General features: G+C 43.8%; 1 pseudogene; it reads right to left on the bottom strand.

Moving 5' to 3' along the window:
* Positions 1-7,980: 7,980 nt before the first annotated feature.
* LOC121280473 lies at positions 7,981-8,462 on the bottom strand (annotated as a pseudogene).
* Between the last annotated feature and the right edge of the window lie 279,896 nt (positions 8,463-288,358).

Genomic DNA, 288,358 nt, shown 5'->3' with positions numbered 1-288,358 from the left:
TGAGTGAGTGCGTATGAGGGTGAGTGAGTGTGAGGGTGAATAAGTGAGTGAATGTTTGAGGGTGAGGGGGTGAGTGTGAGGGGTTGAGTGAGTGAATGAGTGAGTGAGGGTGGGTGGTTTACACACAGACAGTGTCCCTGAACCATGCAGTAGGTGGATTGTCTGTTGCAGCGCAACCCAATTTGTCTTGGCAAAACTCGAGTATTGAACCCCTATCCCGGTGGATTACTGATATCATTTTTACTGTAAATATCCAATCGAGATACCTGACTGAGCTAAGGTTTACTGTTATTACCCATCCAAATACAGGACTGACCATTCTTATAATGTTAATTGTAAGGGTGATTGTGTGTGTGTGTGTGTTTGAGAGGTGATTGTGTGTGTGTGTGGGGTGAGTCTGTGCGTGTGCGTGAGGGGTGATTTTGTGTGTGTGTGTGTGTTTATGTGTGTGTGTGTGAGAAGGTTAAGTGTGTGAAGGGTGAGTGTGTGTGTGTGAGGGGTGAGCCTGTGTGTGTGTGTGTGAGGGGTGAGAGTATGAGAAAGAGCGAGATTTGTGTGTGAGAGAGGAATGAGTGTGTGTGTGCGTGAAAGAGAAGGGTAAGAGAGCATGTGTGAGAGAGAGAGGGAGAGGGGTGACTATGTGCGTATATTTGTGTGTGTGTGTGCATGTCAAAGAGAGGTGAGTGTGTGTCTGAGAAAGAGGGCTGAGTGTGTGTTTTTTAAATTCATTCATGGATGTGGGCTTCGCTGGCTGAGCCAGCATTTATTGCCCAAGCCTAATTGCCCTTGAGAAGGTGGCAGTGAGCTGCTATCGTGAACAGATGCAGTCCCTGTGGTGTTGATACACCCACAGTGCTGTTCGGAAGAGAGCTCCAGGATTTTAACCCAGCGACAGTGAAGGAACAGCGATATATTTCCAAGTCAGGATGGTGCGTGACTTGGAGGGGAATTTTCAGGTGGTGGTTTTCCCATCTATCTGCTGTCCTTGTCCTTCTAGATGGTAGTGGCTGTGGGTTTTAAAGACGCTGTTGAAAGAGCCTTGGTGAATTCCGACAGTGCATCTTGTAGATGGTACACACTGCTGCTACTGTGTGCCGGTGGAGCGAGTGAATATTTGTGGATGTGGTGCCAATCAAGTGGGGTGCTTTGTCCTGGATGGTGTCAAGCTTCTTGAGTGTTGTGGGAGCTGGACTCATCCAGAAAAGTGGGGAGTATTCCATCACACCCCTGACTTGTGCCTTGTAGATGGTGGACAGGCTTTGGGGAGTCAGGAGGTGGGTTACTCATTGTACTATTCCTAGCGTCTGACCTGCTCTTGTAGCCACAGTATTTATATGGCTAGTCCAGTTCAGTTTCTGGTCAATGATGACCCCCAGGATGTTGACAGTAATGGTAATGCCATTGAACATCAAGGGGCCAAGGTTGGATTCTCCCTTGTTGGAGGTGGTCATTGCCTGACACTTGTGTGTTGCGAATGTTACTTGGCACTTGTCAGCCCAAGCCTGGATATTGTCCAGGTCTTGCTGCATTTGGACATAGACTGCTTTAGTGTCTGAGGAGTCGCGAATGGTGCTGAACATTGTGCAATCATCAGTGCCATTCCCCACTTCTGACCTTATGATGGAAGGAAGGTTATTGATGAAGCAGCTGAAGATGGTTGGGCCTAGGACACTACCCTGAGGAACTCTTGCAGTGTTGTCCTGGAGCTGAGATGACTGACCTCCAGCAACCACAACCATCTTCCTTTGTGCTTGGTATAACTCCAACCAGCGGAGAGTTTTCCCCTGATTCCCATTGACTCCAGTTTTACTAGGGTTCCTCGATGCCACACTCCGTCAAATGCTGCCTTGATGTTAAGGGCAGTCACTCTCACCTCACCTCAGGAGTTCACCTTTTTTGTCCATGTTTGAACCGTGTATGACAGAGAGGTGTGTGTGTGAGAGAGAGAGAGAGAAGAGTGAATGTGTGTGTGTGTGAGTGAGAGACAGAGACAGGGAGAGAGAAATAGGGGTGAGTGTGTATGTGTGAGAGACAGGGAGTGTGTGTGTGTGTGTGTGTTGTGTGCAAAAGAGAGAGGGGTGTGTGTCTGTGTGTGTATCTGTGTGAGTGTGTGTGTGAGAAGGATGGGAGAGTGTGTGTCTGGCTCACTCCAAGTTTCAGGGTTCTCATTCACCGTCACCACTATCACCCACACACACCATCATGCACCCTCATCCACTCTTACAGCGAGTGAAGGTGAGTGAGCGAGGCGCCTCAGACTGAGAGTGAGCTGGACACACGCACTCTCACCCTTTCACTTTAAGTTCATCTTTATTTATTACTTATATTTTTTAATTATCAATTTATTGTTGTGAATTTTGTTTTTACTCAGCAAGCTTCTTTTCAAATGGCAGTTTTTTAAGAAAAATCATGTTTAATGTTCTGCCAAACCTTATCTTTCCAAAATTTACTCAGCCCCCCAAGTGTGAGAAAAATTGCCATTTAGCTGCTTCCCCCCCACCCCCCACCATGCAAAGAGGCTGGACAAGCCTGAACTACACCATTTATTTCTATTTGTGCCACTTGTTCATTTATCTTATTGTGGATGCTCCATTCATTCAGATAAAGTGGCTTCAATTTTATTTGCTTACTACTATTCCCTGCATAGAAATTACTCCCCGATGCGCTATTACCATTAAACTCTTTGTCCTTTCCTGTCCTAGGTAGCATTTCTTTACCCACAATAATATACTTTTCTATTGCCTCAACTTTTATTGTTGAATTTAAAAATCTCCTTTCACCTGAAGCCTCCTCTCCCTTTGTTGGTTTAAAGACATTTCCCATATTCTGACCATATTTGCTGATGTACTCTTATGTTTGTACAATCTGTCCCTTCCTGCCAAACCCTGGTTATCATTACCCATATTGTTACCCTGCACTATCGTCTTATTGTTTTTCTTTAACATTTCAAATCTCCCCTCAACACCACCTCCCACCCTCCATTATTTAGTTTAATGCCCCCTCGACAGTCCTAGTTATATGACTCGCGGTAACACAATCCCAGCATCGTTCAAGTGAAGACCATCCCGAACAGTACAGCTCCCTTCGTTCCCCAGTACTGGTGCCAGTGCCCTATGAATCAAAACCCATTTCTCCCACATCAGAGTTTGAGCCATGCATTCAACGCTCTGATCTCATTTACCCTAAGCCAACTTACTCATGAGTAATCACAAAATTATTAACTTTGTGGTTCCGTTTTAAATTTAGCCCCTAGCTGCTCATACTGCCTCATCAGTACATCTTTCTTAGTCCTACTATGCCATTGGTGCCCATGTGCACCATGACAACTGGATGCTTCCCCTCCCAATGCAGGTTTGTCTGCAGCCTTGAGGAGCTGTCCTTAACCTTGGCACCAGGCAGGCAATGTGGCCTTTGGGATTCATGTGCTCAGCTGCAAAGAACCATATTTATCCCTTAACTACACTGTCCCCTATTACAACTGCATTCCTTTTTACTCCCTGCATTTGAATGGCTCATTACACCATGGTGCCATGGCTATTTTGATCATCCACTTTGCAGTCCCTGCTTTTGTCCATGCAAACTGCAAGAATCTCAAACCTATGGATCAGTTTCAAGGGCTGAGGCTCCTCCATTGCAGACATCTGGGTCCCCATACCTTCCTCACTCACACCTGTCCCTGACCACAAGCCAAATCAGAAGCACCCTGCCTCCTGGAACAAAGTGGCCAGGTAACTGTCCCCCTCCCCAATGCATTTTTAAAAATTCATTCATGGGATGTGGGCTTCGTTGGCTGAGCCAGCAATTATTATCCATCCCTAGTTGCCCTTGAGAAGGTGGTGGTAAGCTGCCTTCTCGAACCGCTGCTGTCCATGTGGTGTAGGTACACACCCACAGTGCTGTTAGAGTGAGAGTTCTAGGACTTTGACCCAGCGACAGTGAAGAAACGACATTTGGTTCCAAATCAGGATGGTGAGTGACTTGGAGGGGAACTTCCAGGTGGTGGTGTTCCCATCTATCTGCTGCCCTTGTCCTTCTAGATGGTAGTGGTGAGGATTTGTAAGGTGCTGTCGAAGGAGCCTTTGGTGAATTCCTGCAGTGGATGTGCAGGAATTGCAGTGACTGAAGCATGGACTCCAGCTTATCAACTCTGAGCCAAAATTCCTCAAGCTGTACAAGCTTATTGCACTTGTGGTTGCCATGGTTCACTCTGATGTCTACCAGCTCCCACATGTTATAACTGCAGCACCTCACCTGTCCTGACGCCTTTAATATGTTTTATACAGCTAGGTAATTTTCAAGTTTAGAATTACCAGCAACTGTTAGCAGTAGTTATATTAAGTAGCCTTCTTTAGTAGTAAGTATCATAGGAATTCAATCAGCCCCCGAAATTGTTAAAAGTTCTTACGCACGCACAACAGCTGACACTGGAAAAGCAGATAGATCATGCACAAGACCAGGTTTAAAAGCACATTTATTCCATCACACACCTTCCCTAAGGCAAAGTACTCTGGAAATAAACAGTAGGCCCTCATAAATTAAAGCTGCAGCTCTCCTGAAGTTTTCGTACATGTGAAAATTTTTTGTGCAAAGGCTTGGGAGCATTTTTCGTCAAGTGCTATGAACAGATTTGTGAAAAAAACTGTGTCAATACTGATGAAGGCGCATTTATCCATGTGACAGGCAAGATACAGCTATAACTATTCACAAAGTCAGCTCATTTCTAAGTTTTTCTTATTCATTCAAGGGATGTGGGCTTTGCCGGCTGGGTCAGCATTTATTGCCCATCCCTAATTGCCCCTTGAGAAGGTGGTGGTGAGCTGCCTTCTTGAACCGCTGCAGCCCCTGTGGTGTAGGTACACCCACAGTGCTGTTGAGGAGGGAGTTCCAGGATTTTGACCCAAGTTAAGAGAAGGTGTCCTGTAGGAGAGTTTAATGAATGACTATCACAGTCAGCATTCTATTCCCTTCCACAGCCATTAACGCTGGTCCTGATTTTTCCTGGTGGCCCTTTTGCTTTACCTGGGAGCCTTCCTCCTCCAACGCTCTACGGTGATCCCTTTTTGGATGGAGGTGTTGTTCAGCTTTCAGCAGACTATCATAATGCTGAGAAATTGAACATTGATATGCATAATTTAGCGCTGCTGGTTGAAAAATAGCTGAACATTTAGAAAATGGAATTATTTTCTCATCACGTAAGAAGTGGCATTGTATGATGGAGCACATAGAGCTACATGGTGCAATCTATAAACTCTGGGCCTTTGGGATTCCTGCCACACTAAAACTACACAACCCTCCTGTGCTGCTTTTGCTCATCCATGGCGAAAGAAGGTGAAATTACTTGCATGATAAAATGTTCAATGAACAGTTGTTGGCTTATGTTGCTGATGTTTCCCAGTGGTCATTTGAAATGAATCTGAAGCAGTAATGTTTAACGGCAGTTTGAGACCTTGACAGCCACCAGGAGTGGCATGCCTGTGGAGGAATCTGGCTGCAGATCAATTTGGACCAAGCAACATAACTCTCATGGTGGTCATGGTTAATTAATGCTTCCACAGGCATGGCGCCTTCAGCAGCTGGAAGTATGTGTACTTCTGCCTGTGATTCTATTAAGACAGTACCAGTGTAAAAGTGCTGAGGCACCTCTGCTGAACCCAACTCGCCTTGCATCCTTCAATTGGTTCATTTCTTCTTCCAAAAAATGCAAGTAATAGGGAATTTCCAATGAAAAATTCATTTCGCTAAGGTGGTGGTGGTTGAAATATGGGAGACCTTCCGCAATCTTCCCAAAACTCCCAACAATCTAAGTGCAATAGGAGGGAAAGAAAAGGGTACAGGAGTCTTCTCTCAATGCACATACTAACCTTCTAGAGTAACTCTTTACCACTATCTCGGAAAGAAGCTCAGTATCCACTAGACAGCCATCAGTTTGTAGACAAAATAATACTCTGCTGAACATTAAGACTATGGCCATCCATGAACTGGCTGTTTTTTTTTTGGTGCCCTTCAGATCTCATATCCAGAAATTGGGCAAGATGACAAATGAACATCTCAAATTTCATTTGAGAAAATATGAGTGCCTTCTCCAGCATTGCAATCTGGCTTGATTTTTAAAATGGGCCTGCATCCTACCAGTGCCTGCTGGTTGCCATGACCCTTTGTTGTGCGACTAAAATTATGCTGCAACTTTGGATATATGCTTGAAAAGGAAAAGTAAAATGCCAGACTTAGCAGGAAGAACAGGAGAGTGGGACTAATTGGATAATTCTTTCAAAGATCTGGCATAGGCACAACAGGCCAAATGGCCTCCTTCTGGAAGGTACTGTAAGATTCCAAACTGAAAGCCATTCTTCACCTTTTAAGATCATGGTTTTCAATCGATGTACCAATTTCAACTCCTATGATGCTTTGCTGAGAATGGATAAACTTAATGAAGGTTCAAATTCATATTCTTATCTGTTCAGACCATATCCTGATGGCAACAGATTCAAAGACTCCTGTCTTGCTTAATAGATGGCAATTCTGTTTTTCACAGGCTCTTTTTTCACAACTAATTCCAACTACCTTACAGAGTCTTCTAGTTCTCTTGAATTTCAGATTGCTCTTTGGCTTAAACTACATGAACTTTTTTTTAAATCACAGAACAAGCGATACCTAGTTGAATCCAAATGCATTTCATTTACTCCAGGCACATTTTTTCATCAGCTCAGTCTAGCCTCTCCCAAGATTTTATTACTTGGATCTCCAGTCATCTCTGCCACAATTCACAAATTTTGGCATAAATCAAACTGATCACCCTTCATGTTTATTCAGTGACCTTTTTTCTTTTTGAATGCCAATTATGTGGTTAGAGATTGCAATTTCTAATATATCAATATTACAGCTAAATCATCTGGTTTTAATCTCCCAACAACACTGAAGATTTACTAGAAAGCTTTAATCTCTTATGATGCTACATTGTTTGAAACAAGGAACTAGCTTTCATGACATTCGAGAAGCTTGATATAAAGACAACGGAGTACAGTGGACATAAATCTCTTAGCTGATTGCTACATGAATAGGTAACATACAATAAGTAATGATAAGTGTGATAGGTAATGAATAGATATATCAAGGAATTGATGAGAGGTAAGTGTGATGCCAATTCATAAAAATGAGTGCAAGGATAATCTCAGTAAGTATAAATATATGATATCAGTGGCTGGGACAAGAATAGTATGTGGAATAGAAAGAATAGACTCAAGTAAGACATTAGATGATAAAAGTTCATCAGGGTGGTTTTATAGTGTCAAATCTTGCTTGAGAAGTCAATCAGAATTCTTCAATGACATAATAAAATGAATGGACAAGGGAAAGTCAATATATTTAATATGCCTAGATTTTAGCACAAACTTTGATAAAGTAATTCAAGAAATCACTTCACAAAATAGAAATGCATAGAATGGGAGGGAACATTTTGAAGGGGATAACTAATTGATGGAGTCAGGAGAAGCAAATCATAGTTATTAAGGGAGCTATGTCTGCACGGAAAGAAGCAGTAAATAGGGAGGATTGGATCTGAGGCTGTTGTGTTTCAATGTGTATCACTAATTTTGAGTTCAGGATGGTAATAAAGCTCACCAATTTTTTTGATGACAGCAAATTAACAGGGGACATAAACAGTAGGAAATATCCAGGCTAATTGCAGAGAAATCTATACAGATTGACAAAATTAGGCCAGAAAATGGGAGATGTCATTTAATGCCGAGAAAGACAAAGTTATGAAGCTGGCAAAGGGAAACAATTGAGCCTGCTGGAGCAGACATGATATCTGGAGAGGGAGGGGTATGGGGTGGGGGGGTGGCGGCAGGGAGCAGACGGTGGAGGGGGGTGGTGGTGTGGTGTTGGTGATGTGAGCAACCTGTCCCCAATTAAGTTGGGGTGAGAAGGGCCCGATTATATATTTTTTTAGGCATGGTAAATGTATTTAATTTGGTATCAAAATTATGCCATGAACTCACACGGAATTGCTTCTAGCAACTGTGGCTTGTTTGCCTTGGTTTGTATGAAGTTTGCCTGTCTGGGCTCAACAGCAGGCTGGCATTTCAGCTCAGCCCAGGTCCCCTTCTCCTTAGCTGTTCTCTGTGCCTCTTCATTCGCTTTCACACGCTGCAGAAAGCTGCCCCTGCTTTTTGAATGCTTGATGTGCTCAATACGCATATTGATTCTTTTGGCAAGGATCTTGCCCTTGACTTGTTTGTTGATACTTATACCCAAAGCGTGCTGTGTAACATTATGAATTCTTCCAGTCTTGCCGTGGTAACATTTGTGGGGCATACACTTTTGTACAGTGCCTGTGCCCTTAATGTCAGCAATTTTTGCCTTTCTTTTAGATACGGAAACAAGTAGAAAGAGGAACAGGCCCATATTTCCAGGAGGGCCTTGCAAACATATATCAGGTCGCCCCTCCTCTTACCCCCGGTGTTTGTTATCTTGAACCTTTACTGCAAGATGGCTGAGCTCAGCAAAAAGCATGAAAGCTGATGCAGAGAAACCAGTGAAGGCTTTGTCCCTGAATAGTCTCAAACCACCAACCTTTCAGTTAACAGCCAAACACACTGACCAATTGCACCACAGAGCCTGATTATTGAATCCTTTCCACAGCGGGATGTCAATTTGGCTCATTAATGAGTTAATTGACATCAATTATCAAGCTGCCATGGTGGGATTTGAACTCATGGCCCCAGAACATTAGCCTGAGCCTCTGGATCACTAATCCAGTGATAATACCACTATGCCACTGTCTCCCAATTATATTACTAACATGCATCTAATTTCAAAATGGCCTTAATACATGTACATTAAAACCACTATTGAAAAATATATTGCATTTCTTTGCATTCAGGGCCACAGGACATGCAAGGCATTTTACAGCCAATGAAGTACTTTTGAAGAGTAGTCACTTCTGGTGAACATAAAATACCTAACAGGAACTGTACTGATTATAATCTCAGGTGCCAAGCAGAACATTATGGCTGGAAATTTTTATCCTTTTTGCCGTTGGGCATCACGGTGGGCATGAGTGGGCAATATAGCGGGAAGGCCAAAAATAGATTTCACGCCATTGTGAAACTAGTTAGTGATTGTCCGCTCTACCCATCAATGGTGGGCCATCTTTCCCACTGCTGGACATCGTTCTCATTTCAATGCTTCTGCATCTCAATACAAGCCCTACTCACTGGAACCACCCCCCAGCACCCCCCGCACCCCCCCGCACCCCCCCCCCCCCCCCCCCCCCCGCCCCCCTCCCAGGTCAAATTTACCACGCACGCCAGCGGGAAAACACGCTGGCCCAGAACACGTCTTGACAAGTGTGACATGCAGAAGTCAGGACTTACTGTTAGGGCCTTGCTCATGTCGTGGACATCCGAGGAGCAGAAGATGTTAGAGCCCTACAGCTACTGGACCCTGGATAATCATGTGCATAGCATGCTGGATGGATTCTGGTGGACATGGATCTGCTGCGAAGCAGCTCATGGAAGGTGGAAAGTCACCACTAATGTCTGGGGTCTGCATCTGGACATCAGTGTCTTGGCCGTGGTCTGCTATGAATGATCATGGGTGGGGTGCAGATAAAGGTCTAGGTTTTACTGGGAGGGGAAGGTGTACTGGGGTTGGGGGGGGGAAACGGTTTGGAGGAGGGGTGGATCGATAGTGTCGGGAGGGTGGGGTGAGGTTGGGAGCAGGGGTAACGATGGTGTCAGCAGGGTGTGAGGTTAAGAGAGGGGAAATGATGGTGTTGGGGGGCCGAGGTTGAGGGGGGAATGATGGTGTCAGTGGGGGTTGAGGTTAGGCGGGGAGAGAGATTACGGGGAAGGATGGTATAACAGGGGAAAATGCGGCAACAGAAAAGGCAAATGCAATGGGGGAGGAAGGTGTAGGGAAGGAACTTGGAAGGGGGAAGGAGTTCGAGGGGAGTAAGGAGTTCAGAGCGGGAAAGGACTTTGGAGGGAGGAAGGAGTTCGGAGGGCTGCAGGAGTTCAGGGTGAGGAAGGAGTTCAGGGGTAGGAAAGAGCCCGGAGGGAGAAAGCAGTTCAAAGTAGGGAAGGAGTCCAAGGAGAAGAGGGAGCTTGGGGGGAGGAATGGAGTTTGGGAGGAAGAGGGAGCTCAGAGGGGGAAGGTCCAGGTGGAGGAAGGAGTTTGGAGGGGGAAGGATTTCAGGGGGAGGATGGAATCGGGGCGGTGGGAGGAGGAAGGAGTATGGGTGGAGGACAGTGTAAAGGTTAGGGTGGATGAAGGAGTAGGGGTGGAGGAAGGTGTATAGTCGGGGAGTGGGATGTCCAGATGAACATGAAAGGGAGTCTGTGGAGTCGTGGACTCCTGGGGAGTGAAGTGAGGTGGGCGTGATAGGAGGGAATGGTGAGAATTAGAGAAGGCAGAGTGAGCCAGCAGAATGGGAGGGTGAGGGTGCGACAGTAGTCGTAGAAGGAATGGTGAGGGTAGTTCCTGAGGACTTGGAGGCAGACACGGACCCAGGGGTTGGGAGGAAGGTGGTCAGGGACATCAATGTGCATGGGGATTGGATTCAGGAAGATAGGAAACGTGCACATTCACCTGGGCACCCTGGAAAGAAAAGGATTCTGGCTGGTAGGTGACCATGGGGAGCTGGAAGCTGGTGCCGGCGGGGGGGTCAATAGACATGGGGGAAAGGACATGGGTGACTGGGAGAGGAAAACGGAAGGGGGGAGCTGAAAACATACTTTACAACTACTGTGTTTCTGAAATCGAGAGTGAAAGGAGTCTTGTGTTGGGCGAGATCAGGTGCTGCATGGGAGTGTGATCAGTGGGTGGGCGGAGATGCAGGTCAGCTCAGATAGACAACCGAAAGAGAACCCAGCAGTGAGATGAGTGTGATGGATGAAGGCTCCACGTGGGTGAGAGAGTGCTTGCATGAGGCTCCAAAAGGCCCTGCCACAGATACAGTTCTCCCTCCAGAATCATTCTTGGTCCGGCTGCGTGCAGCTGAATAGCGATTGGGGCGGAGGGGAGTGCAGTGGTGGCGGGTGTGCAGGGGGGAGGACTCGTAAAGGCTGCAAATGAAGCTGAAAGACACCATTACAGAAATTGAATACATTTTCAGATTATAAAGTGACAGAATGTGTTCACCCGTGCAACCATTTGCGATCAGAATTTCTTAATGCTTTCAGGCCTACCGCTTCTTGTAGGTGCTGCCCTGACATCCGCAGCAGGCGCAGAGACAGCCTGGGCAATGGTTGGCCCTGTTGCCTCTGATGACTTTGGCATGGTTCCAGGCCTTAAGGGCACTGGCTGGCTTTGGTCATCCTCCTATGGGCCAGCTGCTCCCTTTGTGGTGACAGAGGACGAGGTTGAGGAGTGCCAGAGGCAAAGGGGACTCGGAAGGAGAAGACAGTCACTGAGATTCCTGAGTGGATAGCCTGGGGTGCCCAGCTGCTGCTCTCCCTCCCTTCGGGTGCCTGAGAGCCCCGGCCTGACTCCTTTAGGGGAAGGACCACCAGGAGGGGTGTCGAGGTGCCCTGTTTCACTCCCATGTTGCCACTGCAGGAACTCAGTATGGGTACCGCTATGGACTGCAGGTCTACGTGCATCTCCATGCTCTGCTGGACCAAGGTCTCCATGGTGTTCATTATCCTCCCCATGGAGATCACCATACGTGTACATGTGGGCACCACTTCATCAGAGAGCTGGCTGACGCACTCTTCTGACTCGCGTGTCACTCTGTTGAGAGCTTCCAACAGCTCAGTGTGACATTCCCCTGCCTTCTGCTGACTCTCCATGATGATTTGGAAGGCCAAATCCAGAGGCTCGTCATCTGACTCAGAACTCACAGAAGCTTCTTCTTCAGCAGTCCTCCGAGTGCTGGGGAGCTTGGCTGAACCTACCTCTTCCTGCTGTGGACATGTGTCCATGCGGTGACCACCAGATTGTGACACCAAGCCTGCTCTATATCTATGTCCCACAGAAGTAGGTGTCCCTATGCTGGTGCAGGGTGTGGATACGTATTGTGATGGGTCTTCCAGGCTGTTTATTTCTAGCTCTTCAATGAAGGAGGTATTCTCTTGGCTGGAGGTGAGGACCTGGATGGAATTGAGGGACTGGCCGGCTGAGGGTGTCGGTTGCTTGGCCAAGATCCCTGTGACCCAAAGTAGAGATAATTAGTGCATGGCAGCAAAGTTAAAAGCAGGAGAGAAAGAGAGCACTCACAGTTGCATTGAGAGAGGGATGATGTGGTGCAGGATCCTCACGTGGGTATTCGCTGCCAATCTCACCATCGCTGCAGGCACGGTCCACGTCCTCACCAGTCAGCGTGATGGCATGCTCCTCAAATTGAGTGAGGGATCTAATGTGGGCCACTCCACCCCCAGTCTGAGACCTCTCACTGCTGTTGTGAGCAAGCTTCTCCTGCATGAAAACAGATGGAGAGAGTGTGAGCTGGACACATGGCACTGCCTGGAATGTTTGTATGGTGAGCAGAACCTGATGGAGATGTGAGTGCATGTGTGAGAGTTAGTGGTGTTGCCCTTTGAGGCGTGGATGATCCCTATGGATGTGTGATGGGTTTGTGAGAGTATGAGTTGAGAGTGATGAGAAGAGTGACTACCCTGGTGGAACAGATGAAGCCATTCACCCTCTTCCTGCTCTGGATGGATGTCCTCTTTTGCAGGGCATTGGCACTGACAACCACAGCCATCGCCTCCCATGCTGGATTTGACCTTGTTTGGTGGCCTTTTCCCAGAGCCGGGGTAGAGGACATCATGGCAGGCCTCCACTACATCCATGGTTGCTCGAGAGAGAGGCGTTGCTAAATCTGGGGGCAGCCTGTTTCCTCTCTTTGGCAGCCTTCAGTTACCAGCAGCTTCCTATCCATTGAAGAGTCCTTGCTCTGTGTAAGGGCAGCCTTTAAATTTGGTGCCCTCATAGGGTCAGAGTCATAGAGGTCTACAGCACAGAAAAAGACCTTTAGGCCCAACAAGTCTGCGCCAGTCAAACAAGTACCTAACTATCCTAATCCCATTTTCCAGCACTAGACCCATAGCCTTGAATGCCATGGCAACGCACTTCCAAATACTTCTTAAATGTTATGAGGGGTTCTGCCTCTATCACCCTTTCAGGCAGTGAGTCCCAGATTCCCACCACCCTCTGGGTAAAAAAGTCTTCCTCACATCCCCTCTAAACCTCCTGCCCCTTACCTTAAATCTATGCCCCCTGGCTATTGATCCCTCCACCAAGGGGAAAAGTTCCTTCCTGTCTACCCTATCTATGCCCCTCATAATTTTATACACCTCAATCATGTCCCTCCTCATCAGAGTTGCACAGGAAGGCAGAATTGGAGGAGCTTCAGAGTTCTCAGATGGTTGTAGGGCTGGAGGAGGTCACAGAGTTGGGGAGGAAGAGACCATGAAGGGATTTGAAATTGACAATTTTAAAACAGAGACAATGTAGGGGTGATGGATGAACGCAACTTAGGATACAGGCAACTCAAGATTATGAAAGGCAGGAGAGTGGAGGATTGAGAAAAAAAATGAAAATACAGAGGAAATGAGGCACTTATTTGAATCTCTATTCCTTCAACATCTGCTTTAAACACTATTTTCATGCTTTGTTTATTTTGTTGTTGTTGTCTTATAGTGACTGACAGAGGGAGCCAAAAAGCTGAATACCCACAATGAGCTAACAGTATTGCAGATATGTTTCCTTTAGCCGATACCACAATTCTTTTCAGTCTGCTCACCTGATCACTCATGCCGAATGCTGCTCCCAATATATTGAGTCAAAGATAACTTTCTTGTTTTCAATCAATGCTAGATTGATATATTAGTAGCACGTGCAAAATCATTTGAACAAATTGCATTTTCTGCCCTCTGTGGTATGTGATGCTAGTTATATGCAAGCATTAGAAAGTCTGACTGGCATTCCAACCACTAGGAGAGACAAAAAAAAATCAATTATAGCTCTTCTATTTTTCACTTCCTCATCATTTCAGATAAAGATCTTATGCCATTGACCATTTTCATTTGAATTCCCAGTAAGAACCTAGTGTTATCTTAGTGTAGTGTATTTTTGCTTTTTAATTTGTGTCAGGATAACTTTGAAGATATATTTCTCATCAGTAAAGCTATGTTACCAGAACTGTGCCTCTTTTCTTGGTAAAACAGTACAAATGCTTGGCAGTACTGCATTAATAACTGAGCTTCAATAGGTGTTATCAAAAAAAACATGTCTGAACTTATCTCTGTATGAAGGGCAGACACATTCATTGTGCGCTGCAAGTGAGAAGGTTAGTGATTCCTCACCACATTGTCAATAAAGCACCACTTCCTAACAGATAAAAAGCAATTGCTGAAACCTGAAAGTAACTGAGAATATTTAATCCATTAACTCACACTCTGAAGCTAAAATGACCTCTGTCACTACTGCAATAAAATATGATCATTTTTTCTGTGAGTAGAAAGCTATGTCTATTTTGTTTAATGCAACACTTCCCAGAAGCTTATGGATCATAAACTCCCCTACACGTTGGTCCCGTAATGACTTGTTAAAATATACCTGATGCACCCTGGTGTGTAGCTAGACATACGATGCCTCCAATTGTAGCAATGATATGAAAACCCAAGAATGTTAATATAAACAATCGTTTGCTAGTACAGAACCTGAGTATTGCTAAAAAAAAAAAGGCTTTTTTTGTCATAGCTTTTTGTCTTGGACTCATCAGGACAATTCACAAGAAAATACGAATGTCAGCAGAAACAACATAGTTATACTGTATCTTCTCAAACAGCTTTAATGTGATGTTTCCCCTCACATTGGTCTTTTCTTGCGAATTGTCCTGATGAGTGCAAGATGACAAAAAAAATCTCTGTTTTCAGCAATACTCAATATTAATATAAGAACAGAACTTAACGCAAAGGAAGATGGTTGTGGTTGTTGGAGGTCAATCATCTCAGTTCCAGGACTTCACTGCAGGAGTTCCTCAGGGTTGTGTCCTCGGCCCAACCATCTTCAGCTGCTTCATCAATGACCTTTCTTCCATCATAAGGTCAGAAGCGTGGATGTTCACTGATGATTGCACAATGTTCAGCATCATTCGTGACTCCTCAGATACTGAAGCAGTCCATGTACAAATGCAGCCATACCTGGACAATGTCCAGGCTTGGGCTGACAAATGGCAAGTAATATTCGTGCCACACAAGTGCCAGGCAATGACCATCTCCAACAAGAGAGAATCTAAACATCGCCCCTTGACATTCAATGGCATTACCATCACTGAATTCTCCACTATCAACATCCTGGGGGTTACCATTGACCAGAAACCGAACTAGAATACCCATATAAATACTGTGGTTACAAGAGTAGGTCAGAGGCTAGGAATAGTGCAATGAGTAACTCACCTCCTGACTCCCCAAAGACTGCCCACCATCTACAAGGCACAAGTCAGAAGTGTGATGGAATACTCTCTACTTGCCTGGATGAGTGCAGCTCCAACAACACTCAAGAAGCGTGACACCATCCAGGACAAAGCAACCTGCTTGATTGGCACCCAATCCACAAACATTCACTCCCTCCACCACCACAGTGGCAGCAGTGTATACCATCTCCAAGATGCATTGCAAGAACTCACCAAGGTTCCTTAGACAGCGCCTTCCAAACCCACGACCACTACCAGCTAGAAGGACAAGGGCAGCAGATGCATGGGAACACCAAGGCCTGGAAATTCCTCTCCAAGTCACTCACCATCCTGACTTGGAAATATATCACCGTTCCTTCACTGTTGCTGGCTCAAAATCCTGGAACTCCTTCCCTAACAGCACTATGGGTGTACCTACATCACATGGACTGCAGTAGTTCAAAAAGGCAGCTCACCGCCACCTTCTCAAGGGCAATTAGGGGTGGGAAATAAATGATGGCTTAGCCAGTGACGCCAACATCCCATGAATGAATTAAAAAAGCACGTTCAAAATGAACAGACTCCTGACTGTAAACCTCAAACACCTTTAAGTAGAAAGAAAAAAATTGCTGGAAATACATAGCAGGTCAGCCAGAATATTTACAGAGGAAAAACAGATTATTGATGCATCAGTTGCATAACTGTTCATTAGAATTGGAGAAGGAGAAATAGATTGGCATTTTCGAATCAAAATTGAGACAAAACAAAGGGAAAACAGAAGGCAACAGATACATGAGTTTCAGGAATGGAATAAGTAGGTTGAATGATCTGCAGTAGAACACAGTACAGTGTTATTTTTACCCTCTTTCAGATGTTGACTGTCTTCCTTTGCAGGTACAGCATTCTCTGCCTTAATTTGACACCTTAATCAAATTGTTAAAATTTTTCGTGGGGGCTCTTAATATTGCATAACAACACATCTTTGCATAAATTACTCAGGTTCATATATATTTGGTATCATATAAACAGGATGTATATAAATAGGAAAATCTATGTGGAATATTACAACACAGAACAGGATTGCATCAAGTCTACACCAATATTTTTCCCCTTAGCCACCTAGTCCAATCTTACTTGTACAGGATTAATGGTTATGTTATTAGACAATGATGTTAAGGATGATGCAAGCATGACATCAGGTCAACTGACCAAGAGACCCCAAGGGGATGAGACACAGACCAGTCTGTGCCCAGAGAACAGGTCTTGGATGTTGATAGTTCTAAATAAATAGTTTTGAGAAAACTTAAAAACTGACCATCGCCAAGTCATTCATAGAGTAAGAGCAGCCTCATCAAGCCAGAAGACAATACAAGGAAAGGGCAACAAGCCAAACTGTGGTGACAGCGCAAAGCGTGGAGGTAGCAGAAGAGGTGTATTTATCTTTTCATCCCCTTTTTTTCTTGTGAGAGGTTTTCAGTAAACATTGAGAAAGGATGAATATGTCCAAATTGAATGTGAATTGTAAACACTGCAAATTCTGTAATATACATGTACAAACATTCTCTGGGAATATTTTTGCCTTAAATATTAGAAGGAGTAATTGCAGATTCAGCGATTAAATAGAGAAAAAGAAGAAAGGTGAATAAAATCCACTTACGGTAATTGATGTAAACAGTAATTAAGGGCTTATTGCAATAATGTCTCAGGGGCATTTTTTTTAAAAAAAAACTATGTTTTAATCTACACGTCCAAATCAGCAAGGAAAGGGTTACACATGAAGCAGACAGTACCTGACTGTGGGTGACACTCTGGAATTTTATTGTGTGAAATGCTTTCAGATATCTGCCAGGTCAAAAGAAGATCACAGGGGTGAAAGCCCTGGCCCAGTCCCAAGGAAATCTGAGCCTGAGGAGTTTCAAGTCACTTGGCTGAGCGCCCACAGCTTGGCTTATCACACTGCCAAACAAGTCAATCAGTGCAGGGAGTTTCCACTCCCAAGAAAGGCAGGCAGGAAGGTAGGCCTTTCACTTCTTTCCTCAACTCATTACAGCTTCTATCACACAGGATACTGAAATCAAGAATGTTTTTTCCAGCGAAAAATAAATCATGATTTTCGCAGAAATGATGGCAAGGCCTAGAGTCTCATGAGCAAAGCAATAAAATACATGCAATTAGTGTCTTCCACAGCGTTCTTCCTGTTTCTGAACATCATTGCGCACCTGCCTATTAAATTGTCATCGCTAAATGCAATTTGCTACACAATTAAAAGGTCTCTGTGGTACACTTGAAAAATGAGAAAGAGTTCTGAACCTTTCAATTGTACAGACAGGTGATAGTTATGATTTCCGTCAAGTATTTATACTTTGAATCCTCTCCAAGACTGTTTGCTCTCTTTTACACGTTTGAAGTTTATTTAATCCCTTTAGAAACTTGCCTGTAACAATAAGCAAAGAAACACAGGAAATGTGAGGACAGAATATAATATATAGATATACAGTGTACCACTGACATGATTGGAAATGGCCCCAGTCGTAGAAATAAGGAGATAATGAGCTCTGACTAATAGTCATTCCAATGGCAGGTCAATAGTCAGGTCCATCTGTATGGCATCCATTTTCTTCCACTATTTCTTCGTCAGAATCTCTCTTGTGCTTCACTGCTTTTTATGCTATGATTGGAGATTCAAGGTGTCACCTGAGTGAAGGGGCAGCTCTAAATCACACGCACCTGGCATTGCACAGCGACCTATTGCTGCGACTTTCACCACCAATGGCAATATAGAGTTGCCAACACTAAAAGAATGGTCCTGGATGTTTCATTATAACCTTCCATTGCAAACTGCCTCATCCCCGCATTCCTATAATTGATCGCCTGACGCGTCTACCCTTGCGCACTGCCTCCCCGCACCAGCTGGAAAGTGGACCAATTCTTAGACAACATTCTTGATTGATGCCTTTGTTCCAATCTTTTAATACCAATACTTTTAAAACTAATTAAACATGTGTTCAAAGAAAATAAATGATGTGGAATTTGTTTGAATTCCACTATCATTTTTCTCCTGGATTGTTTGCAGTATTACAGAATCATTACAGCATAGAGGGAGGCCATTCGGCCCATCATGTCTGTGCCAGGCCTCAGAATGAGCAATTCACCTCATGCCGCTCCCCTGCCTTCTCCCCGCTACCCTGTACATTCTTCCTTTTCAGAAGCATCTTAGAGATCAACCTTCAATTTATGCAGATTGCAGTACAACCCTGAAAGGGTTGGCAACTAATGCAGTAATATTTGCATAACATTGAGCCATCATTTTTTATTTTAAATATTATAGGAATCAGTGAAAATCACCAATAAAACTCTCAGACTTTTGATTTTTACTACCTATATTCAGGTGGTTTTCCCAATATAATCTTCCTTTAAAGAAAGTACTTTTACAGGCAGAAGGATAAACAGATTGATGGACTGGCCCTAGATTTAGTGCAAGTCTTTTCAGGTCTTGCTAAAATAATAGTCTAATGTATTATGCACTAAGCTATAGGGTTTAATAGCTATGCCAGTGGATAATTTGATCTCTTAGTTTTCCCCCCTTGTTTTCCAAAAGAGGTGCAATTGCTTTCTGCCTTAACAATGTTTTACTGTATAAAATTTTCCTGCACTGGGTCCCAAGGGTATGAATGTAGAATAAAGTTCATGGCATGCTGTTCAGGAAACTGGCTGACTCCAAATATCCAGTTGAGAGTAAAACTGACTAAAGGCTGTCCAATTCCAGCAAACTGAAGTGACAGTCTCAGTGCCTTGACAGGAGAAGACATGTCCTGTCTCCATGATGAGGCAGAAACATTGGAGGAGAAAGGCCAGGCTGAGGAGAACGGCCTCAATCAGTTAAACAAATTTCATTGGAAACCAAATCATATTATTGTTACAATAAGCAGTTGTAGTATATCTTCTACGGTGTCACTGACATCCTTTTTAAAATCAATAAACTTCGATCCATAGGACAGGATGCCCCAGAGGTTCAGACAGTAAGAGGGAAGACATCAAGAAGTAATAGCTGGGTGACCATCTCGTACTATGTTCAGAACTCTCCTGGTAGTACAAGGATTCATATCCCAGAAATTTTGTAGATGAGGTCAATTTTCAGCTCATAGGATTGTGGATCTTTCAATGGAAGATCATTTTATGGCAAACACAAGATTACAAGATTTGAGCTAAAATAGCACTGATTATAACTTTAGAACTGCTTTATCCTCACTACTGGGTGGGTATATTGATATAGTATTTGGGATCCTTTTTTACTGAGCATACACTACTATGTCCCATTCACTACAGTTCTCCATATATTACGTCTTTAATTAAAGGAAAATGCGTGGAGGGATTACAAGAGCTGCCCATTTTATACTGAGATGCTCTCTGTATTTGAGGTGGGAGTTGCTTAAGTTTAGCCACACACAAATGATGTGGGGGAGGCTCTTTAACCATGCATTTTAACTTTGAATTGCAACACCAAATAACCTGGGTGGAGTTTATGAACAGTGGGGGAATGGAGCAACTGAGTAGAATTGAATGGATTGAATGGGGGCAATTCCATTTTTTTGCTTATTCTTAATTTTATCAGCATGGCCTAAATCTTACCAGTATAAAGCCAACCCTTGAAATCAGCTTCCTTTGCATCATAACTGATACAGATGAGGTATGTTGTATATTAATTGTCTCATACAGATGAAGTATGTTGTATATTAATTGTCTTATAAAGAAAAACTTGCATTTATTTAATGCCTTCCATGACCATAGGATAGCCCAAGTACTTTACAACCAATGAAGTACTTCTCAAGTGTAGTCACTGTTGTAATGTAGAAAACATGACAGCCAATTTATGCACAGGAAACTCCTGTAAACAACAATGTGATATAATGACCAGATAATCTGCTATTGTGATGATGATTGAGCAATAAATATCGACCAGTGTATGAAGGAAAATCCCTCTGCTCTTCTTTGAAATAGTGCCATGGTACCTTTCACTTCCACCTGAAAGGGTAAACAGGGCCCCGGTTGATCATCTCCTCCAAAAGACAGCATCCCCAACAGTGGAGCATTCCTTCAGTATTGCACTGGAGCATCAGTTTTGGCTTTTGTGCAAACGTCCTGGAGTGGGAACTGAACCCAGAACATTCTGACTCAGAGGTAAGAGCGCTAAAAACGGAGTCCTGGCTGATACACAGTGGTTGATAATGGAGCTCATCATACCTGTAAGTGCTTGTGTAACTGAGGATTAAAATCACTGCTGCTTGCCACATTTCCTTTAACTATTGTTTTCTTTCCTCTTTATTTGATAGCTATGCACCATTATTTTAGATACTTAACCATTATAGTCAACGACCATTCAATTAAATATGAATTGCAAATACCAAGACACCATAAAAATGATATACATAGCATTAATTAGGCTGCTGTAAATAAAGTTAATTAAAGATTCAATACAGTCACCAGCTGCAGAACAAATGCAACATAATTTGCTAAAGAATTTAAAGCAGATTGCCTCAGATTACAGAAGTTATTATTATCTGAGCAAGTCCATTTGGAGTTTCTGACTTCTTCAGAAGGCCAAAAGGTCACATTGTCCACATATTCGTCATCACCCAGAAGAGTCACTGCCCTTCACCTTTGTGAGTAAATGAAAGGCCACTGACAGTGATAAGAATTCAGGTGGTGTAACCTAAGTGTCAGCTCAGCTCTTGAAGCCTCAGCTGCACTTCAAAGTAAAAGGGCTGTGCTGATTTGAAAAATGATATGCAGGACATGTTAAGTAGTCAGTGTCCACTGTGGGGAAGGAGTCACATGCATAATGTTCTGCTGATCCATTCTTGTGAGGATACCTCACTCAAAAAACACAGAACAAAAATTAAGATACGGTGTGCTGTAGTAGATTGGGTCCATTTAGCAGCTACGTTACGAGTCAACAGCACTGGATCCTAGTACATCCCAGACTTGACCCTCATTTCTCAGGGCTGTTCGAAAGTTACTGATGAATGTTACATTGCAACTGGCCTAGTGCTGAGTTGCATAAGGCTGACCAAAGCTAAGTGTTACTCTGTTGTATCGGGAAGAGCAGGGGTGCCCTTCTGAGGCCCTCAGTGTCATCTGGGGCACTGCTGCCCCAGGGCCCACACTCTCCATGATTGCAACCACATAGCCTCCCGCAATTTACCTTGCTGGTGGCCAGCCCAGCCTGATATTCACCCATCAATCTAGCAAATTTCATTATGATGCTGGGCTGGCAACCCACAGTGTGCCTTCCAAAGTCACTGCTGGTGAACCATTTAGCTCACTGATTGGTCACCCAAATGACCACCCAATCCCCCCACTCCCCCACAGTTGCATTCTGTTCTTCCTGCAAAATATTAAAGACTAGAATGTCCTGATTCTTAATGGACAATAAGTAAATTCACTGAAATGCAGAACAGAAATAATCTACACATTTATGTTGCTGTATGTAATGGCCAGAAAAATGTTCACTTTGTGGTGAAATAGTAGTTCATTTTGTTAACGGGCTGAATCTCTCTTAGTATTTTTTGAAATCCAAACAATAAGGGGGGTTAAATTGGTTCACCTGTGAAATGGTGCAGTTGCTTGTTTTGTGGCAAGTTTGAAACAGTTAACAGAACATCGCGAGTTTGGTACATCTTTAAACAATATGCTCAGAGGTCGTTCAGTGTGCACTGCGAATGCGGTCACGATTCAGGAGAGATTGCTGTGTAAAACAAATTTGGATTTTAAGGGGGTGCTAGATATAGCACTGGCCATGGAAAGTGCAGCAAGGGATTCAAAGCCATACAGGGAGCGCAAAATTGCGCCATCCTCCATATTGGGAGAGAAGCCCCAGCCGAAAAGGGCGTGAAATGCAAGGCTCTGCCAAGAAGTGGGAAACAACAGCTGCTAGCAGAAGAATAAAATGAATTGACTCAGCAGTGAAAATAAAGAATAATGGCAACAGAGGTGGAAATAAGCAGACTGGTAATAATTGGCAGTTTAAAAAAATCGAATGCTTTTATTGTCATCGAAACGGACACGTAATGAGGCAGAGCAAAGAAAGAATCAGGCAGGCTTTCAAGCAAAAGAGAAAAACCTTGTGAGATTTACAGTGTGGAAGAGCCTGAAGTAACAAATTCAGATATTTATTCATGATTTAATTTGAAGATAGGGAAAACAGAACCAATTTATGTAACAGTAAAAGTGAATGACAGACCTATTCGGATGGAAGTGGACACAGGAGCTTCCACTACGCTAATTGGTGAACACACCTTCAAATACCTGAATTATGGTCAACATAAATTAAATTTGGAAGAAACTAATGTCAAATTAAAAACTTACATGAGTGAAGACATCCAAGTCAAAGGCATAAATAGTTACTGTCCATTACAGGAGCCAATTGGTAAAACTACCAGTGTTGGTATTGAGAGGCAGAGGACCAAGCCTCCTAGGGTGAAACTGGCTGAGGGAAATCAACCTTGATTGGTCACTTAGATTCCAAAAGGAAGCTGAAAACATCCCTGTTTGGCAAAGGAGTGTGTAAAGATTCACCAACCTAAGAAATGGAGGATGTTTTAAGCAAAAGCAAATAGAATTAAGAGAGACCATCCTGAGAGACAGAGTCTGAGTCAAGGTGGCCAACCTCTGAAAAATAATTGAAAACCTGGTGAAAGATCTTCATACACTACCCCTTTTCCCTCCTGTCTAAGTATGGACCTCTGGTAAAGTATGAAGAGAAACTGAAAGAGTGCTGCACTTCTCTTAGTAAAATGAAGGATGAGTTGGCAGGGAAGACACAACAATGTTTAATTTTCCAGGAGGCAGTAAACAAAAGCAAAGAAGAGATGGAAGAGCTGAAGAAGCAGCTACAAGAAGCTAAAGAGGCTTTGGAGACAAATTTTGATGAATTTTTCACGAAGCAGACAAATGAAGAAATTCTGGGAAACTCAACCATTGAGTCCACTCAAGACAAGCCTGCATCTGAGAGTAGCCTGGCCAATGTGGAAGTCAAAAAGAAGGCTGAGAATAAAGTCAGTGTCAGGAGGAAAAAATTACATCGAAAGAAAGCACAGAAACACAAATAATACACTGATCCTGGCAGTATACGAGTATGTTTTTGTACATAGACCTGGAAATCAAATTGCAAATGTGGATACGCTTAGTCACTTGCCTTTACAAGAAAATGTTGAAGATGTCCCAGTTCCTCAAGAACTTGTATTATTGTTAAATTTCTTAGATTCATCACCAATATGTGCTAAACAGATCAGAGACTGGAGAACTAGGGGCCCAATCCTATCTTAAGTTTGAGAACAAATGCTTCTTTGAGAACAAGAACCTTTATCTGATGAAATGAAACTATATTTTAACAGAAGACATGAAATGACCAGCCAGGATGGTATCTTGTTGTGGGGAGCACGAGTGATAGTTCCTCCAAAAGGGAGAAAGCCATTGTGAATTGAGCTACATAGTGCACATCCAGGAAAATCCCAAGTGAAGACCATAGCATGCAGCTATCTATGGTGGCCTGGGATGGATGGAGAAATAAAGGGTTTAGTGAAGAGTTGTGTGCAGTGTCAGCAATTGCAAAAGTTACCTTCAACAGTTCCGTTACACCCTTGAGAGTGGCCAGGAAGACCATGGGTGTGGCTACACATTGACTACGTGGGACCTTTCATGGGAACAATGTTTCTGCTTATTGTTGATGCCCACTCAAAATGGATGGACATATATGAAGTGAAGTCACCAATGTCTTCTGCTACAATAGAGAAGCTACATCAAAGTTTTGCAATTAATGGGCCACCAGAAGTAGTTGTTTCTGATAGCAGCACAGTATTTACGAATGCTGAGTTTCAACGGTTTATCAGCCTCAACGATATCACTCATGTGAAAACCTCGCTATATCACCCTTCTTCAAATAGACTGGCCGAAAGAGCAGTTCAAACGTTCAAGTCTAGCATGAAAAAGTTAACTGGAGATTCCTTAGCAACTAAGCTAGCACACTTTCTTTTTTATTATAAGACCACCCGTCACACAATAACAGGTTTCACACCTGCGGAATTACTAATGAAATGCCATCCCAGGATAAGACTGAGCTTAATAATGCCAAACATAGTAGGGAAGGTGGAAAGGAGTCAAGGAAGGCAGGAAATTGGACATGACTGGCATAGTCATGAGGGGAAATTTACCATGGGAGAGACGGTATATGCAAGGAATTTTGGCTAAGGACCAAAGTGATCACAAGGTGAAATAAGTGCAGCGACTGGATCTCTATCTTATCACATGGAGGTGGAAGGCCAAGTCATATGTGGATCATTTGAGGACAAGAGAGACAAATCATCAAGAAATTATTCCACCAGTGTTCACGACCAAGTCAACGTTTCCTGTTGAGAGAATTCAACCGAGTACAGATGTGTGTGAAAGCCTGTTGTGGAAGTTGGAGTTGAGAAAACAGATCTGCAGGTACCAGCCAAAGAACCTGATGTTCAGGCAACACCAGAAAATGGGGTTCCTAACAAAGCATTGGAAGTGGTAGAGCTGAGACATCCTACACGCCAAAGGAAACCCCAGAAAGACTGAATTTGTAAATTACTTATCAGTGTAAATAATTTGCTATTTGAAAAGATTGCATTTGTAAATGTAAAAATATGTTTCCGGGTAAAGAGGGAAGGAATGCAGTAACTATGGTTTAACCAATGTGCAGTATACCTTTAAGAAGGATGTTATAATAGAAGATCACATGATCTTGTGCAACCAATAGTGGAGTAGCGCGGGCTAACTCAGTAGTTAGTTGGAAGTCAGTAGACTGCAAGTGAGCAGCAGAAGTATGTCGATAGTTTGGTGTAGAAGCACACATGTGTAGCTGCTGAGTACCTTGTAAATAAACAGAGTGTGTTCCACCTAAGAAGTATCTGCAGAGCTAATCTATTTAAAATACCAACTCGGCCACCCCGCAACAAGCGTGCAGTTGGGACTCACAAGTCACAACAGGTCTCAGTTCCATTGTTCTGCCACATATCAATGACCATCTAAGAGAAAAATATTCTCCTCATATCATTCTTAAAAGGGAGACCGCTTATTGTTAAATTGTGTCCCCTAGCTCAAGTCTCCCCCACAGGAGGAAACATCCTCCCAATATCTACCTTATCAAGATCCCTCAGGATCTTATGGCCAGAAGTTTCCCGTCGGTGATTTGGGGGCGGGGCCCGCTCGCCAATGGGAAATGACGTGGGATGACATCTGGAGGAGCCTCCAACATCATCCCTGTCCCTTTAAATTTTCAGGAAGGTGGGCGGACAGCGAAATCAGCTGTCCAACCGCCGACCTGTCAGTGGCCAATTGAGGCCATTGACAGGGTAATTAAAGTAATTAAAGACCCTGCCCGTCCAACCTTAAGGCTGACGGGCAGGCCAGGAGCCCCAGTGGGCTTCTGATAAAACATGAAACCTCATCCACTGGCGGGTTGAGTTTCATGTTCCTTTTTAAAAAGTTTAATAAATGTAATGTGATATTTATGTCCCATCTCGTGTGACATTGTCACATGAGGGGGACATGTTAGTAATATTTTTATTTCTCTTTTTTTTTAACTTTTGTACACTGTCAGTAATCTCCCTGAGACAGCACTTAGTCTCAGGAAGTAGTGCGCATTTTGACTGCTGGAGATTCCCTCCCCCCTGCACAGGAAGCACATAGCACTTCCTGTTGGACAGGCTGCTGGGCGCGCCTTAATTGGCCCGCCCACTCAAAATGGCGGCAGGCCCAAATTCAGTGGTGGGGGTCGGCTTTCCGCCCATCGCCGAGCCAGTGGGGCCCGCCCACCAAGGGCAAAATTCTGCCCTATATGTTTCGATAAGATCACCTCTCCTTCTTCAAAACTCCAATGGGTATAGGCCCAACCTGTTCAATCTTTCCTCATAGGATAAGCCCTTCATGCCAGGAATGAGTTGAGTGAACCTTCTCTGAACTGCTTTTAACACAGTTATATCATTTTTTTCAAATAAGGAGAACAAAACTGTACACAATACTTCAGATGTGATCTCACTAATGCCCTGCAATAAAACCTCCCTGCTTTTATATTCCATTCGACTTGCAACAAATACCACAATTCCATTTGCCTTCCTAATAACTTGCTTTATTGAATACTAACTTTTTGTGATTCATGTACCAGGGCACCCAAGTCCCTCCATATCACCGAGTTCTGCAATCTCTCTCCGTTTAAATACTATACTGCTTTTCCATTCTTCCAGCCAAAGTGGACAAGTTCACATTTCCCCACATTATACTCCATCTGCTAAATTTTTGCCCACTCATTTAACCTGCCTGTGTCCCTTCGCAGACTCTATCTCCTCTTGACAACTTACTTTCCTACCTTTTTTGGTATCATTGACAAATTTAGCTACCGTACATTTGGTCTCTTCATCCAAACCATTGATGTAGGTTGTAAATATTTGAGGCCCTAGCACTGATCCCTGTGGCGCTCCACTAGTTACAACTTGCCAACCCGAAAAAGACCCGTTTATCCCTCCTTTCTGCTTCCTGTTAGCTAACCAATTCTTGTAACCGCATTATATCAGCGATATCGCGAATGGCTCACGCTACCAAAGGATAGCCTGCTTCCTTTAGAGTGGAGGGACACTCTGTGGCTGCAAGAAGCATTGGGAGATTTTTGAGAAGTGAATCTGGGCTGTGATACTTTGAGGAGCGTTGAACCTGCAAGCGAGAGGTTGGGTGGGGCAGGTGGGAGTGGCAGCTGGGATGTGATTGGGGGTGTCTGAGGCAGGGGAGGCTGCTACTGGAGGATCACTTCTGCTTTATTAGGTCTCACAAAGGAATGTTTTAGATTTACCAGAATGGCCCCTACTGTCTTTAGGCCAGATGCAGATCAGCTTCTTTGAGCACGAAAGCCTCAGGTGCTTCCATGCTTGGATCCCCACAGCCTTATTGATGGTGAAGGACCCAGATTTGCTCATTCCCCTGCAAAAGTGTGCAGGTTAGTATTGGCAATGGTTGAAATCTGTCTGCGTAAGTAATCTGCTCATTTTTAATTATCCAACATAGGGGGAAGGGTGGTGGGGTGCAGGGGGAGTTTGTTAAAGTCAACCACTCTAATTCTAAAAGGCAGCTATCCTGATCACTTTTGTTTTAAAAGCAGATCAATGTTCTCTAAGCCCACTGAACAACAGATTGCGTCTTTTGAGAACAATGTGACCCAATGTCTGAACTTTGGAATGTGTTCACTCCTAAGGAAAGTCAAAACACATCATAAAAAGTTGGGTATTAGCCAGAGTGGCAATATTTTCATTGTAACTTAATACTGTGGTATTAATCTATAATAAGTTTCAGAATATAGTCAAATACACTGCTTCTATATGTTTTTACTGAGCGTAATGAAACACTGCATCGACTTTTTACATCCAAAATATGGCCTGTGTTTAACAAATTATGGGTAAAGTAAGAACGGATGACAATATACAGCACAGTACTTAGGGTTTTTTTCCAAGTCATTATTCTCAAATTGATCATGTGATAATTCATCTATGATTAAAATTTCACATCAACAAGAAATCACAGTAAATAAAGAAGACAAAGAAGGTAAAGTATTAAAAAAAAAGACTTACTATATTTTTTATTAATTCACAAGATTTGGGCATCACTGCCTGGGCCAGCATTTATTGCCCATCCCTGATTGCCCTTGAGAAGGTGGTAGTGAGCCGCCTTCTTGAGCTGCTGCAGGCCATGTGGTGTAGGTACACCCACAGTGCTGTTAGGGAGGGGTGCCAGGATTTTGACCCAGTGACAGTGAAGGAACAGCGATATAGTAGCAAGTCAGGATGGTGTGTGGCTTGGAGCAGAACTTGCAGGCGGTGGTGTTCCCATGTGTCTGCTGCCCTTGTTCTTCTAGGTGGTAGAGCTCATGGGTTTGGAAGGTGCTGTTGAAGAAACCTCAGTGAGTTGCTGCAGTGGATGGTGCACACTACTGGCACTCTGTGGCATTGGTGGAGGGAGTGAATACTTAAGGTTACGGATGGGGTACCAATCAAGCGAGCAATTTTGTCCAGGATGGTGTTGAACTTTTTGAGTATTGTTGGAGCTGCACTTGTCCTTGCAAGTGGAGAGTATCCCATCTCACTCCTGGCTTGTACCTTGCAGATGGTGAACAGGCTTTGGGGAGTCGATCAGGAGCTGAGCTACTCACCCCAGAATTGCAAGAAAATAACAGTCTAGGAGTATAAATCCAACATAATTGCATTACAGGCATAAAACAGGGACAGTAACTAATTTAGCGAGACAGTGGTCTGATCTGCAGGGGCTTTGGGTCACTGCTAAATTGACCTGGCCCTTTTTGTAGGCCTGAAAGGAGTGCCGACGTCCAAATTTGCAAATGGGTTCCATCAAGCATTTCTGATCTAGATTCCTAAATTCATTTGCACAAAACAACTGCTGCCTGCTTGTGTTTGTCACCACCCACCCCCTCCCACTGCCCCTCCACCCCCTGCTCCACCCCCAATGATGTTTGAACCATTTGCTGTGGAATCCCATTAATACTGCAGAGAGTACAAATGATAACTGGGAATGCATTACAAGACTTAGGGTTTCAGGGGATAAAAAAGGGCTTAAGCCCTTTTACTCAGTCTGAAAAGCCAGAATTCATGTTTACGTCCTAAACACACGCTAAACTCTGTTTTTTTTCTCAGTTACTGTTGCTAGTTACCATCATTTCTCATCGTATGACTGAAAGAGGGACGTTTAACATGATAGGTTAGTAATTACTGTCGGCAAAATAATCGCATGATTGCTCAATGCATGTGGATCAAATATCTGTTATTTTAACAGGAGTACTATGTCTGAGTGAACACCTTCATTAAAATGCACGTAGACAACAGAACTTGATATAGGTAAATTTAAATGTTCATTGATAATACTGGTGACCGTAATTTATAGTCTTATGACTCGAGATCAGGAATCCAATGGGCTCACCTGCCAAGAATGTTTTTGTTTTTCACAGGCTGTTCTGCGTTCTAGATAAATAATATGTTCAATCAATTTAGAATTGATAATTAAAGAAAGGAACTTGCATTTAAATTACTTTATCACTAATCTCTACAGGCAATTCCATGCAGTGTCAGCTGTGGCTCAGTTGGTAGCATGCTCACCTCTGAGTCTCAAGATTGTGGATTTAATTTTTAATCCAGGACCTGAGCAGGGCCATCTTGGCTGCCACTCCAATGCAGTACTGAGGGAGTGTACTGTCAGGCAAGATGTCTTTCAGATGAAATGTTAAACTAAGGCCCTGCCTGTCTTCTCAGTTTGGACGCAAAGCACCCCATGGTACAATTTCAAAGAAGAGCAGGGGACATATCCCTGGTATACTGGCCAAGATGTATCCCTCAACCAACATCCCAAAGAAAATGGATTATCTGGGCATTATCGCATTGTTGATTGTCGAAACATCTGTGTGCAAATTGGCTGCCGAGTTTCATGCATTTCACCAATGACTACACTTCAAAAGTGTCCCATTGTGCTTTGGGACATCTGGTGTTCATGAAAGGCGCTATATAAATGCAAGTCTTTCTTTTCAGCGTTGCGGGAATGCGACACCATTGGAGGTGCGTCTTTCAGAAGAGATGTTAATCCAAGGCCCTGTCTGCCTTCTCAGGTGAAGTTAAAAGATCCCATGGCATTGTTACAGAGTGGGCTTCTTCCCACTTTCGTGGTCAATATTCATCCCTCAGCTAACAGCACTCAAGCAGATTATCTGGTCATTATCACATTATGGGAGCTTGCTGCACAGATTGGCTGCAGTGTTTCCTACATTACAACAGTGATTACACTGCAAAAGTACCTGTACACTGCTTTACAATATCCTGTGTTTGTAAAAAGTGCTCCATCAATGAAAGTGCTCCTTTCTTTATCATATCTCAGGATGGGTTAAAACTATCCATGTGAAATGAATTACTTTGCCATCCAGTCTTGTTGCATAGACAAATGTTAAATGTTATGAATTACAAACATCCCCGTTGTAAATTTTGTTCTCTGTGAATATAAACTGCAAAATGTAAACACAGGCAAAATTTAAACAGTTGCATCACAAAAATGTCCACTTGTGTTACCATGGGCAGAACCTTTGGCTCGACGAGTGGGTGCGGGGCCAGCTCGCTGAGGCATAAAATGATGTGAGGTGATGTCGGGCGTGTGTCCCTACGTCACCGCGCATCATTCAGATTTTCAGGTTCGGCGGGCTTGCAGCCAAGTTGGCCATGCGTCTGCCGGACTATCAGAGGCCTATTAAGGCCAGTTAGCTATCAATTAAAGCCATAAATTGAGCTGTCTGTCCAACCTTAAGGTTGGTGGCCAGGCGAAGAGCCCAGGCGGCCTTTGCATTTTTCATGGAACTTCATCCACGGGCGGGATGAGGTCTCATGAAGGTTTTTAAAGTCTTGTAAAATTTTTTTAATAGCATTAATAGACATATCCCAGCTCATGTGACAGTTTCACATGAGGGGACATGTCTTAATTTTCTTTTTTTCCCTTTATTAAATTTTTTTGAACGTAAACTAATCTCCCTGAGGCAGCTCTGTGCCTCAGGGAGATTTCTGCACTCTCTTGCGCATGCAGGCCCCGACTCAGGCATTTCCCCCACCCCACCCACCCCTGCTCTGGGAGCGCTCAGCGCTTCCGGACGCGCATCATGCTGGGCTGGCCTTAATTGACCCGCCCATGTAAAATGGCGGCGCCCAGCCGATCGCGGACGGTGATCGACTGCAAGCGTGCCCGCTCCCGCACAACCCCCTCCCACCCCCACCGACGGGGAGAAAATTCTCTCCCATGTTACAATTGCCCTTCCTGAGAAGGACTATGCGGTCCAGAACTAGGGGGCACTGTTTTAAAATTAGGGGTTGCCCTTATAGGACAGAGGTGAGGAAAAACTTTTTCTCTCAGAGGGTTGTGCAGCATTGGAACACTCTGCCTCAGAAGGCAGTAGAGACAGGGTCACTGAATATTTTTAAGGCAGAAGTGGATAGATTCTTACCAGGCAAGGGGGTAGATGGGAACATGGGACTCAAAACATAAACAGATCAGCCATGTGTTTATTGATTGATGGAGCAGACTGGAGGGGCCGAATGACCCACTTTCATATGTTTGTAAATAATTAACTTTTAAAGGGCAATTTTTTTCCAGTGCAAATCAGGGGCATGCATTTAAAAAAATACCTCCCGACTTGCAATTCAGTATGAGGGGGTTAACGTTTTCCCTTTAAAACACAGAGGACTCCTAATATATTTTTAATCCAAGGAGCCAAGTCCAGAAGGCAGGGTAGCACCAAGGTAGGAAAGATAAATCAGGAAATAGTGAGTAGGCAAGAACAAGCTTGAATTGTAGACGTTTGAAGGTAGTAGGAGGAAGGAAAATATTGAAGGATGTCTTCATTTTTGAACTGCTGTGAAAGAATGAGTTAAAGTGCATCGAGTTTTGAATTGCGTCACCGAAGTGGGGTGGATGTATGCACTGTCGCTGAGGATGTGGGTGTGGAATGTTGTGATTCTAAGGCACTTTGATACTAAACTCAGGCATTTTAGCTGAACTCGCCCAGTCATCCTGGTCTCGGCTTGTCTCCCCACCCACCCTTCTCCCAATCTGCCTTTTTCATAGAAACATAGAATGGCTACAGCACAAAATGAGGCCATTTGACACATTGTGTCCATGCCGGCCCTCTACAAGAGCAAATCAGCTAGTCCCCATTTCCCCATCCTTTCCCTGTAGCTCCACAATTTTGTCCTCTTCGGGTACTCATCCAATTTCCTTTCGATTCAATCTGCCTCCACAGCACTCTCAGTAATGTCTCGCTGCATAGTTTTTCTTCTACCAATCACCTTATATTTGTGTCCTCTGCTTCCTCAAAATTTCTGCCAAAGGGAACAGATCCTCCCTCTCTTGATGATCTTGAACACCTCTCTCAAATTTACTTCTCTTCTCTGAGGAGAACCATCCAAACTTCTGCAATCTATCCAAGTAATTTTTATCCCACATCCATGGAACCATTCTTGTAAGTCTTTTCTGCACACTCTCTGTTGTCTTCACGTCCCTCTTACAATGCAATGCCCAGAAATGGACACCATTCTCCAGCTGAGGATGAGCCAGTGTTTTAATAAGATTCATAGAAACATAGAAAACATAGAAACGTAGAAAATAGGAGCAGGATTGGCCATTCAGCCCTTTGAGGCTGCTCCACCATTCATTATGATCATGGCTGATCATCCAACTCAATAGCCTGCTCCTGCTTTGTCCCCGTATCCTTTGATCCCTTTCGCCCCAAGAGCTATATCTAACTCCTTCTTGAAAACATACAATGTTTTGGCCTCAACTACTTTCTGTGGTAGCGAATTCCACAGGCTCACCACTCTCTGGGTGAAGAAATTTCTCCTCATCTCAGTCTTAAATGGTCTACCCCGTATCCTCAGACTGTGACCCCTGGTTCTGGACTCCCCCACCATCGGGAACATCCTCCCTGCATCTAGCCTGTCTAGTCATAATTTGTTGCTTTTGTGCTCTGTGCTGCTATTTATGAACCCCAGGATCTCATAGGCCTTTTTAAATCACTTTATCACTGTCACTTTCTTTGGCCTGTCACCTTCAACAACTTGTGCGCGTTTGGGAGGGATTAAATTCCACCTTTGGGAACTGGTTGGCTAGCGGGAGAGGGACAGTAAAATTTGGAATGAAGGCTGCATACCTGTGGCCTTTCCAATGCTCTGCGATTCACTCAGGGTTGGAGAAGATCGAGGACAGTCACCACCATTCTATCAGTTGGGGTGGAGGGGGAGGCACTAGGCCATGCTGGGAAGCAGCCCAGTAAAATTTAGCAGCCTCCTTGTGGGATCGGGGTGGGGGTACACCCTCCAATCAGATGTTTCCTGCAGGCAGGACTGCGCCCGTGACAACACCGCTCCCTGCCCTCACCAATCATCATGCCTCCCTCGCCAGAGCCTGCCTAATTGACACCAGCCAGCCCAACATATTCAACTTCATTCCAGGGCCTCCTCCGTGGCTGCAGGTCCTAGCTGGTTGCAGTACGACAATGGTCTTCGCCCTGATTGGCTGGCAGCTCTCGGAGGTGAAACCTCTGCCCTTAAAGCCCTGACACCAGACAGTTTATTGCCAGAACTTCCAGAAACAACTGCAGCAGTTGTCCCCACCTTTCTCTCCCGCTGTCAGGGCCACCACCACCACCGCCGTCATCAAATTCTCATAGAGTCATAGTCATAGAGTCATAGAGGTCTACAGCATAAAAAAGGCCCTTCAGCCCATCGAGTCTGTGCCGGTCAAACAAGTACCTAACTGTCCCAATCCCATTTTCCAGCACTAGGCCCATAGTCTTGTATGCCATGGCATCGCAAGTGCACATCCAAATACTTCTTAAATGTTATGAAAGTATCTGCCTCTACCACCCTTTCAGGCAGTGAGTTCCAGATTCCCACCATCCTCTGGGTGAAAAAATTCTTCCTCACATCACCTCTAAACCTCCTGCCCCTTAACTTAAATCTATGTCCCCTGGTTATTGATCCCTCCACCAAAGGGATAAGTTCCTTCCTGTCTACCCTATCTATACCCCTTACAATTTTATGCACCTCAATCATGTCCCCTGTCAATCTCCTCTGTTCCAGGGAAAACTCCAGTCTATCCAATCTCTCCTCATAACTAAAACTCTCTAGCCCAGGCAACATCGTAGTAAATCTCCTCTGCACTCTCTCTAGTGCAATCACATCCTTCCTGTACTGTGGGTTCCAGAACTGCACGCAATACTCTAGCTGTGGCCTAACCAGCATTTTATACAGTTCCAGCATAACCTCCCTGCTCTTATATTCTATGCCTTGGCTAATTAAGACAAGTATCTCATATGCCTTCTTAGCCACCTTATCTACCTGTCCTGCTACCTTAAGGGACCAGTGGACATGCACACCTCTGATCCTTGGTAATTCCCAGGGCCCTACCTACCATTCATCATGTATTCCCATGCCTTGTTTGTCCTGCCCAAGTGCATCACCTCACACTTATCCAGATCAAATTCCATTTGCCCCTGATCAGCCCATCTGACCAGCCCATCTATATCCTGCTGTAAGCTAAGGCTATCCTCCTCATTATTTACCAGCCCACCAATTTTTGTGTCATCCACGAACTTACTGATCAACCTTCCTACATTCAAGTCTAAATTATTTCTATATACCACAAACAGCAAGGGACCCAACACCGATCCCTGTGGAACCCCACTGGATACATACATCCAGTCACAAAAACACCCCTCAACCATCACCCTCTGCTTCCTGCCACTCAGCTAATTCTGGATCCAATTTGCTAAACTGCCTTAGATCTCATGGGATCTCATCTTCATTATCAGTCTCCCATGCGGGACCTTAACAAAAGCTTTGCTGAAGTCCAAGTAGACCACGTCAAATGCATTGCCCTCATTACACACCTGGTCACCTCTTTGAAAAATTCAATCAAATTGGTCAGACATGGCCTCCCCTTAACAAAACCATGCTGACTGTCCTTGATTAATCCCTGCCTCTCCAAGTGTAGATTAATTCTGTCCCTCAGAATTGCTTCTAATAGTTTCCTGAGGTTAGACTGACTGGCCTGTAGTTCCCTGGTTTATCCCTTCCTCCCTCCTTAAATAACAGTACCACATTGGCTGTCCTCTAGTCCTCTGGCACCTTTCTTGTGGCCAAAGAGGTATTGAAAATTATTGCCAGTGCCCCTGCTGTCTCCTCACTTGCCTCACTCAACAGTCTGGGATACATTTCATCTGGGCCTGGAGATTTATCTACTTTTAAGCCTGCCAGACCACTTAGAACCTCCTCCCTTTCTATGCTAATTTCTCTAATTCTCTGTTCCTGCACCCGCTGTAGAATTGCACCTTTTAGTTTATATTGCCTCTCCTCATTCTTCCTCCCAAAATGTATCACTTCACACTTGCAAGCCTTAAATTTCATCCACCACACGTCCACTCGTTCCATCAGCCTATCAATGTCCACTTGGAGTCTATCGCTGACCTCCGCAGTTCACTAGACTTCCAGGGTTTGTGTCAGCTGCAAATTTTAAAACTGTGCCCTGTATGTCCAAGTCTGGGTCATTAATATACATCAAGAAAAGTAATGGCTGCACTGAACCCCTGGGGAACCATACTGTATACTCACCTCCTGCCTGAAATAAACTGTTAATTGCTACTCTCTGCACTTCAGCAACACGGTAACCATTGCTGCCACCGTTTGTTTTATTCTCTGGGCTTCAGCTTTGCTGGCAATCCTATCATGTGGCACTCGGCACTGGCAAAGGAATTGTATTCAGTTTCAGGCCTTAGGCTGATGTGAAATGGGATGTTCTTCCCCCTCACCCCCATCTTGTAAATAACACAACCAGGCTCGTCTCGTAAGATATTAAGAGCCTCACAGATATATTGGTAATGTGGCTTCCCTACTACTTAACAAAAATCTCTCTCCAGAACTTGTTAATCTCAGTTATTTATATTTTAAAATACTTCAAGAAAAATGTTTTTGCCTTACTTTCCATGAAGGATTTGAAATGTTTGCGTGATTATAAAAGGCATTTTTCTCATCCTTTCCTCTTATTGGGGATTTGTTGTCTTTTTGAAAGATGCTGTTAATGCCACACTGTTCCAGGGCCAGGATTTTACAGCCCCTCCTGCCTGGGAGGATATTATGGCCCTGCTGAACTGAATGGAGATTTAACTGGCTTGCCGCATCCACCGTGGGGGAGACACGCCGTGGCAGGGCCGTAAAACCCTGGCCCAGCTTTTTCCCACGATCCAGTCTCCAGCGAAAAGTGTCTTGGGCAGTCTCTCGCCACAGCCTGATGTAAACCAAGGCCTGAGACAGGTCAAAAATCAACAGGAAATGGGACTGAGATTCTGCCAGGGAATCAGAGTCTGGGAGTGGAAAGAGGTGACAGGGGTTAAGGATGGCGATTAGACCGGGGAATGGTAAAGGGATTATTTTTGCCTCCCAATTTGTATGGGCCTGGATCAGATAGGAAGCTAAAATTCAGAAGGAAATTTCAAACCCAACCCCAACCCGCCTTGAATGGTTTTAATGGATGCAGTCGGAAATACAGGCAACCAATCTGCTCTAGGGGTCTGGGCCACTCGTTGGAATATTCTAACCTGGAGGAGCGCATGGGCTTGGGCAAAGGTGACAGTTAAATCCATCCAGGATATGAGCCGTTCATAGCTGGCTCCAGTCCACCAACTTCCATGTTTAACTCAAGCGTTTTAGGCTGGTTGCATAGGACACCACCAGGAGAGTTGGGGATGCCCATTAGCATAGGTTGAAGGATCAATGAGACTGAACAGCACAGTTTCAGCTTTAATGTCGTAGCCATGGGTTTCCCAGGCGTGGTGAAATTTGCCATTGGAAGCAAGGTGAGAACACAGGCCATAATTTTCCTGTTGGCGATTTGGGGGCGGGGCCCACTCGCCGCGGGGAAAATGACGCGGGATGACATTGGGAAGAACCCCCGACGTCATCCTGGTCCATTTATATTTTTAGGTAGGCGGGCAGACAGTGAAATCAGCTGTCCGCCTGCCGACCTGTCAATGGTTAATTAAGGCCATTGACAGAGTATTTAAGATAATTAAAGACCTGCCCGTCCAACCTTAAGGCTGGCGGGCAGGCCAGGAGCCCCAGCGGGCTTCTGAAAAACATGAAACCTCATCCACCAGCGGCATGAGGTTTCATGTCCATTTTTAAAAACTTTAATAAATTTTATGTGATATTTATTAACATGTCCCATCTCGTGTGACATTGTCACATGAGGGGGACACGTTAATAATTTTTTAATTTTTCTATTTTTAAAGTTTTTTAGGCTGTCACTAATCTCCCTGAGACAGCACTTAGTCTCGGGGAGCGGTGCGCACTTTGACAGATGGGGAATCCCTCCCCCACAAACAGGAGGCGCATGGCGCTTCCTGTTGGGAAGGCCGCTGGGCGCGCCTTAATTGGCCCGCCCACTCAAAATGGCAGTAGGCCCCGCTTCGGCAGCGGAGTTCGGCTGCCTGCCCACTGCCGAGCCGGTGGAGCTCGCCTGGCAACCGAGGGCTAAATTCTGCCCACAGACAATCGCAGAAGCTGATCGAAACACATCAATCAATACATACTCAGTAATCACAGTAGCTTGCTTGCCTACTGGTGGGAAAGGGCTTTTCTCAGTACTTCTGCTGAGTGTTTACTTACTACACCACTGGAATTTTCTAAATCACATCGGGATGGAGGTTAACTAGGTTGCCTTAGATTAGATCTCAGTTGAGGAGCTACATGATCAACACCAGCAGCAGCAGCCTGCTGTTCAGAGACCTGCAGCTGAACAGCAGAGGGGTGAGCAGCAGAGAGGTGCAACTTGCAGGAGGTACTACCCATGACACAGAGCGTACGGGCATAGGCTGAATTTCCTCGATATGCTTGAACGGCAGTGCTTCAAGAGTCTCAGGTTGTCACATCAGGTGATGGTGAACATTGGCAGCCTCCTAGAGGCAGACGTGTACACTGCTACACCTGATGGCCAAGTGTTACCAACGGCTGTCAAACCAACTACCGCTATATTTTTGCCTCTGGATAATTCTAGGGCCAGGACTCTTCCCTCATCGGGCGGGCTCGGCAGGCAGGAGCGGTCAGAAAGCTGACCGCTGCCCGCGATCAGGGCCGGACCGCAATTTCATGCTGGTGGGCCAATTAAGGCCTGACCAACGTGAAGCGTGTGCTTCGGTGCTCAGCACTGCCTGTGGAGGGGGGAGGAGGGGGAGAGCACAAGTTCACGCACGTGCGCAAGTGCATGCAGGAAAAGCTCCCTGAGGCACAGAGGGAGATGAAGAGTTCTGAACATTAAAAATAAAGATTTTAAAAATGTTAACAAACATGTCCCCTCGTATGAGCAGGGACATATTAGAAATTAGGATGACATTTTTCATAAATTTTTTAATGGTGATCGAAATCTCACCCCGCCCATGGATAAGGTTTTGCAAAAGATGCAAAGGCCGCTTGGCTTTTTCGTTTGCCCGTCAACCGTAAAGTTGGACAGGCAACAAAAAACTTAATTCAATTACATTGTTAATGGGCGCAACAGAACTTTTAATTGTCAGCGGGTGCACTGCTGACTCCTGTGCTTGCGCGCCGACTGAAATATTGTGTGAGTGCGTGATGACATCAGAATGACATCACTTTACGCTCGAGCGAGTCTGGCGCACGCCCACCTGTTCAGCGAAGATCCTGCCCTGGGGCTGTGTTGGTGACGTACCGAGGATCTACCCGTCAGAGACACACATTTGAATGAGACAGGTGAACTGATAGCTTGTTTGCTAGGGCTGGTAATTATGGGAACTCTGTCTCTGTTCAATGCCAGTCCGAGTGAGTGGGCGCTCAGGCTTCTGTTTCTGATTGGCTTCCAATAGGCGTGTTACTGACGGCGCACATGTGCCAAACTGCGCATCCCAAGATCAACCAGGAATTTTCATGGGGGAGAATTTTCCGCTCGGCAAGCAGGGGCGGGGCCCACTTGCCGAGGCATAAAATGACTTTGGGCATGCGTCATTTAGATTTTCAGTTCGGTGGGCACGCAGCCGACTTGGCTGCGTGCCCGCCAAACTGTCAAAAGCCTGTTAAAGCTATTGATTAACTAATTAACCCTATTGAGAAAGCTCTCGATCCAACCTTAAGGTTAGCGGGCAGGTGAAGGGCCCAGGCGGCCTTCACATTTTTCATGGAACCTCATCCACCGACAGGATGAAGTTTCATGAAGGGTTTATAAGTTAAGTTTCTCAATAAAGTTCATTGACATGTCCCAACTCATGTCACACTGACACACGAGGGGACATGTCTTAAAATTTATTTTTTCTTCATTAAAATTTTTCAAACTTAAAACTTATCTCCCTGAGGCACCTCTGTGCCTCAGGGAGATTTCTGCACTCTTTTGCGCCCGCACAGGGAGCACACAGCGCTTCCGGCTGCGCGTCACACTGGGCGGACCTTAACTGGCCCCCGCCCACATAAAATGGCGGAGCGGACCTGACCCGCCTCCGCCCGCCCCCACACAACCCCCCCACCCCCCCCAACGGGGGGAAAATTCTCCCCATGAACTGCAAGGACTGCCAGCCTATCAGTCACAGAATGCTATTTAAGCAGGGGTGCACAAGGTTCCCAAGGAGCTGCCATTATCCTTTTGTCCAAGCTTCCTGACCTCTTTGGAACTGGAAGAGGTGACTGCTCGGAGACATGTGATATCCACTTCTAACTTGGCTGATATCACTCAAAAGCACTTTCATATGGTCATATGAATCCATATGACCACCAGATATGTGAATCATGGAATAACTGGCCCCACCTGTATATGCAGAGGGATCGGCAACATGGGGCAGCATGTGGATACTGACTGAGTGACGAACAACGAGTGAGGGGTGGAACTGGTTTGATTGGAAATCTCTATTTCCACGTCCCCTTTCACCATTCATCCCTCTCATGGCCCATCCCATTGCCAGCACTCTGCTGGAGAGCAGATCAGTAACACGCTGTCAGGCCAAAATTTTCATCTTATTTAAGGTAACAGTTATCCTGAGTGTGCATTGCTGTGATCAAATTGGGCGTAGACTCAGTGACTGCCGCGGTTAATATTTCATGCATTTGGCCACTCTATCCAAGCAAGAAGAACGTCATCACAGTGCCCTGCGACTTCATCCCACTCATGCTTGAAGTGGACTGTTCCACTTCCTTTGCAACTGTGGTCTGGGTGTGAAGGCATGTCACTACATTGCATGTTCTCTGCTTTAACGCTCTCCTTTACATTGATAGCCTCTGGGATAATAGCATTTGTGTCTGGCTGAGCAGAACTTGCAAAGGGCTGTGCCCCTCTGGTGCAGAATCTCCACTGGTGTCCCTGTCTCCACAATCTGTTGCTGTAAAGTGTGTCACCATGTGAAACCTAACTAGGGGAAGACTGAATATCTGAGCTGCTGCATAGTCTGTGATGGTGACCCTCAGAAGGAACCAGCTCCTTAGATTTGTCATCCGCAAAGTCCATGGGTATCACCTACATGTGAGGGTCCTGGCCAAGAGGGAACATATGAATTAGTCCTGGAAGGATGAGAATGTTGCAACTAGTCATTATGAAAATGATCATACTTCACTCCCTGTTGAAATTAAGTCAACATGACTTGGCCAGCTTGTTGCTCACCCAAGAGCTGCAATTTTCTCCCTGCCACCTCCCCCACCCCCACCTATCATGTCCTGCAGGGCCTGCAATCTTCTCTGCAGTCTCATTGCATGTCTGCCACAGCCCCCATGTCACCTTCTCCATATCTCCCCTATGATCTACTCCACGGGCCGCCAGCAGTCTTCCCCAGTGTCCCCTGATCTCTCCAGGCACACCCTCCCCCCATCCATGAGTTTCACCCCCACCACCTGCACTGCACCCCCCCAACCCCAATCCCTTTCTCCTCTACGCTCTCTAGCTCCGACCTAGTGTGGAAGCCCTTCCTGCCCAACAGGCAGCCAGCCTCTCAATCTGGTTGGTTGGGGCTGGGAAATGAATTCCAACAATGGTAATCAGGTCCTGAGATTAAATTGAGCAGGAACTGAGGGAGTCCCATATTTCGCACCCTGCTCCATTCCCATCTTGCCATAAACATGGGGGCCTCAGGGTGGGAAGAAGCAATGGGGCAGGAGCTGAAGCTGGAAAATCCAAAATTTCCAGCTTGGAGCAGGAGCAGTGAAGTGGGAATGAGGAGAGGTCACTGGGAGCAGGGCTAGGAATTTTGTTCAAGATGAAAAAAAATAAGGTCAGTAATTGAAAAGGATTGCCTGAAGCAGCAAACACTAGAGAGTTGGTCGAATCAAGTGTCTGAAGAGCGGGGCAGGAGTTTGTAAAGGCTGAGAAAGGAGGTAGGTTTTAAGGACAAAAGCAAAAAACTGCGGATGCTGGAAATCCAAAACAAAAACAAAAATAAAAACTCAGCAGGTCTGACAGCATCTGCAGAGAGGAACACAGTTAATGTTTCGAGTCTGTATGACTCTTTAAAGATGGCTAGCTTTAAAGAAGGAGAAGGAGGTGGGAGAGGCTGAGAGTTTTAACGAAAGAATCGAGCCTAAATGGTGAGGAGCTGCAAGCCGGTGTCAGAGGAACAGAGTTCTTGAGGTGGGGTGGTGTGGGAGTGTGGGGGGGTGGGGTGGGTGGAGTGTTGGGGGGCTAGTAAAGCTGAAGGAGGTGGCTCTGATAAGGTCATGCAAGGTTGGTAGGGAGCTGAGGGGGACTTGGTGTGGGACAGTATACAAATACGGTCAGTGACTTAGATGAGCTCAGAATTTTGGACAGTGGTGGCCTTAAGTTTGCAAAGACATGGATGAGATTTTCAGCAGTAGATGGGCTGAGGTGGGCAATCTTACAGGAGTGGGAATAGGCAGTCTTTGTGGAGGAGAGGATCTTTCACTCAGGACGCAATCTGACTCCTGAGTGAAGAGCTGGAGGTAAAAGTTCAGTTTAGGTTGGACTCGTATTGAGTACGAGTGTAATACCAAATGTGGTTCACTAATTTAAGCCTTTGTGGACACTTTTTAAATCCACCTTAAAAATCTGTTCCCACCCTCCCCCTCGACTGACCCCCACCCCAGATCCGTATGCTCTGACAGGAATTGTTGAAGGTTTCCAAGTCTTATAAAAATTATGCACTGCTGAGGATGGAAGGTAATCTTATCAGGGCTTGGCTGTAATTCCAGTTCTTTATATTGTCATTAATTTGCCAGGATAAAGAACAAAGTGCTTGAGCAACAAAGGGAGAGGAAGTGGCAAGAATCATTAGATAAACATTGCAGAAGAAGCAATGACCCAGGACACCGTTGATAGACACCTTAACCAGAAAAGAATCTCGCTCGCACTGCCACCTTGATTCTTGCCTCAGTGGCAAACAATAGCCCATACAAATCGACTCTGACAGCGGGGCTGAGAAGTAGAAGAGTGTAGGTTCCAGGCCACAAAGGAAACAATAGGAAACAGGAGGCGAGAAGTAGCCAGTTAAAACACATTTACAATCAAATAGCCTTTTCATGCTATGGGATGCGTGCAAATCAAACTATGAGTGAAGAAAAATTAACAAGAAATGACAGCAAATGGAGGTGCCTCAAGTGGAATCTGTCAAGCTTAATGTGTTATACAGGAAGCCATGCTGTGCTGTGTTACTCAGTAGAGTGAAGTAAAAGTCCTTGGCCAAACTAAAAGGAAGTAAAAGCATTAACTACTTTACTTGAACAACAACAATAACTTAAGTTTTATTTACAATTTTTCACGAACAAGGAGGAAGAACTAAATTTCAATATTCCCTTTGTAGCGAGTCAGCTATTTTCTTCAAAATAGGAAGCAGAAACATTTTCCTCAGATGAGGATTACTTTACTTTGCCTCATGATTTTCTTCTTGGGTCTCAAGAGGTCCCACAACCATCACCAAGAGCCACAGAGAGTTGTCCATAGGCAGAAAATAAAAGCAGGCTATCAATCATTTGGGATGAGGTAAAAGGTCAGGACTGGCTTTTGCTCCTTTGTGGATTAGGCAAAATGCAAACTCTAGAAGGCAGGGCCTCTTGCAATTCTAAACCTAGCACATAGTATTTTCCTTCTTAAAAATTCCCAGATTCTCTGCTGAAAGTGCTGGCTCTAACTGAGCCATAGTTCTACAGTGCCAAAAGCCTTTCATTGCCTTGCCCAAGTATTCTTTGTGAAAACCGAAATGGTGTGCGCACGGAGGCTGTTGAAATATTGAAGGCCTCACAGTCAAGTTCAATCTTGTTTGCACCTAACATTCGCTCCATGATCTAGGGGACTGAGGCCAATTGTAACATTCCTCTACTCTGCTGGCTGAGACCAGCATCGGTATGAAAGCAATACAGCCAGAAAGCACTTGTTTCCACTCCAGCCCTAGATTATATTCCTTGTCAGTCCAATTGACAATCACAGTGGATGCCAATTTTACCTGGAAATAGAATCATAGAATGATTGCAGCACAGATGGAGATCATTCGCCACATCGTGTCTGTGCTGGTTCTATATAAGTACTACTCGTCTAGTCTCACTCTCCTGTCTTTTCCCTGTAGCCCTTTTCTCTTCAGGTAATTACCCAATTCTTTTTTGAAAGCCATGGTTGAATCTACCTCCACCACACTCTCGGGCAGTGAGTTCCAGATCCTCAGCAGTCACTGCGAAAAAACACTCATATTGCCTCAAATTGGTGAAATGTGATTTGACTTTAACAAACCCGTGCTGGCTTTCCTCAATTAATCCACTTTAAGTAACTTTTAATTTTGTTGCAGTTTATCATTTCTAAAAGCTTTGGCACCAAAGTTAAATAAGACTATACCAAGAAGGGGTGATGATTGGAGCTTTGATCTTTGTTGTGTTTTTTTCTATTTGAGCAAAGTCCCAATGAAGGTTAAGCACATGGTGGATGATGTGCATTGAACCAGCGCTCATTCATTATTCAGAACACATAAGGATTCTAAGGCAAAAACAAAAATACCTGGAAAAACTCAGCAGGTCTGGCAGCATCCGCATGACTCAAAATGTTAACTGTGCTCCCTTCCGCAGATGCTGCCAGGCCTGCTGAGTTTTTCCAGGTATTTTTCTTTTTGTTTTTGATTTCCAGCATCTGCAGTTTTTTGCTTTTATCTAAGAATTCTAAGGAATGGATTTGATCTGTGTGAAAGACCCAGGACCAAACCGTGAAATATATTGGTGGCCAAAAGAAGAGGTGGAAGTGGTGGTAGAGAAGTTTACATTGACCTGCCACTGAGTATTTTGACAAGGGAGTCAGTCTCTTGGCAGGTACAACTAGCTGACAAAGAGAAATTTAAAATAAATAGTTTATATAAAATGTAATGAAACGCTCCTGACTTTGTATAGTGTACAGGGATCCAAGAGGCAAGGAAGTGGAAGTCCCACCCGGTACATTTCTGTCAATAAGGTGGGAGCGCAAGAAATTCAGGTGCCTGTAGCCTGCTGAGAGCACTAACCAGGATCCGTGAATGGGATATCGCTTCTGCTCAGGCACATTAAGTAGGATTTTCCTCTGCGTCAGGGAGATACTCTAAAACAGTCAATGTTGCAGGGAGCACTTAAAATCATAGAGTGGCACGTGAGATGCTCAACACAAAGTGTATTAGAGACATGAGACTTTGGCCATGAAATGGCCTTCTGCAGTAGCATAAAATGGACAATAGTGAATTGCCAGTAATTTTGGGCTAAGCATTCCAACTCAGGAGCTGTGGGTGTCTGTGTGTTTAGGAAGGCTATTCAGTTTAAATCAGTTCCACCCAATAATTCAATATGAAAGAGACAATGGGATTTAGTTCCTGTCCTTAAAACCAACACTACAAGAGCAGCACAGACATTGGAAGACCTCAAATAGTGGTTCAGTTACACATATCAAGGCCGACGCAGCTTTAGTGATAACCAGGATTTTCCAATGCACATGATAGTAGTCTAAAGTTGGGCTGAATTTTCAGGGTCCTCTTAAGAAGGGAACAGAATTGGGAGCCCCAAAAGTACCAGTATGTCAATACCAGGTGGTATGTCAATTTCAAGGCGCTGATCCCAGCACTGGCTAGGGTAGGGGAGAGTGAGACATGAATGCCACTCTCCTCCCATTTGAGGTCAGTTAAATCAGCAAAAAAAGCTCTTTAAGAGCCTGTCAAGAGGTGATCTTTAAATTTCTAAAGCGGCGGACAGGTTACCTACATCTTCAGAAGCTGAACAGCTGAAAGCAGGTTGATATGGGAAGCCAGCCATGGCTGCTTGAGGGCATCAGCCTGGCCCAATAATAGGATCAGCAGGGCAAAGTGGCACAGAGCACATGGTAAGGAGTGCACTTGGCACTACACAGGGGCCAAGGAAAGTGGGCACTCAGCGACCTGGTTTGAAAAGTGGTTAACACCCCTTGGCATTGCTTGGGCAGAAGAATAGAGGACAAGGCCGCCAAGGTCAATTGGGTGATCAACTGCTCGGAAGGAAGATTTCAGCTGGTAATGGGGCCACGACTGTCAGACTTTGGGCCCAATGACAATGAGTGGCAACACTGTCCACAGGAAGGATAGAACCCCAGCTGTCAGGAAGGCATGGGAGAGGAGAAAAGGGTAGGAAGGTAACGAGGGTCAAACCCTGAACACAGGATTGACTGTCAATGATAGAGTACCTGGAGATAATCGAGATGCTTTTTCCCGGCTGGCTTTCAGTACGGTGCCGGGACAAGGGTTCCAGTTCGGGTGAGGCCGTGGATGGGGGGGGGGGGGGGGGGGGGGGGTGGCAGCAAAGATAAAGGAAGTACACAAGCGCATGCCAGGGCGGGGGAGGGGAGAAGTGTGAGGGGAGCAGCCAGGCACTTGGAGAAGCTTGTCAAAAGTGAGCATTTTTCCGCAGTTGAGGCTGTTTAGCAGCTGCTCTATTGACATGCTTGGAGTCGGGCCTCTGAAGCTTTCCTGCCCACTCAAGCAACACAAAAGCCCAAATGTTACAGAACTTTTCACACCTCAGGCACAGACTGCAAATTAATATGTGTTTTAGGGGGCAGCAGAACAATTGGCCAACTGGGCAAGTTGTACAATCCTCTTGCAACAGGTGGCCAAGGCGCAGTCACTGGTGGAGATGCTCACAGCCCCTTGCAATGTCTTTATTAAGATTTGGACCAGCATCCCTCATGGTTCAAGCTAACAGTGCAGCCTTGCTGTGTGGGTTAGGAGAATGCCTGCGCCTGAGCTGAGAGCACAGCGTGCGGTCCAATGGTTGAAGCTGCCACCAATCAGTCAAGTGGAGTGGGGCGGAAGTGGGTGGAGCTTTGGACAGCCATGAAGCGCACATGACTGGCCATCCAAATAGTGGCCAGCACTCTCCATCATGCTTGAAGGGGCCTTCAGGCTTAACCAAGAGAAGTTCTTAGGGCACTTATGCTCACCCACACGTCTCTCTCGTTGATCCTGCAGAAGGAGAACATCAGGATCATGAGCCTGGTGATTTAGTGGTATGCCTCATGGCTTCCAGGGAGCAGAGAAGAAGAAGAAGAGAGCAGCAGAGGCGCTTGGCTCAGTAAAGGGAGGAGCACCTCCCTCAAGATGAAGAGGCGTCAGAACCTGCTGCACACACAGCTGAAGATCCACAAAGAGCTGTCGCTTGTAGGCACCTCGCTGGAACTAGGGTCTATAGACAGTACCTGTCAATCATGCAGATGGCTGAAAACCAGTGTTGCTGAAGGCTGCGCATGTCTAGGGAACTGATTGGTCACATATGCCACCAGTTGTAGAATTTGGCACCATGGGACATGGAGGGCATCCACTGCCAGTAGCTGTAAAAATGACCAAAGCACTCAATTTCTATGCCAGTGGCTCCGCAGGTGACCTCTGTGGGTTCTCGCAAGCCTCCATGCACAAGTGTATCCAGGAAGTCATGGACGCAATCTTCACGAAGACATAGAACTTTTTGCATTGCACCCGGGATCAGGAAAGCCAGGAAGCAAGGCTGCTGGGATTTGGGCAGATCTCTGGTTTACCACAGGTGCAGGCTGCCACTGACTGCACTCACATGGCGCTCAGATCTCCATGACAACAAGCAGTCAACTATGTCAACCCCAAGGGCTTCCAATCGCTGAATGTTTAGCTGTTCTGCATAATTTATGAGGCTGGAAGGGGAAAATATGGCACGTGTATTTGCCACTGCAGCTGGTGGAGATAGTCTTTTTCATGCCCGCTTCTGCATTTAGTGCAAACCTGGGGCGATTCCACCCATTGAATTAAATCTTAGCATGACTCTCCATACAATTAGAATAAAATTGAGTTGGGCAGTCCCTTTGTCCATTTGGAGTTCGGAAAGGGATCACAGGCTTTTCCAGATTTTTATATAGTGCATTAGGACTGGCTCCAGCTGTTAATTATTGTTTGTATTTTTATTTTACAAAAATTCATCTTTGCTTTTTTAAAGGGAAACATTTTGGAAAACATTTCTCTTTTCTCATAACAGCATGCACTGTTTGTCTGGAATCTAAAATAACCAAGTCTTGCCTGCTAATTCCCTGGAATGACAAATATAATTCAAGTATTCAGAAGACTTCAGTGAAATAGGAAGAACTAAGAAAAATGGTTCCATGCAAAAGGAACTAGCGCTGTCAAAACTTTCACAGGAGCTCAGGGAGCATTACCATATATTAGTGAGGAGTCCCTTAGTGGTCAACAGGTCAAGTAAAGTTAATGGTGAGGGTTCATTGTGAGGGATCACAAATACAGTATGTCATTGTTGAAATGGAAAAGAATGAAAGAATCAAGTTGATTAGAAGTCACTGAATCTGGACTGCCCATGCCTTTCCAACATGCCTGTTAGCTATAGCGACAGGCCCTGGTATACCTGCTCAACAATGACAGGGGAAACTAGCTCCACAGACTCCAAGTCAGGACTTAGCAAAGACACCTACCATTGGAAGTCATGTTCACTTCCTTCTTCAGTTATATTGAGAATATCTGCAGTATTCCATCAAAATACCACCGATCCATATACCAAACAGACGATGGATGCATTGGTCAGTGCTTTTTTATGTTATGTGGTGTCCAATGTCACTGCAATGCTGCAAAGTAGTAGTATTGATGGTGGCCATGTTTCATCCTGTAGCACACTCTGTGTGTCAATAAAGCATCATACATAGGAACGTGGGAGCAGGAGTAGACCATTCAGCCCATCGAACCTGCTCCTCCATTCAATATGATCATGGCTGATAATCCACTTCAATGCCTTTTTCCCCACAATACCCCCATATCCCCTTATGTCATTGGTATTTAGAAATCTGTCAATCTCTGCTTTAAGCTTAATCAATGGCTAAGCTTTCACGGCCCTCTGGGGTAGAGAATTCCAAAGATTCACAACCCTCTGAATAAGAATGTTTCTCCTCATTTCGGTCCTAAGAGGCTTTCCCCTTATTCTGAAATTGTGTCCCCTGGTTCTAGAGTCCCCAACCTGGGGAACCATCTCACCTGCATCTGCCCTGTCTATCCCTTTAAGTATTTTGTAGGTTTCAATGAGATCACCTCTCATTCTTCGAAACTCTAGGGAATACGGGCCCAGTTTCCCCTATCTCTCTTCATAGGGCAGTCCTGCTATTTTTAAAAAAATCATTCACAGGATGTGGGCTTCGCTGGCTGGGCTGGCATTTATTGCCCAAAATCCCAGGAACAAGTCTGGTGAACCTTTGTTGCACTCCCTCTATGGCAATAATATCCTTCCTAATGTAAGTGGACCAAAACTGCACACAGTACTCCAGGTGTGGTCTAACCAAGGTTCTATAACAATTGAGCAAGACTTTGCTACTCCTGTACTCAAATCTTCCAATAAAGGCTAACATATCATTATCCTTCCTAATTGCTTGCTGCACCTGCATGTTAGCTTTCAGTGGCTTATTGACAAGGTCACCCAGGTCCCTTTGTACATCTACACTTTCTAATCTCTCACCATTTAAGAAATACTCTACACATCTGTTTCTCCTACCAAGGAGGGTAACCTCACATTGGTTTACATCATACTCCATCTGCCATGTTCTTTTCCACTCACTAAGTCTATCCAAATCCTCTTAAAGCCACTTTGTATCTTCCTCACAACACACAATCCTACCTAGCTCTGTGTCATCTGCAAACCTCAAAATATTACATTTAGTCCCCACATCCAAATCATTGATATATATTGTGGACAGCTGGGGCCAAAGTACTAATCCTTGCAGTAACCCATTAGTCACAGCCTGACAATGCAAAATTACCTGTTTATTACTACTCTATTTTCTGCTTGTTAGCCATCCTTAATCTATGCCAGTATATTACCTCCTATCCTATGTGCTTTAATTTTGCTAACCAACCTCCTGTGGGGGCCTTTATCAAAAGTCTTCTGAAAATCCAAGTATATCATGTCCACTGATACCCTTTTATCAAGTGGTCTGCTTTAGGAGAAACAATATGGAGTGGTTGCATAATCTATAATACACTATTTTAATAGGTAGAATGCAAGAACAAAGGGGTAAATCTTTGATGGTGGCAGAGCAATTGAGAAGATGCCTTAAAAAGCACATGAGATATGTGGCTTTGGAAATAGAGCCATTAAGTACAAAAGCAAGGAAACCATGCTAAACTTTAATGATAAATCTTGCTTAGATTTCAGCAAGGGTATTGTTACAAGCTCAAAGAGGACATTGCTTTTGTACAATGTCTTTATTAGATCTGAATGTAACATGGCTGCACCTAGTCTGTGCCTCATGGCAGAGGCGTGATGACTACACCAAGCCAGGTAGGACCTTTAGTACACGACTGCATTTCAATCCCAAACATCCCCCTTTTCATAACGAACAACAGACAAGACAGTCTCTGCACATGCATTACATACATAGTTGTTAAATTATGTGGATCTCTTAATGATGTGTATACATGTTGTCACTGTTCGTCTGGGTGATGTTCCCTCTCCAAGGGGTGTTGTTCCTATGGCACTTCTTGTTGCATTGGTAACTGTTGTTGTTGTGCCATTTCCATTATTGGAGACTAATGGACCTTTGGGAGTGATGATGCAGCTGGTGAGATACTATCTTCCTGACTGGTCATATCCAGTGAAGGAACAGCTTCTCTAGTTGTTCGTATATGCCTGTGGATTTGCTGGTATATTTGGTTGTTCACTTGGAGTTCAAGGCTTTCAAGATTTCTGCTGTCTGCTTTTCTGTTCTTTGGAAATATTTAGGGTTGAATACAATTTGTAGCAGTCTCTCCCCAATGCTGTTAAAAGTGTTGTTACTTGTATTGGCTTCAGTTTGTTCATTAAATGTGTTGCAACCTTGTAGTTTTGCGTTGCAAGTGGAAAAACTGCCAGTTCTGCCACGTATTGCCTTTCATTTTGACAGGAGGTGGGAGAGAAGAATTAACAGCCATTTTGACTCAAAAACAGAAGATGGTTGAAAAACTCAGCAGGGCTAACAGCATCTGTGAAGAGAAAAAGAACAGGGTTAATGTTTGCTTTTAGCCATTTTGACACAACCAGTTTGTTTGCTTTTCTTTTCAGTGGCTTTTTTTTTAGCAACTTTCTGCAGCTCTGAACATTTCTGTGTTCCTCTTTCAGTGGCTTCTCTCCAGCTCTCTGAAATTCAATTTCAGCTCTACTTCTGACAGCATGGCCAGGATTTTATGGCACCGCCAAGGCATGTCTCCCCACCTCCGATAGATGCGGTGAGCCATTTAAAGCTCCATTCAGTTTGGCAGGGCCATAATATCCCGCCGGGCGGGAGGGGCCATAAAATCCTGAAACTATGTTACAAGCTCAAAGAGTACATTACTTATACTGCAATGTCTTTATTAGAACTGAATGTAACATGGCTTCCCCTGACTCACGGCATAGGTCACATGACTATGGCAAGCCAAGTAGGACCTTTAGTACATGGTTGCATTTCAATCCCAAACAAGTACTGAGTGTAAACCTGGGCTTCACACTTTCAGAGATGCCAAGGCCCTGGAGAGGATACAAATGATGTTTACCAGGCAGGTACAAGTGATTAGAGTTTTCAAATTATAAGGGTATTGGATAGTGTAAATGGTAAGCATAATCAAATTCCTGTCTGACAGCAAAGCTCCAGGAGCTGAAGCTATCCCAGCTGAGGTCTACAAGGCAGGAGGTCAATGCCTGGTCAAGAAGATCACTGAACTCTTTCAGTCTGTGTGGGAGCAAGGAAGCATCCATCAAGAATACAAAGGTGCCTCCACTATCCACCTATACAAGTGAAAAGTAACTCGCTAATCTTGTGACAATCAGAGACAAATCTCACTCCTCTCCCCACACCCGCATAATCTTGACCAACATCCTTCACCAGCACTCTCTCATTCCAGTTTTCTATATTGACAACGAGACACGTGAAAAAATTGCTAAAGCAAGTGAGGTTTTTGGCAGACTTCAAACATCAGTGTGGGAACAAAAAGGAGTAAGTCTGCCTAGCAAACTAAAAGCCCATACAGCAATAGCCCTGCCCACACTGCTCTACCCATGCGAGGCTTGGATTTTGTACAGCATCATGCCAAGAAGCTCAACCAATTCCACTTGAATGGCTTTCAGGGGCTTCTGAAGATCAGATGGCAGGACAAGTAACTGGACAGTGAGTTCCTCACACGAGCTGGCATGCCAAGCAGCCACACTATATTGAGACAGTCACAACTGCATTGGGCTGGTCATGAAACCAGAATGCCTGACAATCGCTAACTAAAATGAATCTTTTATGGATAGCTTGAGCCTGGGGTGCACTTTCATGGCGCCCAAAGGAAGCTTCACTTAGAGTTTTGAAATCGACTTTGAGTCCTGGGAGAAATTCACCCAGGATCGCTGCACTGGAACACCCAAATGGAAAATGGCGCAACCTCCTTTGAAAGAAAACACATATCAGGAGCAGAGAAAAAACATAAGCAGATGAAATTCTGGGTCAGCAACACGTCCAAGACTCAATTAGCTATGGTATCCTGCCCTATTTGCAGCAGAACCTTCCGGACGCAGGTCAGCCTTAGCAGTCATCCACTTACCCACCAGAACCCTTAAACACCACAGATGATGAACATGGTTACCTTCACCTTGAAGGCCGAACAAGTAAAGGAGGGAGAAACTATTTCCTGTGGTAAGTGGTTTGTGTAGAGTAATGGGTTAATAGAATAGTTATGGTAATGAGTAAGGTAGACCATGATGTAACAGTTACATCAGCAGTCATGTGCTACAGACTCTGTACAGCAGATTGAGCAGGCAGCACCCAGGAGAGATGTGCTTACTTAATAGCTCATGTATATAGTGCGTATAGTGTAAATAAACCAGTTTGAAGTAACTACCCAAGTCAGGCTGCAATCTCTCTAGATAAGACAGACCACGTCACCAGTGTATGAAACATGGTAGCAGCAATGCTAACACCAATCTAACCAAACGTTGGTGCCATTGACAAAACCACAACCCACAGCTGGAACAATCCCTGATTGGAACAACAATCTGCAAGTGTACCTAAGAAGGAGGCCAACAGGAAGGTGGTAGAGGTGGCAGCACTCGACAATCAGTCACTGCCCCTACCCTGCCCAGCCGAAGGTCACCAGAGCCCAGATAGAGGCCAACATTGGAAGACGTGGCGAGCAAACCTCTTGAGGTACCGAGCAGCCTCGGGTCTCCTCACCAAAGAGCCGAAGCATCAGGTTAGTACATTCCTCTACACTGTAGGGTCTATCACCAATGATGTCCTTCTCAGATGGGGTAGAAGAGGCTTCCACAGACTTAAAATCTGTTCTCAATGCCTTTGACCCTTCTTTACTCCAAACAGAACCTTGGTCCCGCATTAATGTGTTTAAACCAGAGATCCCACTTACCAAAGGAATTCATTGAATCGCTCCTTACTGACGCATTCAAGTTAGCAACATGTCGCAAACTTGGGCAGTGAAAGACGACCGTACACTCAATTGACCACTGCATGGCATTAGCCAGGCTGAGCCAAGGAAGCGAAATTGGCCCCTCACCTGCCAACACACCGATGCATTGGAAATGTCTACTAACTGTTTAGGGCCAAAGGTGGTAGCCCTGCCCACACAAAAGCCTGCCAATCTGGCCAAAAAGGGCAGGAAACCCTACAGCAGCCTTCTTGAAGTGTGTATGCTATGGGGCAAAGGAGCAGCACCGATGGCAAGATTGCCCAGTTCTGTACATGCATCTGTGGAGAGAGAAACAGAGTTAATGTTTTGAGTTTGTATGACTCTTCATCAGAGAAGTCATACAGACTCGAAACGTTAACTCTATTTCTCTCTCAACAGATGGTGCCAGACCTGCTGAGTTTTTCCAGCATTTTCTGTTTTAATTTCAGATTTCCAGCATCTGCAGTATCTTGCTTATACCTATGCCCTTTACATTGCTGATCAAAACGGGTCTTTTGAAGATGGTGGAGAACGGCTAGAGCCAGAAGTTAAGGTTCATGTAATTGACTTTAAACAAGTGTAGAAGCACAAGACTGTGCACATATAATTGCCTTAAACCTGCAATCATGGCTTTTTAACTGGGTGTCTGTAATCTTGCACAGAAGCAATTACAGCTCTGTTCACACATGTGCTCAGGCCCTACCCTGAAAAACAACAGGATGAACTCGGGAACATCAGCTTCATCATATTGCTATATAACATACCATAAACTGCATAGTTTTAAATTGAGGAAACCACAAAACTTAATAGAAAAACATAAAAATAGCAGTAGTTGGATATCTCACAGACTATTTGCTTCTTTTCCTTGTCGTCTACATAATGATATTAAGTAATTACTTACAAAAGGAATTTGCCTGTGAGATGTACTTGCATTGACATGAATATGGGAAAATCTGTACACGGAACAAACTAAGTGGACCTTGCAATTTGGGAGAGTGACTATGCAACTTCAGTTGTCTGAAACCAATTCAGAAAGATAGGAACCATAGCTATTGAAGAAGTACAGAATGTTCTAAATAAAACAGATGCTGGCTGGATTTTTGGTACTCTCAGTTCTGCTCCCTTATTTACATACCAGTTCACATACTTACATGAAACTCTAAGCCATATGTCAGTCTCCCAGGATGAGGACGAATTAGTCTGAAGTGGCCCTCATACTGCACATGAATAAGCTTGGCTACTATTGAAAATTCCAGAATCTACTTAACACTGTTTGCCAGAAGACAGTTGAATATGCCGTTTATTTTATTGCAAAACATCAGTTGTGTAAAAAAATTAAAATACTTGTTAAAATTAGCAAAATAAATAATGCCCACATGCCTCCTTGTAAGAAAGTGTTCTGTAAACAGTTATTTTATTCTGAGACAAATTAATCAGTAGAATTTCCTCAAAATCTCAAGCAACTGCAGTCACTGTAAGTGCAATTTCCTAAATTGGCACTCTGAATGTGGAGCCTTGCTGAGTGCATAGATTGTGAAATCGCGGGTGCATTTCACACCATTTTCCATCCATGGACTTTCAAATTGGAAAACTGGTTCTTACATTTATTCATTTTTCTTTTAATCATATGTTATTTCCCAAAGTTTCCTCTCCTTTCCTGAAGGAGCTGACTCCTGTCTACAGCTTTATAGGTGCTAGGAACATTCAAGGACATAACAACAGGCTATCCATATGGGTGCACAAGGACAATGAATGCTGACAGGCTATTCCATTTCGAAGCGTGTGACAGCCAAACCCTCATCCAACACCCATACTTTCCAGTAGCACACCTCCCCTTAGCAATGAGGAGCAAAACCTCTAGTTGACACCCATCAACACATCCTCCCCTTCAACCATCCCTAGCCCAGGGGTGTTGAGGGTAATTCTAGCACCTTTGCTGTCATCCTGGGTGAGATTAGAAGATGCGAAATGCTATATTGTCAGGCAGAAAGAAACTGAAAGGCTTGCATTCTATATTTTACTGATTGGAGATTAAAAACAATTTTCAACTCACATTGTTAGCTATTTTGAGGGGGGAAACATCTGGGTGAAAGAAACAATTTGATACCCAATTATTTACTGCTTTAGACTTTATATTCCTTGGAGAGGATTGCACATACAGTAGTAAACCATGATGGTTCTGTAAAGCTCCTTAATAATAGTGTATCCATGGGTGGGCATAATAGGCACAAACCACACATACCATTTTACAACTGCCATCATGTAATGCAAAATATGTTTGTGGGCTACCAGCGATCAGGAAGAAAATTGAGCTCTCTGAGAAAAGCACTTTGTCAGACTGTAGAGCAAAATATATACATATATATCTATGTATAGATATAATTAAATATATGTATACAATATACCATGTATCATTTCACTCATTGATAATTATGGACCTTTATGAATCCCACTTACAAGGCGTTTCCTATGCCGGAGGGAATGATTTTACTTGAGAATGAGATGGACTTGGTAAACAGCAGGCCCAGAATTTCCTCAATTTTTGACACAGCGTTGGTGTAGGCGCCACATTGCACCATTGTACACAATTGGGCCTCTCCAAGGAAATCCAAAAGTAAGTGAATTATGCTGGTTTGTATCACTCCGGCGTTAGGTCTGTCAAAACCCCACTAAGCTTATTAACATAGACCCATACCATGCCATTTTGAATGGGATCAAATTTAATATTTTAGGCACAGCTGGGCTCTAAGTCACTATATCTGGTGTTTTAACAATTTTAAAATGTTTCTCCTAATGGAGATTTACGTTGTATTCTCCAGATACTTTTTTACAGTATTATTTTATTATTGTTATTTTTTACAGTACCTGTCATGTTAAAAAGCTTCATCAATGCATTTTCACTACATTACTAAAGTCCTGACGATCTTAAAGAAGATGTTGAATATTCCACATGCTCCTTGAATCTTGGTTGTTTAAGTTGATTTCCACTCACTTTGAGCTGGTTTTAATATTTAGATATATACAAATGAAATTGTCAGGAAATATTCCGCAAAACTTGCCACCAATAAGATTGTCATAGGACCAGCATAAATCTTGCTGTAATTTCAGCAAAAAATTGAATTCAGGAAATTTCTATCTTAAGAGTTCATTATCAGCTTGAGCTCTGAACTCAACACTACCAATGGACGTGATTTGAACATAAGAACATAAGGAATAGGAGCAGGAGTAGGTCGTTCAGCCCCTTAAGCCTGCCCTGCCATTCAATAGGATCATAGCTAACCTGCTCCAGGCCTCAACTTCTCTTTCGTGCCAGCTCCTCATAACCCTCAACTCCCTGATATTTCAAAAATCTATCTACCTCCTCTTTAAATACTTCCAGTGATCTCGGCTCCACAACTCTCTGGGGTAGAGAATTCCAAACATTCACTACCCTCTGAGAGAAGAAATTCCTTCACATCTCAGTTTTAAATGAGAGCTCCCTTATTCTGTAACTATGTCCCCTAGTTTGAGATTCCCCCAGGAATCTCAATTCAGATTGGATCAGTTGGTTTCATATCAATAAAGACTTGGAGGGTCCATTACCACTCTTTAATACTCTCTCCTTTCTTTCCTGAACCATGATGTGGTATGGTTCTAATTTTTTTAAATTATTCATTCATGGGATGTGGGCGCCGCTGGCTAGGCCAGCATTTGTTGCCTATCCTTAATTGCCTTTGTTCAGGGGGCTTTTAAGAGTCAATCACATTGCTGTGGGCCTGGAGTCACATGTAGGCCAGACCAGGCAAGGGCAGCAGATTTCCTTCCCTAACGGACATTAGTGAACCAGATGGGTTTTTTTTAATGACAATTGGCAATGATTCCACTGTCATCATCAGGCTTTTAATTCCGTATTGGATTCACATTTCACCATCTGCAATGGTGGGATTCAAACCCGGCGCCCCAGAGCATTACCCTGAGTCTCTGGAGTACCACTATGCCACATCTGCCTTCTACTACAACATTCAAACGGTTATTTTTCGTTTGCGAGTCTACAGATTGAGTGTCAGTCGGCTGCTTGATGGAATAGGCTAATGCCATGTCCAGAGCTACAGGAGCCAATCAGTGTAGCCATGTTGTCGCCCTGGTTGAAATCAATTAACTTAGCAAAAACCTGTGGATGGAACCTTGGGCCTTTCACATCTGCATGGCTCAGCTTCAAATTGGGCTGCTGAAGGAGCGAACTGGAACTCTCTTTTAATTACACTATGTAGTTGAAAGCCAAAATGAACACCAATGATATGAGAGCTACAGCATGAGCATCAATTCTTTTCACTCCCAGTTAATCAATGTAAAGTCTGTTTCTCCCAACCACCCGTAATACTGTGTAAATAGGGAAAGCTCCATATAAGCTGCCCTCATAACACTCCCCATGTAAGCCCATGCTCTGCATGAATCTATAAGAGCTGAATTGAATCCTGTTTCTCTTAATAATTCAGCCTGCGCTGGAGTCCTGTATGCTAAAGATTTCTCTATGGTTTACACTTAATGAAGGAAACACACGCAAATGGGGTGAGTAAGCAATAAATTACTTCTTGCCTTGCTCCCAGCCAAGAACGGGTTTAGGAAATGAACCCCAAAAATAAATTTCATTTGAATGAACTGAATATTTAGTCAATTAAATGCATATCCACGTACTTGTAGATCATGTGTGCCACTGTTCACTGTTTGTCGGAGAAGACGTTATTTTATAAGCAAGAGGTGGATGGGAAAGCTATGACTGCAGATAAGATTTGGAGGGCAGCTTGAGAAAAAAAAGACTGACTGACTTACATTTATTTCGTGCCTTTCATGATCTCAGGACATCCCAAAGTGGTTAACGACACTAAAAATAGCTCTTTGACTTCATTCATTAATATGCTTCAATTTTCAACCTGACAGACAGTAGCTGGAATTGTGAAAGTTGAGTAACAGAATTAAGAATGTTACTTCATATTAAATACAATGCACCATGACGTATAAACACTTCAACATATCTACCAATCTGTAAATCAATGTCATGTATCATAAGTAAATATTGTAAAGCTTCTGAGACAGTACTATGTAAATAAAAGCAGCATAACCACATATGGATGTAATTTTATTATAATTCCTGTTTACAATAAATATCTGAAAATTCATAAAGTACCTACAGCTGTATTTTGCCAAACAGCATACAATGTACTTTGATTGCTTGAGGCAAGTGCAGATGGATGAGAATCATGACCTGGTAGAGAACAAGCTTAATTGAGATTATTAAAGACCTGAAAATTATTTTTTGGTGGGGCTGTCCATTGTGGGTAATATCAGATTTTCTTGATTTTAGTTCCTCTGTGTTGGAAATGTTTAATGCTGGATTTTTCATCGCCATTGGATCAAAACTCTGGAACTCCTTACCTAATAGCATTGTGGGTGCACTGTCACCACATACAGTGGTTTATGAAGACAGCTCATTGCCACCTTAAGTGCAATTACATATTGGCAATAATTTCTGGCCTTGCTGGAGATGCCTTTGTCACCAAAATGAATTTTTAAAAATCTTGCACTTGTATAGTACCTTTGATGTGGCAAAATATCCCAAAGTCCTGCACTAGAGTGATGTAAAGTAAAATTTGACACTGAATCACCTAAGAAAATATTAGGGCAGATGACTAAAAGCTTAGTCAAATAGGTAGAAGTGCCTTAAAAGAAAAGCAACAGGTAGAGAGCCAGAGAAGTTTAGGGAGGGAATTCCAGAGCTCAAGGCTCAAGTCGTTGAAGGCAAGGCCATATTGCATCCAGGGGCTGGGAATTGTATAGACCCCTCGGGCTGTACGGCTCACAATGAATGTATGCATTGAATACTAACTGTGTTATAATTGTTTTGAAGCACCTCGGAGTGCAACATGATGTATGTTGATAACTCCAATACCATTGCACTGATTGTCCGTAATGACCATATTGAAATGATTGTAATATTCATTGATTGTATTGAAGCACCTTGTGATCCATGTGTAAAAGTTGAACCTGATTGCACTTTTTGTGATGGTGATTTAGAAATGTTTTGTAATGTTCTTCCAGATATTTTATAAATAAAGTATATTTTTAAAAAAAAATCAATAATGGGATGAAGGAAAAAACAGGGTGAATTAAAACTTCCGTAGCTGTATCTGTTCAGTGCCAATGTAGCAGGTTAAAAATGTGAAGGCGTTTTATTTCAGGTACTTTGTGATTGGTTTGTTTACACTGGCTACAGGAGTAGATTTGGAATGCACAGAAACTGTATCAGCAAAATGGCATGCATCTATCATTTGGTTTTTGGTTTTTATCTTCTCCAGTGTGAGGTAAATTAACCTTTCATTCTGGAAAAAAGGAAGTATGTCAATATAAACCTGATAACAATTTGAAACTTTCTAGAGCAAGTAATCAAACAAAAAAATCTGATGTTGTAAAAACATTTTGTGCACAGCTGACAAGGAATTCTTTTCAGGACATTGCGGCTGCACATTACAGGTTAGCTCATAGTTAATCTGTGCTGTCTCCAGGGCACGTAGTATCGGAATGGCTCCTGGTACCAGTATAGATGACGCGGATGTTTGTCTTTGTGCCTCCTCGATTCAGTTCACACGCTGAGGGCTAGATAATCACCACTCTTGAACAGAATTTTTCTTGACTGCAGAACTAGGAGATTAACGTTTGGGCTTCATGCCATATGGATGCTAAATTTCAATTTAATTCCACAATTACAAAGGGTAGCTTCTTACCCTGATTGAAAATAAGGGATTCTGCAAGGTCTCCGGGGGATAAGATCTTTTAAGGTTTTAGCGTTCTTACATTTTATTGGTCAGAAGTTCTTGACTAAAGAGCTGAGCATTACCTATATGGACCACAAAGAAATTCATTGCTGATGGAGGAACTTGGATACAGGTTCAAGTTTTGGATGGCAGGACCATCAAGTGTGAAAAATGTAGCAGAGAAAATCATGTAACTTCACCCTACTATTATTGTTAATGTAAAAAGGAACCTAATTACCTGCATACAGATGATGTTCAGATATAGATGATCCTGCACCAGCAGGGATTACATTACCCCCAGGTTACATTGATCAGTTGCTAATAGTGGCAAGGAAAACAGATGCATTGACCATCACTAATCCAACTCTCTCTCTCCCATTCACACATACACATATGCACACCTGGCAATCAGCCCTTAAAAGAAGCAAACTTACAAAATGAGAACTGCCACCTTGTAGACCTCATTGATAAGAAGCAAAATACCATATAGTTTTTTTTATTCATCCACGGGATGTGGGCTTTGCTGGCTGGGCCAGCATTTATTGCCCATCCCTAGTTGCCTTTGAGAAGGCGGTGGTGAACTATCTTCTTGAACCACTGTAGTATTTGCACAAATTCAAGGTCCTAACTTTAAAATAGTATCAATACATGGTAAAGATTCGAAAGAGGAGCAGCAAGAATTATTCTGGGAAGAGGCATTACCATCACTGAATCCCCCACTATCAACCTCCTGGGGGTTACCATTGACCAGAAACTGAAATGGGCTAGCCATATAAATACTGTGGCTACAAGAGCAGGTCAGAGGCAAGGAATCCTGTGATGAGTAACTCACCTCCTGCCTCCCCAAAGCTGGTCCACCATCTACAAGGCACAAGTCAGGAGCGTGATGGAATACTCCCTACTTGGCTGGATGAGTGCAGCTCCCATAACACTGAAGAAGCTTGACACTGTCCAGGACAAAGCAGCCTGCTTGATTGGCACCACATCCATAAACATTCACTCCCTCCACCACCAACGCACAGTAACAGCAGTGTGTACCATCTATAAGATGCACTGCAGGAATTCACCAAAGGCTCCTTTGACAGCACCTTCCAAACCCACGACCACTACCATCTAGAAGGACAAGGGCAGTAGATAGATGGGAACACCACCACCTGGAAGTTCCCCTCCAAGTCACTCACCATCCTTACTTGGAAATATATTGCTGTTCCTTCACTGTTGTTGAATCAAAATCCTGGAAATCCCTTCCTAACAGCACTGTGGGTGTACCTACACCACATGGACTGCAGCCGTTCAAGAAGGCAAATCATCACCACCTTCGCAAGCACAACTAAGGATGGGCAATGAATGCTGGCCCAGCCAGCAAAGCCCACATCCCATGAATGAATAAAAAACGTATACCAAGAAGCAATCTGGGATAAACCATCCTACTACTGGAAAAGAGAAAACTGAGGAGCACGATCCAGGATGTTAAAATATTTTCAGTGTGATTATTGCTGGAAGAAATCTCAAGAACCGCAAGAGTGTGACACATTGATAACAGCAGTTGTAGGTAGTTGTTAAAGGAGATTTTGTTCGGTGCATATAGAGGAGATTTTAACCAAAGCATTTGCCATCCCTTATGTAAACAACTTATGGAGCAGCATTTTCAGACAATGTCAGGGAATTAAAATAATTCCATAAACAGAGTCATGTCATGACAGAGTCCTGATTTAGCAAATATCATTACATAATATCTGCTGGTGTCACATAGGTGTGACAAGGCCTTGTCAGCAATAATTTGGTGGAAATGCTAGATAATGATGGCAGTAAAGAGCAATAAAGCATAATAAAACAGATAAAGCACAAATGGGGAAATGCAACAGAATCCATAGCGCATGAAAATTAAAATAAGTGACATGAAACCACTTGTGGAAACAGGCATTTTAAAGAAAAAGACATCTTTTCATTTCCTGTCTCTACCATCTATGTGCCCAGTTTACCACCGCAATAGATCCATCCACATGACTCAAAAAGCTTAGATACTAAATGAATAATTTACAGCGGATGAAACTACTTTAACTGAAAAACATCAATGTGGTTTAAAATAGAAAACATAGTTTTCCTGAGAAAGACATTATTCTATTATCCATTTACTACTAAGTTTACACAGTGTGGGGTAAACCACAAAACATCAGTCTGGCCTCTAGAGTTTAGTAATGAGACTATGATTTCCAGACTTTTACATTATATTTAGCAGTTTGCTCCCCTTTGCAAAGAAAACGAATGGCTGCAAAATTGAGCTGGCAATGCGTAAAATGCAAGATAATCATAGTTAAACAAATTTGGGTTGATTTAGCTAGGCCAAAGTAAGGCAAAAATCTGGGGTAAGATAGCAGAGTCATGTAATGCAGAAAAACAATAGTAAAATAATAGCAGGTAAAACATTGTGGTCATTTAATACTAGGCAAAACAACATCGTTAAATAAAGGCAGACTAAACAGTGCAGACAAATAATCACAGAATCATTAAAACTTATAGCACAGGAGGAGCATCATTGTGTCTATGCTGACTCTTCAAAATTGCAGTTGTGTTTAGTCCTACATCTCATTGTTTGTCTGTAACTGGGTGAGTTTCTCACCTTCAAGTATCGTTCAACTCCTTTTTCAAATTATTTATAGAATTAGCTTCCACCAACATTTCAGGTAGAGCATTCCAGATCTAGGAAACTCTGAGTGAGCAAGAAATTCTCCTCATCTCCCCTCTAGATCTTATGCCAACTATTTTAAAGCTATGACCTCTGGTTATTAACCCGTTTTCCAGAGGGAACAGCCCTTCTCTATCAAAACCCTCTATCACCTCGAAAACCTCTATTAGGTTCCATAATTGCAGGAAAAACAGCATTGGCAAATATTTAAAGGAAGCAAAACACTGGTGTGAAACACTGAAGTCAGACAAAACAGCAGTTTTGAAGAAGTGGAGGCAGAGGAGCAGAGTCAAGCCATTATAATACATAGGAACCTGAGGTATGAAGCCAGTGATGACAACTCTTACAGCTTCTATGGAACTAAAACTGCTGTCATTCATGATCTAACTTGCACCACCTCCTACTGTTTGCTAAATGTGAAGGAAAGCACAGAATGGGTATCCCAACTATTATATCCGTTCTAAAATGTTTTTGTATAGAGCAGCAGGAGCACTGTGGTGCAATGAATGGCAGTGACATTATGGGAGTAGCACATTATGCTCTCCACTCCTTGCATCCATGCTCTCTCATTAACCCTTCAGCCAGTGCCCCTGTTGGTGCCAAAAGACAGCTGGGCCAGACAGCCCCAGCTCCCTCAGACATAGCACCTCAAGCTCACCCAGCTCAGCCATCTCTTGGTGGATGAACAGTAGCTTTCTACCTCCCGTGTTGGAGGCACTGGAGTCACCTTGAGTTTTTGAAATTTTTGATGATAATCTAATAGATTGTGTATTACCACAATTCTTGTCCAAAATAGAGATGATTTGGATAATTCCCATATAGATCACGCCAGGACTCCACTGGGTTAGGATTAACATTTCACAGGTAATTTGTACTATCACATAACTATCCTCCACTAGCTGCATGGAGAAATAATCCTGTTTTTATCAGGAGTCTCTGCTGCAGTTTTGACCATGAGTTCTGCTTGCTGTAGTGAATTGATGCTTTGTTTAAACAGACTCTCTTTGCTGTAAAATAGACTGTTTGCTGGAAGCCCCACCATAATTCCCCCTCCCTTGGGTCTCTTTATCAATGTTACGGTTTTGTATTTGTTCTCAGAATGCGGCCAACATTGGCAAAGCCTCACTTTTACAAAACAAAGGAGAAAAACTTGCATTCATATAGAGCCTTTCGTGACCCAGGACAACCTGGAGTGCTTCACAGCCAATGATTTTTGAAGTGTAAAGTCATAAAGTAGGAAATCACTAGTTGCCCTAAAAAGGCAGCGGTGAGCCTTTTCCTTCAAATATTTGTTTGCACGCTTGAGTAGTTTCCTGGGTCACTTCAGAGAGCAGTAAAAGTTAACCATGCAGACTAGTGTCACCTATAAGCCAGAGGGATAGGATAGCATGTTGTCTTCTCTGAAGAACATCAGTGCACCAACTGGATTTTTCATACAATTCAACAGATTTCATGGCCATTTTTTTCTGGGACTAGTCTGCATATGACCAAAACTATTAAATTTAATTTCACAACTTGCTACAGTGGGATTTGTCAACTGATGACCTCTGAGTTTCTAATCCAGTACTATAACTATTATGAAATCATACATGCCAATTAAAGTTCTAATCTGCAACATGACTTTCAACTGACACCCAGCAATTTCAAGTATCTGCAACAATTCACGTCCTGGCATTAAAAGGACACACATTTATTTTATGCGGTATAATGTTTATCATATTTATAATTCCTCTACCTATGTATCATCACTCTACCCTTCCACAGAATAAAGATAATTACATAATTCAATTAAACAAATGATACAAGGAATAACAAACATGCAGTTGGCAGTTTCAAGCATGAATTAATCTTAAGGTTCCTTTTGTCACAAGCTGTTCTATTAAAGTCACATTCACTTGACCATTACTGCCCCATTCCTTAGAGTACCTGACCAGCAAGCATCCAGTCTTCTGTAAACAAACTATGTTACAAGGTGTGTAGCTAGATCTTACAAACATGATGCACAGTTTGAAACAGATTCAGTATATAGAAAAACAGCGGCTAATTAGCACTGCACTGTAAAGACCGGAGCATGATTGGATAAAGGCAAAATACTGCGGCTGCTGGAAATCTGAAACCAAAACCAAAATGCTGGCAAAACTCAGAAGGCCTGACGGCATCTGTGGAGAGAAAGACAGAGTTAACATTTCGAGTCTGCATGACTCTTCTTCAGAGCATGATTGGAAGTCGAACCAATGTTCTCCTTAAAATGTTGCCACTGTTTTCAATGTATGGCACCTTTAAAATGTTGTGCTGCCGCTGCACATGGGATATTTAACACTGGACAAGGCCTAAGATAAAGGCAAAATACTGCGGATGCTAGAAATCTGAAACAAAAACAAAAAATGCTGGAAAAACGCTGCAGTCAGACAGCATCCGTGGAGAGAAAGACAGAGCTCTGAAGAAGAGTCATACGGACTCGACAGGACAAGGCCTGCCTGCTGCCTCCCAGGCTGCTCTGCATGTAGCTTAGCAGGAACATTGACAGCCACCAAGGGGTCCAATTGGGAATTCAGGAGGAATTTCAGAATCTGGGGAGTGGTTGGGATGTGGAACTTGCTACTGTAAGGAGTAGTTCAGGTGAATAACATAAATGCAGTTAAGGAGAAGCTGGATAAACACGAGAGAGGAATAAATTGGCCATGTTGACAGAGTTACATGAGAAAGGTGGGAGGATGCTCGTGTGAGCATAAACACCAACGCGCACCATTTGGGCTGAATGGCTTATTTCTGTGCGTACACTTTATTTAATTCTATGCGCTATGAAATATAGAGAGTAACATTCATCATGGTGCAGGCCACTGGCTTCTATCCTAGGCAAACACTTTCTGTCTAGTTCATATCTGGCTTCCTATGATCTGTAGAAGTATGAAATATATGTGAACCAAATATTTTGGCAGATTAGTCTAACCTTCTGACGCGAAGAATATAAATGACTAGAATTGGGGTGTTTATGCCATTTGCCACAGCTTATCCAGTTCACACTATAACATTACATCAAATAAGGCATAATCTACATTTCAGAGGTTCTGTACAATATTTACTAAATCAGCTGTAGTTCAGAGAACTGTTGTTTAAAGATAAAATTATTTGAATACAATACTAAACTGTTTTGCTTTTTTTCTGAAAGCAGAATTCTTCCAATTCAGATCTTTCACAGTCTGCTACAGAATTGGATACAATACTTGGAAAATAATTCATTGTAAAATGAACATTAGGTCCTACACAGGATGTTGGTAAACAAAATTAGAGCAAATGGGATTTGGGGCAATATACTACTGTGGATTGAGAATTAGTTAACAGACAGAAAACAGAGAATAGGAATAAACAGATCATTCTCAGGATGGCAGGCTGTTACTAGTGGGTAACTGCAAGGATCAGTGCTTGGGCCACAGCTGTTTACAATCTATATAAATGATTTGGATGTGGGAATGTGAGCTGTGAGGAGGATGCAAGGAGGATTCAAATAGATTTAGACAGGCTAAGTGAATGGCAAGAACATGGTAGATGGAATATTATGTGAATAAGTGTCAAGTTGTCCAATTTGGTAGAAAAATCAGAAAGGCAGAGTATTTCTTAAATGGTGAGAGGTTGGGAATTGTTGATGTTCAAAGAGACCTGGATGTCCATGAGCTACTTGCATGTAATAACTCTTTCGAGTACAAACCCATTTCCATCTGTTTCAGATGAAGTTACATTGTTTCATAGTTTGCCATTGTGAGATTTGAACTCTTGATCTTGGGGTTACAAACCCAGTACCATAACCACTTGGCTATTTAGGCCAAGCCGCTACTTGCATGTAGGTGCAGCAAGCAATCAGGAAGGCAAATGGGATCTCTGAAGAAAAGTCATACAGACTCAAAACATTAACTCTGTTTCTCTCTCCATAGATGCTGCTGAGTTTTTCCAGCATTTCCTGTTTGTATTATTCTAGGCAAATGGTTTGTTGGCTTTCATCGCAAGGGGATTAGAGTACAGGAGTAAAGATGTCTTGCTGCAGTTGTATAGAGCCTTTGTGAGACTGCACCTGGAATATTGTTGTACAGTTTTGGCCTCCTTACCTAAGGAAGGATGTACTTTCCATAGAGGGAGTGCAACAAAGGTTCACCAGACTAATCCCTGGGATGACAGGATTATTTTATGAGGAGAGATTGAGGAAATTGGGCCTGTATTCTCTAGTGTTTCAAAGAATGAGAGGTGATCTCGTCAAAACGTTCAAAATTCTTACAGGCCGTGACAGGGTTGATGTGAATAGGATGTTTGCCCTGGCTGGTGAGTCCAGAACCAGGGGACACAGTCTCAGAATAAGGGGCAGGCCATTTAAGATTGAGATGTGGAGGAACTTCTTCACGCAGAGTGTGGTGAATCTTTGGAATTATCTACTCCTGAGGGCTGTAGAAGCTCAATCATTGAGTATGTTCAAGACAGAAATCGATAGATTTCTGGATACTAATGACAGCAAAGGATATGGGGATGGTGGGGAAACGTAGCCTAGAGGTAATTGATCAGCCGCTCTGTTTGAATGGTGGGGCAGGCTCGACAGGCTGAATGGCCTGCACCAGCTCCTATTTCCTATGCTAATTGCCGGAAGACAGCTCATTCATATATTTTTGGTTCAGGATTTTACTGTAGTAAAGTATTAAGGGTCAGTGAAGTAATCTTTCAGAAGAGACTAAAAGCTCTTCTCAAATGAACATAAGCAATCCCAAGGTGCTCAGCGAGGAGCAGTGAATTCTTCTGGTGTCCTGAACCACATTAATCTCTCAACTTACACCACTAAAACAGATTATCTGGTCATTTATAATGCTGTGTACAAATTGACTGCCACATTTGACTACATTACAACAGTGACTACAATTCAAAATTATTTAATTCCATATGAAATGCTCTGAGATGCTCTGAGGATGTGAAAACCAACACAAATTGCAAGTTCTTCCTTCCTTCCTTGTATCATGATAGCATTATTATGCTGAGCGCTACATCCAATCCAGGATGTTAAAGCTCCTGTCCCTACAGTTGTCCCAAAATGCCCTGCCGCTATTGTTTGCAGCTTTCATGTTAGAAACATTTCCTTTCTAAGCTATGTTAATGTTTAAATTCACACCTGGGAAATACATTTCAGCAAAGCATGATTTAAGTACTAATGCCACTGACCTCCTCTCTTCCTGCCAATCACTACACCAAAATGCCAGGGCAAAGAATGGAAGTCAGTGGTGGAAGTCTAGTTCAGTGATAGAAACTATCATTAAGCTTTAAGTGGATAAATCTTCATGAATGCTGCTAAAATGGCTTTTCTGGTTCCTCGTTAGAATGAGCTGAATGACCTAGCCTGCAATAGATGGAAATAGTGTCTGTAACAATGCTTCATAGGCAGAAGGCCTTTGTGAAGCTTTGCCACTGATATTATCTGTAGATTTTTGGGCTAATACAGTACAGTATGGTATAACTATGGCAGCTTCTGTGTATTTGACATGGGCGTGAAGTGCTGGAAGGCCTTATGCTTCCCCTGTTTGGAATCTTGTAGAGAACCCCACACTCTCACTATAGAAATACTTTTGCATCTGGTTTTAAGTTATCAGAACAGTTGATCTACAATAGTTCTAAGTGAGCATTAGCTCTATTTGGAGAGACTCAGCTGGGTGAAACAATTCCTAACCAAGATGAAGCAGGTAGCATAGCCACTGTGGTCTGACATTTGCTTTGTAGCTATAGTGCACTGTGGCAATTAAAGCTATTAAACAGGAAAATGGCACATGTTGAATTTTGCTGATAGTTATCAAGAAGAAAGCAGAATCGTCAGTCAATGATAGAATTCCAATGACAAAGCTTCACAAGAAGATTTTCCCTTGTGAGGTATTGCACCAGACAGTCTTGTTACCTGTGACATATTATGGCTTTCAGTTCAATTAAAGTTTCAGTGCCGTATACATGTCACAAAAGATGAACTAGGAACTAGAAAGGCTGTTAAAAATCTTCTGAGTATCACTTCCAAAGGAAAATTCATGGTCTCAGTGGGGAGCTTAATAATTATTGCACTCACTCTCCTCCATTGTAGCTGAAAAGATCTTCTCTTCAGAACAACAGTCAAGCATGAGAAAGAAGCCATTCACCCTGCTAAAGTTTGCCCACCTAGCACTTCAATCGCTGCAGGTAGATTCTAACTGTATTTTGAACAGCCTTGAAGAAAGAAAGACTTCTTCTAAAGTGGCTTTAAAGGTGAAATGACAGATTGTAATAATCACATAATGAGTATAGTGTATTCATTTCAATCAAGGTGTTTACACCCTAACTGCTAAATGTTTTACGTTTTTTTCTGGTGCTAATGGATTTGTTGTGAATTTCCAGCATTTATTCAGGTTTACTGTTTATTCAACTTTGTGCCAACTATTTTCCTTTATATTTAGATCTCATGTGAATTTACCATCCTAAATTAACTTGTCACAGTTTATAATAAAGAGTTGTGAAAACAACTTGTATCAGGATCTATTACAGATCAAAATTTATGCATATACATCCAGTATTAAAAATTTGAACCAATATTTGGATTTAAAAGTTCCAGACTGATCATCTGAATACAGTACATTTAGTTGTTGAGCAACACAGATGTAGGTTTTAAACCTTGCTGATCAAGATTAATCAAATCAATGGAGCGAATGATGTGAAGGAAACAGCTTAAAGCCTAGTGGACTGAATTGTATACCACTGCACAATTGCAGTGCATTTTGTTTGTGATTTAAATTAAATTGCATAAAGCCTGTTATTGTTCTTTTTAGCCTAATATTGTAAATTGACTGGTTGGCGTTTAAAAGCAACAACTCAATGTCCAAAGAGAAAAATTACTTGCTCAAGTCCTACCCCAAAATGGTGAGGATGTGCTAAATTTTTGTTAGAAATCAAAATTATCTTTGGGAGGGGAAAACCTCAGACACATCTAGAATATAATTATACCTTCAACACAGTATCCCCTCACAGAAATCTCACCATTGTTAGATGGTTGTTTTTAAAATACAACAAAACAGTCATAATTTGCCTAATAACCTTTTCCATTAGATTGTTTCTCTCCCCTTCCCTTCAGCACAGACTGCACTTCCATTGCTAACTAACAAAGTTGCTTTTTAGGCTTGAAGTATCCTTGTGACAATAGTAAAATAACTTTGCCTTTGTGAAACTCATTTATACCAATTCTAACCTGCAGCAAAATGCGCACTTTTTGATTTAACTGGGACCTAGCTGTTTGCTGTGAGCCTCCATTGTTAATGATCTTAACCAAAATAATATTGGTGCTTAGAGGGTTAAATTTTGAGGCCAGGTTGTACAGACTAGGTTTTTATGGCCTTGAGTATAGAAGAGTAATCAGTGATTTCATTGAGGTGTTTAAGATGTTAAATACATTGATAGCAAAGGTAAAGATAAATTATTTCCACTGGTGGGGGAGTCCAGAAGAACAGGGCATAACCTTTAAAATTAGAACAAGGCCATTCAGGGGTGATGGCAGGAAACACAAAAGGTAGTGGAAATTTGGATCTTTTTTCCTGCCAAAAGCTGTTGAGACTCGGGATTATTTGAACATTTCAAAACTAGATTGATAGATTTTATGTTAATCAAGGCTTTTAAGGTTTATGGGCCGGAATTCTTCCCACCATCCGAAGAGCCAGTGGCGAACACATCCCTGCCAACTCCGAGTGCCCCACAGCCATTTCACGCTCGAATGAGCGTTAGGTGCCTGCAGGCGGGACTTCCGCCTCCCACTCAGGAGGAAATCCCATTTTAGAGAGATTTGCTGGCAGCTCTCCAGTCCCTGCAGTGACAGGAGCTGCAGTGGACAGAAGAGGAAGTGCATGAGGACACCTGAGACTGAGCCCGGTCACCAGAGGCTAAGGTAAGTTTGAAAGGTCTCAGGGTAGGGTGGGAAGGGAAGTTCTGGGGGGCATGAAGGGGGCAATTGGGGTCTCGGGGGAAAGGCCAGTGGTGGGGGGGGGGGGGGGGGGGGGGGGCGGAGGTGGTGGGTTGGGGCCACAGGTCTTAAGGGGGAGGGGCATCTGACTTCAGAAGGGGGCTTCTGATGGAGGTGTGCCCCCTCCTCCCCATTCCCCTCAAGATCTAAGTCCATTGATTTTTGGTCTTCCTTCAAGCAAGGGCAATCCTCCCACCAGCCTAGAAATTGAGGCTGGGTGAGAAATGGCCCTTAAGTGGCCAATTCCACTTAAGGGCCTCAACTGGGGCAAGGGCTGAGGTCTTGAGGACTTGCCTGCCCCGGCATAAAATCCCTGCATGGTCACAGTGGGCAGGAACCCGGAGGGAATCCCGTTCCTTCAATTTCACACTGCCCCTCCCCCCCCACCACCTCCTCCCACCTTGCCTAAAAGGGGGTGTATAAAATTCAGGCCATGGAACCAAGATGGGTAAATGGGATTAAGAAATCCACCATAGTTTAACAGAATGGCTGAATGGCAGAAGGAGTTCAGGGGGCTGAAAGGCCTACTTCTATTCCTATGCAAAAATTGGCTCTTTTACTCATATCTTGTTAACCCAATATTGGATGTCCTGTACAGGAATCAATAGAGCATGACTAAAATGTAAATTCAGAGACCAACAATGCTTTCTACTTTCTTCACTTTCACCTTATTACTAAAATTTATGGGATGGCATAATGGAGAATTTTGCACTGAAGCTTCAATTTGTATAGCCCAGAACAGTAAATATATCTGATTGAACTGATATATCGAAACACAGGGCAGTGTTGTAAATAGATTGGAAAATGAGGAGTTTTACTGATTTTACTGTAGGCTCTCCTGCCATCTTCTCAAGGATAATTAGGGATGGGCAATAAACAATGATGCTCCCAACCCAGAAATGAATAAAAATCAAAGAAAACGTGGATTGCCTCAGATGTGATGGGCAGTGTCGAAATAAGGCTTTTTGTGTGTCAGCCTCGTGTTACATCATTCACTTAGAATGTGTAACCCCAAACCAAAGCTGGCTTGCAGTTATACTGCAGCTACTGCTGGGCCAGAACCAGACACTTTCACTGTGCAGCCCATTTCTACAGAAGTTTGTAGTTACTCCAGCAGCACATCTGAAAAATACAACAGGCCAGTTCCAAACCATTCTGTTTCTCAATATGCAGCACAACATGTCTGTTCCTCATTGATATGTGCTCACTTTTATCTGCTTATAGTGGAGAAATGAGTGGATCAGCATTGTCCAGGGCGCTACCAGAATTCATTAGCAGTGAATGGGGACAGCGCTTCTGCTGCACTGAAACAACCAATTCACTTGTGGCGACAAAGAGGTGTCTCTATTCCAATTCAGACACATTCCAGGATAACCCAGACAGCAATTTCTGCTCAACTATCAAAATAACCTCAGCGGTGGAAGGGGGGAAAAAAATCTCGCCTCAAATAAATTACATAAACACATTAGGAATAAAACCTGAAACGCTAATGGGTTTCAACACGAATTTGAGCTTCACCGAATAGCATTTTTAAAGAACGAGTCCCCAGTCGTGTCCCACAGCCCTCAAACAATAGGTGGAGTTTTTGACTCGGTTTCTTCAGTGGCTGTCCCTCAGCCGAAACTGCTTCGGCACAGCCACCAACTTTGGTTTAAATTAACTCTTGCCAGCTGTGGTGGGAAGTTAAGGACCCTCACGCTCGAAGCTCAGCAGACAATGCCCGCAGTATGTGCCGTGGACCTTTAGCGCATTCCTTGATTAGGCACTCATCTCACATTATGACTGGGCATTAAACTCCCCTTATTTCCAAAACATGCATTTCTAATAGGGTTCATTTGCTTCGCCAGCTGCCCTGAAGAGACCTTCCAGTGTGCATTCCAATGGCTGAAGCTACGGATGAGTACCTGAAGGTTTATCCCCACCGGGTCAAAACCCCCTCTCCCCAAATGCTAATGATAAATTGCCTCTGTGAGCAGTGGCAATTTCACGGTTCACTAAAAGCAACCACTGCCTGCATTTTTTCCTGAGGTAATCAAGCTATTACGGGACAATGAGCACTATACTGTCAGCCTGCTTTTTTCCGCTCTCGCTGTTAAATGAGCAGATACCATATAGCCAAAGGCTGAAGCGTTATTTATGACTTTATTAGATCAAGAGTTCTCCTAATTTGCTGCATTGTGTATATTTCACCCGCCCACATGTTATTCTTGATTACCTTGTCACAATTTGAATTATTAGCGATAAATTTATTAGCATGGATACACATTCTAAGTGGTGAACTAGACAGATAAATGAAGTAAAATTAAGACATGTAAGAGTGAGTGAGAAAAATGCTGTGCTTCCCTTTAGGCTAAAACGAACTGAGTGTCCGATGGAATATATATTCTCAAGTAAAACTCTTCTGGTAATGGGAAATAAAGAAGATGATGGACCGACCCAATGATAGTTGCTTAACTTTCACTGCAGAGTGAAATGTGCCCACACTTGTAAGCTGGTGAAGGGGAAAATAAAATTACATTTTGCATTTCGGTTCTTAGTTGGCTGCTGGGATTCCTGATTGATGAGGGTACCTGATGTAAAACACTCGGGCAGGAGACGGTCGATAAAATGTGGGAATAAAATGGGGTCCGAAGCTTGACTGAGAAGGTGAAAGAAAAATGCTGTGACACAGTTAAGTGATGCTGTCAAAATAATTTATGGCGAGTGATTAAAACAAGGAGGTTAGTGTACTAGTTTAAAATTGCGTTGTAAATAATACCTAAGTGACACGATACTTAATTAATTGTGTGTTTTAAAAAGTCTGTCACATCGTTTTGTCATTTTTACTAATACTGGTATGAAAAGGTACAGCTGGTAACAAGACAGTTAAAATATTCCTTCAAAATGGACCCAAGGGAAAAAAAATAATAAATTGACATACGAGATACCTGTAAAATCAGTTTTTTCCCCCATTGTACGCAGCATTTTAAGATCAGGCGCCAAAAGGTTATGAAGAATACATTTATGGATTTTTATAAATTCCTCCTCCTCGTGTTTCCAACTTTGTTGTCTCCCACAAGGCCTCTTGACTCCTCGTGACCTCCTGAAGGTTAAAGAGCAGCTTTAGGGTGGGCTGGTTCAGGCCAGAAGCAGTTCTGCAACCCCTTGCTTGTGCCACTCCACGATCAGCTTACAGAAATGTCCTTGTAACAAGATGGGCCATGCTAAATATGTAGAATTTCAATTACAGAGAATTGGAATGAATGAAATTTTGGCTGTGGAACTCTACTTATTTATTCTGACAGATTTTGAGGAATCCAAATAGAGACTCTTAATGTTTTAAACATGTGTACAACTAAAAGGCTCAGTAGCTATAATATTTGAGCACTGACGCTCGGGTAGAAGATCCAATGCTGAATCCTGGTATTGATTTATATTTACATTTATGCTTCCATGAGTAATGAGTTCAGAAGCCTCACTTGGGTCATAGGGAAAGCACATGGCTCAGTGGTGGCAAATCGCTTCCAAGTCAAAAGTTGTTGGGTTTAGGCCCCCAGGTTCCCGATAATAAAGAATGGACTTCCAGCGGGATACTTGAGCCCTGTGAATTTGGTGTCGCCTTTTCCCTGCCCCTCATCATATGGACTGGGGGAGTCCAACAAACTCTTAGGGCAGTTAGTCCCATAAGAGCTGATGTAAAGATGGTTACGGTCATAGAAACAGCACTCGTGTTGTGGCTGCTCAGACTGCAAATCCTCCGAGGGGAAAAGAATGAAGATAAGGAAACAAATACTTTGGTCATAAATGCTAGAAAATACTCAGCAGGTCAGGTGGTATCTGTGGAGAGCGAAACAGGGTTGACATTTTAGGTCGATGGTCTGTTGTGACAACTGCATTTACTTTTGTAACAACTTGAATCATATGAAAGAGGTAGACAACACTGATCTGGGAAAACCCCCACCTCACATCATACTTATTTGCCATCACATCATACCGACAGATAATCAGAACATTGTCCTCTAGCTCTCCAGGCAAGTAAGTATAATGCAATTGACTGATTTTACATTGGTAAGTGGAATGAACAGAGTGGAAAAAGTTTCCAGTATGAGCTCAAAAGAAAGGATACATGCACAAACAATTATGTAGCAATCTGGAAAAATGAGAATACTGATGTGGTGAACAAAAGCAGACTTTAGATACCCATGAAATCAAAGGCAATGAAATGATTAAATGCACATTGATCCCAATTAATAGTAATCTGTCTAATAAGCTGCCAAGATCTAAAGTTCCTATTTCACCTTTAATAGCAAGTATCCATTAATAGTGAGGGGTGCTGCTCAAGGGGAGCTGAAATTATTCTATGGGATATTAATGTGTGAATGTTGTGTTCATCTGAAATTCCCCCTTTAAAGGAGAAATTAACCCTGTGCTTGAAGTGAAATAGCAGGGGGAGGGGCGGGGGGGGGGGGGGGGGTGGAGATATCAGATAAGCATGTGGGGGCTGATTTTCATCTTAATTTCACCCCAGTTTAGGGTGCTAGCTGGACAGTAGAGTTCAAAAATTCCTCAGCAACCAGTTTTGCTTGAATCCTATTACTATAAGTTCCCACTCAATGAAATGTCAATGCCTGGAAGGTTCTTCAGATGCACCCCAATCACAGCTTGCCTTCACAGGGTCTTGCATGATAGTAGGCATGACAGAGTGATCAGAATCCAGCATCGCCTGTTTGACTGCGCCTGCTATGATCACACAACTATTTCTGTGGGCTTTCTCAAACCTGCCCAGAAATGATTGTAGCCACCTGCTTTCTTAGGGTCCAGATTAACAACTCAGTAAATGCCAAGCTGTGCCATCTTCTGTAAGGACACCAGAGATTACCATGCAGTCCAGAGATTGCTAATGTACATTTATGGACTGTAATGGTCAACTGTGGCCTGAAACTTAATTTTCATATGCATGCTGAAGTGCTGGACTATGAGTTGGTGAAGTGAAGTGGCACAGACGAAGTACTTGCTGCATCATCATCTCAGTCTCAGTACTCATCAAAGAGGAGGCCAAACACTGAGCTGCACCATCAGTTGTCGGCAGACACAAGGCTCCAGCTACTGGTCTCTTTTGCTTCAGCCTGTCACTTCTTAATCTGTGCTCTTTCAGCCTTGGCAAAAGTTGCTGATGGAATGAAACTTATTACTGCTCAATTTTTTTGCCCCTTCTTTAGGACACTCCCTTTGATTAACCCACCCTTTAAAATTTGATCTACACTTTATATTTCCCTCCCATAACAGGGGTGTCATCTTTAGAGTCACCCAAGTTGCCACTTGGAGTCACAATAGTTATGCGAATAACGTTAGAGTGGATCACTTGGGATTCAGGAGGGTCTTAAAGCAGCGCTAGCTAACAATAGAACAGTTTTGTAACTCTTTCGAGGACAAACACATTTCCATCTGTTTCAGATGAAGTTACGTTGTTTCATAGTTTGTCATTGTGAGATTTGAACTCTTGATCTTAGGGTTACAAACCCAGTACCATAACCACTTGGCTATTTAGGCCAAGCTAGAACAGTTTTGTACCTGAAGAAGAAAGTCATCTCCATTAATTGACTAGTAGCAGAATGAATAGCTAGCAGGCGTCCAGACAGAAAGCAGAAAGTAGGGGCAAAAGGTAGTTATTCAGAAAGTCAGAAGTTAGAAAGTGATGTTCCACAAGGATCAATGCTGGGACCACTGATGTTTGCAATTTATATTAGCAATTTAGACTTTGGAATCAAAAACACAAGTTCTAAATATCTGTGTTTATTTATATCACAAATTTGGTGGGTATGGGGGGAGGGGAGCAGTTCCTGCATGTGCACAGTTGCAATGTTTATTAGTGTCATAGGGTCAGCTGTTTGCATTGAGATGAACAAGTTGGCTTGACAGAGATTGAGGTCGGAATCGTTTTTTGCACAGTGTGGTAGCAGGTGGGAAAAAGCGCATTTTATCCGCTGGCCACAATAGCAGGTTTTCGTGCTGTATCGTCCCATTCCCAGCCTCATTAGCAATGTGTTCACAGGAAACGCATCGGATCACTAGTGGGTCAACTCTGATTTGCCCACATTGCCTTGACCTCAGCGCTTCCTTGCTCTAGGCGACATATTTAAAGCTCACCAGAGCGCATGCTGACTTCATGTCTTCAGACCAGGATTGATCCAGGTAATAAATGGCCCCAAAAGCAAAGAAGATGGCAATCCTCAAATTTAGTGATGCCTCTGTGGGGCACCTGCTAGATGTAGTGGAAGGCTACTGCGATGTCCTCTACTCCTGCTCTGGCTGCAGGAGGTCCATCAGAGTCATCAATCCAGCCTGGGAGACAGTCAGCACCAGTGGAGCACAGTGAATGCCAGCCACCCAGTGCAGGCAGAGGGCAAATGTTCTCATCCGTTCCACCAAGCTAAGTCAACCATCTCATCACTCTCAACTCACACTCACAAACCCATCACACATCCACAGGGATCTCACACTTCAAGGGATAACACCACTAACTCTCACACCCACCCTCACATCACCATCAGGCTCATTTCTGCTGGAGCTCACGTCCCCACACCGCCCATGTTTCTGCTCACCACACAAGCATTCCACGGAGTGCCATGCAAAATGCTCACACACTCTCCATTTATTCTCATGCAGAAGTAGCTGGCTCACAACAGCAGGGAGAGGTCCCAGATCAGGAGTGGAGTGGTCTACATTAGGCCCGTCACTCACTTTGAGGAATGTGCCATCGCAGGCTGGTGAGGACTTGGAGCATGCCTGTGGTGATGGTGAGGTTGGCAGCGAACACCCACATGAGGACCCTGCACCAGATCATCGACCTCTCAACACAACTGTGAGTGTTGTCTCTCATGTTTTTGATTCTGCTGTCATGCACTAATTACCTCTACTTCGGTTCACAGGGAACTCTGCCAAGTAACCAATGCCCTCAGCCAACCAATCCCTCAGCTCCATCCAGGTCCTCACCTCCAGCGAAGAGGACACCTTCTCCATTGAAGAGCTGGAAATAAGCAGCCTGGAAGACCCGTCACAGCGTTTACCCACACCATCCACCAGCTCAGAGACACACAGCTCAATGGGACCTAGATCTAGAGCAGTCTCGGGTTCACAATCTGGTGGTCACTGCATGGACACGTGTCTGCAGCAGGAGGAGGCAGGTTTGGCTGAGCTCCTTGGCACTCAGAGGACCGCTGGGGAAGAGGCACCTGTGAGCTCTGAGTCAGAAGATTTGACCTTCCTACTCATTGTGGAGAGTCAGCAGAAGGTGAGGGAACATCACACAGAGCTTTTGGAAGCCTTCAACAGAGTGGCACATGAGTCAGAGGAGTGCGTCCGCCTGCTCTCTGATGAAGTGGTTCCCACATTTGTGTCTATGAAGGTCTCCATGGGGAGGATGGCAGACATCATGGAGACCCTGATCCAGCAGAATGGGGAGATGGGTGAAGACCTGCACTCCATCAACGTAGTCATGGGTGAGATTCTGCAGTGGCAACATGAGGGGGAAATGGGGCATCTCAACATCCCTCCAGATGTTCCTTCCCCTCCGGGAGTCAGGCCGGGGCTCTTGGGCACCCGAAGGGAGGGGGAGCGGTAGCTGGACACCCCTGGGTCATCCAGTCAGGAATCTCAGAGGCTGTCTTCTCTCTCTCTGAGTCCCCTTTGCATGTGGTCTCCTCAACCTTATCCTCTGTTATCATTGAGGGAGCAGCTAGCTGACAGGAGGACAGCCAAAGCAAGCAGGGAACGCTCAAGGCCTCAGATATCCAGAGGACGCACTTAAAAGTCATCAGAGGCAACAGAGCCAACCATTGCCCTGGCTGTCCCCACCCCTGCTGAGGATGTCAGGGCAGCACCTACAAGAAGCAGTAGGCATAGGAAAGTTAAGAAATTCTGATCACAAATGGTTTCAAGGGTGAACACATTTTGTCACTTTATAATCTGAAAATATATTCACTTTCACTGAATAATATGTAATGTTGTATTTCAGCTTCATTTACAAGCTTTGCGAGTACTCCCACTACATCACTGCACCCCTGCTCCCCCCACCCCACTGGCAGTTCAGCTACATGCAGCCAGACCACAAATGGTCCTGTAGGGAGAGATGCTAGGGCATTTTGGAGCCATGCACATGAAGCCTTCATCAATCACACTCATTTTACTGTCCTGAGCATTTTGAATGCTGCCTGCTGGGGTTCACTTTCAGTTGTCCATCTGAGCTGACCTGCATCTCCGCCCACCCACTGATCACACTCCCATGCAGCACCTGTGCCCGTCCGATAAGAGGCTCCACTTAACTTTTTATTCCAACAGCCATGGCAGTTGTTAAGATCAGCACCCCATCCTTTCCCCTCCCCTAGTCATCCATATCCTTTCCCCCATCACTGTTGACCTCGCTGGCATCATCTACCACTTCCCCACTGTCACCTACCAACTTAAACCTTTCTCTTTCCACAATGTCCAGGTGAACATGCACATTCCCTACCTTCCTGAGAACCCCACCCCCATCCACATTGACCTGCCTGACCTGCTCCTTCCCACCCCCAGAATCTATGTTTGTCTCTGAGTCCCCATCAACCACCCTCGCCGTCCCTTCTACCACTACTGCTGCACCCTTACCCTCCCCCATTCTGACTCACTCCGTCCCCTCTCATACTCAACATTCCCTCCTATCATGCCTACCCTCTGTTCACTCCCCAGGAGACAGTCATTGACTTCGCAGACCCCTCCCTTGCACATTCACCTGGACATTTCCCCCCCTCCCCGCCACCTTACTCCCTCCTCCACCCCTACCCCTTCCTCCCCCTGGACTCCTTCCCCCCTCCAAACTCCTTCCCCCCCTCCAAACTCCTTCCCCCCCTCCAAACTCCTTCCCCCCCTCCAAACTCCTTCCCCCCCTCCAAACTCCTTCCCCCCCTCCAAACTCCTTCCCCCCCTCCAAACTCCTTCCCCCCCTCCAAACTCCTTCCCTTATACCCTCCTCCCCCTTACACCTACCTCCCCACTTGCTGCATTCTTCCCCGTTTCATCCTCCTTCCCCAAGCACTCCGTCCTCCCCTCCCCACCTCAGCCCCCGACACCTTTGTTCCTCCCCCCCTACCTCATCAACCCCTAACACCTTTGTCCGCCCAACACTCAAACTCATCCCCCCCCACCCCCCACCCCCCCACATCCTGGTGCACCTGCCTCTCCAACTCAGAGTTGAACCTTCCTCTCCACCCCTGACCATCACCTATCGCAGCCCAGGACCAAGACTGTGATGTTCCGCAGAAGACCCAAGACATCAACGGTGACCTCCCACTTTCCCCGGGAGCTGCTTTGTGGGGGAGCCTTGTCCATAAAAATCCACCCGGCATGCAATGATCCAGTAGCTGTAGGGCTCCAACATCATCTGCTCGGATGTCTGCAATCTGACAAAGCCCTAACAGTAAGTCCCGACTTCTGTTTGTCACACTTGTCAAGATATGTTCTGGGCTGGCACGTTTTCCCACCAGCATACCGGTAATTCTGGCATGGAGGGGTGGGGGTGGAGGGGGGAAAGATTCCGGTGGGGCCTTACTTTGCATCCCATTAGCAGGATGCAATACCGACTCAAAATGTTGACTCTGTCTTTCTGTCCACAGATGCTGTCAGACGTGCTGAGCTTTTCCAGCACTTTTTGTTCCCATTAGCTATCAACTGGAAACAAATGCAAACAGTTCACTTTCCAGGCTATGGTTATGTGGGACAAGCCAGTGGACGGCCGAGAGATATAATCTGTGGAAAATGGATGGAGTGCAAAACAAACTCGTTGGAGACCCATATTCTGAACTGCTGCCACTGACCACAAAGGCGTCATGAAGAGATGCACAAGCGCTGTCGGCTGCATTGTGGGCTGAGTGCTCATGCACAACTCTTCCTGATGCCTTTCGGGTCGGCGGCAGGAGTTACTGTTTCCAAATTTGCAGGTGACACCAAATTGGGTGAGATAGACAATACACAGGAGGATTGCAAATAATGTATACACGAGAATATTAATAAGCGTGCAGAGTGGACATGTAATTGGCAGATGAATCTTGACATAGATAAATATTGAGATAAATAAATATTACATTTTGGGAAGAAAAATAAGGAGGTTGCATCTTACTTGAAAATAAAAATCTAAATGGGGTAGTGGAGCAAAGGGATCAGGGAGTACAAACACACAAATCACTAAAAATAGCAACACAGGTTAATAAGGCCATAGAAACCAAACCAAGCACTAGGATTTATTTCAGACAAGAAAAAATTGAAAAGTAAAAAAATGCTTAGCTACTCTGTGATGTAGTTCAGCAGGTATTCCATTAAAAGTCAACATACACCATATACTGGAAATGTGAAACAAAGTAGAAAGTACTGGAAACGTACAGCAGATACGCCAAGTTTATCTTTCAGGTACAGACTGACCTTGTGTGTGCTTTTAATATTTTCTCTTTTTGTAGAAATTATTTAGTTTGAAGTAAATGTCTCACTATCAGTGTCCCCATTAGCTGCCATTTACTAGCCTATTTACATAATGAGAGGAAATCATGATGACAAGCCTTCCAATTAAGTTAACAAATAATAACATGGTTCATCAAAGATTGTGAATCTCTAGTCTCAACTCGTGCAAATGAAGGAATTTAAAAAAAAATCACTGTGCCATCATTAACTACTTTTTCATTTCAGCGATGAACTAACATTGTATCCTATTATGCAATTTGTTGCGTTCATCACTGTGTTTTTCCAAGGTATGTGCATTAGTACAAGGCCACTGTACTAATGATGTGAAACATGAAAATCAAATACTATAGAGTTATAGAGTCATTACAGCACAGAAAGAATTATTCAGCCCATTGAGTCCATGCCAGCTTTCTGTGGAGAAATCCAGTCAGTCCAATTCCCCTATTCTACCCCCAGAACCCTGTACGATTATTTCACTCAAGGGTCCATCCAATTTCCTTTTGAAATCGTTCATTGTTTTTCCTTCCACCACCCTCAAAGGCAGCGAGTTCCAGACCATTACCAATTACTGTGTAAAGTAGTCCTTCCTCACATCCTTCCTGCATCCCTTGCCCAAAATCTTAATTCTGTCTCCTCCAGTCCTTGTACCATCTGGTACGGGAAACAGCTTTTCTTTGTCTACATTATTTAAAACTGTCATAATCTTATGGCTTGGATTTTTTTTTTTTACAGTATTTGTAGTTGTTATATGTTATACTTCCTCATATGAAGGCCTATCTAAATCTACAGATATACTAAAAGGTCAGTGAGGTACTCATTCACCTCCAACGCCTGGCAGGTGGTCTGGTGGAGTGGATCATCCACCTGTTACAGAATCTGCCTGATTTTCATTTCATTGATTTCAGTGGAATGGTAATTATGTGTGCATTACAATTGGCTCTGCCAGATAACCCCTGTGGCTTTGAATATGTTCAATTTTAAAACACCAAGTAATTAGAGAGAATGATTAATGATGGGAAGGTTGCAGAAAGTTAGAGCACATCAATGTGCACTGAACTCTCCGACTGTGTTTGATGAAATGCAAAATATTTCTGGGGCTGGAAATCTGAAACAAAGACAGGGTCTGCTTCTGAAATGCCAACTTGTCTGGTTTCTCAATAGATTCTGTTTTCTTGTGATATCAATGCCTGGTAACTCATCGGACCAAATTCTGCTGTGAGCAGCAAACACCTTACATTTACCCATATACTTTCCACAAGCTTGTGCACAGCAGGTTCCTGTTAACCAAACTGTGCAGGGCCCTCTACAGGGCATCAGTCATCTGTGTGAGCAGGTCAAGAAACTGTTCCCTGAATCTTCCGTTCAGTGTGCGGGGACGGTCCCTTGCACGCCGACACGTAAAATGACGTGTGGGGAGGTGGGGTGTGCGTGCTGATGTCACCGCGCATCATTCCAATCTTCAGTTCGGTGGACGTGCACCGGAGTTGGCTGCACACCCATCAAACTGTCAAATTAAGGCCATAAATCAATTAATTGAGGCACATGTCAGGGCTGCCCATCCAGCCTTAAGGTTGACGGGCAGGCAAAGAGCCCAGGCGGCCTTCGCATTTTTCATGAAATCTCTTCCACGGGCGGGCTGAGATTTCATGAAGGGTTTATTAATTTAATAAAATGTTTCATGTAAATTGATAAACATGCCCCACCTCAATGTCACATGAGAGGACATGTCTGAATAATTTTATTCTTTTATTTATCACATTTTTATTACTTTTCTTAATCTCCCTGAGGCAGCTCCCCGTGCCTCAAGGAGGTCTCTGCGCTCTTTCACGCACATGCATGAAAGAGCACAGGCCCTGAATCTTCCTCCTCCCCCCACCCACACAGATAGCGCTGAGTCTTAATTGGCCCGCCCATGTAAAATGGCGGCATGCAGTTGATCACGGGCGGCGATCGGCTGTGCGCCCGCCCATGCCTGCCTGACAGGAAGAAAATTCCCCCTGTGTATTTCTGGGACCAAATTAGTGATTGAAGAATCACTAATGAGCAGCGTGGAAGTGTTAGTTAAAATAATGAATTCAATGTCAAATCAGGTACAGAGAGTGAAGTAAAGAAAGAGGAAAAAAATTTAATTACGAGAGAGATCAAATAGAAAGAAATAGTTTAAAAAATGTAAATCTCCAACAATAATTAAAAGCTGAAGAAATGAGACTCCATATCTCTAAAAGTTAATTTTCAGTACCAGGGAGGCTGTTTAGCAATAATTAAATTTTAAAAGACTATTAAAGAGTAGTAACATAAAAAAGAACAAACATTTTCTGGCAAGTTTATTCTGTATCTAAGTAAGTACACGAATGTCACACTGTTCAATGTACTTGAATGGTTAGTCAGATGACGAGGTGTCATTTTTGGCAAGCTTATTGAGGAATGTAGCATCTCAGCCAGCACCTCCTGGGTTTCTGCATTAAACTGCAAATGTGCAGTCATTTAACTACTGATTTGCCTATAAATAATGGTGAGCACTGTCAGCCTTACCATTATTTGTACAACAAAATTGGGCCCAATGCCTTTTTGAATTATTATTTGCCTGATTATTGCAGGTATTAATCAAGACTTGCTGCATTTACATCTACTGCTGAATTCCAAGGAAATGGGACAACACATGCAAAGTTGGTATTAACTTGTTCTACACCTTGATACTTTATATGTAATTTATGTCCAAATATATCACTCCAGGTCAGATGATGACCTGATGGCTACCAATTATCATTCAGCATTGTACAGTCAAACTGACTTATTATTGTAGTTCATTCTTATCTATTTAACCGTAGCCAATGTGTCATTTACAATACTTTCTTTTCCTGCTCCTGCACTTGGTCCACTCCTGTTTCTCATCTGCATCTTGCCCTTCAATGGCATCATGTGTAAAAGCAGCACTAGTTTTCGTATGCATGCTGACACGGCCAGTTCTGCCTCACCACCACCTCTCTCAACTCCTCCACTGTTGGTAAATCATCAGACTGCTCGTCTGACAGCTAATATTGAATGGGCAGAAATGTTCACCAACTAACTATTCTGAAGAACAAGGCCATTGCTATTTGCATATGCTCTAAAATGTCTCCCGGTTCTGAGAACTTGATTTCAGTGTAAATCAGTTTCTGCCAGACTGGAGTTGATTCCGTATAAAGAGCCTTAGTAGCATTGGTGTGTGTGCGTGTCTGTGTGTGTGTGTGCATGTGTGTGTGTCTCTGTCTGTGTTTGTGTGTGTGTGTGTTTGTGTCTCTGTTTGTGTGTGTGTGATTCATCTTTTTCACTACCTAAAGTTCCAGAAACAGTCTTGAGTATTTAAACAGCTCTATTTGCTTACTATAACAAAGAGAAGATATTGCAGCACTGACACAGGAGCTTTACGAGCATGAAAAGTTTCCTGACCTTTGGAGTAATCTTTTAATCCTGGATCAACTGTTTAAAACATTTCCACAGCTTCTTTCACTTATTGTCTATCACCATGTTGGAGCACCACTATCTTCTTTCCAATCTTTTCCTCGATTTCCTTCATTATTTCCCTATCTCTCATCAATTTGTTGACTCATGTCATGGTTACAGTTCCATTATTGCCAGACACCATTTACTACCCCATTCAGTGGCCTTTCTTAAAGTGTGAGGCAAAACAGTGGATTAGTTTCTAACTACTGGCAAGCCACTGACAACGGGCCAGCCCGTTTTGAAGGTAAGGCCTCACTAGGACCAGCCTGGCACGGGGAAATCAAGTGCTTTGGGGCTTTTGGTTGGCTCTAGGCTGCTGCAGCATCGGATCTGAAGAGGTAAGCCCTTGGATTGGGAGGGATGTTGGGGCTTGTCCAAGCTTGTGATAGGAGGGGTTGTGGGTGGAGACTTGAATTGCAGCCTGGCTATGTAGATGAGCACTCCTCCTCTTCCCAGCCTTACAACAATAAAGTTCCTTTTTGGCTGGACCTCCACCTGATCCTGAGCATGCTTCAACCAGTCCAGTTGTGAAATCTCAAACAGGCCGCTATGTGTGTTGGAGGATCCTGACTAGCATTTTAAAGGCGGATATCACTTGAATTGGGGTGTGGGGGGGTGAGCATACTCCCACAGCCCAGGGTAGAGCCAGAAGAGAATTTCATCAGGTACAGAGACAGAGGGAACAGGTAACTCGTTGTCTAGCATATCTGGAGTATTCCATCTGAAAGTAGGCCACAATGCCTCCAACAGTGTGTTTCAATGTGCTATTTAAACACACAGACCAGCACAGACCAAATGAAGCCAACCCTGGGAACCATATAAGTAGGCTTTCCAGCTGGAGTTCCTGGAGTGTGATCCCAAGACTTTTTTCCCCCCCTTCCCTAACACTGATTTGCAATTTGGAAGGGCGTGGTTGCCTAAGACATTTTGACTATGCACAGATTGGAATTCAAGTCTGGACTGTCCTAATTTGTACAATTCAATTTCATAGTGGGTGGTGTATCAAGTTTAGTTTGCTTTCGGTTTTTTACTTTGGATGTGTAACTGGAAAACTATGAGAGGGAAAGTCACCCTCCAATTTTCATTGATCTTGGTGTCAACTTATATATTGTTCTGTTTTCATTGACTGCTCACAAGCCATATCTCCCATCCCACACCCTACCTAAGTGGATGGTCAATACTGTTATTAAATATGGTTACAGTTATTAAATGTACCATGGTTGACGCTGGTCAATTATCACTACACATTGTGCGGAACAATTTGAAGAAAGAAAGAACTAGCATTCAAGCAGGACCTTTCATGACCTCAGGACCTCCCAAAGCATTTCACAACCAGTGAGGTAATGTTGAGGTGCAGTTCAAATGCAGGCGAACATGGCAGCCAATTTGCGCACAGCAAAGTCCCCCAAACAGCTGTTTTAGTAACATTGACTGAGGTATAATTACTGGATGGGATATTGGGAGAATTCCCCTGCACTTCTTCGACTAGGCCTCTGTGAGGTGCCTTGAGCTGTTTTTCTATGTAAAATGTCTTATATAGATGCAAAGTGATGTTGTTGTTTCTGAGTTTAATTGTCATTCCATTTGTGATACTATGCCAAAAGCATATCATCAAAGACATCTGCAGGAAATAGATTGATTATAACATATTTTCTGCTAAGACCTGAAAACCATTTGCATGAAAACCCTTATGGAACTTTGGTTATGTAAAAATCCTTCATCAGTCTTGAGAAACCAATATTTTGTTTTGTTAAATGCATGTTATACATTTCACTGTCAAGCAGATCGCTCTTATTATATAGGCAAGATATTAAAACATTGATTAATTTAGTTCTGTTTTTGTCACATTATTTTGTTTTAAAATGCCCACTAGTGCTGCAGCCTGTTGTATCATAAAACTGAGTGGTCAAACTGGGTATGATAATGAGGTAGCTCTGCTATATACTTATACATTTAGGAATACTTGAACAAGCATGTATTGAGTTACCACAATACTCCTAAAATAACGAACGTTTTTGATCTATCAACAACGCTGCACTTTGAATTTTGTGGTAAGAGGGATTAGCTGTTTTTACACCACTTCTGAATTCCTACTCACAAGCCAAGGCAGAATGGGCACTTTTTAAACGAATCCAGAAAAAAAAATCTATGATAATATTGTTCTCATGAACAGGGAGCTATGCAACCACTGTCAGATTGTTAAATGCTCAGAGGAGCTATTATTTTGATGGTTTGCATTATCAAGTTACCCATTTGACGACTTAAGTAAGTCCAAACAATTACATTACATTGCAAACATCCACTATATTCAACTTAATTTACTCTGCATGTTAAGTCGGAAAAGAAACACACCCATAGCTAATGTGAAGTGATGAAAGCACAAATAGTTTGCAGCTTCTCCTTAAGCTACGCAACAGATGCAAATGTGTCTGATAACCTCTTGATAATGATCATTGGGCTTTGGTCCATGTTTTAGCCAGAGGTGTTTGTATTACAGACTTTTAAATTTTTACAAAGCACAAGGAACTGGAAACGTTTGATAGGAAGTGTGGCTGTTATTTTGATTGTTAAGAGACGATGGAAACCCTTAAGCAGCTCAAATGCCAGAATCTTATCTGCAACTCATTCATCACTGAAATCCAATCTTGTTGCCTGCTTCAGCAGTCACTTCAGGCTTCCTTGGAACTGCAACTAACTGGCTGGATAAATGCCGTTATCTTACACCGTTATCTTTCTCTTATGTTGTGACTCTGTGGATGCCACCAAGAATTCATGGGTCACAGCTAGTAAAGGAGTGCGCATCACTTCCCTTTTTTCAGTCACTCAATTTCCAGCTCCATTAAAAGAGCTATTGGAAATTGGGCAGCCTTCAGTACCTCATCCATGAGGGGGTGATAGAGATGAGTTTGACCCAAAAGCATGCACATCACATTCATTTGACAATGAGGATCACTGGATAGCAATCTGAAGTAGGAATCCTGAATTCCTGACAAGTTATTACAAACCAACTGCTGTCCCTCTCTTATCCAAATACATTACAGGGCAGGGTTCAAACCTCATGGACTGAATTGTAGATTATTACCAGAATGGATAGTGAAATGACAAGGGAAGAATTGCTTTTATTAGTTTTATTACAGCCAGTGAGGTACTTTTGGAAATGATTGGCTGTCCCAGTTCCTATATTACAACAATTTGTGCACATCAAGACCCCATAATAACAACGTGGTGTTGATCTGGTCAACTGTTTAAGTGATGCTTGTTGAGAGACACATATTGACCAGAACACTAGGTAGAACTCCCATGATCACATTCAAAATAGTGCCACAGATCTTTTATATCTGCCTGTAAGTGCAGATGGGGCCTTGGTTTAATATCTTATTTGAAGGACAACACCTCCACCAGTGTAGCACTCCCACAGTATGACACTGAGAGTCAACCAAGAAGTGACCCATTCAGTCACCAAGGGCTATGTACCATATCTACTTGTATTGCCTTAGTCAAAATGTAAACTTGAATATTTGTCAGGTGCAACCCAAGGAAAGAGATGTTATACTTCAGTACATTCACCTGGCATTCATGGGGTGGTAATGGTCTCAAAATGGTGTTAATAGCCTTATTGTCGTATTAATATTGACATTGCAACCAATTCCATTTTGAAAGGTGCTTGAGGCAAGGTGTCCAAAATGCCCACCAGTTTCAGACAATAGGTCACTTTTAATATGGACTGTGTGTTAGGACCCTGACTGCCATTTTAGGCTGGAGCTGGCCAGAGCCTGTGCTGTGCACATGGGCCATGAAATTAAAGAGACCTCCAAAGGCAAGCATTGAATAATTACTGGGAGCTTTGCAGGAGCAGGAGCAAGTCCCAGGACCCCTACTTTTTGTGACTCCTCCCTCTTCAACTTACCATTCTGGAGGCTTCTCTGGATTGATCTTGAGGCCTTAATCAGATGAGCTTCACCATGACACCTGTTTGGCACCCTGTGGCTTTCCTGACAAATGTAAATAACGCTGAGGCATCAAAATCGAGGGAGCTCATTTCACTGCCAGAACAGATGGCCCAACCAGTCACTGATCAGTCACCCAAATGTCAAAATCAATCCCAGAGAGTCAACTAGGGATATTTTGTTTCCCTTGGAGCACTGACAACACTAATTATAATTTGATCAAATAGCTGAGAATTGAATTACACCTTTTATTCTCACCTAAATTAATGTTTTGAGTTAAATTTATGTCAATATTTGGCACAGCCAATTTTGTAGTGTTAATGTTAACCTCCCTTGATGTATGGCCAAAAATACTGTTTAAAAAAACAAAGCCTATTTTTTACTATATTATGAATTTGCTGAGAATAAATCAGTAAATGTGGCTTGGCACCACATAATAATACTAACAAAGACTGCTGCATGAATAAATTTTAGACATATGCAAACCACATTAACAAGTCCCACGGAAGAAAACATAGCAATTCTTCCCAGTTTAATTTAGTTTTGTTTTCTCACATAACCATTCATCTCTGGTTTGGCTCCTTCAACCTGAAGGCCAAAGTAGCCCAGACTCTAGACTCGATCTGACTATTATCAATGCTGCTCAATGACTGATGAGCAGAAAATGTCCTTTGATTACGCCAAGATGTTTAATGACATTTTTTTTGTTCTCACACACAGCCAAGATTAAAATCTGTCATGTTGAGACCACAGTGTCATAGATGTCATGCCAAATTTAAATGTTAGGCAGCCATGAAACCAAATGATGCAACCACTTCATTGTGAATGGATAGACTGAATGCTTGAAGCAGTGTGCCATATAAATCATTTGCAACGTGCGAACACACCGTCAATGATCAAGGATAAATGCTTAGAATATTATTCTAATATATGATTTGACTGAATCTCCCTGACAATCACCCCTGTTGGTAAAACACATGCAAAAGATGTCCGGAAAGTCTTTTTTATAGGTAGGGCAAAACTTAGAAACTTCTTTATCCAGCAAGTGGTGAGATTGTGGATCTTGCTACTGCATGGAATAGCTGAGGTGAATAATATGCGAACATGCAAAAAAGGAACAGAAGTAGGCCATTCAGCCCCCCCCCCCCCCCGAGCCTGCTCCGTCATTCAATAAGGTCATGGTTGATCTGTTTGTGTTTCGAATTCCACATTCCCATCTACCTCCGATAACCTTTGACTTCCTTGCCTAACAAGAATATATCTACTTCTGCCTTAAAACTATTTCATGACCCCGCCTCCACCACCTTCTGAGGCAGAGAGTTCCAAAGTCGCACAACCCTCTGGGAGAAAAAGATTTCTCCTCATCTCTGTCCTCAAAGGGCAACCCCTAATTTTAAAACAGTGCCCACTAGTTCAGGCCTCACCCACAAGAGAAAACATCCTTTCCATGCCCACTTTGTCAATACTTTTCAGGATCTTATACACTTCAGTCAAGTCACCCCTCCCTCTTCTACACCCCAGTGGAAATAAGCCCAGTCTTCTAACCTTTCCTCATAAGACAACCCACTCATTCCAGTTTTTAATCAAGTATACCTCCTCTGAACTGCCTCCAACACATTTACATCCTTTCTTAAATAAAGAGACCAAAACTGCACACAATATTTGAGGTGTGGTCTCACCAATGCCCTGTATAACTGAAGCATAATGTCCTGACTTTTATGTTCAATTCCTCTCATAATAAGATTTCTTAATTACTTGCTATACCTGCATACTAGACTCATGTACTAAAACACATAGATCTCTCTGCAGCTCAGAATTCTGTAGCCATTCTCCATTTAAGTAATACTCTGCTTTTTTTATTCTTCCTGCCAAAGTGAACAACTTCCTACATTGTACTCCATCTGTCAAATTTTTGCCCACTCACTCAACCTAGCTATATCCAGTTGCAACTTCCTTATGCCCTCTTTACAACATACTTTCCTACCTATCTTTGTGTCATCTGCAAATTTAGCTGCCATGCCTTTACTCCCCTCATCTAAGTCACTGACGTAAATTGTAAAACGTTGAGGTCCCAGCACAGACCCCTGGGGGCCTCCACTCGTTACATCCTGCCAAGCAGAAATAGACTCACTTATGTATACCTTGTTTTCTGCCAGCCAGCCAATCTTCTATCCATGCTAATATGTTACCCCCTACACCATAAGCTTTTGTTTCACGCATAACTTTGATGTGGCACCTTCTGGAAATGCCTTCTGGAAGTCAAAGCACAGCACGTCTACAGGCTCCCCTTTATTTACAGTGCATGTTACTCCTTCAAAGACCTCCAATAAATTGGTTAAACAGGATTTCACTTTCACAAAACCATGTTCACTCTTCCTGATTACCTTGAGTTTCTCTAAGTGCCCAGCTGTAACCTCCTTAATGATCGATTCTAACACCTTCACCATGTCAAGCATTAGTCTATACCTTCCTGTTTTCTGCCTCCCTTCTTTAGTAGAGGGGTTATATTTGCTACTTTCCAGTCTGATGGAACCTTTCAGAATCTAGCAAATTTTGGAAAACTAACACCAACGCATTTTTTACCTCATTAGCCACCTCTTTTAAGACTCTAGGATAAAGTCCATCAGGACCCAGAGACTTGTCAGCTATTCCTGGAATGTTTTTGTGTCCTCTATAGTGAAGACAGAAGCAAAATGTTCATTCATTTCATCTGTAGTTTCTTTATTATCTATTATTAATTCCCCTGTTTCACTCTCTAGATGACCAACACTCACTTAACTTACTCCTTTCCTTTCTAAATACCTGTAGAAACTCTTGCTATCTGTTTTCGCATTTCTAGCTAGCTTCCTCTCATACTTTAATTTCTTTCTCCTGATTAACTTTTTTGTCATTCTCTGCCATTCTTTATATTCTGACCAGTCATCTATCCTGCCACTCATCTTTGTACAGTTATATGCTTTTTCCGTAAGTTTGATGCTTTCCTTAACTTCCTTATTTAACCACGGATGGTGGGTCCTCCTCTTAGGAAGTTTCTTTATAGTAGTAATATACTTATTCTGAGTATTCTGAAATATCCTGAGAGGAGCCAGTACCATTGTGTTATTGGCCCTGGATTAGTGTTCCAGAGACCCAGGATAATGCTCTGGGGACCTGGGTTCAAATCCCGCCATAGCAGATGGTGAAATTTGAATTCAATAAAAATCTGGAATTAATGATGACCATGAAACCATTGTTGTAAAAACCCATCTGGTTCACTAATGCCCTTTAAGGAAATCTGCTGTCCTTACCCATGTGTGATTCCAGAGCCACCAGCAATGTGGTTGACTCTTAGATGCCACTTGGGATGAGCAATAAATGCTGGCCTAGCCAGCAAATACCCACATCCCATGAATGAGTAAAAAAGAAATCTGCCATTGCTTCACTATAGCCTAGTATCCCAGTTCCCCTTTCAAACTAAATGTAAAATTCAATCATATTGTGGTCACTGCTACCTTCACTCTACATTACACATGGTTGGTTGCAGAACATGCTGTTTGACAAAAAAACTATCTCAAAAACATTCTATGAATTCCTCATTCAGGCTACGAATGCAATCTGATTTTTCCAGGGATTATTGCCATGCCTTTATCACAAACACCCCCCAATATTTCTTCTTGTATACTTTATCCTACATTGTGGTTATTATTAGGGGGCCTGTAGACTACTCCTACTAGTGGCTTCTTCCCCTTACTATTCCTCATCTCCATCCAGACTGATTCCACGTCCTAATCTTCTGAATCAGGGTCATCTCTAACAATTGCGCCAATGCCATTCTTGATCAAAAGTGCTACCCCTCCACCTTTACCTAGCTTCCTATTCTTCTTGAAAATCATATACCCCTCAATATTCGGGACCCAATCATTGTCATCCTGCAGTCATGTCTCTGTAATGTTATCAGATCATATTTATTTACTTCAATGTGCGCTATCAATTAATTTACTTTGTCATCAATGTTACGCGCATTCAGATAAAGAGCCTTTAGTTTTGTCTTTTCGTTATCTACGTATCTAGTCTTGACTATTTGTGTATTCTTAGGTTTTCTCTCTCTATCCCTTCCTGTTATTCTATGACCCTCATTTCCCATATTACTATTATGGTATCCTGTGTTGAATCAACCCCTTAATTTGCCACTTCTACCCAAACTTGATTCCTCACTCCCCCTGTTTAGTTTAAATCCCTCTCTTCTTCCCTAGCTATGTGATTCACAAGAACACATGCCCCAGCACAGTCCAGGTGTAGAGCGTCCCAATGGTACAGCCCCCACTTTCTCCAGTACTGGTACCAGTGCTCTACGAACCGGACCCCACTTCTCCCACACTGGTCTTTGAGCCATGCATTCATCACTCCAATCTTATTTGCCCTCTGCCAATTTACACGTGGCTCAGGTAATAATCCAGAGATTATTACCTTTGAGGTTCTGCTTCTTAATTGGTACCTAGCTTCTCATACTGACTATGCAGAACCTCCTTCCTTGTCCTGCTTATGTCATCGGTACCTACATGGACCACAATGACTAGATCCTCTTCCTCCCACTGCAAGTTCCTCTCCAGCCCTGAGCAGATGTCCCACGCCCGCACACCGGGCAGGCAACACAGCCTTCTGGACTCCCGCTCTTTGATGCAGAGAACAGTGCCAATCCCCATCATTATACTGTCCCTTACTGACACTACATTCCTGTTTGCTCCCCCACTTGAATGGCTTCCTGTACCATGGTGTCATGGCCAGCCTGCTCATCCACCTTGCCAACCTTGCTTTTATCTGCACAGGTTGTGAGCACCTCAAACCTGTTTGACAATTGCGAAGTCTGAGACTCCTCCACTACTGTTTGCTTGGTCCCATTACCTGCCTTACTCATGGCCATATCCTCCTGTCCTGTCTTCTGGAATAAAGTGTCCAGGTATTTCTCCCCTTCCCTTATGTTGCACAGTGTCTGCAGTTTGGCTTCCAGATCAATAATCCTGATCCGGAATTCCTCTAGCTGCTTATACTTTCTGCAGATGTGTTTGTCATGGATTGCCTTGGCACCCAAAAGTCCTGACATTCCACAGCTGCAACACAACATCTGTCCTGCCATTGTTACTTATGTCATTTAGTTAACTTAATTTAATTACTCACTTAATTAACTTGGAATAATGTATACAACATTTCTTTCCCCCTTGCACTGAATTCCCATGTGAACCTAATTTGTTACTCACTCAGTCTCTGTCTCACACTGGTGCTCATGCGCCCCTTACTGATCATGCTGTTTGAAAAGCCTGTCTTTTTTATAGACCCTCCAATGAGTCACTAGTTATTTTAGCTTCCTGATACAATAATTAACATCACTTGAACCAACTGCTTTCAGGTGATTGACAGATAACTGCCATTCCAGGCAGTTCTCTGTTTTAGCAAGCTAACCTAACTCACTTCACTAGTAGTACTATGTCAGGTCTTGCTTCCTAATCTATAATTAAAGCCTGAAAAGGACTTACCAGAATTTACCATGTGAACCTAATTCATTACAATAGACTGGAAAAATCAAATGGGCAAAGGTAGCCTAGATGAGGAGTTCATGGAATGTTTCTGGGATAATTTGCTGGAGCAGCATGTTCTGGAGCCAACTAGAGATCAGGCAATATTGGTATTATGCAACGAGATGGGTTTAATTAATGACCTCATAGCAAAGGTGCCCCTAGGTAGCAGCGACCATACTATGATTGAATTTTACATTCAGGTTGAGGGGGAAAGGAGTGGGTCTGAGACTATGTTTCTAGACTTAAATGAGGGCAATTATGAGGGCATGAAAGCAGAGCAGGCTAAAGTGAATTGGCAAAGTAGGTTCAGGGATAGGTCAATAGAGATGCAGTGGTAAACCTTTAAGGGGATATTTCAGAACACATAGAATACTTACATGCAAACAAGTAAGAACAAGTCTAAGGGACGGACACACCATCCGTGTTTAACTAGACAGGTTAAAGATAGTATCAAACTTAAAGAAAAAGCATATAATTGTGCAAAGATAGGTGTAAGGCTAGGAGATTGGACAAAATATAAGAACAGCAAGGGATGACTAAAATAATAATGAGGGAAAAATTAGAGTACTAGAGAAAGCTAGCCAGAAATATAAAAACAGATAGTAAGAGTTTCTAAAAATGTTTAAAAAAGAAATGAGTTAAAGTAAGTGTTGGTCCTAAGAAAGTGAGTCTGGAGAACTGATAATGGAAAACAAGGAAATGGCAAATGAATTGAACAGGTATTTTGCATCAGTCTTCACTAAAGAGGATACAAGTAACATCCCAGAAGCAGCTAGAAATCAGGAAATGGAAGGGAAGGAGGAACTCAGGAAAATTACAATCACCAGAGAAGTGGTACTGAGCAAACTGTTGAAGCTGCGGGCTGACAGGTGCCCAGGTCCTGAGAGACCTCATCATAGGGTCTTAAAAGAAGTGGCAAGTGAGATAGTTGATGTATTGGTTCTAATTTTCCGAACATTCCTAGAATCATGGAAGGTCCCATTAGATTGGAAGGTAGCAGATGTAACTCCATTATTCAAAAAGGGAGGGAGACAGAAAGCGGGAAACTATAGGCCAGTTAGCTTAACGTCTGCCATTGGGAAAATATTAGAAGCTATTATTAAAAGTTAAATGTTAGAAGCTATTATTAAATATAGCAGCTATAGCAGGGCACTTGGATAAATTCAAGGCAATCAGGCAGAGTCAACATGATTTTGTGGAAGGGAAATTAACCAGATTATTGGATTTCTTTGAGGATAAAGGGGAACCAATGCATGTATTATACTTAGATTTCCAGAAGGCATCTGATAAAGTGCCACATCAAAGGTTATTGTGGAAAATAAAAGCTCATGGTATAAGGGGTTATACATTGGCATAGATAGAAGAGTGGCTGGCTGTCAGGAAGCAGAGAGTAAGGCATAAATGGGTCTTTTTCAGGTTGGCAAGTTGTAATGAGTGGTGTGCCACAAGGATCAGTGCTGGGACCTCAACTGTTTACAATTTATATAAGTGACTTGGATGAAAGGATTGATGAGGCAGTTGCCAAATTTGCTGATGACACAAAGATAGGTAGGAAAGTAAGTTGTGAAGAGGACTTAAAGAGGCTACAAAAATATATAGGTAGATTAAGTGAGTGGGCAAAGATCTGGCAAATGGAGTATAATGTGGTAAAATGTGAAATTGTCCATTTTGGCAGGAAGAATAAAAGAGAAGCATATTATCTAAATGGTGAGAGATTGCAGAGCTCTGAGATGCAGAGGGATCTAGGTATCTTAGTGCATGAATCGCAAAAGGCTAGTATGCATGTACAGCCAGTAAGTAGGAAAGCTAATAAAATGTTATAATTTGTTGCAAGTAGGGAGGGAGGTTATGCTTCAGTTATACTGAGTACTAGTGAGACCACATCTGGAGTACTGTGTATTGGTCACCTTATTTAAGGAAGGATATCAATGCATTGGAAGCAGTTCAGAGAAGGTTTACCAGACTAATATCTGGAATGGGCGGGTTGTCTTATGAGGAAAGCTTGGACAGGCTGGGCTTGTATCTGCTGGAATTTAGAATAGTAAGAGACAATTTGATTGAAACATATACGATCCTGAGGGGTCTTGAAAGGTTGCATGCGGAGAGGATGTTTCCTCTTGTGGGAGAATCTAGAACTGGGGATCATTCTGTTTAAAAATAAGGGGTCGCCTATTTAAAACACAGATGAGGTGAAATTATTTCTCTGAAAGTCGTAAGTCTTTGGACCTCTGTTCCTGAAAAAGCAGTGGAAGCAAAGTGTTTGAATATTTTTATGGCAGAGGTTCTTGGTAAGCAAGGGGGTGATAGGTTATCAGGGGTAGGCGGGATGTAGATTTGAGGTTACTATCAGATTAGCCATGATCTTATCACATGGCAGAGCAGGCTGTAGGGGCCAAATGGCCTATTCCTGCTCCTTATTCGTATGTCTGTATGTACTCGGTTTCCGCTTCACTACGGTGTAGCTGCCTGTCTCCTCGTGTGCCCCTATCTGATAGAGATGCATTTAATGGGAAGCCAGAAAAGTACACGGGGGAGAAAGAAATAGAAGGATATGTTAGTGGGGTTAGAGGAAATCAAGTGGGAGAGGCACGTGTGTAGCATAAACACCGCCATGGATCAGATGGGCCAAATGGCCTGTTTCTATGTTGTAAATTTGATATAATTTTATATAAAGCTTTTTATACAGCTGAACTACATCAGCCATATTCACTACTCTACAGATATATGATCTGAATGAGATAAAAAAATAAATATGGCTCTATATTTATAAGGAGGTACATCGGAGTCTGATCATAGTGACAAGGGAACATGGAGGTCCTGCAGAATTTAACAGCAGGACCATCAGGACATCATTTAAGTTTTTTTTTTCTGTTTCCTGGCTTGCAGCTTCCAGGTTGCGAGGCTCACTGGTTGTTAAATGGGAAGGCCTGCACTCGAAGGTTGCAACTGGGGACTGGAGAGGAAGGAGGGAGAGATTGCAGGTCAGGCGGCGGAAGAGGGGGAGATTGGACTGTGAATCATGGGAGGAGAGGCCAATCATGGAGAGAGAAGCAGCTTGGCTTCATGGACTGGGGAAAAACAATCTTGCTCCTCCCCTGGACCACAAGCAGTGTTGGAAAGGCACTTACCGAATGGACTCAGCTCTTCTTGTCTTCCTCTAGCTGCTGAATTTCCTGATCCCTGGGAATGCCAGCCCACAGTTGTTAAATCTAAAAGGCTGTTAAAATTTGGGGTAAGCAACCTCGTTAACATATTGAAGTAATGGACTCACCCCTCAAGCACAACTTTAGTCATCTGCTCGCCATCCTATCTTTAAAGCAGGTATGTTGGAGGGAAATTGCAGTTGGGTTTGGGATTTTTGAAATTTTGCCTACTGCCCAATTTTGGGAGTTAAAATGAACCCATAGGAGTTTCTTAAAGTAAATTAATTGCAATCTACTGGTGATGGGGTTGGAGATTTCCTTACTTAACACAGGGCCCGATAATTCACCCTACCATTGCTTCCACTATGATTTATAGCAATGCTACTCAACTGGAATGCAATGCATGTCTTTCAATGTTGCAGAGGACCTGAAAGAGTGTCAAACAGCTCTGAATATTTTTTGGAACAGACAATCAGTGGAACTGAAAAGCAAAAGAAAACTAAATGGGACAGTTCCAAAGAATGAGTGAACCTTGGGTAGGTTTTAGCAACATAAGTCTCTTTGTATTATCAGTGAGTGCTCTTTGTTTTTAAATTGACACATTGACATTTTGGTCAAAAGGCTGAATCCCATCCAGGAATCTCACCAGTTTTTTTTTCTGCAGTAATTTTCTGCTGATGTAGCTGGAAATAAGCTTTCAGATTTTAAGTAAAAGCATTATTATAGTTAATAAAATATGAATCAAAGTCAAAAACTGACACATTTCTGTTTTGTTCCAGTGCAGCTTTTACCATTCTGAGACTTTTAAAAATGCCCCATGTTGCAAATGCATCAAATTTAATGTTTTCTTCAACAAACATATTTTCTTTCTCTTTCTGCAATTTTCCAACTGGAGGCAGAGAATGATCAGATTAAGGTTTTTCAAGTTTACGTGGGACTAAGAGGTTAATTCAGCATATCTGCCCTTCCTCCACATTACTCACCACAGACATGTAGCACAGCAGACACTGAAAATGTGAGTTCAGATTCTGAGACAGTGGCTTATGGTTTCAAACTAAATTCTTTGCTGAAATCTCTGTGTTTGTGTTCATTTGGTAAAGGTTTCTGGTACAGCTGAGTATGAAGTTTCTGGGTGGGATATACCACCGATTTGCAGAGGCTGTGCAGCTGCTTCTAAGTTTACCCACTGATTTATTCTCCGGAGAGTTCCTCTGGAATGCCTAATCCACTGCAGACCTTAGCACAGTCCCACAGGGACCTGGTTGCAGCTTGTTATCATATGTTCACTGTGCTAGAGGTGAGAGGGTCAGAATGGAAGGATTTAAGCCAATCATCATCTCTCTCTGTCAAGGAACGCTTTAGGGGGAAGGAATTATCCCATAGGGAGCTAAAGTAACAAACTCTTTTATATTAATTTTTTGAACCTTATCTACAAATCTCACAACACTTTAAATATACAGTGAGTGTTTCTGTAAAAGACTGAAGCATTTCATTCTCCAATATTTGCATTGTAACAATAATGTGCAGGGCTTTTGGTGTGTAAAATGAAGTTAAGATTTCATTACTTTACATAGTGAAAATATTATATGGTAGAATATAATAAATTATAAAAATATACTATTTAAAAATCGTAACAAAGAAACATTTCATAAAAGGTCAGCCAGTTGCCAAATTCGCCTTTATATCTTGCCACGATTAAAGAATAATCTGTTTTTACAAAGTTTCCAGATAAATCAGTTCCACATTTTTATTAAATAGTAGAAGGAAAATGAGAACACTCAATTCTTTCAGCAGGCAATTAGTATGGTCGTCACATATTTGAATGAAATCAAATTGTCGTGCTTTTAACATTTATTTACACACTAAAAGAATTTATTTTGTCTCAATGTACTCTTCGTTAGAGTGTCAACCCATTTTTTAAAATAAATGGCTTTAGCAGAATTAGCTCTGAAAGCTCCCGCTGCAACTTTCACTGTGCTAATCATGTTGCATTCGCATTGCAGTGGGGTGAGGGTTATTACGTAGACGCTATCCTTGGGAAATTGGTTTCCACCCTGGCATGTATAATGCATCATAAGTAACCAGCAGAAATATACACAGGCTACTCAATGTATTACTGTTGAGTAGGACTGTTATGATGAGTGGATACCAAAGTCATATTCAGCAGCAATGAATTGAGCATTTGATTTAGAGTGTGTATTTTGTATCCTAGTGATAAAAATGCAGAATAAAAGCGTGTGACTCAGCTGAACAGACTAAGAAGGCCCCATGTTCAACTCCCTCAGCTCTATTAGGAGTTAGCTAATCTCTCAACTGGGTCAACAGTTGTGACATTACAATTAGTCTGAGTGTCTCAGAGTTGGTGAAAGAAAATATCAACCAAGGTTCCATTTCCCCATCGAATAATTCCTACTGGAAAGTACACATAACTGGGCACTGGGTGATGTTGGGATTGGCTGAGTTGACTAGCCTGTGGCCTGCCCAGGCTCCGGCATGAGAAAAGGCAATTGGAAAGATATTGTAGCTCTTGTGAGGGTCGTAGCCCTGAACTGCAGTAGAAAACAGCCATCAGGAAGGGAAGGAAGAAAGTTACTCAAAGCTTGGTGATAATGTAGAATTCACTATCATACGATGTGGTTGAAGTAATTAACAGAGATATATTTTTGCTAGACATGCACATGAGGAAGAAAGGAATTCAAGGATATGTAGATAAGGTTACATGAAGTAAGGTGAGAGGAGGTTTGTGTGAAACAGAAACACAAGCATAGAACTGTTGGGCCAAATGGCCTGTTTCTGTCCTGTAAAGTTTTATGTACTTCATGTAAAATATTGGAAAAAAGGTACTTATTTAATTGATTGGATTTTGGTGAGGACTTGTATAGGTACAGAGACTACCTCAATGCAAGTCTATGTGAGTTAATGTGAAATGTTTTTCTCATCTTAATGGAAGTATTTGACTGGCGAGTGTGAGAGGAAGACTCCAAGCCAGGCAGTCAGCAACACATGGAGGAGAGTGCGAGAGGAGGACCCTGGGACAGGTAGTCAGCAGCACTTAGAGGGGAGAATAGTGCGAGAGGAGGACCCTGAGTCAGACAGTCAGCAGCACCTAGCACCTAACATCACAGAAGAAACATAAGTTCATTGGTTAGTGAGAAACTGCTTATAGGGAGTGTCATCAAATAGCTGAGAATTAAACAAACATTCTTTTTAGAAGAAGATTTTACTTACATTTAATTAAGAAACACATGCAATAGGAAAATAAAGTTAAGTCGAAGCCAGGTAAAATAAAGTTGCATAACTAAACCAAAGTAAAATAAAGTTAACATAAGGGAAGTAAATTAAAGCCATGGCAGGACAGCTCAGTCGTGTGGAATGCGTGTCTTGTAATATGTGGGAAGTCGCAGACGCTACCGGTGTCCTAGATGGCCACATGTGCAGGAATTGTCACCAGCTGCAGAACCTTGAGCTCTGGGTCTCGGAACTCAGGCGGCAGCTGGAGTAACTGTGGGCATATCTGCGAGGCTGAGAGCTATGTGGTGTTCAGAGAGCTGGTCACACTGCAGCTTAGGAGCCTGGGGGCAGAAAGGGAACGGGTGACCACCAGGCAGTCCAAGAAAATTAGGCAGGTAGTGCAAGAGTCCCGTGGGGTCCCACCCATCAATCGGTTTTCCGTTTTGGATACTGGTGAGGGTGTTGGTTCCACGGAGGAGGGCAGTCAGTCAAATTTGTGGCACCTCTGCTGTAGAGTAGGGGAGAAAGGAGAGGGGATGAGCAGTGGTAATAGGGGATGTGATAGTTAAGGGAACAGACAGGCATTTCCGTGGCCATAGACGTGGCTCCAGGATGGTATGTTGCCTCCCTGGTGCCAGGGTCAAGGATGTCACAGAGCAGCTGTAGGGCATTCTCCTGGGGGAGAGTCATCAGCCAGAGATGGTGGTCCACATTGGTACCAATGACGTAGGTAGAAAAGGGGATGAGGTCCTGAAAGTCAAATTTAGGGAGCTAGGAAGGAGATTGAAAAGCAGATCCTCTAAAGCAGTAATCTCAGGATTACTCCCAGTCTCACATGCAAGTGAGTGTAGAAATAGGAGAATTGGGCGATTAAACATGTGGTTGGAAAGCTGGTGTAGGAGAGAGGGCATCCGATTTCTGAGGCTTGAGTCTGGTCCTGGGGAAGGTGTGACCTGTACAAGCTGGATGGTCCACACCTGAACACGATTGGGACAAATATCCCAGTAGGGAGATTTGCTAGTGCTGTTGGGGGGGTGTTTAAACTAGTTTGGCAGGAGGATGGGAACTTGAGGGCAAATTCAGAGCAGGGAACAGGAGATGGAGAATTAGTCGGTGACTCTGAAAGATAGAAGCAGCACAGGTTAAAAAAGTGTACAGCACAGCAATTTGTCAGTGTTAAAGGGTATATAAGTAAATGCAAGGAGCATAGCCAGATAAAGCCGATGAGCTGAGGGCACAGGTAGGCACATGGCAGCATGGTATCATTGCTTTAACGGAAACTTGGCTTTTGGAGGGGCAAATATTGCAGCTCAATATCCCTGGATATGTAGGGTTTTCAGGCAGGGATAGGGAAGGGGTTAAAAAATTGGGGGTGTAGCATTATTGGTGAAAGAATCAATTGCGCTGTGAGGAGGAATGATATACTAAATGAAGCATCAGATGAGGTCGTATGGGTTGAGCTCAAAAATAAAAAAAAGGGCAGCCACACTGCTAGGAGTGTACTATAGACCTCCCAATAGTGGAAGGGAGTTAGAAGAACAAATATGTAGACAGATTTCTGATTACAAAAACAAAAGGGAAGTAATCATTGGGGACTTCAACTACCCAATATCAGTTGGGATATGAACAGTGTGAAGGGCACAGAGGGCACAAACTTCTTGAACTGCATTCAGGAGAACTTTTTTAGCCAGCATGTAACAAGCCCAGTGAGAGGGGGCACAATTCTAGCTTTAGTCTTAAGAAATGAGCCTGGCAAGTGGATGAAGTAGCAGTGGAGGACCATTTTGGAGATAGTGACCATAATATAGTTTGATTTAGCATCATTATGGAAAAGGACAAAGATAGAACAGCAGTAAAAGTTCTAAATTGGAGAAAGACAAACTTTACAAAGCTGAAAGGTGAGCTGACGAGAGTGGACTAGATACAGCTATTAGAAGGAAAAACTGTCAAATCTGTGGGAGCTGTTCAAAGGCGAGATTCTACGGGCACAGTTAGACATGTCCCTACAAAGAAAAACGGTGGTACTGCCAAATCTAGAGCTCCCTGGATATCCAGAAGCATACAGATAAAGCAGAAAACAAAAACTTATGACAGACACAAAAGATGTAACACTGGAGAAAGCCTAGGGGAGCGTAGAAAGTGCAGGGGTGAAGTAAAAATGGAAATTAGGAAAGTAAAGAGAGAATATGAAAAAATGTTGGCAGGTGAAATCAAAGAAAATGCTGAGATGTTTTATCAGTACATTAAGAGCAATAAAATAACTAAGGAAAAGGTAGGACCTATCACAGATGCACGTGATAACTTGTGAGTTGATGCAGAAGATGTAGGCAGGGTTCTCAATGAGTACTTTGTCTCTGTCTTCACTAAGGAGAGGGATGGTGAGACGTTCTAGTTAAAGAGGAGTGTGAAATATTAGATACAATAAGCATAGTGAAAGAGGAAGTACTGGAGTGACTGGCATCCTTGAAGGTGGATAAATCTCCAGGGCCAGATGGATTTTGACAAGGTGTTTACTAAAACCCGCTTTCACAGCCATATCTCCTTTCTCAGTGACTGTTTCCGTCTCCAACTTACCCCACGTGGATTTCAACTGAAATTCCACCCCTCATGTTTCGAACCCACCCAGGATTACAGGTATCTCCGGGACATAAAACGTTTCTCGGACTGCTGTTCCCATCACATTCTGAGATCCACACTCGGTGCCGTGCGCTGCCATATGAACACACTTGACCTCTCCCTCCAGCAGCACCGCCGTACCTTTTTTCAAAGCTGCACGTGCCCCCAGTTTCATTTTATTCTTCGTCTCATCCGACGCCTCAACAAGAAACTTTTTCTCTTTCTCTCAAGTGCTAAGGAACGCAAGCTCCAACAACTCATCGACACCAACACCCATCTAGGACCCTCCACCCCTGCCTGTACCTCTGTCCCCACCCCATCTTCCAACCCCAGCCCCAGTCGTGTATTCACTATACCCCCTGACCTTCCCCTATCCGACGCTGAACGTTCAGTGCTTAGCAAAGGACTTAGTTTCATACCCTTATGCCCTCATCTCAATGAATTTCAGGCTCGGCATGATGCTGAACTCTTCTTCCGCCATCTTCGTCTCCGGGCTCACTTCTTTGGGCAGGAGTCCTCTCCCCGTTCAACGGATCCTGTTGCCCACCTCCAATATTCTCCCTCCACCTGGACCCCTCCCTCTGGATTCTTACCTTCTCTTGATCTTTTCATTGTGAACTGTCGGCGTGACATTAGTCGACTCAATTTCTCTGCTCCTCTCACCCATTCTAATCTCTCTCTCTCTGAACTTATTGCACTCCGTTCTCTCAGGTCCAACCCTGACATTGTCATCAAACCCGCTGACAAGGGTGGTGCTGTTGTTCTCTGGCGCACTGACCTCTACCTCGCGGAGGCTGAGCGTCAACTCGCAGACACTTCCTCCTACCTCTCCCTGGACCATGACCCCATCACTGACCTCATCTCCTCTGGGGATCTTCCTCCCACAGCTTCCAACCTGATAGTCACCCAACCTCGGACAGCCCGCTTCTACCTCCTACCCAAAATCCACAAACAGAACTGTCCCGGTAGACCGATCGTGTCAACTTGCTCCTGCCCCACGGAACTCATTTCTCGTTATCTTGACTCCCTTCTCTCTCCCCTTGTCCAGTCCCTTCCCACCTACATCCGTGATTCCTCTGACACCTTACGTCACATCAACAATTTCCAGTTCCCTGGCCCCAACCGCTTCCTCTTCACCATGGATGTCCAATCCCTCTACACCTCCATCCCCCACCAGGATGGTCTGAAGGCTTTCAGCTTCTTCCTCGAACAGAGGCCCAAACAATCCCCATCCACCATTACTCTCCTCCGTCTGGCTGAACTTGTTCTCACACTGAACAATTTCTCCTTCAACTCCTGCCACTTCCTCCAAATAAAAGGTGTGGCTATGGGTACCCGCATGGGCCCCAGCTATGCCTGTCTCTTTATGGGGTATGTGGAACATTCCTTGTTGCAGTCCTACTCCGGCCCCCTTCCACAACTCTTTCTCCGGTACATCGATGATTACTTCGGTGCCGCTTCATGCTCTCGTCAGGACTTGGAAAAATTTATTAATTTTGCTTCCAATCTCCACCCCTCCATCATTTTCACGTGGTCCATCTCTGACACTTCCCTTCCCTTCCTTGACCTCTCTGTCTCAATCTCTGGTGATAGACTGTCCACCAATATCCATTACAAACCCACCGACTCCCACAGCTATCTCGACTACAGCTCCTCACACCCTGCTTCCTGTAAGGACTCCATCCCATTCTCTCAGTTCCTTCGCCTCCGTCGCATCTGTTCCGATGATGCTACATTCAAAAACAGTTCCTCTGACATGTCCTCTTTCTTCCTTAACCGAGGTTTTCCACCCACGGTGGTTGACAGGGCCCTCAACCGTGTCCGGCCCATCTCCCGCGCATCCGCCCTCACGCCTTCTCCTCCCTCCCAGAAATATGATAGGGCCCCCCTTGTCCTCACTTATCACTCCACCAGCCTCTGCATTCAAAGGATCATCCTCCACCATTTCCGCCAACTCCAGCATGATGCCACCACCAAACACATCTTCCCTTCACCAACGCCCCCCCCCACCCCCCCCGTCGGCATTCCGTAGGGATCATTCACTCCGGGACACCCTGGTCCACTCCTCCATCACCCCCTACTCCTCAACCCCCATCTATGGCACTTCCCCATGCCCACACAAAAGATGTAACACCTGTCCCCTCACTTTCACTCTCCTCACTGTCCAAGGGCCCAAACACTCCTTTCAAGTGAAGCAGCATTTCACTTGCATTTCCCCCAACTTAGTCTACTGTATTCGTTGCTCCCAATGCGGTCTCCTCTACATTGGAGAGACCAACCGTAAACTGGGCAACCGCTTTGCAGAACACCTGCGGTCTGTCTGCAAGAATGACCCAAACCTCCCTGTCGCTTGCCATTTTAACACTCCACCCTGCTCTCTTGCCCACATGTCTGTCCTTGGCTTGCTGCATTGTTCCAGTGAAGCCCAACGCAAACTGGAGGAACAACACCTCATCTTCTGACTAGGCACTTTACAGCCTTCCGGACTGAATATTGAATTCAACAACTTTAGGTCTTGAGCTCCCTCCTCCATCCCCACCCCCTTTCTGTTTCTTCCCCTTTCCTTTTGTTTTTTTCCAATAATTTAAATAGATTTTTCTTTTCCCACCTATTTCCATTATTTCTAAATCTTTTATGACCCTCCACCCCCACTGGAGCTATACCTTGAATGCCCTACCATCCAGTCTTAATTAGCACATTCGTTTAGATAATATCACCAACTTCAACACCTCTGTTTCTTTTGTTCTTTTGTCTGTGACATCTTTTGATGATCTGCTCCTATCACTGCTTGTTTGTCCCTACAACAACACCCCCCCTCCACTTCTCTTCTACCCCCCCCCCCCCCACCCACCTTAAACCAGCTTATATTTCACCCCTCTCCTTGTAAAGAAAAATCAGTTCTGTTGAAGGGTCATGAGGACTCGAAACGTCAACTCTTTTCTTCTCCGCCGATGCTGCCAGACCTGCTGAGTTTTTCCAGGTAATTCTGTTTTTGTTTTGGATTGTATCCCAGGCTGTTGAAGGAAGCCAGGGAGGAAAAAACAGATGCTCTGAGGATCATTTTCCAATCCTCACTAAATACAGGTGAGGCACCAGAGGATTGGAAGTTTCTAACGTAGTACCATTATTTTAAAAGGGTGCATGGGATAAGCCAGAAAATTATAGGCCGGTCAGTCTGAATTTGGTGGTGGAAAAATAATTGGAAACAATTCTGAGAGACAGGATAAACTGTCACTTAGAAAGACATGGATTGATCAAGGATAGTGGTTTTGTTAGGGGAAGATTGTATCTTACTAACTTAATATAATTTTTTGACTAAGTAACAAAGAGGATTGATGAGGGTAGTGCAGTGAATGTTATCTACATGGATTTCATTAAAGCATTTGGCAAGGTACCACATGGCAGACTGGTCAAAAAACTAAGATCCCATGGGATACGGTGGGGGGGGAGGTGACAGGTTGGATCTAAAATTGGCTCAGTAATAGGAAACAAAGGGTAATGGTTAATGGATGTTTTTGCAAATGGACAACGGTTTCCAGTGGTGTTCCACAGGGCTCAGTGTTGGGGCCCTTGCTGTTTGTTGTATATATTAATGATTTAGCATTAAATGTGGGAGGCATGATTGGGAAATTTGCAGATGACACAAAAATTGGCCATGTAGTTGAGAGTGAAGAAGATAGCTGTTGACTCCAGAACAAATCAATGGTTTGGTTGAGTGGGTGGAGAACTGGCAAATGGAATTCAATCTGGAAAAGTGCGAGGTAATGCATTTGGAGAGGGCAAACAAAGCTAGGGAATACTCAATAAATGGGAAGTTATTGAGAGGGGTTGAGAAAGTGAGAAACCTTGGAGTGCATGTCCACAGGTCCTTGAAGATGGCAGGACAGGTGGACAAGGTTTTCAAGAAAGCATATGGGATGCTTTTCTTTATTGAACGAGTTATTGAATACAAAAGCAGGGATGTAATGATGGAACTATATAAAATGCTGGTTAGGCCACAGCTGGAATTTTGTGTACAGTCCTGGTCACCAAATTACAGGAAGGACATAATTACTCTGGAGAGAGTGCAGAGGAGATTTACAAGAATGTTGACAGGGCTTGAAAATTGCAGCTATCAGGAGAGATTGGATAGGCTAGGGTTGTTTTTCTTAGAACACATGAGGCTAAATGAGGCGTACCAAGTTATGAGGGGCCTAGATAGAGTAGACAGGAAAGACTTATTTCCCCTGGCTGAGGGGTCAATTACCAGGTGGCATAGATTTAAGGTGATTGGTCGAAGGATTAGAGGGGACATGAGGAAAAACTTTTTCACCCAGAGGGTGGTGGGCATCTGGAATTCACTGTCTAAGTTGGTGCTTGAGGCTGAAATACTCAACTCATTTAAAAGGTACCTGGTTCTGCATCTGAAGTGCTGTAACCTGCAAGGCTATGGACCAGGTGCTGGAAAGTGGGATTAAAATGAGCGTCTAGTTTCTTATTTATCTTTTTAGGCTGGCGCAGACACAGTGGGCTGAATGGCCTCTTTCTGCACCATTACTTTTCTATGGTTCTATGGTATTGCTGAAAGTCTTTATAACAATTTGAGTAAGTTATCTAGACTATATATCCACACAAAGGAAGTAAATTAACATATGGTCAATAACTAGTTAAAATGCTTAGATGTCTTAGGGGATTGCAGAAGAAACAAAGTCTTACTAATAGCCTCTATTGTGCCAAAATTACGAATGTTTGGTGCTGACACCAGTTACACAAATTATTCTATTTCCCAACAATAACTCCTGTCATGTTTGACAGGACAAAAATCATACAAAAATCAATGAAATAGAAAATAAATAGCAGGCTGATAAGTCCGTACAACCAAACAAAAACATGATTTGAACAAGCTGAAGTGTGTAGTGGGAAGGTCACTGAGCTGGTGATCCATGGGCCCAGGCTAATGCCCTGCGAGTATGGTTTCAAATCCACCATAACAGCTGGTGGAATTTAAATTCAATTAATTTTTAAAAATCTGGAATATAAAGCTAGTCTCAGTAATGGCGACCATGAAACTATCATTGATTATTGTAAATATCCAACCGGTTCACTAATGTCCTTTAGGGAAGGAAGTCTGCTATCCTTACCTGGTCTGGCCTACCTGTAATATCAGACCCACGGCAATGTGGTTGACCCTTTACTTCACTCAAAGGCAATTATGCTCACATTCCATGAACAAATACAAAAGACAGAATTATCATGCAGATTGTCCTTTACAGTCCAATAATTCAGTGGAGCAGAAGTTTAGAAAACATGGGCGTTCAATTGGTTGAGCAAATAGAATGTAGACACACAGTGTTTGGAGCAAAACAAAAACAGAATTACCTGGAAAAACTCAGCAGGTCTGGCAGCATCGGCGGAGAAGAAAAGAGTTGATGTTTCGAGTCCTCATGACCCTTCGACAGAACTTGCGTTCGAGTCCAAGAAAGAGTTGAAATATAAGCTGGTTTAAGGTGTGTGTGTGGGGGGCGGAGAGATAGAGAGACAAAGAGGTGGAGGGGGGGTGGGGGGGTGTGGTTGTAGGGACAAACAAGCAGTGATAGAAGCAGATCATCAAAAGATGTCAACGACAATAGTACAATAGAACACGTAGGTGTTAAAATTAAAGTTGGTGATATTATCTAAACGAATGTGCTAATTAAGAATGGATGGTAGGGCACTCAAGGTATAGCTCTAGTGGGTTTTTTTTATATATATATATAATGGAAATAGGTGGGAAAAGGAAAATCTTTATAATTTATTGGAAAAAAAAAGGGAAGGGGGAAACAGAAAGGGGGTGGGGATGGGGGAGGGAGCTTACGACCTAAAGTTGTTGAATTCAATATTCAGTCCGGAAGGCTGTAAAGTCCCTAGTCGGAAGATGAGGTGTTGTTCCTCCAGTTTGCGTTGGGCTTCACTGGAACAATGCAGCAAGCCAAGGACAGACATGTGGGCAAGAGAGCAGGGTGGAGTGTTGAAATGGCAAGCGACAGGGAGGTTTGGGTCATTCTTGCGGACAGACCGCAGGTGTTCTGCAAAATGGTCGCCCAGTTTACGTTTGGTCTCTCCAATGTAGAGGAGACCACATTGGGAGCAACGGATGCAGTAGACTAAGTTGGGGGAAATGCAAGTGAAATGCTGCTTTACTTGAAAGGAGTGTTTGGGTCCTTGGACGGTGAGGAGAGAGGAAGTGAAGGGGCAGGTATTGCATTTTTTGCGTGGGCATGGGGTGGTGCCATAGGAGGGGGTTGAGGAGTAGGGGGTGATGGAGGAGTGGACCAGGGTGTCCCGGAGGGAGCGATCCCTACGGAATGCCGATAAGGGGGGTGAAGGGAAGATGTGTTTGGTGGTGGCATCATGCTGGAGTTGGCGGAAATGGCGGAGGATGATCCTTTGAATGCGGAGGCTGGTGGGGTGATAAGTGAGGACAAGGGGGACCCTATCATTTTTCTGGGAGGGAGGAGAAGGCGTGAGGGCGGATGCGCGGGAGATGGGCCGGACACGGTTGAGGGCCCTGTCAACGACCGTGGGTGGAAAACCTCGGTTAAGGAAGAAGGAGGACATGTCAGAGGAACTGTTTTTGAATGTAGCATCATCGGAACAGATGCAACGGAGGCGAAGGAACTGAGAGAATGGGATGGAGTCCTTACAGGAAGCAGGGTGTGAGGAGCTGTAGTCGAGATAGCTGTGGGAGTCGGTGGGTTTGTAATGGATATTGGTGGACAGTCTATCACCAGAGATTGAGACAGAGAGGTCAAGGAAGGGAAGGGAAGTGTCAGTGATGGACCACGTGAAAATGATGGAGGGGTGGAGATTGGAAGCAAAATTAATAAATTTTTCCAAGTCCTGACGAGAGCATGAAGCGGCACCGAAGTAATCATCGATGTACCGGAGAAAGAGTTGTGGAAGGGGGCCGGAGTAGGACTGCAACAAGGAATGTTCCACATACCCCATAAAGAGACAGGCATAGCTGGGGCCCATGCGGGTACCCATAGCCACACCTTTTATTTGGAGGAAGTGGCAGGAGTTGAAGGAGAAATTGTTCAGTGTGAGAACAAGTTCAGCCAGACGGAGGAGAGTAACGGTGGATGGGGATTGTTCGGGCCTCTGTTCGAGGAAGAAGCTGAAAGCCTTCAGACCATCCTGGTGGGGGATGGAGGTGTAGAGGGATTGGACGTCCATGGTGAAGAGTAAGCGGTTGGGGCCAGGGAACTAGAAATTGTTGATGTGACGTAAGGTGTCAGAGGAATCACGGATGTAGGTGGGAAGGGACTGGACAAGGGGAGAGAGAAGGGAGTCAAGATAACGAGAAATGAGTTCTGTGGGGCAGGAGCAAGCTGAGACGATCGGTCTACCGGGGCAGTTCTGTTTGTGGATTTTGGGTAGGAGATAGAAGCGGGCCGTCCGAGGTTGGGCGACTATCAGGTTGGAAGCTGTGGGAGGGAGATCCCCAGAGGAGATGAGGTCAGTGACAGTCCTGGAAACAATGGCTTGATGTTCAGTGGTGGGGTCATGGTCCAGGGAGAGGTAGGAGGAAGTGTCTGCGAGTTGACGCTCAGCCTCCGCGAGGTAGAGGTCAGTGCGCCAGACAACAACAGCACCACCCTTGTCAGCGGGTTTGATGACAATGTCAGGGTTGGACCTGAGAGAATGGAGTGCAGTAAGTTCAGAGAGAGACAGGTTAGAATGGGTGAGAGGAGCAGAGAAATTGAGACGACTAATGTCGCGCCGACAGTTCGCAATGAAAAGATCGAGAGAAGGTAAGAATCCAGAGGGAGGGGTCCAGGTGGAGGGAGAATATTGGAGATGGGTAAAAGGATCCGTTGAACTGGGAGAGGACTCCTGCCCAAAGAAGTGAGCCCGGAGACGAAGACAGCAGAAGAAGAGTTCAGTATCATGCCGAGCCCGAAGTTCATTGAGGTGAGGGCGTAAGGGTATGAAACTAAGTCCTTTGCTGAGCACTGAACGTTCAGCATCGGAGAGGGGAAGGTCAGGGGGTATAGTGAATACACGGCTGGGGTTGGGATTGGAAGAAAGGGTGGGGACGGAGGAACAGGCAGGGGTGGGGGGTCCTAGATGGGTGTTGGTGTCGATGAGTTGTTGGAGCTTGCGTTCCTTAGCACTTGAGAGAAAAAGTTTCTTGTTGAGGCGTCGGATGAGCCGAAGGATAAAATGAAACTGGGGGCACGCGCAGCTTTGAAAAAGGGTACGGCGGTGCTGCTGGAGGGAGAGGTCGAGTGTGTTCATATGGTGGCGCATGGCACTGAGTGTGGATTTCAGAATGTGACGGGAACAGCAGTCCGAGAAACGTTTTATGTCCCGGAGATACCTGTAATCCTGGGTGGGTTCGAAACATGAGGGGTGGAATTTCAGTTGAAATCCACGTGGGGTAAGTCGGAGACGGAGACAGTCACTGAGAAAGGAGATATGGCTGTGAAAGCGGGTTTTAGTAAACACCTTGTCAAACACTAGGAGGGAAATGGAAAGCAAAGAAGGTGAGCAAGACAACAGAGAGATACGGAAATCTTGTCGCAGAGAGGAACAGAACTTCTTCAAGGAGGTAGGCATTTCTTGAAGAGCAGTGGCAGTCAATTAAACACAGAGATAAAAACAAAAAAACTGCGGATGCTGGAAATCCAAAACAAAAACAGAATTACCTGGAGAAACTCAGCAGGTCTGGCAGCATCGGCGGAGAAGAAAAGAGTTGACGTTTCGAGTCCTCATGACCCTTTGACAGAACTTGCGTTCGAGTCCAAGAAAGAGTTGAAATATAAGCTGGTTTAAGGTATGTGTGTGGCGGGCGGAGAGATAGAGAGACAAAGAGGTGGAGGGGGGGTGGGGGGGTGTGGTTGTAGGGACAAACAAGCAGTGATAGAAGCAGATCATCAAAAGATGTCAACGACAATAGTACAATAGAACACATAGGTGTTAAAATTAAAGTTGGTGATATTATCTAAACGAATGTGCTAATTAAGAATGGATGGTAGGGCACTCAAGGTATAGCTCTAGTGGGTTTTTTTTTATATATAATGGAAATAGGTGGGAAAAGGAAAATCTTTATAATTTATTGGAAAAAAAAAGGGAAGGGGGAAACAGAAAGGGGGTGGGGATGGGGGAGGGAGCTTACGACCTAAAGTTGTTGAATTCAATATTCAGTCCAGAAGGCTGTAAAGTCCCTAGTCGGAAGATGAGGTGTTGTTCCTCCAGTTTGCGTTGGGCTTCACTGGAACAATGCAGCAAGCCAAGGACAGACATGTGGGCAAGAGAGCAGGGTGGAGTGTTGAAATGGCAAGCGACAGGGAGGTTTGGGTCATTCTTGCGGACAGACCGCAGGTGTTCTGCAAAGCGGTCGCCCAGTTTACGTTTGGTCTCTCCAATGTAGAGGAGACCACATTGGGAGCAACGGATGCAGTAGACTAAGTTGGAGGAAATGCAAGTGAAATGCTGCTTTACTTGAAAGGAGTGTTTGGGTCCTTGGATGGTGAGGAGAGAGGAAGTGAAGGGGCAGGTATTGCATTTTTTGCGTGGGCATGGGGTGGTGCCATAGGAGGGGGTTGAGGAGTAGGGGGTGATGGAGGAGTGGACCAGGGTGTCCCGGAGGGAGTGATCCCTACGGAATGCCGATAAGGGGGGTGAAGGGAAGATGTGTTTGGTGGTGGCATCATGCTGGAGTTGGCGGAAATGGCGGAGGATGATCCTTTGAATGCGGAGGCTGGTGGGGTGATAAGTGAGGACAAGGGGGACCCTATCATGTTTCTGGGAGGGAGGAGAAGGCGTGAGGGCGGAAGCGTGGGAGATGGGCCGGACACTGTTCCAGTGAAGCCCAACGCAAACTGGAGGAACAACACCTCATCTTCCGACTAGGGACTTTACAGCCTTCTGGACTGAATATTGAATTCAACAACTTTAGGTCGTAAGCTCCCTCCCCCATCCCCACCCCCTTTCTGTTTCCCCCTTCCCTTTTTTTTTCCAATAAATTATAAAGATTTTCCTTTTCCCACCTATTTCCATTATATATAAAAAAAAAACTCACTAGAGCTATACCTTGAGTGCCCTACCATCCGTTCTTAATTAGCACATTCGTTTAGATAATATCACCAACTTTAATTTTAACACCTATGTATTCTATTGTACTATTGTCGTTGACATCTTTTGATGATCTGCTTCTATCACTGCTTGTTTGTCCCTACAACCACACCCCCCCACCCCCCCCTCCACCTCTTTGTCTCTCTATTTCTCCGCCCCCCACACACACACCTTAAACCAGCTTATATTTCAACTCTTTCTTGGACTCGAACGCAAGTTCTGTCGAAGGGTCATGAGGACTCGAAACGTCAACTCTTTTCTTCTCCGCCGATACTGCCAGACCTGCTGAGTTTTTCCAGGTAATTCTGTTTTTGTTTTGGATTTCCAGCATCCGCAGTTTTTTTGTTTTTATCTCAGTGTTTGGAGCATCTTATGAGCAAATCTGTCAGCTGGTGGTATGTTAAAGATTCCTGCTTTCCAGCTGCTGTTGGGGAATGGCAGTCGGAGCACAGTGAAAATGCCAAGCGGAGACCTCTGAGGGGAACCTGCCCACCTGTGCTGTACGTTAGATCAGTTCACTTCCTGGAATGAAAAATCTGCTGATAGTTTGAATAATGCTTTAAATTGCAGTGTTATTTGTTGTATAAATGCTCTACTAAAGGGTTCCAAGAGCTCAAACTTTTTCAGCTGTGGCTTAGTGCCCTTTCCTCAGAGTCAGAAGATTGTAGGTTCAAGCCCCCATTCCAGAGACTTGAGCACAAAATCTGGCTCAACAACCCCGTGCAGCACTGAAGGATTACTGCACTATCAGAAGTACGGAGCGGGATTTTCTGGCCCTGCCTGCTGCCAGGATCGTCCAGTTCCACTGAAAGTCAATGGACTTTTGGCTGGGCCGCCGAATCTCCCAGGCCGATCTGGCCATGACAGGCTGGAAAATCATGGCCACGGTCTTTTACTTGATCCATTAAGCTGAGGCCTTATCTGCCCTCTTGGGTGGATGTTTGTGAGATCTTGCTGTGCCCAAATTGGCTGCCATGTTTCCTACATTATGACAATGACTACACTTTAAAAGTACTTAATCAGTTTTAAAATACTTTAGGTAAAAGCAAAACATTCGCTGCTCCCAATGCGGTCTCCTCTACATCGGAGAGACCAAACACAGACTGGGTGACCGCTTTGCGGAACACCTTCGGCCTGTCCGCAAGCATGGCCCAGACCTCCCTGTCAATTGCCGTTTCAACACCCCACCCTGCTCTCAGGCCCATATGTCTGTCCTTGGCCTGCCGCAATGTTCCAATGAAGCTCAACGCAAACTGGAGGAACAGCACTTCATCTTCCGACTAGGTACTTTACAGCCTTCCGGACTTAATATTGAGTTCAACAACTTCAGATCATGAACTCTCTCCTCCATCCCCACCCCTTTCCGATCCCCCCTTTTCCAATAATTTATAATTTTTTAATATATTTTTATATATATATTTTTCTTTTCCCACCTATTTCCATTATTTTAAAATGTATTTCCATCCATTGTTTTATCTCTTCCTTTTAGCCTATTTCGATCCCTTCCCCCCAGCCCACCCCCACTAGGGGTATCTGTCACTTGCTCGTCCTGCTTTCTACCTTTAATGTCATCATTAGCACATTCCTCAGCTAATATCACCACATCTTTGCCAATCTCTTCTTTGCCTCCACCTATCACTGGCCCTCTATCCAGCTCTACCTGTCCCGCTCCCCCTCAACCAGCTTATATTTCACCTAATTTCTATATTTCTTAATTCTGTTGAAGAGTCATACGGACTTGAAACGTTAACTGTATCCCTCTCCGCAGATGCTGTCAGACCTGCTGAGTTTTTCCAGCTATTTTTGTTTTTGTTTGTGATAAAAATACTTTAGGATGTCCTGATATCACCATAGGTGCAATGTAAATGCATGTCTTTCTTTCTTTTGTTTCTTTTCGGCTTGTGACATGTAATAACTTTTTACTATTGCAAGGTTATTTTGGCTGTGTGAGTGGTGCAGATAATTTCAATGCATGATACATTGTTTTCCACATGATGACTAAATATTAATATCTCGTGTTCCCAGTGAGCACACTTATCAATCTGAGAGTTGTCTACAGGAAAGCTGGGTTATATTCTTTTGAATGATATATTCCATAGAAGTGTGTTAGGAATGAATGAATTGTTTCTGTCTGCTGCTTTCCTTTCGAACAGCAAGGATTCAGATGACGATTTATATGAAATGATAAAGTTCCATTGTCTAAGTCTTTCCACGTTCAGGAAATGAGCCTGTATCCAATGTATATGCTAGCTTTTGGCACTGGTCTGCTGGATAGGTATGAAATAAATCTACTGATGACCCAGCAGTTCTACCAATAAAGCAGTAAACTCCCATTCTGAGGATCCAATTTTGAATTCCAGTTCTATTTGTCATTTTGTCTCAATTCCTTACTATGGCTAGGTTTCAATAGCTCCAGGCCAAGGCCTTCATTGGAGCATTTCATATTAATAGAGTGCTCCGTCGCCAAGGGAGGAGAGAGCTAGGCAAACACTCCTGTTGCAGAGAAAATATTCTTCTTGTTCATAAATCATGAAGCATCAATGAGGGTGGTCATTGAAGTCCCACTGAGGTTAAATGTAACACTACTAGAACAGGCTGATCGCTGATAAACTAGACCATTGCATTCTCAAACAAAAAGTTTGAATCCCACTCTTCCTTCTCACACAAGCTTCCCTGTGAATTGACACTTTTGCCACTGTAGCTGAGTCAACAAACAGACAAAGAGAACTTGGTGTGTATTGAAGTTACTTCTTGCTAACTAAGGGTTGTTCAAGTAAATGTAAAAGATCCCATTAGGACTATTCAAAGAGGATCAAGAAGTCCTGCTGGTGCACTGGCCAACATACGTATTTTTGTTTTTGTTTCAGATTTCCAGCATCTGCAGTATTTTGCTTTTATTCTTCTCTTAACCTGTTTTGGTGAAGTTGGTTAACTGGTCATTTATCAGAAACAAGAACAAAAATTGCTGTAAGAACTCAGCAGGTCTGACAGCATCTGTGGAGAGAAAGACAGAGTTAATGTTTCGAGTCCGTACGACTCTTCTTCAGAACTATTATCAGATTTGCTTTTGTGGGATCTTCCTGTTTTCTGGCCATCATGTCAGTATATTTTAAGTGTTATTATACATTGCAGTATTGATAGTTATAATTGAACTGCATTTGTTTTGGTTAAGTTAAAATTAAAACAGCACATTACAACGGCAGATTCCTATGTGACAATAGTGACTACACTTTAGAGTACTTCATTAACTGTAAAGTGCATTGAGACATCTTCAGAGGTCATGAAAAGTGCTATATAAATGCAAATTTCTCTTTTCTCTTTACACAGGAGTACAAAATGGAGTTTTCTGTGGTATTAGCTGTAGTTCAGCTGGTCATTCTCTACCTTCTGAATTTCAAAGTTCCAGGTTCAAATCCTCCTCCAGGGTAGAGTACAAAACAAATCAAAGCTGACATTCCAGTGCAGTACCGAGGGGGTGCTGCCTTTCAGATGAAGTGTTAAACTGAGGCCCTGTCTGCCTGGAAGGGTGGATGTAAAAAATCCCATGGTACTATTTTAAAAAGAGCAGGAGAGCTATCACCAGTGTCCTGGCTAATATTTACCCCTCAAATAAAACCACAAAAACAGATTATTGACATTATCACATTGCTGTTTGTGGGAGTTTGCTATGAACAAATTGGCAGTTGCATCACCTACATTACAACAGTGACCACACTTCAAAAAAATTACTTCATTGGCTGTAAAGCACTTTAAGATGTCGGACATATAAATGCAAGTCTTTCTTTCTTTCTACTTGAGTGACTGTGCTACTTTTATAAATAGATACTTTTATAAATAGGCAAGAAGGAAGCCATTCCATCCACTGGAGCTGTGCCATTTTTTTTGTGAGGGCTATTGAAATGTTTAATTAAATTCAGACTTTTGAGGGATTACTTTACAAGGGGAGGCGGTGGTGTGGTGCTGTCACTGGGCTGGTATGCCAGAGACCCAGGACAATGCTCTGGGGGCTCGGGTTTGAATCCCACCACGGAATTTGAGTTCAATAAAAAACTGGAATTAAAAGTCTAATGCTGACCATGAAGCCATTGCTGATCACCATATAAACCCATCTGGTTCACTAATGCCATTTAGAGAAGGAAATCTGCTGTCCTCACCTGCTCTGGCCTACATGTGACTCCAGATCTGCAGTAATGTGGTTGACTCTGAAATGCCCTCTGAAATGGCCGAGCAAGCCACTCAATTGAATCAAACCACTACAAAGCCAATAAAAATGAATGAAACTGGACAGGCCACCCAGCATCGACCCAGGCACTGGAAACGAGAACGGCAAACCCAACCCTGGAAAGTCTTGCTTATTAAAATTTTTAAGTTATTTACAGGATGTGGGCTTCAATGGCTGGGCCAGCATTTATTGCCCATCCCTAGTTGCCCTTGAGAAGGTGATGTGAACTGTCTTTTTGAACTGCTGCAGTCCATGTGGTGTAGGTACACCCACAGTGCTGATGGGAAAGGAGTTCCAGGATTTTGACCCAGCGACAGTGAAAGAACAGCAATATAGGATAGTGAGTGACTTAGAGGGGATCTTCCAGGTGGTGGTGTTCCCATCTATCTGCTGCCATGTCCTTCTAGATGGTAGTGGCCGTGGGTTTGGAAGGTGCAGTTGAAGGAGCCTTGGTGAATTCCTGCAGTGCATCTTGTAGATGATGTACACTGCTGCTACTATGCGTGTGTGGTGGAGGGAGTGAATGTTTGTGGATGTGATGCCAATCAATGGGCTGCTTTGTCTTGGATGGTGTCAAGCTTCTTGAGTGTTGTGGGAGCTGCACTCACCCAGGCAAGTGGGAAGTATTCCATCACACTCCTGACTTGTGCCTTGTAGATGGCAGACAGGCTTTGGGGAGTCAGGAGGTGAGTTAATCATTGCACGATTCCTAGCCTCTGACCTGCTCTTGTAGCCACAGTATTTATATGGCTAGTCCAGTTTGGTTTCTGGTCAATGGTAAGCCCCAGGATGTTGATAGAGGCAGATTCAGTGATGGCGATGCCAATAAACATCAAGGGGTGATGGCTGGATTCTTTCTTGTTGGAGATGGTCATTGACTGGCACTTGTGTGGTGCAAATGTTACTTGCCACTTGTCAGCCCAAGCTTGAATATTGTCCAGGTTTTAAAACGTTTGGACATGGACTGCTTCAGTATCTGAGAAGTTGCGAATGGTGCTGAACAACGTGCAATCATCAGCGAACATCCCCACTTCTGACCTTATGATGAAAGGAAGGTCATTGATGAAGCAGCTGAAGATGGTTGGGCCGAGGACACTACCCTGAGGAACTCCTGCAGTGAAGTCCTGGAGCTGAGAGGATGACCTTCAACAATCACAAACTTTTTCCTTTGTGCTACGGATGACTCCAAACAGTGGAGGGATTTTTTCCCCTAATTCCTATTGACTCCAATTTTTCTAGGGCTCCTCGGTCAAATGCTGCCTTGATGTCAAGGGCAGGTGCTCTCACCTCACCTCAGGAGTTCAGCTCTTTTGTCCATGCTTGAACCAAGGCTGTAATGAGGTCAGGAGCTGAGTGGCCCTGGTGGAACCCAAACTGGGTGTCAGTGAGCAGGTTATTGCTAAGCAAGTGCAACTATATAGCACTGCTGATGACCCCTTCCATTACTTTACTGATGAGGGAGAGTAGACTGATGGGGTGGGTTGGATTTGTCCTGCTTTTCATGCACAGGACATACCTGGGCAATTTTCCACATAGCCGGGTAGATGCCAGTGTTGTAGCTGTGCTGGAACAGGTTGGCTAGGGGTGCGGCAAGTTTTGTAGCACAAGACTTCAGTACAATTGCCAGAATATTGTCAGGACCCATAGCCTTTGCAGTATCCAGTGCCTTCAGCCATTTCTTGGTATCACATGGAGTGAATCAAATTGGCATATCTGATGCTGAAGACCTCCGGAGGAGCCAAGATGCATCATCCACTTGGCACTCCTGGCTGAAGATTGTTGCGAATGCTTCAGCCTTATCTTTTGCACTGATATTTGTGAAGCCTCCTCCATCGAGCCAGGGGATCAACCCTGGTTCAATGAAGAGTGCAGGAAGGCATGCCAGGAGCATCACCAGGCATACCTAAGCCTGAGCTGTCAACCCTGGTGAAGCTATAACACAGGACAGCTTGTGTGCCAAAAAGTATAAGCAGCAAGTGATAGACAGAACTCAACAATTCTGCAACCAACAGATCAGGTCTAAGCTCTGCAGGCCTGCGACATCCAGACATGAATGGTGGTGGACAATTAAACAACCCACTGGAGGAGGTGGCTCCACAAATATCCCCATCCTCAATGATGGAGGAGCCCAGCACATCAGTACAAAAGATAAGGCTGAAGCATTCGCAACAATCCTCAGCCAGAAGTGTTGAATGGATGACTCATCTCAGCCTCCTCCAGAGGTCACCAGAATCACAGGGGCCAGTCTTCAGCCAACTTGATTCACTCCATGTGATATTAAGAAATGACTGAAGGCATGGATGCTGCAAAGGCTATGGGTCCTGGCAATTTTCCGGCAGTAGTATTGAAGACTTGTTTTCCAGAACTTGCTGCGCCTCTAGCCAAGCTGTTCCAGTAAAGTTACAACACAGGCATCTACCCAGCAATGTCAAAAACTGTCCACGTATGTCCTGTACACAAAAAGCAGGACAAATCCAACCCGGACAATTACTGCCTTATCAGTCTACTCTTGATCATCAGTAAAGTGACAGAAAGGGTCATCAACAGTGTTATCAAGTGGTACTTGCTTAGAAATAACCTGTTCACTGACACCCAGTTTGGGTTCCAACAGGGTCACTCAGCTTTTGACCTCATTACAGCCTTGGTTCAATCATGGACAAAGGAGTTGAACTCCAGAGGTGAGGTGAGAGTGACTGCCCCTAACATCAAGGCAGCATTTGACTTAGTGCGGCATCAAGGAGCCCTAGAAAAACTGGAGTCAATGGGAATCAGGGGAGCCATACTTAACACAAAGGAAGATGGTTGTGGTTGTTGGATTTCAATCATCTCAGTTGCAGGAGTTTCTTAGGGTATTGTCTTAGGTCAAACCATCTTCAACTGTTTTATCGATGACCTTCTTTCCATCATAAGATTAGAAGTGAGGATGTTTTTTTATTTGTTCCTGGGATGTGGGCATCACTGGCTAGGCCAGCATTTGTTGCCCATTCCTAATTGCCCTTGTTTAGAGGGCAGTTAAGAGTCAACCACATTGCTGTTGGTCTGGAGTCAGATGTAGGCCAGACCAGCAGATTTCCTTCACCTAAAGGGAATTAGTGAACTAGATGAGTTTTTAACAACAACCAACAATGGTTTCATGGTCACCATTAGGATTTTTAATTCCACCATCTGCTGTGGTGGGATTCAAACCTAGATCCCTAGAATGTTAACCTTTGTCTCTGGATTACTAGTCCAGCGACAATACCACTATGCCATCACCTCCACCTACTGCTAATTGTACAATGTTCAGCACCATTCACGAATCCTCATATACTGAAGCAGTCCATGTCCAAATGCAGCAAGACCTGGACAAAATCCAGGCTTGGGCTGACAAGCAGCAAGTAACATTTGCGCCACGTAAGTGCCAGGCAATGACCATCTCCAACAAAAGAGAATCTAACCATCACCCCTTGACATTCAATGGCACTACCATCACTGAATCCCCCACTTTCAACTCCTTGGATGTTACCATTGACCAGAAACTGAACTGGACTAGCAACACAAATACTATGGATACAAGAGCAGGTCAGAGGCCATGAATCATGCGACAAATAACTCACCTCATGACTCCCCAATGCCTCTCCACCATCTACAAGGCACAAGTCAGGAGAGTAATGGAATACTGTCCACTTACCTGGATGAGTGCAGCTCCAACAACACTCAAGAAGCTTGATACTATCCATGACAAAGCAACCCGCTTGATTGGCACACCTTCCACAAACGTTCACTCCCTCCACCACTGATGCACAGTAGCAGCAGTGTGTACAAGATGCACTGCAGGAATTCGCCAAGGCTCCCTAGGCAGCACCTTCCAAACCTACCACTGCTATCATCTAGAAGGACAAGGGGAGCAGACACATGGGAACACCACCACCTGGAAGTTCCCCTCCAAGCCACTCACCATTCTGACTTGGAAATATATCGCTGATCCTTCACTGTCGCTGGGTCAAAATCCTGGAACTCCCTAAAAGCACTCTGAGGTGTACCTACACCACGGAGACTGCAGCAGTTCAAGAAGGCAGCTCGAAACCATCTTCTCAAGGGCAAATTAGGGATGGGCAACAAATGAATGCCTAGCCAGTGACGCCCACATCCCAAGAATGAATTTTTCAAAAAATCCTTAATGGGGGAATGTCAAGCTCCAGGGAGCAGAACAAGCTTCCAGTCAGGGTATCTAGTGGTGAAATTGTTCTTCAGTGGAAGCACAAAATCAGTGACAGTGAATTGGCAGCCAATTTTACATTGTGTCCTGTGTTCCTTTCTATTGAAGTCAATGAGCGATGTTAGTTATAGCAGAAACAAGATATATGAAGTACCCTCCACTCTGCACCAACAACAGCATGAATTCATATGGTGTCTTTAAAATAGGAAAAAACATCCCAAGTTTATCACAGAGCTGTAAGCAAAAAATTGAGTTCTGAGCCAATGAAAAAAATATTTTTGCTGAGAAAAGAGACATGTCTCAGCATTTCGTCTTGCACTCATCACTTGCAAGAACACCAATATAAGGGGTGGGAAAACAACAATTTATACTGTATGTGAAGAGAGTACCCATTGATTGGCAAGTGGCATTGCCATGGAGAATGCATCACTGATGGTGATTGACAGCTCACTATCAAGCATTGTTTGAAATTTAAACCAGGCAGCTTGACTCTAATTGGTCAAGGCATTGCCCTGAGGAATGAGTCAGCAAATGGCTGTCACTTATTTTGTTTAGCTGAAACAGGCGCAATGTAAGTGCCTGTTCTTTCTGTCTGCAAAGAACAGGGCTCGGTGTATTAATAAATGTAGCTTCCAGTATACACAAATGCCCCACATTGCGAACAGGATTGACAATCTTAAATTGATTGTCAGCATAATTCTTAGCGCCTTGAGGATTACTTAGCAAATGTTGTCCAATTGTGGAATCACATCTAATGTTGGACACTGTGTTTGGGTTTTGCAAGCAGTGGCTGGTTGGGTACGGAGTACCATGCCGGTGGCAAACAGTGACTGGGACATACTGTTTCATATGATCTGCCAATCTTTGGGACATATGGGCTACATACCTAGCATCATACTGGCGTTGAAATCCATATACCACATTATTAATTTGTGTGAAAGGCAGAACGTCCTTTTGGCTTGATGATAGCGTCCTGAGAGTGACGAATACCACTCGTGTTGCTACTGCATGGTAGCAACATGAAACAGCTCGTTTCGCCTGTTGCTCAAATTTTTGAGATACCTTGCCCTTCTAGGGTGATCTGAGGTAGACTGGGCACTTTTTGGGTCTGGAAGTGATGGCCTTTGGCCTGTTCATGAGCTTGCATAACAGAAAGAACATGTACATACATTGTGCCTGTATCAGCTAAACAAAATAAGTGACTGCCATTCGCTGACTCATTCCTCATGGCAATGCCTTGACCAATCAGGGTCAAGCTGCCTGGTTTAAATTTCAAACAATGCTTGGCAGTTAACTGTCAGTCACCATCAGTGGTGCATTCTCCGTGGCATCATCAATTGCCAATCAATCAGCATTCACTTCACATAGAGTATAAATTGTTGTTTTCCCCTTATATTGGTATTCTTGCAAGTGTCCTGATAAGTGCAAGATGAAAAGCTTAGACATGGCTCTTTTTTCAGCAATACTGAAGTTCTGTACTACCCAACAACTATAAGAAGTATTAGGAAGGGTGAGCATGTGAAAATGATCTACAGGAAACCACAAGCCTGCCCATTGAACTTGACCAAAAGCTTGATCACTGAGGTGGTTTTTGAGGAGGATGTTAAAGAAGGAGAGGGTGTGGAAAGTGGAAGGACTTATGGAGAGATATTCAGAGTGAGGACCTAAATGGCTGAAGCCACAAGCATTAATGAGTGGGGGTATGTAGAGGAGACCAAATTTAGAGGAATGGAGAACTGAGTGGGAGATAGGTAGTTGGGCTGTACGAGGTTACAGATGTAAGAGGGAGGGAGGCCATGAAAGGGTTCAAACATGAGAGAGTTTTAAATTTGAAATGGTGGGGTTGCTGTGAGTCAACATAGATCAGAAAAGACAGGGGGCATAGTGTAGGTATACATAGCACACAGGCAATAGAATTTTGGATGGAGAGTGAAGTAGAATTTGATGGAGTGGGGCATTTCATGAAATATACCATTAGACTCCTTCCTGCGCCCTTCAGTTCAAAAATGTTTTGCACCCTAACCTGCTGGAAGTACAAGCTGATAACAGCTCCAAGGGCAGCAGAGCATCTGGAACCTTAGTTAAGTGCAGCTCCAACAGTGTATCTCCTTAATCAATAAGATTTAAGAATTTAAAAATAAACAGAGGAATGATCAAAATGGTGGATGAATTAGAGTTGGTGAATTTAAATCATATCAGGTATAGAAAGACGATTAAAGAGAGGGAAAGAAAAATTTGATTAAGAGGGATAAATAAAAGAGACAGAAAAAGTAAGAAAATCAGTTTAAAAATTTAACATTTGACATTTTAAATATCAACAACAACTCCCTACCTGAGCAAATGGGACCTCACAGTTTAAATTGTTCATTTTCTAGACCAGAGAGGTTGATTGGCAGACATTAACAATGATCAGGTTATTAAAAGGATGCTTACATCATTAATTCGTAGACTTAGCTTTCTATGATCAGTTTAATGGGCAATTAATATGCATAGTCATCAAATTCTTAATTTATGGAGAAGCCAAGGGTGAGATGCCATTTGTGTGAAGTTAATGGCAGAGTGGCACAAATCGTCCAGCAACATTTGGAGGTTCACAATACATGGAGTATCCCTTCATCTGCACAAGTTGAGGGATGATTTACACATTAATAATGGTGAGCAACATTAAACTCGCCACTATTTTGACACTAAATTCTTGTTAAATATTGATGTAGGGTGAATGCTAGGAGACTGGCCAGGAGAACATTTAGAACAGTTGAGTCTGAAGTTGACAATGATGTGGGTAAGGGTTTTAGCAGCCGATGGGGCTGTGACCTGTGTTGTTATGGTGGTGGAAGTAAGCGGTCATTGTGATGCAGAGGATATGTGGTTGGAAGATGCTGAGATTGTGAACAGTCTGATTTAGCCTGCAAGAGCAGCTAATGAGGAGCTGGAGTCGGTGGCAAGGGTACAGTTTGTGATGGGGGCTGGAGATGATGGCTTCAGTTTTGCCAATGTTTAACTGGAGTAAATTGATGCTAAACTGATTCTGACAACACATCAGCAGATGAGTGGACAAGAGAATGGAGTATTGTCAGTCTACACGTGATAGTAACACCATGTCTATGGATTGAAGATGAGGAGGGAACCAAGATAGGCATTCCTCCTAACTTCTGCATAACACCTCCTGCTGCATATTTTCACACGAAACACATTAGGAGTAATCTTATAAATGTGTTACCCACCACAGGGCCTGCCCAGCGGGTGTGGATGTTAAAAAATCAGACGCATACCCACCACGATTATTCATCCTTTTCTTTAAAGGGAAGTGTAATTCCATAAAATTACTCCTGTGACTGTGTTGACCATGTTAGTGTAGAATTAGGTGATGTAAGAGAAGTTGGGCTTAATCTGGAGGTTTTGCTTAATACTCTTACAGTTGGCTGAGCAAGGAGAATCCAGGTCCCATTGATGAAAGGTTAGCAGGCAGGTTCAATGCACCACTTATTTCCACAACTGCAATACATAATTTTTAGATAGGGTGGAGTCATACCTCAAGCACACTTAACATGTCCATACCAGGCTAGCCACTTGTTGGAAGCATAACTGAAGATCTTATGCCATGCAGAACAACATTTACTCTAACTGTGGTTATTTACATCGCTTTGCTTGCATTAATTATCCTTCCATGAAGCATAACTCATACTGACTATAAAACAGTGAGGGGATAAAATGATACCACAAAATAAAGCTTCAGCAGTTCTTAACTGCCATCTGAAGCCTAGATTAAATTACTGCCTTGAAATTACTGCAGGCTATTATTTCTAATAACGTATATACTGTTAATTTGATAGATTGGTTTTACTGAGTTGTGCTGATGGTGGCTATTAATACGTGCAGTTTCATTGATGTGTGATGTGATTCACCCTAGAGGATTAATGGTTGCTGATGTATGTATACGTTACAAACTCCTGGGGGACCCCTGGATTACTTGCTAGCTCTCAGCTCTCAATGTTCCAAGCAGATATCCTGATTGTGTGACTTCACGCAATGCAGTTGGGAGGTTTCCAGGCAACATTTAGGAGTCGGTACCTGGTGCAGATATAATGTTATTCTCCTGGATGGATTGGGAGGCTTGTAAGGCGTATTCCAATATTTTGGTGTCAATTTTTCAGTGTATCCGGGACGGCCGGGAGCAGAAAGTGTCTGGGGGACGTGTTCCCCACCCATATTTTCCATGAGCCTGATTCCCCACAGGCAGAACCTGACCTCTCATTCCCTCTAACATGTCATTGGATAATAGGGACCCATGATGGTCCAGCTACTATGGCGGTGAGCAGAGTGGAATGGAAGTTGTTTAATGTATCAGTCATAGAGTGAGCAGTGGCACAAGCCTAGGAAGTGGATTTAAAGATTTTTGAAAATTGTTTTAAACTTCCACCGACACTCAGAGACTCCTGAGCCAGGCAGCTGCCGGCTGTGTCACTCCAGCTAGAGCCTCTGTAGAAGCCAAGGAGCCCATGCACAGTATTATAATAACCCTTCGAACAGAAGATTGGCTCTCGTACAAAGGATGATCCTTAGTGTTGGCTGGAAATCCCACCACATAAAGCAAAGTTCCAAATGTGACGAAGCAGGCCACGTTTTGCAGTTGATTGCTTGGAAATCACGAGGCGGGGTAACTTTGTCACCAGAAAATACTGGAAAAAAAGACAACCTGATTTATCTGAAGAGTACATCCACACTATTAACTATTACATTGATGGAAAGTAGATTCCCTTTGCACTAATGCTGCAGTGATAGTGTAAATACAGCCTGAATGCAGAGTGAGGGCCCAAGTAGTTAAGAAAATGAAACCTCAAAACTGATTTTAATTATCAAGTTATATTTTGAAAATTCAACTTTCTTACTGTTGGAATTGGTCCAGAATTTAATTGATGGCCTCATATATTGCATCACTTATAGAGCTTTAAACAATGATTAAGAAGACTATATCACTTATAGTAATTTAACTCAGGGGTATAGGGACACCTATGGGCAAACAGGGTCTGGTGAAACTGTCTATTAAAAGAGGAGTGTAAAAATAAATGATAATTATTAATGGATGGGTGAAGGAAATCAATACAGATAGAATAACATAGCCTAGCACAAAGGCTTTAATGAAGAATTACTTTCAGAAGAAAGCTGAAAAGGTCAAAGATAGGAAGAGAGATAACAGAAGAGTGCGTTCGCTCTGATAAAAATTGTCAAGCACGCTGCAAGGTGGTAAAGCCTCAGGGAGCAGAATACTGCTGTTGAGGCCAAGGTGCCAAGGGTCACTTGTCAGTTCAAATGCTTCAGGTGTTACTTGACAAAGATTTATTTGCCTAATTAAAGGCAGCAATTACTAAAAGTACAAGAAGGAATTGGCACCATGTCACTTAAGCATCAATCTTGCAGGGGAGACAGGAGACCTGATTTGATGTAGTATTATCATTGCATGCTCCCTATTGATGGCCCTGATCATATGTGTTAAATTAACCTGCATGTGGAGAGTTTCACTGAGCTCTCCTCTCTTTTGACCAGGGGTACTGAGGGAAAATACAATACCTGTAAGATTGGCTCAAGGAGCTCAGCAAAGAGAAGACTGAAACTAGAGCTTTCCTCACCTGGATGAATCAAGGTCCTGCTAAAGCAGTGCACTCCCATATTTTTTGATACCTTCATTTTGTAAAAGGACTAGATTCATGCAGCTTGTCCACACAAGTCTCTCAAACCTTCCATTTGTTTGGCGAAATAAACACCAGCTGTCAGGAGAATCGCTTGAGATGTATTTCATTCCCAGCAGGTACTGCTTCAGTATACTCATGTTGATCAAGAGCCCTTCTGTTTTGGTCAATCAACATTGTGTTTTTCGTTAACCTAAAGTTATCAAAAAAAAAAGTTTCAGAGAAAATTCAAGAGTAGATTTTTGTCTCTAATGCCAGGGGATGAATCATCAGCAATACAGAGAGGAAATTGAAGTTGACTCCATTGTAGATTTGCGCTCATCCGTACCTAACATTCCTCTCTGGGCTATATCCAGGTGATGCTTTGAGCCCAGGTGCTAATAACAAAATTCTATCAAGCTGGATGCCTCTTTGGCCTGGTGAACAAATTTACTGATAGGTGTGGCACTGAAATGTACTACCAGAAAGATCAGCCACAACACTTTATATAGCACCTTTAATGTAATGAAATATCACAAGGTGCTTCATAGGAGCATTATAAAATAAAGTATGACACTGAGCCCACATAAGAAGATGTTATGTCAGATAACCAAAAGCTTGGTCAAGGAGGTAGGTTTTGAGCAGTGTCTTAAAGGAGGGAAGTAAGGTAGGGAGGCAGAGAGGTATAGAGAGGGTACTCCAGAGCTTGGGTCCTAGGCAGCTGAAGGCAATGCCATCAATGGTGGAGCAATTCTAATTGGGAGTGCACAAGAGGCCAGAATTAGAGGAGCACAGATATCTCAGAGGATTGTAGGGCTGGAGAAGATTACAGAGATGGGGAGGGGCAAGGCTGGGATTTGAAAACAAGGATGAGAGTTTTAAACTGAAGACATTGCTTAACTAGCAGCCAATGGATGTCAATGAGCACAGGTGACAGGGGAACAGGACTTGTTGCGAGGTAAGGCATGGTCAGCAAAATTTTGGATGACCTCAAGTTTACGGTAGTGGGGAGGCGTCGAGTGTGGGAGACAAGGCTGGAGTGCATTGAAGTAGTTGAGTCTAGAGGAAAGAAAGGCACGAATGTGGGTATTAGCAGCAGCTGAAATAGGACAGGAGAAGTTGAGGTGTTACGGAGGTGGGAATAGGTGGTCTTAGTGTTGGCAAGACTATGAGGATGCAAGCTCATCTCAGGATCAGATTTGACATTAATGTTGCGAACAGACTGGCTTAATCTCAGACTGTTGCTAGGAAGAGCAATGGAGTCAGTAGCTAGGTAACGGAGTTTGAGCAGTTTGAACAATGTCTTCAGCCTTCCCAATATTCAATTGGAGGAAATTTCTGCTTAAGCAGTATTGGATGTTGGATAAGCAATCTAATAATTTAGCAATAATAGAGGAGTTGAGAGAGAAGTGGTGCAGTAGAGCTGGGTGTCATCAGTGTACATGTGAAAACTAATATTGTGTCTTTGGATGATGTTGCCAAGGGGCAGCATGTAGATGAGAAATAAGAGGAGGCCAAGGAAGGATCCTTCGAGGGACACTAGGGGTAATGGTACAGGGACAGAGAGAAATGCCATTGCAAACTATTCTCAATTAGATACACCATGTGAGAGTAGTCCCACTGAGTTAGACAACAATGAGAGGCATTGGAGGAGGATGAGGTGGCTAACTGTGTTAAAGGCTATAGACAGGTTGTAGTAATTATGGTTTTATTTAGTGTGTAATGTACCTTTAAGAATAATACTTGTTAGGAGAGATCACATGATCTGTAGTAACCAATAGGAGAATAGCACGGGCTACCTCAGCAGTCAGTGTGATGATTTTCATACTTTGAAAGTTTGAGACTGCTAGTATATTTGTCTCTGAATATGAACATATGAATTAGGAGCAGGCCGTGACCCATTCATTTTGAAATTACCCTTTTGAATTTGTTTCAGGAAATGTTTCTTTTCTCAACATCAGTCTGGAAAGTTCCTTTTGTTCCCTTTTGGAACAGGGGACTCCCACTAGAGAAGTCAGTGATACTGGCCTGCCATTTTTGTAGCCTTTAGTGATTTTCAAAAATATAAATATTGACCGAAAGTTCATAATACACTGGAACATGACTACCCTGAGAGGGTGGAACTCCCTAACACAGGGAGCGATTGAAGTGAATAGTATAGATATTTTAAGGGGAAACTAGACAAGCATTTGAGTGATGGTTACAATGATAGATTTAAATAAGTAAAGATGTGAGAAGCCTTGCGTGGACTGATACTGGAGTTGAGCATAAACACCAACATGGACTGGTTGGGTTAAATGGATTGTTTCTGTGTCTTATATCCTATATAATCTTATGCAAGCACCTGCCAGGAGGTTAAGAGAAAATGTGTGGGAAAGGGAGGTAAAACAAGATGGGAAAAAAAAGAGAGAAAATGGTTAAAGCCAATAAAAGAGAGCAAAACAATGTTATACTGTCTTTTCTAGAAACAAATTGAAACCGCGCCAAAGAACAGGGCATTCAGTACCAATGCTGTAATTAATTACAAGATTAATAGCTGCTTTCTTCTGATTATATTCCTTGTTATTCCTTCTATTACTGCTTCAGACAGTGGTTAAAAATGGTAATCCATTTGTCCAGTCTAGGCTTGACCCTAAAGACAACAACAAACAGCTACTGGTATTTGATGCAGATGGCACAGAGTCATAAAACAGTCAGAACTAGCACAATGCTAGACAGTGCTACAGTACCACATGTGAGCTGTAATAGTCTAATCTACTATGATAATAAACTTGCTCAGCAAGAGAGAAATGTCAACACAGATTCATATAATCCAATCACAAAGCAGACAATTTAGACTAGATTTAAATTCTAAAAATACTTAACCCACTTTTGTATAAATAAACATATAATGATGCAGAGATGTTTCACTCATGCAAAATTTACATCTGAGCTACAATACCTTTGCCCAACTGTTCTGAGGATCTTGTTAAATATACAGGTCCAAAGTGGATGTTTATTATTTTCAGGATTACCCTGAGGGCTAATACAGATAAAGAAAAACACAAAATCTCCAGTTTAGCTCAGTCAGCCTAGTTATGAAACAACCATTCATATAGCCATATCTATATACTAATGTAATTGTAAAACTCATCGGCTAGTGTAGCCACACCCTTGAAATCAAACATCTATAGCTTTTGGGGCATGTTTGTATGTGTGTGAGATATGTATGACATCTATTTGATACATGTATGCATGTATCGCCACATGTATGTATGAGTGTGTATGTGAGACTGGGAATATATTTATATGTGTGCCTGCATGTATGCAGGTGTAGCTGTATATGTATATTTTTCACATATGTGCGTGTAGTTGTGTAGTTACCCACTTCCTTCTCAAACTGTGTCATACATTGATGGCAAATATGAGGTCAGACTATCACCTATTGCTCAACTTCTCAGAACTGGCTGCCAGCAGACATACAGAAGCTGTGCAAGGATGATGTTCCCATCCATTTCTCCTTGCTCTTGCAGATGATCCTCTGCTTCTTCACATCGTTACAGCAGAGGCCAGGAATTTGGGATGCCAAATTGTGAGTCTTAACCCCATGTCCCACTGCTCCATGATGCAAGTGTTGGAACTGGTACCTGAATGTCGACACTGCTACTGAAGCTGGTATTCTCCATTGCAGCTGTGAGCTTTACTTTTCACAGAATCACAGAAGTGTCACAGAGCAGAAGGAGGCCATTCGGCCCGTCGTGTTTGTGCAGGCTCCCCGAATGAGCAATTCGCCTAGTGCCTCGCCGCCACCTTCTCCTCATAACCCTTTTGCTGTCAGCATGACAACAGAAAACATGACATTTGCCAGTTCAAAAGGGCAAGATAAGCAGCCCAGGAGTGAAAGGTTGCTTGATTCAGTTTCTTTGAATAATTTTGATACCATGTCTGGGATTTTACAGGGCCTGTTCATTAAACCGGGAAGTCAGGAGATACCCCACCTAGGCCAGTCAAGGAAGCCCCGACTCCATTTTATGTTCAGCAGGTAATTAACTGCCCACAGCTGGGGCTTTCCCTCCACTTTAAAGGAGGATGTCCCCCCCCCCCCCAAGAGCTGCTGGCCAATCAGAGCAGCACCACTGGGAGCAGTGGCCATTGCTGAGGCTGCAGCAGTCCCAGGCCAGCAACAATGGAGGAAGCCCAAGAATGGAGGTAAGTCAGTCAGGCTTGCCTGCGCCAATCAGGCAGCTGGGGTGGGGGGTGATGCAGATATTTCGGTAGGGGTGGCCCTTGGAGGAGCCCACCATGGACTACAGGGTGATTGATTGGGAGGGCACCCGTAGCTTGCAGGTAGATCACCAGGGTATGTTTGGCAGACCTCAACATGGTGAACCTTCCACCTACCAGTGATAAAATACCGGTAATGGTGAGAAAAGGCCATAAAGCAGCTCGTAATTTTCTCCTTAAGATGCTCACTTGGGCTAAGTGTGGGAGCGCCATCCGCTACAGTCCCCACCAGTGGTAAAACGCCAGTGGTGGCGGGACCAGCGTCTGCCATCCCACCCGAACGCGGGTGGGCGTGGACCCAATTGGCGCCCGCGCCGCCATTTTAGGCCCGCCGAGCATATTTACAGACGCCCACGGACAGCGGGAGTGTGCGGGCAGTGGCCGGTGTGCACAGACTGCCAGCTCCAGTGGTGACCCAGCAGTCTGTTTAAAATAAGGCCTGGCAGCCTCCTGTAGGCTGGTGACAATGGCCAGTTCGGGGGCGCACCACAGGCTAGGCTGGAGGGAAGGGCAGAGGAGCAGGCCAGGCTGCAGAGTCTGCCACAGGGGCAGGGCAAGCTGCAGGGCAGGCCAGCGGAGGGGCTAATGTGCCTCTTGTTTTTCCTTATGACTGTCCTGCTGCCCTCCTTGAGGAGGTGGCAGCCCGGCGGGAGGTGTTGGTCCCCCAGGATGGGAGGAGGAGGCCCCCCAAATGATGAAATGTGCCTGGGAGGAGGTGGCAGAGATGGTGAGCTCCCGCGATGTGGTTTGGCGCAGCTGGGTTCAGTGCCGCAAGCCCTTCAATGATTTGTTGCGCTCTGGCAGGGTGAGTACCATGTTGGCATTGGGCATTTAACCCAGCAGGTGGCCTTAGCCTTTGAGGCCGCCCCCACCCCCCCACCAAGTCTTACTGTCGTGACTGCATTGAGTCATGTAGGGCATTTTTCCTACACTGGGTGGGCAAGCAGATAGTGCCCATGCTAACATCAGCCGGAGTGGTCCATGAGGAGATGATATCCCCCCCCGCATCATGTTTTGCTCTTAGTCGCACATGACTAGTCTGGGGGCAACCTGCAGGAGTTTTAGCTAGGCGCATACTCAGAACTCCAGCACATGGCCTACTCAGGGTGATGAGATGGTGGAAGAGGAGCCTCAAGGTGTCATGGCCAAGAACCATCTGCTGGCCTCGACACTCCACATAGTTGAGCTTCCTTGCTATGGGAGCAAAGACTGTATGGTCCCTAAATGATATACGCAGCATGTGTCCAAGGGGCTGTTTGGGGGGGGGGGGGGGGGGGGGGGGGGGGGGGGGTGTGTGGGGGGGGGGGGGGTGGTGCGGGGTGGTTGGGAACAAGCATACTATCTTTGTGTGAATGATAAGCAGTAGCAGGGAGAGGAGGCACTGGAGGCTTGATATGGCCACTGTGGTTGGCGTGCGGCGTGCGCAAACAGAGTCCATGTGCAGTTTGCTGTCATGAATGGTCCTCTCTTTCTCAGGAGAAGAATGTTCATAATGCATCTGAGCGTTCGAGGACCGGAGGCAGCTAGGCTCACCTCCACATGTTAAGCCACTTTGAGCAGGAGGACCTTGAGCTTGAGAGGCACCGTGCACCCAGGTCAACTGGTATCGATGAGGCTGGGGTGGAACGGCTAGGTATTTGAGGCCAACAGTGAGATACACAATGTCCTCCCAACATCCATAGCACTGATGATTGTTTAATTTGTTATTGTTGCAACATTGCTTGGTCACAGAGTGATAGAGTCAGAGGTGTGGATCATAGAAAAAGGTCCTTCGGCCCTTCGAGGGTGCGCGGTCCAGGCAATGGAAGCGCATCTTGAGAAGATCAATGGCTCTCTCCACCACAGCCCTTGTGGAGGCATGGCTCCTATTGTACCGCTGCTCAGCCTCTGTTCTTGGATGGCAGAGAGGCGTCATGAGCCACCTTCTGAGAGGATAGCCCTTGTCACCCAGCAGCCATCCATCCAGCCGGGCTGGAGCACTGAAGAGCCCCGGCACCTGGAAGTGTCTGAGGATGTAGGCATCATGGGAGCTGCCTGGATACCTTGCACAGACTTGTAGAATCACCATCTTGTGATCACACACTATCTGCACGTTCATGGAGTGGAAGCCCTTCCTGTTGATGAAGGGACCGGGCTCACCTGCTGGCGCCTTGATGGCCACATGTGTACAGTCTATTGCACCGTGTACACGGGGGAAGCCAGCAATGGCCGCAAAGCCTCTGGCTCACTGTGTCTGACTTGCCTGGTCGCAGTGGAAGTGGATGAAGGTCAATGTTCGCCTGAACAGAGCATCTGTAACCTGCTTGACAAAAGTGTGGACAGCTGATTGTGAGACACTGCAAAGATCACCCACCGAGCCCTGGAAGGAGCCAGATACATAGAAATTGAGAGCAACTGTGACCTTTAGAGACACTGGCATGGGGTGTCCACCCACACAGTTAGGGGAGATCTCAGGCCCAATCATCTGACAGATGTAGTTGACTGTCTCCCTTGAAAGTCGGAGCCTCCTTCAGCACTGCATCTCAGTCATACTGAGGTAGCTGCTTCGCTGCCTCTATACCCTGGCAGCAGGATAATGGCATCTTCTGTGGCCTCTTCCACCTTGCACTACGTCTTGGCCCTGCACCCTTTGTGCCTGCGCCTGTACTACCAAAGGTGGCTCCCCAGGAGGCTGAATGTACGCTCCTGGCCTCCTCCTCCTTCTAGCCCTCCCTTTCTCCTCAGAGGAGCTGCCTCCAGTGGACATGTCAGATCCCATACCCAGGCTAAATGGAGGCCTCCAGAAAGCTGCAGGCCCGATAAAGATCCCTGACTGCAGAGTGCTGACCTGAAAATTCAAAGTACAGAGAAAACTGCTGGAATTTGTTCTGAACTACTGCAGACCACACAGGCAAGTTTAAAATACTTTCTTCAATAAATACTCCACAAAGCAGATTGACGACCCCACTGAGCCCTCTTATGCTGCCCATGGATGAGATTCATAGAAAAGTCTCTAACCAGTCTGCCCGTTGCGCCCGTGCACCGACCCGAAGATCGCATGGGTGCCTAAAAATCACCATTGATTGATGACCAAAGGGCCTTAACAGTCCTGTTAATTAATGGCAGGTGCGTGTTGGACTTCATCGCGCGCCCACCTAGCGAAATATTGCGATGGCGTGTGGTGACGTTGGACGCTCTCCCGATGTCACTGTGCATCATTTTATGCATGGACTTGTGGGGCCCGCCCCCTACACGTCAAACTGAAAATTCTGCCCATGAAATCTTTGGAGAAAGATGAGGAGAAATTTCTTCACCCAGAGAGTGGTGAGCCTGTGGAATTCGCTACCACAGAGAGTAGTTGAGGCCAAAACATTGTATGTTTTCAAGAAGGAGTTAGACGTAGCTCTCGGGGAGAAAGGGATCAAATGATAAAGGGAGAAAGCAGGAGCAGGCTATTGAGTTGGATGACCAGCCATGATTATAATGAATGGCGGAGCAGGCTCGAAGGGCCGAATGGCCTATTCCCGCTCCTAGTTTCTATGTTTCTATGAAAGTAGAAATGAGATTTACTAGAATGAGGGATTACAGTTACATGGATTGACTGGAGAAGGTGTAGTTGTTCTCCTTAGAGAAGAGAAGTCTAAGAGGAGACTTAATAGAGGTATGTAAAATCATGAAAGTTTAGAAAGAGTAAATTAAAAGAAATTGATTCTACTGGCTGAACGGTTGATAACCCGAGAGCACAGATGTCAGGTGATTAGCAAAGGAGCCAGAGATAACATGAGGAAAACTTTTTTAAGCAATGAGTGGTTAAGATTTGGATTGCACTGTCTGATTGGGAGGTGGATACGGATACAATAGCAGCTTTCAATAAGGAATTGGATAAGTATTTGAAGGAGAAAAGTATTGCAAGGATTTGGGGGACTGGGATTGACTAAAAAGCCACTGCAGGTTCAAAAAGCCATATGGCCTCCTGAGCTATACTATTTTATGAGTTTGTTTTTGACAAGGGGCACATGAAATATGATGGGTGGCTAGCCCATTGCCTTCCCTCCCTCCCCTGACCCAGTCCTCATCATGGCAGCCCACTTGCCATTTTGAAAAAAATCATTAATGAGGCAATTGAACTTCTTAACAAGCCAGTTGTGTTGAATATTAAGCTGCGCACGCCATAATGCAGTTGGCGTGGGCAGGCAGGCGAGAGTGGGGAGGCCGCTTTTTCACCATCTGAGGGGAACAAGAAGGAAGGAAGGCTGGTTTTGAGGGTGCTCTGTGCGCATTAGTGGCACCCCCACCCCCAAGGTGATACTGCTTTGTGCCTCCCCACCTGGCCTGCAAAGCCCATCCTCCCACCTCTCTTGCACCCCCTCCAGAGGGTGCCCAATCCCTTCCCACCTTAAAAGCTCGAGACTTACCATTACTTAGGGCCTGCTTGCAGTTCCAGCAGCGTCCACTACTGCGTTCTGGTGCTGCTGGGACTGCTAGGTTTGCCGGCCAAGCAGATTGGCCAGCAGCTGTCAAGGCGGGACCTCTTCTCTGTGAGGGGCAGAAGTCCACTCTCTGCTCATTAAGGCCGTCAGCAGCATGTTATCGCTGAAGAAGGTGGCCTTTTTAAAATTCATCGGCTCATGAACGATTTTTGGAATGGGGTCAGGGATGGGTGTTGGGGGAGAGGGGGTGCGAGCAAAAAAAAAACTCAGTTGTATAATTCCTTCATTCTCCAGATGGCACATAAGCATCCAACTGGAGGCCAAACTGTAGTAGAAAATGAAGAAAGATTTATAAAACTTATTTTAACTTTCAGGGGCTGTGACAGTGACCATTTTAGTCACTTGAGTGGGTGATATGGAAGGAAGTGCTTGATCTGTTTGATAAAGTGCCACAAAATAGCCTTGTTTGCAATATTGAAGCCCATGGGATTAGCCGGGCAATCACAGCATGGATACAGAATTGGCTGAGGGATAGATAGCAGAGAGCAGTGATGAGTTATTGTTGGGGAACCTGAAGGATAGGGTACAGTCCCGCTGAAGTCAGTATTGGGACCACTGCTCTATCTGTATATATTAATGACCTGGATTTAGATAGAAGAAACATCATTTCATAGTTCGCAAGTGACACAAAACTTGGCAATGCCGTAAATAGTGAGGATGTTAGTATACAGGCTGATGAAATGGGCAGGCAAATGAGTGATGAAATTTAATGCAGAGGAGTGTGAATTGATGAATTTTGGAAGAAAGAATACTAGATACAAATTAAACATTTCAATTTAAAGGGGATGCAGGAATAGAAAGACCTGGGAGTGCACGTATACAAGTCTGTGACTTTGTGAAAAAATTGCTAAGTCTGTTAGCTTTGTAAGTAGAGGCATCGAGTGCAAAAAGAAGGAAATTATTGCTAAACCTTTATAACTCACTAGTTAAGTCTCAGATGGAGTATTATGTCCAATTCTGGGCACCACACTTTAGGTCAAAGTCATGGAGAGGGTGCAGCATAGATTTACTAGAATGGTAGTAAGGATGATGGACTTCCATTACATGAAAAGACTAGGGAGCTGGGATTTTTCGAAAAACTCAGCAGGTCTGACAGCATCTATGGAGAGAAAGACAGAGTTAACATTTTGAGTCCGTGTGACTCTTCTTCCGAACCAAAGAGAAGTTAAAATGTGGTGAAATATACACTGTTTAAGGGGAGTGAGACAGGTGAAGCTGGATAGAAGGCCAGTGATAGGTGGAGGCAAAGGGGAGATTGTAAAAGATGTCATAAACAAAAGGTCGAAGGGGTGTTGATGGTGGTGATACTGGCTAAAGGAGGTGCTAATGGTGACATTAAGAGTAGAAAGCAGAATGAGCAAGTGACAGATGGCCCTAGCGGGGATGGGCTGGGGGGAGGAGATGATATGGGAGAAAAGATCGGAATAGGCTAAAAGGTGGGGATAAAACAATGAATGGATTTCCAGAATCCGCAGTATTTTGCTTTTAGCTGGGATTGTTCTCCTTATACCAAATAAGGGTAAAGGGTGATTTAATAGAGTTGCTCAAAATGTTGAGGCATTTTGATAGAGTAAATCAGGAAAATACTGTTTCCAGTGTAAGGAAGGCCAGTAACCAGAGGCAGATGTTTAAGTTAATTGGCAAATGATCCAGGGAGCAAATGGGGATAACTATTTTCATGCAGAGAGTGGCTATGACCTGGAATGAATTCCTGGACAAATGATAACTGTAAGCGAACGGGACTAATTGAATAGCTCTAATTGAATAGAGCTAGATGGGCTGAAAGGCTTATTATGCTGTATGATTCTCTGATCTGATGAACACTGAGTAAAATCATTGCCAAGATCATCTATGTATGTAGAATCTCTATTAGAATCTAGGCCACAGTATTTAATTTTTCTTTTGCAACTATGCAGTGATAATATACTACTTTTCTATTCATGTTCTGATGATTATAAACAAGTGATCAAATCCATCAACATTACAACACTGCCATCTAGCAAAATACCCTTGGCAGTCTTTCTGTTACTATCTATCTATGCCTTCTTCCTTGGAATTTTCTTAGACCGTTCCAGCCAGCCTTTGTATGAGACTGGGGTTAGATGAAGTTGCAGCAAAATCAAAATGATACGTTGCTAAAAAAAAAAGTGCTGAAAGCAAATAATTCCAGTACCAAGAAATCTGGGAAAATAGCATGTGAATTAGATCCCAAGTGAGATTGTGCCTGTCAGCCATTAATTACACAAGGCTGTCAGGACAGGCAGCCTTGGCATGCATTGGCAAGTCAATTTGCTGTGTGAGTGCGCAAAAAAATCTGCTCATGAGGTAGAGCGCCAGAATCTGGCACGATTTCAACCTTCAAGAGAAAATGGAGCCAGAGCTGTTTCTCAGTTTAAACATCCTAACTAATTTAGGACCATCAAACTCAAGGTTATCCTGGTCAATTGGATAACTGAGAGGAATACGCCCTTTTGAAAACTCTGCTGGGATCAGGGGTGATGTCATGTTGCACATGGAACTCTTTGGAAATTGAGCTCACACCTTGCTTCTTTTATAGATATTATCAGAGCTGCTGATTGCTTTAATAACACAACATCAGCAGCATAAGTGACATCCTGTCACTTTAAGAATAATGGTTGATAGTTATTTTTTTAGTTTTGTTGCAGCATAACTGTCATCTATACTTAAACTATCTGGATGTGAGGTATAACTGGAAATTCAACTTGACAGTGTTTCAACTCAGGATTCTGACCCAGTTCAAATAGGCGGCCGAAGGTACAGTATTAATAAGTAGATCAATGCTTGCAGTAGAACAATAGGGAAAAACCCACATGAAAATATGAATGACCTCAAACCATTTTGTCTATTGTTGGTGGTTAGAGGTTGAGGCAAATATTTTAAGTTAGTTTTTTTGGTGGGGAAGATGAGTTACAATGCAGAATTAGTTTAAGGGGTGGGGAGTGGTGGTTGCACTCTGTAGTCCCCCTGAGATTCACACCTTTGATTTCTAAATTGTAGTAATGTTTCATTAAAGCCAGGGGTCATGGTTTTGGATGTTGATTTTAAGATCAAACAACTGAAACTTTAACTAAAGGTTATAGGGCTTCTCCATAAATTAAATCTCCTGTTCAGACCTGCACTAATCTGTTTCTCAAAAGTCTTTCTGCTGACAGGAGAGTGACTCCTGAAATATTTCACCAGATAACTAAAATTTCCTTGTGGGATTTGCTGCTTTTTTTTCCCTGTCCCCTCCCCCACCCTCTAGGCTCGGAAGAATCCACAGAGAGGACAGCTACAAAATGCTCTGGAACAGTACTGTCAATCTTTCCAACTGCTGCGTGGGTAGGCCTACAAGATTGGTTTTGAGTCATTTCCATACAGGCACTACAGTGATTGTTGGGATTACTCTCTTTCTGGTTTTGGCTGCAAACGTACATTTAAATGTTAAAATCAAATGTTTCCTGTCTCAGAGACAGTACAAAAACTCTTTTCCACTTATGTTCCATGGACGTAAGAACATAAGAAATAGGAGCAGGAGTAGGCCATTCGGCCCCCTGGAGCCTGCTCCACCATTCAGTAAGATCATAGTTGTTCTGATTGTGGCTTTAGCTCCATTTTCCTGCCCCTACTGCCCCCCTCACCCACCTTAACCCCTGACTCCCTTGTCAATCAAAAATCTGACTAACTCAGCCTTGAACATACTCAGTGACCCAGCCTCCACTGCTGTCTGGGGAAGAGAATTTCAAACATTAACGACCCTCTGAGAGTAAAAAATTCCTCCTCATCTCCAGCGTAAATGGGTGATCCCTTATTGTGAAACTGTGCCCCCCTAGTTCTAGATTCCCCCACGACGAGAAAAATCGGCAGCTACCCTGTCAAGCCCTCTCATATTTCAAGAAGATCACCTCTCATTCTGCTAAATTCCAATAGGTTTACGCCCAACCTCTCAACCCTTTCTCATAAGACAACCCCTTGATCCCAGGAATCAGTCTAGTGAAACTTCTCTGAACTAGTTCCGATGGAAGTCTATCCCTCCTTAATAACTTGCAATTGGTTAACAACCTGCAGTACAGAAACAGGCCATTCAGCTGAATGATAGTTGTATAAGCCTCACATGAGCTCCTCCCACCTATCTTCATCTATCCGTATCATTTTCTTCTCCTTTTTCCCTTGTGTGTTTGTCTCGTTTCCCATTAAATGCAACTATGACGTTCATCTCAACTACTTGGAACTGAATTTTGTTTCGGGGTTGGGACCCTGATGGTAGGCGCATTCCTGGGTCCAGACCCTGCAGCTGATGTGATTTTTGATGAGCAGGCCAATTAGTGGTAAGCGTGCATGCTCACCCACCAATTAAGATGTAAGCAGGCAAAAGACTGGATGCCTCTAGATGGAGGCACTGTCTGAATATTGTTTAATCACTTGAAAATAAAAAGAGGCCACAGCCGCTAGGCTGTAACTACGGAGGAGCTGTGATCATCTTGCAGTCATGGCCAGAGGAACGGGTGAGGAGGGGTGGGGCAGTGTCGAGAGCAGGGGGGGTTGGAGATGGTATTGTAAACATTATATGGACTGCTGGCCTCCAATCCCCCAAACTCCCTGCTCAGATGCAGATTCCATTCCTTGGCTGGGATTCAGCTTCAGCAGGGGGCCCTGATTGGAAAATTTCTCCGGGAAGAATTATCCCCCAGTCAGAGGGGAAGTGCAGGAGCGGGCGTGGGCAGGCGCACCCCCGATCGGCACCCCCGATTGGGGGAGTGCCGCCATTTTAAGAGGGCGGGTCAATTAAGGCCCGCCCAGTATGACATCCACCAGGAAGTACTATGCACCCCCTGTGCAGGCGGGGGTGGTCAGGGGGGGAATTCCCTCGGCTGGGCGTGTGCTCTTTCGTGCGTGCATGCGAAACAGCGCACTGATCGCCTTGAGGCTAAGTGCAGCCTCAGGGAGATCGGCTCAGAATTAAAACTTTGGAGGTAAATGTTGAAAACATTTCTCTGACATGTCCCATGACACTGTCACATGAGTTGGAACATGCCCATCACTTTAACTCAAACATTTATTAAATTTTTAAAAACCTCATCCCACCCGTGGATGAGGTTTCATGCTTTTTCTGAAGCCCGCCAGGGCTCCCGGCCTGCCCGCCAGCCTTAAGGTTGGACGGGTAGGTCCATTAATTAAGTTAATGACTTTTTAAATGGCCTCAATAGGCTGTTGTCAGGATGGCGGGTGCACAGCTGATTTGGCTGCACCCCCGCCGACCTGAAAATGGAGATGACACGGGGTGATGTCAGGAGTTCCACCCGACTTCATCCCGCATCATTTTACACATCGGCGAGCTGCCCTTGCCCCTGCTCGCCAACCTAAAGATCTTTCCATGTTCTTTGTAAGTCAAGCGTCCAGCATATCCTGTGGTAAACATACGTCCATGATACTCTTGCTGGTGTACAATGGTTTAATGTCTGTTGTGCGAAGAGTTTCTTGTCACATTCTTCACCCGAATACCTTTCTCTTGCTCAAATTTCCATTGTACTGCACCGTTTAGTACATCGTCCATTAAAACAACAAAAACTTGTATTTATATAGTGTCTTTAATGTTGTAAAACATCCCAAAGTGCTTCACAAGAGCATTATTTAAAAAAAAATTGGCACTGAGCCATGTAAGAAACTGGATCCTACCAGCCCTTTGGAGACAGGCTGAGAGATAGGAGGTCCGGTAAAGTGACGGTGGAAAGCATTGGAAGAGAGCCTGACATCTTGCCACCATGGTATTTTACTAAAGTGGGCAACTGTGCCCAATTAGGAACCACTCCCGCTCCCACAGGCATTTTACCGGCATCAGGAAGGGCTGCTGTTGCATGGAAAGATCACCAGGTAAAACCTGGAGACCTCCCAGCGGGGTCCCGTGAGGGGGGCCCTACTTTGTGGCTGCTCCATGGCCCACAGAGGGCTTCCCTGAAGGCAATACCCACCCCCTGGCAGCAATGAGCCCCTGGCAGCAATGCCCCTGCACCCACCCCCCTTTCCTCCACGCCGATCATTGGGGTCTGCCTGGCCCTGGTACGCTTCATTACAAAACTTACTTTGGCTTTGAAGGTGCCCCACCATTGCCGCAGCCTCAGCAGTGCCCATTCGAGTGGTGGCATTGCAGTGCTGCCAGCCCTCTGATTGGGCCAGAAGCTCTCGGAGGTGGATTACCGACTTTCATTGGATGGCAGCTCTTGTCGCAGCTTCTTAATTGGCTGCCACTGGTAAAATGTCAACCCTGGGTCCTGCCACCCATTGGTGGGAAAGGAGCTGAGGTAGAATTAGCCAGGTGTGGGGCTTCATCCCAAACAGAAGAATTGAGCTCAAGGTGTTATTAGGTCAGATGACCAAAGCTAAGGGAAAAATTTTCCCAGCCAGATGGAGGCGGGTACCACTGAGTACAGGATGGGGAAGTCCTGAAAAATTAGATCAGCTCTGACTAGTAGCATACAGATAAGGCTGAAGAGTTAAAATACCAGGACTCAAATTTAGGCCTCTCTTTCTGGTGTGTGTCCTGTGCTGGTATTGTATCTAATATATTCCCATGTGTGATTAAAAATGGCACAGTTAGTTTAGCGCAGCTGACCCGAGTTATATCTCTTATTGGTGGTCTCCAGGAGTGTGGAAATTAAGCATAATAGCTGCTTGCACATTCACCGAGAATAAAATCCAGATGGCACTGCTGAGTTTTGTGTCTGGTTCCAGGACTTAACCCTGGTCAGAGATGAGTTCTTTGTCAAGGCACAACTTCTTTACCCACCTTTCCTAACAGAAGTCCCGGTAGACACCAGTGGTACTTAATGCATCAAGTGGTAACAAGTCCGAAAAGCCCACTTTCTCTACACCAACCCTGGTGGCCTCCCACTGTTACTGCTACTTTTCCTCTAAGTTATCTGCCATTGAGATGCTTCCTGTCAAATCCATGCTGCTGTGCTGATCAAAAGCCTTATTGTTTAAGATATCTCTTGTTCGGCTCACCCTTCAAACTGTAGATCTCCCAGGTGCATTAACATCACCATCAGTTGGGCAAAATGAGCACGATGTCTTTAGAATGTTAGAAATAGAGGTCAGAGGAAATCTTTTCACTATGTTTATGATTTTGGTGATCAAAGGAATTTTCCCACTATGTTTGTGATTTTGTAAATACACAGAGATCAGATCAACTCTGTCTCCCTGCTCTCTGTAGATCTGTTCTGAATTAAGCAATACAATTCAAACTGAGCCATCGAGGAGGCTTGTGTCAGTCATTATTGCAGGTACTAAGACACAAGGTTTAGAATAAAATATTATTTATGCTAATAAATCTTTGACAAGGACACGTGGTCATTTATCTCATTGCTGCTTGTGGGACTGTGGCTGTGTCCAAATTGGTTGCCACACTTGCCTAACAATGATTACATTTCAAAAGTAACCCATTGACTGCAAAGCACTGTACCATGACCTGAAGTTGCGAAAGGCATGACATAAATGCAAATCTTTTTGTTTCTATCTGCTTGCTGCAAGTTTCTGTGTGGTACAGTCACTGGAAAATAATTGCAATGACTGTGTATTAAGAGGGCTCTGGAGAACTCCCTAAATTTTTTCTACATCCCGATTTCAAAGGCTTCAGATGTATACTACGGCCTCTTTTTCCTTTGGGATCCTTTCAGGCTGAAATATGTTCCAAGCTGTGAGATAAGTTGACCTCATCCTGAGTAACAGTGTGGATCATGAAAGGAAAAATGTGGAACTTTAGCACATCCACAGTTTCAAAAATTGGATAAGAGCTAAAGGCTGGGAACAACAGTGAATCATTGTTACTTGGACAGTGATCCAGCCAAGGCAGAACTGAGTGTTTTAAAACCAGAGCTCTTGAACTATCCAATTAACATAAAATCTATTTCAACACTAGTCACAGTGCAAAAAGAAGTTAACATTTCGTTATTCCCCTCCCTCCCCGCTAGTTAGCCCACTGAATTCATATGGTCCTTTTAAATGAAGAGGGGATTGCCATTTGCAAGGATAGCATCAGTATTTTTTCTCAGTTAATCCCATCAGGAAGTGTGCTTCAGCAATGAAGAAGGGTCCACCCCCTTCCACCTCAGCCGCTTTCCTCACTAGTTAGTTTCCTGTAGGCTGTTACTCTATCTGATTGACCTTAAAGGAGTATCCCCATTCCCCACGCCCCCACCCCTCCCCCCACCACTCCAAACTCCACCCCCACCTCCCCCCTTCCCCCCCCCCCCCCCCCCCCCCCCACGGGAAGCTATACCAAACAAGATTAGGATTTATTGTGAGGTCTATTTGTGAGGAATCCAATATCCCTGCACAATGATAATAGCAAAATTCAAATTTAATTTGCTCAGATCCTATATAAAATTGTTTACTTTGTGTAGATTGTGACTTCACCATCAATGACTAGCAAAATGAACGGATTTATGACTTAGAACTATCCATCAAAGCTATTCTTCATGGACACATGAGCACTATTGCTGCAGGCAGTAAGCAGAACAATTCTTTCCCCGCTATTTCTTCCATGTGCAGTAAAACCATTTATGAGAACTCCATGAAGTTGACACTGAGCAGTGTACAGGCTTTCCCAATCTGCAAATGTACATATGCATCCTCACTGGATGCACAACATCTGTAGCTCATCAAAGAGTTTACAAGCGTTACAGATGTCACTGCAAACATCTGCTCAGTGCAGTGAAATATCACTGGGAAAGCTGTTGTGAACTGTTTACTTGCAACTCAAGTGCATGAAGTCGAGTTCTGTTGATGTGAGAAAAATATCAAAGGATCATTCGGATGTGGAAGAATATTTTTTAGATGTCACAATGTGCTATTTTTAATGAAATTTTGTAGCCAATTGGATCATGTCCCGAAAAAGGCCACTTTCTATTTGTATGGTGGAACTGTTCATACCAGTTCATACCACACCAAAGCACTGTTTGAAAAAAGAAAATGAGTACAAATTTCAGATCCATAGTGCCACAGGAGGTGCACCATCTTGAGAAGGGCACTTGTGCAGATGTCCATTGCAATCAATGGAAGCAATTGAACTGGTAATACCTTGACTTCACACAACCCTGTCGACTGATGTAATGTCCATTTTCCAAATTGGGCCCACACAGGTCCATTCAACGAGTTCACACAACACCCACCAAAGATCAAGCTTTCAGCATCAAGAGGGGCCCAGCATGAGTGTTATTTAAAGAGCCAGGCACCCAGTTTGCAGGCAAGGAAACTGCAAAGAACTTACGCTATTAGAAAGCGTCTGAAAGTACTCTGAAGAGTTTTTCAAGTTGTGGTGAGTTCCTGGATCTGGCACGGAGCATTGCTATAGCCTCACAGGAACAGCGGAGAATTTGATGACCTGTCCACATAAAGGGTACAGTTACTAGGCCCCGGATCTGCAACACGACAGGGAGATGGAACAGAGGCTGCAGTGGGGGCTAGCTCTGCATGATGCCCTCTGCCACTTTGCAGCCGGATTTGTCTATGCTCCTTGACAGTGACAGACGGCTGTCTGGCAGGCCAGCCAAGGCACCCAGCATCTCGGTGGGCATGGTCTTCATCGTTCTGCTGTATGTCACCCATTCGAGGTCCTCATCTGAGTTTCTTGTAACAGGACACGTTTTCAACCTTGCCTTCTGGTGAGTTAACAAAAGAACCATCCATTACTCCTGGTCTACCTGCAGCCCGCTTATGCCCAATGACTCACCAAATTCTGATTCCACCCCTATACCAGCCTTTAAAATACATGCAGATACAATATCGGATCTCGTGTCTGTGAGTGTCAGGCCAGTTGATGGTGTCTCTTCTTCAATGCTGTGGTGTTGCTCTCTCTTCCTCCTGGGCATGCTGTGGTTGGGCAAGCAGCAGTTCTTATGCGTCTGAAAGGAAAAAAATCACAAGGGTAAATTTGGGATGAGGGAATGAGGGTGAGGTGGAAAGCAAGAGGTCCACGTTCGCACCATTTGCAGCTTGCTCATCATGCTAGGTAACTGGACGAGGGTGATCAACGGATTGAGAAAGGGTATAAGGCCATTGAATCTCTTCAGTGGTGCCAGATGTCACGGCCCCATGATGCGGAGAACTGCCTCCACCATAGAGTTCAGGAGATGCAGGCATCCTTGTCCCCTGCTGACTCTGCTCAGTTCCTTTCCATTTTGAGCCATCTTGCCCTGCAAGAGTGGGGAAAGAATGTCAATGATTGTGTTGCACTGTGCCTGCTGCAGCTGCATAGCTGGAGGTATGTGGACACGGTGAGAAGTGGGAGTGAAGTTGGCAGAATAAGTAGGCATGTGAGGGTGAGACACAGGGTGGAATCATCTCAGATTTGCACAAAGGGTGGTAGTGGGCGTGGAGAAAGTTGTTTCACCTTCCGGCTGCAATGGCGCCTTTTCGTGCCATATCGTCCGCTTCCTGGCGCGTCCTGACTCATTAATAATGCATTCACGGGAAACACACTGGATCATTGGTGGGTGGCCTCCGTTTCACCTGCCCTGCCATCACCTCAGGTCTTCAATAATCCAGGTCCCATAGTTAAAGGGGAGCCCTGCACAGAGCCAGCTCTCTCTAAGGGATCGAAAGCTGCTAGAAAGTAATGGCTGCCAAACAGAGGAAACATGCTGCCCTCAAATTTGGCGATGCCTCCCTCAGGCGCCTACTTGATGCAGTGTAAGGCTGCTGTGAAGTACTCTACCCCTGCTCTGGGTGAAGACTAACAAGCAAAGTGACAAATCCAGCTTGGGAGGTGGTGGCAGCGATGGTCAGCACCAATGCCCTGCAAAAGAGGACAGCCACCCAGTGTTGAAAGAGGGTGAATGATCTCCTCCATTATGCCAGGGTAAATCATTTTTCTCATCACTCTCAACCCCATCAAACATCCACAGGGATCTCACTCACTGCCAGTTCAAGGGTCATCACCATTCACTCTCTCACACACACCTTCATCTGCCCTGCAGATCATGTCCTCATCCCATCTACGACACCACTTATCATCCACACATTTTTTTTTATTCATTCATGTGATGTGGGCATCACTAGCTATGCCAGCATTTATTGCCCACACCTAATGGCCCTTGTTCAGAGGGCATTTAAGAGTCAACCACATTGCTGTGGGTCTGGAGTCACATATAGGCCAGACCAGATAGTGATGGCAGATTTCCTTCCCGAAAGGACATTAATGAGCCAGATGGGTTTGTGCAACAATCGACAATGGTTTCATGGTCATCATTAGACTTTTAATTCCAGATTTTTATTGAATTCAAATTCCACCATCTGCCATGGCGGGATTTGAACCAGCTCCTCAGACCATTGCCCTGGGTCTCTGGATTACTAGTCCAGCAACAATACCACTATGCCATCACCTCCCCTAAATGCCAAGCATCCTTCTCATCTGGCCTGGCAGGCGTCTGCTTACACTCTCTCTTTCTGTATTCATGCAGGACAAGCTGGAGCACAACAAAAGGGAGAGGTCGCAGACTGGTGGAGGAATGGATGACATCAAGGTCCTCATTGACTTTGAAAATAGAGGCATCCAGCTGGTCAACGATGATCGGGACCATTCCTGTGCTGATGGTGAGGTCGGCGGTGCGACATCCATTAGACAACCAACGCTGTGAATGAGTCTCCCTGTTCCGCAATGCCCTGCCGTGCTCTTATTATCTCTCCTTGCTTTCACAGGCAGATCTGGGAAGTAGCAGAGGGGGTCCACGAGCCAGGTCCTTGACTCAAGCTCTGAAGACACCTTGGAAGAAGAAACTGATGACACCCTAATTGACGAGCCATCACAGCACTCACCCAGACCCTCCACCAGCACAGAGACGCACACCTAGATGGGACCTAGCTCTGGAGTAGTCCGTGTGTCACAATCTGGTGAGCACATTGCACTGTCTGATCCACAGCAGGCAGCGGCAGGACCTTCCTAAGTGTCCAGGACTCGGAGGACTGCTGGAGACCAGAAATTTGCTGAGTCCGAGTCAGATGTCGAGCCCCTGGACTCGGCCATGCTGGAGCTGCAAAGGCAAGCTCAGGAACATCAGGAAGGGATGTCCGCTGCACTCCTCAGATTGCAAGGCACGATGGAAGAGTCTGTCTGCCTTCAGTCTGAGGTGATAGCGCCAGCATGCCTACGCACTGAGGTCAACACTGATGGGATGGCAGCCGCCACGGAGAAGTTGGTCCAGGACATCGGTCCTAAACTGCTGCATGGACTGAACTCCATCACAGGTGCTGTAGTCAGCCTCCAACTGTGTGTACACAAGGCTGCTCAATCTCACTCCAGTTTCCCGACTCCTCAAGGAGTCTGCCTGGGGCCATCAAGCACCCACTGTGAGGAGGATCAGCAGCTTAACAGCCCAGGGCCATCGACCCAGGTGAAATTTCTTTTTATTCATTTATGGGATGTGGGTGTCGCTGGCTAGGCCAGCATTTATTGCCCATCCCTAATTGTCCTTGAGGTGGTGGTGGTGAGCCGCCTTCTTGAACCGCTGCAGTCCATGTGGTGTGGGTACACTCACAGTGCTGTTAGGGAGGGAGTTCTAGGATTTTGAACCAGCGACAGTGAAGGCACCAATTACCACCCACCCATGGCAGGCAACATTCTCATCTGGCCTGGCAGGCGTCCTGTTTACACAATCTCCATCTGTATTCATGCAGGGCAAGCTGGCACACAACAAAGGGGAGAGGTCGCAGACTGGTGGAGGAATGGATGACATCAAGGTCTTCACAGACTTTGAAAATAGAGTAATTCAGCTGGCTGGCGACACTCTGGACCCTTCCTGCACCGACGGTGAGGTCAGCGGTGTTCTACCAAGTGAGGATCCAGCAGTGAAACATCCATCAGACAACAATGCTATATATATTTACAAGTCAGAATGATGAGTGGCTTAGATGGGAACTTCCAGGCGGTGGTGTTCCCATGTATCTGCTGCTCTTGTCCTTCCAGATGGAAGTAAGTCGTGGGTTTGGAAAGTGCTGTCGAAGGAGCCTTGGTGAGTTTCTGAAGCGCATATTGTTGATATTACACACTGCTGCCACTGTTCATCGGTGGTGGAGGAAGTGAATGTTTGTGGAAGGGGTGCTAATCAAGCGGGCTGCTTTTTCCTGGATGGTGTCAGGCTTCTTGAATGTGGGAGCTGCACTCATCCAGATAAGTGGAGAGTATTCCATCACACACCTGACTTGTACCTTGTACATGGCGGACAGGCTTCAGGGAGTCAGGAGGTGAGTAATTCACTGCAGGGCTCCCCACCTCTGGCCTGCTCTTGTAGCCACAGTAGTTTTATGGTTAGTACAGTTCAGTTTCTGGCCAATGGTAACCTCCAGGATGTTAATAGTGGGGATTCAGTGATGGTAATGCTACTGATTGTCAAGGGGTGATGGTTAGATTCTCTTTTGTTGGAGATGGTTATTACCTGGCACTTATGTGGCGCGAATGTTACTTGTCAGCCCAAACCTGTATATTATCCAGGTCTTGCTCCATTTAGACATGGACTGCTTCAGCATCTGAGGAATGGTGAATGGTGCTGAACATTGTGCAATAATCAGCGAACATCTCCACTTCTGACCTTATGATGGAGGGAAGGTCATTGATGAAGCAGCTGAAGAGGTTTGGGCCTTGGGCACTTCTTTGAGGAATTCCTGCAGTGATGTCCTGGAGCTGAGATGATTGACCTCCAAGAACCACAAACATCCTCCATTGTACTAGGCATGACTTCAAACAATGAAGAGTATTCCCCCGATTCCCATTTACTCCAGTTTTGCTAGGGCTTCTTGATGCCATGCTTGGTTAAATATTGCCTTAATGTCAAGGCCAGTCACCCTCATCTCACCTCTGGAGTTCAGCTCTTTTGTCCATGTTTGAATCAGAATTGTAATGAGATCTGGGAATGTCCGGCTGATCCAAATCACTTCTTCCTGTGACCCCGCAGCTCCAGCTCAACAGGCCAAGGTGGGTGCAGCTGGCCCACAGCAGGACACGCAAAAGCAGGCCAGTGCCCTCCAGGTCTCAGCCCTCCAGAGGACATCCGGCAAGATCATCACAGTCAGCAGACTGCCTCCACCTCTACTGCGGATGTCAGGGGAGAACCAAGACATAGTGGCAGGGTTGAGAAGGTTAAGAAGATGTAACTCTTTTGGAGTTAAAACAATTAAACTAAATTAACAAAATAAGGGATAAATCAAGCACAGCCCCCAAGTTAGGTCAGCCGTAAAACTAAGGACAAAGTTGAAAGGAAACTTACAAACATTAAACCAAAATATGATTAAGAGGGTCGATAAAACACCCCAGTTCCCACGGTGCCTGCACGGGAAGGCCTCGAGAGTACCAGCAGACACTGCGTACTCCCTCTCCAGGGACACCTGGCCGCGAATGTAGCTGCGGAAGAGGACAAACAATCGGGCGGGACTCCCTCCTCGATCGCCCGCTGCCTGGACCTTAAGAAGATGTAGTTGCACAGCCTGGGCATGGGTGTTAATCATGTGTACATAATGTTCACTATTGTCAATAAACGCCCAAGAATGTCTCCATGCCTATGACTCCTTGTTACGATGAGCAGTGTTTGCGCCACTTAGATGTGAAACTTTGGTTCCTGTACAAAATAAAGACAGGCGTCTCAGTCCAGGGTCTCTTCCCTTTGCAGTGTGCAGCCTTCAGACCAAAGTGATGGTTTGGCTTCACACTCACCATACACATTGGTGATACCTGCATCTCAGTGGTGCTTGTCATTGCTGCCAGACTGTCGTGGGCAGGCATCACAGAGTTCCATCATTCTCCCTGTGAGCTCTCAGCATCTTTGAGGTTTCAAGATGTTAATTTCATTTATGGAAATAAAAGGTTAAACAGGTTCCCTCTTGACTCAGATAAGTAATCTCATATGGGAGTTTGTTACTGTAAGCCTGGTATTAACTAATCGTTTTGGTCAACTTTGTTTTAGGATCTTGTTGTAGTATTGTTGTGGTATGATATTTGCAATGCATGTAAATATCACACATACCATTCTTCAGAGCCTGGATATTGGATTGTGTTGAAGATCAGACAATTAAGTGTTCATCATGAGTCCTGCATGCTTTGTGAATTCTGCTTTATGTATGTGCCACAGGTCATACTGGTTAGGTTTTCCCATTGTCATCCAGGATGCCTATCTGATGTCACTGAAGGGTAGGACAGGCTCAAGGGGCTGAATGGCCTGTGTTTCGATGTCAGGCGCATTGCCTGTGCAAATTGGGGACCGAACTCCTGTTCCAGGCCCAGTTCCAGAACTGATCCATGTTCAGAGGCATTTTTCTTGGGTGTATAACAGTCAAATCAGTGGTCTAAGGATTATTCGCGTAATTTGTTTATTTTACTTACCTACATGTATTTTCTGAATGAGGAGTGCTTCTCCTAATTCCACATTAAAACTGTGGGCTGCTGTGCCACCCCGATCCTCCCTCACTGCCATGTGCCACCCCGATCCTCCCTCACTGCCATGTGCCACCCTGATTCTCCCTCACTGTCATGTGCCACCCTGATTCTCCCTCACTGCCATGTGCCACCCTGATTCTCCCTCACTGCCATGTGCCACCATGACCCTCCCTCCTTCCCTGCTCACCCCATCATAGATTTATGGTAGGTCTGATACCTATGTCTCCACTAGTCAATCTTCATCTAATGATACAGACAGACCAGTTTTGGGTTGTCCTCTTACTCATCAGTTTAGCAGGGCAGTTCATATTTGCCCTAGGGCTCGCAACCAAAATCAATCAACTTGTAGAACAAAATGTGCAGATAATGGTGACAATTTCTGAAAACCCTGTCAGTTAGAGTCAGTAGTGAGTACTGAACCCTCGGCACTATGTATGCTGCATTTGGTGTGGAACCGACCTTCTCAATGTAATTCCAAAGGAACCGAGGGCCTCTGATGCAGATTTCACATTCTTAATGATCAGAAAATGCTAATTCGCCCTTTCAGCTCATTTCTGATGGTCAAAAATTTGCCAGCAATCAGAGACCAAGAAGCAAAGCTCTGTGCAAATGTTCCAGTGCATATGTGTAGAATTCTCTGATCACCCAACTGATGCAAGTCAGCAGCATAATCACTGCTGCCCATTCAAATCATTCTCGAAATGCTTCAAGAATTGCACCACTTAGGCCAATACAACCAGGACATTATTCAACATGACCAGAACTACAGGTTTTACTATATAAAGGAAATAGTCCTCAAATACCATGTCAAGTCTATAATTACATATGGATAATAGCTGACTAGTGAGTTACAAGGCAATAATTCAGTCCGGTGGTTTTGATAGCATCATAAACCATGGGAGCACAACTCAAGCAATTTCAGAACATCAACAGAACCCTGAAGTTCAATTACTGCCTTAAACCAGCAGTCTGGTGTCTGCAGTTCTTTATAACGCTTAGTCTCGAGCTTATATTTTATGAATAAAAATTATATTTTAATTGTTATCTGGCAAGTGAACTGAGCATGATAGAGATCATGTCAGAATACAACACATTTCTGTTCCTAAAATGCAACATGATTGATGTATTTGAATGTGCCTTGTTCTGCTGCTCTAGGTAGAATACAGCCATTGTGACATTTAACCTGCTAGTAGCTTTATTAAGTTAATTTTTCCTCTGAGAAAAAGATGCTGAATGGAACAAAGTGGAAATTAATATAATTTCATGTAACTGGTACAGTAGTGATGCTGGTTTTTTTTCCTGTAGTGCAAGGACAAATATTATGCACCATAGTGCAAATCAGAAGGCTCTGCTTATTCCTATTTGCTGAAAATTATTGTCAGTAAGCAATGAATGATCCTCTGTCTATTCTTCGAATGGAAGTGTTAATCAGGTTAAGGTTTCCATTAAAATTACATCACAAGGTGTCACCTGAATATGTTAAATGTTTGTCTGCTAACAATGCTGGCAATAGTTTCTAGGGGCTGGATTTTCCCTTTGGGGGCAGGAAACAGAAATCAGGTCTTTTTCTGGGTCCTGAACCTGCTCTGCAGGGGGTGGGAAGGGAAGCGATAACAGTCACTCTTCAGGATTTTCACAGAGGTGTGCCCTTAATTGGCATGGAGACAGGTTCTCTGTCAAATAGTGGGTGGGGTCTTGAAGCTGGAGGACCATAGAGGCCTTGCAGCTTGAGAGAGAAGCAATGGTAAGTAACTAATAGGTGCTTTCAAAATGGAGGTGCCCTCTCACTAACGTTTTTCAACCTAAAGTTAAAAATCAGATACAGCAACAAGGTCACCATTTTGGAAAAGGTGGAAGGAAGTGGGGAGGCGGGGGGGGTGGGGGTGGGGGGGGGGGGGTGGAATCCTTCTACAAGCTGGCCTATGCCTGCTCTTGTACTCATGCAGGTAGCAAGGGCCTCAAGGCCTGCCGTGAGTGTTGCCCCTGCAACCTGCCACTGGGTGCCTGCCTCCAGGCAGTTAATCTGCCCCCTGTCACACAGGGAAACTGGAGACTGAGTGGAAAATTCCAGTTGGCTTCCTTAATCCTGGGTTAACAAGGTTCTTAATGAGCCTAGTTGCCTGCCTGCCTAGTGAGGGTGGGGGGGCTGTTGGATCCTGTGGATCCTTGTCACCAGTTTGTTGTGAGAAGTGGCTGAGTTGGTACGATTGATAGAGTTGATCAGCAGACATTTCTTAAGTTGAAGCTTTTAGTTTATTTACAAAGGTACTTAGCAGCCACTAAATGTGCTTTCACTTCAAACTCTATCTCTACACTACCAACTACTAACAACAGAGGTAGCCCACGCTGCTCTCCTATTGGGTACTAAGATACAGCATTCTTCTTAAAGGTATATTACACATTAGACAAGACTATAATTACCACAGTGGCCTTCCCATGCCCCAAATCAGCGTCAGCCAAAATTGGCGATGCTGGGAACAGGGGCAGGCTGGCCAATTGGCCTCATCCGCCTTCATTCCTGACCTCAGGGAGTGTGGAAATTCAGCCTCTTGTATCATTTACTTGTTGTAATAGGAAGATAGAAATCTTAGCAAAGAAAGAGCTCATTCAACCCATTGTAGCCCTGACAGGTCTAACTCCACATCAGAATTTTTACATTAATCCTATTTCTTGCTTTTTCCTTATAACCCATGACTTGTTTGGATGTAGCTTGTTCTGTTCCTCTACATAAAATACAAGTATTATATTATGCTATTTAACCTGTTAATTGCTATATTAAATTAGCTTTGAGTCCAGGTTAGCCGTGATCTCAAGATTAGCTTCTGACTTCACATCTGTGTCACCACTAAGATTGCCTATTTGCCTATTTCCATCTCCATAATATCACACGCATCCCCTCCATCTCAGCCCATCTGCTGCTGAGATCCTCATCCATGTCTTTGCTCGTTCCAGGCTTGACCAATTCAACAATCTGCTGCCCATGCCTTTACTTATACCAAATCCCATTTACCCATGACTCATATGCTCGCTGAACTACATTGGCTCCTGGTTAAGCAATGCCTTGATTTTAAAATTTTCATTCTTGTTCTCAAATCTCTCCATGGCCTTCATGGCCTTATTTCTGTAATCTCCTCCAGCTCCGCTAACCCTTGAGGTATCTGAGCTCCTCTAATTCTGGCTTCTTGAGAATTCCTGATTTTAATCAATCCACCATTAGTGGCCATGCCTTCTGCTACCTAGGCCTTAAACTCTGAAATTCTTTCCCTAAGACCCCTCTGATTCTTTACCCCTCTTTCCTCCTTTAAGATGGTCCTTTAAATCTATCTCTTTGACCAAACTTTTAGCTATCCACTCTAACATTACCTTATGCAATTCAGCGTCAAACTTTGCTTTATAATACCCCTGTGAAGTGCCTTAGGATAATTTATTACTTTAAATGCACTATATAAAACAAGTTAATATTGTTGTTGAGTGACCTCAGCTATAAACAGAGCATATTGGAAAAATCTCAAGCAAACTGTTTGTGACTTCCTGTCCACTGACTTCAACTGCAGGCAATGTGCTGTGATTTTCTAGTACGTGGTGGGTGAGCTAACTTGTTGCCAGCCCAGAATTTGAGCAATTAGGGTTAAATATTATATCTTATTTTAAAAATTCAAGTACCAAGAAAGCAAGCAATATGTGTGGTATGAGCAGTTAGATAGAATATGTTTATCTGCTGTACTAGAGGTGTTAGCCTTGCTTAGCGTAATTTCAATCCCGTTATCAATAATCCCACATGGGGCAAGGATTACCTTAAGTAAATAATCTCTTTAATGCTGGAAATGTAATGTTAAGATGAATCAATGAGGACAATTTGTTTTAGCAAACATGCTCTTCATGGAAGGAAGTGGCGATAAAGGTCAAACACACTGGACACAAAACCGTTTGAAGCATGCTGACCTCCCATTTCAAAAGCTGAATATTTGATAAGAGTTCCTGTTATACAAGGTCCTTAATGTTGAAACTTTGTGATGCTGAGTTGGTAGTTTACGTCTGCCAGCTCCACATTACCCTATGTAGTATCATTGTGCCATAATACCATTGTGCCCACCATCACCCCCTCTCCATGATGACCTGTGTGTTATTAATCCATTGTTGGTATCAATAGAAGTGAAGGTACAACTCATTAATCAGCAGTCAATAACTTATTAAAAATGTAGGTTTAATCTTTTGATGTTTTTCTTTCCTAATATTCCAAAATTGTTTGATTTTAATATGCAAAGGCACGCATAAAATATCTTAATGGAGTAAAAGATCCTTATCAATGATGATGATTTTACATAGAAATTTCATTGGATATCGAGTATGGAAGTTGACCACATGGATAAGAAGAAAGATCACATGTTCAAGTCTCAGTTTGTGTTGAGCTAGCTGATCCGAACCCAGATGGTGTTACAAATGGCCTCAACAATCTAGGGGTATCAGAGGAAAAAAAAAATCAGAGTTCCTGCACTCTGATGACTCCAGCCAGAAAGTTCTGGTTATGAGAGAGGACAGAATAGGTGCTTTCATGTTTGAGTAGTTTACCAATATCCTTTGCCTAGGCTTCTCTCTCTCTGTTAGAGAGAGAGAGAGAAGTGGTTATATAACTTGAGCTGCAGCACTCTACATCAAGCATGGGGCAAGGCAAGGAGGCAGCCATCTAACAACTACCACAGCCAGTCACAGACTTGACCCCATGCCTTCAGCATCATCCTGCACCACACTCTAGCCAACTGAACTAACTGATTCAGCTAGTGGGTAAAGCCAGTGAAATTATCTGAGTGTGAACTTGCACCTTTAGGAAAAGAAAAGATACAGGAGGGAGAAAATAGATTTGCATTTAAAATACCGAGTTTGTATTAAAATGATCTGCATTTTCAAAAAGGGTAAACGATTGAATGGTTTGACAAAAATCAATCGACTTTAATATTTAGGTATTTTTTCTAAATTTGCTTTTATCTTCTCTATTGTGGCAACTGTGTTATTGAAATACAACCTCACCCTTTAGTCTGGCTGGTGAGATGCCCACATATTTGCTTTGAAAGGTTTCCCCTGTGTCAAATCAGTCTGAGATTTCTTTTTCCTGTTCAGTTGTTTTTGCTGCTTTGAACTTTTCCTTTTTCACAGATTCTGCCAGCCAGCTGCAAATGGCAAATGGGTAGGAAATGGACTGCTCCATCTGTAGCTCACTGTGGTTGTACTACCAAGAATTATATACTTCAATGAGGCAGGACAGTATCAAAACCACTACTGCACAGAGAATGGAGCAAGTTCAAAAGACATCACAGTTTGGATGATGGTTTGGACCATTGGCTACTTTGAGGTCCTAACCACAAAAGTACAGCAGTAAAATTGTTTTGGAAAAACAATCATTATTTTTTATGCCATGTCTGCACTAGAACCATTAAATAACATCCACTAAATAACATCACAACTCAACTATTCCTAACATGGCTTACTAAGTGTTCAATACCTCTGTTAACCCCTGAGTGTACCCAGTACTATTTCTAGTCACAGAGATGCCATGTTACAATAATGTAAAGACACCAATCGCTCATAAGGGATTGGGTAAACACATGGTGGGTTCATTTATTGAGACCAGGCACATGAGAACATTTATGCAAAGGTGGAAATCCTGAAGACATAAGCAATAGAGCTGTATGTGCTGTGGTCTGCTTACAGGCAAAAGTGAAATACACTGGATCACATAACACACGTTTCTTTGGGTGATGGCATACTGCTATCCCTTAAAGGCATATTACAACAAGACAAGCCCTTTGTTTCCCAAACCAAACCATAGCAACCAGATAAATACTTAATTGAAGCCAGCTCATCTGAAAAGTCTAGCTCCGCTCCAATGCTGAGATGCCAGGGCTCTCTGGAATTGTCCCTGATTCTATCTGTATACCAGGACCATACTCCATGACAAGCAACACAATACCAAGAGGTCTTTCCCTCCGGCAGTACAACTAGTACTACATCACAAGGTGTCACATAGCAACCATTGAGTTTTTCTGTTAGTAAACAGTGCCTCACAACGTTTTGTTCAAAACAAACTAAGCTTACAAATTAGAAACTAAAATAAAGGCAAAATACTGCAGATGCTGGAAATCTGAAATAAAAACAAAAAATGCTGGAAAAACTCAGCAGGTCTGACAGCATCTGTGGAGAGAGAGACAGAGATAACTTTTCAAGTCTGTATGACTCTTCTTCAGTTGCTGAGCTTTTCCAGCATTTTTTGTTTTCGTTATAACTTAGAATCCTTTTTGCTGCTTCCCATTTTGAGTTACCATTAATGGATACAATTGCCTATGTTTCTCCTCCAGTGAGAGGATGGGTAAGAACATTCTTTAGCCCTCCTGTTTGTTCACTCTGACTACCAATTTCCTTGCAAACATCGTAAGAACAAATCCATCCATTCTGACTGCGTACACTGGAGATGTGGAGCTCAAAATACAACCCAGTTGTGCAACTGACATCCATGTCATTAAATCCAACATGTTTCTCCTTAACATCTTTTGAAATGATTTGGGAATTTGGCCTACCTCTGGGCCCAATCTCACCAAAATGGAGACCTTTGCCCTTTTCCAGAGCACCTGAAAAGGGGCTCCACCTTCTATGTTAATGGAAACTAGCTCTACATGCTTGGTGTTTTACTGATGAGCAAACCTTCAGAATTTTACAATTAAAAAAAAAGTCCCACTTCCTCTTCAACATATCTGTCAACCTGAATAGGTGGAATAACTTACCCCTGTCCCTGCTCAGGAGAGTTAGTACTATAAAATGATTGTACTCCTCCCCCATTGCCATGCATTTGAATTCTGGAAAACCAGTTCTGAAAATTTAACAGGTACATCTCCAGGGAGAAAGCCAAGACATATTGACTGTAGGGGCTTCAGCTCAGCAATCAGGATGGCAGTTAACTTTCCCTCACTTCAAATATTGCTACTGGTTAATGCAACTCCAGGGAGTATTGCTCAGAACAAAGTCTCCTTGTAAAATCTTTGATAGAGGTATGTCATATTGCTTGCACATTAAACAAGTGTCCCTTCACAGTGCCCCAGAAAAGACCTGAAGGAACTCCAAAACAAGCTACTTACTCTAGTAGCCTGGAGAGAAGCCTGCATCACATTAAAAATACCTTTGGGCCTGTCAACCATATCCTGCTATGGTTCAGTAATAATCTCCCAGGGTAATTCCTGTGAGTGGTTTCAAGGCATGGCACAAAGAGGGCATTACAAAAATAGCATCCTGTTCCACAAAGGCTAAATTAGGTCCTTCAAAAATCGTATCCAACAGCAGGACCGCTTCTACTCCCACCAGTTCCTGCTACATCTTCCCAAAATACCACCCAATGTATCTGCTCTACTACTTCATGTTATGCTGCAGGGCAATAGGTAGCACAAAGAGTCTGCATATCCTCAGAAAAAATATCTAGGCAACACCGTTCCAAGTAAGACCCAGAGGAGAACATGGAGGATGATGACTGGAGCAATCACTGCAACTGACAGCACTGGTTTAGAAACCTGCCCTGAACTTACTTTGCTCCACACATGCCCTAAAAATTCATCGATTCTGGTAGAGTTGCGGCCTAACTTTCTTGCTACTGCCCATATTCCTGCCATGTTCCATCTCCAGCTTTCCTGTAAAACTTTAAATGATGCACCACTAAAATAATAGGCACTGTTAACCCTACTGACTAATGAAACCACTGGGGGCAAAATGTGATAGCCTCAAAATGGGTGAGGGGAATCACAATGAAGGATAAATGCATATTGTTGCTTCCAATGCAGGCTGCACCGCAAATTCTTGCATAAAAACAAAAAAACTGTGGATGCTGGAAATCCAAAACAAAAACAGAAACAGAAATACCTGGAAAAACTCAGCAGGTCTGGCAGCATCGGCGGAGGACAGCACAGTTGACAGTTTGAGTCCTCATGACCCTTCAACAGAACTAAGTAAAAATAGGAAAGCTTTTGGTTATCTCCACCTATCACTGGCTGCTTGTCCCAACAAACCGTACCCTCCCACCGCCACTTAAACCAGCTTATATTTCACCCCTTTCCTATTTTTACTTAGTTCTGTTGAAGGGTCATGAGGACTTGAAACGTCAACTGTCCTCTTCTCCGCCGATGCTCCCAGACCTGCTGAGTTCTTAAAGGTATTTCTGTTTCTGTTTTTGTTCTGCAAATTATTGTTGTCTGCTAATTAAAGTAATAGTGGCACGTAGCCAATGCCAAATGTGCTGTTGAGTGGCTGCATATTTCAGCAGGAGGCCCAAGTTTGTGTAAGTCTCGCACCATCTAAAGCTCTAGTCATGTATACTTAAAGTTAGCCAGCACCCCTTATAGGAGAGGTGTATTCTGGCTGCAGGCAGTGGATGAGGGATGATCAGCAAGAATAATGAATAAGATGCTACAGGATAGAAAAGCACAGGAGCAGAAAGCCATTGCTGACAATTCTAGCCATCTAGCCACAAGGACCTGGATGCAGTGCCGAAAAAAGTTTAATAACCTCGTAAGAGGTCAAGGTTAGTGAATTCATCCCCAAATGACCTATCTTTACAACTGCAGCACTAGCCTCACATACTGATCAATTCACCATATCGTCTTCACTCATCTACCAACAATATCTGTCAACTATTACTCATACCTCATATTCATAATTTTACCTCACTCATTTAGCACTGTTGCAAGCCTAACACCCACATCTCACAGTGTGCACATAATGCCAGCTACTTAACCACGACAGTCACATCATCTAAACGTATTGCTCCATACTCACTGACACACTTCCCTTTCTTTTGCTGGGCCTGGTGGCACACAACCTTAGGCAGCAGCGCCTAACCTTGTGGTGACAGACACGGTTGCATGTCCTCATCCCAACGGAGGAGACGGTACTCACCATCGTTGGAGCAGCCGTGACTGAGGCTGTGGTCAGCGACAGGGCTGAAACAATTGAAGATGATGGGAAGCTGATACCTACACCTTCTTCTCACTTCCAATTTTCTGCTCATCTCACAATTTCTTCTGACTTACCAGCTATGATTTTTGCTGTAAAGAACTCAGATGAGGACTTTGATGGGGTGACACCAAGAAAAATGCTGATGGGTACACACATAGAAATGCCTGGTGCATTGGCAGGCCTACCAGAAAGCCCACAGCCACTGTCAAGGAGCACAGAGGAGTCTGGCCCCAACCTTTGCAGAGAGCTTGGAGCCTATCCTTTCCACAATAGAAATAATGGTGAACTACATGAGAATGCTTGCAAATCCAACCATCATGCAGCATGCGATGATTCAACTTCCATTGCAGCACAAGCAGAAGCCGTGCAATGCCTGAGTGCTGCAGTGCAAGCTCAGACTGAAGTTATGAAATCTCAGCTTGTTACTACACAGCCTCAGATTGCTGCCATGATGATGAACGGATAGCAATGCTCAAAGGGGTTTGCCAGGGTCTCACAGCAGTTTGTGCCCCAGCAAATTGCTTGATTGCTGATGCACTGCCAGAGGAAAGTGGCAGTGCCAATTGAAGCACGAACCTTCTGTTCTTTTTCAGGCTGACAAAATTCCTCCTCCTAGCACTACCATTCTGCCAGTCTCAAACTGCTGCTGTCCATGCAAGGGGGTGTGGTCAAAAGGCAGGTCTTCTAAGCTGCCTACAGTCTTCCCCACTGGATGTCAGCAACCACTGGGGTAGGACTACATAGGAGCACTAGCCATGTAAAGGCACATTGAAGACAGGCACTAAGAGAATGAAAAAGGGTGATTAATTGGCTTGGATGGAACATTGGATGGCTTACAGAGAGTAGAACCTAGGAGATTGGCCTGAAGTGACATCAAGTCAGAGGTTACAAGAACGATGGTTTCATCAGCAGGAATGAAGTTGGGCAATGAGACGAAAGCAGGACTTGGTGGATGTGGTGTGGATGTATTGTCGGAAGCTCAGCTTGGGGTCAAATATGACACCAATTTTGCAGACAGTCTGGCTTAGCCTCACAGTTGCCAAGGAGAAGGATGGAGTTGGTGGCTAGCGAGCAAAGTTTGTAGTGGAAGCCAAAGACAATGGCTTTAATTTTTCCAATATTTGGAAGAATTTTTTGCTGCTTCAGCACTGCATGTTAGACAAAGAGTGAAAATTTGGAGACAGTGGAGGGATTGAAAGGGAAGATAGTGAGGTAGAGCTAGGTGTCATCAGCGTACATGTGGAAGCTGTCATTGTGTTTTTAGATGGTGTTGCTGCAGGGTAGCACATAGATTATAAATAGGAGGGCATCAAGGATAGATCCTTGGGGGACATCTGAGGTAAGAGTGTGGGAGCAGGAAACGAAGCCATTGCAAGCGATTCTCTCACTATAATTAGATAAGAATGGAACCACGTGAGAGCAGTCCCATGCAACTGGACAATAATGGAGCGTTGTTGGAGAAAGAAGGTGTGATCAATCATGTTAAAAGCTTCGTACAATTTGAAAGGGATGAGGAAGGGTGCTTATCTTTTCGCAATCACATATAATGTCATTTGTGACTTTAACAAGAGTCATTTTGGTAACATGATCAGGGTAGGAGCCTAATTGGAGAAATTAAAACATGGAGGTCCAGGAAAGATGGGCATTGATTTGGGAGGTGACAACCCATTCAAGGCCTTTGAAGAAAAAGAGATGGTTGAAGATGGGGGCGAAGGTTTACAATAACATAGGGGTCAAGGGTTGTTTTTTGAGGAGAGGATTGATGACGACATATTTAGAACCATAGAAAAGTTACAGTGCAGAAAGAGGCCATTCAGCCCATCGTGTCTGCACTAGCTAAAAAAAGGAGTAAAAAAAGAAAGTAACTGCTCATTTTTAATCCAATTTTTCAGCACTTGGTCTGTAGCCTTGCAGGCTTCAGCAGTGCAGATGCATATCCAGGTAGGAGACGATGACTGCAACAGAGGAGAGTTAAAAGTAACAGCTGACATGGGAGCCAGGAAGGAAAGTTGGCTGCTCGGCAGCTAATGGGAATAGTGTTGATAGGGCAGCAGTTGAATCTCAAGGATAAGGTAGCGAGGATGAGGGGATACAGAGAAAATGGAGAAAGATGCAAATTCTGGGTGAGGGCAGGGGGATTTCTTCAAGGGAGTCTGACCCAGTGGATTAGGGGAAAGGTGGAAAGGGGCAGAGGCAGCTGATCTTGATATTAGTGACAGGGGGTCCATGAGCTCCCTGCACATGTTGCTGGAGGTGAGGGTGAAGGAGAATGGAGAGAGGGGCTTAAGATCAAGAAGTCAAGAAAATGAATCAGGGCTTACCTTTGATTCTGGAATAGGGAGCAATTTTATGTGGCTCAGCCAGGTCTGGCAGTGACTAGCTAAACCAGTTAACCACCGATTCCATTCAAGTGAGCATCATTTAGAGTTACAAGAGCGAAGATAAGGATTGCACAAAGGGAAATGGCCAGGTTAACAGAGAGTATTGGTTTTAATGGGGACTAGGGCATCAAAGTTGGAGGATTGGTAACTACAGAAATGTCGTGATGAACGGAACACCACAGGCTGGACTGTTGGGATTTTGAAAGTGTGGTTGTAAATGGATTGGGAGAGAGCTTTTTCCAGAAGTAGGAAGAATTATCAGGACGAGGAAATAGGATGTGAGTGGAAAGCGATACAATGAAGTGATCAGAGATAGCCACATCTGTGATTGATACGATGGGAGTAGCAAAGTCACATGTAATGGCAAGGCCAAAGGAGTGGCTCTGAATATGGTTTGGGAAGTTTACATGGAGAGAGAGATTAGGAGAGGACGGGAGGGTAGTGAACTCAGAATAAAGAAAGATTTGGGCCGGGATTTTCCAGCCCTGTTGCGGGTGGGACCTGCTGTGGGAGATTTGGCGGCCCAAACTAAGGTCCATTGACTTTCAGCAGGATCGGACGATCCCGGCAGTGGTTAGGGCTGGAAAATCCCACCCTTGGCTTTATATAGTGCTTTTCAACCAATGAAGTGCTTTTTAAAGTGAAACCACTGCTGTAATGTAGGAAGCCCCTCAACCAGGTTTCTGTCAAGGCCATAATGTCAATATGATCACCCACATTGAGCTCATAAATGGCAAGTGCCTTGTTCACAAATTAATAGACATTCTGGAGGGAGATACTGCGAGAGGCAATGATAGCTGGTCCGTTGTCAGGGTCCACAGGATTAGCACTGGCTCCTGGCACACTGGGTAGGCTGATCAGCAAAAGAGTGGATGGGCAGTTAGGGTAGCTGATTTTTAAGGAGGCAGTGCCAAGTGCCTCAATGAGCACTTCAGAGGATGCTAATAGATGCACAGGAAGAAGCTATAGGCTTATCTAAGAAGGAGTCAAGCAGGAGCACAGGAAGATTGAAGAGTGCTGAAGAGTTGGGATAGGGATTTTGGAGGAGAGAGTAGCTGAAAGGGGAAAAATGAAACGAAGCATGACAACAGGAGAGTGAAGACCCCGGAGGGGTAATGAGAAAAGAGAAAAAAGCAGCAAAAACATTGGAAATAGAAGCAATGGGCTCCAGCCCAGATTGACAGCTCATTGAGCACACGAAAAGACACTGGGAGGACTCAAGTTACCTGGGCCTGGTTACATAGCAGTTATCAGGATACACATATCCTGGTATTAAATGGGCAATAGAAAGGAGACAACAGGCGGAATCGTCCCAGATTTGCACTAAATGAGGTAGCGGGCGGGTAAAATCATGTTTTACCACACTGATGGCTTTTCATGTTGTATCATCCCAAACCCACCACATTAATTATACATTCCCGGGAAACATGCTGTTGCCATGGCGGGCAGGCTCTCATTTTCCCGCCACGCCATCACCTTCATCCCGCGGGGCGCCATATTTAAAGTCCAGCCGCACGCACACATCTCAGTGATTCCAGCCCAGGGCTGCTGCAGGGAAGATGTCCGTGAAAGGCAAAGGGACTGCAGCCCCCAGACTTAATAACACATGACTGGAATGCATTTTGGACACCCTGGAGCCCGCCGCAATGTCCTCTATCACTGCTCTGGCCGCAGAATGGATAGTGGCGTGACCAACCAGGCTTGGGAGGCGGTGGCAGTGGTGGTTAGCGCCAAAGCCCTTCAAAAGAGGACAGCCACCCAGTGTCACAAGGGGATGAATGATCTCCTCTGTTCCGCCAGGGGTAAGTCATTCTTCTCATCACTCTCAACTCACACACTCACAAACCCATCACATGTCCACAGGGCCCTCACTCACTGCCGGTTCAAGGGACATTACCATTCACTCTCTCACACACATCTTCATTGTCCTCATGCTGTCCATGGGACCACTCAACATCCACACCTGCCAGGCACACTTTTATCATCTGGCCTGGCAAGCATCCTGCTTACACTCTCTCTATCTTTGTTCATGCAGGACAAGCTGGCACAGAACAAGAGGGAGAGGTCGCAGACCGGTGGAGGAATGCCTGACATCAAGGTCCTCAGAGCGTTCGGCGCTGCTCTACCAAATGAGGATCCAGAGGTGCAACATCCATCAGACAACCATGCTGTGAGTGATGTGTCCTGTTTCACAGCTCACTGCCATGCACTAATTATCTCCCCTTGCTTCCGCAGGCACATATGGGAAAAGCCGACGGAGTCCATGACCCAGGGCTTCCAATCAGGCCCAAAGAAACATCTGAAGAGGAATCTGAAGACACCCTCCCTGACATTCTGTCACAGCGCTCACCCACACCCTCCAAAAGCACAGAGACACACACCTCGGTGGGACCTAGCTTTAGAGTAGCCTCGGGATCACAATCTGGTGAGCACATCACACTGTCTGATCCACAGCAGGAGGCAGCAGGGACTTCCCAGATGTCCGGCACTCGAAGGACTGCTGGAGGCTAGAAATTTGCTGAGCCTGAGTCAGATGATGAGCCTCTGGACTTGGTCACAGTTGCTGGAGCTACAAAGGAAAACTTGGGAACATCAGGAAGGGATGACCACTGCACTCCTCAGATTGCAAGGTACGATGGAGGAGTCTGTCCGCCTTCAGGCTGAGGTGATAGCGCCGGCTTGCCAAAGCACTGAGGTCAACACTGATGAGATGGTGGCTGCCATGGAGACCTTGGTCTAGGACGTCACTCCTGCGCAGTTGCACGGGCTCAACTCCATCGTTGACACCATAGTTGGCCTCCAATAGTGTGTATTCGAGAGAGGTATGGGGCAGCTCAATCTCACTCCAGCTACTCCCCCTCTTCAAGGAGTCAGCCTGGAGCCCTCGAGCACCCAAAGGGAGGAGGTTCAGCAGGTGACTCTGGGAGTGTCCAGCCCATCCAAATCTCCTGTTCCTGTGACCTCTGCAGATCCAGCTCCACAGGCAGAGGAGGGTGCTACTGCCACACAGCAGGACCCCGAAATCAGGCCAGGCTCATCCAGGTCTCTGCCCTCCACAGGGCGCCCATCAAGGTCATCACAGACAGGGCGTAGAAGTCAGCAGGCTGCCTCCACCTCTGCTGTGGATGGCTGGGGAGCACCAAGACGTAATGACAGAGTTTCTAAGGTTAAGAAGATGTAGTTTCACAGCCTGGGTACAGGTGTTAATCACATGTACATAATGTTCACTAATGTAAATATACTCCCAAGATTGTATCCTGCCTATGGATCCTTGTTCTGATGAGCAGTGTACGTGTGACTCAGATGTGAAACATTTCTCCACAAGGTAAAGGCATGTGTCTCAGTCCAGGGCATCTTCCCTGTGCTCTGTGCAGCCTTCAGTCCAGCCTCACACTCTCTGGACACATTACTGATGCCTGCAACTCGATGGTGCTTTTTATTGTTGCCAGAATGGGCAGGCGTCACAGAGTTCCATCATTTTCCTCTGTGTGCTCTCAGCACCTTTAAGGTGGGACTGGCCCCCATCTCTTCAGCATCTGTAACCAGTGACTCTGTGCTCCTGAAGGGGTCAGATGCTGAAGGCGGACAAAGGATCAGAAACTTTTAAAGTTTCATGGTTGCGTGTCTATGATATGACCCTCATCACAGAACACAAGTGAGCTTTTTTTTAATTCAATCATGGGATCTGGGCTTCAATGGCTGGCCCAGCATTTATTGCCCATTCCTAGTTGCCCTTGAGAAGGTGGTGGTGAGCTGCCTTCTTGAACTGCTGTAGTCCATGTGGTGTAGGTACACCCACAGTGCTGTTAGGAAGGGAGTTCCAGGATTTTGACCCATTGACAGTGAAGGAACGGTGATATATTTCCAAGTCAGGATATTGAGTGACTTGGAGGGAAACTAGCAAGTGGTGGTGTTTCCATCTATCTGCTGCCCTTGTCTTTCTAGGTGGTAGTGGTCTTGGGTTTGGAGGGTGCTGTCTAAGCAGCCTTGGTGAATGCCCTCCACCAGAGAGGAGTCAGACATTCTCAGAGGCTATGTGAAGATCTATGGAGTGTCCTCACTGCATGTCATCATCATCCTCCGGCAACTGAGCGACTATTAGGACCTCCACTGCGTCTCCATGACAGGAGCATTATCTCAGAGGATATGTAGGCTGTCATAAACCAGGCTGGAGTCAAACATTCATAGATGCAATGTGAGGACCTATGGTATTCCCTCACTGCATGTCGTCATAATCCTCCATAAGTCTAGCAGCTATGAGGGACTCCCGAGCATGCCTGCCTCGTCTGGCCTCATCCCTGTCATTGTCGCCTTCGAGGACTTTCTTACCCTCATCCCCGTCAGTGTCCTCCTCATCAGAGGAGACCTCCAGCTCTTCCATCTCCTCCTCAGCCAGCTCCTATCCCTGTTGCAGCGCCAGGTTGTAAAGGGCACAGCAGAAGATGATCATGTATGACACCCTCTGTGGACTGTATTACAGGGCTCCACCAGACCGGTCCAGGCACCAGAACTTCATTTTTAGCATCCTGGTGGTCTGCTTCACCAAGTTGTGAGCTGCAGCATGAGCTTCATTATATCTTCGCTCTGCTGCAGTCTGAGGCTGCCACACGGGTGTTATCAGCCATGTCTTCTGCGGGTAGCTTTTGTCCCCAAGGATCCATCACTGCAGCTTCTGTGGTCCCTGGAAGACTCCAGAGATCTGTGACTGACTGAGGATGTAGGAGTCATGCACGCTTCCTGGAAACTGTGTGCAGACCTGCAGGATGTGTCTGTAGTGTTCGCACATCAGGTGCACACATATAGGGAATGGAATCCTTGCAGCTGACACAATTGCCCACGTGTTGCGATGGAGATCTGATCACCACATGAGTGCAGTCAATCACACCCTGCACCTGTGGGAAATCTGAGATCTGGGCAAATCCAATTGCTCTTGCATCCTGGCTGTCATGTTCCCGGGAGAAATGCACAAAGTTGTGTGCCCCGTGATCTCAAGGATGCATTTACGGGTCGAGTCTTGTGAGATCCCACAGAGGTCACCTGTGGAGCCCTGAAAGGAGCTGATGGCGTAGAAATTGAGTCCTGCTGTCACTTTCACGGCCGCTGGCAGTGAATGCCCTCCATGTCCCCCGGCACCAAATCCTGCAGCAGCTGGCAGATGTGACCGACCAGTTCCCTGGACATGTGCAGTCTTCAGCGACACTGGTTCTCGGCCATCTGCAGGAATGAAAGGCGGCGTCTGTAGACCCTGTCGTTAGACACCGACCAGCAACGGCTCATTGTGGCTCTTCGGCAACATGTGTGGGAGCCCCAGAGGGTGCTGCTCCTCCCTTTACACATGCAGGTGCCTCAGTCATTCTCTTCTCCATCGTCTTTGCTCTCTGTATACCACAAGGCATACAGCTAGATCGTCAGTCTCCATGATCCTGAAGTATCCCTCCTGCAGGATAAAAGAGAGAGATGCGTGGGTTAGCATGGGTGTACTAAGAACCTGCCTTGGTTAAGTCTGAAGGCCCCTTAACATATGCGGAGAGTTCTGGCCACCACTTGGATGGCCAGAGATTAGTGTGCTTCATGGCTGCCCGAAACCACACCCACCTCCGCTCCACTCCCCCTGACTGATTTGTGGCAGCTATGCCCATTGAACTGCATGCTGAGCTCTCAGCTCAGGCGCAGGCATTCTCCTAACCCACACTGTAAGGCTGCACTGTTAGCTTGAACCATGATGGAGACTAGCCCAAACTGGTATGATGACATTGCAAGGAGCTGTGAGCACCTCCACCAGTGACTGCTCCATGGCCAGCTTTAGCAAGGAGATTGTACAACTTGCCCAGTCATCCAACCATTCTGCAGTCCACTAAAACTCTCATTAGTTTGCAGTCTGTGCCCAAGAGGTGAAAAGCTCTGGAGGACTTTGATGCCTCTGTGTTGCTTGAGTGGGCAGCTAAGCTAGAGGCCCAACTCCAATCATGTCAATGTGGCTGTGCCTGAACTGTCTCAGCTGCATGAGGAATGGTCACTTTATACAAGGTGTCCCTAATGCGTGACCGCTTCCCTCCCCCTCACTCCGCACATGCTTGTGCGCTACCTTCAACCGCAGGGCAGCCCTTGCCCCTCCCACAATGCGCCTCAACCTTGAAGTCCAACAGGCGACCTGGGTGAGTGCTCCAGAGTGTTACCGCATACTCACCATCGAGTTCCCCTCAAAATGCAGCCCGCGAACTGCACACCTTTTAAGTGCTGTTGTGAAACACATTGGCATGGGGCGGACAACCCAGTTGGGCAGTGGGGGGAAGGGGAACGATTCCAGCGGGCTGGCCTTATAATGATATGCAGATGTACTACAATGAAGTTCCCGATGTCTGATGGCTATTTGAAGGGTAGAATATCTGTGGAATCATTGGCGGAGGCAATTCCATCAATTATTGATGGAATCCAACAATCCATGGAACCATTTTCCAATAACATTTTACCAAAGCAATAACTAATTTAGTATTGATTGTCTCAAAAGAAACCAAGGGCAGAATTTTCCCGTTGGCGTGTGGAGGCGGGATCCACACACCGACACGTAAAATTACCTGTGGTAACGTCGGGTGAGCGTCCCGATGCCACCGCGCGCCATCGTGATATTTCACAATGATCTCCGATGCGCACCCGCCATTAATTAACGGGCCACTTAAGGCCCTTGAGGCACCAATCGATGGCGATTTTTTGAGGCCCGTGCGATCTTCAGGTTGTCACATGGGCACAAGGAGCAGACGGGTAGAACACATTTGTATAAACCTCATCCATGGGCGGGATAAGAGGGGTCAGTGGGGTTGCGAATGTGCTGAGTCAGATATTTAATTTGGAATGTTAATGATATTTGCCTGTGTGTGCAGAAATACTTCAAAACTCATACCAGTTGCTTAGACAGGACTCAGAACCTTCAGGTCAGCACTCTACAGTGAAAATCCTTTATGGGGCCTGCAGGTTTCAGGAAGCCTTCCCTTAGCTTGGGAATGGGAGTTGTGCTCTCCACTGGAGGCATCTCCTCTGAGGAGGACGGGAGGGCAAGAAGGGGCAGGAGGCCAGGAGTGCACATTCAGCCTCGAGGGAAACCCCCGTAGGGAGAAGAGGTGCAGGCACAAGGGGCGCAGGGCTGACAGGTAGTCCAAGGTGGAAGGAGCCTTAGAAGATGCCACTATCCTGCTGCCAGCATATACAGACGGCAAAGCCCCTACCTCAATATGTCTGAGGTGCAGTGCCAAAGGAGGCTCCGTCTGTCAATGCAGACAGTCAACTATATCTGTCAGATGATTGGCCCTGCAATCTCCTCTAACTGTTTGGGTGGACACCCCATGCCAGTGGCTCTAAAGGTCACAGCTGCCCTCAACTTCTCTGCATCTGGGTCCTTCCAGGGCTCGGTGGGTGATCTTTGCGGAGTCTCCCAATCAGCTGTTCACACTTGTGTCAAGCAGGTGACAGACGCTCTATTTAGACGTGCATTGACCTTCATCCACTACTGCTGGAACCAGGCCAGCCAGAGGCTTTGTGGCCATTGCTGGCTTCCCCCGTGTCCAGGGTGCTATAGACTGTACACATGTGGCCATCAGGCACTAGGAGTTGAGCCCAATGCCCTCGTCAACAGGAAGGGCTTCCACTCCATGAACGTGCAGGTAGTGTGTGATCACAGGATGCTGATTCTACAAGTCTGTTCAAGGTTCCCAGGCAGCTCCCATGACGCCTACATCCTCAGACACTCCAGGTGCCGGGGCTCTTCAGTGCTCCAGCCCGGCTGGATGGTTGGCTGCTGGGTGACAAGGGCTTTCCCTTCAGAAGGTGGCTCATGATGCCTCTCCGCCATCTAAGAACAGAAGCTGAGCAGCGCTACAATAGGAGCCACGGCACCACAAGGGCTGTGGTGGAGAGAACCATCGGTCTTCTCAAGATGTGCTTCCGATGCCTGGACCACTCAGGAGGCGCACTCCAGTACCCCCCAGATCGTGTGTCACTGATAGTGGTTGTATGCTGCACTGTCCACAATTGTGTGCTGGAAAGAGATGACACTGTGGACGAAGATGTAGACGCAGTGTCTGCGGCTGCACACGATGAGTCCAGCAGTGAGTCTGAGGATGAGCATGCACAGGGAAATGCTGAGGGGGTAGACGCTGACCTGGGCATACTCCAGGGAGGCAGGGACACCCGGGAGGCTTTAATCCAAAGAACCTTCATATAGAACACTATAGATGGACCTCCAATAAAAGCCTGTGCTGCAGGCTCCATACTCGATACCTGAGTGCTAAATCTGCCTGGATAGGAACACTAACTAAGGGCCTTGTCAATAAAGCTCAATGTGACACAACTCACTCATAACATCATGGATAACCATCCGCCTGCAGGAGGAAAAGAGGCACCCTCAGCCATGGTCACATGTCTAAATTTAATGATATAACTAAATGAACTTAAGAAAACAAAATGACAAAGGTGTTAAATACCATACCAACTAATCATGACCTCATTGTAGGGCAACACAAAAGCACCAGTGAGAAACCCATAGTGTGTTTAAGGTGCCTTTAAATCTACGCTTTTGGGTGCTACATCAAGGTGTTGGTCCCTCGCTGGCACTGGCATCTGAGCCAGCCTGCTCACTGTGCTGTCCTCTTGGCCTCGATGAATTTGGCGGCCGTCCTCTGGCCCATGGAGATTGTGCTGGCCCCTCCTGGGAGGGAGTGGCCAGTTCCACAGCTGGCATCTCCCCAGCCGTCGCAGCCTCATTGGATGCCGCAGTCACTGGCAGAGGGGCAGAGGAGCCCTGAGAGGTGCCCACAGAGACAACGGGCAGCTGCTGCGCTGACATGACGTCACTTTGGACCTCCCTGCTCACTGTAGATGGATCAGCACTGAGCTGGGAAACTTGGTGCCCAGACCGTCTCTCACATTGGCACTGACCAGCTGAGGTAAATGCCGATGTGAGGGCTTGCTGGTCAGAGCGCATCCCTAGGAAGCCCTGATTGGTCTCCTGGAGGAGCCTCTCCATGAGAATCACCACTCTCTCCATGGAGGAAGCATGGCGCTCAGCCATGAGGCTCATTGCATTGGTGATGGTCCGCGTGGAATCCTCTACTACGGAGACCAAGCCAAGCATTGCCTCATGTATCTCCGTCAGATCCTCCCGCACACCCTGCTGGACTTCCAGCGTTTGCTGCCTCATGGACGACTCCAGAGGCACATCAACAGCCACCAACTGAGCATGTTCCTGGTCTCCAGCAGTCCTCTGACTGCTGGTGCCACGGGCACTCTCTGTCTCTGCCAGCTCCTCCAGCGAGTGTGAAGTGCCCTCACCGCTGTGCCCTGCGATACTAGCCGATGATCTAATTCCCACCGAGGTGCTAGTATCTGCGCTGGTGCCTGCTTGGAACAGCTGGTGGGTCAGAGACTTCAGGGCCCTCAGGTGTCAGAGGGGGTCCCTCTGCCTCCTCCTCCCAGCCCTAATCCGCTGGTGCTGAAAGGAAAGTCAAGGACATTGGATCAGTTAACATGGAGACAATGTCAATGTGCATCCCTGTCCCCTGGATTACTATGTGCTCATCCTTCCATAAGCTATAATCAAGCCATGTTGCAAACTTCAATCACAGAACATTCAGCAGTGCCATGGCTGCTGGGACACTAATGGTGACCTCAGTGCTGGGTAAACATACCTGCCCGTGGCACCCCAGCCTCACTGACACCAGTGGACCTGGGCACATGGCGCCTCTCCAGATCGAGAGCCTCCTGCTCGGACCTGGTAATGATGGCCAACAGGGCCGGCCCTCTGCCTGTCCTCAGCTGCTCAGCAGCATCATGAGCATTCTTCTCCTGAAAAGGAGAGAAGAGCATTGATTAGTGCTAATTGTACCTGGACTCTCTTCGCTGCCGTCCCACCCCAACCAGACTGGAACACTGCAGGGCTCCAGTGCCTCCTCACCCTGCAGCTGCCACACACACACAAAGATGCCAGGCCTGTCCCCTTGGCCCAATGCAGCCTACATAACATTTGGCACCACATGGTCCAACCTTGCCAAGCAAGGAGATGCAAGCATGTGGAATGCAAAGGGCAGCAGATGGATGGGTGCCCCGCCACCTGGAAGCTCCCCTCCCAGCACGTCAGCACCCAGACTTTGACGTGTTTTGCAGTTCCAATACAGTGCCTAGGAGCAGCTCTCCCAGGTTGCCCCCAAAACAGTAATGTGGGTCTCAGTGTACCACGTGCTGCATGGTGCAGAACCCATCTCATCACCACTCTCTCAGGGTGACCTCGGCATGGGCAATATCTGCTGGCCCACCCAGCGAAGGACACATACCGCCAATGATTCAATGCAGTAACTGCACTCAGAGTTGGGGGGTGGGGGGGTAGAGGTGACAGCCAGGTGGAAAAGCCTAACTGGTGGGTTAAGTTACCAATACCAACACCCTTCCAGAGCACAAAATGTCATTGCAGCGCTTGCGGCACTGGATCCGGTTGTGTTGCATCATGTCACGAGAGCTCACTATCTCCGCCACTTCCTCCCAGGCACGTTTGGTCATGTTTGGCGGGGGTGCCTCCTCCTCCTGTCCCTGGGAACGAGGATCTCCTGCCGTGCTGCCACCTCCTCGAGGATGGCAGCAAGGCAATCGTCTGAGAAACAAGGGGCACAGTGCCCCCCCCCCCCCCCCCCCCCCCCCCCCCACCCCCCCCACCCTACCCTCCTGCCTGACCTGCTCACCAGCAGCGCTCTGGGGAGCCCTTCTGCTGGCCATGTTTGACAGCCTTTGCAAGACTGCAGAAGCTTTTTGAAACAGGCCACCGGGTCGCCACCGGACCCGGCAGTCATAGCAGTCCCGCTGCCGCCTGCCCTCTCTCGCTGTCCTCGGGAGCCGCGTTTCACACTGGGCGGGCCTGAATTGGCCCGCTCGCATAAAATGGCAGCGTGGACCCACCCGTGCCCGCTCCCGCCCAACGGGGAGAAAATTCTGCCCCAAAGCTTTGAAATGTTGAAAGTTAGTATGTAGGATGAAATAGCAGTTCAAACCTCTCCCATTGCTTTACATACACTAAGAACCAGGCCTGGCTCACAACTCAGTTGTTATATTTTCATTAGTGACCTATTGGCTAATTTCTTTCATCCAAATTGAGATTCAACTGATGGGTTAACAGAATTTCTCTTTAATTGTCTTAATTATCACATTATGATATTCTAAAAATAAACCAGTATGTCTAATTGTTCACATTTTTGTCATTTGTTCTCTGGCCAATAAGAGTTTCCATCTGGGTAAAATACAAATGTGAGCAATTAAAGCAAAAAAGGAGGTACATATGTGGGTTTCTGTCAGATTTTTGGGAGCAATATTTGATTTTTTAAGAAACGGTCTAACAAAAGTGATAGAGCCATTTAATAAGAGTTTCAGCACCGATTACTGACTACAGATCAGAAACAGGAAACCTGGTGCCTCACTCAAACCAACTGAGCTGTGATGTTTGCAGCCATTGTTCGGCATTAGCCCCCTTTATACTGTCGTGCCAAATTTTTTATCAAAGGGGAATCTGCAGCCAATACCTATCAAAATGCGAGGAGTAAATGGTGACGAATAAACAGACCTGCAACTGTCGTGAATTGAAGCAGCACATGCCTCTGCACCAGATTCACAGCTGTTCTGCAGCTCTCACCTCTGACCGTGTAACCCTACCAGCAGCAGGATCAAACTGTTGTGAAATAACTCAGCAAAACATCGTCATGTTTTTAACACACTGATGCAATTAACCATTTATAATAGGGGCAAGCTAATTTCCCTCTGCCCCAAGAATCCCCCCTACATGTCAAGCATGTTCAGCTGTACAGAATAGTGATAAAGAGTGGCATAGTGGTAAAGAATGTGCTGTCATGCAATGGCACATTAAACGCCTGCGCCTGAAATTCTCCACACAGACAGCTAACACTCTTAACCACGCCACTGAGGGGAAGCATCAAATGAAGACCTCTGTGAAAATAATGTGACATTCTTATCTAAGTTTGAGTTTGACTACTTTAATTTTGTCACAGTACTTGAGGCATAAAAATCAGCTTTACACACCATGGTAATGCCCTAGCTTTACTCAGTCTAATGCTGCAATTATTTCTCAGTTTGCCACTGAGCAGTTTACACTGCGAAATGAATATACGTCACTCAATTCAAATATAAACATTGTGTGATTTTTTTTTCCTAACATGCATTTTTTAGATATGTATATTGAAGGTATTGACAGATATTCAAATTCTGCTTAGCTACAATAACTGTTTCAGGAGAAACAGTTCATTTGTCTTTTTTTATTTCAATGAGTCTGATCTGAAACCTTTGAAAAGGGATTGTTTGAGTTGCACCTCTAGAAACCAAAATAAACCAGACAGTTTCCAGGGCTGGAAAGGAGATGATTGTATCTATTCCAGCATTCCATTGCTCTTTGCTGAAGGTTTCATCACCACTTGACAATGGATGATCTAGCCTTGTTAAGGAGCATCCCGTACACTAATGCAGAGAGCTGCTGTATAACTATGTACAATCTCATTGCACATCTACTGTGGTATGCTCCCTGGATGTAGCTTTGGGGAAATGGTAGCAGAGAGTGCGGTTTGGGCAGGCAGGAGGTGGCGAGCTCCCCGCCCACCTCGATTTTATCAACTCGAGACTTAGGCTATTTTAACTCACAGGCCTCATTTGCATCCCTTCTGCCAAATGTCCACTTGAAACAGGTGGACAGAGACAGCTGGTCAGCTGTCGGAAGATGAAAATTGGTCAGCCCAGAGGCTGCCCACAAATTTCGGCCGGATGACAAATAGAAGAAATGAAGTAGCTCAGGGCAGCAGTGGAATCCAGAGGAGCCCTCCTGGCTCCACGGAGGAATATTCATCGCTTACTTCATAGGGCCTCAGCTTCCTGCAGACTGGGTTTCAGTGAAGGCAGCGACTGTGTTGGACAGCCTGCTCTATCAGCAATTATAATGTCATTAGGTCCCTAAAGACAGCAGAGGGCACTGACTTGCAGAAGAGCTGAAGTCATCAAAATATGGGAAGAGAGAGCGAGAAAAAGAGAAAGGGAAAGAGAAAATGAAAAGCAAAGAGAGAACAAGAGAAAGAAAGAAAGAGAGAAAGAAATAGAGAAAGGAAGAAAGTAAGGAAGTACGCCCACCTTTCACAACCGGGAGAACCAAAAACACATTATAGCCAGTCAAGTACTTTTTGTGGGAATGTAAGATACATGGCAGCCAATTTTTGCACAGTGAACTCCCACAAATAGTAATGAAACCAGATAACCAGTCATTTTTTTGAGGCATAAATATTGTTCAGCAAAATGAGAGAATGTTTCTTTTCTCTGAATAGTACCATGGGCTATTTTATATCCATCTAAGAGAGTAGACAGGTCCTCAGTTTAACATCTCATCCAAAGGACAGCATCCCTGGCAGTGCAGCACTCCCTCAGTACTCACTGAACTATTAGCCTAGACTCTCAAGTCTCTGGAGTAGAATTTGAACCCATGACTTTCTGATTCAGAGGTGAATGTACTACCAACTGACCTACAACTGACACCCAAGAAGACTTAAGTCATGCCTGGATTACTCTCATGTACTTTCTGTGGGAACTTTAGCAGAGGGTGTTAATAGGTCACTCTCTCTGTCAAGAAAATGAGGCACGAAGCAGGTGGGATCTAAAAAGAGAAATGAAGGAATATGCAAAAAAAACTAGAAAAGAAAAAGGGTGATAGTATTCTGCTTAGATAATTGGCCACTGTGTTTATGTTCAGTAGTACAACACATGCAGCCAGTTGTATTGAAACTGTAGTAGTAAGAATGACTTTTTCATTTTACAAAGTGGCCAATTTGGTTACATATTAGTCATGAATGCTTTTGTATAGTCAAAGAATTCAATCTTGAATGTCAACTGCTCCTGCTTTTCCAGCGTAAGAATGGACTTCTGTCCACTGCTAGTTAAGCTCCCAATCCCGTCCCTCTTTCTGGTGCCAGGGTTAGTTAAATATTTCAGGTGGGGGCCTAGAATTTATGCTCCCGCTGAAACAACTGCGTCAGGTAGCAGGGAGGAAACTGACTGCAGCACCTTGCTGCACCACAAGTGGGCTTGTGGTCAATCGAAAGATCTTTAAAAAGTTGAGAAAGCGGCTCATTTTTCAAAATATTACTTGAAATATGGAAACTCCCCCAAGCACCTTTGCAATGCTAGGGGCCAGAGATGATTTTACATCTGAGCATAGCCTGTGTCAACTTGTATAGTGAGACTTGAGACCGAGACGTGAACATGCCAAATTTCGGCAAGGCCAGAATTTATTGCCCATCCCCAACTGTCCTTACCTTCTTCAACTGCTACTGTCCATGTGCTTTAGATACACCCACAGTGCTTTTGGGGAAGGTGTTCCAGGATTTTGACCCAGCAATAGTGAAGGAATGGCGATATAGTTCCAAATCAGAATGATGGGTGGCTTGGAGGACAACTTGCAGGCGGTGGTGTGCCCGTGTGTTTGCTGCCCCTTTGCTGTCCTTCCCAGAAAAGAGGCCACAGGTTTGGAAGACTTTGTCGAAGGGGCTTGGGAAATTGCTGCAGTAGGTCTTGTATCTTGTGCATTTTATAGATGGTACACACTGCTGTCCCTGTGTGCCAGCAGTGGAGGAAGTGAATGTATAAGGTGAGTGGATGGGGTGCAGATCAAGTGGACTGCTTTGTCCTTGATGACGTCGAGCTTCCTGAGGTGAGTTACTCGCCACAGAATTCCCAACCTCTGAACTGCCCTCTTAGCCACAGTATTTATATTACTAGTCCAGTTAAATTTCTGGTCAATGGTAACTCCCAGAATGTTGATGGTGATGGATTCAGCAATGTTAATGCTGTTGAATGCCAATGGGAGATGGTTAGATTCACTTTTATCAGAGGTGGACATTGCGTGACACTTGTGTGGCGTGAATGTTATTTGCCACTTATTAACTCAAGCCTGAATGTTGTCCAGGGCTTACTGCATGTGTGATGTGGAATGCTTCAGTGTCTGAAGAGTCGTGAATGGCACTGAACACATCAACGAACATCCCCACTTCTGATGTTCTGTTTGAGGGAAGGTCATTGATGAAGTAGCTGAAGGTTTTTGGGCCTAGGCCTCGTTGATACCATACTCTGCCAAACACTGATGTTAAGGGAAGCCAATCTCATCTCACCTCTTGAATTCAGTTCTTTCTTCCACATTTGGACCAAGGCTGTAATGAGGTCTGGAGCTGAGTGGCCCTGGTGGAACTAAAACTGAGCATCAATAAGCATGTTATTGCTCTGTATCATAACCATGTGAAAGGTGCTTCCTTAAAGTGATCTGTGAGCAAAGAGTTTGTGTGTGTGTGTGTGTGTGTGTGTGTAGCCCCCTTTTAATTTATGAATGGTACAATTTAAAAATAACCGAGCAGACAAACATTAGTCTTAAACAAGATAAAGGTTAGTCTATTACAAAACTATTGTTGAAAGTTACTTCAGTAAAAGTAATAAAGTTATTAACTAAAATGCAGATACAAAGATTAAACTGCATATGAAGGAAAAAGATACTTAAAGGTGAGATTTCAGATCAGTCTCTGTGAGATATCATTGCAGGCCTGCTGCTTGAGTTCCTTCTTTCCGAAATGAAGGGGTTCAAACTTGAGGTTTGGTTTAGCAGCTGCAATGGCTTCTGCAGTTGAATCAGTTGGTGATTGCCCTTTTCAGATGGACTCAGCTGCTCAGCAGGTTTTTGGGAGAGAGAGAAAGTTTCCTATTCATTACTAATTCTGCAGTTACGGCACAAGTAGTTTGCTTGGATTCTTTTGGCAGAACAGCAGTTGATTTCTTAATACCTTCCTCTTTGTCCTCCCTTGGACATACCTAGAGGGGTGTTTGCATTTTTAACGACTGTTCGTAGCCAGCTCTAGAGGTATGAGTCAGATGAGTTTTGAATAAACACTGGCAGATGCCATGTTGTCTGTCCATTCTTCCATTTTGAAAAAGGCTTTTAAACTCAAAGTAAATGTTTGAAAACAGAAATGTGCCTTTAAAATAGTTGTCCTTAAAATCTGTAACATTTTAATTACATATTTGTTACTCTTGTGTAAGTGCTACTTGATAGAACTGTCCATGACACCTTCTATCACATTGCTTCTGATCGAGGATTGATTGCTGCGGCAGAAGTTTGCCAGATTGGATTTATTCTATTTTTTTGTGGACATGACATACCTGGCACTGTTCCACATTGCTGGTAACTGTACTAGAACAGCTTGGCTCAGGTTGTGGCTAGTTTTGGAGGATAAACGTTCAGTACTGCAGCTGGGGTGTTGTCAGGCCCATGGCTTTTGTTGTATCCAGTACCTTAAGCTGTTTTCTGAAATGTAGAATGAATCAAATTAGCTGATGACAGGCATCTGTGATGCTTGGAACCTCAGGAGGAAGCCAAGATGGATTATCTACTTGGCACATTTCACCTTCTACACCTTACTCGATATTACTCATTAGCTTCAATAAGTTTCAACAGGCTGTCAAGGAAACATTGTGCCCAATCTCAACCATTACACAGCAGGTGGGTTAAGCCAAAATTATCCCCAATATTGATTCAAGTGACTGGGGGTCAGGGATGTTTTCTGCTTTTAGAAAGTTGCCATGTTTTGTTCCCTCTTAATGGCGTCAAAAAGTTAATGAGTTCAGTTTTCTGCAGGTTGTGTCCTTTGCCCTTTAAGAATTTGTCTACAATAATGTTCATATGATGCTTTTCAAATGGTTTAATAGCCACTTAACTCTGAATTCCAAGAACATTATTCCAGCTCCAGAGAGTACCCTATGAAATCTAACTGAAGTGTGGACCTGTATATCCTGATTACCTAACATGGCAATTTTTTTGGGCTTTGAAAGACTGGTTTCTAGGTTGATGGGAATTGAGGATAAATACTTACTTTTATGTACATAACAAACCTCCGTGCTTTGAAAGTGGAAGCAAATAATAAACTACAATTGAATGGCAGAGCAGGCTCGAAGGGCTGAATGGCTTACTGCTCTTAAGTCTTATGTTCCTACAATACTAAGTTTAAAAATGTTATGTTAGACACATAGCTTATACTGAAAATAATATTTCAATGGAACATAAGAACATAAGAACTAGGAGCAGGAGTAGGCAATTCAGACCCTCGAGCCTGCCCCGCCATTCAATACGATCATGGCTGATCTCATTTCGGCCTCAAGTCCAATTTCCCGCCCTCTCCCCATAACCTTTCAACCCATTACTAATTAAAAATCTGTCTATCTCCTCCTTAAATTTATTCAGCGTTCTGGCATCCACTGCATTCTGAAGTAGCGAGTTCCACAGATTCACGACCTTTTGAGAAAAGTAATTCCTCTTCATCTCTGATTTAAATCTACCACCCCTTGGCCTAACACTATGGCCTCTCGTTCTAGAATGCCCCACAAGAGGAAACATCTGCTCCACGTCTGCTTTGTCTATCCCCTTTAGCTTCTTACATATCTCAATTAGATCTCCTCCCATCCTTCTAAATTCTAGCGAGTATAGGCCTAAACTGCTCAATCTCTCCTCATAAGACAAGCCCCACATCTCTGGAATCAATCTAGTGAACCTCCTCTGAACCGCCTCCAGAGCAACTACATCCATCCTCAGGAAAGGGGACCAAAAACTGCACAGTGCTCCAGGTGCGGTCTCACCAATGCCTTGTGCAATTGCAAAAACACTTCCCTATTTTTATAATCTATTCCTTTAGCAATAAGTGCCAAAATTCCATTTGCCTTCCTTATTACCTGCTGTACCTGTATACTAGCTTTCAGTGATTCATGCTTGAGGACACCCAGATCCCACTGCACTGGAGCTTTTGGTTAGTTCTGGTCTTCCTTCACTTGTAGCAATTTTTAAGTCTCATCTAAGTTTTGTGAACTAGAATAGCCTGCCAGGGAGAATGAAATATTTCTCAGAGTATTGCACAGGGCTACAAGTTTATTGCTGATCTGTTTAATGTGCCCTAAGCCTAAAGCAACCCAGATGATTAAAGTGCTGGTGAGTGCATTGCAGTACACTTAAAAGCCTTGATGAAAGATGTGAAGGAGATGTTTCCTCTACAGTGGAACCAGCACACCCAGGTATCTCTCTACCACCAAATACAACACTAAATCAGTTATTGTAATAGTTTCAGTAAAAACCAGATTGAAAATAGACTCTCCCAAAGAGTTTAAGCTGCTCTATTACAGAATTATCTTTGGCTCAGCGGGTGCTTTAATACTCTTCTCTTTGCCCCCATCACCATCTGCAGCAGAAGATTGCCACACATTTCTTTCTAAGCTCATTGACATGGCTTTGTCAGGCTTTAACTAGCACTAGCCAATTTACAAAAATAAATTCCAGTTCCCTTTGTTGTTTGTGTAGAAAAACCAAGGCAAGCGCAGGAAAAAAGAGAGAAACTGGCTTCAGCTTATCTGTTTTCGTTTTAACAGGAGCTCTGCACCGCCCCCCCCCCCTTCACTTTTGCACACAGTAGTACACCCCATCGCTGGATTAGCCCTCTGTATGTCACTTTGATTGGGCAAGTAGTTATTCAGCTAGATATTGAGTACCTCAGCACACGTGGCTGCATGTGTTTTGATTGACACTTCTGTAGTAGGCTCAGTCTCCCTGTAAGCTACATATGTTCCTGAGTATGAATTAAACAATGAGAATAAATGTAACTCTCATTTCAATCCATTCTCTTAGTGCCAAGAGTAATTTCAGCCGTAAAGTGAGGCTGCCAAATTAGTACCAATTTGTGGTCTATATTATACTATAGACCCATGCCCACTAACATCTGCATTGAGACTTCCTGTTCTTATTGTGTAGGGCCCTTGACTGAGAACAGGAGATTTTCAACCATCTCTGGGAAATCAGATCGAAGACATGAGGTTATTGTATTTCAGTCTACTGTGCCACAAGCCGTGTACAATATATTAACTAGGAATGCATAACTGTATGAGCCAAAAATACCTATTTGATTACTTCCAAGAATGCTAATTGCCTAAGTATACATATAAGAATTTCTGAAAATCATGAACATTTATCTATTTATTCAATAGCACAGTGTATTGCAGTATACATAGTGCATTGTGAATCCCCTTGTTATCCAACATTAAAAAAAAGGATCCCTTGTCCCACTTGTACTGTAAAATAAAATCCAGGAACAATGCAAACTGCATAGGTTAGTTGCACAGAGTACAATTAAATGGGATATGCTCAAATCAAGAGCAACTAATGCTACATTGATTAATTTGCTTAGAACAGAATTGCAAAAATATTTGGCTAAAATGGGAGTGGCCATAGGGTTATAAGTGCTGACATAAAAAAAGAAAGAATTTGACAATTCTTGTCCTGCAGGATTGTCATCTGTGGAACGCAACTGCTTAGAGTTAAACTCTTGGTTATACCCTGGAGTTTTTCTTGATTAGCATCAGGGGTCAGAAAGGTGTTTTACAACGATTGTCTTTTTTGGAAGTTCCACTTATGTTTATTTTGGAAACTGAAGGAGGTGAGAAAAGTCTGTCCATTGCAAATCATACAAATTATGTTATGAAATGTTGATTCAATGGGACAAATAGTACTTTCTTCTATTTTGTGTGTTATTTCTGCCCCCTTCACCCATATTTTCACTGTCCCCACCTAGCCTATCCACCTCCTGTTTGGCACCCTGCACTTCTGTTTTGTAAAGTGTTTTGAGGCTTTCTTCAATATGACAGGTCCAATATTGACTGGCGAGTGATATCAGGTAGGGGTAAAACTGACACCGCGTCCAATTCCGTCAGTTTCCTGACTGGTGGGATAGGTTAAAATTGCCCCCTATATAAATGCAAGTTGCTGTTTTTGTTGTTGTACAGCTGGAGCTGATGGCCACAATGACAATTGTCAGTGGGGAGGTGATTGTAACTTGGAGAGGGAGAAGCAAATTCTAACAGCAAGAAAAAAAACTGAATAAAATAAATAAAGTGTTCCAGCCTCACTTATACTTTCTGCTCTCTTATGTATTTCTGTAATAGGCTCCAACCTTTACATCAACCTAAACAGAACTCATTCTGAACCTTATGTCACTCTATCACTCTATATATTTATACATTACCGAAACTCTCACTCCTGAATTCATTAGAGCCGAGTGGACTATATTTGTTAATTTACAGGTCCCATGTCAGGTGGCTGCATTTATTCAATAGCCCAGTCTACATACTATATCGTGAATTCCCCTGTTATCCACCATTAAAAAAATGAAATACAACGGTCATTGTTCTTCATTGTCATTCGTGTTTCTTCAATAACTCACTTACTTTACTGCAACTCCAGCTAATTTTCATGAATAGAGAAGAAGTATTATGTAAAAAGTTGCTGGGAATATATCTTTCAAGATATGAAATTGTGATGTAACGTAACACATGGCAATATTCACCTTTAATCTACCAACTATCTTCAAATAGCAATCTATTTTAACTCAAAACAAAAACAGAATTACCTGGAAAAACTCAGCAGGTCTGGCAGCATTGGCGGAGAAGAAAAGAGTTGATGTTTCGAGTCCTCATGACCCTTCAACAGAACTGTTTAATCTATTTTAACTAGCTGACTAAAACAGCCAAATGAACTTCAATACTTGAGAGCATTTTATCAATGCTAATCTGAACGGTGTAGAAGCCAGAGGGTATAGCTCAGGGAACAGTACATCATCTATCAATTAGGCACATTACAGGCTACTGGAGCCAAGGCTGATTCAAACCATTTCAAACCATCACCACTGATCTCATTTATTCTGAGCTGATAATGATTCTACTGTTGTCATTTACAGCTCCTCCAGACCCATCTTTTGTCTGTTTACTGCCCTAAACCACCCACTTTTGCCTTGCTGCATCATCCCTTTTGTCATTTAAGGACTCCGGCCTTCCAGCATATCACAGACCTTCTCTTTTGTTCTTCCCATCCTCCTCTCCTTACCCCTGTAACTGCTTAAAACCTGTTATATCTTTGGCCTGTTTCAGTTCTGACTAAAGGTCACTTACCTGAAATATGTGGCAGAGTTTTCCCAGCCCTCTGGAGGTGAGGAGGTGGCGGGGGATTGTGAGGTGGGAAAATTAACAACAAAAGCATCAGGCCAGCTCCCTGACCTGTTCCCACCTCCTTGCGCTTTTCCCGAAGGCAGGATTGCAGCAGTGACAGCTACAGCCCGGCAGTGATGGGAATCCAATTAAAGTATTTAATGTGCCAATTAGTGTGGATTTTACCACAGCAATACAATCTTTGAGTGTCACCTGGGCCTCCTGCTTCATCAGCACCCAGGCGACTTGGAGAAGTTGCTTCATAGCCGCAGGTAGGAGATGAGATCAATTTGAAGGATATTACTTTTCCCCCAAAAAATATGGCAAGGACGCTGTCTTCCCAGGTCAAAGGGACCTCCTGGAGGCTGATATTTCAGACAGTGATCAGGCTAATGCAGTGGCAGCCGATCCCTTGGTAAAGATGTGTCTCCTTAGAGTTCCTACCACTTCTGCTGCCTGGACCTCAGCAGCACGTTTACTGGTAAGGCAGTGAAGGCTGCCTGCCACTCGAGACATGGCCTATGAGTCTCCAGAACCTGCCCCTAACTTGACAGCAAACACAGTGGCAACCTGCTAATTGGCTGCTTCCCATAAGATTTTTTGTGGGTGCACTGCTGCAATGAAGGGGTTGGGACTTGGGAATGGTACTGTGCTCAAAAATGTTCTAGGTGTACAAGATCCTGGCTATTGAGTCTTTCCCTCTCCACAGATGCTCCGGGACCTGCTGAGTATTTCCATCATTTTCTGTCTTTCTTTCAGTTTTCCAGTATGGATATTTCTTTTTGTGGGAGCACAGCCAGCATGGTTTTAAAGGTAATGCCTTATACATTTAGGTAACTAATTTTGCTGAGAAAGGGTCTCCAGTGCACATGTTTTACATGGATTTTCAAAGGGCTTTTAAATAGGAATCTGACAAATTAGCTCATTAGGCTGAACACTAGCCTGCTAATGGAAACCAGCAGACAATATTAAATGATCAATACTTTGGTTAAGGAGCAGCAACTTGGATTTTAACAGTAGTGTGTCCTTTAAATTGACTGTTTCCAATTACTATTCAGAAAATGTATAAGGAAAGTGGTTCCAGCAATATTTTTACATTTATTGATTATACCAAATTGTACTGATGAGTTTAGTACAGAAGAGATTATCAACTTTCAGTAAGATCCAGGTATATTGAGCTCTTTCAAGACCTAGTGTGGGCAATAATAAAATATCATGGTCCTGGTGGTTGGTGTGGAATCCTGGTGCCTCCGGGACAGTTTTGTATTTTCAAGGGGCCGGAAGTGGGTGGGAGCAGGATTCACAGTCACTGCCACTAAATGGCCCCTAGAGCGCATTAAGGAGTTTGTTAAGGAGCCTTTCAGTTCGAGTTTGGAATTTTTAAAGCTCAATTTGATGGACCCAAACAGTCTAGTGCACAGCTGTAGGTTTCGCTGAGGGACGACCAGAAAATTTCTCCCCATTGATTTATAACTGACCTATCCTAGATCCCCGTGCACTGTTTCAGTGCTGCTCTGTCATCTCACCTGCATGGCCCACTTGCATTGCCATGGGTGCTGCTGGCCCCCTAGGGAGCTGCCTGCTCTCTTTGGCAAGGCAGTGGCAGCCTCCAACATGGCTGCCACCTTCCTTTGCTGCTTGCGCCAGACAGGCAGCTCCCACTTCCTGGAGGCACTCGGCACCTATAACTGGGCGCTAAACTTGCCCTCTGGCCAATTAGGCCATTTACATTTGAAAACAGCATCGTGAAGGCAACACACTTGGATGCAGGTCATGACCTGGCCCATTAAGTATGAGGGCTGAGTAATTGTAGATTAGTTTTAATATGGATAAATATAAAGTTATATACATTGGAACAGGGAATGTATAACATATGTACACAATAAAGCAGTGAATGAAGGTGATCAAATGCCTTCTAGGACCATTTCAGAGCTCCAACCATATGAAGAAGAAGAACCTTGCCTGGCAGAACTGAGCATCATGACCTGGGGGTGCAAAATTGAGAGGTGTTCACTAGCAAAGGCGATAAAGAAAAAGATGTTGGATGCAATTCTTGGCCGTTAGCTGACAATATAACAAGGCCTTAAGATAGCTACGAATGAAGAAGGCTATTCAGCTCACCTTTAACTAATGCATCCAGAAATAATTCTATACTGACTCATCACAGCACTGAACTGTTTCTTAAATGATTCCTAGGTTTTGCTTCCAATACCCCACCATTCCAAGAATGAATTACTCTTTGTGTGGAGAGCAATTTTTGGCATCAGTCTTAAATATACCATTTGCTGGTTTGAACCTATGCCTTCATCCTGCAATCAGGATTTAACTTGATATATGCTGAGGATTAAATTTTCCCATTACTATCTTAGAAAATTCCCTCTTATTTGCCTCCTCTGAAAGCAGAAGAGTTCAAATTTTTGAACCTTTCTTAATAGCTCTGTCCTCTGATACTAGGGATAAGATCATTGTCCTTCTCTATACTGTTTCCAGTATTTTAGATAGTTCCCTTGTGCCTCAGTGCCTAGAGCTGAATGTAGCATTCAAGGTAAACAATTGTGATGTGAGTTCTGCCAAGAGGTCATTGACCTGAAATGTCAACTCAGTGCTGGATTTTGTGGGGCTGATGGGGTCTCACCCAGCAGTTGGAGAACTGGTGGGGAAACCCGGAAGTTCCAATGTAATCAAGTGTCCTTCAGGAATTTAACTGCCCAATGTTGGGCCTCTCCCCATGATTGAGGGCCCCAGCTAGAGGCGTTCAGGCTGCCAAGAGCTGCTGGTCTCTCAGAGGCCGGCAACTACTCATTGCGGTCATTGTCAGCGGGATCGGTCGTTGTTGGCAGCGCTACACGTATGAATGTCATGGGACCCCAGACCAAAAGATTAGTGCAGGTGGGTCAGGGGAGTGTAATGGGATAGGGGGCAGGGGGGCCTGAGGCAAAGGGGCCTCCCCTTCACGATGCCAGTTCCCTCAATCGGGTACAGAGTGCCTGTTAATGAGGGGCCCTTAACCCCTACCCCCCACCATCTCCACAGGTTTGCTGGGCAGTCTTCTGAGAGTGCAGGAAAGCTGTACAACTCCTGTTAAATCCCTGAGGCACCCCTGAATTGCAATGGCCTCAGGGATGTTGGGTGTTAAATGGCACATTAATGAACCTAATTGACATCCTGCCACTGGTGGCCAGTAATTCCATATCAGCTCCTTCCCCACTCTGACTGAATCGGGGGGAGGTTTTCCTGCTGCTGGGAGGCTGATCTGGGGCCTCTTGGATGCTTAAGTGGGCCCGAATGCCATGGTTTCCGCTGTGACAGGCTGCATTAAATCCACCCCTCTGTTTCTCTCTCCACAAATTCTCTCTGATTTGCTGAGTATTTCTAGCTTTTCTGTGTTTAATTCAGATTTCCAGCATCAGCGGTATTTGGATTTTGTGGTAGTTTCCAAGTTTCAGCCTGGCCAAACTATTATGGCATGGCTTCAGGATGATAACCCAAACTTAATATCCACTGCTACAGTAATAATGCTCAGTGATCTATTTATTTTATTACTTGTTATTCCACTATGCCCAAAAGTGTTAAGAATTAAATGTACTCCCAGATCGCTTATGTTTGACCCCTAATAAAACATCATTTAGTTAATAGTGTGCTTCTCATTTTTTCTTCCAGTGTGTAAGACTGAACTTAGCTGAACTTACCAACAATTTGCTGACATGAACCTTTAGACATTTGCTGTGAGTTAAAAAAATATTGAATTTACTTATAATGGTGAGGCCATATTTTACAATATTGTGCCCAATTTCAAGCATTCTGCTTTAAAGGATGACAATTGATGCATTGGGCAATTTTCAGAAAAGAGCAAGAGAGATGAATGTGGGGTTTCAGTTGCAAAGTGAGGCTCATAGATTTGAATATTCTTTAAATGGAGAACAAGTAGTGGAATGGTGATATGACTGACTTTTTAAATGCTGATAGGTATGAGTAATTTTGAAATAGGCAGATTATTTCACTAAATTCTGATCACAGAACAAGGAGCAATAAGTGCAAAATTAGCAAACCTCGAGCAAGGTGCTTGGAAGATTTTATTTTGCACAGATTAATAGACATGGGGAATAGAATTCCAACAAATGTTTTTTTTTTTAAATTGGTTAAGGACATGGAAAAAATTATGAGTAAGTATAGACACATGATAAAATGTTTTGTCGAAAATGATGATTTCTGTGCTGCAGAGACCAAATAGATATTACCTATTCAGTGTTACTAGTCAGGATTAAATATTATAGATTTGCTATCTTGCAATTTCCAGATTATTTTAGTGGAAAGGGAAAATTTTCATTGAGTTTCATCTCCTTTGAATATTTACCTGTTCCTATGCCCCTCCCTTAGGAGAATTTGTTTTTACCAAATGATTCTCTTTTTGAGTTGTGCCAGTATCTATGTAGCTGCTCAGCTCACCACACAATACAGATCAACAGAAAGCAACCCACACTGCAGATGCATACATTGAGATTTCTTTAGCGTGTTTTCATGACAGGGCACATGTTTCATGTTTTTATGGTCTTCTTATGACCAAGCTATTTCTCATTTTTGCCCTTGATAGAGCCTTTTTTATTTGGTGTTCTAGTTCTGTGTAGATAACCTGCTACATTTACATTATCCATGTCATTCAGCATTTTTTGAGGTCTGAATAATGTCATCTAATAATAGCTAAATAATTTGGATGGGTCCAACAGTTTTATCAAGTTCTATGCTTTTTATGAGCTTGTAATTTAAAATATATCAGACCCCTGGGTTGATCTAATATCCTTTGCCAGGATAAAAATGTAAAACATTGCAAATCTGAGAGAAGAAATGTAGGAAAGCTGTTCTATCGCTAACTGCAAAAGATGGTTTGCTGAATGAGAAAGGTCTTTTCAGATGAAAGTTTTACCCCTGAATCATTACTCCAACTTTCCTCTTTTCAGATGTTGAAGAAGAACTTTGTTTCTCCACCATTTTCTATTTTTATTTGCTTCTTTATATTGCCCTGGATCTGGTTCAATTCTGCAATTTCTGGTGGTACCTCATGCATTTTTTTTACTTGAAACAAAGAAACTATTGTACATGTCTTTATGTTGTCTCTTTTAGCATTGTCCTTTCCTGAACAAATTACTATAAATCGATCAGAATTGTTACTAAGGTGAGGAACAGCCAGCAGAGAACAGATAGGTCTGTGAAATTGCTATCTGCATTTTACAAACATTTTTTGAACCATTTTGAATAAATCTGTTAACTGTTTAAAAACTAGTTATTAGTAATGCAGCAATGAGTGCAACAAAAAAGTCCACAATTCCATCTAATTGATTGCAGCAAGAAACTGAGCAATCTGCAGGTCCATGTTGGACATGGCCCATGAAGGTGATCACTCTAACTACCTGTTTCTCCTCTATGGCCTTGTTCATGACCAAATAGCCCTGGAGAAGGAACACATGTTGTCTCCCAATACACTTGATGCTTTCAGTGACCAGTGGACACTGCAAGTTCTGTAGGGAATATTAGATACTGGGAGTATTATAAATGGCCTGAATAATCCAGATAGTGGTGAAAGAATGGCATTCACTACTGATCTCAAAAAAGCTGCCCACAAAAACTTAGTGGGCTCTAGATTGCAAACTACCTCTATTTCAATGTCAGTTTAAATTGGTGGCTTATAGATGGGATCTGAGACATTGAACAACAGGGCAGACAGCAGGTAGGCTGGTCAGCCAATCAGATAGCAGAAGTCTCACAGACATCAAAGCAGGAAATAGAAATCAAGGAACATAAATCACATTTAAACCATTGTGTGGAAAGAGAAATAAAGATTCGGACATCCACATAAGGTTAAGGGAAATCAAAATATCAGAGCAAAAACTTTAAAAAATATATTGTTAATTGATTAAAAATCTGCAACCTTTAAATTCTCTTATGCGAGGGAATGAGACACCACACCTGTAAAATTAGTTTTTCATGGCCAGACAGGCATCAGTAGTTATGATTTAATATGGTGTTAACAACTCTTGATTGAACAAGGCATAAGTTTACCATTGCTCTTTACAGCAAGACTAGTGTGTTAATAGTTTAAGTTCACAACAAATGAATGATTTCTAAATGATTCCATCTGCGAAGGCTGCAACAGCACAACCTGCTGAGGAGCAGGGTATCACTGAATTTTCACATTTTAAGTGCATATGTATTGATGCCAGAAGTTACTTTCAGTTTTCCACAACAATGACAGTGAGTGCTGACAGCCTCATCATTATTCCCACCCAAATTCTGGGCTATTACTTGATTTCATAATTTACCTTTGATATATGGTTTAGTTTCCCACTATTTCTGCCCTTCTAAAAAAAGTGGGCATTTTTGTTTTTTTCTTCTTGACGCTGGTTAGATTATTAGAAAAAAAAACAACAGAAGGATGTGTAAAGCAAGGTGCATGAACATTTTCTCCTTAGAATTTTCTCACTCCTCTCTACAAGAAATGGGTTATACAAAGCTCCCACCGATAGGTAAATGGATAACAGCTACTGATACTGAGCTCTCCTGACCTAAATGGGGGTGAGAGTTGGCCATTACAAAAATTGTTATTACAGGGGAAGGCAGAGAAATAAAAGCAATCATTCTTCTGTGGCTGATGATAAGACCAGATAATACTGCTAAACCTTTGGTTAAAGAGCCTAATAAAGTGCACAGGGGTAGAAATCCATCTTGGTAAAGCTAAAACAGGCGTTATGGCATTGATCACCAGTCATATGGCCTGGTTGATATTTAGTTCTAATAAAGTCAACGGAACTGAATGTGGGACAGGGAATACAATGGGCAGCAAATGCAATACTACCCATTTTAGGCCCCCATTTCACGACAAATTTCTAATCCAACATCCAGGTTCAATCCTGAGGAATAGCCAATTGGGCAAGACATCAGGTTGCAGTTAGTGTTGAGTATTTAACTTAGGATCTTAGAACCATAGAAAAGTTACAGCACAAAAGGAAACCATTCGGCCCATCTTGTCCATGCCAACCCGAGGACACACAGGTGCCCTTTCTAATCCCACCTTCCTGCACCCGACCCATAGCCCTGCAGCCTAAAGCACTTAAGGTGCAGTTCCAGGTACTTTTCTTCAGGAGAAAGGAACATTAGAAGAAAAAAATAGACCAACAATTACTGATCTTATTTGTCTGGGAACTAAATTATACACAAAACAGTCACTGCACTCCAAAAGTAATTCACTGTGGAAAGCACTTTGTGATGTTGGATGAGGTGATAAGTACTATATAAATACAAGTATTTCTTTTAACTCAATTATGTGACACAAACATAATATAAATCCTGGCCCTCAATTTTCTCTCTATTTAATAACTGAAAATGTTTCTCAGCTGTTTCTTATCCTTTTGATTGATCTCAGTACTTGGTCCTCACTTAGTTAGACCACCTTGGTTGCCTTAGGATCTTTGCTCCTACTAAGAAATATAGGCAAAATATATCACTATGGACTTAGTTTCCTTCAGCAGGCATGACATCATTCTTATTTAAGTAACAAAGTTAAATTTAAAATGCAGGGTAATGGGATGCTCCCTATTCGATCTGCAAATTCATGGTGACATAAGGCGCCAAGGCTTCATGGTTGAGAGAAAATAAAAGTGTCGTGGCAACCCAGGTGGCCTAAGTAAGTGAGTGCAGAGTATTCTGACCAGAGGAATAAGAACCAGCTGAGAAACATTTCTGTTAATTAAATGGAGGGAAAAGTCAGTAATTTAATGAACACTATGACTTCACCACTGGGCTTTGGAATCTCCCTTTAAGCCAGTTCAAAGTTGTGCTGGTGTTGGCTCAATCCAACCATCCCCAGAAGGCTCCATTTAACATTCTGGCCAATGTCAAGTTTGTACGAGAAAATCCTGTTAATTCATTCCACTCTAAAACGCACTCCCAGGTTTAAACAATTATTGGAATGGAGCTTCTGTGAGCTGTTTGAGTTAAAGATGAAAATGAATGATCCACTTTCCCCTCAGACACGCATGCGGTAGAAAGATCAATTTATGAGCAAACTAAGCGAAGAGGACTTGCCAAACTTCCTACAGTAGTCCCAGTGTTTACACTGGATAAACCCTTTTTTTAACATGCATTGATAAATATAGCTTATATATGTTATGAAGCATGCTTAACTTCTATTTAAAATCGGCTGATTTATGAGAGAGAGCTGTCCCTGAGAGAAACTGCACATATTGCTTATTTTGGCAGGTGCAGTGATTTTGACTCCATAAAAGAACTGCTATCAACTCTGTACTGTAAAAAGGTCCATTACTTGACTCCAGCATGTAGAAAGGTGTTAACCCCTAGTAAGGAAGTGTGCACCACTGTAGAACTACAGCTGGAGAAAAATCAAAAGATTTCTGGCTCAGTGAAAAGGTTTTTGACATCTAGGTATTTGGCATTGGTTATTTTCAATGAGATTCTACTTTGAACAGTGCAGATAGAAAGAAGTTGGGAGAGCGTGTAAAACAAATGTTGGGGTGTACCTTTCCGCTCTGTGGCCTGCTTTCATCCATTCTTATTTTATATCAGGTGGTACAAAAATACACAGAGTCATAGGGCAGAATTTTATTGCAGCAGGATTTTACGTTCCACTGAAGTCAATGGGGTTTATAATGGCTCGCTGCATTTATCGGCCCCATCCTCGCCGAAATGGAGCCATAAAATTCTGCCCATAGAATCATAGAATGATTACGACACTGAAGGAGGCCATTCAGCCTCTTGTGTCTATGCTGGCTCTCTGTAACGGCGACTCAACTAGTCCCACTCACCTGCCTTTTCATGGTAGCTCTGCAATTATTTCCTCTTAAGATAATTATCCAATTCGCATTTGCAAGCCATGCTTGGATCTGCCTCGACTATACTCTCAGACAGTGCATTCCAAATCCTCACCATTTGCTGTGTAAAAAACGTTTTCCTCATGATTTTCTTTCTTTGTTCTTTAATGGAATGTAGATATTGCTGGCAAGGCCAGCATTTGTTGCCCATCCCTTATTGCCCTCGAACTGAGTAGCTTGCTGGGCCATTTCAAAAGGCAGTTAAGAGTCAGCTACATTGTTGTGGCTCTGGAGTCACAAGTAGGCCAGGCTAAGAAAGGACAGCAGATTTCCTTCCCGAAAGGACATGAGTGAACCAGATGGGTTTTTAAACAATAATCTATGATTGTTATAGTGACTATTACTGAGACTAGTTTTATATTCCGCATTTATTAACTGAATTCAAATTCCATCAGCTGCTGTGGTGGGATTTGAACCTATATCCCCAACAGATGAACCTCAGTGACAAAATTACCAGCCTAGCGACATGACCACTACACCATTTTTTTCCCCAACCGCCTTAAATCAGTGTGCTCTGGTTTGTCGACTCGTCCGCAAATAGGAATAGTTTCTCCCTATCTATTCTGTCTAGGTTCTGCATGATTTTGAACAGCTTTATCAAATCTCCTCTCATATTTCTCTTCTCTAAAGAGAACAGTCCCAGCTTCACCAATCTATCCATGTAGCTGACAAAAATGATCCCATACACCTTATCAATCCGATTTTCAACCTGCCCTGTCACCTTCACCAAATAGTGCGCAGAGACCCCCAGGTCCCTTGGCTCTTGCATCCACTTTAGCATTATACCCTTATTTTGCTTCGTCTTTCCTCATTCTTCCTGACAAAATGGATCATTTCATATTTCTCTGCATTCATTTCATCTGCTACATGATCGCCCGTTTCACCAGCCTATATCCTTCTGAAGTCTATCCTCAAGTTTAATATCATCCTCAAATGTTGAAATTGTGCCCTGCACAGCTAAGTCTAGGTCATTGATATAGATCAAGAAAAGCAAAGCTTGGGGAGCCCCACTACATAGCTTTCTTCAGTCCAAAAACCACTCACCACTACTCTCTGTTTCCTATCCCTGCACCAACTTCATACCCATGTCTTTTTATTCCAAGGGCTTTAACTTTGCTGGCAAGCCTTTTATGCGACATTTTATCAAATGACTTTTGGACATCCATGTATACCATCGCATCAACTGCATGCATTGCCCTCAACAACCCTCTCTGTTACTTCATTGAAAAACTCTATCAAATTAGCTAAGCACAGTTTGCTCTTAACAAATCCATGCTGACTTTCCTTAATTAATTTACATTTGTCCAAATGACCATTAATTTTGTCCTGGATGATCATTCCTAAAAGCTTTCCCAGAACTGGGATTAAGTGGGCTGGATTGTAGTTGATGGGTTTATCTTTACACCCTTTTAAATACAATATAATTTTTGCAACTCTTTGTAATTTCCTTAACTTTACCGTGGCTCAAGAGAAATGCAGCAGACTTAGCAATGGCTGAAGGCAGCAGTAAAACATAAACTCCTTGACATAAAGAACAATGGTGGGTAAAAGAAGCATGGGAGATCCAACAACTCATAGGCCAGCATCTTCTGGTCGGCGAGCGGGGACGGGGCCTGCTCAGTCTTGGCGCTACCCTGATCTAGAAGGAAGCTGAAAAGCCATTCAACAACTGAGAAACAACACAGGCCCTGGAGCAGATGGAATCCCTGCTGAAATTCTGAAACACGCTGGAGGTACACTCTTGACATGCACAACCTTATATCCCTCATCCGTGAAGAAGAGCACATACCGGGGAATCTCAGTGATGCTGAGAACGTGACTATATTCAAGAAAAGAGACAAGTCTGATTGCGGTAACTATAGAGGAGTTGCTTGCTGTCTGGGAAGATCATTGCAAGGATCCTCCTCAACCACCTCCTCTAGTGGCTGAGGAACTCCTTCCAGAGTCAGAGGGGTATTCACCTATTGAGAGGCAGAAATGATCTTCACTGCACAACAAATTCAAGTAAAGCACAAGGAACAGCGCCAACTGCTGTACATCACCTTTCTCGAGCTCAAACAAGCCTTTGACTCTGTCAACTGTAAAGCTTATGGAGTACTCTCTTCAAATTTGGCTGCGCTCAGGAAATTGTCACCATCTTCCACCTACTTCACGATGAGCTGGAAGCTGTGATCCTCACCAACAGAACCACCACAAACACTATCTCAGTGAAAATTGGGGTCAAACAAGGCTGTGTCATTGCACCAAACTCCCTTCGCCATTTTCCTCACCGCAATACTGTACCTCACCTCCAGCTAATTACCCACAGGCATGGAGATAACCTGCAGAACAGACGGGAAACTGTCCAACCTATGCCATCTTCAATCAAAAACTAAAAGAATTTTAACCTCAGTGATAGAGCTTCCATACACAGATGACACTTGTATTTGCACTCACTCAGAAACTGAGCTCTAGGTCATTGTCGACTCCTCTGAAGCATATGAGAAAATGGGCCTTTCACTAAACACCCAGAAAGCTAAGGGCCTCTTCCAACCAGATCCCACAGCAAAATACCTCTCACTATCAAGTAAGATCAACAGTGAAATCCTGGAAAATATGGACAGTTTTTTATATTTTAAGAGCCTCCCAGCAATGGAGGTAAAAGTAGATGGCAAAATTAATCATCGTCTCCAATGTGCCAAGTCAGCCTTCGGCCTACTGAGGAAAAGAGTATTTGAGTACTAGGATCTCAAACCTGGGACTAAGGTTTACCGGTTACAGTGATCCCTGCGTTTCTGTGTGCTTTGGAGACATAGACAACCTACAGCAGACACTTCAAAGCACTGGAGAAGTACCACCAGCAGTACCTTCACAAGATCCTCCGAATCTGGTGGCTACAAAGGTGGTCCAATAGCAGCGCCCTCTCCCAAGCCAACATCTCCAGCATCAAGGCAGTAACCATTTAAAACCAGCTCCGCTGGACAGGACATGTCATTCATATGCCTGACACTAGACTCCAGAAAGAACTGCTCTACTCAGAACTCAGTCATGGCAGGAGACTCCCAGGAGGACAGCATTAACACTTTGGAATATCCTCAAAGCAACTCTGAAGAGGTCAAATATATCTGTCAACTCATAGCTTGTGACCAGCCAAAATGGAGAAGGCTTAATAGGGAAGGCACCGAATGCATCGAGAGACTTCATTGGGAACATTCAGAAGTAAAATCAAGGTATTGAGGGGAGCACACAACCCTCCAAACAACATATTTACCCACCTGCCGCACATGGGGCAGTGTCTGCAGATCGCACATTGGGCTTATCAGCCATCTCAGAACCCATCAAACTGGAGAGCAAGCAAATCATTCTCAATCCCAAGGGACTGCCTAAGGGCAACAGATAGTATGAAAACAAACACAGACAACAAAATTCATCATCGCCTCCAATGTGCCAGCTCATAATTTTTGCACCTCTCTGTAATTTCCTCGCAAATTAGTTCCTCTATATCTTCCCCACTAGTTGGTGGCTTATAGGATACACTCAATAGTGTAATATTACCTCTATTGTTCCTTACATTGAACCAAATAGATTCTGTCCTTGATTCCTCTATGACACACCCACCACATCCTCCAGCCCTACAATGTTATCCTTTATTAATACAGCTATCCCTCCTCCTTTCTTTGCTTTCTCATATTTCCTGAACACCTCACATCCAGGCCTGCCACTTTTGAGCCAGGTCTCCATTATTGTCACAGTAGCATACTCCCATGTGGCTACCTGCACCTGCAGTTCACCAACCACACTCTGCACATTCACATACATGCACTGTAAACATAATTTATAACACATTACATTCCTTCTTATTCTGACTCCAACTAATACCTTACTATTTATTACTGTCTTGATACCTGTCTCTCCTAATTGTGCACCTTGTTTTTCCCCTCTAACATTACTTCCTGGTTCCCATCACCTACCAAGTTAGTTTAGAAACTCCCCAGTAGCATGAGTAAACCATCCCCAGGCCATTGGTTCCAGCTCTGTTTGGGTGCAATCATCTGGCCTGGGCAGGTCTGTAGACTAAAGCCACGATCTTTGGTCCAGCTAACACAATCTGCATTCCCTGATCTGCTCTTCACTCTGAAGGGATTTCCATGGGCAGGATTTTATATATACGGGCACCCTACCCAATCGGGCATAAAATAACCCGTGATGATTTCGGGTGAGCATCCCAACGTCATCGCACATTTGCGGCATATATTTCGATTGGCGGGCGGGTGTGCGCGAGAGTCGGCGGTGCACCTGCCGACAATTGAGAGGTCTATTAAGGCCAATTCATTTAAACTGATTTTCCACAGCCCATTGAACCTAACGGTTGGCGGGCAGGTGAATCGGCCAGGTGACCTTAGGATTTTTCTAGGAAACCTCATCCACGGGCGGGATGAGGTTTCCAACGTTAATTTAAAAAAAAAATTCTTGACACAATTTTTAAAACGTTTATGTTCATGTCAGTGAGTCCTATGTGGGGACATGTTTTGCACGTTTTTCAGAATCTTCGTTTTTGATGTTTAAATCCTTCAGCTCCCTGAGGCAACTCCCTGCCTTCAGGGAGTTTTCAGTGTGCCCTCCCCCCACCCTGTGCATGCGCAGACTTTTGCGCTCACCCTCCTCCCACCCCCACCCTGGCAGCGCTGAGCTTCTCAGCGCGCCTTTCGCACTGGCTGCCCGTTGATTGGCCATCCAGTGTGGAATCGCGGCCAGGGGCCGATCGCAGGTGGTGGACTGTTTCCTGGCTGACCCCGGGCCTGTCCGCCATGCCTGCCCGATGACCTGAAAATCCTGCCCATGTGTCGCTTTTACCTTGTTCCACGCTTGCTTAAAATCTGTTACATCCGCAACATTTTTCACCGGCCTGAAATGTTAACTCCCATTTCTTTCTCTTCATAGATGCTGCCTGAGCTGCTGAGCACTTGCAGCCTTTTCTGTTTATATTTCAGACTTCCAGCGTGCATAGTAGTTTATCTTTCTCTTTCAGATGCTGGCTGATTTGCTGACCATTTCCAGCATTTAATGGTTTTAATAGCTTTACTGACCAAATAGCACGATCAAGGAAATCAAGTAAAGGTGCTAATGTGTAAATGAGCATTAGTTTTAATTAATGTTAAAATTTACATAACGTAGGGTCTAGGCTGCTGAAAGCATGTCTGCCTATGTGGCCACTGACTAGAACTGACTGGTTTCACTATGAAATTAAATCTGCATTACACAGAAGTCTACAATATTAGATAATACATCTGACAGGCCTTGCTGCATGAACTCTCCAGTATGATGCCAAAATGGGGTTCCTCGAAGAAATAAAATGGGTATTCAACCTAACTGCTGAACAATCTTAAGTATTATAAAGAGGGACATCTGCATTGTTATGGGACATATTGTGATTTAACTCAACGTCTATCTCACAGATTTTCTGAAATCAGAAGCTGGATATTCCTAGACAAAAACAGAATTACCTGGAAAAACTCAACAAGTCTGGCAGCATCGGTGGGGAAGAAAAGAGTTGGCGTTTCGAGTCCTCATGACCCTTCAGCAGAGGACTCGAAACGTCAACTCTTTTCTTCTCCGCCGATGCTGCCAGACCTGCTGAGTTTTTCCAGGCAATTCTGTTTTTGTTTTGGATTTCCAGCATCTGCAGTTTTTTGTTTTTATCTGGATATTCCTAGCCCTGTGGGGACCGGGTTGGAAGAGGGGTCTGGAAAACAGAGGGGCCAGGTTGAGCTGATTCTCCAGCCCACCTCTGGCAGACATTCCCAGGGCTGGAAACTGGGTGGGCTGCCCACTCAACTAGTGCAATTGAGTGGCCATTTTGCACTGGCACTGATATTTTACCACCATTGGAGCAATCCCCCAGCTGTATGCGTAGGCCACAAGTTTAATTGAGGCAGCCTCCTGGCAGCAAACAGGGGGCCATTGGAGTCAGAGCCACTTGTGCTCCATAGTGATGCTGGCATGCAAGGCTACAGCTCCATCCATCATTAGTCCTATGGAGGGGTTTCCCTTTCCAATCCGATGGCCTTATCAATTTCAGGCTTCTTTATTTGATTATTTCCATAGGGGCCCGAGAGCACCCCCATGTCATCTGCCTTCCTCAGCAGCGTCCACCTCTCCCGGTGGGGCTGACCATCACTGTGAACCCTCTGATTGGACCTGTAACACCGGGAACCTGCCTACCATCTTTAAGAGGAGAGCGAGCGTGGAGATGGCCAAGTAGGAAGCAAGGTTGCAACGGAAGGCACGCTCAGGACATGGGAAGGCTCAGGAACCCCAGTGGGCCTGATGTCAGGATCCCAGCACCGATTGGAAAATCCAGTCCAGAAAGTCCGCTCCAATCACTTGCCAATGCCAGTGTGAAGATTTTCTCCTGTAACAATATGAACTGGTTTTGCTGCAAAGAAATATCTGTACAACCTCGGTAGAAAGCTATTTCTTCGCAAAATGCCTACTAGTGGACGTAAGACCATAAGACCATAAAACATAAGAGCAGAAATTAGGCCATTCAGCCCATCGAGTCTGCTCCGCCATTCAATCATGGCTGATAAGTTTCTCAACCCCATTCTCCCACCTTCTCCCGTAACCTTTGATCCCCTTTACCAATCAAGAACCTATCTATCTTGGTCTTAAATACACTCTTTGACCTGGCCTCCACAGCCTTCTGTGGCAATGAATTCCATAGATTCACCACTCTCTGGCTAAAGGAGTTTCTCCTCATCTCTGTTCTGTGCCCTCGGGTCCTAGTCTCTCCTACTAATGGAAACATCTTCCCCACGTCCACTCTATCCAGGCCTTTCAGTATTCTGTAAGTTTCAATCAGATTCCCCCTCATCCTTCTAAACTCCATCGAGTAAAGACCCAGAGTCCTCAAACGTTCCTCATGTGTTAAGCCTTTCATTCCTGGGATCATTGTTGTGAACCTCCTCTGGACCCTCTCCAGGGCCAGCACATCCTTCCTGAGATACGGGGCCCAAAATTGCTCACAATATTCTAAATGTGGTCTGATCAGAGCCTTATAAAGCCTCAGCAGCACATCCCTGCTTTTATATTCTAGTCCTCTCGAAATAAATGCCAACATTGCATTTGCCTTCCTAACTACCAACTCAACCTGCAAGTTAACCTTAAGAGAATCCTGGACTAGGACTCCCAAGTCCCATTGCACTCCAGATTTCTGAATTCTCTCCCCATTTAGAAAATAGTCTATGCCTCTATTCTTCCTACCAAAGTGCATGACCTCACACTTCCCCACGTTGTATTCCATCTGCCACTTCTTTGCCCATTCTCCTAACCTGTCCAAATCCTTCTGCAGCCTCCCCGCCTCCTCAATACTACCTGTCCTCCACCTATCTTTGTATCATCTGCAAACTTGGCCATACTTAGAGTCCACACAAAATGTCTGTTCCTGAACTGCTTCATTGCAAACTTTTGAAAGAATACCTGAATAGAGGAGAACTGAGGGACACAGATGAGTCCACTGGATTTTAACACGTTATTTTTAACATTTAGAGTTATGTGGCACTTCTGTAGAATGCCTTTCATGTAGAATACACTCACATAGGGTATAAATAGCACACTTTATTGCTGGTTGGTAATGCAGTCAAATTCATTCATGATGTAAATCTGTAAACAACTACAGGGAGTTTTGTATCCTGTATTTAGCACGCTTGCCAATCAAAACAAGGAAGGAAATGTTGCTTCTGACTCAAACATATTATATATGCTTCTTTAAGAAAAAAAGGAAAAGTACGAAAAATAAATTAGGTATATATAGATTCTGTTTGTTTTTTCTTGCACAGAACTATGTTTTACCCATAGTTCCTGCTGTCTTTTTTTTGGATGGTGGACATCAGAATGAGCCAGAAGCTTGCAATTTCCTTTCTTATTCAAGGCAAAGGATGGCAATGCTTGGGAATGGAACGCGTTTCCATATTGGGCTCCCAGTGTCAGTGATAGTGCAGCTAGGTGAAGAATAAAGCTGCTTTTGCTCTGGCCCAATCATGTGCCTTCATCATGTCAACCTTAGAAAAGCAACTTTCTACTGTGTCAATGACATTTTTCTAGCCAATTCCCCTTATGTCTGGGTGAGATTACAAACTTAGTTCTAAGCTTGTTCTGAACTGTGGCAGTGTATTTTTGTGCCATAGCCACACATCCATTTCATGTGGGATCATTTCTGTCAGCCCATTCATGTGGTCTGACTTGATTCCAAGCTTATAGCTGAAGGGACACTGTTCTAATCACCAGCACTGCCCAGTATCTCACCTGCATTGCCTATTGACATGTCACTATTCCTTTGATGATTCAGGATTGTATATTAACCTGCTCATCACTGCAACTACCCAGTTCTCCTTTCACACCACCGCATGATTTTTGTCAAAGGATAAACATCTGATTAATTTTTCTTTTGCAAATCAGGGACCCTACAGAAAAGTTGTTGGTGGGGTTTGTTGTATTATGCCTTTAAAGGATAGCAGCATGCCATCACTAGAAGGGAAGCGCATCATGTGATCCAGTCTCAGTTTCACTTTAACCTGTGAGCAGAACACAGCACACACAGCTTTGCGGCTGATGTCTTCAAGTCTTCTATCCATGTATATATGTTCTCATGTGCCTAGTTTAAATAAATAAACCCACAACACAGTTACGTGATTGGTGCCTTTATATCATTGTAAAAATACGACAAGTTTGGTGGGGTGGCACAGGGGGAGCAGAAAGAAACTTTAAAAGAATGATGTAATTCCTTATTTGTTGTTCATCACCTCCTATGGATGATTTTCACATATATATGGAGGAAGAGAGATCTGTTCCACTTAGTATAATGGCAGAGATGAGATTCTGACAAACTGCATGTCTCCAGAAAGGGGTAATTCAAAGGTAAATATTTTAGTTTGTCATTCAATCATTTAGTGATTTCTTGATTTGAGCAGTATTTATCTATTTTCACAGATAGATTAACGAGAGAACACCTCAAGATTTTAATATTGGCAGACTTGTAGTGAGCATGCACTTCAATTCTTGATTCATGTAAAGACCTTATAGTCCAACGTTGACATGTGTCTGTCAGTGGGTAACATGGGCCAGTCTTGGGCAGTCTATTGCAGATTTTATTCATGTGTGCTCTGCCCGAAGGCAGGTCCTTAGCTCATTTTCTGCTGATGCCTCATCCTGAGCTGTTTTCTTGGCAGTTTTTGTTAGTGGAGATTTGCCATTGCCTTCCACTCTCAGGGGCAGGGTGAGGAGGCAGGTCCCAAGTCTATTTCAATCTGCCTAGAATTGAACCTGTGCTGTTGGCATCATTCTGAACCAAGTACTAGCCACCTAAGCTTACCAGCCCCCAGTGCATGATATCCGTCTGCAGATGGAATGGTATTCAGGCAAAGGTGATCGATAACTTCACTAAAGCAACAGCCACCACAGAGGTCAAGGATTTGAGCCATTGGATAATCCAAGCACAAATATATTTTGTACATCTGGGCATGTAGTTAGAATGTTACATTTATAATATGGGTGATCTGTCTCCTTTCCATTTATCATGACTTATTTGTGTATTTCTCATACAGCTAAAGAAGCATCTACTCTAAATTGTAAAAAACAAAAGAGTTAGTATGACATAGAACCTTGGACATTGTCCATATGCTTGTACCAGAATAACAGAGGGCTGGCAGTAGGGAGGAATATATTGAAAGAGTGAGAAATACTGGCCCCAATATTTACAGGGAGGCAGGGATGGAGCACAGCACCTATCAACAGCCATGAGACCCAAAAATATCAAATGTATTGGCAGGACTACCTTATCATGGTGGAGAAATGGCAGGGAGGTGCATTCAAGTGATCATGAAGAGATGATTTTGCAGGGGAGGTGGGAAGAGTCGTGGAGGGAGAGAGATCACGAGATGAGAGATCGTGTGGTGGATAGGTAGAGGAGATCGGATTGCTGGGGGCGGGATAGATCATGGCAGATGTTCTTGAGGCACCAGGAGGAAACACTCCTGCACCTCCTCGGCCACAAGCGGTGTTGGAAAAGCACTGACCTGCTCAGTCTGGCAGCTCCCACCTCCCTTAGCTGCTGGGGTTACCGAGTCTTGGGAAACCCGGGCTGCAGCCAATAAATCCGCATGGCTGCTAAAATGTGAGGAACACCGCCTCATTATTTAAAAAAAAAAATTCTATTCATTCATGGGATGTTGACGTCGCTGGCTAGGCCAACATTTATTGCCCATCCCTAGTTGTCCTTGAGAAGGCGGTGGTGAGCTGCCTTCTTGAACCGCTGCAGTCCATGTGATGTAGGTACATCCACAGTGCTGTTAGGGAGGGAGTTCCTGGATTTTGACCCAGTGACAGTGAAGGAACAGCGATATATTTCCAAGTCAGGATGGTGAGTGGCTTGGAGGGGAACTTCCAGGTGGTGGCGTTCCCATCTATCTGCTCCTTCTAGATGATGGTGGTCATGGGTTTCGAAGTTGCTGCCTAAAAAGCATTGGTGAGTTCCTGCAGTGCATCTTGTAGATGGTACACGCTGCTGCCACTGTGCATCGGTGGTGGAGCGAGTGAATGTTTGTGGATGGAGTGTCAATCAAGTGGGCTGTTTTATCCAGGATGGTATCAAGCTTCTTGAGTGTTGTTGGAGCTGCAATCATCCAAGCAAGTGGAGATTATTCCATCACACTTCTGACTTGTGCCTTGTAAGTGGTAGACAGGCTTTGGGGAGTCAGGAGGTGAGTTACTCGCTGCAGGATTCCTAGCCTCTGACCTACTCTTATAGCCACAGTATTTATATGGCTAGCCCTGTTCAGTTTCCGGTCAATGATAGCCCTCAGGAAGTTGATAGTGGGGGATTCAGCAAAGGTAATGCTAATGAATGTCAAGGGGGCAGTGGTTAGATTTTCTCTTGCTGGAGATGGTCATTGCCTGGCACTTGTTTGGCATGAATGTTACTTGCCACTTGTCAGCCCAAGCCTGGATATTGTTCAGGTCTTGGTGCTTTTGGACATGGACTGCTTCATTATCTGAGGAGTAGTGAATGGTGCTGAACATTGTGCAATCAACAGCGAACATCCTCACTTCTGACTTTATGATAGAAGGAAGGTCTTGATGAAGCAACTGAAGATGGATTTACCTAGGACACTACCCTGAGGAACTCAAAACAAACAAAATCGCTGATCTGCCTCTCCAGAGCAGGTCACTTGGCCGACCCCCAAACATTTCACGCAAGACAATTCACTCGGATGCTGCCTCGTCAGCATGGTTGTGGTAGGTTGAGGTCGAGTTTCATATTTTTACCAATTCAAACCCCACTCCCCAACCCTTTCCCACCCAATGTTTGGAAGAGGGTGGTTAAAATTCCCTCCACTGTGTTGAAAGTGACAAAGTATTTTTTAAGGCAACCACTGGACCTGAAAAATTGACTAATTTACTTGAATTAAGATTCTTGTTTGTTCCAACTATCCATGCTAAGATCGTGAGGTATGCTTTTGCTACTATTAGTCTAGCAGAAAAGAGCACAAAATCTTCTCTGATTAATGTACTATCATTTAAATGGTGCAAAGTCAGGCTCCCAACATGGCTATGTTCTGGATGATTCCATTTGTGATTACTTCAGGTTCAACAGCAAAAGTGGCTTCCCCACTTTTAAATCTTGCTTCTTGCCTCCAGCTCAGAGGTTCCATTCTGTCGTCAGCCAATCGAATGTGCTTTAAGCTACTGAAAATTATTTCCATTTATTCAGTCCTAACTTTTCAGATCTAAACACCTCTATCAAACACCCCATAACCTGCATTATTATAACAAAAGCAGTCCCAATTTTTCTCGTCTTCCTTCACTTCCTCATTCCAGGCACTAATCCAGCGGTGGGCAAGGGTCCTGCCATCTGGGGGGCACAAAAAGCAAAACTGTGCAGGGTTGCTTGCGGGATCCGAGGGGCTTCATTCAAAGGAACTCAGTGCCTGATTGACGGACCTAGCATTGAGAGGGTGGAGGTGGGGGTGGTGGGGGGTGGGGGGGGGGGGGGGGGGGGGTGCAGACTCCTGAGAGTCGTATCCCCTGCTCTTGCTGCCAACCCCCTTCCACTGTGACCCTCCCCCACACTCTGCGATCACCAAACTACCATCACTCACTTGTGACCTGGGATTGTGACAATACTAGGTCCAGGATTTTACGGACCCATCATGGTGTTACCCACTGTGGGAGATTCGGTGACGCGGCAAAAAGTCCATTGGCTTTCGGTGGGACCGGACGACCCCAGGGTGGGCGGAGTTGCAAAATGCCATTCTAGGTCTTGGGTGGCGCTGTCGTTCAATAGAACCAACGACCTCTGATTGGCCAGCGGCTCTCAGTGGGCGGACGTCAGCCCTGGGGTGATTGATCTCAGGGAAGGCCCGCTGCTGTCCAATTAAATGCCTGAGTGGCACTTAATTTGGAAAATCTTCCCTAAATGAAGCAACACTGAGCTCTCACTGACTCTCCAGCCAGTGGGCAGATCCCAAAGCCTCCATTAAATACTGCTTAATGTTTCTGCGGAGAATTGATGGAAGAGTTAACTAAGTGCATTTACAGGCCTGCTGTGCATCACTATTTCTACTGGTTGCAATTTCATGACTTCATCCAAATTGCCAATCTAACTTTTTTTTTTGATCTTCCTTGAATTGTTTGAAGTCTTGTTTGAATGTTGGGCCCCAGAGGAACTGCTTATGACTAATAATTGACAGGAAAGGTCTTTGTAGCTTCGATCAATCTTATAGTCAGGTCATGGCTAAAATTCAAATATATTTTTAATATTTTTGATTAAAATCTGATGACGCACAACCTCTTTCGCTCATCCCTATGACAGCAGTGCATATTCAACAGATGTTATTGATGAGAGAAATTAACTGGCGATCAGCTGCATATGGAGACAATATACAGCACAATACAAACTAAGGTAATATAATGGGATGACAATATAATCCCAATGGAATCAACGTCGGCAAAACCTGCTCCTTACGGCTTTAGCTCATTACTCTTGCTGCATGGAATGAAGAACTGGTTTTGTAAATTGGTCTTTAATTTTCATTGCTTGCTCCCCTTGAGGACCATTAAGGTTAAATGCTTATGCACTTTACTGAAAGTTTGTTTCAAAAGTATGTTTATTTGTTAAGTAACATTACTTTTCAGGTGCCTGCTCTTCTAGCATAAAATGGCTGCCAAACCATCAGGTTGATCATTTGTGTCATTTAGAAGTGAATATCACCATATTGAATACTACACCTTAAGTTGTCATGCACTTATTACAAATACCCTTCTATCTGTTATATAATGACGGCCGTGATGTTATACATAGATATAACTGTTACAACATGGAATCAGATCATTCAGTGCAACCAATCTGTGTTGACATTTACCATCCACATCAGAAGGTAGATTTAGTCACAATTACCCTGTCTATTCCTATATCCCTTCAACCCCTTTTCCTTCATCCACTTATCCAATCTAATCGCTAGTGGGGGGAATTTTAACCCCCAACACCACAACAGGTGGCTGGTGGGTGTAAGCAGGTAGTTAAAATGAGTAATTTTTAGATTTCACTGCAGCCTGGCTCCAGTGTGTCCAGGTTTAATGACGCTGAGTTTGGAAGCCTGCAAGTAACCCACTCACCGTGGTTGGGACCTTAATTAGTGCAGGTAAGCAGGTACCAAGTTACCTACAGGCAGAGATAATTTATAAAACAGATGGAAAACTGTTCAACCTATGCCGCCTTCAATCCAAAACCTAAACTTCTCCAATTTCAGTTATTGAACTCCAGCTTGCAGATGACGCTTGTGTGTGCACTCACTCAGGAACTGAGCTCCAGGTCATTGTCAACTGCTTCTCCGAAGCAACTGAGAAAAACAGCCTTTCACTGAACACCTGGAAAACTAAGGTCCTCTTCCAACCAACCCCCACAGGACAACGTCTCCCCACAGCAGTTAAGATCAACAGGGAGATCTGAGAGCTTCTGGCTTCTGTAGCTATGGAGTTGAGTTTCTAGCCTCCTTTCTTAATGCCCCATTTTAAGGGAAAAAAACAGGTGCATGAGTGAACATTACAGAATGTCACATCAGATGTGTGATAAGGAACTGCAATGTCCCACCCCCAATTAGACTGTGGTCTAGTAACTCACATTTTTCTTGTTATAGTTGAATAAAAATTCCTGAAGATTCTTTGGATTTAGAAAAGAATTAAAAACTCAACAGGGAAGAAAATTGGATCTAGCTGTTTTACTACAATTCAAGGTGGCCAACCAAATAATGGAGAGGTTGTAGCTTGATAAATTATGATATAAGCTGAGCCAATTTTATACAATATATCAACCGACACCTTATTGCTCTGCTCAAGTCAATCAGCAGTAAACACCTTTTACAGTGTGCTTGACCCTTAGAGCACAAAGACCCCTAAGACATCTATCAACAAAGTTAAAATCTGGAATTTATTATAAAGGAAATCCCATACCCACTGGGCTACAGGTTGAACTAGTTACAAATTCATTTCAAATTAGAGCCCTCTGTACTTCGAAGGTCAACTGGTCCACCTCACACAAAGTGCCAAAAGAGCAAGATCACAAGTTAAGGCTTTAACCCTTTCAGCACACACATCGTCTACTGGTTCATTAAATGCTTCTTTTTTGGTTTCTTTTTTCCACTATAGGTGTCTGAAGAGGATGGCGTTAAAAAAGCAGAAAATTGAATGAAAGGTGCTGGCAGCATCCATTACTCCTGCTTGCTAGCCTGTAAAAATTACACATGCCAACTTACTGTTATTAGTGCTTACCAATAAATCTTAATGCTGATCGGTCCTGTTTAGTGTGACATATTCTCCACTATGTCACAGACAGTTTTAAATTGTTTCCTCAAAGTTGCCTGTGATCAATATTTGTATTTCTTATCCTTGGAGTGAGCGAGTCAATTTAAATTTACCTATTTGCTCGAGGTCTAGATCTTGCGACAATCATATGTTAACAAGTCCTTGCAAGAGCAGGGAATATAAAAGCAAAATATTGCGGATGCTGGAGATCTGAAATAAAAACAAAAAGTGCTGGAAAATCTCAGCAGGCTTGGCAGCATCTGCGGAGAGACAAGCAAGAGTCAATGTTACGTGGCCAATATAACTTCTTCTGAACTGAAGAGAGGCAGAAATGTGGTGGGTTTTATGCTGTTGAAAAATGGGAGAGCGGAGGGTGGAGCAAAATTGAAGGTTGGGGGGGGTGGGCAAGAGAGATTAAATGGCAAAGATGTCATGGAACACAAGGCAAAGGGAATGGTAATGATACTATTAAAGACACAAAGCGTTGGTCCAGAGTAGGTGTTAATAGCAGAATAAAGTTCAATGCTGTCTGAAAGCAAAATCGCAGAATGTGTTAATAGCAGAGAAAGGGTCAGCGCTGTCTGAAAGCAAAATAGCAGAACGTGTTAAGAGCAGAATAAAGTTCAATGCTGTCTGAAAGCAAAATAGCAGTATGTGTTAATAGCAGAGAAAGGATCAGCGCTGTCTGAAAGCAAAAACATGAGAACAAGACACAGACTGGCACTTGGGAGGAAAAAATAACCAAATAGAGGTCAGAGTTCATGGTCTGAAGTTGTTGAACTCAATGTTGAGTTCAGAGGTTGTAAAGTACCTAATCGGAAGATGAGGTGCTGTTCGTCAAGCTTGCGTTGGGCTTCACAGGGACGTTGGAACAAGCCAAGGACAGAAATATGAGTGTGAGAGCAAGATGGTGAATTGAAATCGCAAGCAACCAGATGGTTAGGGCCATGCTTGCAGACTGAGTGAAGGTGTTCCATAAAGCGATCATCCAGTTTGCATTTGGTCTCCTCAATATAGAGGAGACGGCATTGTGAGTAGCAAATACAGTAATTGAAAGAAGTACAGGTAAATCATAGCTTCACCTGGAAGGTGTGTTTGGGACCTTGGACAGTGAGGAGGGAGGACGTAAAGGGGCAGGTGTTACACCTCCTGTGATTGCATGGGAAGGTGCTGTGGGACGGGGATGAGGTGTTGGGGGTGATAGAGGAGTGGCCAAGAGTATCATAGAGGGAATGGTCCCTTCAGAATGCTGACAGGGGAGGGAAGGGGAAGTTGTGTTTGGTGGTGGCTTCATGCTGAAGTTGGCAGAAATGGCAGAGGATAATCCTTTGAATATGAAGGCTGGTCGGGTGGAAGTGAGGACAAGGGGAATCCTACCGTGGTTCTGGGAGGGAAGGGAAGGGGTGAGGGCAGAAGTGCAGGAAATGGGTCAGACACAGTTTAAGGGTTCTGTCAACCACAGTGGGGGGAGGAAGGGGAGTCGCTGGGGGGAGTCCTTGGCTGAAGAAAATGGAAGATATGTCAGAAATGCCATAGTGGAAGGTAGCATCTTCTGAACAGATGCGATGGAGGCACATGGAATGGGGAGAATGGAATGGAGTCCTTAAAGGAAGCAAGGTGTGAGGAGGTGTAATCGTGGTAGCTGTGGGAGTCGATGGGCTTGTAATGAATATTAGTAGACAGTATATTTCCAAAAATAGAGACAGAGCAGTCAAGGAAGGGAGTGGAAGTGTCAAAGATGGACCATGTGAAGGTGAGGGAAGGGTGGAAATTGAAGCAAAATCGATGATTATTTGAATTGATTAAGACTTGATGGTAGGTTGCTGGAAAAGAATTCCCATACTGTGCAACTGTGAATTATTGCAAGATCCATGGACACTTCTAATCCAAACAGCACAGGCCACAATGTTCAGTTCCATTTCCAATTTTTCAGACAATGAAGTAGTCCATACAGCATGCAACAAGAACTAGACAATATCCAGGCTTGGGTTGGTAAATGACTAGTAACATTCATACCATATGAGTGCCAGGCAATGACCATCTCTAAGATAAGGGAGTCTAAACATCTCCCTTTGCCACATAATGGCATTACTATGACCAAATGCCCTATCAACATCCTGGGGGATGCCAAAGAACAGACAGACATTTAACTGCACCAGTCACATAAAGGTGCACCAGTCACCCTGTGACCGCAACAGCAGATCAGAGGCCTGGGTAATCTGTGGTAAGTGACTCATCTCCTGACTCTCCAAAGCTTTGCCACTACCTATAAAGGGTGAGTCAGGAGTCTAATGCAATACACAACACCAGCCTGAATGAGTGCTGTCTGAGCAACAGTTGAAGCTTGACAACATTCAGGACAAAACAATCTGCTTGATCAGCACCCCATCTATCACCTTAAACATTCAATCCCTCCATCAGTCAAACAATGTGGCTGCAGTATGTACCATATACACGAGACAATGTAGCAACTACCCAAGGCATCCTCCACAACATCTCCCAAACCTGCAGCATCTGTCATCTAGAAGGGCAAGGGCAGCAGGCTTATGTGCATTCAATTCCCTCCAAGTCACACACCATCCTGACTTGGAAATATATTGCTGGGGGAAAGTTTGTACTTGAGTTCCCCAGGGGTCAGTGTTGGGGCCCTTGCTTTTCCTGATATATATTAATGACCCAGACTGTGACGTGCAGGGCATGATTTCAAAATTTGCAGATGATATGAAGATTGGAAATGTTATCAACTGTGATGAGGATAGTCTTGAACTTCAAAAGGACATGTTGTATTGGGCAATCAAATGGTAGATAAAGTCCAATGCCGAGAAGTGTGAGGTGATTCATTTTGGCAGGAAGGATATGGTGAGACAGTGTAAAATAAAGGGAGAGACTCTAAAGGAGGTGCAGGAACAGAGGGACCTCAGTGTATATGTACATAGATCACTCAAGGTGGCAAGGCACGTTGAGAGAGCAGTTAATAAAGCATATAGTATATTAGGCTTTATTAATAGGGGCATTGAGTACAAGAGTAAGGAGGTCATTTTGAACTTGAATAAGACACTAGTTAGGCCTCATCTGGAGTACTGTGTCCAGTTCCGGGTGCGATACCTGATGAAGGATGTGAAGGCCTTGGAGAGAGTACAGAAAAGATTCACAAGAATGATTCTAGGGATAAAGAACTGTAGCTATGAGGGTAGATTGGAGAGGCAGGGACTCTTTTCCTTGGAGAAAAGAAGGCTGAGAGGAGACTTGATAGAGGCATTCAAGATCCTGAGGGGTATGGACAGGGTAAAGAGTGTGAAACTGTTCCCACTCAAGTGAGCATCAAGAACTGAAAGGCACAGATTCAAAATAATTGGCAAAATGTGATGTGAGGAAAAACTTTTTCACCCAGAGAGTGTCAGGAGTCTGGTTCAATCGAGAGATTCAGAAGGGGATTGGATTGCTACCTGAAAAGAAAGAGTGTGCAAGGTTACGGGGATAAGACAGGGGAGTGGGACTAGGTGAAATGCTCTTTCAGGGAGCCAGTGCAGACTTGATGGGCTGAATGGCCTCCTTCAGCACTGTAAAGATTCTCTGATTCTGTTCCTTCATCGTTGCTAGGTCAATATCCTCGGAAGTTCTTGCCTAACAGCATTGTGGGAGTATCTTCACGTCATGGACTTCAGCAGTTTGAGAAGGCTGCACACCACCATCTGTCCAAGTGTAGCTAGGGATCGAAAATAATTGTTGACCTTACCAATGATGCTCAAATCCCATGAATGAATAAATATATTTTTAAAAGCATGCTGCATCTGCCACACTTTGGGTTCTGGGCTGAACAAGTTTCCTTCAACAGCTTTGCTAATGTCATGCAGTCTGACCCAGATGTTGACACAGATTCATTCAGACCACCCAAACCTTACTGCACAGACCTTCTCCTGGAGCTAATTAAAGTGGAAACAACAAGAAAAAGCATCCTCTGATCAATGATATCCACTGAGAGGCTCAGTTCTTCATTCATGTATGGAGGCTGCAAAAGCTTCCAGCACTTTACACTGTTTTCCCAGGGAAGTATGTGAAGATACAACTACAATAATCTTTACACTTTTATGCAAGTTCTCGCTGATTTCTTCAGTGGTCGGAAGGCAGAGTGGGGGAGCGCAGAGTTGCAGCATTGACACTACAGGTATGTCAAGGCCAGTGTTTCGGTGGTGTTAACATCCATTGAGACCAAAAGAGTTTCCCTCCTCTTTAAGACCCCATCTACAGATTTAACTGCAGGTCTGGCTGTAAAGCAAGGGTAGTCATGGAGGTTGTGCCTTGCCCATCAAGGAAAAATACCACAGGAACCCACTGGGAGGCTGCCAGGGTTTACCTGGCAGTCTGTCATGAGGCTGAGGGTCCCCCCCCTCCATCGTAGGCAAAATGCCTCAGGATGGGAAGTCACCTTTAATTGGGTCATTAAGTGGTTCAATTAGCCACTCAGTGGGTATCCGCACCACTAAGGGTTCTTCACCATTGGCAACATGCCATGCCTCTCTTCCTGATGCCTTGCCCAACCATATTGCCAATCTTCCTGCCTCCCAACCCTGGGAGGGAGATTGCGGGGGGGAGATGGAGAGAGGGGGTTTGGCAGCAAGGACAGGGAGTGGCTCTCAGCGGGCCTGCCTTCCCTTTGCTGGGCTCCCCGATCAGGCACCGACTGCCATTGGATGAGATACTCCCCACTGGAAGCCTACAGGCAACCCTGGCAGGGTTTGCTTTTTAGGCTCCCTGCATGGCAGGTCCCCCGCCCTCCACTGGGTGAATACCAGCAGTGGCAGGATGATGCCTACTTAAGGGCCTCAATTGGCGGCAGGGCAGGAAAGCTATTCATCAGCATTCCCATCCTGGACTTATTGTGGCCGAGGCAGGTGGGTGACGGGGTCTCCACCCACCACCCTCCCACCCAACTAAATGCCTTCCTGCCACCAAACATGCCTCAGGGGAAGGCATTAAACTCTGCCCCCCACCCCCCCCCCATAATCATAACATTAGAGCTAAGCCATTTAAGAGTGAAGTCATAAGAAAAATAAAAAATAGGAGCAACAGTAGGTCATTCGACCCCTCAAGCTTGCTCCACCATTCAATAAGATCATGGCTGATCTACCCCAGGCCTCAACTCCTCTTTCCTGCCAGCTCTCCATAGTCCTCAACTCCCTGATATTTCAAAAATCTATCTACTTCCTCTTTAAGTACTTTCAGTGATCTAGCCTCCACAATTCTCTGATGTAGGGAATTCCAGACATTCACTATCCCCTGAGAGAAGAAATTCCTTTGCATTCAGTTTTAAATGAGTGTCCCCTTATTCTGTAACTATGTCCACTAATTCGAGATTCCCTCACTAGTGGAAACATCATCTCAACGTCTACCCTATCAAGCCCCCTCAGAATCTTGTACGTTTCAATATCATCACCCCCTCATTCTTTTAAACTCTAATGAATAACAAACTAACTTGTTTAGCCGTTCTTGATAAGTCAACCCCTTCATCCCAGGAATCAGCCTAGTGAATCTCTTTTGTACTACCTCCAATGTCAATATATCCTTTCTTAAATAAGGGGACCAAAACTGTACAAAGTACTCCAGGTGTGGCCTTACCAACACCCTGTACAGTTGTAACAAGACTTGCCTATTTTTAAACTCCAACCCCTAGCAATACAGGCCAAAATTCCATTTGCCTTCTTAATTACTTGCTGCACCTGCATGCTAACTTTTTGTGTTTCATGCACAAGAACACCCAGATCCCTCTGTGCTGCACTTTTTTTGGAGCGTCTTTCCATTTAAATAATCGTCTGCCTTTTGATTCTTCCTACCAAAGTGCATGACCTCACACTTTTTCACACAAAGAGTAGCAGAAAAATGCTTATCTTCCCTAAACAGCTGTGGACGCTTGATCAGTTAAAATTTTCAAGATTTGGATCGAAATATTTTTAGTAGGTAAGAATATCAAAAGGTATGGAATAAAGGAGATAAATAGATATAAGATATAAATGAACTATGATTTGACTGAATGGAAAAACAGGCTCGAGGGGCTGAATGGCCTATATTCTATGTTCCTATGTTTTTAAGCCACACAGGTAACCTTCCATATTACCAGGTTAATTCAAGTGTCATAGTTGAGCATCTGGTGCACAGGTCTTTGGCATTACAGCCGGGATAGTGTCAGGAAATTTATCAAACAAAATCTATTATCACAAGACAATTAATTGCCAAACTTCATTATGTAGCTGTTAAATGTGAACACTAAATCCAAATTATTAGTCGACCAAAATAGGAACAGCAGCAGTCCTGATGTTGGCCTATTTTAATACAGAATAGGATGTCCCTTTAATTTAATGATGATGTAGATATACAGTGAGGCAGGTGCTTCCTGTACATGTGATGATAATTGTCTCATTTGCACACAAATTTAGCTTTCCCTTATGTTGGCATGTATGGATTGTTGCTAGGCCAACTGATTTGACATGGCATGCTGTCCTGCAGCAAGTTTAATGCATGACCACAATTACTGCATACAGCCCAAGTACCGGTTTCTGAACAGATCAGAGTGATAACAAATCACTTACTGTAGCAAACCAGTATGGTAGAAGAGTGGTTATGGTATTAATAATGCAGAGATCATTAAATTCAAATCCCACCATGGTAAATTGAGAAATTGAATTCAATAAATCTGGTAATTTTTGTTCGCACTCCACAGAATGATCATGGATTGTTATAAGAAATCCAACTAGTTCAGTAAAGTCCTTCAGAAATGGAACCTGTCACACTGCCCCAGTCTAGCCCTCATCAGTGTGGTTGACCCTTCGTTTAGCTAAGGAGAGGCAATAAATTCTCTCTTACTGTTCGATATTCCCCACAAGAACAACTTTAAAAAAAAAATGAATTACGCTAATGGCGGCTGCTAGAGATCAAATCAAGTTGGTGACAGCTGTGTTTCTTCCCCCGGAGGGAAGCTGCAGTCGAATTCCCCCACATGACTTCAGTACAATATGAAAAACTGATGTCTAAAATTAATGCAAGCTGCAAGAAGGAGAGAAACACTCCACACATTGTTGCAAAATGTTGAGTTCCCTTACCAAAATATGTAATAGATCTGAACGTGTTCAACATGCTCGATTCTCTCCACTTGCTGTGTAGAAACCCGGTGACATCACGTTTGTGAATAGTTTTTGAAGTCATAAACAATGGGTAGTGATCTCTAAACTGTGATTTGTACTGAGTTCCCTCTTCTCAGTCAGGATGAGAGCGAGAGAGCCACAACTGTGTGAGCACTCAAATTGTTGAGGGACATATGGGAGTGGGGGCCAGCAAAGGTGATGGTGAGGGTGGTGGTGGTGAGGTTGGTGGGGGGGTTGGGGGGGGGTGGTGTGGGGGGGTTGGAATTGGTCAGGCTTGCCACCAACATTCTTGTTGCTATCAACAGCCTAAGAACAGTCAGGAAAGTTACTACTGATATCCAAGGATCCATATCATGAGACTGCGCCTTTAGGAAAGGAGGGGGTAAAATAGAGATGAAATGGAGAGAAGGTTGGAAGAAGGAAAACAGTTCTCTAATCTAAATCAACCATGTGCTTTTAATCCTATAGAAATCCAGGTATCTGCAATTTCACACACCAACTGTGTGCTGTCTGGGCTGGACTTGAAGGCAAGTCCCAGCAGTGAAATAATAGGATGAAAATTCCATGTTGCTACTGTGCTATCAGAAATCCATGAAATCTGAACTCCTCAAAAAGCCTTAGCCCAAACAGCCCTCTGAGTGTAACCCTATATGTAACCTCGCTTTCCTAAAGACATCTCTCAGCCCTGTGTCTGTTTTCCTCCAAAACTCCACTTGAATTCCTTCAGTTCTCTGCTCACAATTCCAAGGTTGTAATGGTCAAAGTGTGTGCCCACCACATCTGTTTCCTTCTTGTCTTCCTCAGCCTCTTTATTACATTCATCATGGCCAACCTTGCCCATGCTGAGTATGTGAAAAGAAAGGAAGACTAACATTCATACAATGCTTTTCATGACCAACAGACCTCTCAAAGCGTTTAACAGCCAATGAAGTACTTTTGAAGTATAGTCACTGTCATAGTGTAGAAAACACGGCAGCCAATTTGCACACAGCAACTCCCACAAACTGTAATGTGATAATGACCAGATAATCTGTATTTGTAATGTTGATTGAGGGATAAATATTGACCAGGACATGGGAGATAACTCCCCCTCTTTTCTTCAAAATAGTGCTGTGAGATCTTTTACATCCACCCAAGCAGGCAGATGGGGCCTCGGTTTAATGTCTCATCTGCCTCCAACAGCATTCCCTCAGTATTGCACTGGAATGATAGCCTTGATTTTTTTTGTACTTAAGCCCTGGGGTAGGACTTGAACCCAGATCCTTGTGACTCAGGGGCGAGATGTGGAACTTGGAGCCCTGCAGAAAATTGAACAAGAATTCTGAAACGCAGTCTGTAATCTGAGCATAGAATTCCAAATCTAAAGTTTGGAATCCCTTGCATGTTTAGGTCTAAGAGGTGCAGTCATTCGATAACATTCACATCAACGTGCATTTGAAACTGTTTCACATTTAAATGAATAACTAAAGCCAGTTCATGGTCTGACCTGTGAGTACACCATAGGCGAATTCACACAATTATTATAGCATAGGTGTGAATTAGCTTTGCTTTACACTAATGCTGAAGTGAATACAGCTTGAGCCCAAAGTCAGGGCTTAATCTTATTTCAAAACAAAAACAAAAACAGAATTACCTGGAAAAACTCAGCAGGTCTGGCAGCATCGGCGGAGAAGAAAAGAGTTGACGTTTCGAGTCCTCATGTCCTCAGGGTCTGTCGAAGGGTCATGAGGACTCGAAACGTCAACTCTTTTCTTCTCCGCCGATGCTGCCAGACCTGCTGAGTTTTTCCAGGTAATTCTGTTTTTGTTTTTGTTTTGGATTTCCAGCATCCGCAGTTTTTTTGTTTTTACCTTAATCTTATTTCTTTTGTTTCTGAATCAGTTCAACTTGACACCTTCTCCACAAGAGAAACCAAACTTTGCCACAAGGCGAACCTTGTAGAGTGAAACACCATAAAGTGAAGCAGTCCAAGCCACCATCAACAGACGATTTCACGCCTGTTTTAGTCCACATTGCCTGGGTATTTTAGAATCTTTAAAAAGTTCCCTTTTGTAGTAGAGAACTGATGCCTGTGATCTCTTTATCTTAATTGTTAGCCAACTTGGGAAATGATCTATCCAAGAAAGCTTGCATGATGTTTCAGTGTCTGAGATTTGTAAAGATGCATGTGGTATAACTCACATCACATTCCATAGATACCAGTCTCACAGCAGGAGCTGCAACAGAAACACAACATAGAACACAAAATTCAAGTAAACACACAAACTTACAGATCAGGGTAAGATTTTTAGTGTATTATAAATTATGGTAAGAAGTAAAAGGTCCTGAAATTATTTAATGTAAGGTTATTTCACATGAGAATTTTATACCTTGTCGAGAATCTTGCTATGTATATTCTTTGTCTAACTGTGCGAACAGTGAACTAACCAACATTTTGGTTTGGGGTTCAAATTGCACAAATACATAAACAACAGATTTTACCTATTTCAAGTATAAAATTCAGTAATTTGACACCGTTCATAGCAACAACAATACTGATGCTGATTTGGATTAAAATATAACATCTACTGGTAAACATTGCAGAAATGCAATATAGTGCCATCCATGTTCTTACGTTCCAACAGTGATTACACTTCCAGAAGTACTCCATTGGCTGTAAAGCACTTTGGGAGGTCACGAAAGGCGCTATATAAATGCAAGTCTTTCTTATTCCTTTCATTTCATTTTAATTTGGAGCTTGAAGCTTGGAAAGAAATAAAAGGGTGCAGAAGCTTATAGCACCATGTTCAATTGTTTGGTTACTGGCAGGTTAACCTTGGTGGGGGTGAGGGAATGAGTGAGTGGAGGGAGCATAGCTTGATATAGGTGGCATGAGGGGCCAAGGGCGTGCATGGGGGTTATAGCCTGGCATAGGGAGCACGAAGAGTATTTGGCCGGGGGGGGGGGGGGGGGGCGTGTGTGGAGAGTGGGGTTGGGGGGGGAAGGGGGCGGGGTGCGATCAGCTGGCCTGACTGCAGCCCGCAGCCACTCCCTGGCAATGAAGATCCTGTCTTTGTGGGCACTTTCTCCTGAGGTGGGCACATGAAACTGGGAATTTTCCTGACTCCCGCTCCCTGGCTCGGTCATGTAAATCCAGGCCATGCAATCTCAGAGTCCATTGGCTTCGTGTTTTGAGTCAGCTTCTGAAAATGGCAGGTGGGAATTCCACAGAGGGGAGCTGTCTGGGTGAACCCATTCCGGAGGAACGTCCATTCCAGGGGAAGGACCCCCCAACCCCCTCCCCACCCCCTCCTCACCCCGCCAGCTCATTGATTCAGTTAGAACTTTCCAGAAGGTTGAGATTCTCTGTTGAATAAGCAAAAGTCACTGACCTCTTGGCAGCAATCTTGGCAGTTCTTTAGTGTCCATTTTAAATAAAAGACAGCTCCAGAAACTCCTGTACAAACACAGAGTCGAATTTAAAGTTATGAGTAGGACATACCTCCATTGGGCATGACAAGCCTGTTTTTTTCTATTTGTAGATCGGATAACACAAATTTTTTGGACTTCCAGATTGAAATCTCAACACCAAGTTACTCAAAATGCTTATCTCTAAAAGTCATACCTAACTCACAGACAGGATTTCCTAATGTCATAAAGGGATTGCCATGATGCTTTTGCTAAATGTTTTAAATGGTCTTAAACTGAGTGTTTTCATTGAGATGGGTGAGGGACAGAACTTACATTGGTTGCATGGTTTCTTGAGGCACATTGCACTTCTTGAGAAACATTATGGGAAGAAATCCCACCCCCCCCCCAGTTGGGGGGGGGTTGTGCGGGGGCGAGGGCAAACCCAATCGGCGCCCATGATCGTGTCTGCACCGCCATTTTACGTGGGCTGACCAATTAAGGCCCACCCAGCGTGACGTGTGCCTGGAAGTGTTGTGCGCTCCCTGTGCAGGCGGGGGGGGGAGGGGAGAGATTCCCTGAGTCTGGGCCTGCGCTCTTTCGTGCATGTGCACAGATGTGCCTTAGGGAGATTAGTTTAAGGTTTAAAAGTTTAAATAAAGAAAAGATTTTAAGACATGTCCCCTCAAGTGACAGTGTCACATGAGCTGGGACATGTCAAGGAACATTAATGAAAAGATGTATCTAATTTATAAACCCCTCATGGATCCTCATCCCGCCCGTGGATGAGGTTCCATGAAAAATGCGAAGGCCGCCTGGGCTCTTCGTCTGCCCGCCAACCTTAAGGTTGGACGGGCAGCTCAGTCAATAACTTTAATTGATATTTAAATGGCCTTAATAGGCCTTTGACAGTTCTGCGGGTGCGCAGCTGACTCGGCTGCGTGCCCGTCGAACTGAAAATCTAATGACGCGCCGTGACATCAGGATGCACTCCCGACGTCACATCGCGTCACCGATCCGAAAATTCTTCCCTTTGACTCACAGGATGTTGAATCCCCCAATCCAAATAAACAATGGTAGAATGTGAGCTTGAAATTTAGTTATATTTGACATATGAAGACAAACTGTTCTAAAATATTCCGTTTTCATTGCAAAGATCACAGGTGTCTCTGGTCATTTTTGACGTTACTGATTGGGACCTTTGTTCTTTACAAACTCAAATTTCTATCTGTGAACAAGGCATTGGGCCTAGCTAGAAATTTGGTAGTAAAATTCTCAAAAATGGAGGTGACTAAAGGGTATTGGGGGAAAGACTATCGATAGTATTTACTTTTTGGAGAAGACATCCTGGGATTAATTTTTCCTCTGCGTAAAGTCCCATTGGCTTCAGGAGACACAGGCTTACTAAACTAATCTTAAACCCATGGAGCCAAAATACTTTTCACTTCACAGTAGATGTCATTTAATTGGTTGGTGCTAATTTTCATGGCATGCTACCTCTAAAAGTTATACCTAACTCACAGACAGGATATCCCAATTTCACAAAATGACTGTCATTTTATTTCTATTGAGGTCTCAGCTCTGAATAATTAAAGTGGAAGGACATACACATACAAGACAAAATACAGAAAAAGGAACCAATCCAAAATGGCAGCACAGATGCCAAATTGGCTTCATCCATTGCTCAGCTTCAACAGCTACAAATAGAGCCCTGAAATAATAGATGCCTATAGAATATGGGAAGTATTTTATGATGCCATGATTCATCAACCACATGGATTGTGGTTGCATCGTCTATGAAACATTTTCCATATATCACTGTTGCTGATCACATATCTTGTTTATGCCATGAAAGATTTAGAAAGTCGAAACACATTTTCAATCTCATTTTTTTAAGATGTTATAAGGTACTTGTTGCTTTCACCTCGAATGACACTCATAGCTACAGGTGATGGAGGTCAGGTAATACACCATGTGTTTTTCCTCCTGTGGTCTCTTAGGTTATTCCACCCAATGAATGCTGTTCACTACTATGCAGGCCTATGTTTGTGACATTAATAGGCCACATTTATGAAGCATGTTGCAAAATACAGTAAAGCCTGTGAGGTAAAGCAAAATGCTATTTTAAAAATGAATATCATTAACACCAGAAGATGAAGAACTTTGTTCAAATATAACTGTAGAATTCATGTGTATCAAACTATTTGGTTCCTTTCCACTGTACAGGAGTTTTCAACCAAGTATCACACTTAAATACAAAACTGTTATAACATAAAATAAACAATTAGACATCAGTATTATGAGCTTATAGGGATCATTAGTTGTTTATTAAGAATTCAATTTAGCAAGTTTAATCTCCTGTACTGACTGTGAAAAAATGCCTAGTGGGATCGCCAAAAAATAAGCTTGTTATTACTGAAAGCCTGGTGACACTTTGGTTGTACAGTTTGTATTGAATGTTTCCTGGTGTTCCGATTCTGGTTAAACTGTTCAACGTATAGGGTACTTTTGGGCAAGGAGTTACTAATTAGCCATTTCTTTCATATTTATAAAAATACTCTTGACAAACATGGTTGACTCCCAGAGAGCCCTGCTACGCCAGATTGAAAATCTGAACTTCAGGGGCACATTCTCCCAGGTCAAGAGAATGTGACAATATTATTCTCCATACAATGGGTTTCAATCTCACTTGGACCATGTATGAATGGCACGAAGCTGAAGGACAATATTCTTTTGAGATGAACCAAAGGATGGAGGGTCAGTCAAATGGTGTTCCTCTCTTCCTTCTCCCACAGGCTGGCTGGAGAGCTCCAGAGACCTAAGAACAAACTACCTGCCTATCCTGTTAATCAGTATCTGTCGAGTGGTACAGTGGGTTAAACAGAAGGTTTTAGGTTCAAATCCAATCTGCGCTAATAAGGGTTTTTGTTTTTAAATTCTGTTTGCTGGATTTAAGGTCCTATATAAAATCAGTCTGGACACTCTTAATCTAGTTTCTAGTTGTGTTATACCATAAGACGTCCTCTGACAATCTCAGGTCCCTGTGCAAAATGGAGATATCAAGGGGAAAATGAAGAAGCCATGTAGGGGCTGAGAAAATGCTTTGGAATTAGGAGATGAAAGAATTAAAAACTCTAATATCATCATTTTCGATGATTTAAATGAAAATTAAATGTCAGCAAAAACTCCGCTGATGATAATCCAATGCTTGTTTATCAAGAGAAGTTTCTGCACTATATCAGTAACCACAATCAGGGCTCCATAAGCCATATACTTAATAGACCTTTACATAATCTGAATTTATACAACCGATTTCATTTGCTTTCTTTGTAATCATTTCCATTGCTGACACTAAAATGACTTTCAGCAGGGTGGTTCCCATGAACTTCACGATATTCTACCAGATGGTTTAAATTAACTACTTTCCAATAAAAACCCTGTGCAATGTACTGCATTCCTTGTATATAACACTGTTTACCCAGCCACCCATGTGTTTCAATTTATCAATTAACTAATAAAAAACTTCATCTAATGCACTGCATTCCATAGCTCACATACATACCTTAAATACCTGAGCTGGAGGATAACAAAGATAAACCAAAGGTTTTTGATCAAACACCATCTAATGTTAGGTAAGGTACTTCTAGGTTTCAGTCTGATACACTAATATTCAAGCTATTTGAATTTTAGGCATTCCTTGCATTGTTTGACTTTTTATGAGTTCTCAATATTCATCTAACTTATAGTAATGAATACAGAGAAGTAAAAATTATGCTAAGATGCAATGTACAATATTTACACATGAAAAGTTCTCAAAGTAAATTGAAAATACTTCGAATTATAAAATAAAATTTATTCTATTGAGATATAAACTATACCAAATGAAAGTGTAAGATCCAATTAAATGTAAAGATTATGAGGGAGTACTGCAGCTCTTCCTTATTCATGTGACACAACCCATATTTCATCAATCTCCATTAAGTGTCAGTATTGATTATAAGTTTAATCAGGTGCATTAGTAAAGGTGAAGAAGGAACTGAGTGTGATTACTGATATTTCACATCAAAAATGTTTTAGGTCAATTTGAGACTGTTAGCAAGGAAGTTAATCAAACGCTATGGCCTGAATTTTTGCTCCCAAGCGCAAATGTCAGGACATCATCAGGTTCTGTGAACCCAACCTGGGAGAAAGTGCTCCTGAAGTTCAGGTTTTTCTCTTGGGTGGCAGGGTTCACCTGGAGTCAGATCGGGCAATTCAGAAACGCGTGGCGAGTCAGGCTGGTTGGAAGGCCCGCCTCGGCGCTCCAGCATTGTGTTGAAGTGTTAAAGAAACATTAAAACATAAAAAAGCCCTCCAGCCCTCCCAACACACACAGTCCCCATACCCCAACCAGGCCAACTCATGCCACCCAACCAATCCCCATAGTCCCTCATATCCTCCAAGTCACCTTATCCCCTCACGCAATCTCCATGGCCCCTCATACCCTCTATGCCAATCTATGCTCCTCTGCCTGCACCATTGCCCCTCATACCCTCCATGGCACCTCATGCCACTCTTCCCACCACCCATGGATCTTTATAGCCCTGATGCTAACTTAATACCAAATCTTGCTAACCTATGTCCCCCACCCACCATCCTTTGCCCTGACATCTATCATGCCAGCTCACCCAGTATCCACTATGGACCATGAGTCATGCTGAGATGAAATAATATAACATTCTAAGTGTCTATTGCAGACTTTATTTTATTTTAAATTCTTGTTCATAAAGTGTTGTATACTACATTTGCATTCCTTCAACTACATAATCCCTTATAAGAACAAATATTTCATTGAAGTGCATAATTCATTATAAAAAGAAGCATTGGAATTCATCATCCCACTTCAAAGACACTATAATCACTTGGAGCTGTTAATCAAACTGTGAAATGGCAGGCATCACACTGTGATAATGGAAGGTTGTGAAGTCATTTATGTAGCACTAGTCCAGTAATGGTAGCCCTCAGCCTAATGTCAACAAACAGAGTTGAAACAGCAGGCAATGATTTTTTTTTAACACTCCAGGCATTTTTTCAAAGATTTAAAGGGCATGAGTTTTAAATGTCTTGGCAGCTTGACAGTTGTCTTTGAGAGCTCATTTGGTTAATTTTCACCGTTGCCTTTGACAATTCATTTTGACACTTTTGATAGATGAAATGTGCTTAACAGTTAATGAGTTTATGCACTTTTTACACACATTCATGCCTAATTTTAACAATCACAAGGGGCACCTTCACTCTTCCGTGAGGCACCTGACTTGCCCCAAAGGCCACTTGACCTCCCCCAAAGGGTACTTGGCCTCCCCCAAAGGTGCCCTGGGACCATATTCAAAAGTGTACCCTGCCTCTCCAAAAGTGTACCCTGCCTCTGCAAAAGATTTCACAAAGTTCGGACCTGCTCCTACCAGTTCTACCCTGAACACATAATTTCTCACACACTTGGATCACTAAGATTAGACATGAGTGGAGGCAGCTGATGGGTAGCTGCCTCCACGAAACATGCATGTGAGAAACGTGACCCGCCCCTTCCCCCTCACCATGAAAATGGTCAGTGCCAAGCTTGGGACTGAGACTTCCAATTTGCAGCCTCTTCCACCATTTTCACAATGACAGGGAGGCTCTTCACTGTTGCAAAAAATCCAGGCCTATGTTACTTCTCTAGCATATTTGGTTGTTATCTAAAGGGGTAATTATAACCCTGTAATGATTGGGAAAGGCTCAGAGCAGAAATATAAGGAAGATTGAGATTTATCTTCAATAGAAAATGAGGATTGGGGATTGAGGGACATGTTAAAACTGCTAAGAAACATGGATAAACTGTGAGCACAAAAGCCAAACAGGTTTCAATAAACAATAATTGTGCCTAGGTTACAATTCATCTATAATGCTAAGGGTATTTGATAAAGGTTTGATGAAGCATTAAAGATTAGTATGTTGATATGTAAAACAGATTCATAACAAAAATAGTTGAAGCAAATTGATCTGCTTATTTAAAATAAACTATTTACAACTCTGATTGGGAACAGGATTGGACGTGATGAGGATAGACACAGTGGTGTAGAAATTGGTTCACACCAGCTGCTATGACAACTATGTGAATGGGCAGGCCTGAGGCCCACCCACATGAGGTCAGAGAGTCACAAATGCCTGCTAGGCATCCTTAGGCAGCTCACCAGTGAAGAGGCTGTCAATTTTGGGTCACTGAGTCCTGGCAGCAGCCCAAAGATATGCCCTGGAAGATGGAAATGATTGGGAGGATGACTGGGAATAGGAGTGACTGATTTAAGGGAGGGGACCAGCAAGTATCTTTGGCACTGTAATGCAGCTGGGAGGAGCACTCTTGCATCTTATTGTTAAGTTTCTTCTTTAAAACAAGTACACACAAACATACATATGAATTAGGAGCAGGAGTAGGCCACTCGGCCCCTTGAGCCTGCTCCGCCATTCAATGAGATCACGGCTGATCTGACTGTAATCTCAACCCCACATTCCTGCCTACACCTGATAAGCAAGGGTTGGAAGGTTATCAAGAATCTATCTAGAATCTATCTTCAAAGATTCTACTCCCACCACCTTTTGAGGAAGAGAGTTCCAAAGACTCATGACCCTCTGAGAGAAAAAAATCCTCCTCATCTCTGTCTTAAATGAATGATCCCGTGTTTTTAAACAGTAACCCCCTAGTTCTAGATTCTCCCACAAGAGGAAACATCCTCTTCACATCCACCCTGTCAAGACCCCTGAGGATCTTAAAGGTTTCAATCAATCAAGTCACCTCTTACTCCTCTAAACTCCAGTGGGTACAAGCCTAGTCTGTCCAATCTTTCCTCATAAGACAGCCACCTATTCCTGGTATTAGTCTAGTAAACCTTTTCTAAACTGTTTCTAATGTATTTACATTTTTCCTTAAATAAGGACACAAATACTGTACACAATACTCCAGATGTAGACCCACCAGTGCCCTGTAAAGGTGAAGCATAACCTCCCTACTTTTGTATTCAATTCCCCTTGCAATAAGCAATAACATTCTATTAGCTTTCCTAATTATTGCTGTACCTGTATACCAGCCTTCATGCACTAGGATACCCAGGTTCCTCTGAATCTCAGAGCTCTGAAATCTCTCATCATTTAGATAATATGCTTTTTTTATTCTTCCTGCCAAAATGGACAATTTCACATTTGCCTACATTTTACTCCATTTTCCAAATCTTTGTCCATTCATTTAGCCTCCTTACGTCCTCTTCACAACTTACTTTCCTACCTATCTTTGTGTCATCAGCAAATTTAGCAATCATGCCTTTGGTCCCTTCCATAGAACCATAGAACCGTAGAAAAGTTACAGTACAGAAGGGGGCCATTTGGCCCATCTTGTCCATGCCAGCCCGAGGACACCCAGATGTCCTTTCTAATCCCACCTTCCTGCGCCAAGCCCATAGCCCTGCAGCTTACAGCACTTTAGGTGCAGATCCAGATACTTTTTAAGAGAGTTTAGAGTTTCTGCCTCCACCACCAACTTGGGCAGCGGATTCCAGACACCCACTACCCATTGCGTAAAAAGTTCTTCCTCATGTCCCCCCTATACCTTCTGCCACTTATCTTGAATCTATGCGCCCGCTTCTAGAATTCTCCACCAAGGGAAACAATTTTATCCTGTCCACTCTATCTATTCCCCTCATAATTTTGTACACCTAAATCAAGTCACCTCTCAGCCTTCTTTGTTCTAAGGAAAATAACCCCAACCTATCCAATCTCTCCTCGTAGCTACACTTTTCTAACCCTGGCAACATTCTTGTAAACCTCCTCTGCACTCTCTCCAGAGCTATCACATCCTTCCTGTAATCTGGTGACCAGAACTGCACACAATTCTCCAGTCGTGGCCTCACCAGTATTTTATACAATTCCAACATTATATCCTTACTTTTATGTTCTATATCTCTGCTAATGAAGGAGAGCATTCCATATGCCTTTTTTACAACCTTGTCTACTTGAACTGCTGCCTTCAGGGACCTGTGTACTGGTACGCCAGGATCTCTCACTTCATGTACCCCTCTTAGTATATTCCCATTTATTGTGTAATCTCTGTAACTGTTTGACCTCCCTAAATGTATGACCCCACACTTCTGTATGTTAAAATCCATCTGCCACTTTACCACCCACTCCACCAACCCATCTATATCATTTTGGAGATCATGGCTATCCCCTACACTATCCACTACTCGGCCAATCTTTGTGTCCTCTGCCTTCATCCAAATTATTTATATAAATTGTAAAGAGTTGAGGCCCCAGCACTGATCCCTGTGACATAGCACTCATCACATCCTGCCAACCATAAAAAGACCCATTTATGCCTACCCTCTGTTTCCTGTTAGCTAGCCAATCTTCGATCCATGCCACCATGAGCTTTTATTTTCTGCAATAACCTTTGATGTGGCACCTTATCAAATGTCTTCTGGAAATCTAAGTTCAGTACATCCACCAGCTCTCCGGTTTCCATAGCCCATGTGATTCCTTCAAAGAATTGCAATAAATTGATTAAACGTAATTTCCCTTTCACAAAACCAATTTTGGTGGTGATCTTCAAAGAAAAACTGTTGAGGCTAAAATTTTGACCACATTTTCCATAACATAGCTCCCCGCTCCAGCAAATTTTCAAACAGCAAGGCCCCAGAAACAGCAATGAGATCGTGATCAGATTATCCATTTTAGTTATTTTGGTTAAACGTTAAAAACTAGTCAGGGCATCAGGAGAACTACTCTGCTCTTCATCAAGTAGTGCTATGGAATCTTTTAGGTCTACTTGCAAGGACAGTAATGGCCTCTATTTAATATCTGATCTGAAAGCTGGTATCTCCAATGGTATAGCACTCCCTCAGTACTGGGCTAAAAGTGTCAGCCGAGATTATGTGTTCAAGTCTCTGGAATGGGAATCTTGAACTAACGAACTGCTGACTCAGAGGTGAGCTTAATATCACAGAAGTAGAACTGACACTTAACCAGCAAGGAGGCTGATACATTTTTTCTGGGAAAATTGTAGGCCAAGGTTAAAAAGAGGATTTAAAGAGATTGATAATTTTAACTTTGTTCAGATAATACTTGTTCAGGAAGTTCCCTCAGGAAATTAAATAGGTGGGGTAGATGTTCCACTTAATTGAAGGAGCAGGCCAGGTAGAGCCAGTGACATTTTCTCCATTCATTCCTTTTGATTTTCCTATGTTTAAATTTGTTTGCATTGATATTTCTATTTTTTGTTTTAAGTTTCAGATCTGTTGGAAGCAAAAGAAATTGATATGTGTCCATTGCACTGAAACAATAGCGAAATAATGGAATGGGTTGGGCTGGTGGGGATGATTAATTCTCAATGGATTCATGTGGATAAATACTTCTACCTTCTTTTATTATATATTTGTAAAGCTGTCTCCTTCACCTCTAATTTCATATTGAAGGGAACCAATTCCTTATAGCCTAGTGTTTGGTTTGCACCCAATAAGCAGCTGTTTAATCAGGAGATACATCCATATCCTCAAATACTCTCGGTGAGCTTGTGCATGATTAGGATCTGATTTTGGGTTTGAACTTCCTGAATATATATAAATTCCTGAAAATGGGACAGCAAGTTGAAAAAACTGTTAATAAAAAGCACATGAGGGTGATGACAGAAGGATGCTTTAGTGACTGGAAGTCAGTGTCCAGTGGCGTACCACAGGGATCTGTGCTGGGTCCCCTATTACTTGTCATTTATATAACCAAAATAACTGACTATATGGGAGGTAAGATTAGTAAGTTTGCAGATGACACAACAATTGGCCAGGTGGTTAACAGTGAGGTTGAGTGTCTCGGGCTACAGGAAGATATAGACGGGATGGTCAAATGGGCAGATGAGTGGCAGATGGAATTTAACCCTGAAAAGTGTGAGGTGATACACTTTGGAAGGAGTAATTTGAAGTATTCAATGAATGGCATGGCACAAGGAAGTTCCAAGGAACAAAGGGATCTTGGCGTGTGTGTCCATAGATCTCTGAAGGCGGAGGAGCAGGTTTATGGGGTGGTGAAAAAGGCATATGAGACACTTGCCTATATCAATCGAGGCACAGATTACAAAAGTAGGGAGGTCATGCTGGAGTTGTATAGAACCTTGGTGAGGCCACAGCTGGAGTACTGTGTGTAGTTCTGGTCGCCACATTACAGGAAGGATGTGATTGCACTTGAGGGGATGCAGAGGAGATTCACCAGGATGTTGCCTGGGATGAAACATTTAAGTTATGAAGAGAGGTTGGATAGACTTGGGTTGTTTTCGTTGGAGCGGAGAAGACTGAGGGGCGACCTGATCGAGGTGTATAAGATTATGAGGGACATGGACAGGGTAGATAGAGAGCAGCTGTTCCCCTTAGTTGAAGGGTCAGTCACAAGGGGGCATAAGGTGAGGGGCAGGAGGTTTAGGGGGGATGTGAGGAAAAACTTTTTTACCCAGAGGTCTGGAATGCACCGCCTGTGAGGGTGGGGGAGGGGGGTTGCCTCACATCCTTTAAAAAGTACCTGGATGAGCACTTGGCACATCATAACATTCAAGGCTATGGGCCAAGTGCTGGTAAATGGGATTAGGTAGGTAGGTCGGGTGTTTCTCACGTGTCAGTGCAGACTCGATGGGCTGAAGGGCCTCTTCTGCACTGTGATTCTCTGATTCTGTGATTCTGTGATTCTAATTCTGAGAACCTAGAATTTATAAATTAAGTATAAAAGGCAAAGAGATAATTCTAACCTTTAAAAATCATTAGTTAGGTACAGTTAAAATGCTGTGTACAGTTTAGGGAACTTTACTTTAGGAAAGGTGCCAAGGCCATGGAGCAAGCACAGAAGAAATTCAGTAAAAGGATAGTAAGTTTGAGAGGATTAAGTTCTGAAACAGATTGGAGAAATTTGGGCTCTTCCCTTCAGTGAGATTTGATTGAGGTGCTCAAAATTATCAAGCGCTTCAAATAAGGACTATCTATTTGAAACAGATTTAATATGATTGGCAAAAGAACCAGAGGTGACATGAGTGCAGTAATTGTAAGTTAAATCATTACTTACTGTTATGGGGATCATATGACTGTACGGATGGATCGACCCTAAGCACAGGGAATCTTAGGGGCGGAGCTTCTTAGCCTTGGTCTGGGAACAAGCATGTAGCCTCATCTGCAGTCTGTCAATAAAGTTCACTGTTTCTTACAAGGAACCCGTCCTGCACTGCCAGTTTATTACAATTGGCGACGAGGGTAAATAGAACGACGCAGCACCTCGCCTTATGACAGCGAGTATTCCGATAGTTTAAGGGAAGACAGAAAATAAATATACTCACCAGCAATGCCCCAGTTTGGCAGATTTCACCCATACAACTCATCTGTTGAGGACTGGAGTTAATATATCAAGCGATTAAGTTTCTACTTTGTAGCTAACGAAATAACGGTGGAGGAGAAACAGAAGGCAATCCTCCAAAGTATCTGTGGAAGCAAAAACTATAACTTAATCCGTAGTTTGACGGCTCCAAACGCACCAAATTGCAGATCCTTCACCGAGCTAGTGGATCTTGTGAAGGGACTTTTTCAGCCTAAACTTTTGGTGATCATGCAAAGATTCAAGCTTAACTCTTGAGTAAGGGCTCCTGGTGAGTTGATCGCAATGTACATCATGAAGTTAAAACAGTTAATGGAGCACTGTGACTTCGGTGACACTTTAAACGGCAAGTTGCGAGATCGTTTGGTTTGCGGCATAAATGACGATGCCATTCAGCACCGTTTGCTTACAGAAGTTGAGATAGACCTGAAGCGCGCCATGGAGATAGCGCCAGCAATGGAGAGCGCTGAGAGGGACTCACCGGCTCTGCAGAGTGTGCAACATGGCACCATTTTGCAGCTAGGGCGGGAATCTGTCGCCGGGTGTGGCGCAAAGATCAGGAAGACTACCGCGAAGTGGGACATGGTCCCTACTGCTAGAAAAATGAAAAGAAATACTGGAAGCAGCACACCAGTAATCCAAAAGTTAAAGTGCTACTGTTGTGGGAAAATCATGCACTCGAAGTCTGTAGATTTAAAGGGCATGTTGTTTAACAGTGCAAAACTAGATCAGGACAGCCATTCAGACAGCAGGTCAAGTTAAATGAAGTGCACAATATAGAAAAGCCAGCAGCTACTGAGGCTGACGTTTATTCCCTACACAATCTGAAGGCCAGGAAAACTGAACCAATCACTGTTACACTTCAAGTAAATGGAAAGCCTCTGCTCATGGAGGTTAACACAGGAACATTGACCACAGTGGTGGGAGAACGCATCGTTAAATATCTCAGAGAAGGTATCCAGCCATTAGGCTTCGAGAAAACCGCTGCTCAGTAAAAAAGACATATACAGGAGAAGCAATGGTGAAAGGCATCACCTCCATACCTGTACCATCCAGGCAACAGACAAGCTCATCTGCCAATAATTGTAACAGGAGAAGGATCTAGCCTTCTGGGCCGTGATTAGTTGAAGGAAATCAAACTAAACTGGTCAGAAATTTTTCAGGTCAGGACAGGAGGAATTCCAGAGTTGCTATAAAAGTATGACAGAGTATTCCAAAGTTTGTTGATGAAAATCAAAGGTCTACAAGCTAAAACATACGTGGAGCAACACCCCAGTTTTTTTAAGGCTAGACCTGTGCCTTATGTTGTAAAAGAGAAGGTAGATGCAGCATTATGTCATTTGGAGAAGTTTGGAATAACACAGCCAGTCCAGTTTTCAGAATGGGCAGCACCCATAGTCTCTGTGCTGAAACCGGACCAAACCATTTGCATCTACGGAGATTATAAATGAATGGTAAACAAGGCTGCGAAATTAAGACAAATACCCTATTCCAAAGATTGAAGTTCTGGGCAGAAATCATCCCGGATTTGCACTAAGTCTGGTAGCGGGTGGGTAAAACAATCTTTTACCTGCTGGCTACAGTGGCAGCTTTTCACGCCACATCGTCCCAAACCCGCCGCATTAATTATGCATTCCCAGGAATTCCCAGATTCTCATTTGCCTGCCATGCCATGACCTCGCCACTTCATCACGCCGGGCGCCATATTTAAACTCCAGCTGTGCGCACACCTCTCAGTGCTTCCAACCCACAACTGCTACAAAAAAAACAGGATGGCCCTGAAAGGCAAAAAGACTGCAGCCTCCAGGTTTAGTGACGCATCCCTCGAGAGCCTTTTGGACACAGTGAAGGGTCAACGTGATGTCCTCTACCTCAGCTCTGGCCACAGGATGGGCAGCAACCTCATTAACCTGACTTGGGAGGCGGTGGCATTGGTGGTCAGTGCCAATGCCCTGCAAAAGAGTCCAGCCACCCAGTGCTGCTACAGGATGAATGGTCTCATCCGTTCCACCAGGGTAATTCACTCTTTTCATCCCTCTCAACACACACACACAAACCCATCACACATTCACAGGGATCTCACACCTCAAAGGACAACCCCACTAACTCTCACACACACCCTCACATCTCCATCAGGCTCATACCCTCTTGAGCTCACGTCCTCATCCCATCCATGGCTCTGCTCACCACACAAACATTCCACACAATGCCATATGTCCTGCTCACACTCTCTCCCATCTGTTTTCATGCAGGAGAAGCTGGCTCACATCAGCAGGGAGAGATCCCAGATCAGGGGGTGGAGTGGCCCACATTCACCCCTCACTCACTTTGAGGAATGTGCCATCATGCTGACTGGTGAGGACGTGGACCGTGCCTGCGGTGACAATGAGGTCGACACCCTCATAACGATCCTGCACTACATTATCCCTCTCTCAACTCAAATGTGAATGTTCTCTCTCCTGCTTTTGATTCTGTTGCCATGCACTAATTATCTCTACGTTGGGTCACAGGCAGCTCTGCCAAGCCACCGACACCCTCAGCCAGCCAGTCCCTCAGCTTCATCCAGGTCCTCCCCTCCAGCCATTGAAGAGCTGGAAATAAGCAGCCTGGAAGACCAGTCACAGTATTTACCCACACCCTCCACCCACACAAAGTCACACACCTCCGTGGGACCTAGATCTAGGGCAGGCTTGGGATCACAATCTGGTAGTCACCACATGGACACATGTCCCCAGCTCTCGGAGGACTGCTGGGGATCAGGTATCTGTGAGGTTCGAGTCAGATGACGAGCTTCTGGATTCAGCCTTCCAACTCATCCTGGAGAGTCAACAGAAGGCGTGGGAATGTCACACCGAGCTGTTGGAAACCCTCAGCAGAGTAGCATGAGAGTTGGAGGAGTGTGTCCACCTCCTCTCTGATGAAGTGGTGCTCACATGTACATGTATGGAGATCTCCATGGGGATGATAGCGGACGCCTTGGAGACCCTGGTCCAGCAGAATGTGGAGATGTGTGCAGACCTGCACTCCATTGCGGGGGCCATGGGTGGGTTCGTACAATGGCAATGCGAGAGGGTAACGGGGCACCTCGACGTCCCTCCAGGTGCTCCTTTCCCTCGAGGAGTGAGGCTGGGGCCCCCGGGCACCCATAGGGAGGTGGAGCGGCAGCTGGACACCCCTGGATCATCCACTCAGGAATCTCTGAGTTTGTCCTCTGAGTCCCCTTTGCCTGTGAGCCCCTCAACCTAGTCCTCTGTCATCGCAGAGGGAGCAGCTGGCCAAGGAGTGATGCTGGAGGGAGACGTGTGTGTGTGGCTGGTTCTTTTGGAGCCTCGTGCAAGCGCTGTCCCATGCACGTGGGTCCTTCACATATCACACTCACCTCAATGTCCTGACCATTTTGAATGCCACCTGCTGGGGTTCGCTTTCTGTTGTCCATCTGAGCTGACCTGCATCTCCACCCACCCACTGATCGCACTCCCATGCAGCACCTGATCTCACCCACCACGACTGTCGTTTCGTTTTTGATTTGGGCAGCCTGGTCTGGATTTGCTTTTTTGTGTGTTCTCCCATCTTTTCCCCTCCCCCAGTCACCCATTTCCTCTCCCCCATCACAGTGACCCCCCGGCATCATCTTCCACCTCCCCTCTGTGACCTACCAGCCACAGCCCTGTTCCTTTGGGGATGTCCAGGTGAGTATGCACGTTCCCTTTCTTCCGGAAAATCCCACCCCCAGCCACATTCACTTCCCTGGCCTCTTCCTTCCTACCCCCGGGAGCCTGCCTCCGGGTTCCCACTAACCACCCTTTCCGTCCCTTCTGCTGCTACCATTGAACCCTCACGCTCACACCCTACCACCTCACTCTGCCCTCGCTCATTCTCACCATTCCCTCACACCACACCCACCCTCAGTTCGCTCCCCAAGAGGAAGTCATGGGTCCATCAGATCCCTCCCTCGCACATTCACCTGAACATCCCCCCCCCCCATGAACCCTTTCCCCCACCGGAAGCCCTTCCCCCACCACATTGGTCCTCCAACCCCCAGACTCCGCCCCTTAGTCCCTCCTCCTTCCTCACTCAGATACCATTACTTCTTCCGCCCTCCCAAGAACTTCCTCCAGCCTCTTCCTCCAGTTTCACTCCTGCTGTCAGTCTCCAGCATCTTCTGCTCCTCGGATGTCCACCATGTGAATAAGGCTCTGGCAGTAGGTGCCGACTTTTGCACGTCACAGTCGTCAGGATGTGTTCTGCACCGCCGTGTCTTCCTGCCAACGTGGGTGGACGATCCAGCAGGGGGGATGAGTTCGGTGGGCTGGCCTTATAATATGTTAATGTATTACAATGAGGATCCCAACATCCGATAGCGGGGAGCATGGCCCTTCATTGATGGGTAGAGTGGACAATTGCAAACGATGTTGTGAAATCGCTTTTTGGCCTCCTTGCAATATTATCAGCAGATGCCACTGAACACGCCTGACACCAGCAGGCACGGAAAATCCTGGCCCTGTATGCTGAACTTGCAGGAGAAAGATCCTATACTAAGCTGGACATGAGTCATGCAGCATCAACAGCTTGGCTGGACAGCACATCAAGAAGTTATGTCACCATAAATATAGACAAAACCCTTCAGTGTGTCATCTGCCTGTGCAATTTTCCAAAGAACCATGGAAAGCTTAATACAAGGAATTCCTTGAGCTATAGTGTACCTGGACGATGTCCTAATCACAGGATCCACAGAAGCAGAGCATGAGGCAAACCTGGAAGAGGACCTGAAGAGATTTTTAGAGGCTGGTGTTCATTTACAAAAAAGTGCACCTTCCAAGCAAAGGAAGTTAGATATTTGGGTCTTCGGGTGGATGCCCAAGGGTTGCATTCATTAGAGGAGAAAGTCAGGGCAATCAAGGAAGTGCCCTCTCCTACCAACGTTACAGGGCACAAGTTTTTTTTGGGCATGGTAAATTATTACGATTGATTTTTGCCTAATCTACCTACAGTGTTAGCCCCTTTACACTTATTAGTTAAGAAGAACCACAGATGGTCCTGGAAAGCAGAGCAAGAGGAGATCTTCTCAAGAGTTAAGAAACTTTTACATTTGCCATGTCTGCTGGTACACTATGACCTGTCTTAAGAATTTGTAATGCATCACCCCACAGAGTGGGAGTGGTATTGTCACACAAGATAGAGGATGGATCTGAAAGATTGATAGGATATGTATCCAGACCCCTTTCTGCAGCTAAGAAAGGTTACTCTCAAATTGCAAAAGAGGGCTTATTGTAATTGGAGAAAAAAATTCCATTATTTGCATGGTCGACACTTCACCATAGTGTCAGATCGCGAACCACTGTTAGGGTTGTTTAGTGAAGCTAAGGCAATCCCACCGAAAGCCTCTGTTAGAATTCAAAGATGGACTTTAATTTTGTCAGCATACGGGTACACTTTTATGCACTGTTCCGGTGTGCATATAGCAAATGAAGGCACCCTCAGTTGTCTCCCTTTTCCCGATAGTACTACCCATGTTCCAGTCCGTCAAGAGGTAGTACTTGCATTGAATTTCCTAGACCCCTCACCAGTCTGCGTGAGACAGATAAAGAATTAGACAAATTGGGATCCAATTTTAGCAAGAGTCCGTGAACAGGCATTACAAGGATGGTCAAATGCACAAGTCTTTGAAGAATTAAAGCCATTCTTTGTCAAGATAGTATCTTGCTACAGGGAGCAAGAGTCGTTATCCCTGTGCAAGGAAGGGAACCATTATTGGAAGAACTTCATAGTGCACATCCTGGTATTTTGAAAATGAAGATGCTCGCACCAAGTTCTCTCTGGTGGCCAGGTATAGACAGTAATGTAAAAAAAATGGTGAAACACTGTCTCCAGTGCCAGCAACAGCAGAAGTTGATTGTTTCAGCTCCACTGCATCTGTGGGAGTGGCCTGGTCAACCCTGGGTTAGACTACATATAGACTATGTAGGTCCATTTCTAGGTACCATGTTTCTTGTGATTATCCACGCACACTGCAAATGGATGGACATGTTTGAAGTGAAATCACCTACTTCATCTGAAACCATTGAAAAACTGTGCCAGAGTTTCAGTGTTCATGGTTTACCTTAAATTATTGTGTCAGATAATGATATGGCTTTGATTAGCACTGAATTCCAAAGAATCGTGAACCTAAATGGGATTAAACACGTCAGGGCAGCACCGTATCATCCCTTGTCCAATGGATTAGCAGAAAGAGCAGTACAAACCTTTAAAACAGCCATGAAGAAACTATCTGTGGAATATTAGAAACATGAATTTTAAGATTCCACTTTAGCTATCACACAACCCCTCATGTGACCACTGGTTTAGCACCTTCAGAGTTGCTAATGAAGCGTCAATTTTCATACAAGATTGAATCTAGTATTCCCTAATTTAGAGGGGGAGGCGGAGAGAAGCCAGGGTAGTCAGAAAGTGAATCATGACGGTCACAGTAAAGGTCGAGAGTTTACTGTGGGAGAGGCAGTTTCGACACGAAATTTTGTTACTGGACCGAGATGGGTCCCTGGTACAATCGTCCTTGAAACAGGACCTTTATCTTATCAGGTAGAAGTGGAAAACAGGATTGTTGGGAAACACGTGGATCATCTCAGAAGTCAAGAAACCCTCCAACAACTAGTTAATCCACCTGAAATGGAAGCCGAAACTTCGACCCCTGAGCTGCCAGAGAGACAAAGAATAGACATACCTGTTGAAGTAAATAATTCTGAACTGCCACTGTCTAGGGATGCCCCTGAAACTGGAGTTCCTGGTCAAGTCGACCCAAAGGGAGAACCTCCATTGTAGTTACGTCGCTCTATCTGAATCCAAAAACCTCCTCAAGGACTAAGGCTGGGATTTTCCGTGCCTGGTGGCATCAGGCGTGTTCAGTGGCGTGAGCGGATAATATGGTGAGAAGGCCAAAAATCGGTTTCACGATGTTGTGAAACAAGTCTGCAATTGTCCGCTCCGCTCACCAATGGCGGACTGCATTCCCCACCATCAGACATCAGGAACCTCATTGTAATACATTAGCGTATCATTATAAGGCCAGCCTACCGGACTCATACCCTCGCTGGACCATCCACCAACGTCGGCGGGAAAACACGCCATGTTTCACAACAGCATATATAAGGAGTGCACATGGTGGACTGCAATTCGCTTGAGACTTCAAGATTTGTTTACCTACCTTGCTTCAGTCAGCACTCGTAGTCATCAGCACCAGGCTTGACAGACAGCGCCACATCCCTTTTAGGTGGGCTGACAGGTGGGTCTTGCTTGGGAAAGGGGGAGAAGTAGCATCAGGCAAGGGGTGAGAGCTGTACTAGGGAAGGAGGGTATCCCAGGGTGTGTTTGGGGGCACATGTTGTTCTGTGCAAGTGGCCTCACGATGGTGATTACTGAGGAGGCAGCTCCAGAGGAGATGAGACATGTGAGGGGATGTGTGTGAGTATGGGTGGTGATGTCCCTTGAGCTAGCAGTAAATGAGATCCCAGTGAATGTGTGATGGGCTTGAGTGTGTAAGTTTAGAGTGATGAGATGGTTACCATACCCTGGCTGCACAGATGAGATCATTCATCCTGTATCTGCATTGGATGGCCAACGTCTTCTGTGCAACATTGGCACAGATCACCACTGCCATCGCCTACCAGGCCGGAGTAGTAATGTAGTTGCCCCTCCTGCAGCCAGAGAGGGGGGGATAGGGCAGAGGGCATCACAGCATGCCTCCACAGTGTCCAAAGGGTACTTGAGGGCTGCAGTCTTCTTGCCTTTCTGGACCATGTCTTCTTTGCTGCAGTTCTGGGCTGGAAGGACTGACGGAGCTGTACTTTAAATGTGGTGCCGGTGTAATGAAGCAGCGAGGTGATGGCATGGCGGGCAAATGAGAGCCAGCCCACCATGTAAATGGCGTATTTCCTTGGAATGCACAAGCAATGCGATGGGCTTGGGACGATATGAAAACCCGTCATTGCGGCAGGCGGGTAAAATGTCGTTTTACCTACCCAGCACCACACTTAGTACAAATCTGGGACAATCCACCCTAAATTTATAATCGCATGAACTGTCTATAATTGTACATAATATGGGTTAAGATAGCTTTATAAATAAGAGGGTGAAACAAAATTAAAGGGGGAGGAATGTAGTAATCGTAAGTTAAACCATTTCTTACTGTTATGGGGACCATGTGACTGTACAGACCAATCAGGCTTAAGTGCGGGGAATCTTAGGGGACGGAGCTTTTTAGCCTCGGTCTTGGAACAAGCATTTATGAGAAAAACCGATTTTAACACAAGTAATTAGGGTTTGGCTTACATTGCCTGATAGGCCGGTGAATAACCTTCAAAAGGTAATTGGATAAGTACTTGAAGGAAGAAAAATTGCAGGGATATGGGGGAAAGAATGGGGGAGTGGGCATAACTGGATTGTTTTTCAAAAGAGCCGGAACAGATTTGGTCAGGTGAATGTTCTCTTTCTGTGGAGACATATTCTATGGAGGAAATAGGCCTAAACAGATAATTCTTTTCAGAGTTTTGACACATAAAATTGGGCCAAATGGCCTCCTTCCAGCAATTTTTTTTACTCGTTCATGGGATGTGGGCGTCACTGGCTAGGCCGGCATTTATTGCCCATCCCTAATTGCCCTTGTTCAGAGGGTATTTAAGAGTCAACCACATTGCTGTGGGTTTAGAGTCACGTGTAGGCCAGGCCAGATAAGGGCAGCAGATTTCCTTCCCTAAAGGACATTAGTAAACAGGATGGGTTTTTATGACCACCGGCAATGGCTTCATAGTCATCATCAGGCTTTTAATTCCAGATTTTCACTGAATTCAAATTTCACCATCAGAACCCAGGTCCCCAGAGCATTACCCTGAGTCCCTAGAATATTAGCCCTGTGACAATACCACTATGCCACTACCACCCCCTGTAAATATATTATTCTATTAGTGTCTAGAATTACAGTCAAACCTCCAAAAGAAGTCAGATCCTTATCCTTAATTAACAGAGATTTATATAATCCCAAATCCACAAGGAACTCAGGGTGTGAAGTCTGCTTTTAGCACTTATCCTGACACTTTTGATCCTACCTTGCAGCATTGTTGCATCAATCTGTCATGATCTTTGCAAAGTACTTGCAATTACATGTAATTACTTCTCATTTTATTCTTGTTCAGCCACGTCCTACTATTCAGCTCATCAATTACAATTTTGTCCTGCTTTATGTTTACGTGCAATATTTATCAACAGCCTCTTGAACTCATTATCTGTCTAAATCTAGTTAGTATGATTTTAATATTCGAGTTCCATTCAATATTATTTTTCATTTTACAAAGCGGGTAAACTAAATTATTATGGATCTTGGGTTTATTTGATTCAAAGTTCCGCTTTAAGAACACTTTGAGGAATAAGTGTTCAGGATTTTGTTTTTAAATCTGTAAACACTGAAATTATTATGTTGTTAAATCAAGATGATTCATGATCGTAATCGAAAAAAAATGCAAAACCGCTGTGCAGTGAATACCTCTATATTGCTTTGAGAAGCTCAGTTACCAAGCGTTCATGATGACTGACTGTAAAACCCTTCCTGCTTTCTAAAGGGTCTGTTTAAAATAGTAATGTTGGATTAGGCCCAAAGCATTTGCTTAGAAAAGCGCTGTTATGATCTTTTGCCTTTACAGGAGAATCTGCAGGGTCGTGAAGATTTTCTTGTGATGTTGTCTAAAATTATATTCATTATAAAATTTGTCACAGGTGTAAAATGACCACTTGAGGCCCAATTTTGGAGACTAAAGCCCAAGAACTTCCAAAGGGAAAAACATCCAACCCAAAATTGGGTAGAGCAAATTTTCATGCACCTCTTCACAGCGGCCTAAAACAGGCGTTAGGCTCCTCATGTGTGTCTTGAAGAGTGAAGGAGGCACCGTGATGCTCCACTCAGCTTGTCCTCACCTGGGCATGATCTAGGAACTGGCTGCCAATGAAAAGTGAACGTTAGAATTTTTTAAAAGAAAATTCACCTCCTCAACCTGGCCCTATGACATTCTTGTTTACCTTTAATTGCCCCCTTTCCCTCACTATCCTTCCCCCCTTCCCCCACTGGGGAGGCAGGCAATGCAAAAGAGGCCCACCAAGCATAGGTAGTTAGCCCAGGTTATTCTGATGAGGCCTGAGGCCTCATGTGCTACAACTACGTTACTGCTTTCGCATCTGAAACCTGCTCTGACTTTCTATCTCAAGGTGTCTGGCAATGGCTCAGTTTGGAAAGACACAGCCCGCTATGGAATTCTGAAATTAATGTTTGAACATAGAAGGCTATGAAGAAACCTGAGAGCTGTTCAAAATCATAAACAGATTTTAATAAGAAAAATAGAGACTTTTTTGACTCTTCATTAAGTCAGATAGCTAGAGGCATAAATTTAAGATCAACACCAAAAGAATGAAAGATGAAGTTAAGAGAGTTCTTTTTAACAAAGAGCGCCATGGAATATAATAGAAGAAAACAATGGTGCAAGATTATGCACCAAATGGGCATTCACACACAATTCACATGAACCAAGCTATGGACTGCTCTGGGTGACAATAAAAGTTGATCCATACTCAAGAACCTTCAGGAACCAGTGAAAACAAGTGCCACCTCAGATTTTAAACTGGCAATGCTCAAGACTGAAATATTTTCCATTCTTTGGTATTTGGAACCTCTACCCACTTCTTGAAGGAATAAAGTCATATAGATCAAGTCCAAAGCATTCTGACTTTTTTCATCAGTACTGCCTCTGACAAAGATGGATGATTATTGCAAATCCAGATTTAATTAACAATGTTGCATTTTAATAGAAGTTCCAGATTATGATCAATCTCACCGATTAAGATTGGAAAGTATCCGTAATTTTATCTTGTGCAGCGCACCAAAAAATTGGCAGTAATTCAAATAGCGTATGATTGACTGCAATTGTAAATTACCTGGTTGAAATGAAAGCACATGTTGGGATATTGGGATCACAGCTGTGCTAGGTTAGTTTGGAAGCCTGCTACCTTTTGGCCATTTCATTATTTTGCTTGTGGCATTACTTTTTTTTTCCCTTTACACAATATAGTTCTTAGAAATTGTGGGCAACAGTTCAAGCAAAAGGCCAATATGCATTTCTGATTATTATCAAGCTCTGTATCTAGACATCACTTCCCCACAATACTCACAGGAATTTCAATATGTACTTAATTTATTCATGGAAAAGGTTTTACTATCAAATTAAAGGCACATTTTCAATGCATGGTTTGTGCCAAACTAGAATTTGGCATTGTTTGCATGTATAAAAAGGAATGTTATTATTTGAAACATAATAAAGTATACAGTGGGTCAATTTATTAGGGTACTTAATGTCTCTCAGTAGAGTTTTAATATAGTGAAGATGATTGGCGATAAATTGAATGACATTGCAGGAAATACAAGGACCTGTAATGTTATTGGCTGGTGAGCATGTGATTTTTTTCTTTCTTCCAAAGTAGGGCAAGGACTGAGTACCAGTGCCGACACTTACTGACAACTAGCCCTACAAGTCCAAACTTCAATTATGCTAAATGGCTTCGAAAAACTCAGATGATAACATGCTTAATGCTTATTACCAAAATTAAATTTCTATGGTATGGTGCCAGGGAAAAAGACAAGCTGTTGGGATCAACACATTAAAATGGAAACAAACAAACCTTTGTGGCCAATATAGCAACTAAAGTCTTCAATGTTTTAAATTTATTGGCTCTGTCCAATCTGTGATCCAGATACCAATCTGTTTACAGCATTTTTCAAATAGTGAACTCTTAGTTCTTCAGGGTAAAAATTGATTGGTGGTATGTAGGCTCTAAAGGGTTAATAGACATAGTAAAAGCACAAAACTACATCTTAGCTGATTCAAAAGACAGAATTGTTAATAATAAATAGGTTTGGGCTTATTAGCAAAGCTGCCAAGTATTTTTAAGCCAAAAGAAAGTGAAATGGTCTATTGCCAAAGTGAACATTGCCAAATATGTTTGCGTATGTTTGAGTTGTTCACTTATATAGCACTTGTTTTTATAATTACAGAAGAATTCCTCGTGGAAACACAGAATATCTGTGTTGGCTTTTATCTGTACTCTTGAGAATGTTTATTTTATTACACTCATGATTGGAAAATCTATTAAGTGACATGCTTACTGCTTGATTCAGATTTTAAGGGTTTCCCTCTCTGCTACAGATAATCAATAGAAGAGACAGAAGCAACATATATTCATTATGTTTGTCACGCTCATAGTTAATTAACAGAACAAAAGGCAGAAGGAAGATGCGATACAGTGTTAGTTAAACACAGTTTAATAATTCGAGCAAACAGTATAATCAACAACACAACTCTACTGGTGTGCTGATTTGTCTCATCTCCAAGTTGTTTTTTCTTATTCTCTTTCAACCTTCCAGGTATAATTTGCTTTTGCAAGAGGGCAGGGAATTTACTCCCATCATCAGTTCCAATCTATGATTCACAGCTCGGAAGTGTGTGAAACATGACAACAATGATTCACCCTCTGATCGTTATCGTGCTCCTTTTCCTCCTCCACCCATCACAATATGCAAATAGCTTGATTTGCCTGATGATGTAGCTCAAAGTGGGTCTCTCATGTAGGGAAAAATCTGTATGGTGGGGTGGGGGGAATGCATGCAGTTAACATTGCTTGTGTACATGCCCTGCCCCATCACTGCTCATTGCCAATTCAACCTTCAATTTTTTTTCAATGACCACCTCCTGAATACATGCAATTCAGGGTCCTGCTAAATTATTAGGACTCTAATGCATTGTTAATTGGAAATTCCACCCAGCATTCAACTGAGTAAAACATTGTGAATGGGTTTGAGATGACAACTGGCTATGTAAAGTGGCAGTCAGGTGCAGGTACTCAGGTCAGAAGGTTCTGTGTGCTTTTGTGTATTTTTGGATTTTAAACTGATGCTTTAACTTGAAGATTGCTTGTTTCTATTTATTACTCACCCTGAATAAGCACTCATTTACCCATTACAAGTCCCATTGGCCCAGAGACTCTTCCTGGATGTCCCTGGGGACAGTGCATGAGAAAACTCATGCGCCAGGCGTGCTGTCCCTGATCTCCGCAACCTCCTACAAAAGGACCTGCTGCCTGGTGGCTGTGCTTTGCCAGTAACTGTCAAAGTCAGCATCAACCTTGACATTTTTGTCTCAGAATCATTTCAGAGTGCCACATGGGGACATCCAAAGCTTTTCCCAGTCTGCACTGCCCAACTGCATCAAGCAAGTCACCAATGCCATCTTTGCCAAGGTCAACCAGTACATCACTTTCTCCATGAACGCCAGCAGCCAAAAACAGAGAGATCTTGGATTTGCAGCAGTGGCTGGCTACACTCATGTCCATGGGGTTATAGATGACTCTCATGTAGTCATCTACTTTTGGGATTACAAAAGACAATCATGGAAGGCTCGCTGTTCAAAAAGTTCACATCAATGATTTAAAAACATAGAAACTAGGAGCAGGAGTAGGCCATTTGGCCCTTCAAGCCTGCTCTGCCATTCAGTATGATCATGGCTGATTCTCTATCTCAACACCATATTCCCACTTTCTCTTCATACCCCTTGATGCCCCTAATATCCTAAAAATTATCAATTTCTTTCTTGAATATACTCAGTGACCCAGATTCCAGCCTTCTGTGGTAGAGAATTCCACAGGTTGACCACCCTCTGATTAAAGAAAATTTTCCTCATCTTAGTCCTAACTGGCCTGCCCTGTATCCTGAGACTGTGGCCCCTGGTTCTGTACTCCCCAACCAGGGGAAACATTCTCACTGTATCCATTTGTCTAGCTCTGTTAGAATTTTATACCTTTCAATTAGATTCCCTCTTATTCTTCCAAATTTTAGTGAATACAGGCCCAGTCGAACCAAGTCCTGCCATCTCTGGTGTCAGCCTAGTGAACCTTTGCTGAACTCTCTCTATGGCCAGAATATCCTTTCCTAGGTAGGGATACCAAAACTACATGCAATACACCAGGTATGATCACATCAAGAATACCTGGAAAAACTCAGCCGGTCTGGCAGCATCTGCGGAGAGGAGAACAGTTAACGTTTTGAGTCCGAATGACCCTTCAACAGTTCTGTTTTGGATTTCCAGCATCCGCAGTTTTTTTGCTTTTATGACCACATCAAGGCCTTGTATAACTGCAGTAAGACATCCCTACTTCTGAACTCAAATCTTCTTGCAATGAAAGCCAACATATCATTTGCCTTCCTAATTGCTTGCTGCACCTGCCTGTTTACTTTCATTGACTGGTGTACAAGGACACCCAGATCCCTTTGTACATCCACATTTCCCAATATACCACCATTTAAATAATACTCTGCCTTTCTGTTTTACACACCGAAGTGTATAACTTCACATTTATCCATGTTATACTGCATCTGCCATCTGTTTGCCCACACACACAACTTGTCTAAATCACCCTGAAGCCTCCTTGCATCCTCCTCACAGCTCACAACCCCACCCAGTTTTGTGTCATCAGCAAACTTGGAAATATTGCATTTGGTTTCCTCATCCAAGACATTTATATATATCATGAATAGCTGGGGCCCAAGCACTGATCCCTGCGATACACCACTAGTCACCGCCTGCCATCCTAAAAATGACCCATGTATTTCCACTCTCTGTTTCCTGCCTGTCAACCAATTATCACTCCATGCCAGTATATTACCCCTGATCCCATGTACTTTAATTTGCCCACTAGCCTTTTATGTGGAACCTTATCAAAAGCCTTCTTGAAATCCAAATACAATACATCCACTAGTTCTCCCTTACCTATCCTACTAGTTACATCCTCAAAAAACCCCAGTAGATTAGTTAAGCATGATTTCCCTTTCATAAGCCCCTGTTGACTTTGTCTAATCCTGTTAATGCTTTCCAAGTGTTCTGTTATCACATCTTTTATAAAAGACTAGCATTTCCCCATGACTGATGTTAGGCTAACTGGTCTGTAAGTCTGTTTTTTTTCTCTCTCTCTTTTTTTAAATAGTGGGGTTACATTTGCCTCCCTCAAATCTGCAGGAACTGCTCCAGAGTCTATAGAGTTTTGGAAGGTGACCACCGATGCACCCAATATTTCCAGGACCATTTCCTTTAGTACTCTGGGATGTAGATTATCAGGCCCTGGGGTTTTTTCAGCCTTTAAACCCATTCTCTAGCACTATTTTTTTACTAATACAAATTTTCTTCAATTCCTCCCTCTCACTAAATCCTTGGTTCCCTAATATTTCTGGGAAATTATTTGTGTCCTCTTTTGTGAAGAAAATATGTGTTCACTTTTTCAGCCATTTCTTTGTTCCCCTTTATAATTTCCCCCGTTTCTGACTGTAAGAGACCTACATTTATCTTCACTAATCTTTTTCACTTCACATATTTATAGAAGCTTTTACAGTCAGTTTTTATGTTCCCTGCAAGTTTACTCTCACACTCCATTTTCCCATTCTTGACCAATCTTTTTGTCCACTTTTGCTGAATTCTAAACTGCTCCCAATCCTCAGGCTTTCTGCTTTTTCTGGCAATTTTATACGTCTCCTCTTTGGATCTAATACCATCCCTAATTTCTTTTGTGGTTGAGCGACCTTTCCTGTTTTATTTTTGCACCAGGCAGGAATGAGTAATTGTTGTAATTCATGCATACATTCCTTAAATATTAGCCATTGCCTATTCACCGTCAACCCTTTTAGTAAGGCTCCCCAATCCATCATTGCCAATTCGTGCTTCATGCCTTTGTAGCTCCCTTTATTTAGATTCAGGACCCTAGTTTGGATTCAACTTCTTCACTCTCCATCTTAATGGACAATTCGATCATTTTATGTCAAGATGATTGTCAATTAATCCTTTCTCATTGCACAGTACCCAATCTAGGATAGCCTGCTCTCTAGTTGGTTCCTCAACATATTGATCTAAAAAAAACCATCACATACAAACTCCAGGAAATCCTCCTTCACGGTATTATTGCTAGTTTGGTTTGTCCAATCTATATGTAGATTAAAGTGACCCACGATTACAGCTGTAACCTTACTGCATGCGTCTCTAATTTCCTGTTTAATGCCTTCCCTTACATCTCTGTTACTGTTTGGGGGCCTATAGACAACCACCACCAATGGCTTCTGCCTCTTGGTGTTTCTTATCTCCGCCCAAACAGATTCCACATCATGATTTTCTGAGCCAATATCCTTCCTCACTGCTGCATTCATTTCCTCCTTTACTAACAGTGTACCGCACCTCCTTTCCCTATTTGTCTGTCCTTCCTAAATATTGAATACCCCTGGATGTTTAGTTCCCATCCTTGGTCACTCTGCAGCCATGTCTCCATAATTGCAATGATATCATAACCGTTTATATCTATTTACTTCATCTACCTTATTGCAAATGCTCCGCGCATTAAGATACAATGCCTTTAGACTTGTCTTTTTAACCTTGTTAGTCATCTTAGCTTTATTTTGCACTATGGCCCCATTTTTTTCACCCTAGCTTTTCCTGCCTTCCACTTTTGCTTCTTACTTTTCTGTCTTTCGTTTCTATCCTTGTTTCCCCCTCCTCTGTCTCCCTGCTCAGATTCCCATCCCCCTGCCATTTATTTGAGGTCATTGCTTTGGACAGTGTCCAGTCATCTTTCTTGTTCATCCTCCTGTTGAACAATTCATCTATTTTGCAGCTTCATCCAGATGTTAAGCCAGGAAAAGGCAAGAATGGATAGGATGTTGGTACTTGGTATAGGTAAGGTTTCCTCCGCAGTCTTCCACTAGGGAGTTTTCACAGGAGGTGAATAATGAGTGCAGTCGATGGGTCAGATTAATAAAAAAAGCTCAACAGATTTTCCTTAAATGTGTCCTTAAAGGGCATGGAGATTAAGATTTCCGGAAGATTGTTCCAGTCCTTAATTGTTCTTGGCAAAACGAGTTAGCAAAGGAAGCACATTGGGGTGTACATAGTTAGAACTGTTGATTATGAAGTCTTTGAACTTGGTCACTTTTAGGCTTAATGAGCTGCTTAGAAATATTTAATTGTTTATTCAAAATTTTATAGAGGCATGTCAACCTGCAGGCTTTCCTTCGGTTCCAGAGACTGTGCCAGCCTAGCCACATGATCAACTGAGAGACACTAGAGTCTCATGAGTAATTTGATCAAGACACATTTTTACTAATTGTAACAATCAATGGACAGAATTTTATCCTTTGGGTTGGGGCCCCGATGTCAGGGTCAAATGAGGGTCCTGGCCCTGCACAATGTCACGAGCAGTCACCCGACAGTGATTTGGGCTCCATTGGCCAATTAGTGGCCAGAGAATGTGTTTGGCATTCAGTTAGGGATGGTGCATGTGCTCATGTAGTTGGAGGGTCAATAGAAGGTCCCCCAACAAGGCAATGGGAAGAGAGAGGGTACTTACATCCTGATATGCCCTGTCAGCACTTTTAAACCTTTGCACTAAAAAATGACTACAGCTGCCAGGCCACCATTGTGGAAGGGGGTTGGGGGGGGGGGGGGTGTGGGGGGGCAACTAACAATTCCAGTTGTATTCTGATCCGTGACCTTAATTAGCATTTTAAATGGCCTAATAAGCTAGCCACCATTTGCAGATGGGAAGCCGTTCCGGTCTCCTACAAAATGGCTTTGAGAGTGGGATGGCGCTGGCAAACTGGCATGCTGAAATTACACGTCTGCCTGCCTCAGTTCTTGGCCTCCCAATATCGGGGCAAAAATCCTGCCCAATGTGTTCCACTGATTGCTTGCAAATCAGTTGCCAAAGGCTTCTTTTGAAATTGTTTGCTTTCTGACCAGTAAACGTTTCTCAGTTGCCTGGTTGCGCATTGTGTCTCAGCAGCAATCTGCAGAGCCAAAATGGTAGCATTTAGTTTTGAACTCAACAGAATTCCTTCCAATGTTTTTACTAAGTTCTTAGTGAGAGACACAGCCTCACAGGGAAGGATGGAAAACGTTCACCCTGAACTGGAGGCTGTTTTTGCAAACCTTTGTGTAGCTGATTCAAGAATGACATTGGCAGACATCTAAAAGCAGAGGAGCAAGTGTTCAGGAGAATTTGGAGGAGTGGAAGGAAAATCTGGGGGGAGGAATAGATTATTAACATTTTCGACAAATAGTCTACATTAAGAAAGGAATCTGAGCACTGATGGAAAATTGTTCCTAAATCATAAACCTGCAGGAGAAGTAGACCTTTCAGAACTCCCTGTCTATTTTATGAAACACAGTTTATGGAATGAATTCCTCACTGGTACAATTTGAAAATGATAAATATCAGCTAATTCTGAACCTCATTCTGCACAAGAGAGGTTGCATTTTGTGCACTGACCCAATTTCTCTTAATTTTGTGCTGGTTTTGGCACATTGAAAGTGGAAAATTGCTGGGGGCTAGAAATCAGTGAACAGTGATTTACGAAATTAGCACAAATCCCATCGGCTTTACATAAACGAATAATCATAAACTCAGCAGTGGTCCGTCCTTGTGAGCGACAGATCGGGAGTGGGGAGAGAGAGAGAGAGGTTTAATCATAATCTGGGCACAAAAAGACCACATCCTCACATTCCCTCCAAGTCACATACCGTCCACATGGATATGCATGGCTGTGTCTTTACCATTGTTGGGTCAAGATCTTGGAATTCACACCCTATGGTTTGGATGCAGCATCACTACAAGGGCAGCAGCAATCATGAAGAAGGCCTACCAGCAAAATTTCAGGGCAACTGCATTGCATTGCTCACATCCCAAAAACAAAATCTAGGGACAGGAAACAGAGGCTTACCGTATTATGCCACAGGAGATTGGCTAGCCTATATACTCGTCTGACAATCTTCTTTCTACTTGTCACATCTATGAAAACTTACTTTCTGTGCTTATGGTTTGTCACAAGTTTGTGCCAACAAGTTTCCCATTAGAAATTGTATTATCCGGAGATTATATAAAATTTACAAATAGGACTTTTAGCCCAGTTGCTCCATGGCAATGTTATTGCTCCACATGCGCCTCTTCCCACCTGCTTCATCTACCCCTTCATCTAACCCAGTTCTATTCCTTCATGTGTTTAGCTAGCTTCCCTTAAACGCTCTTATGCTTTTTACCTCAACTTCTCCATATTCTAAGTACTCTGGGTAAAGAAGTAATTCCTTATTGGATTTATTAGTGACTACATTATATTTTTGACTCCTTGTTTTGGACTCCCCACATAAATGGCCATACTTACAATGAAACCTGCCTGTGTGAGCTTGTCAAACTATAATTACACCCTCCCTCGTGTATTAGCATTTTGGCAGATCAGATTTCCTTCTCCTAGTTCCTCCATCTATACAATAGTTAAGGTGTGCACTTCGGAATATAGGGAAGAATGGATCCATGGACAGGGATGACCAGTGATGCTGTGCCCAGAAGAATATCTAGTGCAGTCCCAAAATATGCTAATGTGGGCATCAATTAAGGACAGGATCAGTCCTCCAGTAATTGAATAGGCTGCTCCTGCTCACTATTAGGCTCCCACATGAAAAATCACCACTTGGCTGAGTGACACCTGTTAAGCCATACCCAAATGTGAACCCACGCCTTCAGAGAGGAGGCAAAAAGGAGAAAAGCACTGGGTCTTTTGAAGCAGTAAAGAAAAAGTAAACTGGAAGCAACAGAAGGAGGAGTAAACCGACCAACTTAAAAACATGGAAATATAATCAATGACTGATCAAATATAGATCCTTGACACACTGGGTATGTTTTTAAAAGGATGCATCTTTGGGATGAAAAATGTTTCTTAGTAAACCTTTTCTTGATATGGTTGTAAGCAGAAACAATATAGTAACATTTAAAGAGATCATTTGCACCTTAGGTGTATTAGTTAGGTGGCCACAAAGCCTCTCCCTCTTTGATGGATGAAATCTTTGGCAGACATTTGTCTGTGGAGACAGTGGTTTTAATGAGGGCTTTTGCTGCACTGTGTTGTTTGCACTGTGCACCCTGAAGTAGAAAGATTTCTCTTGCCTCGTTAAACAGCCATTGTCATTTTAGATTAAAATAAGGAAAGTGAAAAGGGCCCTAAATGGTGCTACATCCTTGAAAGCAGGAGCAAGGAGAAAAAGAGAGGCACAGATTTAGGCAGCATAAATCTCCCTGGGTACTGGAGACTGCTGCTCCCAGCACACTGGAAGGAAGACCTCTCTGGATCAAGCTGATACAGCGAGACTTGGCCCGTCAAAACACTGTCAGCTACAATACACCAATCAACACTGAGACTTATAGACAGCTGTACAAAGGACGGAAAATTGCTGGCGCCGCCGAGCTCTTTCCAGGGTCAGCTCACAGCTGAAAATACGAAATGCTATGCCATATAAACGGGCAGGCTAGGGAAAAGTTAAGGGGACTAAAAAAGAGTGGGCGGGGCCTAGGCAGTGTAAGAGCCTCCTATGATATAAATTAACATGGATAACTACTGTCACTCCTTCCCCAAGCCCGAACACGAAACATTTTCTGAAGACAGAAAATCTCTATGCAACAGAAAATAATGGAATGTGCATTTAAAAAAAAAAACAGCAGACTGGACGCATAGATTTCAAAAGATTTATCTTGTTAGTCATGTCGTTAGCAGTATTGACAATCTACAAGCATGTGCACGCAACAAAATAGGGTCAATTATAGCCCCAACACACAAATCAGAGCGAGGAAGCACATAATCTGATTGTGTTTCCTCATACCTACCAGAGCAAACAACGTCTTCATCTTTGAAAAGCTGGTTCCGGAGACACACACACACAAACACACACACAACCCGATTCCGCTGCTTGTTGTGTGTGTGGCTTTTTTAGGTTCCTGCGGTGTTCGTCTCATCCTCTTCCCCTCCTCCCCAACTCTTCACCTTTAGCCATGATTGACAGGACCCTGGGGAGCGGAGGGGTTAGCACCTCTGTCAGAAGCTGGGTCTCTGCTGTAGTTTTGGGCTGCAGATCGATTATCAGCCTGTTCCAGTTGGGACCCATCTTTCAGTCTTTTCTGACAGGATGCCGGACCTCTTCCACTGACAGAGACATATATGAGCAAAGAGTGAAGGAGAGTGAATTGTCCGTCAAACCATGCATAACTCTATTTTTTTAAACTTCATGATCATCATTGTCTTTACCAAAGCCATTGGAATTTTAAAAATGCAATAGCTTTTTTTCCCGCTGTCCAGTAGATTCAAAATTCCCTTTAAAAAAACATTCATCATCAGAATATAACACTGATGTCAACGCTTGAGCACTGAGAGCTGACAAATTTGCTACTTGGTAAATATTCGCCAGTGGAAAACTTTCCCATTAGCGTTTATTTCTAGTGAACAGCTGCCCAAAGATCTCAGAAGCTGCCTCCAAATAAAATACGATCACAGTATATTTTGAAGTTCTTTTCCAAAATTCTGTGAGGTTGGTCATTTGAAGTCACTCACTTGTTCAGAATTATAATCAAGGAGGTTTATCATGGAAATGATCGCACAATTCAGCCCTCCAAATTTAAATAGTAAGAAAATACATGGTAATTTCAATAAAATATTAAATCAAGGAGGGTACAACTTTGCTGTTGTTTCCAATACCCATAGAAAGAGCCAAAGGAAAAGATGACAACTTGCGACTGTGGGAGGTGGTGACACAGTGATATTGTCCCTGGCCTTGTCATCCAGCCTATTACATTAGAAAGCAGGAATTCCAATCCCACCATACAGATGGTGAAATTTGAATTACAGCCAAAACCTGGGTTTAAAAATCTAAGGATAACCATGAAATGATTGTTGTAAAAGCCCATTTGGTTCACAGGGCAGTTAGGGATGGGCAAAAAATGCTGGCCGGGCCAGTAACACCCACGTGCAAAGAACAAATTTTTAAAAAATATACTCATGTCAAGTTTTTTAGACCAACTTTCATACACAAGTAATATTTCCATGTCCATGCGTATTGGAGTAACAACTGTTATCTTAAAGCATGAAAAACATTTACCAATTACCAGTAAACTAAGTCATGCTTTCAGTAAGGCTAAGCAAAAAGAAGAGGAAAATGTACATAATCCAAAAGAATTAGTAGATGTGACCATATTATCAGGAAATCAAAATTATCAGCAGTAACAGGTTATCTATCATAGTGTTGGCTGGTTTAAAGGGCACGAATGGCAACACTGTTAGTAGCGTCTATTGTTGATTGTTGCTGGCATCCCACCTCCAAATGGATTCATTTTCTCATCTCAAATAGCTTTACAAGACATAATGGGTGGGATTTTCTGTCCACGCCCGCAGCAAGTCCCACCATGACGGGACCGGAAAATTCCAGCCGATATGTTTCGTACAATGAGTTAATAGAATGGTTATGGCAATTAGTGTTGTAGACCATGATGTAACAGCCGTCATGTGGGATAGAGGATGGATCAGTCTGTACTCATGAGAGACGTATCTACTCCGTAAGCTATCTAATATAGTGTTAAGAAACCAGTTTGGCGTAACTAACAGAGTAAGACTACAGTCTCTCTAGATAAGATAGGCCACACAACCAGCAACCACGCCACCAGTATATGAAATATGGTAGCAGTGGTGGTGACACCAAGCTAACAAAGGGTTGGTGCCATCGATGGGATTCCACAGTGAGGAAGTGCAAGAAAGCCTGGTAGAAAGAAGAATCTACAAGCCTACCGGAGAAGGAGGCTAACTGGAAAGTGGTAACGATATCAGTACCCACTGAGCGGTCACTGCCCCAAACCCTCCTGTTCGAGAGTCTCAGCAGCCTGCAGAGAGGCCAAAAATGGCCAGTACTGAGCAGCATTGGGCCTTCATGATAAAGAGTAGAAGCACCAGGTTAGTTTATTCCTTTACACTGTAAAATGATTTCCACTTCAGACAGGGGTTGAAAAAGACCTCTGCGGACTTTGACACCATCCTTAAAATGTTTGACAAGTATTTTAGCCCAAACCAAAACCTCGTGATTGAATGAGTGTGCTTTAATCAAAGATCCTAAAGACCAGGGGAATCTGTCAAATTATTTCTTATCAACCTATATTGCCCGGCTAGCCCTTATTGATACGGTGCATTGAAACATGAACTTATTCACGACCGCACCCTGGGTCAAGTGGTTCGATACGCGAGGCAGGCTGAACTCAGAGAGGCAAATCGGGCTATAATCCATCAACCATTATAATCCTAGGCTCTAGATGATTCCATTAACTGGGTAGGCCCAATGATGGTGGTCTCACCCACTCAAAAGCCTGCCAAAATGGGCAAAAGGGCAGGAAACCCAACAGCAGCCATCTTGAGATGCTTAAGCTGCGGTACAAAGAAACAGCACAAACGCCAAGATTAGTCAACAAGGGACGCAGATTGTTTCCAGTGTGGGAAACATTTCAAGTGCTCCTAGAAGTCAAACAGCTTTAGTGCAGGAAGAAGACAAGAGAATATTTACGAAATGCACGGCATCCAAGAAATTGGAACTAATGACAGATGAAAATACAGAATTTCTAGGGGAGGTAAATGGCCTTACTATCCGGACTATTGGTCAGTTACAGTGGAAATGATAGGCTTTGACACTGACTTTAAAATTGACAGTGGAGCTGGTGTTACAATACTAGCAGCTCATCTGGACTGGCTTCAGTTAATCCCTCTCCATCTATTAGATACTAAATTACAAGATCCAGGTTGCACAAACTTTCCAATAAAAGGTCACCTAATTACCACTCTGCTACAAGAAGTGACAGATCGTTGCATCCCTCTATGTTGTTCATAATCAACACTTATTCTTATTGAATATGGTGATGCCGGTATATTACTGGGTATCCTGGAAAAACTGGATGATGACCTGCAATTGGACAACTGGAGACTTGCATGGAACAATTTCTGAAGGCATGTGTAGAACCAGTGAATTTTCATCCGACAACAGTGGGTGAGGTTAATTCACTGAGCAGTGATTTATTCTCCATCACAGAGGCACCATTCAGTAGGCCCCGGATAGATATTGAGATTGTGGCTCTCTCAGTTCTTTTCAAAGCTGGATACAGGAGGCACTGCAGCAGACAGTGGCCATCTGCAAGGAGACCTTATGGACCTGGGTTGGCTCTTTCCTGAAGAAGGTAATGAGGAAGAAGCCATCATACTACTGAGTGACCCATTGGAAGGTGAAGTCCTAGAGGTTGGTAGCTTTTCCAATCTACAGCCAAAGCACATGAGGTCTCATCTTTTTTGAAGAATTGGCTGTGTTTGCTGTGGCAGAGCAGCATTCAGACCTTTGTCCCAATGAACTGGCTAATGCAATGCCTTGTACATCGCTGGTTGACCACGAAGAGTTGTCTAGGGAAAACAAAATGCGGGAGTCCAGGTGGATCACACTGCCAGAGAGTTGCTAGAGCCTGTTACCTTAGGTGAAAGTAAATTGATGTCCACGCTTCATTCTAGGCTGAAAATCTTCTTTCCACTAAAGCTGTCCTTCAGCGCAGGAGCTGAGGCCGAATCTACAGCTTCAAAAATCTTCATATTCATCTTCATATTGACCGCAATTTCCGTGCCCATTGGTGTTGGCCATCATGGCAAGCATGAGTGAATAACATGGCGGGAAGGCCAAAAATCGGTTACACACCATCGTGAAACCAGTTTGCAATTGTCCGCTCCACCCATTAGTGGCATATCATGCCATCAGATGTTGCATATCGTTATAAGCCCAACTCACTGGAATCATCCCCCACATCAAATTTACCACCCACGTTGGGGGAAACCATACCGTGCAGAACATGTCATGACAAGCGTGATGTGCAGATGCCGGGACTTACCGCCAGGGCCTTGCTCACATCGCGGACATCCAAGGAGCAGAAGATGCTGGAGATCGGCAGCAACTGAAATCTGGAGAAACATCCATGGCATGCTGGGTGGATTCGCATGGACATGGGTCCGTTACGAAGCAGCTCATGGAAGTTGGAAGGTCACCTTGAGGGTCTGCTTCAGGACATCAGCATCTTGGTCATGGTCTGCTATGGATGATTGTCGAGTTTGGGGTGGAGAGGAAGGTGTAGGTTTGGCTGGGAAAGGAAAGGTGTACTGGAGGGGGAGGTGAGGTTGGGATGGGGGAAATGATGGTGTCGGCAGGGGGGAAGGTGAAGTTGGGAGTGGGGGATAGTGTTGGGGAGGTGAGGTTGTGGGGGGGTGTGGAAGTACAGGGGGGAGGATGATTTAACGGGGAAGGTGCGGCAACTGGGGAGAAAGGTGGAAGGGAGGGAGCTCGGAGGGGGGAAGGAATTTGGAGGGGGGCAGGACTTTGGAGGAGGAAGGAGTTTGGAGGGGGCAGGACCTCAGGGGGAGGAAGGAGTTCAGATGGGGGCAGGACTTCAGTGGGAGGAAGAAATTCAGAGGGGGGAAGGATTTAGGGGGTGGGAGGAGTTCAGGGGGGGGGGAAAGAGTCCAGAGGAAGGAAGGAGTCCAGAGGGAGGAAGGAGTAAGGGTAGAGCATTGAGTAAGGGTAGAGGAATGAGTAAGGACGTATGGCCAGGTGAATGTGCAAAGGAATGCTCTGTGGAGTTGATGACTGCCTCCTGGGGAGCAAAGTGAGGTAGGGCGTGATAGGAAGTGATGGTGAGAATGAGAGGCTGAGAGTGAGCCAATAGGGTTGGAGGGTAAGGGTGCGACAGTAGTGGTAGAAAGGACGGCGAGGGTGGTTAGTGGTGACTCAGAGGCAGACACCCCTGGGTGGAAAGGAGGAGGTCAGCGAGGTCAATGTAGATGGGAGTGTGATTCTTGGGAAGGTAGGGAATGTGCGTGTTCATCTGGACATCCCAGAAAGAAAAGGGTTCTGGCTGGTAGGTGACGGTGAACAGGTGGAAGGCAATGCCGGGGGGGTCGGCAGTGTCAAGACAGGGTCACAGAACAACGTTACACTCAGCTTTCCAACTGAGCTGCACCATCTCTGGGATGCAGAAAGCTGATGCAAGGCCCTTTCCACAGGGTTACAGAGCAAATCAGAGAATGATCCCTTTCTGATCTGTACAGTTCTCAGCAACTAATCATCAGTGGAAGCTGAAAATAAAAATGGTGCTCGTTTCAGAAAGGTAATTGCACAAATTTATTCTTAACAATTGGACTCTATATTACAAATATTAAATGAGCTATATTATAAATATATTATGTTGTATTTTATATATTATTTAATATGCATTATGTTACATTGTTAATTAAAAATGTAGAAGTTTCCTAAGGTTTATCTTTTGAAACCACGGAAAATTAACACCTAGCTGACATTTATCTAAGGATAGAAAGTAATTGTATATAGTGTCTATGTTCATACATTGGTATATGCAATTCCAGACAGCATTATTTTGAAATATCTTGTTTGCATGCGTGAATAATGCCAGGCTGTACTCATGACTCTATTCCTTATGTGCCTAACAATGCACTCTACAAATGTAATTGGGGGGATCTTGATTACTTTTGATCTATTCCACATTGATCCTCATGTCACCAGCAGTAAGATCTACGAATCTGATAATGATTACGTTTTCCATTTTTGGATGCCGGTAGAATAATGCATCACTAGTTTGCCAAGAAACATTATGGATGAATTGGGATTATGCTTAAAGCCCCTTTTCTATCAACTGCAGATAAAAACAGCCAATTCTCAGATCTTTGTAATGCAACCTATTCAATAATTCATTCAGCACTTCAATCACAATAACAGATTCCACTGACCAAAATCATATACGTTATGTGAACCATACTGACTTCTAACTGTGTCCGTCAATAAAATATGTGGGTGAATTAGATTTAATGACTGTGTATTTTTTTTGCAAAAGGATAATTGAGAATGATTTCATGTTTAGATTACAATTCTTTATTCATACACTTTAAGTGGACCAAACATTCTGCATAATAGGAATAGATGAGAAATGGTTTGGAGAATTGGAATTCTATGCTTAGATCAGAATTTTTCTTGGATCAGGCATCACATTTTTAAATTAAAATGAGGTTGAAACAAACTACAGTGACCAAGTGTGACTACATAAATGTAAATTCAGTTGCAATTCTCTGACCTGAGTGGTTAGAGTTTGAAATGCACTGCCCGAGAGTGGAGTGGAGGCAGGTTCAATTGACGTATTCAAAAGAGAATTAGTTTACACTGTTATCTGAAAAAAAAGAATGTGCAGGGTTATGCACAGAAGGCAGGGGAAATGGCACTAAGTGAGTTGCTCATTCGGAGAGCCAGTGCAGACACGATGGGCCAAATGGCCTCCTTTTGTGTCGTAACAATTCTGTGATTCTGTGAACTCCCCCACCCTCTTTTTTCTTCCTATCTTGAAGTCATGGAATGGTTTCACATGTATTGATTGCTCACCAGTCCCTTCCCTACTCTTCTTGATTTTGCGTGTTGGCAGGCTATTTGACTGTGGAAGCATCAGAACTGAGTTTAATTTATCCTCACCAGCTATTCATATGGAATCATTTTCTAGTTGGTTTCTTTGGATAGAGAACAATTGTGGCAGCCAGCTGTCTTTACCAAATTCAGCACAGACTGAGGAATGAATTTGGGTCCTTCCCTATCAGTTCAGTAGAGACTGACTGATGCACCTACAAACTGAATCGTGCGGAGCTCTGCTGTAATCTTTTTTCTACGTTCTATGGTTTGCACCCTAATGTCATACAAGGAAGACACAATGCAAATTTTGAGTTTTTAACTAAGTTCAGAATACCAACACAAATGGGAACTAGTGTAAATCATCCACAATTTATAGGTTATTTGGATGAAACAACAGTGTAACATCTATGAATAATATCAGGGTAAATGATCATGAGATTATAAATTAATGCGATGCAGGGTTTTGCAATTTATAATTCAGATTCACTTCTAAACTCATTCTCATAGAAATATATTTGATAATAGTCATGCAGTTTATTTCATAAGAGACAAGTGTCGTGACTTTTTGATATTATAAAATGTACAGGAAACAGTATTGTTCTTAAACCATTATTACTTTTTCATAATTTTGTATGAGTGTTATATTTAAGACTTAGAGGAAAGTTACATCTTTTTACACATTGAACTAAATCATAAACATATAAGCCAAACTACAAACCAGCTGGAATGCAATGTTATTATAACTTTTCCAGGTAGTCAGGCATTTGATCATGCAAACTCCTTAAATATTAGAAGAATTGGTTTTCAAAAATCTGTCTGTCTTTTATCTGTAAGATAATATTATGGATAAACTTTGGACCACATTTACGGCCTTTGTTCCAATTTAGATAATTATGGAAACAAAAGCAAAATATTGCAGATGCTGGAAATCTGAGATAAACATAGAAAATGCTGAAAATGCCCAGCAGCACCTGTGGAGAGAGAAACAGAAAGGAGCTAATGCATTACTGAAAAAAAGAGACATATTGTCAAAGCTTTTCGTCTTACACTTATCAGGACAGGATTTCAGGAATACAACATCTCAAAGGGAACAAAAATTCATGCTGCATGAGAGAAGGATGCTGATTGGTTGGCGAGTGGAGTCTGACCAGTGGAGCTGTTGCCATAGAAAGTGCACCAGGGAATGGTTAACTTGTTTAAATTCAATCCAGGCAAGTTGATGCTGATTGCTCAAGATATTATGATGAGGAATGAACCAGAGAATGACTGTTCCCCAAGCTTTTGTTTAGTTGAAAAAGGTGCAATGCATGGACATGTTCTTTTGTTTGCAAAGGCATGGCCGTGGGTGTGAATATGTGCAGTTTATAGCATGTATAAGTGAGTCACACTCCGAGCCCGACTGATAATCTTAAATTGGCTGTTAGTGTAATTCTTTGCACAATCAGGATTGTTTAGTAAGTGTTGTGTAATTGCCAAATCACATCTAATGTTGGACACTATGTTCTGAGTTTTGCAAGCATGGGCTGGTTAAATATGGTCAGTTGCGAACAGTCAAAGGGACACGCTGTTTGATAGGATCCATCAGCCATTGAGACATATGGCCTACTACCTAGCATCACACCGGCACTGAAACTCATATACCACATTATTAATTTGTGTGGTAGGCAGAGCGTCTTTTGGCTTGATGGCAGCATGCTGTTTGTGGAGAATTTAACTTGTGTGTCTATTGCATAGTGTCAGTGTGAGCCAGCTAGCTTCACCTGTTGCTTAAATCTTTGAGACAGGGTAATCTGAGACAGACTAGGTACTTTTCACATGGCACTTGGTGGTGAGGTGAAGAAGCAAGCATTCACTTTTCTTCAGAGAATGCATTCATGTTCCCTGCTGAGTACTGTTGACATGTAAATTTTCCTCAAATGTCAAAGTGAGGGGTTGCAGAGGGCAAGGCAATGTTTTCCAGGTGGTCAAGGGAGATTCATGCACCAGACAGTTGTATTTAAGTTTCTGATTTATGTCTTTCCAACTTTAACAAACCCAAACCTGAAGCCTGACAAATATGCCTCCAAAGGATAATTTGTAATTATAGTCCTAATATTATAACCTAAAGCTAAGGAATAATACAGAACCATACACCTATTATCTATTCACCACCACCAAGCAAAATTGTACTTTTAAAAATGTTGCTGTTTTAAGTTAAAAGTATTGAAAAAGTAGGTTCCACATTCACACCACTACTGGTGGGACCCAGAATGATGCAAGCCTACTTCTTGGGAGAACTAACCAAGCATGCGCTAGACTTGGGCCAAAGCTTGTGCGTGGAGACAAAAATAACCAACAATGCTCAAGAGCACTGCAGATTTAAGTTTGTCATCTTGACTATTTTAATATTACACTCAGTTTTGTTATTTGCAAGCTGCTGTCTGTGGTGATTGAATAAGTTAAATTCCACTTTTTATTACTTTTTTTAGCAGTGCTTTTGGGATCAAATTCTGCAATTCCGTCCCTTTATCGCTGAGAGCTGAAAATCTTGCAGATAATGGACAAAGGGACTGCTATTTCTCATAATCAGGCCCGTTGGTTTTTAGTGGCTGTATGAGTCAAATTGTATTTTTATTACATGGGATTCTGGAATTTTTACCAGCACTTTGGGGATCACGTTCTCCAATTCTGCCCGTTTTTTTGTGAAAATCAAAACCAGTGGTCTTAGTTACTTATGTGATCAGTCACAGTTAGCGATGGAGAAACGTTTATTCGCAAAAGGCTCATGAATTTTGGTTAAAATTTATGGAATTGCAGAACTTGTATTCAGAACTGCCAACCCTTTGGCTTTTGTTATTTTCCAAACAGAAGTTACTCGGATATTTAAAATTATCGTCAATTTGGTCCTTCAAATGTTTTAATAGTTTTGTGAGCTATCTGCTCCTTCTGTAATCAGACATTATAAGCCCTAGTTTCTTTGTTAACCACTTAACCTATTGAGAATATTTAAACTCCACTAATCCTCTTGCTCTAAACAAACAGAAAACTGTCCATGTTCTTTTAAGTCAACAGAAGCCAATCTAGCTCATATCACTGCTGTCCAGGACAGTCAACACATTGTTACTCATTTCAATATCTGCTCTTTATGGCTTCGATACAGCAATCACAGCTTAGCTGTGTATTGCCAGAAGATTTTTGGGAGAATTCTTGCCTGTTGGTTAACTCCCAATGTGTGCTTTTTACTGCAATTGTAAATTGTGCAATTTGATGGGGAAAGGCCAGTGTGTAAGGCCTATCAGCCACAGTACACTGAGGACCTGGTAACCGTATAGTCCCCTTTACACTATAGGCATGTCCTTGAATGTATAAAGTGAATGCGATTGTATTGAGGCACCTCAAAGTGTAACATGCTCTACGGGGAGAATTCTTCCCCCGTCGGGGGTGGGGGTTGTCCGGGGGTGGGCGTGAACCCGATTGGCCCTCCCCGATCTGGTCCATGCCGCCATTTTATGTGGGCGGGCCAATGAAGGCCCGCTCAGCATGACGTGTACCCGGAAGCGCTGAGCACTCCCTGTGCGGGCTGGGGGGGAAGGGTGGGGGGGGAGGGTTGAAATTCCCTGAGTCTGGGCCTGCGTTCTTTCCCACATGCGCGTGAAAGAGTGCAGAAATCTCCCTGATGCCCAGAGGCGCCTCAGGGAGATTAGATTAAGTTTCAAAAATTTAAATAAAGAAAAGAAAAAAACTTAGGACATGTCCCTTCGTGCAACAGTGTCACATGAGCTGGAACATGTCAATGAAAATTACTGAAAACATTTATTTAATTTATAAACCCTTCATGAAACTTTATGATGGGGTTCCATGAAAAATGCAAAGGCTGCCTGGGCTCTTTGCCTGCTCGCCAACCTTCAGGTTCGACGGGCAGCTCAGTTTACTTTAATTGATTTTTAAAATGGCCTTAATAGGCCTTTGACAATTTGGCAGGTGGGCAGCCGAACTGAAAATCTAAATGACATGTGGTGATGTTGGGACACCCGCTCGACATCACTGCGCATCATTATATGCCTTGATGAGCAGGCCTTACCCCCGCTCGCTGAGCTGAAAATTCAGGGCTATGGGAAAAAGGTGAACGCTAACGTACTTTCCTGTTATAACAATTTGAGATGGTTTGTAATATTCTTTTAGCTATTTTATGAAGTATACTTTTGCAAAAACAAAAAAATGCCGTTTCACCACATTGCAGCTGGTTACAATGAAGAGCAGTTGTTAAGTGGTGCGAAGTTGCATTTAAGCCCCTACACTTTGGAATGAGAAAGGAGAGCAGACTAGACCAGGGGGGTTGACTTGAAAATTTTGCCGAAGTGTGCACACGGCAAGGGTGCCAACATACACATTTGACAACCAAGCAATGGAGGCAGTTATTGAGGCAGCGAAAGAAAGGAGGATTGTCATTGTCGCTACAGAAGAGCAACCTTCCTGAAAATAATCAGCCCAGTTAGTTTGGGGACAGATTGCTGATGAGGTAAAGGCAACGCCCAAGATACAGCAAATCTGAGCAAGGAAGGAGAAGAACAGGGAAAAGAGAGAGGAAATATCAAGGGATGAATTTTGATGTTTACAACCAGATACAAAACAGAGGATAATGGGGGAATAGCAGACGTATCTGCCTCTGCAACCATCAGGCTCATCGTAAGAGCCTTATTGAGTCCAACTGAAGGAGACCAACTGGAATTTTCCCGTCAGCCTCCAAGTTCCTACACCCGGTGGGGTTCAGTTTAGTTGCCTGGAGACAGGCAGCTTGTGGCAGACCATGGGGCCAGGGCTCCAGGCAGGCCAAGAGGTCCTCATTGCCTGCTTGGGTCTGAGAGTAACCAAAGGCTGCCCTGTAAGAGTGGCCCTGCCTGCCTTCCCTCTCCCCACTCCAGCACCACCACCGCCACCCCAACAATGGTGGACCTGGCTTCTGAACCTATTTTGCTGATCGTTTAAAAAAGTTGGTAAGAGGGCCCCTCCATGTTGAAGCACCGCCCTTCTTACTTACCCCCCCCACAGCCTGCTGCACCTCTCAAGCTGGAAGGCCCGTGATTGGCCCTCCAGTTTTGAGTGCCTGTGCACCATACATAATGAAATGGAGAATCTGTCTCCATGCCAATTAAGCGGGTGCCACCTTGAACATCTCAATTGGCGATTGCTTCCCCCAGGGCTGAATTCAGGACGGGTAAACAGTCCCGACCTCTGTTTCTCGTCCTTACAGGGAAAACCAGGCCCTTTCATTTGTACATCAACGCACACCTCAGCATGTTAACGCCAAACTGGCAGTAAATACTGCACCCATGAGGTAAGAGTGAAGTTTGTGCTACAAGCTTCTAAATAACATTTATTTTCACTGTAAAAATTTAAAAAGCTCTAATTGTAAAACTAGAGCAGCTTCTGACAATTTAAATTCTTCAGGCTTTTCTGACAATACTTACCAAGTGAACAATGGGTAGAAGCAATTTATAATAATAATACTCAAGTTAATGCTTGTCCAGACGGTGTTGATTGGTCAGTTTAAAGGGTGCATTTGTTGGCGGATTTATTTGGTGGACAGTGCCTGGATACATCCAGCACCGAATATTACAATAAAGCTTTAAAATATGCAATTAACCAACTGGCTCCCCAAAGGTTCAGGCCAGCAGAGTTTAGCGAAGCTACCCCACCAATGAAGCACTTAACAGGAGTGGGGGGAGGAGGAATGGCAGGATCCTCTGGGTCCCGCCGATATGAACGAAGATTTCAATGGCTCGCTGGTCCCGCCACGTCGGAGCCCTGTGGAAAGGTGGTGGTGGCATGGGGGAAAATGGGAGGGAGGAGTGATCGGCATGGTGAAGGGGATGGCAGGGGAGTGATGGCCTGGGTGGAACACATGGGTGAAATGGGAGAGGGGAAGGGAATGACAGAGGAAGAACAGGAATAAGGTGGGGGATGGGATAGGAATGAAACGAGACGGATTAAAGGGACAGCATTGGATATGGCATGAGAGAGATGGCATAGATGGGATTTAAAGAAGTACTGTTGCAGTAAAGATATAGACCAAAATTTTCCTGTCTCTCTGTGGTGGGTTCCCCTGTGGCAGGAGCGGTGAGCCATTGAAATCTCCGTTCATATCAGCGGGACCAGAAGATCCCACCAGCTTGAGGAGCTGGAAACTTCCAGCCTTAACTTCACCACAAATTTTTTTGTGGGATGGAAAATAAGCGGAGGCCAATAATAAAGTTACCCTAGGCTTGGGGGAGGGGGATGGAGTGGGGGGTTGGGGGGAGGTGTTGGGAGTTTGGGCCATGGAGGTAAATGGAAGGGAAAGGGGGGATAGAAGGGGGGAAGTGGAATGAGAGGGGGGAATAGATAGGATCAGGGTACAACTGGAAGAAGGGGTGGAATGGGGGATGGGTTAGGATGATGTGAAAGGATTATGTGTCTGGCATACGAAGTACTGTTCCCATAAAGATACTAATTTCACCACAAGTGTTTTCTGGTTCTCCGCTGGTGCTAATAAATAGGAAGCCTTTCAATCTTGAAACTGTTCCAATGTTAAACTCCTTGGTGATGAAATGTCTGAATTAGTTTGTTGCATTCCAGGCATCTTCTGACACTATCATCATCCCAGCATGAAGATCACATTGCCAGACATGAGCCATAATTTAAGAGCCCAACAATGCTTTCCTGGTAGACTATTCTGGTATGTGTAATGTTAATCCAGTTTCTTCTCTTTGCAGAATTGTTATTCCAGCATTTTCTGCTCTTTTATCTGTTTCCTGCATTTGTGATTCTTTTGCAATCTCTGAAAATTTACTGGTTGATTTTATAACAACTGGGATGTCAAAAATAACTGCATGTGTCAAACTTCATCCCATTGGCATATTTACTCCCTGTTTGCCATCATAAAATGTTCAAACTATATAAAAAAAGCAAGCAACTGCATGAATTTCCATAACAAAACAAGCGTTTGGTGAACAACAGCACTGATCTAACACATCATATGCCGGAGCATTTCTCTTTGTAACAGGCAATTAACAAAAACAAAGCATTGCAGATGCTGGAAATCTGAAATAATCGAAAATGCTGGTAACACCCAGTAGGTCTGGTAGCATCCGCAGAGAGAGAAACAAAGTTAATGTTTCAGGCTGATTACCTTTTATCTGAGCTGAACAATTCAATTCTATTTCTACAGCATACATTTTACTCAGAAACTGTCTGAAATCAGCAGCTGGAATGATATCTCTTTATAACAGAAACCAGTGAAAAACACCCTCTGTAATATCCATTCAATAAAATATGCCCTTTGTGGCATTTCCAAAAAAAGAAAGCATAATAAGCAGAAGTTAAACAATGAAATATCAGATTGTTGTATAAAATAATCTCTTGAACAAACAAAATAAAATGCAATTCATAAAACATTCTACATTACAAAAAAATGATTTTAAAATCGCTAGTATATCCAGCACAAAGATAGACAACTATGAGCATAGGTTTTTGACCATAACCATAAGACCATAAGGCATAGGAGCAGAAGTAGGCCTTTCGGCCCATCGAGTCTGCTCCACCGTTCAATGAGATCATTGTTGAACTGATAATCCTCAGCTCCACTTTTCTGCCTTTTCCCCATAACCCTTGGTTCCCTTACTGATTAAAAATCTGTCTATCTCAGTCTTGAACATACTCAACAATCCATAGCCCCCTACGCTAAAGAATTCCACATATTCATTACCATCTGAGAGAAGAAATTCACCTCATCTCTGTCTTTAATGGGTGCCCCCTTACTCTGAAATTATGCCCTCTGGTCCTAGACTCTCCCACAAGAGGAAACAACCTCTCAGCATCTACCCTGTCAAAGCCCTAAGAATCTTATATGTTTCAATAAGGTCACCTCTCATTCTTCTAACACGCCCAACCTACTCAACCTCTCCTCACAATAAAATTCCTCCATACCCGGGATCAACCTAGTGAACCTTCTCTGGACTGCCTCCAATGCCAGTATATCTTTTTTTAGATAAGGGGACCAAAACTGTTCACAGTATTCTAAGTGTGTTCTAACCAGTGCCTTGTATAGTTTTAGCAAGACTTCCCCATTTTTATACTCCATTCCCTTTGAAATAAAGGCCAACCTTCCATTTGACTTCCCTATACCTGCTGAACTTGTACGCTAGCTTTTTGGGGTTCATGCATGAGGACTCCCAAATCCCTCTGTGCTGCAGCTTTCTGCAGTCTTTCTCCACTTAAATAATATTCGGCTCCTCTATTCTTCCTGCCAAAGTGCATAACCTCACATTTTTCCACATTATATTCTATCTGCCAAGTTTTTGCCCACTCACTTAACCTGTCTATATCCCTCTGTAGAGTTTTTGTATCGTCCTCACCACTTGCCTTCCCAACTATTTTTGTGTCATCCACATACTTGGTGATAGTACATTCATCTACTTCTCTCATCTAAGATGGTAGAGTTCCTAAAGACAGGTCAATAGAGAGGACTTTGACCATTTTACCCTCTGAATAGGGGTGTACATATAGAATCCCCCATGTAGAACATGCATTACTTATGTATATTGCTATGGAAGGATTTAGGACAGCAAAATCAACATTAATACAGTGGGACAAATGCTTGGCAGCATTATTAGTTAGAAAAGAAGAGAAAAGCCTATCAGGCTTTTTGCAAATTGAGTATTACACAGAATGTAATGAATAAGTTAATGATTGCATCTTTGGTGGGCCTAGATCATTTCAGCAATATTGCGATTCTGCTGCATTGTCACATCACTCAATATACAGGGCAAGAATTACATCTCCATAGCACTACCTCCAGCAGCCCTCTCGGTGTGCATTGCAATGGCAGCTGCTTCTGGCACAGACAACAGCCTGTGCGGAATGACATTTTGAGAAGGGTGTCTGTGCGGACCTCTGCTGCATGCGCTGGAAGCAACTGAACCATCCCGACATCGCACAGCCCTGCCGGCTAATGAAACACCCATTGCTCAAATTCAGACCATGCATGCCCATTCGACATATTTACATGTCACTCAAAAAGGATCGGGAGTGTTTTTGGAGATCTCGTGATGAGTTCCTGGTTTGGCAGTGTTGCTGCATCCTCATAGTGAAGTCAGAGGATTAGGTGTACCTGTCCACACAAAGGCTGCAACAGGTATTGAGGCTGTGGTTGCAGTGCCTCTGAGCTGGTAGCATGATAAGGAGATGGAGCAAGAGGCTGCAGAAAGGGCAAACTGTGCCAAGGTGGGTCATCCATGCTCCTTGATATTGACGAGAGGCGGTCTGGCAGACTAACCAAAGCACTCAGCGTGTGGGTGTGCATGCCCATCAGTGTTCTCCTATGCCTATCAAGGTCATCATCTGTATCCCCTGTAGCACAATCTGTCTTCAATATCACCCTCTGTTGAGCTGGCAAACTAACCATCCTCTACCCCTGCAGCCCACTCGTGATTGGTGACTCACCATGTGCTATTCCCAACTCTATACTAGCTCCAAAGTACGTGGGGTGTCAGTATCTGAGTTAGTGGTTGTAAGTCTCAGATCAAATAATGCGGCCTCTTCATCAGTGCAGTTCAATTGCTCTCTCTCTTCCTGAGGTTGCTGTGACTGGGCAGGCGGTAGTTCTTGGTTGTCTGAAAGCTGAAAATCAGAAGGGAAGGTTGGCGTGAGGGAAGGGGGTGAGGTGTAAGCAAAATGTCCATAGTCACACCATCTGTGGCTTGCTCATCGTGCAGGTTAGCAGGGTGAGGGCCTGCTGGGAGTTGGGAAGGGACAGAAAGCAGGAACATAACATTATCCTCAATGTTCTCAGCGACAGGCTCTGCCACAGCCGGCCCCATGATGCGGAGAACCATCTCTTCTGTGGAGCTCAGGAACTCTAGGCATCCTTATCCCCCCACCGCTTCTGCTCTGCCTGCTTATATTTTGTGCCATATTGGCCTGCAAGAGAGATGGCAGGATATCAGTGATTGCGTAGCAATGTGTTTGGATGATATACCTGCCATAGCTGAATAGTTGGATGTATGTGGAAGCAGTAAAAACTGGTCGTGAGCCTGGCAGCATTGGTAGCTATATGAGGGTGAAGTGAAGTATCTGAATGTCAGGCCTGAGTCCTGAGTGCGAGGGACTGATGGATGAATGATAAGGATGTGGTGCATTGAGCAGTGTGTGAGGTTGGTGGTGTGGTGAGCAGGAGATACCATCTGAAGATATATTTGCTAATCTGGATTCCCTGCATGAGGCTATGGCTTTAGACTTTTTTCTAGCACTGCTGCCAGGTCCTCAGGCCCAAAAGCCAGGAGTTGACCTTCCTGGCCACCAGCTCCCACTTCCTTCTGAGGGCAGTTCCGGAGGGCCTGAAACATACGAAACATGAGGGTGATTTTACGGAGGTGTCTGGGGGTCTTGCCTGCTGGCTGGTAAGCCTTTGAGAAACCCGCGTTGCCTCCCCTGGGAAGGCCCACCGGCATTAAGTGGCCACCCGGAAGCCTTCCCCAGATCAAAGACCCCAGGAGTAGAAGTCCAAGAGCTGTCGGCCAGTCAGAGGCAGTTAATGCGATAAAAGCAGAAAATGCTGGAAAAACTCAGCAGGTCTGACAGCATCTGTGGAGAGAGAGAAACCGAGTTAATGTTTTGAGTCTGTATGACCCTTCCTCAGAGCTCAGTTAATGCAAATTTGGTTTGAAATTGGACTCTTTAAATGTCAACAGATGAATGCTTAGTAAGTTCATATCAAATTAATTTGTTGCCCATTTTACAGGAGACACTAACCCATATAGAATAATTAGGCTAGCACCTCTGTTAAAATAGTGGACAAATGAATTGAATGCATTAAGCAGTTATGCGATTTTGAATTTTTCAACCTATTTCTCTTTGCATCTTCCACATGTTGCACAACCTGAACTATCAGCTTACAATTTATCAAATGCCAACTGTAGATGAATGCAAACCTATCACATCAATGGTAATTGTTTTAAAAAGTGTACACACTATGAAGCAAGGTTTTAAGGAACATCTTTTCTGCTGCTGGCCCATACTTTTGCCTTTGCTTCCTCTAGACTGAGTCAGCCCCTGCTTTTCTGGCCAGCCCTCCACCTTCCACCTTCCATAAACTTGAGATCACCCAAAACTCTGCTGTCCATAGCCGAGCTGGCACCAAGTTCCATTCATGCATTGTCCCTTTACTCACTGAACCAGATTGGCTTTTGGTCTTGCAATTCCTCAATTTTAAGACTTTCACCCTTGCTTTCAAATCCCTCCATTGCCTCACACCCCCCTCCCACTTCCACCCATCTCTATAAATTTCTCCAGCCCTATAACCCTCTGAGAAGTCTGTGATGCTCTAATTCTGGCCTCTTGTGCATCCTGAATTTTAATTGCCCCCTTCATTGGCAGCCATGCCTTCAGCTGCCCAGGTCCTAAGTTCTGGGATTCCCCTGCCCATCAGCCTCGCCCCCCCAACAGCCACTCCACCTCTCTTCTTCATTCATCTCCTTTATGCTTCATAAAGCCCACCACCCTGATCAATCTTTTGATCACTTGTCCTAATTATGTGGTCAGTGTCAAATTTTGTGTGTTCACACTTCTGTGAAGCACCCTGCGACGTTTTATTACTTTAAAGGTGCTGTGTAAATGTAAGTTATTGTTGTTGAACAGGTCCAAATGTTGATATTACAGCAGCTGCAAGTTTTGCTACTGGTACTGAGCATTGTCTACTGCACCGTGCGCAGTTTCCTCCCAGATTCTGATCACATTTTCTCTTGTATCAAGCCATAAGTGAAAACACACAAAGGACAAATATGGAAAGAATCGATTTGTTTTGATGGTTAAATGGTAAAATGGTCGTTTTTCATCCGTTGAGTATGAATGAGCATGAAATCTCTTCATAGAAAATCTACTTAGCCAATCTCTAATTGTTAATTAGCCTCTGACACAAGCTGCTACACCATTTTAAAACCTGGAAACATGAATTTGTCGTGCTAGAATCTGCTAGCAAACAAAGGGAACCTGAATTTTGTTTTGTTATTTTATTTCTCCTCTCCACTTTACACATGGAGCAAGGCTTTTACCTCGTCAGGCAGGCGCGGTGCGTGGGTCCAGGAGTGGCCACGAAACCAACTACTGCCTGATTTCACGCTGGCTGGCCAATTAATGGGCAGTCAGAGTGAATCGCCCGGTGAAACGCTCAGCGCTGCCTGGGTGGGGTGGGAAGGAGGGCAAGCGCATAAGTGAGCGCGGGTGTGGGGGAGCGCGCAGTGAAAAGTTCCCTGAAGGCAGAGAGTTACCTCAGGGAGCTGAAGATTTCTAACATTCAAAATAAAGATTTTAAAATTAAGGTAAACATGTCCCCTCATGTGACTCCGTCGCATAAGCAGGGACCTGTTAAAAATGAGATTTTAACATTTTAATTTTATTGTTAATTAACCTCAGAAACCTCATCCTGCCCGTGGATGAGGTTTCCTCAAAAATCCAAAGGCCGTGTGGATTGGACGGCCAGGAAAAAATTTAGTTTAATTCAAATATTAATGAGCTTAACAGTCCTTTTAATTGTTGGCGGGCTTGCTGCCGATTCCTGTGCGCGCCCGCCGACTGAAACATTGAGCGAGTGCAGGATGATGTTGGGATGCTCGGCCGATGTCATCGTGTGCTATTTCACACCCGTGTATGTCGGGTGCATGCCTGCACGCCGAGCTGAAAATCCAGCCCCATGGCGCCCCTGTAATGAGGGAGTGCAGCAGGTGATGCTCTTTCTCCATACGCAAACAAAACACTGTATTTACATAACCTCCATCCCACCTATTAGAAGCGCTACATTGGACATGAGAATTGGTTGGTATAAACCAGATAATCATAAATTACTTGACCACTACAATGCAAGAATTTTGGCTAAAAGCATTCAGGCATAAGTAGTCCAGTTAAACACAAAGTGCAGTCCAACGAACCACCAAAAACATTTGCGGTGTTAACCTATGTTTTCCAATGCAGATTAGTGCCTCCAATTTAATTCTAATCAATTTGCAACACAGGATGTCTTCAGTTATGACAATAATGGCACCTTGGGGACTTAAGGTGGCAATGTGATACTACAGGAAGAAAGAACAGGGAATAGAAACATATCTCAAATGTTGTGATATTTTAATTGAGTAGGCAGAGCTGAGGAACCCTGAGATGCAAAAAACCCAGATCATTAAAGGTGACAGTACAAGTCAATAAGACCAAAAAGAAAGCAAGTGGAATGTGCTTTGTTTCGATGCATATATCATACAAACAAATAGATTGTGTTGAATTTAGATGTTCCCCAGATGGATTATCAAGTACAGTCTTTCACACATAATTGTACAAATAATGAAAAAGATGGAAGATTCATTCACCAGGTTGTTATCAGAGATGTGGAATTATGGTTATGAAGAGAATTCTGACAAATTAAGACTTTTCTCACTGAGCTGTGGTTGAAAGGGTGACTTGCTCAAGGCTTTCAAGATTATATAGGGCATGATAATGTAACTACTGATAGGTTATTCCCATTAATCGGCAAGGTGGCAATGAGAGGGAATAAATTTAAGGTAATCATGAAACAAATTAATGGACGGGATGGACCACATTTCTTGGCACAGCAGCTGCTTGGAAAGTGGAATTCTCTGCCACAAATCACCTTTGAAGCATAGTACCAAAAATTGTTTTCAAATGAAACTCGATAATTGCTTGAAAACGAGGTCTAGGACAGGATTCCAGTTGACCTCCACGATACGGCACAAGACAATCATGTTTATCTTCAAAGGAAGTGGATTAGAATGGACAGGATAGGGACTAGAGCCAACAAATTCAGCCGCCATTTTGAAGTCATATATTTGGACCTAAACTTTTTTTTAACAGAACTTTGATTTTATATTAATATTTATAGTTGAATAGCAAAATGTTTTGTCAATTTGGGAAGCAGAGAAGTGGAGTTAGTTGGAGGGCAGGAGTGTCTCTGCTGGAGAGGCTGACAAGCACCATCACTGACAAGTTTACACAAGCAGCTTTTATTATATAAAAAAGGTTTGCATTTATATTGTGCTTTTCACGACCACAGCAGGCCCAAATTGCTTCACATCCAATTGGGTGTTTTCATGGAAAGGCACTGTTTCAATGTAGGAAAACTGGCAGCCAATTTGCACACAGCAAGCTTCCACGAACAATGATGTGCTAATGAGAATATAACCTGTTTTTTGCAAAGTTGATTGAGGGATAAATTTTAGCCAGGATACTTGGGAAGTCTCCACCTGCCACGTTTGAAATAGTGCTGTGAGATTGCCAGGGGCCATCAAGATGGACATCACTGGACAGTCACCCCCAGTTCTCTGCCTCCGCCTGGAGCTTGCACTCTCTTCTTCTACAAGGAGAGAAAGCATAATGTTGTGAGTGTGAGAAATGGATTGTGTGGAGAAAGGGTGTGGAGGGTGACTGTGTGGCATGGGCTTGAGCTTGCAATAAAATGAGACTGAGCGTCATTTTTGATTGCTCAGATGGGGGCTGTTCTATTCTTGAAAGCCTGTTGGTGGAGGATGATACTGGAGCCAATCTTTATTTACAGAGTAAAACACTGCAAGCATATACCTTCTAACTCAGCCACATCACAGTTTCAGTCAGCGTTTCTTTAACTCTTTCGAGTGCGTCTCTTTACATGTGCTTAAGTGAAACCCCAACTAATGCTCTCCACCAGCATATAATTAAACACAATTGATATATAATTAACAGAGGATGTGAGGAGGCAACTTGAGAGAGAGCAATTTGTGCTGTTCTGAGAAATGCTGTGACACTCACCTTCCCTGCCCTCATGAGGTTATTGAAACTCTTGTAACCCTGTATCCAGGAACCATACTCCTGATGTTCAATTCCTTGGCCATTTCCATGCCTGCTTGGTCTGAGAGACTGTTCTCTATCTCCTGACTACAAGAAGCAATATTCAATTTAGTCCCTCAGATCCTGCAACTTTGTGTAGTTTTCAGGTGAGTGAAGGTTTGAGGGCAGGTGAAAAATTGGACCGGACCAAACAGATATCATTTAGCCTCCATTTTAACACCACATAATTTACTCACATTTATGAACCATCAATATAAATATCAACATATGAGTTTATAATAGAAAAGTTTGACAGGCGGTGTGTGCAAATATTAACTTTTGAATTGGGAGTTGCTGAGGGGAGTGGGATTAGACTAAGTGACTTATTGGAGAAAAATACTGAATGACTATTTTCTGTGCTACAACAGATTTTCCAATCCCCATCTTGAAGGAATCCTAGTTCAGCTCATTGGGGCTCTTTCTGTGGTCCTTAAGATTGGGAACTGGTCTCCCCTCTCCAGCTGACTATAAATGTTGATGTTGAAGTCCATTACAAATATACATAAACAAACATCAAGCAGTCACCTGAAGGCACATAATAATTCCACAGAGAACTGCAAATAAAGTCTTTCAGCTGTCTGTCGTTAATATATCTTAATCTTAATATATGTTATTAACAATATATCTCAGTGTCAGTATGCCTACTGAAACAGAAAACAAAATAAAATCTCATCCCACTTATGTAGCATTTTACAGAGAGAGGCTTTGCAGGGTACTGCAGGAATACCTGAAATTCTAGGAGTTTTTCAGTTAAGGATTATGCCTATACATAGTATCAAGATAAAATTTGAAGGCTAGGAATTGAATAACCTTATTTCTAATCTGGTTTCATATGATAGATGAAGCAGTGCAAAGCTCCCATAACTTTTGTTCTAGGCTTGATAATAAAAGTATTAACCTGGGCACGAGAGTCATCTGACACACCAGGCATTGGATGCATCTGCTTCAGCCCTATGTCATGCTTCCAGGCAGTGTTTGAAATTCAAACCAAACCACTGATGAATTGCTCCAGAACTTTTGTTGCCGAGCCTTGGAACAACACTCAGATGGATCGAAGGTGACGGGAACAAGGCAGGGCACAAGTTAAGGCTTCTCTCCCTCTTTTTTCAACTGTGAGGTTAAGATGAATGAACACCCTTTTCCCAATTAGATCCTCAATTTATTATTGACTCTGGTACAGTGCTCTAACTGACATATCCATTCTTGTCTGTAGGCACAGACTCTCTAATGTTCCAAAGCAATTTTCTATCATTTATTTAGTCAAGCCTGGTGTCTCAGAGTTGAGGCGTTTGAGTGGGGAGAACTTTCCTTTTGCTGATCCCTGCTGCTAAATTCTTTCCTGAAAAACACAGCAACATACAGTAGCGCAAGACACATTTGAAGATGATGGAAATAAGGCAGTGCAAATTAAGGAGTAAGTTTGGTGATGCCAGCTTTGGAAAGCCTGTAGGATTTGAGGGAGAGAACATCTGAAGGAGGGCAAAAAGTTAAGATGCTGAGAATTGCTATGTTCCTAATTTAAACATGCAATTTAATTTAAAAGGCCAACAGTTCCTATGATTCACTTCATTTTATGCCTCATTTAAGTGACCAATAAACAAATTATTGTTCTCATTCAGCATAACTCACACATGGGTTTTACAATGTGACCATTGATTCAGAACATTGCAAACTCTACTGTCACCTATATCCTGCATTAAATAACACTATCATTCTTCCTTGTGCTTTGTTCATGCTGAATTTAATTGGTATTCTTGCTGCTCACAAAGAAGTTAACCCTTGGAAATAGCTTTATGATTGAAACATCACAAGTGTAACAGTTGGAATTGGTCCAAAGAGCTATAAATCCAGTCACAATTGAGCACTCAATTGTTTTTTTAAGCTCAGCTGATTCCTGCTTCTGCACTCCATACTTTCTTTCCAGCTTTGGCCCCTCCTTTTTGAGGTTGGGGGGTGGGGTCATAAGTTCATAGCGCTATCCTGTTCACAGTGCTTAAACTGATTGTACACATTTAACTCTTGCACACCATTGAATCACAAATTGTTCCCAACGATTTGAAGACTTGCTCAATTGATAAAAACCATCAGGTCTGCAGACAAAATGGATGCATTGATAAAATATTGTTACATCTGAGTAAATAAATTACTTGCCTCTCAATTACAAATTTTCAAAATGGAGAAAAATTCAGAACCATTAAGAAAAACTCTGCATTTAGACAGGATCCAGGCCAATGATTGGGAAATAATATTGATTAAAGAACATGGCATTATTGCAAATTTAGTTTCTGCATTTTTCCAAAGAAAATTGTCTTAAAATAAACAGTGCCTTGAAAGGCTAATTTGTCACTCAAAGCAGAATAACAGTTGGCCAACATAAAGAGCTTATTATTCACAAAGAATAACAATATAAAATAACAGTACACTGTTATGCACCTGTACTAGTCCATATTCAGCGCAGTCTATCACTTCAGTTTAATAAAACAATGCATGCTGATTGATTCATTTATTTTTGCTGCTCCTCTTGAAGTCAGGGAGGATCAACAAGTAAATTAGCTTACATCTTTACCTTAAGTACTGATAAAAACATCAGAAGTACAGGGTCAGAAGCCATAGTAAAAGTCCAGCAATTAATTGAAAAGTCAAATGCAACAAATTAGACATTTAGTGCAGTACTTTGGGATCAGGAAATTTCATGTGCCTCCTGCCATTCCAGAACTAGATTTTAAACTTTAAAGCTGATTATCTGGAGCTCTCAATACTTCCTAAAAGAGCGTCCTGTTAAAACTATACACATTTACTATTCCACAGTGACAACTAGAAGAGATTTTGGGATCATTTCTATATAGCAGCTCTGGTGTCAGCACAGAGCATGCATTGTATCAAATGGAGATTTTAATGTTAGTGAGTGTAGAATTTGAATTTTGTGTACTAATATGTTTGGGGACTGACTTGATTCCCTAAATAATAGCATGGTAAGAATCACAGGAACAGGAGTAGACCATTCAGTCTATCGACCCAGCTTCACCATTTTGTTTGCCCTGGCAGTTCTATCTTTTTAGTTCTAATTTTCTGCCACTTCTTAATACCTTTAAATCCTTTAAAATGATCAATTGCCTTGGCACTCTCAGGCTTTCTGGGGTGGCAGTGATTGGAGGAGCAGCAAGCTTGTGCATGGGGAAGTCGGGGGTGGGGGTGGTGAATCTGTCTGGAAGTGAGAGCACACAGAAAGAGGGTGGAAAGCAAGGAGCTGGACAAGGCCTCAGAGCCCCAGGAGAGGCTAATCTTCAGACTGTGGGAGCACTCCAGATTCATTGGTCAATGCTTGTGAGAAGAGATGAGCAAATTCCCCACTAGCCAGTCAGCCTGTGAGAGGAGGAAGTGAAAGTGATGGCCCCGTGAATCATTAAGTTGCCAGGCCTGGTTTAGAGCAAGACTCAGGAGCCACAAGGCAGTGGCTCACATTCAGCAGCTGTCAATGCTGCAGGACTCAACATGGAGCCAAATGGCCAAAGATCACAAACTATTGGGTCCAACTCATCATGGCCAGAGAAATGGAGTTTGGGGTGAAGTTGATCAATGGACTTAGTCTCATTGAGCACCTCATGCTTTCTGACAGGCAGGCTTGCAATGCTAGTTGGGTTATTGATCATATAGAGAACATGGTCAATGCATTTAGCTTTACTGATCCACATATACCAGCCTGGAAACTACAGTTAAATGAAACTTCTGGTTACTAGCTTTCATGAGTTTTAATTCACTGTATGGCAAGATGAATAGATTTTGTAGATTACTGATTTGTGATGTCAACCAAGACTTTCAATTTGTATCCATCCTCCCTGTTCCTTTTGCGTTTCATTTATGCTCCTGAAAGTGAGAGATCTTGGTTGGGATTTTCAAAGGGTCCTGAGATCAAGATCCTGGCGACTTTGGAAAATTGTGGTCCTGAAGGTGGTATCGAGATCAAGGAATGCTCTTGCTGCCAATTACTGGTCCCTTAAGCTCCTTAAAGAGATTGTTAAGGGGCTTGTCTGTTCCCGATGGCTATTTTCAAATTTTTTTCCGATGAATCCGAACACTATTGTGCAGGTCAGTGCACATATGTCGGGTTCACAATGGGGCACAAATTAATCTCCCTGAAGTTGTCTTGAAAACAAATCTATGAGAAGTTACAATCCTCATAATGGCTATTAACTTTTAAAAGCAATTTGAATTTCCTGTGACTGACTTAAAGGAATTACCTGACAATATTTCAAGTTTTAAGACCTTTACTGTAACAAACAAATTGAAATCAGCACGGACTAAACATCACTTAGTAGGCAACTAATAGTCTAAACTACAGAAAAGATATCCCTTACTAATTTCTTAACATGACCGATAGCCCCATGCTACATTTATACATTATGCTGCACTCTCCACAGACTTATAGGGCAGAGGTTAATGGGGCTTCTGGGAATGGGAAATGAGGTGGGCAGTGGGAACATAATTAGGCGAGAGCTTAAATTTCAGTTTGTTGTTATCTTGAAATAAAGTTGCTGATGTGTCAGTGGTGGAGCAGGCTTCATGCCACCCAATGGTGGGGACCTATTTACCATGCGTTAATGTAGCATGAATATTCATTTAACGGAACTTTACCAAATTAAGTTCTACCTTCAAGATTAAATCAACGGAGCATGGGAAATCCTTGCCTCCTGTTTCTAGTTAGCTTAAAGGGAGCCTGCACCAAGGTGGTTGTTCAATCTGAGGTAAGATTTTGTCTTTATGTAACTCAGCAGAACAGGGGAGGGGAGGAAGTGAAGCTGGATTGCCCAGTAGTGGCAAGGATGATGGGAGGGAGAGAGAGGTAGTGGTTAAGTCCTGAAACAATGCCACGGCTAGGCTGGCAAGAGGGTAGTGGTCGGGGCATCAAGCAGCAGTGCCACAAGGCACTGACATGTTGGGGGTCAGGGGAAGCTAATGCCTGAATGGAGCCAGCCTTGGGCCTATAGCCCAGGGTCTGTCGCTTGTGAACCCTGGTCCTGTGTGTTCAGGCGAGGCAGTTGAACCACACATGGCAGATCTACAGTCAGCAAGGGGAGATCAAGCTTGATTCATGGCAGGTTCAGCTGGAAGGAGGGCAGGACAAGGGTGTCTGAGGGAGGTCAAGGGTTAGCGAGAGCAGATGATAGAGGGAAGCTCCAGGATAATGGCAGGCAGGTTGAGGGTGGCGGAGGGGAGAGGGTTGAGGGTGAGAGATGAAAGGTCGAGGGTCACTAGCACTGGGTTAAGGGTGATGGTTGAAGGCCCTAGAATGATTGAGGGAAGGCACAGGGTGATGTTGGGAGGGTCAAGGGCAATTGGAGGAAACTCCAAGGTGACAGAGGCGGGTGATAGAATGGTTGCAGATGCAGAGTCACACTAGGTGTTCCCATCAACATGGTCACTAACACAGGTTGAGCTGGCAGGAGATCAGGCTCTTTTGGGAGGAGGCCACTATGGGATGGGAGGAGTTCTGGGTGTGGCCATGGGAGGGTCATGCATTCCATTTGGTCAACTGCAGCTGCTCTATGGATGAAGACTCTGCCAATAGAGAAGCTGATATCTCTGTCTGCCTTCATCATACAGTTCACTTCATGGATTCAACTTGGATCTCATGTACCCAACCTTTTTGCAACCTCGGGTGGCGGAAGAACCGACTGACCAGAGGGGGGCCTTGGTCGAACAACAACATAGGCTGCAAGGCCGTCAGTTGACATGAGCTGAGGGTGAGGCAGGTCAGGAGGAAGGTAACCGGGGCCATTCTTGCCACTGAAGAGCATTGTCGCATCAGCACATATTCAGAACATGCGCCAACTACCTCCAGATGTCTGAGAGGCAATGCCAGAGACAGCTTCCCCGGGAGATGGTCACTGCATTATATGTACTCCTTCAACAAGTCTTACAGCCCTGTGAATTTGGTGGGGACCAGATGCCAGTCACCCTCAAGGTGACTGCGTCGCTGCATTTCTATGCCAGTGGATCATTCCTGGAGTCCTCTGGGAACATGGGTGCCATATCCCAGGTTACAACACATAGATGCATCAGGGAGGTGGCCAATGTTCTGTGCACAAGGGCCAATTAATTCATTCAGTTCACAACCAACGCAGGCTTCAGTGCCATAGCGCAGTTCTCACAAGTGCAGAGGGTGATGAACAGCACTTGTGTGGCCGTTCGAGTATCTGAGAATAGCCAGCTGCATTTGTGACTCAGAAAAGGGGTGTCAATCCCTTAAGTTTCAACTAGTCTGTGACCACAGAAAATGGATTATCCAGCTCTGTGCTTGTTTCCCAGGGAGCTCCTGTGACTCCTACAATTTACATAACTCGCAGAGCTTCTTGAAGCCCCTGCCCAATTGCAAGGTTGGATCCGAGGTGACAAGGGCCATCCTGTCAGGGTGTGCCTCATGGCACTAGTTGCCTTATCAAGCACAGCCATCATATGGTGATCTCTATTGCTATGGGGTACTGAGGATGACCACATGTTTACCAGCCTGGCCTCTCTCCCCAATTGCGAAGTTCCATTCATTGATACACATGAGATTCCCAACGCCACAATGACACTTATGCTGGCCGATTTTAAACATGGCAGCTGGGCTCCTTTAACCACAGGAGAGGCTGCAACTCAGTCTCCTGGTGGCAGGAACTCCTCCTGCGATTAAGTTGGAGGTGGGAAATGAACCATTGGAGAAAATTGTCCACTCATGGTGGGATATCAATTAGGATCATTATAGGGACAATTGACACCAATTATCCCTGAGCCTATTGGAATTTAGTGATGGTTCAAGGATTAAATGTGAGTAACACGGCTTTTCCATGCTTCCTGAAGGGGGGAGGCAGCCTGCAGCCTTCTGTGAGGTGAGGGGTCTTTCTTTCAAAGGCACTCTATGCCTGATCAAGGGACCCGACATCAGGAAGAGGGGTGGCCGCTGAAAGCCACCAACACCGCCTTTGTCCCCGACCTCCCTGCTCCCCTCTCCTGTGATCCCCCTCCCATGCTGCACTCACTCACGTGAGTCCAGGGATCCAGCGGTGATCTCTGGTGAAGATCCTGGAGCAGGGACGTTATGCTGGAACTGTATAAAATGCTGGTTGGGCTACAACTGGAGTGCTGGGTGCAGCTCTGGTCACCACATTATAGGAAGGATGCGATTGCACTGGAGAGGGTGCAGAGGAGATTTACCAGGGTGCTGCCTGGGTTGGAGGGTCTGAGCTATGAGGAAAGATTGGATAGGCTGGGGTTATTTTCTGTGGAGCAGCGAAGGTTGAGAGGGGACCTGATAGAGGTGTATAAGATAATGAGGGGCATAGATCGGGTGGATAGGAAGGCACTTTTTCCATTAGTAGAGGGGTCAGTAACCAGGGGACATAGATTTAAGGTAAGAGGTAGAAGGCTAAGAGAGGAGTTGAGGAGAAATGTTTTCACCCAGAGGGTGGTGGGAGTCTGGAACTCACTGCCTGAAAGGCTGGTTGAGTCAGAAACTCTCATAATATTTAAGAAGTATTTAGATTTTCACTTGCGTTGCCATAGCCTCCGGGGCTTTGGGGCAAGCGCTGGAAAATGGGATTAGTGTTGTCAGATCTTTGCTGACTGGCACGGACACAATGAGCCTATTGGACGCCTTCTGAGTTGTAAACATCTATGAGTCTATGTGTCTATGAGTCAGTACCAGCAGCAGGCGCTGCTCCTGGTGGCGCTGCTGGCAATGGAGAGCTGCCGGCCTCTGATTGGCTGCCAGCTCTCGCAGCTGGCGGGATTTCTGCCGTTGGCTTCCTAAATCCCAGAGAAGGCCCACACTGGCCATTTAAGTGCTTGAAGCACTTAATTCCATTGGGCCTCCTCCTCAGAAGTGACATGAGTTTCTCACCAGTTCTCCGACCAAGGTTGCAAACCATGTCACGTACATTAAATTACACCCGTACAGGCACTGGAGAAGGTGCAAACTATATTTGCTAAATTGATACCAGAACTGAGAAGTTATTCCTATCACAAAAGATTGAACAGTTTGCGACTCTTTTCTTCCTAAGGAGGTGGTTGAGGTGTAAATAGTAAAAAATTGTTTCCCTTGGTGGAGAATTCTAGAACCAGGGGACATAGATAAGTAGGGGGGACATGAGGAAGAACTTTTTTACGCAGAGGGTAGTGGGTGTTTGGAATTCGCTGCCCAAATTGGTGGTAGAGGCAGAAACTTTAAACTCTTTTAAAAAGTACCTGGATCTGCACCTAAAGTGCTGTAAGCTGCAGGGCTATGGGCCAGGTGCAGGAAGGTGGGATTAGAACAGGCAGCTGGGTGTCCTCGGGCTGGCATGGACAAGAAGGGCCGAATGGCCTCCTTCAGTGCTGTAACTTTTCTATGGTTCTATGGGCTTGTTAGGATAGAAATGGAGAAGATGGGAGGCATTTTGCGGCAGCAGGATTTTATGTTCCTGCCAAATACATCGGCCGTTGTCTCCACTTGTGGGTGAGATCAGAACCGGTCATAGGCTGGCGATAAATTTAGGGCAGATTATTACCCTTGGTGTGCGGACGTTTGCCTGACATGCCCGAGCGTAAAATGACGCGCAATGACGTCGGGTGAGCATCCTGACATCGTCGCGCAGTCCCGCAATATTTCATTCAGCGGGCGGGCGCTGGAGTCAGCTGCGCGCCTGCCGATAATTAAAAGGCCTATTAAGGCCATTAACGAGTTAATTAAATTCAAATTTACAATGCCCGTCCAACCTAACAGTTGGCGGGCAAGCGAAAAGGCCAAAGTCCACATGAGAGCACATGTTTCATTAAATTTTTTATTCTCGTTGTTATTTCCTTACACAGCGCTTCAATTCCCCTAAGGCAGCTCCTTGCCTTGGAGATTGAAGCACTCGTTCGCACGCTGCGCACTAGGCCCAGCTCTCCCTCCTCCCCCCGCCCACACAGGTAGCACTCAGTGCTGCCACTCGCGATCCAATAAGGGCAGGCAAATTGTGCAGAGCCAATCGCGGGCGGTGGTCAGCTTCCTCACCGCCCCCGCCCACTCCCGCCGAGCACCCCCACCAAGGGCAAAATCCTACCCTTAAGGTGGTCACCAATAAATCAAATTGGGAATTCAGGAAAAACGTAGAGTGGTTAGGATGTGGGCTTAGAAGCACTCAGAGTTGTTGAAGATAAGTGACATAAATGGGCAGAATTTTGCCCTTGGTGGGCACCTCAGCAGGGGTGGGTGGGGGTGGTTGATCAGCACTGTATCGCGGTTTCACGCTGGCGGGCCAATTAAGGCCCACCCAATGTGAAACGGGAGCGGCAGCGCTCAAGCTCTGCCTGTGTGGGTGGGGGGAGAAGGGCAAGCGGGCCGAGAGCGAGCTTCACACACACGCGCACGAGCGAGTGCTTCATAACCTCTCTGAGGCACAGAGCTGCCTCAGGGAGATGAAGTGCTGGAGAAAAAAAAAGAAAAATGTATAAAACACATCACATGAGCAGGGACATGTTATTAATTCAATTGTAAAACTTTCATTTTATTTTTACTTGCTCTTGGAAACCTCTTCCCGCCCATGGTTGAGGTTTCCAAAAAAATGCAAAGGCCGCTTGGCCTTTTGGCCTGTCAGCCAACCGTTAGGTTGTACGGACAGTGAAAAAATGTAGCTTAATGGATTATTTAATGGCCTCAACAGGCCTGTTAAATGTCGGCGGATGTGCTGCTGACACCTGCTGACCGAACTATCTCGCATTGATGTCGGTGCGCTCAGCCGGCGTCAGTGCGTCTCATTTCACACTCGAGCAGGTTGGGTACCTGCTTATTGATATTCCTGCCCATTTAATACGAGGCTGGATAAGCACTTGAGGCAGAAAGAGGTGGAGGACTATGTTGGTGGGGTTTAGTGAAGAAGGGTGGAAGGAGGCTTATGTGGAACATTAACACCGGTGTGGATCTATTGGACCAAATGGCCTGCTTCGGGTCTTTAAATACTTTCTCATACTTGGCAACTATCCTCTCTCTTTATAGTTGTGAAAACGTTTTTAAAGGCTCATATATCTGAACCACTTTATTCACCCACCCCCTTCTTAGTGTTTCTCCATTAGGTTGGATCCAAAGTGAACTACCTGTTACGTGAAACTGTTGCTCTTGTTCTGCTCATTTGTTTAATCTGTGCCTTTGTATAATTCGCAGCTCTTTTTCAAAATTCAATGTATAACCTATTGACACTCTACCAAGTGATCCATAATCTATTGTTTAGATTAAACATTATTTTGGGACCTAAATGAAATGAGGATATGATGGCAAAATGTTTTTTTTTAAAGATTAGGTGTCCGACTACTAATCCCAACAACACAGGAACATCTGAGCTTGTAGGTGTGTGTTTTAGAAGAATAAAACTGAACCATCAAGGCAAGATCACATTAAGTTGGATGGTTCTCCTTGGCTTTCAATAAATGTGACAAATAAAACGAGTCACATCATTTGGATGATGCTAACACACTTTAAATAGTTTTTATTGATGTGCAATACTTGATCTGTGTTATTGATAAACATCACTTAGGTACTCAAATATATAAGCCAGGCTGTATTCTGAGAATCTGTACATGGCAACCATAAACAATAAATATGGCCTATTGATATTAAATCATGTTTTCCATTTGTGATACCCTTCATGTTTATTATGGAACAGTACATATCAATTATGTTTTACAAATTTAAAGCCACATTCTTAACATTTGAGGAGGGAGGAAGACTTTGGCAGTCATTTAATAGAGGTGAGAGAGGTCTAGCCTGCCGGCTTGAGAACTAAGAACCCTGCCTTGCCTCCTCCTGGGAAGGCACACTGAATTAAGTGCCTTACCCAGGATCAAGGACACCGGGGTAGAAATCAGAGGCCAGTAGCTGTGCGTTGCTCAGCAGCGCCACAAGGGAGTGTGGCTGCTGTCAGTAATGCACACATCAAAGGTTTGGGATCACATAACCCAGGTCACTGGTGTGTGATGATGGGATAGAGGTCATTAGGTGGGAGTTGCGGGGGGAGGTGGTGGCAGCAAGGCTGGGGGGTGTGGCCCTCGGCAGGCCTCCCCTTCCCGATTCTGATCCCTCCATCAGGCACTGAGAGCTTTTGAACAAGGGGCCTGCCCCAAAAGCCCACAAGCAACCCCGGCATGGTTTGCTTGTCATGTTTGCCACCCGGCGAGTCCGCTGCCCGCTGCTGGGTGGATACCAGCAGCAGCGGGATGAGGGCCTTAAGTGGGCCCGGCCTTAAATGAGGCGGGGGCAGGAAGAGGGCAGGGTCCCCTCATGCACCCTCCCGCCTGATTAAATGCCCCCACAACCACCAAATGTGCTTTGAGGGAGGACGTTAAATTCTACCCACTTTGTGGGAAAGGAAGCAGCTAGGGCTGCTCACGCATTAGTAGACCTTTAATTCTAATGGATATTAGAAAGCAACCTATTTTTTAAAAAAAACAGACTAATCTCAAACACCCACATTCAACCTGCTTACGAGGCCTGCCAAGTCAAAATACCCAGAAACTAGCCATTTCCATCCAGGCGGAACTGTTTCAAAAGTATCTTTCCTATTCCTCCGTTCCCACCATTTCACATCTGGCCTGAGCAGGGCAGATCCTGCCATTAGGAAAGCAAAGCCAACACCCCAGCAAAACAGCCACCCCACAGAACACCCAAGTTGACACAGTGTGAGACGAGGCCTAATAAATACCACATGACTTGATGCTGCACTTTTATGCCATTAGCATAGCCAAAGGGAAAACCAATTATAATACAACTGTTTGGAACTATATGAGAATGTCAGGATAAACAATATTATCATTTTGATCAACCTTGGCTGGGGAGGAACATCTGGATTGAAGCTGAGAAAGATATGTACCCTACTTGACTTGGGCTAAAGCTGCTTCAAACAAATCAAGCCACACACAATGGAACTGTTAGAAATTTTCATGCCATCACCATAAAAAAGCTCCCCCAGGGCAGAATGCAAAATGAAACTGCCCCTTATAGTAACATTTCCAGCTCCAGCCTGCAGCAGATCACATTTCACATTCCTCACATACTTTAATAAGTTGGCAAGATGTGAACCGTCTTTTAAAATTTAATATCTGGAGTTAAATTCTCTTATTTTTTTCCCCCTCTCCTCTTTTCCATATTGACACAATTTAAAATTCAATGGACAGGTGGGCCCTGGGGCAAGGGAATGTCGCTTCCCTCTCTGCTACACGCCTTAGAAGGCAGAATTGTGACATTGTTCATTTATAGCGTTGACAGGAGGGCCATTCAGCTCTGGGAAACCATAATCGAGTAAGACATGGGAAGTGAAACGATTCCCTAAAAAAAAAGTCATTTGGGATTTGTTTAAATTTTGGAAAAAAATAGACCTTTCAACTTCATTTGACCCCAGTAATAGCATTTGCGCTGTATCAGAAAATATTGTCAAAAAATACATGGTTTGCTATATTTCCCTTTCTGAATATTTCAACAAGGAAAAATTCTTCTCCATGCTGTAACCATAATATAGATGTTGCAGATTTAAATGAGTTGTATTTTATCAAGAGATCATAGTTGCTTGATACAGCCTTTTGGCAATGTGCTGTTATAATTTTATAAGGGATAAATCATCAGATGAAGTTTGTAATTGAATAATGCAAAAATATGGGGGCAAAAGATTTTTAGTTGGCTCACTCGAAAAGGAAGCATACTTCCATGACAGTTTGATATAATACTGAATCCTAAGTAGTTCAGTTATAACATTCCAGCCATTAAATAGCTCAGATTATATGATAATTTAGAGATAATAATAACAGATCTTATTTAATGGTCCTTCACAACATTCAAATAAGTTTTATTTCTTAGCGTAGAAACAAAATAGATTGCAACTTGACTAGAAATTAAAAATACACAGGTCATTTCAACTGAAAGACATAACTGCTGACCTAACTCACATTCTGAACTGCAACACATTACCTACAGTGCCCCATATTTAGATATCTCATATATCCATATCTTACTCTAATTCTGCACAACATCTTGTCCACAAATTTCATACCTTTTGTCATGATTTTTGGTATGCTGGGCAGGAATATTTACTACTAAAAATTGCCAAGTCAACATTTCCCAAATATGCACATTTGTTTTTAGCATCCATCCTCTTGCCTTTCAAAATTAGTTGAAGAAAAGCAATGGAAAAGAAAGTGCTAGAAAATACATTGAAAAAAAACCCCATTGCCATATTGATTGAACAACACTGATGCTTCTTGGGAAATAAGGCATCCTGCAACCAGACTGCACAATCCAAATACAGCTCACAAATTACAGCTCTACATTCGTAAAGGTATAAATCTAGGCTTTTGGAGGAAGCTGACAGAAGGCAGAGAAGATAGTTCAGTGAACCAATTAATCAAGGCATTATGAAATATGTAACCTTAGTCATCTATTTTCTTTAAGCTTTTATTTTGAACAAAGGTAGTGATGGAAAAATGGCAAATGAGAAGCAGTAAGTTTGCGTCTGCAAACATAAGATGTCACTCTAAAAATAGCAGCTATTAAATGTTGTGTAGTGTTGTATGTTTGATGCTCAAATTGCCTAACACTGTACCACCTCCACAAATAACAAGGTACATAAAGCACTTCCAATAAAATGGCAGTGAAATACCTGCTGCACTGCCAAATTTAATTTTAACAGTTCTATATTTATCCATCTGTTAAATTGGACAGCATGGTGCATGTTTCATTGTAAACTCATTCAGTATCAGCAGTATCAATTATTCCTGTTGGTAATACTGTGGGGAAATTGTATGGGAAAAGTATGGCAGGAACTGTTGCAAATAAGGTGTTCTACATGCAACACTTTTAATACAAATTTTCTTGTAATTTATGCGGGCAGCACCTTTCTGAGAATACAGGATTTCAAAAGATGCATGTGAGTACTGCATGCTCATGTACACACAGTACATGCTCATGTGCCACATATATTTCCATATTCATTTCTATTGTGTAAAAAAAATTGCTAAAATATTTCATTGGTTTGAATATGAACAGTATAAGTATCATCTCTTTCTCTTTGATAAACTGATGCATGCTGTGTTTATTCTGACAACATACACAATTCTTTAAAAAAATTAAAGACAGAATAAATAATAATCTCTGATTTTGAAACCTTTTCTTGAAGTTCTTTCATAGTGCATGACTGTACTTGCACAGCCCATAAAGGATGTGCTGTAAAGGTCTCTATCTCAGTGACTGAATGCCCACTGTGCCCCCTTAACACTGGAGGTGGAAACTATGTGTGTGGCATTGATGGCTAGATGATACTTTTAACATATGTAATCTTTTAGTTTTATAGAAACATTTAAATTTTTAAAATTTTCATTCATGAAATATATCATTTTGAGGGGGCAGGCAGTGGAAATTGAGGGAAATAATAATTGCAATCACAGAAAGGATGTGGATCTTGTAAAAAAAAATGGCTCCATCACAATACTTAAACTATTCCTTCGGCTCGGGTACTGTTTACAGAAGGATAAGACGTCACAACAGGGCTGCATGGTGGGGAGCAGGGGAAGTGCTGCTGTCATCTGACTCTCACCCACACAGAGGGATTTATTTTCTGGTAATGTCAGACAGTGAACAAGCTTTGGCCTATGAAACAGGAGCCTCGCTCATGAATGACTAGTAACAGATGGACCCATGTCAAGGATGATGAAGAGTGGTTGTGTAAATGTAACAAATAGGTTAATAGAATGGTGTGGCGCCATGTGCATCATAAAATCCTAGAAGGCTTGTCACAGCCAAATAAATCTCGAGTTTGTAATAGAATAACGCAGTCGTTCACAGCATAGAGTTTCACAGGTGAAGTCGGACACTGATGTATTTCAGGGAATGGAAGCAAATTCAATTAACAATGCTCCAGATTTGAACAATGGGAGGAGTTAAACAATTGTAGCTGGGGCCGGGGTTGGCAGGTTGAATAGTCTGCTGAGATTCAACAGGATCATTGGGAGTTTAAAAAATTTACTTTTAACCTATTTATCCTCATTGTGAGCAATGCCACAATGAGATTTGTGGAGTGATAGGTCCATTGTGTAGTACATTAGGATAAGAGCCAAAAAAATCCTCTTGTGTTCATACACTTTAATACAGACACAAACCTGAAACTTCAAAACAACTGAATATCTGCTCAGAAATGTAAGAAAATTGTTAAAACAAGTAATTGGAAATCAATCAGAAAATGGCTTTTGCTCTCCTTTCAGGATTTCTAATACACAGTTGCTGTTTGGCAGAAAACCACACTCCATACAGTGGTTGTAGAAATGTAACCTTAATGGATGGTCTTAATTGTTTAAATGAAGGTTAAGCATATACAGGTGGAGAGCATTCATTGAATGCTTACTTGAACACAAGTAAAGAGATATTGGCACTGATGGTGGGCTGTAGAGTTGGGAGCTATATATTTGTAATCTTTTACTTAGTAAATAAATCGAAAACTGAGCAAAGATTGACTTCTGGTCCTCTGCTTCACTAACGGACTGTCAGGAGTTTAACAGTCGTATATGGCATCCAGCACCATTTTATGTAGTCTACAGATAAATAATAAGTTAATCAGAAATTGATTTATTTTCTTTGCATACAATGTGTTTATTCATTTTTTAAAAATTGGAGTGATAAAGATTGCAATGTATTGAATCAAAGGTTCTTGCATATTATGTGCTATAAAGATAGATGTTTTCATGCTTGAAGAACTAGCCACAACCAACATGGCTTATATGAGGACATAACAGTGAGAGGTTCCTGAAGTTTATTGTCCTTGAAATTCCACAGTGGTTCCTGCTTAATTCCAGTGGGAAACCAATAGAATTCCCAGGCCATTCTCAGCAAGAGATCAAATAGCAGACCTGCAGAATTTCAGGAGCAATTTCTTTAAGTTCATTTTTACTTTTAAAACATGGTATAATCAGTAATATTGGGGCCAAAAGATTCAAACCACACAACATATAAATAAAATGGTAGTCCTTGCATTTATTTAGCATTGTATCACTATGAAACATCTACAAATGTTTCACATAACAAATCATTTTTGAAGTCTAGAGGGTATTGTTATGTCCAGAAATAAGTCAACGGACTGGTTAAGCGCTTTGAATAAAATACACAACATATAGGTGGAATAATGAAATGGTAAAATAGACTAATGAATTGGCAAAGTGAGCAAAACTGAAATAACATGCTCAACTATTGCAAGACTAGACTAGTTTATGCAAGTTATGAAAACTAAGATGATGTTAGTGCCTTCAGATTTCTGCCGTTTATTTTTATAGCACCTTGTATCCATTGCAAATGTTGTTTAAAAATCACAGAGGGAGCACAAACTCATTAGGTCCCAGCAATGGAGGTGCACATGTTCTTCACAAACTGATCTGGCATTCAGTAAGGTTGAGCACACACTGTGGTCATTAAATAGATATACTCTGTAAAATTCCAGTAAACTGCTGATGTATCTAATTCATACACCAGTCATTGTTTTCATGTGGAAAATTTACTAGCCTGGTTAGTCTAACAAATAGTACGTTGGAGTACGATATAAATTCATAAGCCGGTGGCACTAATTAACTTGTCAACAATAGGTCGACAGGCATCTTGGCTCTATGGATGACAGCCATGCGTAGAATAACCATCTCTTGGGTAATAATTGAATGTTTGAGATATAAATACTTTTTGGGGGAAGTTGTAAGCACAAGCTGGCATTCAGAGTTGCATGTAAAAGCAACGAGTGCACATTGTTTCAAGTATCATGACACAAAGTAAATTTGGAATATTAGTCCTAGCCTACAAGTTTCTTTTTGTTCTATATGAAGTAAGATACAGGGTCATTCATGATCTTACATCTGTGCCCAA

Source organism: Carcharodon carcharias, chromosome 7 (genome assembly GCF_017639515.1).
Source record: "Carcharodon carcharias isolate sCarCar2 chromosome 7, sCarCar2.pri, whole genome shotgun sequence".
Classification (NCBI taxonomy): Eukaryota; Metazoa; Chordata; class Chondrichthyes; order Lamniformes; family Lamnidae; genus Carcharodon; species Carcharodon carcharias.
Note: the sequence above shows the minus strand (reverse complement) of the source record. Positions and strands in the feature narration are given on the sequence as shown.